Raw genomic sequence first — 245,945 nt, 5'->3', positions numbered from 1 at the left:
TCTGAAATTCAAAAGTTAACTGGACATCTTGTATTTTATGTGGCAACCCTCCACTCTGAAGGAAAAAAAATCTGAGACCTGAAATAGCAACTCCCACTCAGACTGGTTCAGCAGGCCATGGTGGTGCTTGGCCAAGAGGCTAATGAATCAGTGGGAGTAGTCTGATGATCATCTATCCACTCCTCACCGTTGGTACGTGGTGTTCACACCCGAGGAAATGCCTTCCTGAGCACCATCACCACCGTCGTTACCAGCACTCATTTTAAGCCTGTAGAAAGGCTATTCATCCCTGAAGATTTCACCTCCTTTCCCAAATCTCTAGAGGGAATTAAATCCTCCCTCTTTTGTATTTTGACAGTACTTTGGCTATATGCTGGTATAGCATTTATCAGGTGATATTCAAATTGTTTGCCTGTCCTCCTGCCCCACCCCTCCACCTGGCCTTCTTCCTCAGCCTAATCCTGGGAGACTTGTGTCTTCTTGGGATCTCGCATGGATTTCTTTCTGAAAATTGGCATTTATATTTGCTTGTTAGTAAGCAGAGGCAAGGTCTGTTCCTGGTACTAGAAATCGAGTAAGTTTTAGTTGTGTTAATGAATTTATTTATTATTGCCTGCACAATTTCTGACATATATACGCTATTGAATCTATTGAAGAATTGACTCATTTGTAAAAGACCCTGATGCTGGGAAAGATTGAAGGTGGGAGGAGAAGGGGAAGACAGAGGATGAGATGGTTGGATGGCATCACCGACTCGATGGACATGAGTTTGAGTAAACTCCGGGAGTTGATGATGGACAGGGAGGCCTGGCGTGCTGCAGTCCATGGGGTTATAAAGAGTCAGACACGACTGAGCAACTGAACTGACTGACTGAATGTATTGAAAAAATTCCAAGGGGTGTACCTTAAAAAAGTACAGGGAACTGATATAATTCATAGAGCACTTTGGGTGTAGACTTTGAAATGTATTAATGATTTAACTTTAATGAATAAGGCTCAAGTGAGAATAGATATTCTGCTCTGTGTTTATATTGAAGCATCAGAGAATAAAAGTTATGGAAGACCCAAGGATACTTCTGCAAGCTTAATAATTTGCAGTTGGTTTCCCAGATAAGACCAACAGTACCAGGTGCTACAGCATTGTTTTGGTCGTCTTTTTCATGTTTGCAATAGGTAGTGAGAAAATAGGCTTCCCTGGTTGCTCAGTGGTAAAGAATCCGCCTGCCAGTGCAGGAGACATGGGTTCTATCCCTGGGTTGGGAAGATCCCCTGGAGAAGGAAATGGCAACCCACTCCAGGATTCTTGCCTGGGAAATCCCATGGACAGAGGAGCCTGGCGGGCTACAGTCCATGGGGTCGCAAAAGAGTCGGACATGACTTAGCAACTAAACAACAACAATCAAGACAATAACTATTGGATAGAAATCCTGGAACATATAAGTGAAGGTTAATCCTCATTTGTTGATCTCCTGGCTTGCCACTGCTATAGTTCTTATTACAATGTTGTTCAATCGCTAAGTTGTGTCTGACTCTTTGAGACCCCCATGGACTGCAGCACAGTAGGCTTCCCTGTCCTCTGTCTCCTGGAGTTTGCTCAAATTCATGTCCATTGAGTTGGTAATGCTATCTAACCATCTCATCCTCTGCCTCCCTCTTCTTTTGCCTTCAGTCTTTCCCAGCATCAGGGTCTTTTCCAGTGAGTCGGCTCTTCGCATCAGGTGGCCAAAGTATTGGAGCTTCAGCATCAGTCCTTCCAATGAATATTCAGGGTTGATTTCCTTTAGAATTGATTTCCTTTAGGATTGACTAGTTTGATCTCCTTGCAGTCCAAGGGATTCTCAAGAGTCTTCTCCAGCACCACAATTCAAAAGCATCAATTCTTCAGCACTCAGCCTTCTTTATGGTCCAACTCTCACATCCATACATGACTACTGGAAAAACCATAGCTTTGACTAGACAGACCTTTGTTGGCAAAGTGATGGCAATTCTACTGTGAGTCTTCTAAGATCCTGATGCCAATCAATACTCCTTCAAAAAACTTGAGTTATTTTCAAAGGAGAATAAATATTTTCTATCTTTATCATCAAACATTTACCGAGTGCCTACTCTGTCAAAGGTTTTGTGGGGAATACAAGGAATATTAAACATAGTGTGTTTTTAAAACTTTTTGTCTTTTTCAGCTTTTATATAATTTTCATCAATGGTAAAAAGCAATCCACTTTTCTTAAAAGTTTCTTTGTATTTTAAATACTGTAGAATAGGCTGACCTTTATAAATAGATATTAATACAGCCATGCTGTTTCCAAGTCTCTGTGGTGGAGGGGGTTGAGAAACCTGCAGGCTGTGCCAATGAAGTTTACAGTTCCAACAAAGTCTGAAAACATTGAACATCATGTTCATCTCTTATCTAGGCACTTAGCATTAAAAGGCAAATAAATCATGATTCTGTACATGCTTCACCATCTCACATGGGTTGAGACTCCATTTTTAGTCAGTTAAACCTTAAGCAAAGGTCACCATTAAAGGCTATTTTCTTTTCTTTTTTTTTAAAGGCTATTTTCTAAAAGTCAAGAAAAGTTGTAGCAGCAGGATGAAGAAGCTGTAAATCTTGGAATAATTCTAATTATAGTGTTCTGCCTAAACGTATGGCATCAGGGTATGCCTTTAGAGAATTTTCATATAAACCAATAAATTAGACTGAAATACTTTCATGCAGTGGCTTCTGATTGCACATAATAGAATGTGAGAACAATCAGTGCTAGTGGTAGTATAAAATGACCTATAAGTATAGAAGGTATAAAATAAAAGTAGATATCATCTTCCCTTGAAATTCAATCCTTTGCAAATTCATATGTAAATGAGCTCTTGGACAATTTTGGAATGGGAAGGCAACGCATCTGTATTGAGAATCCACTATCTATGTACAAGGCACAAGGCAAGGACAAATTGACACGCGCTTTATCCCCAAGAAACCAAAACAGAGTTAAGGAATATGTAAATATCTATGATAAAAGGTGGGAGGTGATAAATACCACAAAAGAAATACAAGAAAAATACTGGGAGTTCAGAGTATTTCTGGCTGCCAGTGGAAGTAAAAAGTGCTCATGCAACTGCTGGGAGCAAGATTATTCCAAGTAGAACGTGACCAAGGTACAGAGACAGGCACTGGCTGGCCAGTGAATGCTGTTGTATAACTCCACAGGGCAAGAGAAGGAGAAGGGTTCATATAGGAGAAAGGTATTTCCAGGGAAGGCTAGAACAGACTGATAGAGGATCTTACTAAGGGAAAAGGACTTGATGTCGAGCCAGATTGACAGCCAAGATGACATTTTCAATTAATATTTTGAGACTCCTCTCTTCTCACTGTGCTTCAGAAAGAAAACTAAGAGACATAAATGAGAGAATTCACATTATAGCTATGGGTAAAAGAAGATCCTCAAGATTTCCATGTATCAGAAACAGAATCAAAATGCAGAACAGTGATTAGAACAGAGACAACACAGGTCCTAGGCTCTGTATGTGGAAACCGGAAGACACTGAGGAGAGTTCAGCTCTTGTAGAACAGTGGAGACTAACAGGTCTCTCTGTGTGGCTAGAGACAAGAACCAACCCTGTGGGAGACTGTTACATGGTAGCCTTCAGCGAACCATTTTCCTATATTTGCACCCTTGTCTAATCTCCTCCCACATCAACTCTATGCTTGGCCATGTGGCTCGCTTGGCCAATGGGACATCAGTAAATGAGATATAGCAGAAGCTCAATAAGTGCGTACACTTTGGGGCATGTCCTGTTGGAAGCTCTCTTGAAAGTTGATGGCTATGCTATGAAGAAGCTCAGGTAAGATACTGAATCATGAAAACCCCCTGGAGAGAGCCCTGGAGAATTAGAGTTCATATTGGCCATTCCAGTGGTAGATGAGTTTCCATTCACTGGTCACAGAATCCATCCAATACTTCACTAGTAACTAAATAATTATTAGGGACCTACTATATGCAAGACATTGTTCTGACATGAAACATTCAGTTCAGTTCAGTTGCTCAGTCATGTCCAACTCTTTGTGACCCCATGGACTGCAACACGCCAGACTTCCCTGTCCATCACCAACTCCTAGAGTTTACTCAAACTCATGTCCATTGCATTGGTGATGCCATCCAACCATCTCATCCTCTGTCATCCCATTTTCCTCCTGTTTTCAATCTTTCCCAGCATCAAGGTCTTTTTCAATGAGTCGGTTCTTCACATCAGGTGGCCAAAGTATTGGTTCATCTTCAAAGTTCAGCTTCAGCATCAGTCCTTCCAATGAATATTCAAGACTGATTTCCTTTAGGATGGATTGGTTGGATCTCCTTGCAGTCCAAGGGACTCTCAAGAGTCTTCTCCAACACCACAGTTCAAAAGCATCAATTCTTTGGCGCTCAGTTTTCTTTATAGTCCAACTCTCACGTCCATTCATGACTACTGGAAAAACCATAGCCTTGACTAGATGGACCTTTGTTGGGTAAAGTAATGTAAAGTAACATGAAACATTAGGAGTAAATGAAACAAAGTCCACCTCTTGTTGAGCAATTGACCAAATCCATTAAGCTCACAATTTTCATCCAACCCTTTCCTTAAATGCCTTTAAAATGGATTGTTTGTGCCATCTCCTTTATCAAGTATCTCAGGCAGTATTTTAGTCTCATCCAGCTTTGAACATTATGCTGTCTAATCTGTTTCCATCTCCAAAGGGCCTCCCACCACACTGCTGTAGTCACAGATTTATGATCTGTGCTGTCCTATTAATGCATTTTCTGGCCCTGTGGCTCAGATGATCAGGGGCATCGTGCATCGCTGGCATTTACTATGTTTGCTTTAAGCTCTCTGGGCTTTCTCACATATTTTTATTTTGCAACACAATTTTACAAGTTGAAAAATTGCAGCTCACATTCCAAAGCTATTAGTATGACAAATATTCTTGTACAATGACCAGTGCGCTCTAATAAGGCAAAAGGCCAGTTCCCCCACCTCTGCCCTAAGGACCAGCTCCACCCCAGCCCAGACCCAGTCTCAGAGATCCAAGTGAAAGTCTCTTGGTGGTTATTGTGGAGAGTTGGGGAAAAGGCAGCGGGGATGGGTTTGGGAAGTAGAAAGCCAGATCTCCCATAGTTTTGTCCAGAATTCCCTATAATATCTCCATCTAAATGGCAATTAGGGAGCCAGAGCCACTAACCAAAGTGTGGTTTGAGTTGATTTGGGGTAGATCCAGGAATCCCGTATAAGCCAAGAATTTTGCTCACAGTCATGTTTCTCTTTTGGGAAATAATCCCTTTAATGGGTCAAGGTCATTATATTTTTCAAATTTTTTTCATTTATGGAGTGAATTAACAACTCTCAGATACAGGTAGATGAGATTATCTGCCTGTTTAGCCCAAGAGGAAACAGGTGCCATGAGGTTGCTTGGCCTCATAATGCAATTAATTGGCAGAGCCTGTCCTTCAGTTCAGATCTTTTCTTCCCTGAGCTTCTCCCTCTCTTTTTCTCCAGTGAAGATGAGCAAAATGACTCCTTTAATCGTGCAGGGTCCCTGGACCATCTGCTGCCCCAGCTCTCAAGGGAATTTAAGGGAGTACTACTGCAGAGAGCGTTGTAGAACCTGGATGAAGGGCCAAAGCAAGAAATTGAATCCTAATATAGTTAAGAAACCAAGTTACCTGTGAATCCTGTCAGAAGCCTGAGAATCAAATAGTACACCTAGAAGAAAGAAGGCCCATTGACATAAAGGTCATAAAATGTGGACAAGAGGAACAGTGACAGGAGAGGTGTGATTGAACCAACACCAGTAAATGATGAGCCCATGGATGGGAGAATCCAGGAACTGCTTAGGAGCCCTGAGAGAGGAAGGGTAGGCATTTAAACCAGGATCCAACAATTCTATCATTCGGCTCCAGGAGAAATAAAAGGATTTTTTGCTATACTTGTTTATTGTGCTCTATTTCCTTATTATTGTACTGCTCCACCCTGAGAAACTTGGCTTACACAATTTGATCAGGACACAATTTCCAATTGTAAGGAGGTCACCGGGTAGTGGGGAGATAATATGAACACAACTACTTATGAAAGTGTGCAATAAATGTTGTAACAGATTGTGTGTGTGTGTGTGTGTGCATCTACCTACCAACCTATGCAAGAACCTTGGGAGAACCTCAGTTAAGTTCTTTGGCTAAAAAGCTTAGTTCTGCTAAAGCTGCTAAATTCCCTCTGTTACACCAAATTTTTCAGTAAAGTCTGTGCCATCAACAAGTTATTTGTGGGAGTATATTTGGGCAAAAAAAGCATAGGAAAAAGGCTTGTGCTTCCTTCCTGGGTAGCTGTGGAACAGAGAGAAGAATCATATGGCTATGAGAATTGAAATATGAATAAGACTGAGAGTTGAGTAAATGTGGAAACGTGGAGCTGGAGGTGGCTGGAAGAAATATACACCCCCAAAGATGTCAGGGACATCAGTGGGCTCTCCTCCTTCAAGTCAAGTTCAACTGGAGGTCAAGTCAAGGTAATCTGAATCTCAAAGGAAAGGCTGAAGTTCAGCTGATTTTTGAGTCACATTTATTCAACCAACCTCGTTTAGAATCTTAAACCTTCTGAGAGCTATTCCTTTGGTTTCTGAAAACTGGAATCTAGTTTTAGTGTGTTCATGTCTCTCCCACATCTCCCACTTCTGAATTCCTTTCTCTCTTTAAAAGATTTTTTCTTTAGCATAAAATTTATAGCAGTAAATTTACAGCATATTAATTAACACACAAAATTCTCTGGCTTGAATAAATGTGTTTATTTTCTTTAAATACACTTAAATATGAAACAACAGACAGTAGTTTGGTAAACTCAAAACTACAAGCTGGACAGTAATCAGATAATCAGTGCTGATCATACACATCAAGATCTGCATAAGAAAGAATCAAAATAGTTCACAAGAGAGTTGCAATTAGCAAAGGACTCAAAGACTATGCAAATTGCCTCATCTGCTCTGAGTAATTAATCACATGGTACCTGTCACTCCATGATGATCAAACCTTTTTCACTCACCAAAAAAAGGGGAGAGGGTGAGGGAGATTTCTTCCTCTCCATTCCCTGGTGTGCAGAGCATCTTCTGTTAGGAGACATCTGGCAGGGAGCCAGGGAATCCTCAGCTGTTGTTTAATGGAAGGTTGGTCGGGATTCACCATGGTACTATGTAAAACGGATTTGTTTTTTTCCTAACACCTGGAATAGTGACAGCACCTTGGCAAAGCAGCATGCTGTTTAAATGACATGGATGGGGAACTGGGGATCAGGGCTAACTCAAGGATTTTCTCGATCGTGGAGCCCATGGGTGGCCCTTTTCTCCTTTGGAAAGCGGCAATGCTTTGGACATGCCGGTTTTCCATTTGCACAGGTTCTGGGGTGAAAGGGGCATCTGTCCTCACAGCTGTTACAAAAGAAGATAAACATGAGAATTCAGAATCAAGGACTAAATTCTAAGGAAAAACTCTGTTCTGATTTGATTACATTTTCAGAGTAAATTTTCCAGATTCATGTTTAGGATGTCAATATAAAATCCTGGCTGGTTATCCCACATGGTTATTAAAGCACAACTGCTAACTTCTAAGCATTCTATTCATCAGTACATTTCTTGTTATATAAATCCAATGGCATCTCCTTCCTCAAAGGAAAACATAAACGTATGTCGAGCTGTATTAAGAGAGGGACTGAGCTAAAGAGTGAGCTGATCTGAAATACTTGTGTATATGTCGTCAACTTTAATTTTTGCTGAAGATCCATAAGCCAGCTACAGCAGACAGAATTTTCTTGATTTCACAATTAATCATCACTCTATATACTTACTTAGTTGCCAAACCTCTGTTTTATTATCAAAAGGGGGGCTTGGCACTGAAGAATAAAACTGGCTTAATAAGGAATCTCACCGAATCTAAGTAGTATTTACATTAAATGTCAATGGGTCAAATATAGGCAAGAGTGAAAAGCCACTCACCTGCAGGTGTCTGGGTGAAATATCTTGTGCTTCTGGCAGCAGCTCTCCAGACTCTCTCTGCACTCAATGCAGCTGCAGTTCTCTGGGTGCTGGATGAGATCTCTGGGACATGGCGTTTTACAGACACACTCGCAACGATCTTCATCAAACTTCATGTGCTGACCACAGAGAGCCAGTTCCTGGAGGTGAGTGTGATCTAAACCAAAACAGGAAAGTGTTGGTCAAATAGCTGTAGCATGGAGAATGGGATCACCAAAGTTGGTTGTATTCATTTCATCATTGTAATGTAGCTTGGATTCACCCAATGTCCTTTTTTGTAGATTTTTGCCCTTAATATTTTCACAGAATGAAGGAGATTCACCTCTGATTTCACAATACTAACACATCACATGTTCTCTTTAGTTTTTTATAAAAATGTTGTAAGCTGAATATTTTGGTAAGATTTTTTAAGATGTTTTAAGATTAAGATTTTTAAAGATTTTTTTAAGATGTCACAACTGGGTTGTGACTAGTTGAAGCAACCTTACAAAACCAAGTATTAGTCATAAAATACAGGATGTCTAAGGACTATGAGTCTACTCCTTCCCAGTTTTAGGTGAAGAATAAAAGGAGAGAACAGAAATACTAGGACATTGTAGAAATACACAGGCTATGGGTAGGTGTATTTCCTCACTGCAGGTCATAACTCTAGTATAAAAAGTATAACATGAAAATGTACTTTGATTCCACAGACATCTGTTGGAAGATACAGTTGGCTCAGAAGTTTTTGACACACTTAGCTAACAGATATTTCTAGAAAATGTACAAAATAGTTGGATAATTAGTATTCCACCTCCAATTCTGATCAAGTTGAAATTCATTGGAAGAGACAGAAGCTTTAGAAGAATTTGAAAATCACATTAGTATTCTTGAAAGGCTTGGAGGAAAGTTGTTTAGTTTCTTCCCCAAACCTTCTCTCCCACTTTGCCAATATCTGGTCATTGCTGTTGTTCAGTTGCTGAGTCATCTGACTCTTTGCAACTCCATGAACTACAGCACACCAGGCTGTTGTGTCCTTTACTCTCTCCCGGAGTTGGTTCATATTCATGTCCATCGAGTCAGTGATGCCATCCAACCACCTCATCCTCTGTCACCCCCTTCTCCTCCTGCCCTCAATCTTTCCTAGCATCAGGGTCTTTTCCAATGAGTTGGCTCTTCACATCAGGTGGCCAAAGGATTGGAGCTTCAGCTTCAGCATCAGTCCTTCCAGTGAATATTCAGGGTTGATTTCCTTTAGGATTGACTGGTTTGATCTTGCAGTCCAAGGGACTCTCAAGAGTCTTTTCTAGCACCACAATTCGAAAGCATCAATTCTTTGGCGCTCAGCCTTCTTTATGGTCCAACTCTCACATCTGTACATGACTCCTGGAAAAACCATAGCTTTGACTATATGGACCTTTGTCAGCAAAGTGATGTCTCTGCTTTTTAATATGCTGTCTAGGTTTTTCATAGCTTTCCTTTCAAGGAGCAAGCGTCTTTTAATTTCATCTGGCCATTAATGATATTTCAAAATCTTGTGTCGTCCCTAACCCTAACTGCTCTGTGGTTGATGATCTTTGAGGGTTCATGTGGAATGGGTGTTGAAAGGCCAGATCTGGGGATACGCTCTTCTGATTGTATGAAAAGGAAAAAGGTAAGCTTTGTAAAGCATATTCCACTGAAGTATGTGTCACTTTAGAACAAGGCTAGATAGAAGCTCTTAAAAGATTTGCATGGATCACTAGGTGGCAGTAGAGATTCTCTTAGAACACTTCAGGACAGCCCATCTCCATTCTTGGAGAGGTGATTTAGGGAAACAATCTACCAGGTATTTGCTGAACTTCAGCAATGTAGTTGGCCATGGCCAACCTCAATCCTTACAGACAAGTTAAAACAGAGAAAGGATATAGGAGAACTGACTGAAGCAGTAACTAGCTAAGGGCAATACTCAGAAGTACTGTCTTTCAATTTCAATCTTAGGGAAGTTGGTGATGGGATACCAATGTGTTAGGTCCTCAGCCTTGTTCCATTTATCATTTTGATCAATAAACTGATAGAATTTTCCCAAGTAAATTCTTGAATTTGTGGGTGTCTGGAGGAGTTAAAATCCAGAATCAGGACTCCCCCTTTTTTTCTTTTTTGGGTACTGTTAGTTTTCTGTTTTTGTTTTTGGAAACAGTTTAGTGCAATGGCCTAAATCTAACAAGATGAAATTGGACTTCAATTCACTAATTCGCATGTCCTCTTTCAGGGAAGAGAAGTCATTTTAGAAAGGCAGTTGGCTTAATAGCCACATGTATGGGGGGGGGGAGTATTTAGTGAACAGTAGTGAAAAAGTTGTCTTAAAGCTCAACATTCAATGCTGTTCTCTTGAAACAGCCCACCCTCGCCTTCTCCCACAGAGTCCAAAACTCTGTTCTATACATCTGTGTCTCTTTTTCTGTTTTGCATATAGGGTTATCATTACCATCTTTCTAAATTCCATATATATGTGTTAGTATACTGTAATGGTCTTTATCTTTCTGGCTTACTTCACTCTGTATAATGGGCTCCAGTTTCATCCATCTCATTAGAACTGATTCAAATGAATTCTTTTTAATGGCTGAGTAATATTCCATGGTGTATATGTACCACAGCTTCCATTATTCATTCATCTGCTGATGGGCATCTAGGTTGCTTCCATGTCCTATCTAGGGTGAAACAGATCACCAGCCCAGGTTGGATGCATGAGACAAGTGCTCGGACCTGGTGCACTGGGAAGACCCAGAGGGATCGGGCAGAGAGGGAGGTGGGAGGGGGGATCGGGATGGGGAATACATGTAAAACCATGGCTGATTCTTGTCAATGTATGACAAAAACCACTACAATATTGTAAAGTAATTAGCCTCCAACTAATAAAAAAATTAAAAAAAAAATAAAAGCTCAACATTCAGAAAACTAAGATCATGGCATCTGGTCCCATCACTTCATGGGAAATAGATGGGGAAACAGTGGAAACAGTGTCAGACTTTATTTTGGGGGGCTCCAAAATCATTGCAGATGGTGATTTCAGCCATGAAATTAAAAGACACTTACTCCTTGGAAGGAAAGTTATGACCAACCTAGATAGCATATTAAAAAGCAGAGACATTACTTTGCCAACAAAAGTCCGTCTAGTCAAGGCTATGGTTTTTCCAGTGGTCATGTATGGATGTGAGAGTTGGACTGTAGAGAAAGCTGAGCGCCGAAGAATTGATGCTTTTGAACTGTGGTGTTGGAGAAGACTCTTGAGAGTCCCTTGGACTGCAAGGAGATCCAACCAGTCCATCCTAAGGCAGATCAGTCCTGGGTGTTCATTGGAAGGACTGATGCTGAAGCTGAAACTCCAATACTTTGGCCACCTCATGCAAAGAGTTGACTCATTGGAAAAGACCCTGATGCTGGGAGGGATTGGGGGCAGGAGGAGAAGGGGATGACAGAGGATGAGATGGCTAGATGGCATCACCGACTCGATGGACATGTGTTTGAGTAAACTCCGGGAGTTTGTGATGGACAGGGAGGCCTGGTGTGCTGCGATTCATGGGGTCGCAAAGAGTTGGACACGACTGAGTGACTGAACTGAACTGAACTGAAGCTCAGTACATGTCATGAGTTTGATGAGGCCACTTGAGAAGTGACCATGAACTTGGCCCATGTCAACTGCATTGTGGGAGATGAAAATTAGAAATGATTGTGATCTAGGCTACCTCATGCCTCTCACTTCCATCATTGCCACGACTTCCCAAGAGGTTCCCTTCATCATTGCCTGCCCCAAGCCAGTCTCTTCTCTTGTACACTGTCCCTGGGTTGATTTTGTTGAAATCCTAACTGGTGCTGTCACTGTCCACTTGAACTCGTTGAGTGGTTTTGTTTTGTGTTTAACATCACATCCAAGCTCTGGAACACGGTTCACAAGGTCTTCCATGAAGCTCCCTGGCTTCCTCTCTCATATCTACCCCGCCCCCTGCCTCTATGTCCTCACCACGCTGAACGTCTTCCAGCACCCTGATGTGCTGGGTTCTCTCCCTTCCAGCTCTGAGCATTCATTTTTCCCCTGCTCAGAGCATGCCTCTCTTTCTCCATTACTTTCCCTACTCTCAAAATACATGTATACCAGCTAAGTCCCTCTGCAGGAATTACCTTCAGCAGAATCCCCTCTAGAGGAAGCCCATATCCAGTGACCAATCCATAGGACCCAGCCCTTCTGTCTCAATTGAGACATCCCCCCACAGGCTTGGCTAACACCTCTCAGCAACTGCCATACAGTTCAACTTCTGCCCCTGCCCCTTCACCTTTGAATGCATTCCTGCAAGTAAACTCCTGAATACCTATCTCCCTCCCAGGAGCTGTGTGCAGGGAAACCTTAACTAGAACCACCTTAAGTTCTATGTATACAGTTTTCCACAATAACTTCCTTTGTGAAACCTATTTTTATTGGAATATAGATGATCTACAATATTGTGTTAGTTTTAGAAGTACAGCAAAGTGAATTGGTTATACATATATCCACTCTTTTAAAAATTCTTTTCCCATATAAGTCATTACAGAGTATTGAATAGAGTTCCCCGTGCTAAACGGTAGGTCCTTGTTGTGTATCTCTTTTATGTATAGTAATGTTTATCTGGGACTTCCTTGGTGGCTCAGATGGTAAAGAATCTGCCTGCAATGCAGGAGACCCAGGTTTGATCCCTGGGTTGGGAAGATCCCCTGGAGAAGGGAATGGCAACCCACTCCAGTATTCTTGCCTGGAAAATCCCATGGACAGAGGAGCCTGGTGGGCTACAGTCCACTGGGTCACAAAGAGTTGGACTCTACTGAGCAACTAACACTCACTTTTCACTTTCACTGTGTATCTGTTACTCCCAACCTGAAGCCTGGCGTACTGCAGTCCGTGGGGTCGCAAAGAGTCAGACACGACTGAGCAACTGAACTGAACTGAACCTTTCCCCCTTGGTGCCCATAAGTTTGTTTTCTATACCTGTGACTCTATTTCTGTTTTGTAAATAAATTCATTTGTACCACTTTTTAGATTCCACACAATAACTTTCTAACAGTTTAAAAAATGGGTCACATGGAGAAAGAACTAGATCAGTATGGCATGGTTCTAGAGGGTAAACCTGAACTAACGAGTTGATGCTCTAGAGCTGGGATGTCCAGTATGATAGCTCCAGGCCAGAATGAGCATGAAATGGCAAGTCTGAATTGAGATGTGTTGTAAGTGTAAAATACACACTCGATTTCAAGGACTTAGCACAAGAATGAAGATACATATCATTGTTGAATTTTATATTGTTTACACACTGAAATGAGTGGTTTTTAAAAAATATTTTAGATTAAAACACATTAGAAATAATTTTATCTTCTTATTTTGACCTTTTTAATGAGAGTGCTATAAAATATAAGTTATATATGTAACTCTCACTGTAACTCCATTGGATAGCACTGTCCTAGAGAGAAAGAGAGAAAGATATTCAGGTTCCATATAGTTTACTAGCAACAAGAGTGTGCCCAGTGTAACTGGGCTGCCTCAGTGGGTTTGGCAAGTTTCCTCATGACTGATGTATATTCTAGCAGAGGACAACTGAAGACTTGGTGGGAAGGATGTACATGGCATTCAAAATCAACATGGGCATTTATGGAGTTACCAGATAACCCAGCAATTCCACTCCTGGACACTTATCTGCAAATGGTGAAAGCTATAATTTGAAAAGATACATGCGCCCCAATGTTAGCACTGTTTACAATAGCCAAGAAATGGAAGCAATCTAAATGTCCACCAATAGGTGAATGGATAAAAGATGGTGTACATATACATAATGGAATACTACTCAGCCATAAAAAGGAATGAAATAATACCATTTGCAGCAACATGGATAGACCTAGAGATTATCATACTAAGTGAAGTAAGTCAGACAAAGACAAATATATGATATCACTTATATGTGGAATCTTAAAAAAATGATACAAATGAACTTATTTACAAAACAGAAATAGACTCACAGATACAGAAGACAGTTACCAAAGGGAAAGGGAGGAGAGGATAAATTGGGAGTTTGGGATTAACAAGGGCTTCCCTGGTGGCTCAGATGGTAAAACATCTGCCTGCAATGTGGGAGACCCGGGTTCGATTGCTGGGTTGGGAAGATCCCCTGGAGAAGGAAATGGCAACCCACTCCAGTACTCTTGCTTGGAAAATTCCATGGATGGAGGAGCCTGGTAGGCTACAGTCCATGGGGTCTCAAAGAGTCGGACACAACTGAGCAACTTCACTTTCACGTTCACCTTCTTTGGGATTAACATTTACACACTACTATACAGAAAACAGATAAAACACTAGGACCTGCTGTATAACACAGGGAAGTATATTCAATATCTTGTAACAACAGAAAAGAATTTGAAAAATAATATATATGGATATGTGTGTGTGTGTATGACTGAAGCATTTTGCTGTATGCCTGAAGCATTGTAAATCAACTATACTTCAATTTTCAAAAAGATATGCATGGTCATTTAAACTACATGAACTTTAAGGTTCTATGAAACCCTGGGCTGAGCTTTCATGAAAACATTTGGAAGCTGAGAGACAGAAGCATAAAGTTAGCTTGTTATTTACAGTTTCTGGGACAGATTTCCTTACAGTTTACTCCTTACTAATCTTGCTTGTAGATCACAGTTGGAAAAACAAGCAAGGTTCAAAACACATGAGTCCTTGCGATCTTTACAGTGAAATCATGTCAAGTTACCTTGGAAATCAATAATAAGTGCATTTTTTTTCAGACAGATGTTCATGATCAAAAATCAGAGTGTTAAGAGTTACGTGTGATGATGAGAGCCTAGCTCATCTGCTTCCCAACTCCCCTGAGTCCAAGAGCCATGTTTTGCTTTTACTTTGCCCGTGTGTCAGAAGAAGTCATCTCTTATTCACCATTTTCTCAAATTACTGGCATGTTTTCACAAGACACAGTTGAAAGAAACCAAGTGCAAAATTACCTTAGGTTCCTGTGAGGTTTTTATACAAAAAGTTAGTAAAATGTGGTTGACTCGTGTTTACTTCTGAAGTGGCTTTCATTAAAGGTTATCATCCCTTTTTAAATTCATTGCTTTGAGATACTCTAATCATTTGGGGCTTTAAGATTAAAAAGCAGAATGATGCATTGGTGGACTTACTATATAATTATACCAAAAGGCTCTGGAATCTCACTGCTTCTATCACTCTTAGCTGTGTGACCTTGAGAAAAATTACTAAACATCCTGGTTGTGTCCATTTTGTAATTGTAAAAAGAAAAGAGGAAAAGAGGCATTAATCATACATTATAGGATTGTTGGGAGGAGTAAATTAATTGATATATATAAAAAGATTACACAATTGCTTTAAATCATGTCAATAAATACTAGTTGTTATTGTTATTACTGTTATTATTTCACCACTGCAATCATTACCTTCCATTCCTGCCAGTGGATTCTCCTCCTGTAAAACACATTTACATTTGTTGCTATCCCAGAGCATGTCAATAGGACAGAGCTTCTTGGAATGGGAGCAGCTAGGAAAAGAAGACAATAAATCATATTTTAAAGCTTTCAAAGGTAATTATACCTTTGGAACATTTTTTTTTTAAATGTTGAATACATTTCTGAGTAGAGAACAGTGAAGATTTTCAGGAGCTTGATTCATATTTATGAAGAACATGTTATTAGATAGTAATTCTGTAATTACAAATATTCTCTGTGGAAACCTTTGGAAATGAAACTGTAATTTTGGAAAGTTATAATCTTTTTAAGAGGATTGGTGTTAAAAACTATGCAAATTAGCTGTCAACAAAGCTTATTTACCGAAAGTAAATAGTGTTCTAACACAGCTCCTAAACATTATTGTCTGTAAAATGGAGATAAGAATGCTGGCCAGGACAGCAGGAACATTTTGTAAATGTTCCTTTTCCATGAGCTTTCTCTTCTACTTGAGAAAGGCAGAGGGGTCTGCTTGGCTTAAGGCTCACTCCTTTACTAGCCACTCACACAGTTTCCTCCTTTAGTTCTGCAAGATCAAAGTCTCCAACTTACTTACTTTATATTTTTATTCAATGGTTGCAATTTGCCCTTTGATTCTCTGTATTAAATTATTTTTCCCCAAATCAGTGATTCTGACCTTTGATTTCAGAACACTTTAGGGTGTCATAATTTGTCTCAGAAAGAATCACAAAATCCTCACAAGAAAATGTCTAGTCAAATTAAGTTTAAGTCATTTTCATTTAAAATACAATTTCCCATTTGGTAAACTTAAGAGGAGGGGTTAAAAAAATGCCCAAATCAGATGCAGATAGCTTTGCCACTCTCCAATGATGCCAGGAGCCTTTTTCCCCTCCTAACTTTGGGACTTAAATATATAAACAGCCTGAAATGAGTTTTATCTAATGCTTGTTCTGGAATGAGCGGACAGATGCCAAATTTGAAGCTGGAGTTGAGTTTTACAACTGCATCAAACTATGTGTATTGAGAACAAAGGTGCCCACAAGTTGACATGCTGAGTTCACAGCCACTGAGCTTTTTGACATCCTGCAATATACAAGTAACACCTAGTAAAAAATACACTTGCCAAACACTCATTACCCACAGATATGGGTTAGAACCTAAAAGACAAAGAGCTTGAAGCAAGAGAGACTCTGTAATTAATGACGGATTCGCCACACACAGCTTCAGCAAGGCAAGAACAAGCATAGTGTAAGAAAGGCTTAACAAGTGTAACAAGTGTAAGAAGGGCTTACCGATCTTCTTCTGGGATCTGGATGGATCTTCTAATAATTGAGAATGGATGGCGGGGAGCTGTCGGGAAGCACTTACAGCCTGTATGGTTGGCAACTTTAACAGGCACTAATTCAGGCACTGATGTCAAAGGCACTGATATCTCAAAGAGCTAGAGTAGAGAAAGAGAACTATAACACATATATTTGTTTGTTTTACAAAAAAATAATCATGTCTATAGTCTGCATTTTTGCCTTTGTCCCTTACAGTTGTGACTTTAGCAAAGTTGTCCATTAAGATAGAACTAATAAGGTTGAGGGCTGGTGTGATAGAAAGAATGCTGGGCTGCAAATCAGAAGACCAGGGCCTTTACATCACTTTATCAAGAATTTAAGTTTGGTCAAATCTCGTAACTTCTTGGTGTCCCTAGAACCCTTCTAAAATAGTTAGCTTGTAAAATGTTCCCTGTTCCTGCTTTAAGTCTGAGTGTAAATTGTAAGGATTAAATGAAATTACAGCTATGAAGTTTCTTTGCAACCATGGTGAAGAGATAACTGTTCAAAACGATTTACTTGTCCCTTCCCATGCCGTCTCCACCAAAGGAATATAGTTTCCTGTTCCTTGACTTTGGACTTGGCCATGTGACTTGCTTTGCCACAAGCATAGACTTGGACTCTGTGTGCTTTCTGGGGCTCACTGTCTCATGCATTTGCTCTAGCCATGACAACAGCACACTCTGGCAGTCTTGCTGGTCTAAGGGATGAAAGACACGGGAACCAGACCTGGACTCAGCCTGCAGCTTGGCATCAAGCCCCGCTGAGCCTAAACTCTAAAGTAACTGAATCTCAGATACATGAATGAGAATGTCATTACTGTTTGAAGCCACTAAGTTTTAGGGTGTTGTTTATTCAGCATTACAGAGTAAAAACGAACTGATACAAGATCATCATGCCCAAACAATTATAGGTAACATGAATATCATTTTTTCTATGTTTCCATATGCCTGCCCCTGTTGTAAGTACCTTTATATTAATTCATTTACCCCTTATAACAACATTATATGTTGGTTTTATTACCCCCCAGCTCTACAGGTGAAGAAACAGATGGAAAGAGAGGTTAAATAACTGGCCTAAGACTACATAACTATTGACTGGGAGGATGGGGATCTGAACCCAGACAGTCTACTCCACAGCCAGAGGGCATACTCTCAAGAATATGCCTTATTACTTTTTGGAATAAAACTGCTATGACCAGGACCTGCAAGATAGAATCTCAGCAAGTAAAATTTACTTGCCAAGAGTATCAATTACTTTAATTCTAGAGTGGTTCTCTGATGTACAGGTGAATTTGAACTTGATTTTAATGTTCTGTCCATTCAATTACCATTCCACATAGTCCTTGCTACATAGAGTCTTCATTTATTCACTTAGCTTCTAAGAGGTATTTCCCTGAATAGCCCATAATTTTGGGATGAGAAGGTTTTTGGAAAATACTATTACAATGTTCAAATATGCATATTTGGAAAGAAAAACTGCTGAACACTTACACTTAAGCATATTCTTGGAAACTCATTTGTTGTGGACAACAGTCAAAATATTCAATTATCTATTAAGTGGAAACAATCCATTAAAGTTGTGTTTGTCCTGACCTTTCAATATGTAATGGTACTTCCATAAGTCTAAGTAAGAGTGTTTTTAAGAGTGTTTATTTTGCATGAACTTCATCTTGCGAAATTTTTCAGTATACTCTAGGGTATAACACAGTCACGAACTAAAGCCTCTTACATTACGCAACCTTTGTTTCTACTGACAGTTGATGCTTAGCCATAGTCATGTCATTTTTCCCCCTCTGATTGTCAAACAGTAGAGGTCAGAATTTTTACAAGTTCCAAAATTCTCTAAAAGAATTTAGAAAAAGAAATTCTAAACTTTAAGGGCTATTTTAAGAGGTATGGGGGGGGGGGGGAAAGTAAGGGTACGTTAACCTAGTACCAAAACAAATCAGCATTCCATTCTTTCCTTCTGAACAAGATAAGTTATGTATTGGGTTGGCCAAAAAGTTTGTTCAAGTTTTTCCATAATATCTTACAGAATAATAATTTTTATTGCAGTACCTTTTTTCCCAATCATGAGACTAGACTGTAGAGGCAAATGTGACAATTAAATAAATATATCAATATGTGTGAGAGATTTGCAACATTGAACCAAAAGGAATGTAGTTTGACTTACAGCTTTTTAGTATGTTTTCTTTCCTAAGTTTGTTATTACTGCTCCACTATACCATATATGGGTTTCCCAGGTGGCACTGGTGGTAAAGAACCCACCTGCCAATGCAGGAGACGTAAGAGACGTGGGTTCGATCCCTGGGTTGGGAAGATCCCCTGGAGGAGGGGAGAGTATGGCAACCCACTTCAGTATTCTTGCCTGGAGAATCCCATGGACAGAGGAGCCTGGTGGGCTACAGTCCATAGAGTTGCAAAGAGTTGGACATGACTGAGTGACTAAGCACGCATGCATGCCATATACATTTTACAACAATATGGTAGCAATACAAAGAAAAACTTATCTACTGAGCAAAAGAGGTTTTATAAGATGAAGAGAGAAAAAAAAAAAAAGATGAGAGAAGAATTATTTCTTTCATGGGGACTGGAGGATTCTTTCCAAAGGTCTTCTGTGCTAGATATTCTCCATCTGCCCCTTTGGAGATGCCATCCTCTTTTCTTCCTTCCCTACTGGACAGTGTCCAAGGATGCTGACCTCCACGGACTACATCTACAAGCCTCCTTACCTCCCCCACCCTGCCCCCTCTCCCTGCCAGGATAAGGGTGGGCAGTGGCTGCCCCTCACCCAGCCAGTCCTGCAGCCCTCTTCCCCACTTCCTCTCTGGGTTCCCATAACCACTCCACCCTCTGGCCTCTTCAGTCTAAGGGTGGGAACAGCTCCCCCTTTCTAGCAGCTCTGGGTACTTCATCAGCCCTTCTTCCTTCCCCTACCCTGCCCATTCCCTTCATTAAACTCTTCTCAATCACTCCATCTGAACAATGTGTTATGTAATTAATAACACAAGTCAGTGTGGCTATCTTTGTTCCTTGAAATGTCTGCACTAGTGGCTTCCATATGATTTTCTGATCCTTGACATCATAGCATCAGAGAGACAGTCCTAGATATAACTACCTCGGGTGCATCTGGAGCCCCTCTCTGACTCTCCGTTTCCTCGTAAGGTGATAAGCTACCCTTTGAGCTTGTTTCAGGGTTAAATAAGATGATGCAGCTAAGGCACTGAGACAGCGCTTGGCAACCTGCTGAGCTGTAGCTGTCAATGCCACCAGCGTCAGGGCCACAGAGGGCTCATGTCCTCCTACCTGTTTGGAAACATACGAGGTGCTGGTATTGACACAGACGAGGCTCTCTTCGTTGCAGCAGCCGCCACACCGGAACACGTTCACACAGGGAGGCTTGAAGAAGGTGTCCGTGCTGCTCCCCAGCTCACTGGCCACCTCCACGCAGGTCTCTCGAGGGCTGCACTGTGTTCTTTGCCACTCCTCGTCTATAACTGCAGAGAGGCAGTCCATTGGGTCAGCAGAACAAATGGCCCTGACCTGCCTACATGTACCAGGGTTTGCTCAGCGCCATCATTCTTGTATATATCAAGCTTGTTGATTTCACAAGATGGGTATCTGGGTTGGCTTTAACCAAGAATTGTTGGCAGAAAAATTACTACCCAAATCTGTGTTCCTTTCCATGTTTATGATCCCTTCATAGCCACTAATTCTACTTTCTGCTAGTAATAAACACCATGTCCTGGATATAACTACATTGGGTACATCTGGAGAGTCTGGCTAATAAGGAAGTAAATTAACGCATGTAAAGCAATAACATGTAAGCATTATTTTTTAAGCAATTTACAGGACATAGCTGGAGAGCATTTCTTCTCGTTTAAGTCAGGGGTGAGTAGGTTTTAGCACCGTTAGGAAATACATTTCTGTTGGTTGCTTAAGTAACTATATATGGCAAACATATGAATGAAAATTTAAGTGTTCCTCAAGTCAGAGTGTTCTCATTTGCAAACGCCCGATACTGACGTTTCTATCATATGATGAAATAAGCTGATTCATTTTGATGAAAGGAACAATTTTCTGGCCATTCTAACGAATTTGTGGGAAACGAGAAACAAGCCTCAGGGAATTAAAAAAAAAAGTACATACATTCCTGTAAAATACACTTGCGTTTCTCTCAAAGTTCATTTTTTTAAATTAGATTTTGATAATGTTGTATAGCCTTTCTGTGGCTGTTTCTGGGAAATGATTCAAATTTGTGATACTGGCAAGATTTAAAGACTTTCTTTTAGTTTGTCATGGAATCGTCGAGTTGATTATATAGGCTGGGGGTGGGGGTAGCTAAAACCCTCTGTGGCTGGGAGCTTCTAATCTGAGCCGCAATCATGCCCACCTCCTGGCGTTCATACCCTTCTGTCATCCCCTCCTCTGCATGTGTGCTGGACCTAGTACCCCAATTCTTATGAAGAAAAGACAGCAAGAGTGGTGGGATGGCACATCCATGGTGAACTTAACAAATACCGGTCTCCACCTCGCTAGCAGTCACACTCTCTTGCTGGCACCCTCTCTTGCCTTCTCAACTGCAGCCTTAGAGGAAGCGAGTCACCATGTTGGAAAGACCCACGTGGCGGGCAAGTGAGGGTGGTCTCTATCCAACAGGTTGTAATGGAGGTGGGATCCTCGGCCCAACAGCCTGTCTGGAGCTAAATCCTGCCAGCAACCGCTCAGGAAACTTGGAAGCACATCTCACCCTGTGAGATGGTGCCTATAGCCCAAGCTGACACCTTGACTGAAGCCTCCGGAGTGACCCTGAAGGAGAGACACCAATCGAGCCCATGTCTGCACTGCTGACCCACAGAAACTGGGAGATCAAAACATGCTGTCTGAAGCAACGAAGTTTTGGGGTAATGTGTTACACAGCAATAGATAAACTCTTCTCTGTTTTTATCTTATGTTCAAAACTCTAATTGGTCTCTGCCCACATTCTGAATTCCTGTATATATGAATGTGTTTCCACTAGAAGGGATAGAGCAAACTCCTACCTGAAGGATATAGATAAAATATTATTGTTGCAGATCTGATGCTAGTCTCTAAATTATTCCCTTAAGACCTCTTTCCCACAGCTTTTCTCCTTTCTGCCCCCCCCCCTTAATCTCAAATTTCCTCATATGTTGCTTCTTAGATCATTGAAAACACAAAGTATGTTTGGTTGGCTGAAAAGCACTGCCTACGCTACACAGTTTACCTAAACTTTCCTTTTCCATAATTGCCGGGAGCCGACACACGGAGACCCTACCCTGACCCTAAAAAGGCCATAGGGGAGAAAACCTGATGGGCAAGGCGAATCAGGTTTTCAGGGGTTTTCGAAAAAGTCAGCTCACGAGACCCTACCCCTAACAAGGCCGTGAGGGAGAAAACCTGACGGGCAAGGCGAATCAGGTTTTCAGGGGTTTTCGAAAAAGTCAGCTCACGAGACCCTACCCCTAACAAGGCCGTAAGGGAGAAAACCTGACGGGCAAGGCAGATCAGGTTTTCAGGGATTTCGAAAAGCTGCCCCTGGCTCTCACCTTAAAGATGATATCTGTCTTTCTGATGCCTGCCTCAATGGACTCTGACACAGGCAGGAAGGCCTTCCCCAGTCTCTTCCCAAATAAGAATCCATTTAGAACTTTAATCAATAAGTTTCCCAGGTGGTGGTATTTTATGAGATTATTTAGGGTGAAAGGAGTGTTTTAATTCAAACTCCTTTGCTGGTAGTTTGTTAGCCAAATGCATTCTATGCGCTTGGCACTAATATGCATGATTGCTTATAATATCCTAATCATAAAATAGCATAAAGAACCTGATTATATAAAAGCCCTAATAGATAGAGAGCTCTTTTAAGGGGTAAAGGAGTCCTATTAGAAAACATAAGAAAATTATCCTATAGGTGGTTATTGGGTTGTGATTTGTTTGCTGTGTTTTGCTTGCTGTATTTTTGCCTTTAATGTGCTAAGGTTGTGTTATAAAAACCATTGTTAATATAGTTAAAGATCTAGAGAAATAAGAACTTAGCCCTAGTGTGGTAACAATGAGATGGTTGTTAATTGTCAGTCAGGAGTGCTAGGCAAAAGCTGCCTCACTGAAGCCGCAGAGTCTGTATGGGGTAAACTTCTTAGATAAACGCAACTGACAACTTCTGCAGAAGGATTAATTTTTGTGTTAACAAGGTTATACTTCTACTCTGTACTGTTGCCCTATAAGACTGCTACCTTTCAGTTAAGGTCACCATAGAAACAGAAAATAGGTTTACATTCACCTGACCTGCATAAAATGTTAATAGGCCCCAAGGCCAGAAGATAATGTACAAGACCCTCATAAACAAAGAAGTATGCAGAAAACACCCTGGTTTTGTGAAGGACAAGCTGACGTAATGTTAAACTATCTTCCCCTTAGAAATGTACTAACTTAGGGTATAAAAGCTATGGTAAAAAATAAAGCATTGCCAGACTCTGCCAGACTCTGCACCCCCCGTCTGGTCACTCTCTCTCTCTCTCTCTCTTTCTCTCTCTCTCCCTCGCAGACTTGGCCCTATCAAGGCTGGTCTCACGTGTCTTCTCTCTCTCGCCGACGCCGTTCATCCTGAGGGTACCCCCTGGATCCTGCCGAGGCTGGACCCCGGCACATAATAAAATCTTTTAGCCCAACAAACCATTTAAAATGTTTGATTATGAATATTTACATACAGAGCCTGAAGGCTATAAACATGAGAAATAAATTATCGAATTAGGTTTAAATCACTATTATTAATCATAAATCGCTGAAAAAACAAGTAATCAACTTTAAAAACTCTTTCTTGTTTAAAATTCCACTTAAATGTTGCTTTCCATTTGCTTTTTTATAAAACCAAGTTTTGAAAGTCAGAACGCTGTGTGGAACTATGACCACCGTCACTGAGTAAAGGCTTCATATCTCTACTTCCTTTCCTACTGCCCAGCAGGGCTGCTCTTCCTGGGAAGTTACCCTGAAATACATGAAATATAAGAAATCATCATTGGGATACCACATGAGTTTCATTATTTGCTACTTCTGTGTGTGCTAAGTCGCTTCAGTCATGTCCAACTGTGCAACCCTATGGACTGTAGCCTGCCAGGCTCCTCGGTCCATGGGATTCTCCAGGCAAGAATACTGGAGTGGGTTGCCATTTCCTTCTCCAGGGGATTTCCTGACCCAGGGATCAAACCTGCATCTCTTATGTCTCCTGCATTGGCAGGCAGGCTCTTTACCACTAGCACCACCTGCTACTTCTTAGTAATTAACTTTCGATGATCCCCCCCCCCCCCCCCCCCCCGCCATGTAATAAGAGACATTTTAGAGTTAGCAAATTCTGTATTATTTATGATTTTTAAAAGATTTTTTTAAATGTTATGGTTTCCTCCTTAGAAAATGTTCATTTCAACATCAACGACTTTCTAAAATTACCTTGTCTTAGTTTTATGGTAATTGCTTCTCTATCTCCATCTTCAGAGTATCTCCAGGCTTGCCTAAGGCCTTCAGGTAGGTAATCTGGTTAAAGCTCTGAATCTTCAGATGAAGTCTCATCCCTTTACTTTCACAAAGTCCATGCTAGTTCACCACACAGAAACAACTAGAGTTGCAGACCTCTGGCTAAATTGGGTTCTAGGCCATGGTTCCAACCATCTCAACTCTTTCAGACATAGTCATACACATATGCATCAAGCATCCTCTTCACACCCGGGCCTCAGTGCTGCCAAGGGATTTATCCTGCCTATGCACAGCTTTCCCCACAGCCAACAACAGCAGCCCATTCAACATTGTCCTTTTACAAACTGAAGAAAATAAAGATAACTTTATAGAGAAAGACAAGGATAATTTTGGCTGAGCCATCGATTTGAATTATTATGCAATAGCTACAATCCAATACTAGGTAATCATATGTTAATCAAATCTAAAATGTTAGCTCATCAATGCTACGGTGGTTTCTTGTGTTCTTGTGACATGTCATCAAAAAGTGAGATGCTAGACTTTCCTGTTTGTCCAGTGGTTAGGACTCTGTACTTCCACCCAGGGGACATGGGTTCCATCCCTGCTTGCGGAAGTAAGGTGTGTGTCATGGCCAAAAAATTTTTTTAAAAAGGAAAGAAAAAAGCTAAACGTCTAATTGGAGGTCACACAACTGTATTTGGCAAGTGATTCTTTCATTACAGGATGGTCCATCAAGACAATGATTTTCTTACAAAGAACCTGCAAAGCTTACTAGGGAAGAGTCATTCTCTTTATTTCAAATCATGTTATTTTCTAGTCCAGAATCTGGATTCTTTTGTCTAGAGAATTTTCCTCTCCATTATTCTCCTAGTAATACCAGTAGGCATTATTCCAACTCAGCTTCTAAATTCTGCTTTTCATTCTTAGTTTAAAAAATCACAGAATTTTGAAGACATAAAAAGCTATAGCTAATCTACTGGTTTTCATCCATGTATGTCTGGCCATTGAATGCTCCTTATTTAATGAATGCCCAAGTTGTTTTATTTTTTAAGTAAATTCAATGATTTTTTTTCTATTAAGAGCAGTCTTTCTGGGTTTGTTTTGCCCTCATAACTCTGAGTTCACTATATTTCTATATTGTGAAGTGTTATTTGGTATTGAATTTTGATCTCAAAATCATATTGGGTCGATTTCTCTGCTGAGTAAACACAGGAAACCAGAATTCTCCACTAAATCAAAGCTATGAAATCAAAGACCCCCTTTTCTTCTCCTTGCCACATGCCTGCCCTGCTCAGACTTTCGGTAGAAGCTGGCGCATTCGTTGCTATCAGATAAAGAGTAGGACTCGGCCTCCGCCTGCACACACCTACCTTTGAGTGTCTCCATGTCAAAGAAAGTGGCCGCAAACCTGGTGGACCGATGGGATGCTGAGCGAGAGTCTGTGCTGGTGAGACTTTTGAGCTTCAGTCGGCATCTCCATAGCTTCCAGTCCTCGAAGTGTGTGATCTGCAGTAGTTCCTCCAAACCCGAAGCCGCCCTGATCTGCTGCTCAGATCGTTCTAACATTGACCGAGAGGCCCGCTTAAAGTGAAACAAACCAAAAGATCTGATTTACAAGCAAGTTACTCAATTTCTACTTTGTCTTGATAATAGCATTTTTTTTGCTAGCACTTACAAATGTAACTGGGCTTCCCTGGTGGCTCAGCTGGTAAAGAATTTGCCTGCAATGCGGGGACCTGGGTTCGATCCCTGGGTTGGGAAGATCCCTGGAGAAGGGAACGGCTACCCACTCCAGTATTCTGGCCTGGAGAATTCCATGGACTGTATAGTCTATGGGGTCACAAAGAGTCAGACACGACTGAGCAACTTTCACTTTCTTTCACCCACCTTCCAGAGGAGTCCATCGGTTCTGCAGCTTCAGTTTCATGGGGTTTTTTCTAATTGTTTTTCGTGAGATACAATTTACAGATAATGTAGTATAGGTTTAAGGTATGTAACACATTGAGTTCTTCAACGTCATGTTTTTGGTGCCATTTCTGCAAATGTTTGCCATCTGCAGATGTTTACCATCCTGTGATCAACTTTTTATTTTATCAATCATGAAAACATGAGAGCAGAAGGTCATTTTACTTGGAAGTCCAGATATGAATGTGAATGTGTGTATGTGTGCATGTTTTAACAGGTGTGAGAATCTCCAACATGTTTATGAACTGAGAGAAAGAGCCAGCAGAGTGGAAGAACATATGCAGGAGGGAAAGCAGGGACCTAGAGGGGTTGGTGTGATGTAAGTTCCAGAGATAAGCAGACAGAGGATGAATGAATGAGGGTCTGAAAGAGGAGGCTCATAGAGATGATCCAGGTCTGAGGATCACAGGATGGTTTCTCACTTCTTTGGGAAATTTGTCTCAAGGCAGTTTTCTGGGAGCAAGGGGTGGAGGAAGCTTGAAGAGCACAGATAGGGTTTGGGGAATAGACATTGAATTTCAGGAGCATTCTGCAACTGCTTCATCTAAGAAATCCGGGGATGAAATTGAATAACTGGCAATCTCTTCAGCAACTCTGAAATTCAGTGATGTGCTATTAAGGCTCATTTTTCAATAGTTTCTTATTTCATGATTATTCATTCCCTCTTCTAGTTGGACACTATAACTTCTTCATATTCAATCCACTCTGTGGAATAAAATTTTGTTACAAGACTGCTTCCCCATGAAAATAATGAAAACAATCAAATAGCTTTTTAAATGCTTTAAAAATTGTACTCTGAGAGGATTTTTATTTATTGAGGCAAATTTCAATTTCAAAATGATAAGGTTTCATAGCTCTTACAAGTTTCAATTCAATCTGAGAAATATCTTCAAACTATCCAACCATGAGAGCTCAGGAGGAAATAATCAAATCTCTGGATTGAATTAAGGCCACTGAAGGGCTCATACAACTTACCTCATCATAAAAAATGAAGTGTTCACTCAAGTATAAGTTATTTAAGCAAACTTTAAGCCTTATAATTTAAAACCTAGTTTGAGATAATTCAGAAATTGCAGACAGTCATTTTGCTCTTACAAGTGGAGGTACTAAAAATTCAGAATAAGCAGAAAGCTGACAACTAATTCTTTGTGGGGGTAGGGGGTGGGCATGTATTTACAAAGGGTCAAGAATGACTACTAATTCCAAGAGGTTTTCCGCATTGGTGGATGTTTGTATAGTTCATTTTATCTGCTTGAACAAGACAAACGTTAAAATTAAAAAATGTAAATATAGCCCCCAGTACATATTAAAACTATGAATTTCAGTGGTTTTCACTACCAAACATTTGCAAGTTGCTTATAATTTCTTCCTATTTTCTAATGGAAGTGCTAATCAAAACTAAAATAATCAGAAAGCACTCAGCAAGAGGAATTGAGGAAGTGTTACCAGATCACTGCTTTTTTGTCACAACAGCATCTTTTTATACATCTGTGGTCATTAATTCAAGACTGTTAGCAATTTCCCTCCTAAATAGCAAATCATTCTCTGATGTCTTGGCTACCACAAGCCAGTTTCTAAGTTGAGACTTAAGGTCTTTGTAACAAGATTTACTGTTATTTCAATGCATACTTCTTCCTGCAGACAATAGGAAGGGTAGTCAGTTTTCCTTAATTTTTGACTTCACCTGGCGTTCTCTCCAAGGAAGCACAAGCATCTGCACAGCTCAGGCCCAGGCAGTCATCTAGGCCGAGTGTGACTAACACAACAGGCAAGATATTTGGAAAGGTATGGTGGCCAGGTTTGGAGGAGGAATTTGCAAGTGTCCATGCTGTGGGGAAATCAAAAGCATTCTTTACTCTTAATCATTTGAGCTCTCAATTTCCATGCCTCTCCCTCCAATATCAGGTCAAAGAATATGTTCGAAGAGTGACCAAAGGCATAATTTGGGGGTATCAAGGAGCCCCATTGGGAAAAAACAGCAGGAGGTTCATTTTTGTTGGGTAAAGAGTGGGCTTGAGAGTGAGAGGGCTGGAAAGTAAAATTGGGAAGAGAGGTTGGTGGGGTGAGATACTACTTAACAGCCACTGAGTGCTGAAGAATTGATGCTTTTGAACTGTGGTGTTGGAGAAGACTCTTGAGAGTCCCTTGGACTGCAAGGAGATCCAACCAGTCCATCCTAAAGGAAATCAGTCCTGAATATTCATTGGAAGGGCTGATGCTGAAGCTGAAACTCCAATACTTTGGCCACCTGATGTGAAGAACTGACTCATTGGAAAAGACCCTGATGCTGGGAAAGATTGAAGGTGGGAGGAGAAGGGGATGACAGAGGATGAGATGGTTGGATGGCATCACCGACTCAGTGGACATGAGTTTGAGTAAACTCTGGGAGTTGGTGATAGACAGGGAAGCCTGGTGTGCTGCAGTCCATGGGGTTGCAAAGAATCAGACGCAACTGAGCGACTGAATTGAACTAAACTGAGGATGGTCACAGTCAAGAAGACAACACCAAGGGTTGGTGGGGATGCCCAGCAATGGGGACCCTCATCCATTGCTGATAGGATTGTAAAATGGTGCTGTCACTTTAGAAAAGAGTTCGCCAATTCTTTAAAAAGTTAAACTCATGGTATGATCAACTAATTCCACTCCTAAGGATTACTCAAGAGACAGAAAATCAATTATTGGCTGCCTGGGGTGGGAATGGGAATTCAGGTTAATTGTAAAGGGGCACAAGGGATCTTGGGCTTCTCAGGTGGTGCAGCAGTAAAGAACCTGCCTGCCAATGCCAGAGATGCAAGAGACTTGGGTTGGATCCCTGGGTCAGGAAGATCCCCTGGAGGAGGGCATGGTAACTCACTCTAGTATTCTTGCCTGGAAATCCCATGGACAGAGGAGGCTGGGGTTGCAAAGAGTTAGATACAATTGAGCAACTGAGAACACACACACACACACACACACACACATACGGGATCCTATATGGAGATAGCTGCACCACTCAGTAAGTTTATTAAACACCATTGAATTACTTCAAACAGGTGAATGGTTAAATTTTATAGTATGTAACTTGTATAACAATATAGTAGTTTAAAATAAAAAAGAGGAAGGATTGGAAGTTTAAAGGCCAGGCTAGTTGTATCCAGTTTGGGAGGCAATGCAAAATATCGGAGACTTGAACAATGAGATATCACTGGACACCCATTTCATTGGTTTGCTCTTTTGTTCATTTCTTCTTGCTTTGGCCTCAGTCCCCACTGTTCAGTCTGCTGGGAATGCCCTCCACTCTAAGTTAAACCTTTCTCAAACAGGTGTTACCTCCATATGGAAACCTCTCCCACAATTCCCACCCCTGCCTGGGTCTGGTCCTTCAATCATATGGATTCCTAGCTCCCCTTCCTTTTCCTCAGCACTTACCACCACTGACACTGAAGAATTATTTGCCATTACTTAATGCTTCTCTTCCCTACTGTGTTTTAAGAACCACTGGAGGAGTAATGGTATGTTTTATTCACATAGCAATAGGTAGAGCTATGGATTATGAGGTTGGGATTAACATACACATACTACTATATATAAAATAATAACCAACAAGGACCTATTGTAGAGCACAGGGAACTTTACTCAATATTTTCTTTTCCTATGAGGGAAAAGAATCTGAAAAAGAATAGACATGTATGTGTATAACTGAATCATTTTTCTGTACACTTGAAACTAACACAACATTATAAATCAACTACAGTTCAGTTAAAAATAATAAAGAGGAAAACATAGACAGTACACTCTTTGACATACATCACAGCAAGATCCTCTTTGACCCACCTCCTAGAGTAATGGAAATAAAAACAAAAATAAACAAATGGACCTAATTAAACTTAAAAGCTTTTGCACAGCAAAGGAAACAATAAACAAGATTAAAAGACAAACCCTCAGAATGGGAGAAAATAATTGCAAATGAAACTGACAAAGGATTAATCTCCAGAATATATAAGCAGCTCATACAGCTCAATATTAGGAAAACAAACAGCCCAATCAAAAAATGGGCAGAAGACCTAAACAGACATTTCTCCAAAGAAGACATACAAATGACCAATAAACACATGAAAATATGCTCAACATCACTAATCATTAGAGAAATGCAAATATAAACTACAATGAGTAGTTTATACTACTGGTGTGTAGTTTATAGTACACACCAGTCAGAATGGCCATCATCAAAAAATCTACAAACAATAAATGCTGGAGAGGGTGTGGAGAAAAAGGAACTCTTCTACACTGTTGGTGGGAATGTAAACTGATACAGCCATCATGGAAAACAGTATGGAGATTCCTTTAAAAACAATATGGAGATTCCTTTATTCCTTTTCCTTTAGAAATAAATCTACCATATGACCCAGCAACCCCACTACTGGGCACACACTCTATGAAAACCATAATTGAAAAAGACACATGTACCTCAGTGTTCACTGCAGCACTGTTTACAATAGCCAGGACATGGAAGCAACCTAGATATCCATCAATAGATGAATGGATAAAGAAGATGTGGTACATATATACAGTGGAATATTACTCAGCCATAAAAAAGAACGAATTTGAGTCAGTTCTAAGTGAGGTGGATGAACATAGGGCCTGTTATGCACAGTGAGGTAAGTCAGAAAGAGAAAAATAAATATAGCATATTAATGCATATATGTGGAATCTAGAAAAAATGGTACTGATGAACCTATTTGCAGGGAAGGAATGGAGATGCAGATGTAGAGAACAGACTTGTGGACACAGTGGGGGAGGGAGAATGGGATGAACAGAGAAAGTAGTATCAACATATACACACTATTAGGTGTAAGATGGATGACTGATGAGAAGTTCCTGTGTAGCACAGGGAGCCCAGCCTGGAGCTCCGTGATGACTTGGAGGGATGGGATAGGGAGAGGGGAGGAAGGCTAGGGAGGGAGGGCAGGGATGTATAATTATGGCTGATTCGCGTTGCTGTATGGCAGAAACCAACACAACACTGTAAAAATATTTTAAATATATTTAAATAAAAAATGGGGAAAAAAACTAACGGGATATATCAACATTTATCTTAGCATAAAAATAAAAGCTATACAAAGAAAAAATAGTAAGAGCTAAATATTTATTAAATGTATGAATAAATAGAAATGCTATAGAAAGTTTAACCCTGACATTACTTACTCATTTGAACTGCATCACTTATTTTTCAAGGCTCTTCCTCGGAGTATCCTCCTTCCAGGTCCAAATCACCAGCCACTTTTTCCATCAAGCTTTCTATGATATCCCTAACTTAGACTATATTTTTGATGAGGATATTACATTTCCCTTATTAGACTATGATCTCCTTGAGGGTAGAATATGTGGTCAGGTTCATCTTTTTATGTAAGTATTTAATGCACAGGTGATGAAGGAATTTAATTGTAATAAATACACACATATTAGACAAATATTGTGATCAGGCCCAGGTTTGTGTGGTCTGTTTCATCTTTTGTATACAGCAATGCTTCTCAAAACTTCCTGTGCATACCAGTCACCCAGCAATCTTGTCAGAATGCAGGTTCTGAGGCAGTAGGTTTGGAGGGAGACCTAGAGTGGTGCATTCCTAACAAGTGCCCAGGTGCCTGTGGTACTGTTGCTTGGTTGGCCACACTTCGAGAAGTGTTTGTAGCACAGGTTCCCAATCTTGGCTTCACCTTGAAACTGCCTGGGAAGAAACGTCACAGAAAAACACTGATGCTTGGATCCCAGCCTCAGAAATTCTTATTTTATGGGTCTGGATTACAGCTTTGCCATAAGGATTTTTTATTTTTATTTTTTTGACCCAGCCTAGACTTTATTGACTTAACATACATTCCAGTACATTTGTAGAGTGTGGATTCACCTCCCTCCTTGGATTACTTTTAAAGAAAAAAACTAATTTATTTATTTTAATTGGAGGCTAATTGCTTTACAATATTGTAGTGGGTTTTGCCATACATTGACATGAATCAGCCATGGGTGTACATGTGTTCCCCATCCTGAACCCCCCTCCCACCTCCCTCCCCATCCCATCCCTCAGGGTCATCCCAGTGCACCAGCCCTGAGCACCCTGTCTCATGCATCAAACCTGGGCTGGCAATCTGTTTCACATATGATAATATACATGTTTCATTGCTATTCTCTCAGATCATCCCACCCTTGCCTTCTCCCACAGAGTCCAAAAGACTGTTCTTTACATCTGTATCTCTTTTGCTGTCTCGCATATAGGGTCATCGTTACCATCTTTCTAAATTCCATATATATGTGTTAGTATACTGTATTGGTGTTTTTCTTTCTGACTTACTTCACTCTGCATAATAGGGTCCAGTTTCATCCACCTCATTAGAACTGATTCAATGCATTCTTTTTAATAGCTGACTAATATTCCATTGTGTGTTTGTACCACAGCTTTCTTATCCTGCTGGACATCTTATGCTGATGGACATCTAGGTTGCTTCCATGTCCTGGCTATCGTAAACAGTGCTGCAATGAACATTGGGGTACAGTGTCTCTTTCAATTCTGGTTTCCTCGGTGTGTATGCCCAGCAGTGGGATTGCTGGGTCATATGGCAGTTCCATTTCCAGTTTTTTAAGGAATCTCCACACTGTTCTCCATAGTGGCTGTACTAGTTTGCATTCCCACCAACAGTGTAAGAGGATTCCCTTTTCTCCGCACCCTCTCCAGCATTTATTGTTTATAGACTTTTTGATAGCAGCCATTCTGACTGGCGTGAGATAGTACCTCATTGTGGTTTTGATTTGCATTTCTCTGATAATGAGTGATGTTGAGCATCTTTTCATGTGTTTGTTAGCCATCTGTATATCTTCTTTGGAAAATGTCTGTTTAGTTCTTTGGCCTATTTTTTGATTGGGTCGTTTATTTTTCTGGAATTGAGCTGCAGGAGCTGCTTATATATTTTTGAGATTAATTCTTTGTCAGTTGCTTCACTTGCTATTATTTTCTCCCATTCTGAAAGCTGTCTTTTCACCTTGCTTATAGTTTCCTTCATTGTGCAAAAGCTTTTAAAGTTTAATTAGGTCCCATTTGTTTATTTTTGCTTTTATTTCCATTACTCTGGGAGGTGGGTCATAGAGGATCCTGCTGTGATTTATGTCAGAGAGTGTTTTGCCTATGTTTTCCTCTAGGAGTTTTATAGTTTCTGGTCTTATGTTTAGATCTTTAATCCATTTTGAGTTTATTTTTGTGTATGGTGTTAGAAAGTGTTCTAGTTTCATTCATTTCTCATTCTTTCGTTCTTGACCAGTTTTCCCAGCACCACTTGTTAAAGAGATTGTCTTTTCTCCATTGTATATTCTTGCCTCCTTTATCAAAGATAAGGTGTCCATAGGTGTGTGGATTTATCTCTGGGCTTTCTATTTTGTTCCATTGATCTAATATTTCTGTCTTTGTGCCAGTACCATACTGTCTTGATGACTATGGCTTTGTAGTATAGTCTGAAGTCAGGCAGGTTGATTCCTCCAGTTCCATTCTTCTTTCTTAAGGTTACTTTGGCTATTCGAGGTTTTTTGTATTTCCATACAAATTGTGAAATTATTTGTTCTAGTTCTCTGAAAAATACCATTGATAACTTGATAGGGATTGCATTGAATGTATAGATTGCTTTGGGTAGTATAGCCATTTTGACAATATTGATTCTTCCAATCCATGAACACGGTATATTTCTCCATCTGTTTGTGTCCTCTTTGATTTCTTTCATCAGTGTTTTATAGTTTTCTATGTATAGGTCTTTTGTTTCTTTAGGTAGATATACTCCTAAGTATTTTATTCTTTTCATTGCAATGGTGAATGGAATTGTTTCCTTGATTTCTCTTTGTTTTCTCATTGTTAGTGTATAGGAATGCAAGGGATTTCTGTGTGTTAATTTTATATCCTGCCAACTTTACTATATTCATTGATTAGCTCTAGTAATTTTCTGGTGGAGTCTTTAGGGTTTTCTATGTAGAGGATCATGTCATCTGCAAACAGTGAGAGTTTTACTTCTTCTTTTCCAATCTGGATTCCTTTTATTTCTGTTTCTTCTCTTATTGCTGTGACTAAAACTTCCAAAACTATGTTGAATAGTAGTGGTGAGAGTGGGCACCCTTGTCTTGTTCCTGATTTTAGGGGAAATGCTTTCAGTTTTTCACCATTGAGGATAATGTTTGCTGTGGGTTTATCATATATGGCTTTTATTATGTTGAGGTATATTCCTTCTATGCCTGCTTTCTGGAGGGTTTTTATCATAAATGGATGTTGAATTTTGTCAAAGGCTTTCTCTGCATCTATTGAGATAATCATATGGTTTTTATCTTTCAATTTGTTAATGTGGTGTATCACATTGATTTGTGAATATTGAAGAATCCTTGCATCCCTGGAATAAAGCCCACTTGGTCATGATGTATGATCTTTTTAATACGTTGTTGGATTCTGTTGCTAGAATTTTGTTAAGGATTTTTGCATCTATGTTCATCAGTGATGTTGGCCTGTAGTTTTCTTTTTTGTGGCATCTTTGTCTGGTTTTGGTATTAGGGTGATGGTGGTCTCATAGAATGAGTTTGGAAGTTTACTTTCCTCTGCAATTTTCTGGAAGTGTTTGAGTAGGATAGGTGTTAGCTCTTTGCCATGAAGATTTTTTAAAAACTTCCCTACTGGTTGCTAGTCTTACGGGAAGCTGGGTGAAAGATACACAGGCTATCCTCTAGGTTACCTTTGCAACTTTTCTATAATTATTTCAAAATGAAGTTTCTTTAAGAAATCTTCCCAAGAGAGTTGTAGGAGAAATACTCATTTCCAGGATGGTGCATGATGGTTTAAAGGCCTGTGTGAGTGCCTGAGCTCTGTACAAGTTTACTGAGTGGGGAATAAATGGTTGATGTATGCTGAGAAATAGTCTTATTCTTTAAACTCCTTTAAGTTATACCTTGGCTTCAAAATATTGGGATGAATATCTTGTTGAACTGGATTTTCTAAGCCTTTTTTTTTTAAACTCAAGTCACTGGATTGTTTGTGGCCCACTTCCCAATCTGAATGACTTTTTCAAGATGGAAGACCAACAAAACTGTTTTCCAGGCTAACACAAGGGGATCAGCTGTCTTATATGAGACCATTCTAGATGACAGGGGGAAAAAATTGCTACAGTTCTCAAGGAGCCAAAATAACCTATCTCCAGAACAGAATTAAAAGTAACAGGTACTGCTTTAGGGCTTCTCAGGTGGCGTTAGTGGTAAAGAACTTGCCTGCCAATCCAGGAGACCTAAGAGACACAGGTTGGATCCCTGGGTCAGAAAGAGCCTCTGGACAAGGAATGGCTACCCACTCCAGTATTCTTGCCTGGAGAATCCCATGAACAGAGGAGCCTGGTGGGTTACAGTCCATAGGATCACAGAGTCAGACACGACTGAAGTGACTTAGCACAACACAGTATTGCTTTAACTTACTGGAATTTACCAGGGAATAGTAAATTCTAATCCTTCCACATGGCAGTCTAGAAACTATTTTAAGGAAAATAAAAATTAGAATACGTTGCCAAGAGGAAGGGGCATGGCTTGGGAGTACACAGCTGAGTTCCATTCCTGGCTCTGAGTTGTCAGAGCCCAACTGTTGCCAAAAGTTGTTCTTGGGCCCCATGCTCTTAAGAATCCTCCTGTTCTAGGTATGAAAAAGGAGACCAGCTTTGCAATATTCCTCACTGGATCTCTCAGAATTGTGGGTCTGTGTTTCTAAGCCTTTTCAAAACTGATGATGCTATTTTGTCAAACTGTATTGGCAGTTTGTCTTCAGGAAGTTTAGTGATACGGGGGTAGGGTAGAGAGAATTTGTATATTTGGAAGATCCACAAGATCCACAAGCTTCGGAGTGCGCTGTGGAGGGAACACATTTCATGTGACTTTCCCTGGACTTGCTTTGGGATTTACAAGTGTTGCCTGGGGAACCAGTCCTCTACCTATCGGTCTCTGGAGTTCATGGAACCACCATCAGCTATTTATTTCCCTTCACAGTGGGTTTAGGGAGGTGGATCGGGTTTCAAGACAAATAATTCCATGCTCCTTTCACCTCTCAGCAAACTTCTGTTTGACTGGAAAAGCATTTCATCTTTAGCTTGATGTTTAAGGCTTAGCCCAAACCACCAACTTTTCTCTGGTTTGGAGTCCAAGTTGCACCATCATGGTCCCAGCTGTCCACAGATACTGTTCCCCCACACCCCTTCCCTTTTCTCACTCCCCCAGCCTGTCAAGGAACCCGCCCAGGCCATGTTAGACTCAGGAGGCCAAACTGAAGTTGTGTGCCTTTGCCTCTTGTAGCTCTCAAGGACATTGCATCTCCTAAAAGGAAGCTTTGCCTGATACTTGAAACCACTCTGTGGTCTGGACACATGGCTGACTGGAGAGGGGAGGGCAATGGATGAGAATGGCTTAATATTGACTTCGAGTGGTAGAGCAGTCTGGAAAACATGCTGGCATTTTCTTACAAAGTTCAACAGACACTCGCTATATGACCCAGCAGTCCCACTCCTGGGAATTTACCCTTGATAAGCAAGAACGTAGATTCACTCAAAAACCTTGGCATGAATGTTTATACTAGCTTTCTTTGAAAGAGCTAAAAAACTTGGAAACTAGGATGTCATTCAGTATGTGAACAGTTGCTTAGGCAAACTGTGCTACACCCATCCCATGGAATATGACTTAGCCATAAAAAGGAATGAATGGCTGGTATGTATAGCAACTTGGATGGATCTCAAAGGCACTAGGTGTGAAAGAAGCAAGTCTCAAAAGGTTACTGATGGCAGGATTCCATTAATAACATTCTCAAAAATCCAGGATAGTGATGGAGAACAGAGCAGAGGTTGCCAGAGGCTGGGAGGAGGGTATGACTATGAAAGGGTTGCTGTTGTTCAGTCACTAAGTTGTGTCCGACTCTTTGCGACCTCATGGACTGCAGCACGCCAGGCTTCCCTGTCCTTCACTATCTCCCAGAATTTGCTCAAACTCACGTCCATTGAGTCAGTGATGCCATCCAACCATCTCATCCTCTGTCATCCCCTTCTCCTCCTGCCTTCAATCTTTCCCAGCATCAGGGTCTTTTCCAATGAGTTGGCTCTTTGCATCAGATGGCCAAAGTACTGGAGCTTCAGCTTTAGCATCAGTCCTTCCAATGAATATTCAGGGTTGATTTCCTTTAGGATTGACTGGTTTGATCTCCTTGCAGTCCAAGGGACTCTCAAGAGTCTTCTCCAACACCACAGTTCAAAAGCATCAATTCTTTGGTGCTCAGCCTTCTTTATGATCCAACTCTCACATCCATACGTGACTACTGGAAAAATCAATAACTTTGACAATACAGACCTCTGTAGGCAAAGTGATGTTTCTGCTTTTTAATATGCTGTCTAGGTTTGTCATCAGCTTTCCTTCCAAGGAGCAAGCATCTTTTAATTTCGTGGCTGCAGTCACCATCTGCAGTGATTTTGGAGCCCAAGAAAATAAAATCTGTCACTGTTTCCACTTTTCCCCCTCTATTTGCCATGAAGTGATGGGACTGGATGCCATGATCTTAGTTTTTTGAATGTTGAGTTTTAAGGCAGCTTTTTCACTCTCCTCTTTCACCTTCATCAAGAGGCTCTTTAGTTCCTCTTCTCTTTCTGCTCATTAGAGTGGTATCATCTGCATATCTGAAGTTGTTATTTCTCCCAGCAATCTTGATTCCAGCTTGTGATTCATCCAGCCTGGCATTTTGCATGATATACTCTGCATATAAGTTAAATAAGCAGGGTGACAATATACAGCCTTGACATACTCCTTTCCCAATTTTGAACCAGTCCATTGTTCCATGTCCAGTTCTAACTGTTGCTTCTTGACCTGCATACAGGTTTCTTAGGAGGCAGGTAAGGTGGTCTGGTATTCCCATCTCTTTAAGAATTTTCCACAGTTTGTTGTGATCCACACAGTCAAAGGCTTTAGTGTAGTCAATAAAGCAGAAGTAGATGCTTTTCTGGAATTCCTTTGCTTTTTCTATGATCCAACAGATGTTGGCAATTTGATCTCTGGTTCCTTTGCCTTTTCTAAACCCAGCTTGAACATCTGGAAGTTCTCAGTTCACATACTGTTGAAGCCTAGCTTGGGGAATTGTGAATTTTACTTTGCTAGCATGTAAGATGAATGCAATTATGCAGTAGTTTGAACATTATTTGGTATTGTCTTTCTCTGGGATTGGAATGAAATGTGACTTTTTCCAGTCCTGTGGCCACTGCTGACTTTTCCAAATTTGCTGGCATATTGAGTGCAGCATTTTAACAGCATCATCTTTTAGGATTTGAAATAGCTCAACTGGAATTCTGTCACCTCCACTAGCTTTGTTTGTAGTAATGCTTCCTAAGACCCACTTGATTTCACACTCCAGGATGTCTGGGCTCTAGGTGAGTGACCACACCATCATGGTTATCCAGGTCATTAAGACCTTTTTTGTATAGTTCTTCTGTGTATTCTTGCCACCTCTTCTTAATCTCTTCTGCTTCTGTTAGATCCTTGCCATTTCTGTCCTTTACTGTGCCCATCTTTGCATGAAATGTTCCCTTGGTATCTCTAATTTTCTTGAAGAGATCTCTAGTCTTTCCCATTCTATTGTTTTCCTCTATTTCTTTGCATTGTTCACTTAAGAAGGCTTTCTTATCTCTCCTTGCTATTCTCTGGAACTCTGCATTCAGTTGGGTATATCTTTCCCTTTCTCCCTTGCCTTTTGCTTCTCTTCTTTCCTCAGCTATTTGTAAAGTCTCCTCAGACAACCACTTTGCCTTTTGCATTTCTTTTTCTTTGGGATGGTTTTGGTCACTGCCTCCTGTACAATGTTATGAACTTCCATTCATAGTTCTTCAGGCACTCTGTCTACCAGATCTAATCCCTTGAATCTACTTCATCACCTCCACTGTATAATCATAAGGGATTTGATTTAGGTCATACCTGAATGGCCTAGTGGTTTTCCCTACTTTCTTCAGTTTAAGCCTGAATTTTGCAATAAGGAGCTGATGATCTGAGCCACAGTCAGCTCCCAGTCTTGTTTTTGCTGACTGTATAGAGCTTCTCCATCTTTGGCTGCAAAGAATATAATCAATCTGATTTCAGTATTGACCATCTGGTGATGTCCATGTGTAGAGTCATCTCTTGTGTTGTTGGAAGAGGGTGTTTGCTATGACCAGTGCATTCTCTTGGCAAAACTCTGTTAGCCTTTGCCCTGCTTCATTTTGTACTCCAAGGCCAAACTTGCCTGTTACTCCAGGTATCTCTTGACTTCCTACTTTTGTATTCCAGTCCCCTATGATGAAAAGGACATCTTTTTTGGTGTTAGTTAGTCTAGAAGGTCTTGTAGGTCTTCACAAAACCATTTGAATTCAGCTTCTACAGCATTGCTGATTGGGGCATAGACTGAAGAGTAGCATAAAGGAATGTTTTCTGTATCTTGATTATGGTGGTGGTCACAGAAATCTGTGTGTTAAAATTCACAGAACAGCACATCAAATGGGAAAAACGATAATCTTTGCCATAGAGTAACTTTACAAATATAAAGTAAGCTGGGTTTGAATCCAGGCACTGCTCCTTTTTAGCTATTTGACTGAGGGTGAATTATTTAATTTCTTAAGTCATGGTTTCCTCATTTCAGAATGCAAAACTCCTCATAAAGCTGATGTGGAGATTACCAAGGGTCATAAGTAGGAAAGGGTCAGATACAGAGGAGGCACTCGGTAACATTCACTGCCTTTCCTTCCTTTCTCAGGGGTGGGGCATCTGGTCCTGTGTTGGGGTTCAGAGGTGTTTCATGGGCCTTGATTTCCCTGAGCAACTTGAGTTGAGTTTGAAAAGAGCAAGATAGGGCCACTCCAACCATAGTAAATAAAAATTTAAAAGAGAAAAGCTTTTGCAGGGTAAATATCTTTTTTGTAATATTTCTGGGAGGTATTTTCAGATGAAATGCCAATTTTCAAGTATCTGCCCAGGCTTACATAGGTCTTTACAGGTGAGTGAAGGAAAAACCACCCACTTCTTAAACCTTTGTGCTTTGTCATTAGAATCCAGCCTTCCCCATTACAGATGACACCTAATAGTGTGGGCCATGCCAACTGAGGGCAGGGAGGAGAATGCACGCTTGCTCATGATGACTTAGATGGAGCCAGCTGAAGGCCTGGTCCTGCTGCTCTGAAATCTAGAAACCTGGCCCTTTAGTGGGGCCTCACGCTACTGGTGGTTCTTTGACTCATGCAGTTCTACATTTAAATGTATAAATGTGAGAAACCAGGGTGTTTAATTAAACTTAGACTAAGGAAAGGAACTACAGACTCACAGAAATTGTAAATGTGTGTATGTATACATTTGTGCAAGTGTGTTTGCATAGCTATCTGGGTATTTTAAGGGGATGCTAGATGGCTACGGTGTCTGGGACCTCCACATCCTCTAATTTGACGAGTATTGCAGGATGGTTTCTTCCCAGCCAGATTGTCTAGCATACAGGGAGGGGCGTATGCTTCCCTTTACATGTTTTAAATCCATGCTCCATTCTAATATCTCTGCTCTGACTGGATGCATCTATGCTTAGGACATGTTGGGGGAAATTAGTGTGGGATGGGCTTGAGTGGCAAAACTCTAAAAGGATGCTCTGAATAACCCCAGGAGAATATATCCCTAAGATCTGTTACAGTCTCTTTATCACTGATCTCAAAGATGAAGGGCCCAACATCTAAGGAAACAAGGCAAAGTCTTTATGGTAATTAGGTTATTGTTAGAAACAATTTCACTGCCTCCACGTGCCTCCCCCAAGAGAAGAGTCTGTTTCTCAGCCCCACTGACGTTGGGCCACGTGACCTGCTTCAAGTGTTGAAATGTATTTGTGACTACACTGCTCTCCTACATTTCTGCTGTCACTGCGAGTATGTGTCCCTTCTGGCCCACTGATCCAGGCAGATAAGAGTTATGTGGGGCAGACCCATACTCAACCTTTGGTTTCAGCCTTGATCCTGACTCCCATCTCAGCCACAGTAATGCTGGTTATCAATGTTTTGAACCATTGAAATTTGGACTATATTGTCACATTGCATTATAGTGACTCCTACAGCCATATATTAGCCTAAGTAAAACATAATCCGCTGGGTGGTCAGAGGATCTTTAGGCCAAACCTCAGCCTCCTTTTTATTAGGCAGCCCTTTGCCATGCCACTGGCAGTCAGCCCAGGATGCTTAATTTTCATCTTTCTCCTAAAGATGCAGTGGTCCCATGTTAGCATCCACGGCTTTCCTCTTCCTCACCTACAGCCTCTGCATTGTCTGATATGTCCAGTGATCTCTAGTCTTGCTGTGACAAGACAGTTATAAAGCAAGTTATGAACAGTTCTTTTCAGAGGGTCTCTTATATAGATGAACTCAGGGAATTCCTTCAATCAAAATCACACTCTTGCCAACTCCCTCCAGAATGGAACCATAAATAACAAAATCTCTGCCATTGCAATAATCGATATGTCATTTTCTTTCCCCAGAAATAACTTCAGGCAAACCTAGATTTTAGGAAAGCAATATTTTTCTCAAAGATAGGAGTGGTATAATTATTTAGATGACAATGAATGACAGAAAGAGACTCATTAAAAATTTTCATTATTACCTAAGGTTTCAGGCACTAAAATTATCCTTCTCACAGGCCAAGTTGAGCTCCTTGGCTGCTAGTAAGACATGCAAATAACTGAGACATCTTTATTTTATAAAAATGTCATTTCCAGTCATGTGCCTGGCACATGGTGGACATTCCACAAATGTTCACTGAACTGAATGTACAGCTTTCCTTTTCCAGGAAAAAGGAGCCTCCTGCGCAGCATAAAGAAGCCCAAGTGCCTTCCTTCCTTCCATGATTCTACCCCAGTGTCCAACCACAGTCACCTCCCACCTTGGTGGTATGTTCAGAAACACTTAGAACCGACCAGAGTTGTGTGGGTTAGTCATTAATACTAATCACCAAAGAGTTCCAGCTTTCTACCTTCTGAGCACAGGGAAGGCTTGCACTTTCTGGCCCCTGGTGGTTGGATGGGGCAGGGGGTCAAAGAGGTTGTGACCAGAAGTGATGTGTCCTACCCTATACACAAGCAAATAAAAAATGTCAGGTCCTGATACAGTCTATGAAGAAGATAAAATAGACACAGATCAGGTTTTGCCAACTATGACCTGTGGGCCAAATCCAGCCTGCAGTCTCTTTTTGTATGGTCTGTGAGCTAAGAATTCCTTCCTATAATTTTAAATGATTGCAACAAATGAGAAGAGTATTTCGTGATGCATGGAAATGATACACAATTCAAATTTCAGTGTCCATGAAGTTTTACTGGAACACAGCCACACTCTAGGTGATTGTTGTTGTCCAGTCACTAAGTCATGTCTGATTCTTCGCGACCCCATGGATGCAGCATGCCAGGCTTCCCTTCCCATCTCCCGGAGCTTGTTCAAACTCATGTCCATTTGAGTCGGTGATGCCATTCAACCATCTCATCCTTTCTCTGTGATATGCCCAGGCTATTTCTTCAACCTCATAAGCTGCAGTTCTGGCCTCCACTCTCCCTCCTCCAGCCACACTGGCCCCTGGCTAATACCTAAACCACGCCCTGCCCTCACCACAACCACTGCCCTCTCACTTCCTCCAGAGGTCTACACAAATGAAAAGAAATCAGAGAAGTCTCCCCCGACCCATCCCTCTGTGTCTGTCCCCTTCTTGATTTTCTTCATAGCACTCCACCCCTGACATGTTCCAGGTTTGCATATTGCCTGCCTCCACTTGCCACACTTGGAATATGAGTTCCATGAGAGCTGAAACACTGCCTTAATTCCTGCTGCATTCAACATAGTAGATGCTCAATAAATAAACAAATGAAATGTCAAATATTGGGAAGTTCTAAGGAGAGGCAAGGGAGAGCCTTTGGGAAAAGAACATCACCACCTGTCAAGACGTTCATGATGCAGGGGGCCCTCAGAGTATCTTTGCTTTATAACATCTTAGTATCTTGGTAGAGACTATTAGAAATAGTGGTAAGGGAGAGAGAAAAAGGACTCATCACCATAAAAGCAACCGAAGAACAAATGTCTCATCTCACCTCATCTCAATCACATTCCCCACTGTGGATAGTTTCCCACCATCTCTGCTAATCTCAAGTGGTGGGAAAGAGCTGAGCTTAGAAATGTGCCTGGAAACAATGTCACTGTCACTTGTGTCCCTCTTTCTCAAGTACTTCTAGGCCACTGTGGTTACAATAAATGTGCCTGGGAGTTCCAGAGCACCCTACGTCACACTCTACAAGGAAGCACACACGTGTCCAAATACTACATTTTCATTCCACAAACTGTCTTTATAAGCTTGTCCCTAGAGCAGTTCCTTAATCAAATTTGCTCAACATATAGCTTTCATGTGATTTTTTCTAGAGCTTTTAAGGGTCTATAATAAATGTTAATCCACAAGTCCAAATCAGATTTTTTAAAATAAAAAATAAGTCATACATGGAAGTACTATATTCATGCTGTAAGATACAGGGGGTTCTGCTGTATCATGAATAGCAATAACAGGCTCAAGTGATATAAAGGTTTCACCACCAGTTAAAAGTGACTGACTAGGAGAGAAGACCTCTGTGTACAGAAGCATGTAATTCAATACATTTACCTATATGGTCATAAATGAAGAAGAAATTAATGGAAAACATTTCAAATGTCCTTTGTGCCAAGGACTATGCCTGAGAGGAAACCGGACATGAGCTCACCGGGCCATCTGACCAGCAGCAAAGTGAAAGGACTTCCTTGTGTATGATCTACGGAGGGCAGTGAGGGCCAGTCTGCTTCCTGGAGTTAAATATGGAAGGTGCACCTCGGTCTTTGTTATTCAGTTACCTCTAGAGATAATTTCAGGGGAAGACAAGTGACACAAGGTTATCGATTTGCGAGCCATGTGGCTTCTCATGGAAGTTAGCGGTGTCCTACATTCCTGCGGATCTTGGACTTGTTCCAGTCTTAGGCAGAGTCTGCGTGACTCCACCACTCAACAATGTTCTCCTGCCAGTGAGGTTATGAAAGAGGGGGCTGGAAGGTAGCATAGGGGAGAAGGAGACCAATTTTGTCAGAAAAGAGCTAGCCAAACCTACCAGGACCCGGAATGACCCCTTCGTCACTTCTATTGGTATGTCTGCCTCAGTGGCTTTGAAAAGATTTATGGCAGATGGCTTCCCCTAAGGGGGTGCCAAGATTCCTGGTGACAAGAAATGCTTATCAAATATACTAGAAATAGTACTGGCCAGAAGATTGATGCAAATGACAGGACAATGAGGGTGCAGATATTGTTAATCAAAAGCCCAGAGAGTGTACACTACTGTACCCAAGGTTATCATATACAGATATGAGACCAGGGGGATAGAGGGTCCTAGAGCTGTGCACTGCACACCCTATGCAACTGTATATGACTACCCCAACATATATAAAAGCTGGAGAAAACAGACATAGAAATAAATCCCGTACCTAGATGGTTACTCTGATTATACTAGTGAGTCAGAAAGAGGGATTGGGTTAATCTTATTTGTAGAAGAAAACATATTCTGCTCAGATTGAAAACCTTATCAGCTAAAGAGTAATTTGAGTTGAGACTTTCCAACAGATTTTTCTCAGTTCACAAATTCCAGGCACTGCTGACCCCAAACAGCTAAGTCCAAGTGGCAAGACTGATGACATCAGGAAGCCTCATACTCAAATGGCAGTGAGCACAACTGTTGGGGGTACTGGCAGCCGTTTGCACAGTTACTGCACGATAAAGAATATTCACAGACTCGTGTAACTGTACTACAGGCACTGCTAGTCTAAGCTGAAAAAACAGCAGAATGTTCAGGCTAGAAAGTGAAGACTGGGTGAAGGGCAACCTTTCAGAAAAAGAGGTAGTCAGAAGAGAGGAAGGTTAGAGATCACACTCATGGACCGGCCACCAAGGAGGACCTGGACACATCTTATAATAAATGAAATAGCTTTATCTCAACAAGCACAAAATACATTCATATTCCAGTGTCCAAACCATTACCACCCTGAATATGCTTTCATGGTAAATTTTGATTTAAACAAGAACATTAAGAAACATATTTGTTCTTGGATTTTTCTCTTAAGAGAAAATTATGGGGAAAGAGAAAAAGTATAATAACCAGTACAATGTACCTCCTGAGCCTTCACCACCCACTCACATCTGTGCCCAAACTTCTGTGTAATTGTATGCATGTCTTTTCTTCATATCAGAAAGATTTAATTGAGCTAGGTGTTGGGTGGATCTAAGCTCACTATACAGAGCTTCTCTTTTTGAAGGCAATCTAGATATATATGAAAAAAACATTGCTAATGGTATCACTAAGCATATAACACTGCATGTTCCCTGTGTAAAGACGTATTTTCTGTCACATTCAAATTCAACTGCTTTCCTCCAGTGCCCTATTAAACCAACTGTTTAATACAATTAATAAAACTGCCGGCAGTAAATCTGAAACTTTTTTTGGCCATGCCACATGGCTTGTGGGATCTTAGTTCCCTGACCAGGGATTGAACTTGGGCCCTTGGCAGTGAAAGCACTGAGTCCTAACCACTGGACCACCAGGGAAGTCCCTGAAACATGTAAAACCTCACTGTGCCCAGGACAACTGAAGAATTCTTTGTGTCTTTGCTGTTTAAAAGAGCTGAACAACCTAAAGAATACGACTTCTTTCCAGCTATTCTGTCTCTATACTGAGGCAACTGAAGCTTCAAAGTAAAATGAAAATATTTTAAAACCCCATGTGGGACTGGGAGGTGGGTAGGAACCTCCATAAACCAAACACACCTAAAGGACTCCTGAGTTTTGTGGACTTAAAAACAGCTGAACAGCCTGAAAAGCCTTACTTGTTTCAAACAAGTCTCATTTTATCTCCTGTCCCTGAGGCTCAAAATGGGATTCCAGTTTACCTGCAATCTGCCACTGAGATCCCAACTCCAGGCTGGTGGCACTGAAGTGGAGCTGAACAACTGTGATCCCTCTCGTGTCCGTTTGGAATTTGGAAAGTTGTTGCTGGGCAAGGTGGCTCTCTACCTCTAACACAGAGGTCAATCTTCCCAGAAATACAGTGTATCTCTTACATCTGTGCTTTATACGTAAGAGTAAGACGTTTTCACCCCCAAGGACAATTTTCCCCTGTTGGGGGCGGTATCACCCTTACTGAAAATGCATGTCCTAACAACAGCTACAAAAACTCAAGTCCATGTTGATTGTTCACGGCCAGAGATTCTTAAATCAATAATGATTTAGCACCACTTTGGTCAAATCAATTATATCGTAACCATTTTCAAAATCAAAAGCTGAGAACAACAATATAAACTGTGAAATGCATAAAACTGGGTGAAATCATGCTCAGTCAGTCACATCCCAGTTAATTTTTTTGTATTACTCTCAATTCATTGGGTTCTATTTGATGCTTGCTGATAGAATCCAATATTTGATTATGACTGAGTTTTACACACATTTCAAAAAGCAAAGGACCAAAACGACTTCCACAAAAAGATTCTTATATATGGTAGAAAGGGTAACTTGGAAAACCAGAGAGAAAATGTCTGCAGAAACCCATGGCATTTTTTGAATTACAGAAGAAATTAACTAACTTAACTAACTAAAAAAAGGAATGTTTGCTGTTCACAGATGATCTGAAAATAAACAGCTCACAAAGTTATCTGTGTCATAAAAACAAATCAATGCGTCCTTAGAAAAATCACTGTGGTACAGTAGAAATTAATACAACATTGTAAATAACTATACTCCAATAAAAAATTACTGTGCCATCTGCACATGCAGTTGAGGGAAAACTTTCCTATCTGAAAAGATTCCAAAATGCCCATTCATGTCCTATTACATCTCCAAAAGCCTCCTACCCTAAGCATTTAAAAAAAACTCATGGCAAGAATCTGAGTAAGCTTAAGAAACAGAATACTCATTAACAAGTACAGGACATATCCTACCCACTATTAGTAGTGTTCTGCATTTTGCTATTATCTCAAAAATAGTGGGGGCAAAGAAAGAATCCTCTGTATAAGCCAACTTAAACATCTGCATCACATGAAAAATTGAGCTCACCTACCTTCACTGGTCCACGTTCATAACTGGAGCCCTGCACGAACTGCAGAGAAGACATCATGAAAATATTCACCACTGCCCACTGTCTGTACATTCTGGATATTCTGTATTCAGTATCCACTGATTACCAAGCAGTTGACATCAGGCAGCTAGAGCAAACTGGTTCAAAAGGCATTCTCCAGAAGGAAAGTTCGAAACCCCAAGAGTTCACAGGGAAAAACAAGTAATCAGTTGTGATCAAAATCAATTAGTCAAGGTGCGTTTCTGTGCAATCTTATGGAAGGGGGAGAGAGATGAAAAAAATTGTAAATGTTCTCATGCTCCAAAAATAATCAGGAAGTGGACATGTCTTCTACTTGAAATGAGAAAGCACTCTAAATCCATTTCATGTCCAGCAAATTAAAAAAATAAAAAAATCTTTCCACTCTATGCCCAGGTTCAAGTTGTTTTATAAGGAGGTGGTGCGGCCACCAATGTTTGCAGCTACAGAAGGCTGGGACCCAATTGTGGATTCAAACTTTTTTCACAACCCTCATGGAAGCTTGCAGGAGCATGTGTCTTAAATCTGACACAGATTTTGGCAGAAAAAGCAGGGAAGTCTTGGCCGTAATCCTGTCGTGTCCCTACCAATAGCAGGGCAGTTTTGAAAACTGACTGAAGCGCTCAGAACTGCTGTTACTTTAATGCAGATAACCTGTAACATGAAACCAACCCTAGCACATAGGCATGGAAACTGCATTACTCAGAAAGAGACCTTAGATGCTCACACACCTATATCAGTGAGACACACAGAAAGTAATCAAATATGCTTTAAAAAACCACACAGGCACAAAGATGACAAAATAGGCACACATCTGTGGAAAGGTAAACATATACAAAAAATTTTTTAACAGAAGCTTAGTAATTTAGGTTGAAATGAAGACCACTGATTTTTAGAGAAGCAACAATTAGGTTTATTTGCTTGGGCCAGGAAATATCTTACACACAGTGCTATATTTAAACAAACAAACAAAAAAAACATGTTATCACTTGAGTGTGGAATTCTTTACAAACACTGGCGATGTCAGCCTTGGAAACTGCACACACTGAATGGGTGGATGTTACAAAGAGCAACATTCTAGAAGGCAGTCAGAGCTGCCCTTACGCTTGTCACTAGTTTCCGATCTTTGATTTCCAGGTTTTGGCTCTTTCAAAGCCATTTCTCGCATTTCTGAAATCAAGAATGGCCTGAGAAATCTCTTCATCTGTGTTCATCACAAATGGACCTAGAGCAGAAAAGAGATGTTCAGAAAGTCCCAGGTGATGAGAACATTTTTTTCTATTGTGAAAATGGTACATACGTATTTCTGTACTTCTTAATTTGAAACAAACTCAGGCATATCTGAACAAGGTTATTTTCACAGCACCCGATCCCTAAGGACTGTAGTACAAGTTTCTTGACTAGGATTGTTTATGATTATAAAGAACAAACTTCAGATTAAAAAATGCAATTATATCTCACTCATCCACTCCAAGCTGTCATCAGCAATGACAATATTTTTTTTTCTTTCTTCCATTTATTTTTATTAGTTGGAGGCCAATTACTAGCAATGACAATATTTTTATTTGAAACATTCTCAGGTTTGGTTCTATTGTAACTTTTTTTGTAGTTGTTACTTCTCTTTATCCTCTTTATCTTTTTTATCTAAGTATAATGGACACACATTAGTTTCAGGTGTGCAGTATAATGATTTGATATTTGTATATATTGGGAAATGATTGCTACATTAGGTTACTTAACATCTGTCAACATCCATAGTTACAGAATTTGTTTTCTTGTGAAGAGAACTTTTAAGATTTATTGTTGTTGTCAGTTGTATAGAATTGAATTGACTGATATCAAGAACTGAACTGATTTTTAAAAATTGGCAAATCTCATCACAGTGTTGGTATCTGCACAGTATATGAGGCTGTGTCCTTATGTGAGGGGTCCAAGTCATTTCTTAAAATTAGTAGCATCTGACAGACACTAAATTACAAAATTTTCAAGTCAAGAAGACATCACATTTTGGAGTCTCCAGGGGTCAGTACACTTAGGCCAGATAGTATATATTTTAGATTTTGTGGGTCAAACTGTGTCTGTCTTAACCACTCAACTCTTCTGTTGAAGCACAAAAGCAGTCATAGATAATATTCCAACAAAATTTATTTACAAAAACATGTAGTAGACAGATTTGGCCCATGGGTCACAGTTTGTCTAATTCCTAGGTTTGAACTTGGCTTTTGCTAAAGGTGTAGAAGTCCTCTTCTCATTAACCAAGAGGCAAAATGTCTCTTTCCCTCTCTTCACATACTGTAGGAGCAAAAGGGTATTGTCTTAGACTGTATCACCTCCAACGTCTGTTGGATAAACAGGGCCAGCTCTTATATGGCACTGGCAGTGTCTTGAAAGCAGTTGACAGATTTGTCCATTCAGTATATCTCTTGCCCTAGCCTGCAGATGTTCCATCAGGAGCCTTTTACAAAGTGCTTCATCTAAGAGGTTTTTCTCTGAGAGACCCAGATTAAAACATAACTTAATACTTGGAATAACACAGTCAAACTTATTAATTACTGTTAGCATATCAGCACAGATTTGGCATTCACTTTGGTTTAGCACTTGAGAAGGAAGATTCCAATATCACATGCCTTGATGATATTGAGGCCTTTTGAGAGACTGCAAGGTACAGGATGGCAAGAGAAAGGGAAAACAGGTAGCAGGCATCTAAATTCATTCATTTAATGACTCATCTATCCAGTATTTATTGCGCACGTATTGAATAATGAACATGGCACTGGGAGCTAGAGACAAAGCTGAACGACAGACGCTCTCCCCTCAAGGATCTCAAGTCTGTCACACAGACAAAGACGAAAACAAATTATTACAAAACAGTGTGACAAACAGAATGACAAAAGCAGGGAAAATTCAAAGAATTAGCACAGAAAGGGGAGGAGGAGCAGCCCAGGACAGATTTCATAAACATGGTGATGTCCAAACAGGCAGACATGGAGGACAGACGTTTTCAGGACTAGCATGCGGCAGGCAGTGACAGTGGGGCACAGCGCTGGAAGGAAGGCTCGAAGGGGGAAACAGGGAGACGGGATCTGATAGGGAGGAACAGGCCAGACCACTCTGGGTTTTGAACTTGACCTCTCGGAAGACGTTTGGACCTAATTCCGCAGGTGATCAGGAATCACTGAAGAGTTAAGTAGACAGCACTGTGATCTGATGTGCAGTTTGGAGAAGACACCTTTGGCATCAGGGTAGAGAAGATGTCTGGCCTGGGAGGCTGAGTTGATGGTGGAATTGTTTAAGGATATCTGAGACACGAGACACAGGAAGCTGTGGGAGCAAGGAGCTCAGTTCTGGATATTCTGACATGAAGGCACTGGAGACAATCAGACAGCTTCCGGGCAGAGGTGCTCAGTACATTGTTGGAAACAGGGTTTTGGGGCTCACGAGAGAAATTTCATCTGGAGATGTGGACTATACTAGGTAGGAAATATGCAAAATAAATAATAAATTCTAGAGGGCATCCTGGAAAAGTCAACTTTTCAAAGGACACAGAAAAGAAAGGGAAATGGAACTCAGAAAATGAGAGCAGGTACTGGGCCAAGGAGTGACTTTCTGCACATCACAATTTTGCTAGAGATGGGACTTGTGAAGCACCTCTCTCCTCCCCCAATTCCTTTTCTGTACAAACAGCACACTTCTGGGCTTCCATTTGGACACTTCTCTGGGGGTATTCTGCTGTGCTTCTCAAATCATAATGTGCACGTGAATCACCTGGGAATCTTATTAAAATGCAGATTCTGAACCAGAAGGTCTGGAGTGAGGTCTGATACTCTGCATTTCTATCTCTCCAGTGATCCTAATGCTGCTGGTTCAAGGACCACACTTTGAGAAACAAGGTAATCACTGGAAGCATGAGCCCTCCAAAGCCAAGGTAAGGAAGCTCATCTCAAATCCTGAAGAAGAAAACTGAAACTAGAAAGTGCATGTTTTTGTTTTTCTTTTTTTGGGGGGTGGTGGCAGGGAATGTGTGCATGCTAAGTTGCTTCAATCGTGTCCAACTCTTTGTGCCCTATGGACTGTAGCCCACCAGGCTCCTCTGTCCATGGAATTCTCCAGGCAAGAATACTGGAGTGGGTTGCCATGCCCTCCTCCAGGGGATCTTCCCAACTCAGGGATCAAATCCGCATCTCTTACATCTCCTGCATTAGACGGATTCTTTACCACCAGTGCCAATTGGGAAGCCCTTTTGGTGGGGGGAACAGTATATAACTAAAGTAATTTATTTTTCTGAAATTCAGGTATAACTCACATACAGCATTATATAAGTTTCCAGTATAACATAATTATTTGGTATTTGCATACACTGGGAAATGACCACAATAAGTCTAGTTATCATCTCTTAGCACACATAATTACAGAATTTTTTTCTTGTGATGAGAACTTTTAAGATCTACTCTCTTAGCAACTTTCAAATATGCAGTACAGTGTTATTAACTATAGTCACCATGTTGTACATTATATCCCCCAGAAGGCATGTTTTTTAACACATGTAAGGGTTATGAACAAGAAAATTATTTGCTAGTTATGTATAATTCTATCAATCCTCTTTAACCTACACATTTCATCTCTTCTCTACTTAAGTCTTTGAACTCCCTCCCTCTACCTTAATAAAAATGGTGTGAGTTTAATTTCTCATTATGGAGAAACTTCCTATAGTGGAGACACACAAGACAAGGGTTTAGGAGACTAGGGTTCAAATCCCAGCTCCACCACTAACAATTACTTTCCGTCACAGAAGCCACAGGACAGAGAAGGGGCAACCAGGCACAGGGAGGGGCAGAAACCTGGGGGCTGGAACTGCACAGCTCGAGTGTGAAGCCAGCTATGTGGCCAACAGACCTCTTAGCAGATAGTGCTACCCAAGTATTTGTTATGTAAAGAAGTGGAACATCTGGATTCCGTTTTCCTCATCAACTAGTACTGGTTCCCAAATAGTCAAGAGATGGTTGTGGCGGTCTTCAAACAGGCCCAGATAAAAGGAAATTTTCTGGGTTTGAAAAAGGTAACGAAAGAAAATAAACAAGTAGAATGCTTTGCCTCTCATTAACTGAGATTTCAGGAGTCATCTCTATGTTGTTTGGTTAATCTAAGTTTGTGCATGCCAGCACACCCAGTATCCCCAAGTTCCAAGCCTCGGAGAGGATTCATGGGAGGCGAATGGAGGGTGGCTACAGGTGGTCCCACTCCTTTGGCCTGTCACCTATTGTAGCTGAATTCTTGGTTTTCATCACTGATGCAAGGGACGCTGCTTAACTTAGAAGATTTCCATCCCACACATTGTTTTCCCACCTAAATACTAGCTGCTATTAATAAAGTTGGTGATCCTACTCAATTTGTCTGCAGGCTTCTTCCAGAAAAACAAACTATTTCAGGGCTGTTCAATCAAGATAAAAGAAAATGAGAACCATGAACCTTTGGAGTGGAAATCAGAAGCCTGCAAAATCCAGGTCAAATGCTATGGGCTAGGTGGGGTAAAATTAAATGCTGGCCTCTTAAATTACTAATAGAACAAAAATGAATATTTTAAAAGTAATCAGTTTTCTTTAAATTTATGACCAGTTGGGTCTTTTTTTTTTTCTAAAACCACTGTACATATCATTAGCCAAGGCAAGGTAGCGTAATGGGATTTTATTGCATGTTAAATTTAATATTTAGGTAAGTGGAGGTACACTATGCTTTGTGGCATTTATCTAAATAATAGGTTGAATTCTAGGTGCTTTTAGATGATCCTCACTTAATCAAACAACAACATTTTGAAGAAGTCAAGACAAAGAACTGAAGTGACTATTATGAGTACCTATTTCAGGATTTTCTGCCTCCAAGTACAGTCCTATTTCTACTATACCACAGTTATCTCTATTTGTTTTGTTGTATTAAAGTATATTTACAATGTTGTGTTAATTTCTGCTGTATAGCAAAGTGATTCAGTTATACATATATACACACACACACATATTCTTTTTTACATTCTTTTCCATTATGGTTATTATAGAATATTGAATATAGTTTCCTGTGCTATACAGTAAACCTTGTTGTTTATCTTCTTATGTCTTTATTTATTTATTTGGTTTGGTTGGTTTTTTTTTTTTTTTTTTGGCCATGCTGCATGGCTTGTGGGATCTTAGTTCCCTGACCAGGGATTGAACCTGGGCCCTCAGCAGTGAGAGTGCAGAGTCCTAACCACTGGCATGCCAGGGAATTCCCTATATTTGCTTTTTTTTTTTCCCAATTAACTAAGATTGATTCAAATATTTTAGAAACTTCCAAAGAAATATTCCTAAGAGGTTCCTATTTTTCACTAATAAGACAATAAACTATAAGGACAGTATTGAAATCACTGTTATGGGAATTCCCTGGTGGTCTAGTGGTTAGGACTCAGCACCACTTTCACTGCCATGGACCTGGGTTCAGTCACTGGGAACTAAGGTCCCACAAATCATGTGGTATAGCCAAAAAGAAAAACAAAGAAATCATTGTTATTTTCGGTAAAGATAAAAATGATATTCAACTCCCCAGTAGACCATAAAATCTTTTAAGTTGAAATTCTCTTCACACAACATAAAAAATACTGTTTTTGGTCCTCCAAAAGTTCAAACCTCCATGTCCTACACGTGATGGATACTCAAGAAATGTTTCTTGAAAAGAAAGAGAGCATGAATATAGAATAAATACCATGTGTATATTTTCCTTTGACAATAGAGAAATGAAACAAAATCCTCAACTTTGTACATAGAGGACAAAAATCCAGCTGTTCTTCCCAGTGATACTATAGATGTACTCTGCTTTCAAAGAAATGAAAACCAACCAAGAAAATCGCCATCATTTTGTGGCTTACCATGCTGGACAACTGGTTCTTTTAATGGCTCCCCAGCAATGAGGACAAAGTGGCTTCTCTCAGGATCCTAAAGGCAAGAAAGAAAGCAACAAATAATAAATAGATTTATTTTTGACTATCTGATTAGGAATGATTTGAAGCTGACCTTCTGGCCAAATGGATAATGTCCTTAATTGTAAAGATAAATTCCAGAAATATTTTCTGTGCAATGTGCAATAGGGAAATGATCATTCTTTAAGATGCTTGGTGGCAATCAAAACTCAAGAATATGTCCCAACCACCAAAATAATAACCTATTCAAATAAAGGAGAATTTAAATTAAGATTTTTCTTTAATTAGAAACACCTTTATGACAAACTATAAATAACTTGGCTTATTATAGAGCTTATAATTTCCTACTAAAATTTTAATTTTGAGAATGGAAAATTATTCATGCAAATCCAAAAGGAACATTTTATTACTTTCAACATTTATTACTATTAGTATAAAATATGCCCCAGAAATGCTGCACTAAATGGAACCTTATAAAAACATCCCAGGGACATCTGCTCAGGCAAATTTCTCTCCAAAAGGATCCTATTGTTTTTGTTTACAATTAAGATGAGGTATTTTATCCCTGAAACTGAAAAAAATATTAATTATTAAATCCAATATTAGTGTGGATGCAGGGAAAGATACACTTTTCTATACATCACTAGGGAGATTTTCTGTACATCATTCAGTTCAGTTCAGTCGCTCAGTCATGTCCGACTCTTTGCGACCCCATGAATCGCAGCATGCCAGGCCTCCCTGTCCATCACCAACTCCCGGAGCTTACTCAAACTCATGCCCATCGAGTCAGTGATGCCATCCAGCCAATCTCATCCTCTGTCATCCCCTTCTCCTGCCCCCAATCCCTCCCAGCATCAGGGTCTTTTCCAATGAGTCAACTCTTCGCATGAGGTGGCCAAAGTATTGGAGTTTCAGCTTCAGCATCAGTCCTTCCAATGAACACCCAGGACTGATCTCTCCTTTAGGATGGACTGGTTGGATCTCCTTGCAGTCCAAGGGACTCTCAAGAGTCTTCTCCAATACCACAGTTCAAAAGCATCAATTCTTCGGCACTCAGCTTTCTTCACAGTCCAACTCTCACATCCATACATGACCACTGGAAAAACCACAGCCTTGACTAGACGGACCTTTGTTGGCAAAGTAATGTCTCTGCTTTTTAATATGCTATCTAGGTTGGTCATAATTTTCCTTCAAGGAGTAAGCGTCTTTTAATTTCATGGCTGCAATCACCATCTGCAGTGATTTTGGAGCCCAAAAATCATTAGGGTGCTGTAAACTTCCAGACAGCCCTCCTATTGCTAATGTCTTCTGACACAATCATGCCAGAGAAACCAGCAGAAGAACCTCCCATCACACTTGTGATAAGATAAATATGGTCAATTGATTTCTGTGAAAGTCTTAATTTACTCCCTATTTGCTGTCAAAATGTACTAATGTGAACTCAGCTAAAAATCAACAGAGTAAGCTATTTAGAAAGAAGAAATAGAGACCCAGATGTAGAGAACAGACTTGTGGACACAGCAGGGGAAGGAGAGGGCAGGATAAATTAAGAAAGTAGCATTGACATATATACACTATCATGTGTAAAATAGATAACTAGTGGGAAGTTGCTATATAACACAGGGAGCCCAGCCTGGCACTCTGTGACAACCTAGAGGAGTGGGATGGGGTTGGAGGTGGGAGGGAGGCTCAAGAGAATATATATATATATATACATAACTATGACAGATTTGCAATGATGTAAGGTAGAGACCAATAAGAAGAAATGCAAAATGGTTGTATGAGGAGGCCTTACAAATAGCTGAGAAAAGAAGAGAAACAAAAGGCAAAGGAGAAAAGGAAAGATATATCCATCTGAATGTAGAGTTCCAAAGAATAGCAAAGAGAGATAAGAAAGCCTTCTTAAGTGATCAATGCAAAGAAATAGAGGAAAACAACAGAATGGGAAAGACTAGAGATCTCTTCAAGAAAATTAGAGATACCAAGGGAACATTTCACGCAAAGATGGGCTCAATAAAGGACAGAAATGTTATGGACCTACCAGAAGCAGAAGATATTAAGAAAAAGCGGCAAGAATACACAGAAGAACTATGCAAAAAAGATCTTATGACCTAGATAACCACGATGGTGTGGTCACTCACCTAGAGTCAGACATCCTGGAGTGTGAAGTCAAATGGGCCTTAGGAAGCATCACTACAAAGCTAGTGGAGGTGATGGAATTCCAGCTGAGTTATTTGAAATCCTAAAAGATGATGCTGTTAAAGTGCTACACTTAATATGCCAACAAATTTGGAAAACTCAGCAGTGGCCACAGGACTGGAAAAGGTCACGTTTCATTCCAATCCCAGCAAAAGGCAATGCCAAAGAATGCTCAAACTATCACACAATTGCACTCATCTCACATGCTAGCAAAGTAATGCTCAAAATTCTCCAAGCTAGGCTTCAACAGTACATGAACCAAGAATTTCCAGATGTTCAAGCTGGATTTAGAAAAGGCAGAGGAACCAGAGATCAAATTGCCAACATCCGTTGGATCATAGAAAAAGCAAAGGAATTCCAGAAAAACATCTACTTCTGCTTCATTGACTATGCTAAAGCCTTTGTGTGGATCACAACAAACTGGAAAATTCTTAAAGAGATGGGAATACCAGATCACCTTACCTGCCTCCTGAGAAACCTGTATGCAGGTCAAGAAGCAACAGAACTGGACATGGAACAACAGACTGGTTCCAAATTGGGAAAGGAGTATGTCAAGGCTGTATATTGTCACCTTGATTATTTAACTTTTTTTTATTTTTTGCTTATTTAACTTATATGCAGAGTACATCATGAGAAATGCTGGGCTGGATGAAGCACAAGCTGGAATCAAGATTGCAGGGAGAAATATCAATAACCTCAGATATGCAGATGACACCACCCTTATGGCAGAAAGTGAAGAGGAACTAAAGAGCCTCTTGATGAAAGTGAAAGAGGAGAGTGAAAAAGCTGGCTTAAAACTCAACATTCAAAAAACTAAGATCATGGCATCTGGTCCCATCACTTCATGGCAAATAGATGGGGAAACAATGGAAACAGTGACAGACTTTATTTTCTTGGGCTCCAAAATCACTGCAGATGGTGACTGCAGCCATGAAATTAAAAGATGCTTGCTCCTTGGAAGGAAAGTTATGACCAACCTAGACAGCATATTAAAAAGCAGAGACATCACTTCACCAACAAAGGTCCGTCTAGTCAAGTGTCAGTCGGGCCTCCCTGGTGGCTCAGTTGGTAAAGAATCTGCCTGCAACACAGGAGACCTGGGTTTGATCGCCTGGGTCAGGAAGATCCCCTGGAGAAAGAAATGGCAACCCACTCCAGTATTCTTAAAACTATGGTTTTTTCTAGTAGTCATGTATGGATATGAGAGTTGGACCATAAAGAAAGCTGAGCGCCAAAGAATTGATGCTTTTGAACTGTAGTGTTGGAGAAGACTTGAGAGTCCCTTGGACTGCAAGGAGATCCAACCAGTCAATCCTAAAGGAGATCAGTCCTGAGTATTCATTGGAAGGACTGATGCTGAAGCTGAAGCTCCAATACTCTGGCCACCTGATGCGAAGAACTGACTCACTGGAAAAGACCCTGATGCTGGGAAAGATTGAAGGCAGGAGAAGAGGATGACAGAGGATGAGATGGTTGGATGGCATCACCAACTTGATGGACATGAGTTTGAGTAAGCTCCAGGAATTGGTGATGGACAGGGAAGCCTGGCATGTTGCAGTCCATGGGGTTGCAAAGAGTCAACTGATTGCGATGACTGATTTGCGATGGTGTAAGGCAGAGACCACTGTAACACTGTAAAGCAATATCCTTCAAACAAAATTGAAAATTCAATGACATTTGACAGAAAAGTAAATGACATTTTGGGGAGGGCAGTAAATGTCCTTTGCCTTTTAAAAACAAATATGTGGCAAGTAATTGAAACTGTTATATTTTAGGAGGTTAAAAAAAAAAAAACCACTGCATACTGGGGCATATTTCAAGCATGCAATAAAGAAGTCCTGATTCAGGAGTTTAAAAAAAAAGAGTAAACTAAAAAGGCTTCTGCTAATTCAAATTTTAAAAATAGATGTCATAAACCCCATCTTCTAGATTAGTATTTTAACCTCAGCATAGACCCTCATTCAATTCCCACTTATTCTGACACTGTATACAATGTTAATAGTTAGGTTTTGTGGTCATCAGATCCATGAGATTCAAAGCTAGAAGATAGGAAAGCACCACTATACAGCAGTACAAGGAAATGGATAGCTTAACATCAATTATGGAAATTAAAAACAAAAAAACAAACAAAACTATGAAAAACAGATATAGAAGCTTAAAAACTAGTCTAGGACCACTTACTGTAGGAGCCAGCAAGCCCTAAACACATCATCATACTTTATATCTCAGGAGAGTAATCAATATATTTACATGCTGATGACCCAAGGTTATGAGTAAGTTAAACTGTGCAGTATTATGCAGTAGCCCAAGAGTCCACAAGAAAGGGGAGGGTTTCTTATTCAACTTAAATGTTTTCTTATTCAATGTCATGTTTAAGTGACTAAAAAAATCAACTTAAAACAAAGCATGCAGTTATCGAAAAAGATTTATTCACTAAGGGCTTTGAAGGGGCGAAATTTCAGTGTGGATCAAATGACACATTCAAGAAAAGTATCTTATAAATAGTTCTGATCACGGGTATTACATCATTTATACTTTAATCCGAGGGAGGATATCACTACAAACTGTTTTGAGGTGTTTGTTTTTGGAGGAGCTAAGCACTTGACTTCTAGGTTCAGGAAACAGGGGGAAAAGGATCAGGAGTCATAAGAGAAAAGGAAAGAAAAGGCCAACCTCCATGTGTCACGGGTTTATGACTCCTCAGAATGTAAGTTTCTTAATTCAGAAGATACATCTTTTGTGAGTAACAAATGTGTCCTACAGTTTACACAATTTGGAATAATAATAAACTGCTCAAAATTCAAGTTTTGTCCCTTTTGACATTAGTCAAATCAAATGATGACTTTCATTTATAAGTCAGACAGTAGGATAAAAGGACACTAGTGTTTGGTCTGAAATGAAAAATGATCCAACTGCTGGGTGTTGAGTTGTTTGGGTATTGGACTTTCCATTTCATAAAGCGGCAGGCTGGTCCAAGCTCCTCTGAATGACTTTTTCACAAAATTAACCACTGCATGGACCCTTGCCCTCTAACCTAAGCCAGATGTTTTGGGTCTTTTTCTTTTTCCTTAAGTGCATCCTTTTTCTTCCCTTACCTAACCTTCTTTGGTGAAAGCTGATGATCTTTCTGAATTTTCACTAGAGTGCTCTTGTGCCTTGTGCGGCTGCTGCTGCTAAGTCACTCAGTCATGTCCAACTCTATGCGACCCCATAGACGGCAGCCCACCAGGCTCCCCTGTCCCTGGGATTCTCCAGGCAAGAATACTGGAGTGGGTTGCCATTTCCTTCTCCAATGCATGAAAGTGAAAAGTGAAAGTGAAGTCGCTCAGTCATGTCCGACTCTTCACGACCCCATGGACTGCAGCCTACCAGGCTCCTCCGTCCATGGGGTTTTCCAGGCAAGAGCACTGGAGTGGGGTGCCATTGCCTTCTCCTGTGGCTTGTGCACTAGAGTGCAATTGCTGCTATCTTGAAAAGTTCTCGTCTATGGCAAGGTGACTTTGGGTACAATATCAAATGAGAAGACTGGTCAAAGCAAGCAGAAGGAAAGACCTATTGAAGGTCATGAGTCCCTGTGTGGATCTAAGTCAGTGCCCTATTGGGGTCTGATGAAAAGACTTTCATACAAAGGTAACAGAAGTCCACCTACTGCTTCATGGATAGCTGCCCCAACCTACACTCATGATTTTTTGGGGTCCAGAACATGTCTTTCACTTTGGCATACCTTCTCAGAGTTTAGTTTTGAGTCAGGACCTTCTGGGTTTATGTAACAATTCACTTTTACAAAATGCTCTGTTATTCCATAAAAATTGCCAAGATATGTCTTGAGTTCCACTGATAACGACAAGAATGACTGAAGCCCAGATGAAGCCCTAAGATTCATCTAAGCTGGTGACAACCTCTACACTGTGAATATGCATTCAGAGTTTGTTTTCTTGATCAGAAATATTCAATACAAAGCTTGAGATGGCTCTTGGACTCTGAGAATGAATCTAAAGGCATGCTTTTGCTTCAGGAATGTTTATTATAGTGAAATATTACCTGAAAAACATTACCAGAAAGTGAAATTTAACAGGACTTAATTGCATGCAATTATTCTTACTTGATTTCATTGTTTATATTTCTTAGGTCAAGTGAAAGTAAAAACAATGAACTGTTGCCAGTTTTTGAAGATTAATGGTTTATTTTACTATGAATTTTTATACATCAGCAAAAAGTTGTCTCTAACTTTAAATGGTACTCTTTAACTGGCACCATTCATGGGGAATACATTAAATTAATACAGATTAACATTTAATTAAAATAAAAATTGAAAGAAAAATTTGTTAAAGAGTACCATTACTCTCAAGTATGGTTTCAATGGCAGTCAAAGAGGAATTGATTGTCTACCTTGACAAACTACAAGTAAATCTGTTAACCATGAGGCTTAAGACTTTCTCAATAGGACACTAGTACAAACACAAGTTTAAAGGTGAGACCAAGCCTTCACATCAAATCCATGTGCTCCTGATCAGGGAGCCATGTTAGCAACCAGGGTACTAACTGTGGTACCTTGCTGCCAAAGCAGCACAAGGAGCCTGAATGCTCAGAACATAGGCTGTTCCAGGGTGGCCATTCCAGCCCAGGCTTAAATGTCCAGAATAGCCCGGGGTTGAGCTCCATCTCTAAGAACAACATAAAAGTTAGGGCCATTTTGAAGTCAATGCTGGGATTTGGGCTTCTTCTCAGAAGTCAAAGAGTCTGGCTTAACAACTCTTCAGCATACACCAAGCCCCCTGCAGTTGCGTCCCCTCCTGGAAGACTTCAGAATACAGTCACAAAAGATAATCCACACTCCGAGTGAGAAAGACAGAGCTCCCTGTGGCCTAAAATGTGCTGGTCCAAGATGTGGTCTACATCGACTCTTCACTGCCCTCCTCATCTGCCCAAGGACTGGCCATTCCAAAGAAACCCACCCAGACTCCTGGGCCACCAGGGAGACGGGCATGAGGGTGAAGACACAGAATGAGAAGCAGAGGAAGAACAAAACAGAGGAAATCCAGGGACTACCTATCAGCTCCTCATTCCTGCCCACAACTCCGTGCATGGGGGAACAGGGGAGAACCATGAAGGCACAGGTCATTCTTTCATCCTCAGGCCAGTCCTAGTCCTGAGTGAAGACACCTCTGGCCTGGAGCCCAATTGAATAAGAGTCCTTTAAGGCCTTTTTCTAGCTGCAGAAAATTACGTGTCCTAAACCTGAGGGCCCAAGGTATGAATCCTCATTAAGTAACATGTATGTGGCATGACCACCTGTCACATCAAGTGTTTAGATCAGTGAACTTTCCAGCTATCATCACTGGACACCCACCGTGTACTAGATTAGGGGTAAGCAAAGCTGTCCTTGTAAAGAGCCAGAGAGTAAAGATTTTAGGCTTCGTGGGCCACCCTGCCTCTGTCACAGCCACTTACCTGTGGTATGAAAGCATCCACAGACAAATGGAAATGAATGGGTGTGACTGGGATTCAATGAAACTTTAGGAAAAGTTTACATCTGGTCTATTGGGCATAAATTACTGAGCCCCATGCTAGATGTGGCCTAGACTCTTGACCTGCATAATCACACATGGTCTGACGGCCCCATGCAGCTGGCATCATGATTTCAAATCTGCAGACAAAAAGCTGAACAAAGCCCAGGGGGGCGTTGAGAACTGTGTCCAAAGTCATGTGGCTAATGAGTGGCAAAGCCAAGATTCACAGCGTCACAGGCTCTTCCTGTGGTGTCTAAGGGGGACTTTCTACTCTCCCTGGATATGAGTGCTACACGCTCATGTAAAGGCTAATTTTTGGAACTAAGAGCTCTTCCTAATGTCTTGTGGCTCAAGCTACACTTACATAGTCAAAATTACAGAGGGGCATGTAACAGAACCTTGCCTCTGGGTCACAGAACTGATGGCTTCAGCCGACAATTTTTTTTACATCCCACTGCCTCCCTATTTCTGGCTCCCCTCACATCTTCATTCTGGTGTTCTGCTTCAGCTTCCAAATCCTGATCACCTGCAGTGTGCCCTGTGCTACATCACAGAGAGGCCCGAGGTTGTCAAGTTAAACCAGGTAATGTTACAGCCTAACCTGGTGTCAGGAGGCTCTCTGGCTTATATATAGCTTCCATGCCTCTTTCGTGCATTGGGTGGAAACAGATGAAATCATCATTTTTGTAGGTCAGACGTGGCAGTTTCATACAGTTTAACCTAATAACAGTGAGCACGGACCCCAAGATACGCATTTCCTCTAGAGCTCACGGGCCCCTGCTTCCCTTGACTTCACTGCTCCTGGAGGTGCCACAGAGAATTAAAGGAGCAATAGGGGAACAGTCAGCAAAGGCAACCTTCCTCACACCCACTGAATTCTACCATGCCAGGGGCGGAGAGCTGGCGGTCAGTCAGATGGCCTCTCTGCCAGTCACCTGCATGCTGACACAGTTTTAATCCCTACTTTTCAAAATTCAACTTTGCAGGAGCTTTGGCACAACTGTCTCCTCAATTTTCCTTATTAGAATGGCACAAAGCAGCCACATGGGCCTCATAGGCTCACAAGATGGTGAGTGACTTGTCCAAAGGAATAAAAGAAGGAACACGAGGAAGAAATCTGTCAACGAAGATTAAAAAGCTCCTTGACAATATCAGAAACTTTACTTACAAAGCAAGGATTCAACACAAAAAGACTACGAGATAGAGCATATATTCTCAGTTCGACATGGGGCCAAATTTCAAAGGGCTCCATGGGACTATGTATGGAGATCTACATTTATACCCCTAGAGTGCTGATCCATTTTCACTTATGCCAAAGATAAAATCAATCAAGTGTAAAAAGAAAGAAAAAATAAGAGACAAGGAGAGCTGTTGCCTCAGATTCAAATTTCTAGGGGTAAACAATTCGGACTTTCAATGATTCCTAAAGATGAGGAATCAGTATAGGTAATACCTTAAAATAAACCACTAGAAATAACTGAAGTTAATGAAACTGGTTGATAAACTTGTGGCACAGTTTCTTTCCCTGAGGAAGAGAAAAAATTATCTAGGTACACAGGAGATTTGGGCATTTTTTTTTGGAAACTGGAAACTAGTAGAAAGCACAAGTTAAAAAGATTAAAGCAATTTAAGTGTCCATCAACAGATTAATGGATAAAGACAATGTGGTACATGTATACAATGTAATATTACTCAGCCATAAAAAAATGGAAGTTTGCTATTTGTATCAACATGGATGGACTTAAGACAGCATTATGTTAACTGAAGTAAGTCAGAGAAAAAGAGATACTATATGATAATAATTAATGTAGAATCTAAAAAATACAATAAACTAGTGAATATAACAAAAAAAGCAGACTCACAGATACAGAAAACAACTAGTGGTCACCAGGGGTAGGGGAGGGGTAATATAGGGATGAGGGATTAGGAGATATAAACCACTGGGTGCATTCTTGAGATAGGCTCAAGAATGTATTGTACAACATGGGGAATATAGCCAAAATTTTGTAATAACTGTTAATGGAAAGTAACCTTTAAAATTATACTAACATTTTTTAAAAACAAAAAATTTTTTTGAAAAAAGAAATATTTTAAATTTTACCTTGTTCTCCACATGGACACTGTCACCTTCTCCCAGCACGACTGTGTGATGAGGTTCTATTTTTTGCTGTGCATCATCAGGTCCTACAAAAAAGATGACCCACTTAATTTAGTCCTCATGATGGTACATTTCTCATATGATTATAAATCTGGTTAACTACACAGCATCACAATATTAATTTCAAGTTCAGAAGTAACAGACTTAGGAATCTCCTTAAATCTCTTAGTTGATGGTATTTGCAATTATTAAAGTCCAAAACTGGCTTGTTTGCCAATGTAGAAAAGGAGATGAATCCTATATTGTGTTTCTACTTACACTTTTAATGTTACACCTAATAGATTAATTAATAAGCAAAGTCCTTGGCATCATATGCTAATGAGAGTGTTTCCTTGGGTCAATTATAAACCTAAGATTTTTTCTTTTTTATTTTTTAAATTATGAAAATATAACATCACATTTACAAATACAGAACAAAGTTACACGTGTGTGTGTGTGTGTGTGTGTGTGTTAGTCGCTTAGTCATGTCTGACTCTTTGCAACCCACAAACTGTAGCCTGCCAGGCTTCTCTGTCCATGGAATTTTCCAGGCAAGAATGCTGGAGCAGGTTGCCATTTCCTCCTCCAGGGGATCTTCCTGACCCAGGGATTGAACCTGCACCTCTGGGTCTCCTGCATTGGCAGGCAGATTCTTTACCACTGAGGCACCTGGGAAGCCCAGTAAGTTCAGGTTGGGTATATTTCCATCCCTTTTATATTGAGGCTCACAGATGAAATAATACAAACTGAAATTGTGTGTTAAAGGCAACAAGAAAGGAAAAAACAAAGTTCAATGAGAGAATAGGGACTGTAGAATTCTGCAGGATCAGATAGACCAACAGAAGGCAAAACAAGGATGAAAGGCCTTCTGAAAAAGAGGATAGACTGTGAGGGGCTGGGAATATGCAGGGCATGCCTGGGGGAATGGGGAACCTTCTATCATTTCTGGAACATTCTTTTGGGGGGAATGATGGCAATGAAGGCTGGCTTCAGCTCAAGGAAATACACTCTGGGGAAAGGATGTGTGTGTGAAATGGTTAGATCTGTGTTCTGGAGAAATAACTGAAAGCAGAGCAGAGAATAAATGGGAGGGGGCAAGACTGAAGTTGGAATGAGCTGCTAGGGGTTTATTCTAACAGTCTAACTGGAAACGAATTCCGGCCTGAGCTTGGAAAGCGAACAGAGAAAGACGGGCGGGTTTGAGAGGTAGGGCTGAGAAAGACATGTGCATGGACGACAGAGCGAAGATTTCAAGCATGATGTCTGGGCTACATGACATTCTGGGTGATAAATAAAAGCATTCACCTGACATGATAGAGCTATAGCTGAATAATCAAGGTGGAAGTGCTTATTTAAGTGAAAACAAGAGCTTGAAGAATTACCATATAAACAGAACCATTATTTGTGAATTTTGTGAATACTGGCTGGAGTTCAACAATAGCCATATTTTCTAGAGAAGTCCTCCCTTTTGCCTCTACTTTGCAGATAACCTATATGAAGCAGAGAGGTTCATTGTGATGCTTGCAAATGTGAAAGAGGATTCGGAGAGAGGCCTTCTTAACCCAGAGTCAGTGTGTTCCCAAGGGGTCCCTGGATAGAATTCAAAGCAGTCACGGGCTTGTAAGGAAAACAAATGACATCTTTTTTTTAATTTATTTATTTTTTTTCAAATGACATCTTTACTTTCACAAACAGCTACCTAAAATGTGGCCTTTCTTTCAGTCATGAATGTAGCTCCCCCCCCAAAAAAATCATAGCCGTATTAGCTGGACCAATGACTTTGTCTCCAGTAGAAATTATAGATATTTTCTTACCTCACTAGCATTGCAGAGATCTCAAAATCAGTTTATGTTAATCACTACATAACCCAATTTAAATCTGCTTCTGGATCATGTTATTACAAATGTCATTAGACAAGCATACATGGAACTATATCATAGACTTGTTCTTTGAACCATTTAATGACTTCATTGAATTAAAAAAAAAAACATTGTTCAGAGGTGGGGCTTTGGCAAATCTCAAAAGGATTCATGGAACAAAAAAGTTTAAGAACCTCTGTCTCAATCTGCCTGCCAATGCAGGGGACACAGGTTCGATCCCTGGTCCAGGAAGATCCCGCATGTTGTGAGGCAACTAACTCCAAACACCACAACCACTGAAGCCCGCACTCTGGAGTCCCTGAGCTACAGCTTCTGAAGCCCCTGCACCTAGAGCCCACACTCCACAACAAGCGAAGTCACTGCAATGAGAAGCCTGAGCATCTCAGTGAAGAGTAGCTCCAGCTTGCCACAACTAGAGAAAGCCAACTCGCATCAATGAAGACCCAGCACAGCCAAAAATTGAAAAGAAAAGAACTTCTGTCTCAGAGGCAGTAGTGTGCTGGTTAATGTTTACCAACTTGCTTTCAAGGACAAGGGGAAGAACCAACCTGATGTGTAGTGTGTGCCAGTTTCCACGGTGTAAATGCTCCTACTGTGACCAGTTTCAAGCTACCAATCTAGGTCAGGGAAGATGTACACAACCAAATCCTGTGAGCTGCCAAGAGCCAGCGCCATCACATCACTAAAGGCTTCTTCTCCACCAAAGATTTAGGTTAACAGTTGTCATAGCAGTGAATGATAAACTCCATTGATTTTTCCACTCATGCAAGGATGTGGCAATAAAAGAGACATCTCGGAGTCTAAGAATAATCTCATTTAGAGTGGGGTAATATTTTTCACTGTGATAATGGAGCAGCCTTTTATTAAGTGTGCTGTACTGAGATTTTCTGTGAGCAATGAACCATGTTGCTATCTTCAACAAATTTGTATATAACATCCATTACCCATATGGTCTACCCCTAGCCCCTAATTTTATCATGTAGGATGTTTTATGATAGAGAGACCAAAACAGTTTATAAAGCCCCTTTTGCTATGTTTTGATAGAATGAGCTGGCAAGAGACAGCTTTCAAAAAAATGCTGAACTGGGATTTCTCTGCACCTCCTATCAGGGTAGCTTGCTTGACTGCAGTTCAATGGTCTGTAACAAAATCTTAATTTAGAAAGAGTTCATATTTCCCTAAGAGCGTTCATTCTAATTTTATACCAAATGCAATTCTGCCATTCTACTTGATGATCTAGGAGAGGAATCACAGTGTTGATTTTGAAGAGGTTATTTGAAATGCTCCACTGTAAGGCAGACCTTTTTTATAGACACTAGAAGGTTGGGTTTTTCAGATTAATCATTCTAAATGTACCTTAGCTTCTGTATTAGTTAATGAAATGTTTAAAACAAGATCACAGAAAGCAAAGACTGATTGTATCTTCATGTCATTTCTATGCTGTTTCATCCACCTGGTTATCTCCTGAACCTAAAATAAGTCTCAAAGAAAATACATTCTATTGGTTCTGACTACTTTCAATTATAAATCAGGCCAAATCAGATAATAAATAGTTTCCATTGCGAAGCTTCGCCAAGAATGTTAAATCTAATAGTGCAGTTAAGGAAAATTTAACAGAAAACAATTGAATTGCAAATATTTTTGTTTGCCTAAACAGTCATGAAAGGGCAAAATACTTTCATACTTTAAAGTCAGTGTGTGGTTAACTGCTATGAAACTTCTCCCCATACACCAGATTTCCTTTTTCTTCTTCTCTTTACAAAACCTGCTATCCCATTTACTCTCTGACCCATACATTCTGGTACTTCTATCACAGATTTTGGTATCATCAATTTTATATGCCAATACTTCAAAGTGTAAACGTGAATCCATCTGCCATTTTTTAGAAATTGGATTGGATTGAACCATACCCATAATGCACCACTGAAATCTTGCTAGATGATCAGCTTTCCCCCATCTTTTACTGTCATCTCTGCCATACTAACTCAAGGGGTTTTCTTTAACAATTCACTTTTACAAAGTATTTGACTTTAGTTGCTCTAGAAATACGAACTCTTTTCACACTTATTTTGTTAAATTTAAATATTATTCAATTAAATCGCATAACTGCAATCACTGGTGCAACTGGCATAAACCGATTTGAAAACACTGCCTTCAGGTGTCTCAGAATCACACCTGCCTTCTTGTGTGTTTTCCCACCTTTATTGAGATTCACGGGCTGTGTCGAACTTTTTCATACCCCCAGAACCAAAAGCAAAGGGCAGAGCACATAGTGAGCATTAATTACTACTTATTTAAATAACTGTGAAACATTTTACTACCCACATAAACCAGTTAGTTGTCATCTCAATAACCACAAACAAATATTTTTAGATTTCTAAATATATTTTCTAAGCCCAACAGTATACCTGATACTCCTTCTGCTAGAGGACTGGCATCCAAGTTGACAAACTGTCCCAAGTTTCAGGCATATATAAACTCCTCTACCGTGTTGATCTCTGTGTTAATGTGTAATGTCATTTTCATTTCAGCTGCAGGGAAGAGGTTCACTACTGGTATCCTAGGAAACTGCTGGTTTTCTGATCATGTTGTTTTAATTTTTTTTTAAATCATATACCACAGAAGATTTCAGCTGAGGGCTGGTCAAGATACTTGTTGCCTCAATAAAAGACTGCTATCAAAGGTCTCTCTCCTGAACCATTTTTAAAGCTACTATTCAATAGTCAGCCTGTGGAAATAGAACTGCCATATGACCCAGCAATCCCACTTCTGGGCATACACACCAAGGAAACCAGATCTGAAAGAGACACGTGCACCCCAATGTTCATCGCAGCACTGTTTATAATAGCCAGGACATGGAAGCAACCCAGATGCCCATCAGCAGACGAATGGATGAGGAAGCTGTGGTACATATACACCATGGAATATTACTCAGCCATTAAAAAGAATTCATTTGAATCAGTTCTAATGAGATGGATGAAACTGGAGCCCATTATACAGAGCGAAGTAAGCCAGAAAGATAAAGACCATTACAGTATACTAACACATATATATGGAATTTAGAAAGATGGTAACGATAACCCTATATGCAAAACAGAAAAAGAGACTCAGATGTATAGAACAGACTTGTGGACTCTGGGAGAAGGCGAGGGTGGGATGTTTCAAGAGAACAGCATTGAAACATGTATATTATCTAGGGTGAAACAGATCACCAGCCCAGGTTGGGTACATGAGACAAGTGCTAGGACCTGGTGCACTGGGAAGACCCAGAGGGATCGGGTGGAGAGGGAGGTGGGAGGGGGAACTGGGATGGGGAATACATGTAAATCCATGGCTAATTCATTTCAATGTATAACAAAAACTACTGTAATGATGTAAAGTAATTAGCCTCCAACTAATAAAAATAAATGGGAAAAAAAATAAATAAACATCTCAAAGAATAAAAAAAAAAATAGTCAGCCTGTAGGCTTGAAAAAAATACAATGTATCAGAAAATAAGAAGATCCTGGAAAATCATAAAACATTTCAAGTATACTCTTAAATAAGGAAGTACTAATTCTATTTGTCTTATTTTAGTTCTGCTAATTCCATCACTTCTTCAGGGCGTTGTGTGAAAGTCACTCAGTCATGTCCGACTCTTTGTGACCCCATGGACTATACAGTCCATGGAATTCTCCAGGCCAGAATACTGGAGTGGGTAGCCTTTCCCTTCTCCAGGGGATCTTCCCAACCCAGGGATCGAACCCAGGTCTCCTGCATTGCAGGCAGATTCTTTACCAGCTGAGCCACAAGGGAAGCCCAAGAATACTGGAGTGGGTAGCCTATCCCTTCTCCAGGGGATCTTCCTGACCCAGGAATTGAACCGGGGTCTCCTGCATTGCAGGTGGATTCTTTACCAACTGAGCTATCAGGGAAGCCTCAGGGTGTTATTAGTGGGCAATTATATGGCTTCACCCGGAGGGGAAATGGCAACCCACTCCAGTATTCTTGCCTAGAGAATCCTGTGGACAGAGGAGCCTGGTGGGCTGCTGTCCATGGGGTCACACAGAGTCAGACATGACTGAAGTGACTTAGCATGCATGCATGCATTGGAGAAGGAAATGGCAACCCACTCCAGTGTTCTTGCCTGGAGAATCCCAGGGACGGGGGAGCCTGGTGGGCTGCCGTCTATGGGGTCGCACAGAGTCAGACACGACTGAAGCGACTTAGCAGCAGCAGCAGCAGCAATGAACTTAAAAATATCTAGATGTCCATTGACAGAAGAACAGATAAAGAAATTGTGGTACATATATATAATGGAATATTACTTAGCCATAAAAAGGAACAAAATTGGGTCATTTGTAGTGATGTGAATGAACCTAGAGTCTGTCATACAAAGTGAAGTAAGTCAGAAAGAGAAATTTCATATAGTAATGGTTATATACGTAATCTAGAAAAATGGTACTGATGAACTTATTTGCAGGGCAGGAATAGAGACAGAGACATAGAGAACAAACTTGTGGACACAGGGGGATGGAGAGGCTGGCATGACTTGAAAGAGTAGCACTGACATATATGGACTATCATGCATAAAATAGATAGCCAGTGGGAAGCTGCTGTATAATGAAGGGACCTCAGCTTGGTGCTCTCTGATGACCTGAAGAGGTGGGATTGGGAGGTGGGAAGGCAACTCAACAGGGAAGAGATATGTGTATACATACAGCTGATTCATTTTGTTGTACAGCAGAAACTAACACAACATTGTAAAGCAATTGTCCTCCAATTAAAAACAAAATACTCAAGAAAAAGAATCTAACTTAGACAACTAGTTAATGTCCAGCATTTTCTAACCTTCAAATTCCATCTGTTCTTACTCAAACTAAATCTACTGATGTCCATCTTTTAAGTACTTCCTGTATCAATTAATATTTTTAATAGTCCTCTTAAATCTCCATCTATGGAATTCCCCAGGCTACCTTCTCCAGCCAAACTGCAGTCTATATATTCCAGCCCCATAGTTAAGTACATATTTATAACATCTATTTCAATAGAATGGAGGTACCTGACAGCTTGAAAAAGACAATTACTTGCTTATCACTTCCTGCCATCTGGTTGGCTGGTGCCATCCTGGTTTTATAATCAAGATAAAATTGAGGCAATAAAATCAGAGAGCAGTTTCAGGATTCTCTCTAGATTTTATAGGTCAGCACACATTATTTCTGTTTTGTTGTTTCTTCTCTAGTTATTTGTTCTTGCCCTTTTGTTTTTCTCATGACCATTAGGGGGAGGAGAGGATGAACAGAAGGAGATAAAATTTAAATGAGGTCATCTGGCCAGCTCCTCATTGGTGAAGCAGATTCCCAGGAGGGCAGTTTCATGAACTACATCCTCTCCATGGTCCCCATTACCCTGGACAGATGCAAGTTTGCTCCAGCACTCCAGACTGTGACCCCATTTCCTGCCAGATGTTTTGCACTTGTGGCTCATGGTCATGAGAAGTGACAGGGCCAATGAGTAGAGATGACTCAGGAAAATCCTGCCTCACGTTGAGAAAAACAAGTGGGTGTGTAAGCTTTTCTTATCCCTCAAACCACTGAACTCTTTTCACTTGTTAAACTCTTGGACTAAAGGTCGGTCAGGAAACAAGGTTGTACCTACTGGCTGAAACGGGTTTTGAAGATTATCTGTTCATCTTTCTCCCGTTCAACCTCTACAGTGCCATTTAAACTGAACAGGTTCAGAGCCTCTCCAAGATATGCCACTTTGGTATGCAGATTGTTTTCAGCTGAAGACAATCAAGGCCCAAAAGATTCCTACCTAAAGGAATTCACATAAGGAGCCTGGTACAAATAACTATCACCAGAGATAACTTTTTATCTGAATGACCCATGTGCATGGCATGGCAAACGTCTCATGACCCCACATCTGCTCTTCTTATCATCCTGTGAATCACCCTCTTCCCCTTTGAAGCCCCAGGTCCCTGTTTCATTCTTTAGCTCAGGACGGCATCTGCCCAACTTGCCTTCGGGTCTCATATCTTATGGGACTCCTGTATGTATGTAATTAAGCTTGTTTTTCTACTGTTAATCTGTCTTATGTTGATTTAACTCATAGCCCAGCCAAAAAGAGAACCTAGAACAGTAGAGGAAAGATTTTTCCTTGCCTGTAAAACCAGAACCAAATGTAAGCTTTTGTAGAGCACACAAGCTAAGAAGGGTTTTTACATTTTTAAATGATCGGGAAAAATCCCAGGAGGAGTAGTTCATGACACATGAAAAATGTATAAAATTCTGATTTCACTGGCCATGGATCAAGTTTCATTAGAATAACCACCCCAATCGTTTATGTATCACCTGTGACTACTATTGTGCTACAAAGGCAGGAATGAGTCACTGCAACAGAAACTGTACTGCCTGCGAAGACGAAAATACTTACTACCTGGTCCTTTGGAGAAAATCTGTTGCCCCCGTCCTTTCACATTCTATACATTTCTGGTATCCGAACCAGCTCTGAATCCATGTGTTTTCTTTATTACTTTCCATTTGTGCATTATTTTATTTCTCTTGAAATGCTAAGTCAGGGGTGCTACCTCCATTAAAAAAAATGGCTATTACTCTCCATTTGTAGAAAGTATATACTATGTGAAAACCAAGATTTTCGAAAGATCATAAAAAACAAATGATGCTTCATCCCTTCCAGATGGTTAATACAGTTTAATGTGTATGCCAATGGACTCGTGATACTACTACTAAATTGTTTTCACACTTTCTCAAATGCCAAAGAAATGAATTTTGCTTCTGAACCATAATTGAAATGCTAATTGGTAATAGAGGAACTAAGCCCATTTCTATGATATAAAATCAAAACACACAAGCTCTAGGTTACCATTTTTCAGAAGATTAAATTCAGGCAATGATAACTCGCATCTTGGAGAATATAAAGAATAGTTTAAATGGCTCTGGGTGTGGCCTTCCAGCCCTGAGCAGAGTGTACCAGGAAGTCAGCTGTCTGGGGCTGGGAGTGTGTTGTCCAAGGAGGTAGTCATGTCAGGACAGCAAGTTCATTGTTGAGGCTGTGCTGCAGGTTGGGGAGGAGAGCCCCCAGCCAAAGAGGGTCCCAGAAATGGGATTCCTGGCTTGCATCTTGGAGTGGTCAGATGGTCTGCTCTATTCCCACCACCCCCATCCACACCACCTATCCTGTCCATGAAGAACACAGAGTGGGAGAAAGGAGGCTGGTTCTCTTACTGTAGCTTTTCCCAGAATCACAGCCTGAGGTGCATATTTGAGTCCAAGGAGTTTCTCTGGGAGGCAGTCCCAGGAAACACGTCTAGGCAGTGGGAAAGTTAGACAGGAAAGGGAAGGCAGACAAGGATGGATGTGTTACCGGGGGCACATTCATGTGGATAGCTTGAATATAATCCCTCCAGGAAACTCAAAGAAAAGGCCTCACTTTGAGACTTCTCAGAAGCACCTGGGACAGCAAATTCACCTTCTTCCACATCCCAGGATCTTCCCGACCCAGGGATTGAACCCACATCTCTTAAGTCTCCTGCATTGGCAGGTGGGTTCTTTACCACTAGTGCCACCTGGGAAGCCCCTTTATCAGTATGGGGGTTGCCAACAACTTAGCAAGGTGTCAGCCCACAAAATCATGGCTGGACCTGACAGTTGCACACAGGCTACAGTAAAATGGCTCCTGTCATGACTGGTGCTGTTATTCTTCCTCACTGAACATGCTGGAAGCTGAGACGTGCCCTGCCCTGGGGATACCAGTATGTACTACAGTGTAGAGAGGGCTAGTGCCGGACAGGAGGAGGCAAAGGATTCAATTACATGAAAGGTTCCATCTTATCCTTCCTTCCTGGCAGTAGTTTATATTGCAATTGAACCCAAAGCAACAGACTCATCACTTACCAATATACACATTTCCAGATATGGTATAAATGAAGCTTGTCCACCCTGAAAAGGGACCAGCGACATTAAAAGGTTAGTGTCCATAATGCCAAAAGGAACAAAGGGATAACAGTATCAAATATTTAACAATATCTCTATTTGAAATATAAACATAAAAGCTTATATAACAGATATAAATGATAAGTTTGGAGATCAAATCTTTTAGATACATATTTTTTTACATTTAAGTTCTATAAACTGCTTAGAACACACACACTCCCACATGCATGTTTGCACACATGTGCACATGCACATACCACACAGAACTAAACCTAAATGACTTGTTACCAAATGTTTAAGAACCGCCCAAGCAGACAGTATGCTACTTACTGACTGTATACCTATATGCCAACAGCTGTACTAATAAACAAGCTGTTCCTTCTAGGTAGAACATCATGCTAATAACTACAACTCACTAGTTTGGCTTATCTTCAGTTCCTTGGACCTCCAAGCAGTTTTAAGTGTAAAAAGAATGCTAGAAATGTGCTTCTTACTTAGTTGCATTTTAGTTTCCAGTGAACACTCTTTCTTCTGTCCTAAAACAGAGCATCAGTCCCAGGGATGTGGAGAGGCATAATCTTTGGGGGATGAATGGGCTTCAGATGGCTTGTGCCCTCCTTGGAACTGTCCACAGAATTTTTCAAGTGGATAAGCTTTTCTGCGAAGAGGGTACATTGCATTTGCCAGATTCCCACTGTGACCCATGGGCCAAGAACTCAGAAACACAGACAACCCACTATCTGCTCTCTTGGCACCGGCATTGGATTTCCACAGATATTTATGTACTGTCCCTGTGGCCCAGAGGAGATCGTTCAGTGCCACTGAGGGACATGAATGTAGGAGGGGCCAGCTCAACACAGAATCAGGACATCACTCCGTGTGTCTTTGGTGAAAAAGAAGATTCGCGCAGGGAATGCAGGGTTGTGTCCAAGGTACAAGGGCAGGATCCAGACTGAGGTCTGTGGGAGAGTCAACGCGGTGAAGAATTATAGAGGACAAGGTAGACACTGAGGATGTGGCTGTGCTGCCAGGTGGGTTAAAATGTGCAAGAGGGGCCCTCACAATAAGGCATGACTGATCAAACTTAACATAAACTGAGTCTGGTTCAGAAAACCCAAAGGATGGCAAAACAAAGACAGACACTCAGGTGGATGCTGGATGATGTTTTTTCATCCTCCTCTTTCACAGTTTTTCCTCCCCAAGATTTGACTAGAATGTGTTTAAGGACTCTGGAAGTAAATCTATCTGCTCAGAGCACACGCGCACTTTTGCTTCCTTACTGCACCACTGGCTCAGTGTTCTGAACGTGACCTCCCACCATCTAGAGCCCAGCTACCACTCACGTGAACTGGTTGTGATGGAGACAGAAGAGAAAGACAAGGTCACGGATCTTCATGCTGTGTGCAGTATGGAAGAGGGAGGTTCATGCTAGATGCTGAAAACACATGCTAGCCGTTCCCAGCCCATAAATATCATTAACATTTTCATATTTATGCTTTCAGTTTCTTTTTTTGGGGGGGCGGGGATGCACCATGCAGCATGTGGGATCTTCTCTGACCAGGGATTGAACCTATGCCCCCCTGCACTGGAAGCCAGGAGTCTTGACCGCTGGACCACCAGGGAAGTTCCTTTTTTTCTTTTATGCACTATATATTATTTGCTTAAAAACTAGAACTCAGTATTCTATTTTGGATACCTTTCCATGTCAAAACATAGAGAAATAACCCATCCTTGGGAAAGCCTGCAAAGCATTCCATTGCAAGAACATGCTGTGACTGACACAATAGATCCTCTGCTCATGGTTGAAAGATATAAAAAAAATTAATGGTTTCTGAGTTTGACAGAACCTCAAAGTTCTCAATTGCTCAAGTGGGTTTTTATTTGGAATCATTGCGATTGTCCCAATATCATTTCTCCTCCACCTCCTTCGCTTCATTGTCCTCATCCTCCAAGCAGAAAATTAGTCCACACATAATTGCCTTGGTCTGTTTTCTTTTCCTTTTTATCTTTTTAAATCTTTTATCCAGAAGGACCAAATGGCCAGGTCAATGTACTATGTGCATTCACCTATTTTTGTTCCTTGCACAAGTCTTCTATTATGATAGAGAGTTCACCTTCACCACTACTAACACAACTCATGTTACTGGTTAGAAGGTACAGAGGGAATAAAATAGAAACAGAGGGTAATTTCCTTTTTTCCTTGTTTTTAACATGTTGTCTACCTGCACTTCTATTAAACCTTGTTTAATATCCACTAAGCATTCGTTTCTTAAAGCTATAGCAAAATAACAGTCAAACTGGGTGAATGCTTATATATGTTCACAAACTACCACATTTTCTTGGAATTCCTTCTCTGCTAAGAGCAGGATGATATCAACAAAGAGTTCTCTTGTGAGATTTCCAGGTCCTTCCCATCACTCTTTCTTCCTCTATCTTTCCTCTCACTTTTCTGTACTGCACCAGAAATGGATACATCCTGACATTTTGCTGTCTGAGGTCACAGGCCTTGAAAAGATTGTCTCCAAGCCACTGGCTCTTCACAGCTGGGAAGGGCTCTCCCTCCCACCCTGAGGCTATGACACAGAACAGGAGTTGGGAGGAAGGTCACATTTTATCCCTGGACCCGTTGCTTGGTTTAATTGGAAACACATTTAAGACAGACCTCCTACATACAGTCCAACAGATGACGTGTAAAACTTTTCTTTTAAACACGTAAATCATTCTCTGTGGCATTTGCTCTCATTTCCAGGGAGGTTCCCAATTCCTGCAAACATCCCTAGTGAGAACTTTTCTTGGCCTATGTTCCTTGCCTTAACCCAACTCATTTTCTTCCTCCCTCAGTCTTAAGTTCATTTCAATGAGCTTTCCAACAGCTGCTTATACATGTACATGTAGAGAAAGTAGAAAAATATGGCCTGGTGACACGCCAAATCCATGACAAAGGTTAGCTCTGGGTTGGGAAGGGGAGAAGGCAACAGGGCTAAGGAGAGCAGGAACCTCTCCCCAAACTGTGGGTCACACTGGATGCCACACCCCAAAGAAGTGTTGGTTCCTAAGAGCTTCCCCCTAGATACTGCGACACCCAGCTTGGGCAGGCAGCTCATTCACCATGGACCCCATGCCTGGCCTCCTGGACAGCAGGCAGATCCACTGGATATTTACCTCTTCCTCCTATTCCACCACAGTATTTGCTAATTATTACTTTGAGGACTTCCCTGGTGGCTCAGTTGGTAAAGAATCCACCTGCAGTGTGGGAGACCGGGGTTCGATCCCTGGGTTGGGGAGGTCCCCTGGAGAAGGGAACGGCTACCCACTCCAGTATTCTGGCCTGGAGAATTCCATAGACTGTACAGTCCATGGGATCACAAAGAGTTGGACACAACTAAGTGACTTTCACTTCACTTCACTATTACTTTGAAATAATTTCAGACACAGAAAAGCTACCAAAATAGAGATTTACCATATGCCACTCACCCAGATTCTCCAAAAGCTAACCTGAAATCACATATGCTTTATCAATCTCTCTAGAAATACACATCATTGTTTTTTTTTCTGAAATACTTGAGAGTAAACTTGGAGACATGATACCCCTTTACTTTGAAGTAATTTTCAGCAAGTATTTCCTAAAACCAAGAGTATTTTCCAATATAACCCGAGTGCACTTATAAAAATGATGACATTGATACAGTATCAGTGAAAAAAATATGACCATTAATGTAATACTATAAGCTATGTGCAGACATTTAAATTGAGCCAATTGTGGCAGTAATGCTTTTTAGGGCAAAAAAGAAAAATACATGTCTAGACCAGGATGGAATTCAGGTTCACATGTGGCATTGTCACTTCTAATCTCCTTTCATATGAAATGGTTCTTCAGTCTTTTTCTTCATTAGAAGTACAGACTTATTATTTTGTTTTTAAATTATTTTATTTATTTTTAATTGGAGGATAATTGCTTTACAATATTGTGATGGTTTCTGCCATACATCAACATGAACCAGCCATAGGTATACATATGTCCCCTCACACCTCCCACCCCATCCCACCCCACCCAACCCCTCCAGGTTGTCACAGAGCACTGGATTTGAGCTCCCTGTGTCACACAGCAAATTCCCACTGGCTATCTGTTTTACATATGGTAATGTATATGTTTCAGTGCTACTCTCAGACTTGTTATTTTGTAGAATGCCGCTCAGTTTGGATTTGTTTGATGTGTCCTTGTCATGATGGCATGGCGGCATTGTTTGTTAATCCATTTCCCTCTCTACTTTAGAGATGTGTTTTTATTTTCAACGCTTTAATGTTTTTTGTTCAGAAGAGCACGAAGGATGAAACAAGGAACGTATTTATTTTGTTTCTTTCTTCTCTTTTGCAGATAAAATCATATAGGTGAGAGAAACAGCCCCTAATTGGTTGCTTCCAGTCAATTTTCTATACCCAGAGAATATGATTTTCTTGCAGGAGAAGAAGGTATGAGAGAATGGTCACATCCTAGATCTCTGGTGAGTCCTTGGGATGGGCCCTTGGCTTCCAGCAGGAAGGAATTCAAGAGGGAGCTGAAGCAGAGTGAAAGCAGATTTATTCAGGGAGATGCACACTCCTTGACAGACTGTGGGCCCTTCCAGAAGGTGAGAGAGGCCCTAGGGTAAGGCATGGTTAGTTTTTATGGGCTGGGTAACTTCATACACTAATGAGTGGGAGGATTATTCAAGCTATTTTGGGGAAGGGGTAGGAATTGAGCCATCATCCACTTTTTTGGCCTTTTATGGTTAGCCTCTGAACTGTCACAGCATCTGTGGGTGTATCAGTTAGCATATGCTGATGTATTATAATGAGCATGTAATGAAGGTCAAGGTCTAGTGGAAGTCGAATCTTCCACCATCTTCAGCCTAGTAGGTTCTAACCAGTTTTTGTTGTTTCTGCTTTGATAGTCACATCTTTCTCTCACTCTGACTCCCATCTTCCTCTTTTATTTATACAGATCCTTATGATTACCTCAGCCCACCTGGATTACCTAGGCTAATCTCCCCATCTAAAGATCCTTAATTTAATCACAGCTGTAACATCCCCTGTACCATGTAAGATAACACATTCAAAGGTTCCAAGACTAGGAATGTGGACATCTTTGTGCAGCCATTATTCTGTTATTAGAGAATAATAGGATAAGCTGTATGTTCTCTTAAGAAATTTTGTTGACCGATGTATATATGTGTTTAGTCGCTCAGTCGTGTCCAACTCTTGTGACCCCATGGACTGTAGCCTGCCAGGTTCCTCTGTCCATGGGATTCTCCAGGCAAGAATACTGGAGTGGGTTGCCATTCCCTTCTCCAGGGGATCTTCCCAACCCAGGAATTGAACCCGGGTCTCCTGCATTGCAGGCAGACTCTTTACCGACTGAGCTATGAGGGAAGCCCAGTCCAGTTGTAAAACAGTAATAATTGAGATCCTTCAACAGGTCAGCATTCCCATCTTCCAAAGGATACTGTGGCCATTCAGTATCACAGAAGAAGATCAGGTGTGTCTTTTTAAATTCTGGGGATCAAACTTGTCCCAGTTTTTTAAATACATTTTAAAGGAGTGGTTCTGGAACTGCTAGCTCCCATCTGTAAGAGAGAAAAAAGCAGCATCCACAGCTGTGGCTTTTTTCCACCAGAAGCGTCCTTCCCTGCTCTAGATGGGGGTGTAGACAGACTCTCCACCAAAGCTTTCCTTCCCTGGTCAGACTTAGTCTGTCCCTTACTGACACAGGCATCTTACTCGTCCCTCCCGGTTCTACCACCGAGGCGGGGTGGAGATGCACCAGGGGTAGACCTGATGGCATCCCAGATTGATTTCTAGTTCCTTACCACCAAGACCTTTGTTTGATTTGCCAGAGTAGTTTCCCAGAATGTTTCCCAAGCTAGGACTACTAGGGGAAGCATCCGTCTTACGTGTGCCTGTGCACATTCCTGAGTACAGTCCTGACCACAGTAGAAATGGTGAGTCATAAAGGGATGAACAACAACTGAGATGTCCTTTCTGGTGTCACCACACCAGTATAGCAAGAGAGGTGGTGGAGGGCTGGCCAGCGAGGAAAAAGTGATTTTTGTCCTCAAGCTACTAGGACCAGTCCTTCCATTTCCACAGATTCCACAAAAGAATATCTAAGGAGTTGAGACAAAAGCTACCGAAGGAAGGAGCCCATTGCATTTCCAATCTGAAGAAATACATATATCTAAAGAAAAGCGAAAAGTTGAGGGAAGCAAAGAGGGCTTATGAAATGAAGTTTTTCTATACCATAACAATCCTCCAGTTTCAACATTGCAGATCATGCTTTTAAACATCAAGTCGCAGGGATACTGTGAAGGAAGGTGGAAAAAATAAACAGAGTGGGTACTGAGATCCCAACTGTGATGCAGTCAGTTAGAAGATAAAGAGGACAGGAGGACCAGAAGGCACAAGATTCTTGGAAAAGATTGATATTTTCCTAGAAATATAGATTTATGACCTTCTCAATGAATGATAACAAACAGTGTTATCTGGACATCAGTTTACAGCAAGGGAAATCACACTGCTTTGCAAGAGATGGTAAAAGTCACTGCAAAAATAAAAAAAACCCAAAACAAAAAACATAACTACTTATTATTAGTTTTAGCCAAGAACTAACATGAAAAATGTGTGGCTAATGTGAGAAGAATCTGGTGCTGTCAGAGACTCAACAAATTGGATTCTTTGTAAGAGATGCACCATCTAGCTCAATTCCTGATATCAACTGCCTTCCAAATCATCACTGCATGAAACATCTGTTTTCTGCAAGATTAGCACAACTCTACAGAAACGTGCCTTGCCCAAAGGAAGTAAAGAGATGGTAAAAATTGATTCCAATACTATTCATGGAATGGAATTCAGATAAAACCTCATCTGACTCATGAGAAATGTTACCAATCTCCCTTAACTGGATGTCCCTCAGGACATAAGCATTTTCCTGGTGTCAGAAATAGGATGGCAGCAGTGCATGCCTATATTTCTATCCTTTAGTTTGGTAATGGTACAACAAAGTCAACATTAAATTAGTGAGATTGCAAAGCTTATGACAAAAGCCAAACATAACACAGACATCCATGTCAAATCCCTTTACCATGAGTAACAAAACAATCAAAATATTATAAACAAAACACGAGGACCCAGCCAATGGGCCACAATTTCAAGGAATATTTGATGAAACACAGCTCTCAAATAAAATAAATTTAGACAGTCCTTGGATTTTATAAAGGAATTTGATCTAGGAAGGTGGTTTAAAAAGACAAAAAGGTGACCCTGACTTGAATGATTTGATATTAAAATTTATACAGTATAACTTTACTAACCAATATCTTGGATTAAAGAGTCTGCCTGCAATGCAGGAGATCTGGGTTCGACCCCTGGGTTGGGAAGATCCCCTGGAGAAGGGAAAGGCTACCCACTCCAGTATTCTGGCCTGGAGAATTCCATGGACTGTATAGTCCATGGGGTCGCAAAGAGTCTGACACAACTGAGTGACTTTCACTTTCATGCTGGATTACAGGCAGCCAGAACTATTAAATAAGAAGTGCTGCTTTATAATACCTAAATTGTTTGCCTGGAATTGGACAGGGAAGCCTCAAACTTTAGATTTGTCAGCTAACACAATGAAAGCATGGATGAGTGTATATGGGGAGCAAATGGAGAACACACTATAACTGAAAGTGACATACTGCAAAAGACACGTTTTTCTGCATCCTAACTAGGTTTGTAACAGACTTGTTTAAAGTGAGTTTACAGTGACCCAATGATAAACATGCATTTCTAAGCTACTTGTTCTTGTATGTGTCCCAAGATGTCTTTGAAACAACTCTGTTTAAAATCCATAATGACAAAATAATCTAGAAGTATGGCTTTGTAAACTGACAGATATATATTCTCTTATGAGGCAATATATAGGGTAGTGGTGAAGTACAGAGTCAAAATGAACATGAATCACGCAGGCTTCCTTGGTGGCTCAGATGGTAAACAATCTGCCTGCAATGCAGAAGACCCAGGTTCAATTCCTGGGTTGGGAAGATCCCCTGGAGGAGGAAATGGCAACCCACTCCAGTATTCTTGCCTGGAGAATCCCATGGACAGAGGAGCCTGGGGCTACAGTCCATGGGGTCGCAAAGAGTCAGACATGACTGAGCGACTAACACTTTCACTTTCACACACATTAAGTATTGGCAGGGTCATGGAGAAACTGCTGTCTCATATACTGCTGTTGGAATGCAGGACTGCCTTTCTGAGTTGCAATCTGACAGACTTTTAAAATTAAACATGCATAGGGCTCGTGATCATCCCTGGAAACCTGTCATAACAAAACAACTCCCCTAAGGAAGTACATGGGTACAAGGATGTTCACTGCAGACCAGTGTGCAGTAGCCAAGCACTAGAAACAAGAGGAGCACCTGCTGAGAGGGAAGAGCTAAATGCATTGCAGTCAACCTAGGGCAGAGAATGGGTTCAAAGGCAAAGGAGCGGAGCCTGAGGAATTTCCATGAGGTCAGTCATAAAAGCAAGATGCAAAAATTTATTTATGATTTCATTTCAGTAAAACAAGGACAAAACCCTATATCTGTGTACATTTACATGTACATATATGTGTACAGAAGTAAGTGTTGAGAAAAATACTGCAAGATCTTATTCAAGGATTATCTCTGAACTACTCCTGATCTAGGATACAGAGAGGATACTGCTATGGGTAGATGAGAGGTGGGGGAGAGAATTGTGAGGGAAGCAAACTCAAAAAATAAAAGAAAAAACCCACAGCATTAAAACTTAAAGCATATGTGCTGTCACACTTACTGTTATAAAAAGTATGGATGAAGGTAGGCACATGTTTAATTGCATTCATGTAAAAAACCTTTCTGAACTTAAAAGTAGCCAGAGTGGAAAAAAACAAAAAAGAAAAGAATGGGTCCAAGGTTAATACTGTACCTAATGACTTCAGGGGTGGCCCTTTTTAAAACTAAAACTGGCTTTAAATACTTGGGGAGTTTTCTAATTGTTCTTTGGATTTAAATGTTGACTTATAAGTAAATCCTCCGTAACAAAAGCTGTATCTCAATCAAGAATGCACTTGTTCATAAGTAACACAGGTTGGATTGCCTCCAGGAATTGTGAGTCAAAAGTGGCTGGGAAGTCAGGAGACCTGGATAAACGTCCTGCCACGTCCAGCAAGTCCTTACAAGGCCTTGAGCAAGTAATGAATCTGTTGGGCCTCAGTGTTCACACCAATGAAATGAGGGGTGGCCCCAATGGATTGGCCCTAACATTCTATGAATTCCTCCTGATTTTCTTAACTTGAAAAGCTCAAGCACTATTTGCTCATTTAAACATAATTAAACATACACAGGTTCATAGAACTTTGTGTTGAGGTTCAGAAACAAACTCATTCCAGAGAAAGCGGCCCTTATGGTTTTTTCACCCTGAAAGGATTACTAAACCCCAGAATCCATCATACCTTTAGGAATAGATTGCACATGCTTCGCTCCTTGGTCCAATTTAAAGTCCAAATATAAGGTTGGTGTGTAAGTGTAAATCTTGGACTGAAAAGAAAGAGGAAATCATCAGCATCTTTCCAGGAACAAGGTTCATCTTTACTTGAGCTGGTCCCTACTGTCATGGGCCTAGGGCCTGGATCTATTATATTTACAACTCCTTCTTGGGAGATGCTATTAAAGTGGGTATGATGGGCTACCAATATAGCCACCTCCTGAGGATCTCAGTCTAAAAGTTCACCCTCCTAGCTTGACAATATTGTTGACAAGCTATTTTAGCATTACAGCTATCTCCCTACAGCCATTTCTCAAATATGATCTGATGTCAATAGTTCAATGGCCGACAGCTTCTACAACCATCTCCCTTCTTGTCTTCTCCTGAATATGGTAGGTTAACACATATCAAATGTATGTTTCTTTTCCAGGTCTCAGTAAAGCTTTGTCCATTCTGAAATTCAAAGAGCACAGCCTGTAAATATTTGTTCTAATTTGGCTCTCTTGCATTAAAAGGTGGTCCAATGCTGCTGGTCTAAAAACGCCACAACTCAAAATGTAAGAAAGGCCAACCTTTGCAGGATTTCTTATTATAAACAGTGGCTTTGATTCCATCAACAGTTCAGCAGTTTGTAATTCAATATACTGCAATTCTGAATCACTGACACAGCCCCAAATCCAAGGGATTATCACTGTTGCCATAAACTTCATGATGTTTCATTGTTTGTCACCAAGTCCCAGTGGTTCTGTTCTTATTTTTTTTAAATTAAAACACACACAAAGATGAAAAAGTACATAATGTCAAATTTGGCAAGGATGTGGAGTAATTGGAACTTTTATATGTTGCTGGTAGAACTATCACTTGATATAAACACTTGAGAAAACTGCTTAGCAGTATGTACTACAGATGGATATATAAATAATCTCAGCATTCCAACTCAACAGGTGTATCCCCAACAGAAATGTTTGCCGAAAGACATGTACTCAAATCTTGACAGTGACAATGTCAGTGATAGCCCCAAGCTGGAAATATTCCCAATGTCTTTAATGATAGGGAAGATAAATAAATTGCAATATACAAGGGACTGTGACACAGCAAGCAGAATGAATGAACCCAATTATAGGCAACAAGTCTGATGAATCTCGCAAACATAGTACTGAACAAACAAAACCAGACACAGATCATATAACATATGCTTCTGGGGACTTCCCTTGCAGTCCAGTGGCTAAGACTCCAGTCCCCATGCAGGGAGCCCGGGTTCAGTCCCAGGTCGGGGAACAAGAGCCCACATGCTGCAACTAAAGATCCCACATGTTGCAACTAAGACTTGGCACAGCCAAATAAATAAATAAATAAAACATATGCTTCCATTTCTATAAAGTTCAAAACAAGGGAAAATGAGTCTATGGTATCAGAAATCAGAAAAGTAGTTACCCTGGGATGGTTAGTAACTGAATGAGGTTTAAAAGGGGGCTTCTGGAGCCTGGCAGTATTTGGTCTCTTGGTTTCATGGATGAGTTCACTCAGTGAAAATTGTCTGAGTCGTACACATGATTTGTGTACTTTTCTGTGTATGTGTTGTATTTTTTAACAAAAACTTACACTCAATAGAAACACAGATGTGTAAATAGACCACAAGACAGAATCCAGAGCCCTTTACCATCCTTAATAAGGGCATCATTTTGCACTATGTCAACTCCATGAGGACATGGCCATATATCTGCCCTTTTCACCTGGAGCCAATGCACAGGGCCTGTCACATAGTAGGTGTTCAATAAAATTTACCAAATGATGTTTCATTATGAAAAATTTCATGTAGAATAATAAATTTATTTACAGTATAATAGTATATTCATCAATATCTTTACCAACATGTAGTAAAATGCCTCTCTTCAAGACAGGTGATTAGGTATGGCCCAAGTATATGTCTTGTCATTAAGTTTTGGAATAGAGAATTGTAAATAATGCTATTGGGAGATTATTCCCTGAAAAAGTCCCATGAATTTGAAGCTTTGGGCTTCAAGTGGTCTGGTAGGTGCTTTTAAGTGGCTTAGGAGGTCAAGCTGCATCCATACAGCTTCAAAGACTGGAAAGGCGAATTCCCCTGTGGGAACATAAATGAAAGAAGAAAGACCTGTGACATCAAGGGTGACCTGAGGCCAAAGATTCCCAATCAATCTGAGGAGCTTGGAACACACATGAAACAAGGGCAGCACCCGCGGGACACGGATCTGATCCTCTAGCATCATGAGGTGTATAAGGCACCATCTGGAAAGGATCTGGTTTTGCCTAATGAAGACTTCTAAAATTACTCCTAAAAAGATCAAGGGAAAACTTCACTTAGTATCAGATGACTCCTCTTCCGAGGCAATATTTTACTCTCTTTCAGAAAAAAGAATCTCTGTTTGGTTCAAGCATTTTTTCTGATCTCTGCCTCCTGGCCAAGGCAGTATCCCTGCCAACAGCGAAGACACGAATCACAAAGAGGCTCTTGGTTTAACTTTTACTAGAAGTCTCCCAAAATGTATGCATAGCAGTCATCCAGGAGGCTTTGATGCTGGTATTGCTTTTCCTGGTGACTAACAACGCCTTTATCTTCTTCTGGGCTTAGTTCACTCCAATCAAAAATCTGATGTTGAGACTTCACTGATGTTGAAATGTATTTCTGGTTCTGAAATTCTGAATCAGAAAGTTAATGTTTTTTGCACCACTTTTTAATTTTTTTTAATTCTGTTCTGATTTCTCAGACTAGAGCTGTAGAGAAGTGAGAAGGTGGCTGGGGCAAGGGAGAGCCACTAGGGCTGTGGGGACTGTGTGGGGTGCAACTGGTCAACTCGTGCTATTCTGGCCCCGAAGCTCAGCCACCAACTCTGCCCTCCTGGTTAGCTCTTCTCTTCTTCCTGCCTCTAGCTTTTCAACCTAATCCATGCTGCCTCTCCAAAAGAGAGAGAGGGGCTCTAATCCTGCAAGGACACAGATAGGCATATGCACACATAGACACAGAATTCTATATGTATGTGTTAATTTACAAACTTACAAAAAACAACCAATGAGAGCCATGAGAAAAGCTATAAATATATCCTACAACCTCACAGTATGAAAAGGGCTACAGGGAAATTTTAAATTCATTTTGAAGGTTTTTTTTTTTTACAACATCTATAGATTAAAACAGGATTCTGATTCTAGTCTCTCTGTACTGAAAATCAGATCACTGACAGTTTCAACATAACACATCTTGAATAATCAACTACCCAAAACCTGTATGTACCTTATTCTATCTAAATTAATCTATACTGAGACAAAATTCAATTTGAAAGCTGTTCCTATGAATGTGTGTGTGTGTGTGTGTGTGTGTGTGTGTATGGATAAATATATACACACATGCACACACAGGTAGGTTTTGCTTTTTAAAAATTTGATCTTCTATGGTAGCTCTGTTGAAATACCAAATGTAATTTCTCTTCATTTAACTCAAGGATGGTAACACCAGACTCCAATACACTTTGAGCAAATCTGGACTTAATTTTTCCATCACACACACTGCTGATTTGCAGCCATAAAGAAATTTTGCCATTCAGCATACTCTTGTGTTCTATTTTATTTTCATATGCAGTATTAAACTATTAATAGACCCTCAAAATAGAATGAAAATTTATTTACACAAATCATTCTTCTTTTTTGCTCTCAATCTATTTCCATAGGATTAAAATAAACTGGTTCAAGGCAACCTAAAATAAAACATTTCTCCGTAAATCTGTTTCAGCATGAACCAAGCTAATGCAGCTAAATTCCATCGGAGAAATTACTGTCATCGTCCTTTTGCTCTCTTTTGGTCCTGATTAACACTGCCTGCACAGGTACTAAAATCCCACGTGGTTCCTCTTTCGTCTTTCTTTTCATTACTTAATTGTCTGTTTAAAGCATTTGGGAAACTTATCTTTAAAGGTTTCCATCTGTATTTTAAAAGCCCAATAGCTTAAAATCTTATAGTTCAAATATCATGAAGGCAAAGCTTCTAGAAGTGAGGTAACAGAACTCTTTATGAGATGTTAAGGGTAAATTCTGGCTAACCACTAACAACAGGGGTGCTACCAAATCCAGACAAGCCTCGTCTCTCTTTCTCTATAAATATGTTAGAATTAAACCCTAAATGAGCCTAAGACACCACTCCAATAATGACCACAAAACAACCAAGACAAAGCATGCTTTACAAAACCACTTCCTTAGGAACCTCAACTACCTTCATTTTCCAGGCTTCAAAGACCTCCCGCTTCCCCTGGCTTTCGGTATGATACCCGTGTTAAGCTGGTTTCCTTCCTCCGCTTTTATTCGTAAATGTGATCTTAATTAGGAGATGAAATTACTTCCACATGGAAGCCATGTGGCTTAGTATGTCTCCCCTGCTATGTTGCTTGCTGTATATAAGTGATGTAAAGAAGATGAAATATCGTTCATATTGCCACTGCTCCTTTCACAAATAGCTACCACCCATCTATCCCTGAACGCTACTCATTCTACTGCCATGCTGGCCTTCCCTAAAACCAAGGGGCAGCAATTTGTCACATGTCAGAGCTGTATTAAGTGTTTTCACATCTTTTTGAGAACTATTTCGAAACCTTTGATGATGGAGTGATTTTTTTTTTAGGAAAAGCACTTGAATTCTCAATCTTACTAGATGCTGCTTATGCAAATTACTCTAGAGTAACAAGTGCAAATTTTCAGTATTTTATAAAAGAAAGAAGCAGTGTATATATACCTATTCCTGGACCCTCACTCTCATGTTGGATCATCACCCTAATGTTCACCATTTGTTTTTTTGGCATCATTGCTAACTTTTGATGGATACCTTTGCAAGTAAATTTTTGACCACATTTTTTTTTTCGTTCTCAGTGAAATTGTGGGTCTAAAGGTCTAGACATTTTAATACAGCTCTTGATATATCTACAAGTTTATGGCCAAATGCAATGTGGCCAAAAGTGAGCTGGTCAACACAGTAATGTGACTGAAAAGCAATTTCCCCAAACTTGTCTACTGCTTCCCTGGTGGCTCAGATGGTAAAGCATCTGCCTGCAATGTGGGAGACCTGGGTTCGATCCCTGGGTCAGGAAGATCCTCTGGAGAAGGAAATGGCAACCCATTCCAGTACTCTTGCCTGGAAAATTCCATGGATGGAGGAGCCTGGTAGGCTACAGTCCATGGGGTCACAGAGTCGGACATGACTGAGCGACTTCACTCTTGTCTACTGCTAGTTGTTGGCTTTTCTGGTCTCTGTAATTACACTATACCACAGGGCAATTTTCTAACTCATTATGTGCTCTAAATATTGGCTTTTTCCCCCCATTCATCTAATCTCCTATTGTTAGAAAGTTAACTCATTCCAACAAATTCCCTATTGTTACACATTTAAATTTTCTCCCCAATACATCCTTCTTCAAAAATAGAAGGGAAGAATTAATTGCTGGAAAACAAAAAGAAAAGGGGGAAAAAAACCTGGAAATCTCTGAAAAACTAGAGTTGCAGGGTGTGGGGTCAAGGGAGTTTGGTGCTTCTCTTATCAATTTATCTGAGACAGTTTTTAAAAAAAATAAATGAAGGCTATTCACCCTTAATACTGTTAGTTGTAAAAGTCATCCAGTTTGTTTTTGGCTTTTTTATGGCAATTCTGACATGGGTCAGATCTACCAATCTTTTCCTTGCAATGCTTTTAAACTTAGAAAGTCTTTCCCCATGCAAAGGTCACATGAAATGTTTGCCTGTATCTTTCCAGTTCAAAATTTTGTAATATTTAATTCTTTGATCTATGTCACATTTATTTTCCTATGAGGTGTGAGATCAGAAGCCAAACTGGTTTCTTTCTATGAATGCTTAATCAGTTGTCCCCGTTGACTTATTCTTGTCTTTTCCCCAACAGATGACCATCTTCTTTATCACGAAGTTGCACATACATTTGGTCTATTTCAGGCAGGTTCTCTTCCTGCCAGTCACAAAAAAAAAAAAGAACCTCAGTGGAAAAAAACTTTACTGGTGGACTAGCTCAGAGGCTTCAACTAAGAAAGGACGATCTACTCCACCGGAGTTCTGAGCATCATCTAGCCCATCACCCATGGGGCTTCCCCATCTCATCTTCCTGCCACGACACTCCTGCTCTCACACGGCTTTGCTAGAGAAAACCCACCAGCACAGATCTGTTCTCTCCACCACTTATACCTCCATACAACTCAAGAAACTCACTACCAGATCCACGGCCCCTGTGGGAGAACCATGCCTTCCTCTTTCGTCAGGAGATAGTATGCTTTGAGGAAATGAAAAGTAGATTTATCCATTCTTTAAAGCCAAATTCCAATTCTTGTTGTTGAGAACCGGCTGATGCTCTTCAACCAAAGGGTAAGTCTTCTGTCTCCAATCCAAAACACTTTGATTTCAGAATTCTTTATTATTTTAAAGAATTCTGATAAGGAGTGGGAGAGATTGGTTCCCATCCTTAGTGCCAAAGGTATTGTGGGGAGGATTAAAACCCTTAATTACATTTTGACACATACATGAAGTGTTACCCAAAGAGAAGACAAGGAACTCGTGGGCAAAATGCCAATGACACTGTATAGGGTGATAGTTAGAGAGGGTCAGACCACATTTTAAAACTTTATCAATAATACAGGATTACAGAAAATCTCAACCATCAAGCTGTCCAGCTGAGCAGCCTTTGTGGATATAGCCAAGTTATTCTACAGTCTAGTCTCAAGAGCATCCTTTTTCAAGAAGCATTTTCATCAGTAGGAACAGTCGAGTCCCTCCCCTTCTTACCTTGTGTTTGGGGGAGGGGATCATGAGGAGAGAAGAGCTAAAGAGGAAGGGAATAAAGATGCTGATAGGACTCATGGTCCCAAAATTTAATCAGAGACATGTTCATTGTGAAAGCAGACTTTGATTTCTTCACTCTTTGAGTCAGCATCTTTGCACAAAATTGGGTTACAGACATTCTAAAATTTTTTGGAAAATAAAAAACCGAGAAAGAACAAATGCCCAGCTCTTAAATGAATAATCCATCCATAATCCTACAAAGGCTACAGTACAATAAAATCACAAATGGCCCCTAAATATGCCAACAGGGAAACTTCCCTATTGCTTATCTCCCATCCATGGGTAACGTTTTTCAAGGTTAAGTCAGCAAATCTATTAATCGATGCTAGAATATCCCTGACAGAGCTTTATAATGCTTTTAATCTCTATTAGTTACACTTGGTATTTACTAAGAGGCTTTAAGAGTTCTTATAAGAAAGTGCATTGACATGGGAAACTATCTGGCAAACATACAATTTCATAGAACTCTGGAGACAGACCACAGTGTGGACATGAAGCTTTGATTTTCGGTCTAAGGGGGAATTAATTATGACACAGGGCTTCTCCCACATAATCGCTTGGAAGATGTTCTGACATAATCCCAGTGTCTGAAGACAAGTGCCTGAAGATACCCTTCTGGTGGAGATAGAAGATGGAGGCTCATTCTGAAGCTCGCTTCCATGAAAATGAGCTAAGGCATTCCCAAACTGGATAGAGACACACTCAGCAAGTTTATGTACAAGGGCTGAAGGGTGTGATAAAGGCAGACCTACTGTGCAAATAAAATGGGGCAGACCTGAGTTTGGGTCTAGGTTCCTTCCACATCGAGCTGTATGACTTTTGCCCAGTTGAGTTACCGCATCCTCATCTACAACGTGATGGAGGTGGACAGCCGCTCTATCATATCTACTGCTGCCAGACATTATGACTCAAACCCAAGTGCCAGAAACCACAGGAAGAGTAGGTCTTGCCTGGTTCTGAAAAACATCTCATATTGTCAGGAATTCTAGACTCATTCTGCCCTAAAAACTTCATTTACATCTTAACACCTCATGATAACCTCTCAGGAACCTGTCTCTTCCTTGATCAACCCCCAAACTTACTACGCCAACCCATCTGAATAAAGAAAGTCTCCAAAGGCTCCAAAGTATCAAATAGGGCCTCCCGTCTACCCAGAAACAAGAAGAGAGGAAGTTCCCTACTATTCAGCAATAGTTCTGAGAACCTGAAGAGTTGACAAGGCTGCTGAAGGGCCAGAGACCTAGGGAAAGGGTCGGTACTTATCCCCCGTCTAGGGCAGGGGATTGTTCATAATTCCTGGATGAGGAGGAAGTGGTTAGCTCCTTAGCAAGATGAGAGATGGGTCAATAATTAACTCTTTAACATCCATCTCTCCTCTTACGCACTCTCTGTCATTAAAATTCCCATGGAAAAGAAACCCACTCTCAGCAGAAACTCTGATTTCTTTTGGGTTGTGCTGAATTGCTAAGGATCGATGTAAGTCTGTGGTTAAGAGCACAAGGTTGGGATCCAGACATCCAGTTAGAAGGCCAGTTCTGTCACTCCCCAGATGCATAACCCTGGGCAAGTGGACCATCTCATGATGCCCTGGGTCCTTCCCTCATCAGGCTGTTATGAGAATTTGACTGGACACATTTTATGTGTCTCCTCAGAATCCCTCAGCTTCACTGGCTTCTGAGGCCTTGGCCACTTACGGAGGTGCCCCTGGGTGCCATGGCTGCTGCCAGTGTTGACACCTCCAGCTACCTCAGCCCCTCCTGGTTGACTGTCAAGTTCTGAATGGCTTCCATCGCCCCCACAGGGGTGGGGACTACATTAGCTACAGAGTCTGGCCTGACAGACCTCCACACCTAGACTGGAATGAAGATCCAAGCTGCTGGATGGAGTGCGTGGCCTCCTCAGAGGCCACCGGAAGGGCCTAGGGACAGTCTGGAAGGGCAGGGAATTAGCATCCCTGGGGTAGACTTTGGCCAAAGAGGGATGAAAGATGTAAGATGATGGAAAATTCTTCCTCTTTCTTCCTTCATTAGAAAATTCTGAGCTACAGTTTTCTGAACAGGCCTCCTGTGTCACCAAGCATCTGTTTTGCTTCCAGTCTCCCTCACTCCCCCCGTCCCGGGTCTGCACACGAGACCTGCCTTAGGCTCTGTTTTCCAGAGAACCCAGGTAAAATCAGGGTTTTTACCTGTCTTAAAGCACTCAGAGCCTCACTGTGCAATACTGTTGCCACCACCCACATGTGGCCACCAAGCACAGGAAATGTGGTGAGTAGGAATCAACATGAGCTGTGTTAAAAAAGAAAAAAAAAGACAAACTGGGATTTCAAAGACTTAGCATAACAAAAATCTCATTATCATTTTACATTGGTTATCTATTGAAATGACAATATTTTAGATAACTGACTAAAGTATATTACCAAAATTAACTTCAGCTGCTTATTTTTCCTTTTTGAGTCTACTGAAAATCTTAAATGACGTGTGGCTTCCATTATATTTTTATTGACAGCTCTGACTTTGAATATAGTGCCTTTTAAGCCTGAAAAAGATGTCAGCCATTTTCATTTCTCATCCCAAGAAGGTCTAGAGATTTCCTGTCCGTAAAGCCTAATGATAAAAAGGGAATGTGAGAACAGAAAGTGAGACAGATAAGGGAAAGGGGAACAAATATTTATGAATTACTCTTTTTGTGGTTAGGCATATTATATACCATGCAAATAATTCAACAACTACATCTTAATGTCCCTATTTGGCAGATGAGGAAATGAAGGTGCAAAAGCAAATTTTCCTAAGATCACAGGGGTGATCAATGGAGCTGAAAGGCAGACCCAGGTCTGCTTGACCCCATAGTCCATGCTCTTTTCAATCTATCATACTGTCAAAGGATTGATTCTCTAATGGTACACTTTAGATAATGTAGCCGAGGTGTTTTGGCATGAGTGAGGACATCCTAGAATCCCTAAATCACCCACACAGGAGATTACCTACACTAAACAGGTTGAAAGCTGTTGCTGGACACAAATCAATCCATCTCTCCTTCTCTCTCCCCATCACACACCACCCCCCACACCCGTACTGTGGGCACATGTAACGCAAGTGGTCATGGCACATGATCGCAGAAACCCATGAAAACCCCTCTTATTTTGTATTTTTGCTCCATCATTCCCTGGTCCAACCCCATCCCCCCAGTGGCTCTCAGTCAAATAATTAACATTCTTCCACAAGGAATAGTTACACTCGCCTACCATGCATGAGTTTGTTTCCTCCTATCCTTGCCAGCACTTGATAATACCCAACTTCCTGATTTTTCTTACAGAGTATAAAGTGGTAGATTATTAGAAAAGACATTTTTCTATGTATTGGTTAGAGGATTACCTTTTCATAATCTTCTCTGACTTCAACAGTTTGCTGGAGGATGTTCTTAAGAGCTGCTGTCCAGAGTTGCCACCAACACAAGCATCTGACTTCTCAAGAAGGCACAAATGTCTCACCTCAAAGAATGGAAGACTACAGATACATGGCTTCATTCTCCCAACTATGTTGATGCTCTGGCCTGATCACATACATCAATTTTCTGCAGATATAACTGCTCTAGAGCTTGGAGATTTGCTTGTGCAACAAGGTCTCATGGAACCAGGACTGGTATTACAGTAAATGTATGTCCTATTGTTTTATGGATATTTTTTTAAGACAAATGAGAACTGGATAGAATGGATTTAAGTTTAGCAGTCATGATGGAGCCACAAGTCCAGGAGGGCAACCCAGGCTACTGTGCTTATAAAGAAAAAGAAAATCCATGTTCTACCCAAGAAGAGCAGAATTTAAATTGGGTGAAAATCCTCTGGCATTTTATTTAGAATGGCATTTTTAATTATAATTTCTCTTGATTTAGTTTATAAAGGCAAGGAGTTTTAGATCAGAATCTGACTTTCTTCTTAGAGATTTGATGATGGGATCTGTTCAAATTTGGGGTATTTTAACATCTAGATATTTCTTATGCTATCACTCGGGCTTCTTATACACCACTCAACCTGGCTGCATATATTTTCGACAGGGAAATAAGATAGGGAGTCAATGTGCAGCCTAGAATATGTGATGTGCCTTGATGTTAAGAAAAGACCCTCTGTGCCCATTTCAAAACTTCCTGGTTAGCCCAGCTTATCCCAGACAGAAGAAGTTCATTTTGGTGGGAGGAGGTCCAGGCTGATAAATTTCTCCTCTCCTTCCATGAGGGAGGCACTCATTGCTAAGTGTCAAATCCAATAGGCTAACAGAACGAAACACTGGGGAATATGGTGGGAGCTTCCAGACTCTTCCTTGATGTCCCCAGGAGGCAACTGACAGCTGCTCTTTGCCCTCCTTAGTCATCACTGGGGGTGGAGGGGAGGGGGAAGGATGGTACCCTCTTGATGAGGGTAACTCAAAGAAGTGTGAGCTGAGCTTTTTTCCTCTCTCTCCCCTTCTGCCATGAGGTAATAAGTCTGCCTCTAAAAAGGATGTCTATGACTGTCCAGCTCTGCCTAGATACGTGTAACAAAGTGGGGAAGTAGTAGGAAGCCCCCAAGGTCTCAGACCTTGCTCTTCTTTAAGTGACTTTAAGAGCAAGTGTCACAAGTCACTTGCTCTTCTCCAGATCTGACTAGTAACAAAGATGGTATTGGGTCTCCCTGGTGGCTCAGCGGTAAAGAATCCGCCTGCAATGCAGGAGATCCAGGTTCAATCCCTGGGTCGGGAAGATTCCCTGGAGGAGGGCATGGCAACCCACTTTAGTATTCTTGCCTGGAGAATCCCATGGACAGAGGAGCCTGGCAGGCTACAGTCCATGGGGTCGCAAAGAGTTGGACACAACTGAAGTGACTGAGCATGCACACACGCACAAAGATGCTGTCTGGACCTCCACCCGGCAGACTTCTCCGAGTCTGCCTTGCAATTCATTCCGAGGTTGGGATGGAAAGGAGGATGACCTTCTGGTCTTTTCCTGTACCTCAACTCCCTACATCTGACTTCTGCCCAGTTCTAAGTCCTCTCTGCTGCTTTTGTCTAGTTGACAGACTCTTGTCACTTAAAACCTACGAAAACATTTAATCACAGTCACCAGGAACTCTCACTCAAAACTTCTTTTGGACTCATCAGTAACAGATGGCCTTAAAGCAGTACCTGATGCTGGGAAAACCCACCAGCCCAGTGCCCACAGTTACTCAGAGACACTCAAAGTCTCCAAGGCGGACAAAGATGTAGACGGCTGCTGACTCCTGAGAAGCTGAGCAGCCACAGGCATGTGAAGGAAACTGGCCAGAGGCAGGGGTCTGAAGGTGGTGGGAAAGAAGGGCCTTGTTCTGGGTTTCAAAACGGTTTCCTTCCAAATGAAGCACTTAAATTTTTCCAACTGCTATTCATAATTGGACCAGGAAAGAAAATTTGGGGCCGTCATGGTTTCCTTCCATAATGTTAAAAAATAATCATCTACATGTAAACAAAGAGAGCAAGGGGGCTTCATGAGGGGCTTAAGGTTTCATGAAAAAGAAGGAAATTAACATTATTTTATTCTTTATTGAACCTGGAGCTTACTCGATCCATGCTGTGTTTCAAATGGAGCCCCTGCAGTCTCCACATGGATGGCTCCTACAGACAGTGATGTGAAAGTGCTGTATCTTTGAAATTTTGCATTGTTTTGATTTTGATCATGCAGAGAGGGAGAGAAAAGGCAGAGGGGGCAGAAGAACAATTATGCCAGGTGGAACATCTTTGATATATTCATAATTAAAGACATTAGAAATGACACTGACAAGTTAAAAAGACAGAGAGAAATTACCACATCACAAGAAAAGCGTCACATGATAAAAATGATGAACCATTTTCATGCTTAAAGCAGTGGGCATAAGTTTTGAAGGCCTCCTCAAAGCATGGTTATTCCACTGGACACTGACACCTGTGAACAGCATTACTTCCACTCATGCTATCTCCTTCGTACTGTCTAGATTCTTTCCACCCTTCTTTGCCAGGCCAGTTGGCTCCGAGATTCAGGCCTGCTGTTTCTGTCCCTTCCGGACTGGGCCGAGTCTCCCATCTGTTCTGCCTTCCCCTAAACCCGCCATGTGTACTAGCCTGGTGACTCAGCAGAGTACACTCATGTTAGCAGTGGATATGTCTGTCCTTCCACTGTGCCCAACACCCTGATATTTTTCCTCTTTTTCCCTCACATCTTCACAGGGTCTTACACAAAGGTGGCCCTCAGTACCACACTGAACTATAGTGGCATAAATGCCTTCCTGAAAAACCCTCCTAGTTGCCCAATGACCATTACAGGAGTCCTTCCAGGAATGGGGGGATCTGACAGTTTCCTTATCTTGTTTTATTAAGAGTATGTGCAATAATAGCCCATGGCCTGAAATGAATGGTGAAAAGGATTGCCTCTGGCTTGAAGATCACACCTGCTCCTCTTTTACAGAGTCATCCCCATCCATGATTTAGAGTCCATTAAAGCTGAACACTTTTAATTCTTATTTCTCTTGGAGTACCTATACCTGACCACAGGAGAATTCTTAATGAAGCTTCAAGTAATCAGAATTCTACCTGACACTGAATTCACTCATCACATTTTAGTGTGACTTTGCTCAAACTGTTCAAAAGCCACATGATCCCAAGGATTTGTGTTTTGGTCAAAATAAAGTATGGTGTTTGTAGCTCTCAGTGGTATAGCTTTATATATGCCAGTACCAGTTTTTAAAATACCAATATCCACTTCATTTAAACCCACAAGAACTCAGTTTTTAATGCAATAGGCAAGAACCTCTGAAGCTGTCCTGTTTTCCTTCACTGTGGTTAGAAAAACTCTGTACTGTGTTCAGGGAAAAGACTTCTTATATCCCAAAAGGACAAGCCTTGACAGCCTGAGAAATGATTCTAATGACAGGGAAAGTGTCTGCTCACCTTTACTGAAGGTGATACCTAGCTTTTTTTTTTTTTTTTTTTTGGAGGATTTTTGCAGCTAATTTTTTTTTCATTTATGTATATTAGTTGGAGGCTAATTACTTTACAATATTGTAGTGGTTTTTGTCATACATTGACATGAATCAGCCATGGATTTACATGTGTTCCCCATCCTGAACCCCCTCCCACCACCCTCCCCATCCCATCCCTCTGGGTCTTCCCAATTCACCAGTCCTGAGCACATGTCTCATGCATCCAACCTGGGCTGGTGATCTGTTTCACACTTGATAATATACATGTTTCAATGCTATTCTTTCAGATCATCCCACCCTCGCCTTCTCCCACAGAGTCCAAAAGACTGCTCTATACATCTGTGTCTCTTTTTTTGTCTTGCATATAGGGTTATCGTTACCATCTTTCTAAATTCCATATATATGTGTTAGTATACTATATTGGTGTTTTTCTTTCTGGCTTACTTCACTCTGTATAATGGGCTCCAGTTTCATCCACCTCATTAGAACTGATTCAAATGTATTCTTTTTAATGGCTGAGTAATATTCCATTGTGTATATGTACCACAGCTTTCTTATCCATTCGTCTGCTGATGGGCATCTAGGTTGCTTCCATGTCCTGGCTATTATAAACAGTGCTGCGATGAACATTGGGGTACACGTGTCTCTTTCAATTCTGGTTTCCTCGGTGTGTATGCCCAGCAGTGGGATTGCTGGGTCATATGGCAGTTCTATTTCCAGTTTTTTAAGGAATCTCCACACTGTTCTCCATAGTGGCTGTACTAGTTTGCATTCCCGTTTGTTAGCCATCTGTATGTCTTCTTTGGAGAAATGTCTGTTTAGTTCTTTGGCCCATTTTTTGATTGGGTCGTTTATTTTTCTGGAATTGAGCTGCAGGAGTTGCTTGTATATTTTTGAGATTAATTCTTTGTCTGTTGCTTCATTTGCTATTATTTTCTCCCATTCTGAAGGCTGTCTTTTCACCTTGCTTATAGTTTCCTTTGTTGTGCAAAAGCTTTTAAGTTTAATTAGATCCCATTTGTTTATTTTTGCTTTTATTTCCAATATTCTGGGAGGTGGGTCATAGAGGATCTTGCTGTGATTTATGTCAGAGAGTGTTTTGCCTATGTTCTCCTCTAGGAGTTTTATAGTTTCTGGTCTTACATTTATATCTTTGCTCTTAGTCTAAATCCCTTACTAATTTGTAACCCTCATTAGTAATGGCCAACAATGTATGGATGGTTCAGGAAATAACTTTGGTTTAAAAGTACACTTATTCATAATTCATTTATTGGCAGAAGAGAGCTTGCTGACACCACTGGAATGTTCTTGCTAAATGACTAGGTTGGCAGGGACATCTTAAAGGAATAAGAACATCTGGCACCCTTCGTGCACACCAAGAATGGTATTTCTGGGGTGAATGGGCTGCCCTGGGCAAGAGCAGCCTTCTGTAGAGCTGATGTGAGCAGATCCTGACCACTGTTTATTTCAACATTCCTAACTGCAAATGAAATGCCAACTACGGCTGCCACCTCAGGACAAGTTCTCTGGTGTCTTCCTATTTACTGAACAAGACTAACAGACCTAACTGCGCCTGGTCTCAACACTCAATCAGAACCAAGACTTGCACTTGTCTGTACAACAAGGCTGGTCATCTGCTTGGGCTACTGGGCCTGTGATGGGGCGGGTCCTACAGAATGAACGGCTTTGTGAAATATGACATGAGACAGGGCTGCACACAGCACCCTACCCAACCTTACCCTCAAACTATGCTACTGAAAAACCCTGAGAGAGAGGGACGCAGGAATATATAAACAACCAAGGTCAACCTCAGGTATAATCCAGGTCTTGCGTTTGCGTTTCCTTTCTTCCAATATTTCACATTGTCTCCTCTTGCCCTGTTGCAACTCCACCAGGATCTGGCTGCTTCTGGTTGCCTATGCAGCCTCTCATCAAGATCCCCCCAAAAGCAGTGCACCCCTAGCATCCAAGTCTTTTCTATAAGCCATTACAAGACAAGACCCCTGCCCTCTCGCTTTTCTTTCTTTCCTTTTCTCTCTCCATCCACACAAGCAAAATTACTTCTCTGTCCTCCCGACTACCATGGAAGTTTTACACATTGCTGTTTTAGCATTTCTTGTATCACATGCTACTTCTGATGTTGGCCCGTTTCTCCCCCCAGCTAGACTGTGACCTTATTTGAGGACCCGCTGTATCTTATTCACATTGTAGCTCCAGGGCACTGTGTACTGTACAAACAGCAGGTGCCTGATGACTGAATGAACAGAATTCATAAAGAAATGGGACCTGTGAATTAAATGATAACAGTCAGCCCCAAAATCCCCTGAATGGTAAAGACACGATGGCTGCATAGACCTCTGGCAGCTAAGAAGGCTTCACTGAAGTAGCGCGGACCTGGGTTGGCCCTCGGTGGTGACTAGTGAGCAGATGGAAACGGTAAAATTCTCTCCACATTTCTATAGGACTTCACACTTGACAGTAACTTTTCCTTGAACTGCTCTGTTTCCCCCTTGTCCTGTGTCAAGGGGAGACCAGTAGGCTCTCTGCCTGGTGTGATATTTCCTTTCCTTTCTCCCCACACTCACTCATTAAAATATTTATTTAAAATCTGAAAATGAAAATTCAGCCTGAATTTATTTAGGTGCTTGTGAATTTGTTAGGAAGAACTCTTTAAAAAAGCATTCCTCATAGCGTCTAATTAAACATGGACCATAAAAGAAAAAGCGATGGAAATAAAACCCAGAGGAAAAGGAAACTGTTGTCAGAAAGTAAGATAAAACCACATCATTAAAAATCTTAAATGCCTACAATGATCAAATTACATTAGGTTTCCATAAATTGCCTCTTAGAGATAATGGCCATCCATTAAAAGATATTTAGTATTTAATATAACATTGAATATCACAGTATTTTTATAAGCTCTTCTATATTTGTACCTATTTTTCTTATACTGAAAAATCCTAATTCATAAAAATGTTAACAAACTTACTCATTTGTTTTATTTCTTAATATGTACAAAACCATTTTAAAATTGTAATGACAACATTAACAATACAAATACAAAATGAAGCTTAAAACTTTATGTTTTTGCCTTTAGAATATACCCCACTCAAACTGGACACCCAGAAAACTGTGTTTAAAAGCCCTTAAAATAAGTATTTTCTCTGTGTGGTCTGAGATCTTTACACAAATTTTTAGGTTCTTCATTTGTTTCTGCTTGGTTTTAAGGTTTGGGTTTTTTTTTCCTTCTGGTTTAACTTGTTTTAAATATGTAAATATTTACATCTTTCAAAATTAAAAATAAAAAGACATACTGAGAAAAGTCTCAGGTTCATCCTTAATCTCCCTCCAACCCAAAGGGAATTTTTTTTAAAATGTCCAGTTTCTAAGTCTATCACACAGCGCTCTGCTGATTTAGAAATAAAATCAATTAACAGAGAGGCCTTTGGAAGAGAGGAGTCCTTTCTGAGCAAGTGTTGTTTTCCCTGTTTGCTCTCAGGCCAGCTGGACCCTGTTACCCAGACCCCTTTGTCAGAAACCCACCGCCCCACTTGCAACCTCCCCTACTGGGAGACTAGCCAGTCTTCTTTCTTGAACTAGATTCATGAACTTGCTGGAATACTTCAAAGAAAAAAAGAAGAGTTCCTGTGCTTACCTGCTTACAATATTGATTTTTAAATGCTGCCTTGAGAAGTTGTTGTTCTGGGCTTGGGAAAGAAACAGAGGCCTCCCGTGGGAGGGGGTCAGCTTTCCTCCCATCACCAAGGGAACAGAAGGTAGCTCAGAAAGGTTAGCGGGGAGGCGAGCCGAGAATCTGGTGCCAACTCTGAAGTCGACAAGATCTATTTCACACTGCCAATCCAATTTTTAAAAATTCACATTTCCCCTGAAAGAGCTAAATGGAAACAATGTAAAAATGTTCTTAGTCTACTGCCCAGTGTTATCACCCAAACCCACTGACATTTGGACAAGCTATAAAATTATTTCGTTGAAAGCTACATAAACTACATATTTTTTAATCAAATTAAGGTAGAGGGGAGACTGATGAAATTCTAGATTGATGATAAAGTGTTGCAAATGACATTGTGCGCTTGAAGCTTCCCAGATGAAAACAAAAGCTGGCAAGTAGTATGGTAGGCAGCGGTTTCTCTCTAGTTCTGGTCTAGGAAAAGGCATGTGTGGTCACCAGCAGACTGCCACAGCCTGGGGACACCCTCAGGTCTTCGAATCAGAGGTGACAATCACAGGCTTGGTTACAGATCACGTGCCAGCCCATAACATGGGCTAATTAGTGAGCATGCTGTTTTTTGGCCCAAGGGACATGAGGTCTCCCAGTGCCGGCCAGGGCTAAACTGGGGCCCACAGGGACGCACTGAAAGCCAGTAAGTACATCACAACTCCATGTCAAGCCATGCCCTGAAACACACAGGAGAGATGTTACTGCAGACAATGAGACACCTGTCTGTGGACCCCCAAAGGGAACCATGAACCTCCAAACCTCTGCTCATTGATCGTTGCCACTCCTTGATTTTAAGAAACCTGCAGAAAACAATCTTTTTCTTGCAGATCAGCCCAAAATTCATATTTAAAGGGGGAAAAATCAATCTGGTCTTTACTTCCCTGCTTCCAAACTCCTTAAATAGTTTATTTCATTGGAAACTAGAATTTAGCTAATTTTATTGTTCTCTCAACTTTTTAGTTAGCTTGAATTAAGCTTACTGCAGTCATTCTTAATCCCTACACTGTCAATCTTAATACTTTACCCTTGTTTCTTGCAATCCAGCATTCATTTACATTTTAATTTCACTTCTGCACCTGGCAAATATTTACTGATTGCCTTGTACATATCAGGCACTGTTTCAGGTGCTGGGGGCACAGTGGTAAACAAGAGTTGAGCAACTTACATGAGATGTTTGGCAAATTCTTTCGGAAAGTAAATTTTTAAAAGGTTTGGTTATCCAATACATGGATATACAGTCTGCTCATCAGAAGGAAGCTTCTTCTTGTTATGTCTGTAGGCCATGTGAATGCTGCACAAAGCTTCTGCAAAGAAGTAAAAACAGCAACCACTTCTAGAGGCCTTACTCTATACCAGGGATTGGTTTAAGTTTTTTGCCCCTATTAACCAAGTTAATCCTTCCAAGGACCCTCTGGGTCATTATAATGGTCTCCATTTTGCAGATGAGAAAACTGAGGCCCAGCAAGCTTACATGACTTCACTAAAGGCAGTCAGTGGTGGAACTGGCCTTGAACTCAGTGGCCTGGCTCCACATCGCCTTTTTCTGACCCTGGTGGGGCTGAGGCCTCCTTAACGTTTGCTTCTGACACAATGGAATTTTAAACAGCAGGAGGCAAGAAGAGGCATTTGTTGGGGAAAGAATCACGTTCCAGAGAGAACTGGTGATAAATATTCCTAATTGGCTGCCTGATACAGATGGAATGGAGTTTGGAGAATTTCATATTCTGTTGAAATAAACATGTGATTTTTGACCTTCTAGAAGTGACAGAAACTATTCAAAGTATCCCATTTTTATCTTTTTCCCCTTTCAGCCTTCACTTTAGATGATGCTCTCCTTGCAGAATCTTCCTCAAAATTGGCCATGGCTTCTCAAGAGCTGAAGAAATGCTCAGGCACATATAACTGGGAAATCAGGGACACATCTACTTTTGGGATTATGATAAGGTCAGTCGTACTGCTTGCAAAAGCTTCCAGCATTCTGCAACAGACTCCCTCACGGCTTCTGTGGCTGTGGGAAATGAAGTCCAGAAAGGTTAAAATATTTGACAAAAGCCACAGAGCTGGACCATAACATCTTCTATAGGCACCTAACCAAATTGTCCCTTGTGATAAGTAAACTGCCGTGTCTTGGATCTCAGGGGTGTCACACATGGTACAAACCATGGTCCCCAGACCACAGCATCAGCATCACCTGGGAGCCAGTTAGAAATGGAGATTCTCAGGCATCACCCAGCTCTGCTGAATCAGAATCTGCATTTTAACAAAAGCCCTGAGAAACCCAGGTGAATATTAAAACTGGAGAAGCACTGGAATGGTCACTAATTCCATTTTCTAGATATTTAAGTTTTTGGAAAGGGAACTGTTGGTGACTCTTAGTTGGTTATAAGCATATCAGTCTCTTGAAAGGTATGTTCTCAGCCTCATCTCGTGATTTAACTTAAAATTATCTTCCTGATGCAAAACAACCTTCAGTTGGTTTTTATGGTAGACCTAGGCTTTTAAAGATCCAATCATTCCTTTGTAAGCAGATACTAAGGCTTCAGGTGTGCAAAACTACATTTCTTATGAGCCTTCCGTGTGTACAAGGATTCATGCTAGTGTCTTTTCCTCAGAGCAGGTTAAAGACTTTCCCCAAATCCCAGCAAGTCCTTTTAGCATAGACCACACACAGAAATCTCAGCCAAGCTTCTACCCAAGTTAACACAAAGTATCAAAATAATAATAAAACAGCTACCATTTATGTGGTGCTTACAACACGTCTGATGCCCTTTTGACAACTTTGAGTATTAAAACTCACTTTTAAACTTTTCAGTGTTATATTTTTGAGTATTAAAAAATCACTTAACCCTCACAGCAACCAAGTGTTACAGTCGAGAACAATGGAGCACAGAGTTGAGCGGTTTGCCACAAGCCACACAGCTGGTTCATGGTGGGGATTCTAATCCAGGTTGTCTATGTCTCCAGAGTCCACGCCACTAACCATAGCACCACACTGCCTCTCAGAGTCCAGATGAATGCTGCCCAGGCTTTCAAGACTCCTTTATTCAAATGTTCTCATAATAAAGATTGATCACTTATTTGGGAGAATGTAATTCACTTCAGAGATTTTACTTGACAAAGGGAAAAAGAGAGGCCAGCAGCTACCAAGACATTATTTCACTAAGTTAAAACATACTTCTGGTCTCTAATTCTTGGTTGGGATTGCAAGACCAGGTGGTCTGCTGCTTGGAAGAGCATTAAAATGTCCTTCTGCCTGTAACTGGAACCAGCTCCGACATTAAAACTGCACTATATTTTCTGTAAATGAGAAGCAGTTGTAAACACTGAGGATTCATGATGTTGCTAGCTTTGATTATCCACTAAATCAGTTGTCTAACTTCTCTTTTCAGCTGCAGATAGCTCCACTTTTTTGGTAAGAGAAATCTTAAAGACAATTCCAATACACGTGACTGGGCAAAGCCTTGTGCTTTGGTTGAAACAGAGAGGGAAATCCTTTGACCTTTACCATCGGCCTCAGGATCCCCAGAAGGCCCATCCCTGGAGTTCTGAAAACACAGAATGAAAACTGCCATGGGAAATGGAGCGAAGGGCCTCTCCTTTGCACCAATTCAGCTCTCTTAGACCCTCCATGCCCTCTGCCTTGTACCTGTAAAGATCTCTCTGGAGAGCTGAAGAGAAGGAAACCCTGGATGCACAGTTGAGAAGGGTGCTGCCCAGTGCTGGGCAACGTATGAATGGGTCGCAGAAACACAATGAAGGGCAACTTTTTCAACTGCAAAGTGAAGCCTGAGGCCTGCCAGGGCACAGACAGCAGTCAGTTATCAATGCTTAATAGGGAGTGAAGTTTGATATGCTTTTCCTCAATCACTTCTATTTGCACTGGAAAGAAGGCAAGGACACAGGACAGGAAAGAACTGCAGCTGCAGTGCAGGAAATATAAAAACCAGTAAGTCCTCACCAATAATCATGACCAACTTGCTAACCACGAGATGCATCCCACTGCCCAGCCACCATCCCTGTGGGTGCATATAAACAAAATTTAAATTTATTTAAATTAGCATTTAAAATAGCTTTAAGGGCTGGTTGCACAAAGAATTGCAAAGTGGGTCCCCATATGTTGATGCCACTGAACAGGTTAACAGACAACCAAAAATAGACAACAGGTAGCAAGCGGGGAACTGGAGGTCTCAGCCCCTCCCAGATCCCCCTTTCCATCCTTTTTAACCATTTCTGTGCCACCCACCCCAAACCAACGGCCGTAAGTAATAACCCGGGGAAGGGAGCACGAAAGCCCGGCTCACTTGCCCGGGGTGGGGCAGACTGATCCTCCCGAGTCCCAGTCCTCTTTGGGACTCTGCCTGAGATGACTCCGTTGCTTGGCTACCTTCCCTTTCCTGTCCGGGTTCCTGTTTCTGTTCCCCAAGGGACACTCCCTTTAAAGCCACTGCCAGAGGAGTGCTCACCTCTGGGTCTGCCTCTGTGGAACCTCACCTAAGAGACCACATGACCCAGCTCAGTATCTAGGAACCCAGGCTCCCGGGAAGCAGGTATGCGACTTACACAGTCCTGACCATACCCCTTCCGTACCGACATCTGTCCATGAAAATTTAGCTGAAATTGATCTTAGTCGATTAAAAGGTGGGACCCAGAAGCAAAAGATAAAGTCTCAGTTAAGAAGAATGTATAAGACATAAAGGGCTTCACAGGAGGAGAAGGGGATGACAGAGGATGAGATGATTGGATGGCATCACCAACTCAATGGACATGAGTTTGAGCAAACTCTGGGAGATGGTGAAGGACAGGGAAGCCTGGCGTGCTGCAGTCCATGGGGTCACAAAGAGTCGGACACAACTGAGTGACTGAACAACAACAATAAGACATAAATGGATTAAATAAATGTTCAAGTCAATTTAAAAATATCCTTTTTACGATGTAGCAATATATGGTCCTTACTAAGCTGAGCACAAATAATTTTAATATATCTTCAGGGAGTAGAGTAAGTTTTGGATTTTGTTTCTGAAACGCACTGTTCTAATCTAAGACTATATTATAAATGAAAGGAAACAGACCCAATCTGCACACATATTAAGATGAATCTTGAAAACTGCCTTTTTATTGAATTTTTTACATGAGCGTGCTTTCCTATAATTTTCCTAACTCTAAGGACTAGCACATGGTGAAAAACTTCCAGGTTCCCTTAGAGTGCACTTATTCTGACACCTCTGAAGCAAGTCCATCCCATGAGATGGGAACTGTGAAAAACTCTTGAGAGTTGCAGACCCAGAGTGGTCCAGTCTCGTGTCACCGCCCACCTCAGCTTTCACAAACACACCATGGCATGGCTTACCTTGATTCCCAGGGCTTCTCCAGAAATAACAGCAACAGTCACGCCATCTTGACTGGGTTTAGGGATTTCGTCACTTTTCAGTTCCTGGTACCGAGGCTTCACCATCTTCTGTGAGCTCCTCAAATTGACCCACAGTTGTAGGCCGTGGACTGGCTCCTCTGAGCAAGGCATCTCAGCGTGCACGATGCCCTGGCCCGCGGTCATCCACTGCAAATACCAGAGCGACAAGAATGAGCTGGCAGGTGGGACAATTACACCCCAGTAACTAAGCCAGGCACCTTACAAGTGCTGCTTTCCAAGTCCCCAGGCACCATAAGGAATAACAAAATGCCAGTGACAACTGCTGGGCCCCTTTCTGGTTTTGCAAACATGTCCCATGCCTCCGAGTGTGAAATCAAAGCATCAGCTCTGGCATTCACAGAGTGGAAGAACCCCCTCTTTAGCATCTCTGAGTCTCAGGTTGCCCTCTGAGATGGGAAGTTGCATGCAGAGGGTAAACTGGGGAGGGCTCTCAGGAGATGCATCTTAATCAGTGAGAAAAGCAGGAAGGGGCATGAAGAGAAGCCAATCACCAATGCAGCTACAGTGGAGGCTTCAGCTGATCCAGCAGGGAGCTATGGAATTGGATGAAACTTTAGAATTGTCCCAGATGGAGGCTCTTCAGTCTTCACATCAACAAACCCTCAAGTGTGGGCCACGCTGCAGGAGGGAGCACCACCTTGGGAGAGGCCCTTCCCTGGGCAGAGGGCCGTGCCCAGGGCAGGATGGAGGACGGGCGCATGGTACATGTGGAGGCCCACACACTCCACCACACCCCAGACAGCTGACTTGAGTCAGTTAGCTCGACCCTGTTAACGGAGTCCTCACTACCTGGAGAAAGTTACTGCCTCCACTGCTGTGCAGATTTTGCATGCATTCATTTCCTTCTTAGTTAGTAGGAGCATGTGAGGGGCCAGCTCCAGATGCCAAGCTTAGGATCTGGGGATGAAGAGCTACAAAACAACAGGTAGGTCTCCTGCCTGTCTCAGCTTGGCTTCTCCCACAGACGATCCTGAGACAGGTCTCCAGTGCAGGAAGTTCATCTGGAAAGTGTTGCAGAAAGAAAGGAAGAGCAAGCCAGACAAGGGAGAAAGCCAAAAAGGGAGTTAATGAGCAGGTTGCAGCTGTGGGCACCTGAGGCTCAATCCTGCTGGGAGCCATGCCAAGGCACATTAGAACTCCTGCATGGAGGGTGGAAGAACCCACTTGGGGTCACAACCAGTCAGAGCCACACTTTACTTTCTGCTCTGGTGAGACGTTACTGTTGACTTTGGGCCATGACTCTTTGCCCTTTTGCTTTTCTGCCTTTCAATCTCAGTTCAGTTCAGTTCAGTCACTCAGTCGTGTCCGACTCTTTGTGACCCATGGACTGCAGCACTCCAGGCCTCCCTGTCCATCACCAACTCCCAGAGCCTACTCAAACTCATGTCCATTGCATCAGTGATGCCATCCAACCATCTCATCCTCTGTCATCCCCTTCTCCTCCTGCCTTCAATCTTTCCCAGCATCAGGGTCTTTTCAAATGAGTCAGTTCTTCCCATCAGGTGGCCAAAGTATTGGAGTTTCAGCTTTAGCATCAGTCCTTCCAATGAATATTCAGGACTGATCTCCTTTAGGATGGACTGGTTTGATCTCCTTGCAGTCCAAGGGACTCTCAAGAGTCTTCTCCAACACCACAGTTCAAAAGCATCAATTCTTTGGTGCTCAGCTTTCTTTATAGTCCAACTGTCACATCTAATTCCCTGATAGCTCTGTTGGTAAAGAATCCTCCTGCAATGCAGGAGACCCCGGTTCGATTCCTGGGTAGGGAAGATCCGCTGGAGAAGAGAAAAAGTTATCCACTCCAGTATTCTGGCCCAGAGAGCTCCATGGACTGTATAGTCAATGGGGTCACGAAGAGTCGGACAGGACTGAATGACTTTCACTTTCAATCTCATGTTCACTGAAACACCACAATTCAAATATTTGCAGCTATCATCCCACAGAATATGTAAATAATCCCAGAAGTACCTGATATAGAGTCCAGGCTTATAAAAACTGGCAAAAATGACCCAAGCACTCCCTGGGAATTTTAACTGTAACATGTGTCCGATAGGACTAGGATGGTGGCAGGGTTTGGGTCATGTTCTTAAGTGACAATACCTACCATGCAAATGAACTGGATGATAGAAAACTGTCTCAAAGACAGCAGAAAGATCTAGAAAGATGAGGACAGAAACTGGAGCAGTGAATGTGGCAACTGGGACTCTGTGAGTGACCGGGACCTGAACAGCTTCAGGAAAGGTTGGCTGAGAGGCCAACCCTGACTTCAATGAGTGGAGGATAGGGTGGAAGAGAAGGAAGTTGAGACAGTGACTCGTGATTACTCTTTTGAGAAACATAAGAAAAAGACTTAGGTGAGAGCTAAAAAATGACTGTGGGGGGTTTAGGGAAGAATGAGAGAACACAAGAGCCTTGCACAAGTTTCCAGGTGGAGTGCAAGAAGCCACAGGAACGGAGAAGTCCAGGACGTAACAGACAGCAGGGATGCGAGAAGGTACCAGACGTGGGTGGGGTCATCAGCAACAGCCAAAGACTGGAACCATCGGCCATTCCTCATCTTGGTCATACCTGCAGGTCTCCCGGGTTCAACTGACCAGCGTGTCCGCAGAAGTCTTCGTGGGCCATGCTGCCCCCTTCCAGGAGGTAAGACACCTTTGGCGGGGGGAACAGAAGGAAAAATAGATGTTGGAGAGCTGTGAAGAGTTGTTCACTTTTTCCATTAAAAATGTGTTTAGGAAAACTTGCCAGATGAGCTGAAGGGATGAACCTCAGTTGACAGGACCCTGCTAGGTCAGGCAAAACCTTTGAGAGAATTTCATTTGGGAGCCCCTTCCTCCAGGCAGAAGCAGCCCTGAGCAAGCAGAGCCCCTGGCTGGGTGAGAGGGGCTCCAGAGCTCAGGGTGAAGAGAAGAAGCTCCTATTGAGAAAGCAGGAACCCTGTTACCGAGACCACACTGACAGAGGTGTGTGGGAGGAGAGATATCAGACCTCCATACCTTCCTCTACAAGCTGACTGGAGAAACCCAGAGGACCAGACACGCGTGCCCACAAAATTGTTCAGTAAATGCTGGCAAGATATGTCAAATGATTTCACAGAAATTCATATTGACTTTTCCAGAGGCATGTCCATATTAAATCTAAAAGCTCTGTCCGTGCTGAAATTCTGAATTGTCCGTCAGGGGAGCCACTAGCCACAAGTGGCTAAGTTTAAAGTAATTAAAATTAAACAAAATGTAAGATTCAGGTCCTCAACTGTACTAGTCACAATTTGGGTCGCACAACAGCCCTACTAGTGGCCACCACAGTAGGACAGTGCAGATGATAAGGCATTTCCATCTCTGTAGAAAGTTTCACTTGATAACACTGATCTTGATAAATAAATCTGGACACTGGCAGCCATCTATGGTAGGCATTTTGTGTGGAGAGCAAAACCTTTCTGGGAGCCTCTGCAATCATGGTATCCCTGGGCAAAATGAGATGGCACCAATTTTAAACTGCACAAGAAAATCAAACCCTTCTTAGTTCATGATTTCACTAAAAGGAAAAAATCAAGCATCTCTACAATTCTTATTTAAAAAACTACTGTGATTATCCTAACTAACAAAGATGAAAAAGACACCAACTACTTAGAAAGAATTTTAAACTACCCCAAGGACATAGTAACATTTGAAATATACGATTTAATATTAAAAGCTTAAAACGTCATGTGTATGTTAAGGTTGGGGCCCTCTCTGTACAACTCGATTTAGATTCAACTTTACATTTTGCTTATTTTGTACACACTTATGAAATTCACCTGTAATGCCAACAAGAAATACCAGTGAGCCTCAACAGTTCTGAAAAGTATCTGCCAAACCATGTTTATCTGCAAACCACGCGTGGCTCCCTGCTTCTGGCTTATGATGACAATTCTGATCATTTGCATTACTGGACAAAGTTTTCATATTATAGCTATGCCAATGCTTCTTTTAAAGTTTAATGTGTTTATACTTTTAGTCTTGGAAATTTTATTTCAAAATTCTCTTTAACCGTTATTTAAACAAACAAAACTGAAAATGTAGTCTACAATTAAAATCCCAACATCTCTTGTAATTATGTAAGCCAGATCTAATTTTTGCTCAAAGACCCAGTCCACAAAATAAAGCAATTCGAACCAGTACTTAAAAACAGATACTTTTTACCAACAAATCACAACTCTCTAAAACTACAAGAAGAAACAGAGTAGAAATACTACATTTTAAGAAGAAAAACAAAAAATACACCTAAGAGGTAAGAGAAGAAAAATATTTATAAAGGTCTCAGCATATACATCAGACACCACTATTTTACACAAAAATTATTTCCTCCTCCATACAAGAACCCATTATACATACCTAGGCCAGGTTTTTTTGTAGTGTATGTTTTTGCTTTATCCTAAGGCATAAAAAGTAGACCTAATCTTCACCAGTACATAAACCGAGAACTTCCAGATGTTCAAGCTGGATTTAGAAAAGGCAGAGGAATCAAGAGATCAAATTGCCAACATCTGTTGGATAATTTAAAAAGCAAGATAATTCTTTTTGCTTTTGCTTCATTGACTATGCTAAAAACCTTTGACTGTGTGGATCACAACAAACTGTGGAAAATTCTTCAAGAGATAGGAATACCAGACCACCTGACCTGCCTCCTGAGAAATCTGTATGCAGGTCAAGAAGCAACAGTTAGAACCAGACATGGAACAACGGACTGGTTTCAAATTGGGAAAGGAGTACGTCAAGGCTGTATATTGTCACCTTGCTTATTTAACTTATACACAGAGTACATCATGTGAAATGCCAGGGCTAGATGAAGCACAAGCTGGAATCAAGGTTGCTGGGAGAAATATCAATAACCTCAGATATGCAGATGACACCACCCTTATGGCAGAAAGCAAAGAGGAACTAAAGAGCCTCTTGATGAAAGTGAAAGAGAGTGAAAAAGTTGGCTTAAAACTCAACATTCAAAAAACGAAGATCATGGCATCTGGTCCCATCACTTCATGGCAAATAGATGGGGAAACAATGGAAACAGTGACAGACTATTTTCTTGGGCTCCAAAATCACTGTAGATGGTGACTGCAGCCATGAAATTATAAAAGACACTTGCTCCTTGGAAGAAAAGCTATGACAAACTTAGATGGCATATTAAAAAGCAAAGATATCACTTTACCAGCAAAGATCCGTAGAGTCTGGAGAAGGAAATGGCAACCCACTCCAGTATTCTTGCCTGGAAAAGTCCATGGACAGAGGAGTCTGGCGGGCTGAAGTCCATGGGATTACATGACTGAGCATGTGTGCACGAGGGTGGAGGGAAATGGGTTGGTAGCAATAAAGTGGTAGAACAACAACAACAAAAAGCTCCATCGAGTCAAAGCTTTGGTTTTCCCAGTAGTCATGTATGGATGTGAGAGTTGGACTATAAAGAAAGCTGAGCGCCGAAGAATTGATGCTTTTGAACTGTGGTGTTGAGAAGACTCTTGAGAGTCCTTTGGACAGCAAGGAGATCAAACCAGTCAATCCTAAAGGAAATCAGTCCTGAATATTCATTGAAGGATTTACTGTGAGGAGCACAGGAAGGATTTAGCTCACACTTGGGTGCCAGATAAAGCTTCTCAGAGGAAGTGAAGCCTAAGGAGGGATGGGAGTAAGCCAGACAAAAAAGATGACAGTGAAGGCGGGCCAGGAGTGTGTTCCAGGCATACGTGAAGATCAAGAAGTAAGGGAGATCATCTCTCGTTCAAGGAACAGGAATGGCAAGAGATAAGCCTAGAGAGACAAGAAGGGGCCACAAAATAAAACCAAGTACAGCACTTAACGCGTGTTTAGTTCAGCCATGATCTTGGCCTCCTTTATCATGCAATCCCTGCTCCATCAGCAGGGCAGGACCTTCCACAAAGTGTTAGGGAAAACCTCCACTGCCCTTTGTGATGTATTTCCCTCCCCTGGGAGGGTACTCCATTAATATTCAACTCAGTTCAGTCACTCAGTCGCTCAGTGGTGTCCGACTCTTTGCGACCCCATGGACTTAACACTCCTCAATTCTTGCTGCAGCTCGCCCACCCCTCCATGGTTGGAAGGGAACAACTTGATCTGATTGGTCGACTTAAAAGAAACTGTTCTCCTATACTGAACCTGGCCTCTCCCCATCCTCTTTGGGAATCAGCCTGCCCACAGAAGGCCAGGGTCCTCTTTCGATCTTTGCCTCTATGAGAAGGGCCAGCTCCAGCACATCCAGTGAGATGGGAACAGAGTTTGCTTCAGTTTCAGGTGTGGTATTCAGAAGCCCAGCTGCCTGCAGGCATAAGCCTCACTTGACAGGATCATCTTTATTGGAAATAAAGGTCTGCTTTTGTCTGCTTTCTTACTCTTTCATCTGAAATGGTTCAGAATCCAGGGTGGGAAAACAGGCCATTATTTATTTTGTCTCTTCATACCCCCAATTAAGGGTAATTTAAGAACTGCTACTGTCATGCTATTGAAATCTTACCCTGCAGAGCCTTATAATACCCAACTCTTCTGGAGTAAATTTTATTGAGTGCTGGATCTTGAAAACAAGTATTTGTAGAGCACTTACTACAGTGGAAATCAAGCTGGGTGACATGAGGACTCTTCATGTGTCATCCTGCAGAACAGTGTCATTGGGGTATATACTGTGTACAGGACTGCCTTGGCAGTGACCTTTATCTCAGCAGGTGACAGGCAGATGGCTACAGAAACTAGAGGATCTAGAATGTGGTGGTGAATTTTATGTTGTCAACTTGACTGGGCTAAGGGATGCTCAGATAGTAGGTAAAACATTATGTCCGGGAGTGTCTGTGAATGTGCTTCTAGATGAGATTAGCCTTTGACTCAGCAGACTGATGATACATGATCCACCATCACCAATGTGGGTGAGTACATCCAATGCTTTGAGGGCTCAAACAGAACAAAAAGGTGGAGGGAGGGTGAATTCATGCTCTCTCTTATTCAGCTGAGATGCCTATCTTCTCCAGCCCTCAGGCATCAAAACTCCAGGTTCTCAGTCTGAATTCTGGGACTTACATCAGCAGTCAGTCTCTTGGACCAGGGCAAGTTTGTAGATGGCAGATTGTGAGATTTGCCCACCTTCCTTAATCATGTAAGTCAATTCCTATAATAAATCTCCTCTTACATGATCTTTGTGTATCCAATTGGTTCTATTTCTCTGGAGAACTCTGATTAGATTTTAAGTCTAAAACCCCTGCTTGGGAACTTGTGATCATAATGGCAACAATGCAACACTGACCCAGGAATAAAGGAGACTCATCTGTAGGAGAAATTAGCATATAATCACAGCAATTTCAAATCAGGGGCCCAAGGGATGCATTTTCCAATAAATCATATTGTTGGAACAAGAGACTGACTATATGAAATATCAACTAAAAAAATATTCACAACCTAAAAGTTGAGAGTTATGTTTTATTTGGCAGACATTTTTAGGACTTCCAGCCTGGGAAGCAGCATCTCAAGGAACCCTGAGAGAACTGCTCTGAGGCAGCAAAGGGGGAGCTAGTTATAGGAGCTACGCAACAAAGGGCAGGTAGTAGGAACAAAAGATTACTGTTAATTAAAGAAAACTAGATATCTCAAGTTAAGGAATTTAGTGCTTTTCTGTGTATGGGAAGATGCAAGAGTCTAAGTTCACTGAAATCATTCCTTTGATATGCACCTCAGCTATTTGGGGTCAGTGTCCTATGTTTTCGTATCCTGAGTTTCCTCAGGGTTCACCATAGGGAGGGGCTGCAGTCTGATGACTGCTGGTGGTGGTAGTGGTTTAGTCACTAAGTCGTGTCTGGCTCTTGTGATCCCATGGACTGTAGCCCATCAGACTCCTCTGTCCATGGGATTTCCCAAGCAATAATAATGGAGTGGGTTGTCATTTCCTTCTCCAAGTGATCTTTCCAATCCAGGTATCCAACATGCATCTCCTGCATGGGTTCTTTACCACTGAGCCACCTGGGAAGCCCTGATGGCTGCTAGATGGCATATATTCTTCACTTCTTGAGTTTCCTCAGGGTTCACCAGCTCACCAGCAGAGATAGCCACAATTCTGATGACTGTGACATCCTCTGTTTACAGATATGGCAGGCAATATTTTATTTCTCAGCAAAAAGAGATTAAGCCCCCACTATATACAGAAAGGGATTCCCTGATAGCTCAGTTTGGTAAAGAATCCGCCTGCAGTGAAGGAGACCCTGGTTCAATTCCTAGGTCAGGAATATCCCCTGGAGAAGGGATAGGCTACCCACCTCTGTATTCTTGGGCTTCCGTGGTGGCTCAGCTGGTAAAGAATCCGCCCGCAATGAGGGAGACCTGGGTTCCATCCCTAGGTTGGGAAGATCCCTTGGAGAAGGGAATGGCTACCCACTCCAGTACAGAAATGTGTTCCAAATGGATTAAGAATTTAAAAACTATACTTCAAAGATTTTAATCTAAGGAGACAACAATAATACAAAATGTCTGCACACATCTATCTTGCAATGTTTATTATGGTAGCAAAAAAACAGCAACAATTTGGATGATGGGTTAACAGGGTTCTTGTCGCTAAGTCACATCTGACTCTTCACCACCCCATAGACTGCAGCATGCCAGACTTCCCTGTCCACCATCTCCCAGAGTTTGCTCAAACTCATGTCCAACTGAGTAGATGATGCCATACTATTGTCTCATCTCCTGTCACCCCCTTCTCCTCCTGCCTTCAATCTTTCCCAGCATCAGGGTCTTTTCCAATGAGTTGGCTCTTCTGCATCAGGTGGCCAAAGTACTGGAGCTTCAGCTTCAGCATCAGTCCTTCCAATGAATATTCAGGGTTGGTTTCCTTTAGGATTGACTGGTTTGATCTCTCTGCTGTCCAAGGGACTCTCAAGAGTCTTCTCCAGCACCACAATTTGAAAGCATCAATTTTTTGGTGCTCAGCCTTCTTTATGGCCAGCTCTCACATCCATACATGACTACTGGAAAAACCACAGCTTTGACTATATGAACCTTTGTCGGCAAAGTAATGTCTCTGCTTTTTAAAATGCTGTCTAGGTTTGTCATAGTTTTCTTCCAAGAAGCAAGCGTCTTTTAATTTCATGGCTGCAGTCACTGTCTGCAGTGATTTTGGAGCCCAAGAAAAGAAAATCTGTCACTGTTTCCACTTTTTCCCCATCTATTTGCCATGAAGTGATGGGACTGGATGCCATGATCTTAGTTTTTTGAATGTTGAGTTTTAAGCCAGCCTTTTCACTCTCCTCTTTCACTCTCATCAAGAGGCTCTTTAGTTCCTCTTTCACTTTCTGCCATTAAAGTGGTATCATCTGCATATCTGAAGTGGTTGATATTCCTTTTGGATAAATGATGGTACAGACATACAAGAGAATATTATTATGCAACTGTTAAAAAGTAATACAGGTTGGATGCATGAGACAAGTGCTCGGGCCTGGTGCACTGGGAAGACCCAGAGGGATCGGGTAGAGAGGGAGGTGGGAGGGGGGATCGGGATGGGGAATACATGTAAATCCATGGCTGATTCATGTCAATGTATGACAAAAACCACTACAATATTGTAAAGTAATTAGAGTCCAACTAATAAAAATAAATGAAAAAAAAGTAACACAGATCTTTATTCACCATTACAGACAAATGGAATATTATTTAATCAGAAAATCAGAATATAGAACAGCAATTATAGTTAAACAGATCAAATGAAAAGATGCACTGAAACGGGTTTATTTAAGTAAAACTATACCCAGTCATGGGTTTCCTTGGTGGCTCAGAGGTTAAAGCGTCTGCCTGCAATGCGGGAGACCCAGGTTCGATCCCTGGGTTGGGAAGATCCCCTGGAGAAGGAAATGGCAACCCACTCCAGTAGGAAATGGCAACCCACTCCAGTATTCTTGCCTGGAGAATCTCATGGACGGAGGAGCCTGGTAGGCTACAGTCCATGGGGTCACAAAGAGTTGGACACGACTGAGCGACTTCACTCATACCCAGTCATGCTGTGTACGCCTGTAAGTGCCCAGATGTACATGCACCAAAATGCGATTAAAGGTCATCTCCAAAGGGTGGAATTGTGGGTATATTTTATTATCTGCTTTCTTTTCTGATAGTCTGAGTTTTCTGCAATGAGTACTTTTTTACAATGGAAACTATTTTCATTTGGAGGAAATAAAAAGGTGCTGCCACTAATCAGTGAAAGTAATGATATGCTTTATTCTACATAGCTGCTGTTGAATACTGGTTCCCTGTGTAGGCGACCTGGGGCTGGACAGGAAGGCAGTGAGACACAAAGCAAGACACTAAGAATCAGAAGAATAACTCCCTACTAGCTGTGAGGACAACACAGGTAGCTCTGACTTTAATATGCTACTAGGTGGAAAAGATCTGGAGTTATTACAGAGGGTGCTCATATCAAAGTAAGAATTAGACACTTAGGACTCCATACAAGCTTAAAAATTTCAGAGGACAAATAAAAAGCTTCCAAATTTCAAACAACCAGCCCAACTACATGGTGTGGTGTCTAGAATTGCTTTCCTTTTCCTGTTATGCATGCATTTTTAATTAAAATAACTGCATAATAAAGGCAATTTTCTTTTTTTTTTTTTGTTCTTTTTTTGGTCTTGCTTAATCTCTGCTTGCACTGAAGCTCCCCTTCGGGTTCTCAAAGAAGTCTCTTTCAAATCATGTTCTTTCCGTCCTGCAAGATTTTTTAATTATCCAAATCTAGGGGCTTTGAAGTTGTTAAGCATCTAAAAATATGTCAGGCAACTTTCAAAAGTAAATTGTGGGAAGCATGACTCATTTAAAGATGAAAATTTACATGGATATCTAAAGAGTTTTTTTCTTTGTTTTCCAAATTTTATTTTAGAGAGCAATCCAACACTGTTGCTAAAAGAATGAAAAGACCGTTATCTCCCCATTTTCTTTACTTTTGTGGTGTGAGTGTGAAAGTCGCTCAGTCATGTCCGACTCTTTGTGACCCTATGAACTATATAGTCCATGGAATTCTCCAGGTCAAAATACTGGAGTGGGTAGCCTTTCCCTTTTCCAGGGGATCTTTCCAACCCAGGGATCAAACCAAGGTCTCCTGCATTGCAGGCGATTCTTTACCAGCTGAGCCACTAGCAAAGCGTGTCCTGTTTTCTCTGGTAATACCAAAGTAAAGAGCATTTCGCCTATCCTAAATACTGTAAAATCAGAGAAGTCTAGCCAAGACACTACTGAGTCCATAATGCCTACCTTTTACTACTTAAAGCAAAAAACACACTTTTAGCCTTTGGGGAAAGAAAAATCAAAAACTGAGGAAACTTTATTTACTCTTATTTATTTACTTTTGCTAAGTGCTGTAATTGCTACACTAGATGATAAGGTAACGTCTGTGGAGGATTTAAAAAAAAAGAAGCTCAGGCAGTACTTTGAGAATTGACACAATCCAGATGATTTTTTAGGATATTACATAATCGTGAACACCTGGAGAATTGCCATGGGTGGTTGACGGAATTGGGAGTGTTATGTTTAAACTCTAGAATTGTGTATGTCTAATTAAGAAAGAAATCTGTAATTTGAAACAGGTGTTTTCTTAAAGGACTTGTGGTGCATCCTGGTCCTGCTGCGTCCTTTCCTCCTTCTGATCCTAAACTTTCTATGGGTCTTTACTAAATATTTATGCTTCCTTGCCAGTTCTTGTTTGTTTGTGTGTTTGTATTTGCAAAGGGAAAGACAAAAAACCCACAAACAGTAATGAAAGAAAAGTGTCACCTGCAATATGAAGCTTAGAGAAGGTGTACCTCAAGGAGTTATAAATTAATTCTGAAGAATTACGGCACCAAATGTTTGCTGTTTCTTTCTGGCTGGTATTTAGGAAGGAGAGTATCATGACTTCATTCACTGCTACAGATGCAAAATGTATTCTTTAAAAGAAAAAGTTTATATTCTAGATTAAACTCTGTTTTAATTTCCATTGGCCCTAAAATGGTGCTTTTATATTCCCTACTGGTAGCTGAGTAGGAAAAAGAGAAAAACAAAACAAATTATGGGTTAAGGTCATGGCTGATGGGAGAGGCCAGCAAGGAACATCTTGCGTAACTGAAGCGGCTAACTGATTTTCAAGGACAGAAACAGAATGTTTGAATCCATACAATTCAGGACCTGAGTTATTTTACAAAAATGTTTTAATTTCTTGAGCAATCACTGAGAAACCTGGAAATCACATGCCACCCCCTAGTTGGCTCCTCCAGTCCCAACCTCACAAAAACGCCTTCACAAGTGCCAAAAGGTCGTTGCACAAAAGAGGAAAAGATGAGCGACACTGTTTAGGTATTCGGCCAAGGGGCAAACCCAAACCTTTGAAAGCTCTGCTGGGTCCTGCCTTGAATTTCCTGCTACAACCCCGGAGGTGCCAGTGCTTCTGGGATCCCGCCAACACTGCCCCTGCTGGCACGGCCCTGCCTCCAGAAGCGCTCAGGTGCTGAGACCCTGGCTGGAATGTGGGCTTTGTTAGTTATTCACTAGGTGTGAGATGTGGGGCCAAATCCTAAACTTCTCGAGGCTCGGTTTGTTCATTCACAACAGAGACCTAGGCCGTGAGCTCAGCAAGTGTGGCGGGGGCTAACCAGGTGACGTGTGCAGAGCACACAACAAGTGTTCAGTAAGTTCTAGAATCAACACGTTTGCCACATTTCCTCAAGCCAAGATCCTGTTCGCTGAGTCCTCTCTCAACCTCCCAGGAATGTATTTCCCTCAATATTCTTTTTTTTTCCCCTCAATATTCTTATGGTTTGCGTCCTCACTTCGTTCAGGCCTCCATTTAAATGTCACTCCCTAAGAGAGGCCACCCCCCAACCAGCCAATCTAACTGGTCAATCCAGTCTCAATCCTTCTATTCGGATCATTTCTTCTTCCTAGCTTTTCCATGAAGGGCACTATATAATTAACATAATTATATATTATATAATCATTTGGTTATTCATTCATTGCCTGTCTGCCCTAAGAAAATACCACCTCCTGAAGGTTAGAACATATAGCTGACACTGAAGATTTGTGGAAGGAAGGAGGGGCAGCATCTTGTGTTTGTATTTTGGCATTCACAAAGCATATGATCCTGCGAATATATTACCTACATGTTATTGATGAAAACACTGTGGCTTAGTGTGATTAAGGTTACACGATTAATAGTAGCAGAGCAACGATTTAACATTTTCTGTCTCTAAGAATAAAACCATTTCACTCTCCCACGGTGTCCACAAATGCTGGCGTCATCTCGGTACTAACGGAGGTGTTGAAAGCATCATGCCTGCCTTGGAGGAGAGTGGATGGGAGCTGCCAGAGTACCAGTGCTTCCACAACTGACTTGAGAGCAATTTTCCTTTTCTATTTTTCTGTTGCTCCCATTTGTAAGTCTCCCAAATCCACTAATTTTCCTTTCACTCTGAATAAAATTTCACACATGCATGTCGAGGTTCTATGACGATCACATTCCCAAATTTACTCAGGTTGAACTGCAAACTCTCTGAGAATCTTCCAGCTGCTTCGAGGAGCCCGGATTCAAACACCTTTCCTCTTCAAACCCTACTCAACCCTCTGGGGGAATCTCTTCAGACAAAGTACCCTAGGCTCCCCACGCCATCGTCTTGCCAACCTCTTAATTGATGTCACCTCCATTCTGTAAAACTATAGTCAAGGCATTCACATCCACTGTTTCATCTCCCATGTTATACTGAAAGGGGCTCATGGGAATGGTGTGCCAGCTTCTAGGATGACCCCAGTTTCCCGCATATAAAAGCATAGTGTCTGCACCCAGCCGGTAAAGTGGGTAGTTCAAAGCACTGTTGCTTAACAGTGCCCTCTGCTGATCCTTGTGATGTGTGCTGTTTTTCTAAAATCAGTTCTCACCAAACCAGAGATGTGTTGTGAAGAGATCCACTGGTAACTAAGACTGTCTTCTAGCCTGAGCACATTGTCTCTGCTCAAAGATCACATCTCCACATTGCAGGCTGCCCTCTAGTCATTAAGGGAGGGGCTGTGTTGTGGGATAGAAGGGAGTTTTTCTGCCCAGCAGCCTCTAGTGAAAAGTTGTTAAGGCTGACACCGAAGAAAGAAGGGCCTGAAAACATTCCTCCACACACATGGTCCTAGGCAGGCCTGAGTGCACAAGGCTCTTAGAGAGACAGATTTAAGGGAATCCTGTCAATTTCCCCCTTGTTTAAAATTCCATTATAATATTTAATTAAGCAGCTGACACTTTTTGATGGGTGATTTCTTATTATTCCGGATTCAATTCATTGTAAGGATTTAATTTCTGAAACTCCCTGTGAATGTGTTCATTGCACTTGATGGTACTGGGACACAGTTCTCACGATTTTGGCCTTCAAGAAGCAATAAAACATTTTATAATAAGGGGGTCTGATAGAGGGATTTTGTCTTTCGTCTTTTTAAATAAACTTTTAATTTTGAAATATTTTTACATCTCTCTTTTTTATTTCATTGCAGCCTACAGAAGAGAAAATGTCATCACAAACTCATTAATGAGAAGTTAGAAAGCACCCAGAAGGAACACAATGATTATCCCTTCCCTACTTTGAGGGAAAAACTGGTAATTCCAGCAGGGGAAACACTACCAAAATAGGCAGCTTAGAGAAACAAATTAAACAGAAGTACGATTAGCCCCACTGGAAAGAGAGAATAAAGATCAATTTTGATGATGAAGAATCTAGAGGAAGAGGGGAGTAATTCATGGAGGAGGCAGCCCGCGCTCCCAGCTAGCCCTTAAAAGACTGAAATATCGGTCATGTTGATGTTTGGTAGAAACCAACACAATACTGTAAAGCAATTATCCTTCAATTAAAAATAAATAAAAGTCTGAAATATTGGTAAAAAGCTGGTGTGGCTGGGATAAAACAGCATACAGGATGAGGAAAAGAATCTTTAGATTGTAGTAAAAGGTCATAAACAACTAAAGCACCATTTTGTTAACTATCACGTTACTCCTAGATCATGAACATCTCCTTGTTGCTGTAAGAAGTTAAATGACTGGCCAAGTATCCAGACAGTTAACCAACCCAATCTACTTCCTCATTATACCCGAAGTTCAGAGAAGTGAGAGTATTACTTTGCACTTACAGGCAGGAAAATCAGGCCCCTGAACCATGAAAGCATTGGGTCCCACACTAAGTAACAGAGGAGTATCAGGTAGTCACAGTTTGAGGATCTGTGTCACCGTGCAATCTTACTTCTAATGGTATTAATGTGTCACTGTACAGAAACACTATCAGAGGAACAGAATGGAAACTTTGTTCCAGAAGTAGCAGCATGGAAGAGGGGACAGGTGTGGGCCTGGATTAGATGAGCCCATCTGCCTTGTATGGATTGTGTGTGCGCTTGACAAGTCACCATTTCTTTGGCCTCTGTCTCCTCACCTGTCAAATGGGGAGCTAACAATTCCTGCTTTCAGGGTTGCTGGGAGGTTAAGAGGTAATGTAGAGAAAGCATGTGAAGCTTCTCATTAAACAGGTAGCTAATATTATTGCATGGCAAATTTCCTATGTGTTTAATCTTGTGTGGTCAGGCATTTCATTTGGAGTCTACTGATGGATAACGTTGATGACTCTTTCTTTGCTCTAGTGTTGAACATTTGCAAAAAGCTTTTTGTCCTATAATGGTCTATGCTAATTTATTCTAGACTTACTTTTAGTCTCCATGAAGAAGCATTATTTTATATTTGGTAACATAAAAGAATGTTTAATGACTAGTTTATAGTCTATTATATCCCCTTGAATTTGTCTACTTAAGAACTCTAGGAATGTAGTCTTTCAGACATGAATGGTTTCTGTCTATAACTGTAATCGGGTAGGAGTGGGGCTGATGGGGAAATTTGTTGGGAATTTATTTGGACTACTTTCGAAGAACATTTCCATTAAACTGCCACTTTCCCTCCTGTGACCTATGCTGGGAAACTGTCGTGGGCGCCGCGGGATATTCAGCGGCATTCCCAGCTTCCACCCAGTAGATGGCAGTAGCACCACCCTGTTGAATGACCAGCATGGCCTCCAGAAACTGCCGCAAGACTCTGCGTGAGCAAAATCACCCCTATTGTGAGAACCACTGGCACAGCCTAAAAACCAGACGTTTAGACTAAAGATGGTTCTAATTTCAAAATGACTGCATTAACCTGGGAGCTTCAGGATATCAATATTGGCCTTTCATTCATAACTAGAGATCGTTTGGCTTTGAAGACCTTCTCCAATGATGGCCCAACCTACAGCTTTAGATCGTGCCCTGCCCTACACATCCAATTTTTAATTCTACCTAAACTAATCCCTGATTTTTTATCCCCATACTACACCCTGTACTTTTTCCTCTGCTGTCCAGTCATCTAACTTATCATACAGTTTTACTAAATGGCCAAGCTTTTCCTGAAGCTCTCCCAGACCTGTTAGAAATGCAAGCTTCTCCCTCTGAACATGAAACTTCAGGCACTGGACCACTCGTGTCCCTCCTTAATTATTTTCTCACTTTCTTGAAAACTGGAAGTCCTCTGCCCCGACTTCTAAACTCATTTGTGTGCTTCCATGTGCACATACACACACAATTTTAATTTCCTTTTGGACAGGGAACATACTGTAGAGGAGAAAGTTATGTTTTTTTAATTTGAACCCCTATTTTAAATTTCATGGGTACCTCTAAAGGTACACAAATATTTCCTAGAAAAAGTTGCCCTAAGATCACACCCTCCCTTCCACTCTGGCATACATTATTAGCTTATCTGATTGACCAGAATAGAACACAAACCAGGTTGATTTTATGTGGCAGGGGCAGACCCACAAGAGTTCCTGGAGAGCAAGTGAGCATCAGGTCCTTCACTAACCACAAGAGCACCGTTTAATCTTCAAATATAGCAAGTGAAGAGGGAACTTCAAAAATATCAATATTTGAAATAACCAATACATATGGTTCAAAATTCTAATGACACAAAGAGAAAAAGAGGGTTAGAATGAAAATTAATTCTTTCCCACTCTCCCTCACCACCAGTAACCTTCTCCAGAAGGTACATTACCAGCTTCTTGGTTATTCTTTCAGAGATAATCTAGGCATACCCAAGAATCAAAGTATAAGTGGAAACCACTTATATGTTGCTGTTGCCCATCAAGACATGAGTGGATAAACAAAATGTGACATAGCCATATAATGGACTATTAGTCAGCCATTAAAAAGAGTAAGGTTCTGATATGGACTACAATAGATGAACTTTGAAAACATGCTGAGTGAAAGAAGCCAGTCACAAAAGACCACCTACTGTATGATTCCTTTTATATGAAGTGTCTAGAATAGGCAAATTCATAGACACACAGTGTGGTTGCCAGAGGTCTGAGGAAGTGGTAATACGGAGTGACTACAAATGGGTAAGGGCTGTCTTCTGGGGGGTGATGAAAACAGCTGAAGTCAGTGGTGATACCTTACAATCTTATGAATATACTGCTGCTGCTGCTGTTTAGTCACTAAGTCATGTCAGATTCTTTGCAATCCCATGGACTGTAGCCCACCAGGCTCCTCTGTCCATGCGATTTCCCAGGCAAGAATACTGGAGTGGGTTGCCATTTCCTTCTCCTTAGGGGATCTTCCCGACCCAAGGATTGAACCTGGGTCTCCTGCATTGGCAGCAGGTCTTTACTTCTGAGCCAGCTGGGAAGCTTAGGAATATATAAGTCACTAAATTTTCAAAAAAAGCTTTGTGAATGTACATTAGTATCTGTCATTATATGTTCATTTTCTAACAACCATCTTCTTGTATTATTGCTATGTGAATTTTGTGATTTTGTTTTCTTCACATCAGTGTAGTCTGTGGAAGTCACCATCCACTCAAATAATCCATCTTCCACCCAATAAATAATAAACCACTTTTTAAAAAAGGTATAGTCTTTGCTCTTTATACAAATCCTACATTGTGCCATAACAATTTTGTACTTTGCCTCTGCCACTTTCCAACTATCACAGAGATTATTCCTTATCAGAACCTATCAAGCTGGGTCATTCTTCTAACAGCTGGGTTGTATGTTACTGTATGGACACATCCAAATAAACCACTAATTCTCAACTGAGGACAATGTGGTGGCCCCCCTGCCCAAAGCATACAGTTGGCAGTATATAGAGACATGTTTTGTTGTCACCACTAGAGGTAAACAGGTACTATTAGTATCTAGTGAGAAGAGGATGGGATGCTGCTAAACATCCAAAAATGCACAGCTCCCCCTCCCTCCCACAACAAAGAATGATCCATCCAAAATATCAAATAGTACCAAGGGTGATGAACCTCCATTTAAACAGACCATGATTCATGAAAATTTATTTATAATATCTGCTTTTACAATGTTGCATAATATTCCAACTTCCAGCTATATAACAATTTCCTGATATATAATCTCCACATATATAATCACTCCCCTTTATTTTAGATACTTTGTTTCTTTTTTAAAACTTTTTAATATTGCACTGGAAGAAACACTTGTATAACAAGCCTCTGTTCTCACATTGGGCTTTTTTTTTTTTTTTCAGGAAATTATTAGATTCCTATAAGTAAGGTAACTGGGTTAAAGGAGAATATGTTTTTGCCCTGGAATTATATGGGGCTCTTATTGTTATTATGAATGGGATTCCCCCATATTATATCTAGTAATTGCCTTTGTGCAGGAAAGTGGGTGGCTTTCACAGTTATTTTCTATCCAGCCATTTACTTTCTTTTTCTCTTTGTCTGTACCATGTGGCATGTGGGACCTAAGTTCCCCAAACAGGGTTTGAACCAGTGCACCCTGCATTGGAAGGCGGAGTCTTAAGCACTGGACCACCAGGGAAGTCCATATCTGGCCATTTAAGTAAGACACTTTTGGTTGATGTTCTTAGCATGGCAGTGCCAAGGGGTATCCGTGGAATGAGGGAAGATTTTAGTATCCTTTCTATAATCTATTAGCATCACCCTCAATTCATGCCAAGTAAACATACGTACTAACATCCATCCATATGCTGAGCTGTGACCATAATTTCCTCCTCCAATCACATCACCACCCAAAGCTAGATGCAGCCACAATGGGGTTTCCTTTAGTAGCATACTACCCACAAGAATTTGTTTCCTCCTCCTTTCCAATAGGTATAACTCTTATTAATGGCCTCAAAGCTTCCAGAACCATATTCAATCATGATAGTGCTGGTAGACATTCTCATCTTTTTTCTCACAGTGTCAGGAACTTGTCAATACTGCCATATTAAGAGATGACAGAGGATGTTCCTTGAACAATAGAGTCTTTCTGATGTTCAGAAAATAGCCTTCTTTCCTAGTTTTCCTATTTTTTTTTCTTTCCAGAATAGATTTTGAATTCAACTCTTTTTTTTTTCCAGCTTTGATTCAACAATGGTATGCTTTGGGTTTGAAAGTACAATGAGTTAGTAAAAACAGACTGTGTGGGAGACAGGAGGTTTGGATCCAGCTGTAAGTTTTAGGTATGAATCACCAGAACCCTACCCTTCCTCTTGGGATATTGTTCAGGGGTTGCATGCAAACGCCACTGGCTGCCAACCAGTAAACGTAAGTGTGGCTTTTCTGATAGGCACACCCTTGGAAATAAAGCAGGTCTGTTCTCCTGAACAAGATCAAAGAACCTGCTAAGGCTTGTAGTAAAAAACGTGACAAAACATTTCTAAGCCCAGCTAAGGAAACAATGGACCAGACCATCCTAAAACAGCCCTGCGAGGCAGGCAGGACAGTTACTCCTAACCATCCTTCAATTGAAGCAGGCGTGACCAACAGCATTGGTTTCTCCAGGAACAAGGGGTTCCCGGGAACACAGGTCTTTCAGTGCTAAAAACTGGAAAAGTCCCAAGGCTATAATTTAAAGGCACAAAATGTGTTTCTTCTCAGGGCAGGTCAAGGGTTCGTCAATGGTGTGTGAACTTGACGTACTTCTCTTTCAGGCGAAACTAAACCTGGGCAGGGTGTCGATTAAAAAGGAAGAGTGCTGTGCATTTTTTCAGAGGCTTCTTTGTTTCTGACCATTTAGAGTTGCCCTAAACAAATCAAGATATCAGGCCAGACCAGAAATAGGTAAGTGGAAAATCATTCCACCCTTTACCACAAGCCTTTTCAAAACAATGCTTCCCGGAGTACAAACTCCAGGCAGGAAATACTGCATACATTTTCCCCTTTGTCTTGGGACCACCAGTTGTGCCTTCTCCTCCAGGGTCTTCCTTCTTCCTAAAGTTTTCTGCAAGTTTTTAACAGAAAATACCTCACTATCCAAAGTGAAGAGTTAAGTTTTAGAAAATAATTGGCCATTAACTCAATAAAATCAGGTTCTTGCTCTTGGCTCACAGTTATATTTCTTGAATAAAGAAGATGTGGTATACACACACACACACACACATAAATACACAATGGAATACTACTCAGCCATAAAAAAAGAATGAAATAATGCCATTTTCAGCAACACAGATGCAACTAGAGATTATCATACTAAGTCAGTCAGGAAGGAGAAAGACAAATACCACATGATATCACTTTTATGTGGAATCTAAAATGTGACACAAATGAACTTATCTACGCCTGCAGTGGAAGCATGGAGTCCTAACCACCAGAAGGCCATGGAATTCCCTGTAGATTTCTGAAGTTCATATTAAAAGACAGCTGAAACTTGGGTTACCTACACTTTGGCGGGAAATTCTTGAGGGAAACAGTTGATTCTAGTTATTCACAGTAGTGATATTCTATTTCTGCTTATTCAACTTATATGCAGAGTGCAGATGTGGGAAGATGGCGGGCCTGGCGTCCTGAGGTGCACGGGTCATGGCGCTCTTTAGCCCACTGGCGTCCCACCTCCCAGGATTGCGCCCAGTCCGCCCCCCCCGACCACTCCCTTACTCCCCAGGGCCCCGCGTGTTGTGTTGCGGGGGACAGCACCCAAGCGGAGCAGAGAAGGCGGGAGAGTTCTTGGGGGTGCGAGGCGAGGAGCGACTGGCTGGGCAGCATGACTCAGCAGCAGCCGGCACGGAAGCTGCCCAGCCTGCTTGTGGACCCGGCGGAGGAGACAGTATGCGCCGCCACCACGACCCCTCAGCGTGGAGCGCCTGCTGCCATCAAAAATAAGGATTAATTTGGAAGATAATGTACAATATGTGTCCATGAGAAAAGCACTAAAAGTGAAGAGACCTCGTTTTGATGTGTCACTGGTTTATTTAACTCGAAAATTTATGGATCTTGTCAGATCTGCTCCTGGGGGCATTCTTGACTTAAACAAGGTTGCAACGAAACTGGGAGTACGAAAACGAAGAGTGTATGACATCACCAACGTCTTAGATGGAATCGACCTGATTGAAAAGAAGTCTAAGAACAATATTCGATGGATAGGATCTGATCTTAGCAATTTTGGAGCAGTGCCCCAACAGAAGAAGCTGCAGGAGGAGCTGTCTGACTTATCAGCAATGGAAGATGCCCTGCTACTGCTGCTAAGTCGCTTCAGTCGTGTCCGACTCTGTGCGACCCCACAGACGGCAGCCCACCAGGCTCCCCCGTCCCTGGGATTCTCCAGGCAAGAAAGCTGGAATGGGTTGCCATTTCCTTCTCCAGTGCATGAAAGTGAAAAGTGAAACTGAAGTCACTCAGTCGTGTCCGACTCTGTGCAATCCCATGGACTGCAGCCTACCAGGCTCCTCCGTCCATGGGATTTTCCAGGCAAGAGTACCAGAGTGGGTGCCATTGCCTTCTCCGGAAGATGCCCTAGATTAGTTAATTAAGGATTGTGCTCAGCAGTTGTTTGAGTTGACAGATGACAAAGAAAATGAAAGACTAGCATATGTGACATATCAAGACATTCACAGCATCCAAGCTTTCCATGAACAGATTGTAATTGCAGTTAAAGCGCAGGCAGAAACCAGACTGGATATTCCAGCTCCCAGAGAGGATTCTATCATAGTACATATCAGGAGCACCAAAGGACCCATTGACGTTTATTTATGTGAAGTGGAGCAGGGTTCCCACTCAAGTAATAAAACGTCAGACAGTGTAGGGACCTCTTCATCCAAAAGCAAGCCTTCGGAGCACCCTCAACCTGATAAAGAAGAAAATTCTCCACAGCAAAGTGAAGAACTGCTTGAAGTGACCAACTGATGGTGTTTGAGGTACCATGCACTGAGTCTCTTGGACTCCTGTGTGGACGAAGATCCTCAGAGCAATAAATCATCCCTGTTATTTTCTCATGCTTGATAGCTGCAAGAAGGCCAGGAGCACCTCCAAGCACTTTGCTCCTTAGATTCCTGGATAATGATGGTTTCTGCATTTGAAAAGAGCTCTTTTTATAATTATTCACTGCTTTTTTGCCACATTACCACTCTGTGCCTCAGTTTACTCAGTAGTTTACCATTAGACTGTGAGCTCCTTGGGGGACTTTGTCTTAATCATTGTTAAGCCCAACGCCTTGCGCCACTCCTGGCAATTGAAAAGCGCTTGATAAATGTTTGAACAAATCAGGTGAGTGAGTGAGTGAGTGAATGGTATAATTAGACTGATAATGCTTGGCTCATACAAGATTCTTATATTGTTCAGATTCATATTGTAAACTTCTCTCATTTTCAAAGAAAGAATTGAAGCAACGTGAGATTAGGACCATGTAGAAAAGAGTCAGCATAGGAATCAAAAATCAACATGCTGGAAAATCATGCCAAGTATTTAGGATTTGCACACCTCCAAGCTCCAGTGGCTTTTGTCCCTCAGCTGAACACCACCCTCCTCCCTCCTCACAGTCCCTGCCAGCTGCCTCTGCAGGCCTTGGCTACGAGGCAGAAGTTGTGTGTATAGGTCAAGTGCTCCTCGGAGGATTCCAGGCTCTGCATTGTAGATTTGGCAGCTGTCAGTTAGTGTGATGGCTGAACATGAGAGTGGATGAGGCCACCTAATGAGAGGGTACCAGCAGGAGAAGAGGAAAGGCCCGTTGGCATTTATTTTAAGGGGAGGTACCCACTTCAGTTTCTTTCCTGAAGATTTCCATGGGGGTCACTGAGTTGGACGTGACTGATAGACTTAACACTTTCACTTTCACCAAAGAAAAAGCCTTTCTCAAGAGAGAAAAAAGAGAGGAGGAGAGAAAAAATGGCTGAAGAAGGTGGTGCCCCCAAAACCCACACAGGAAGTATGGCCACAGGTGATAGCATTGTTTCTAAGCAGCAGTTCCTTACTTGTGAAATGTGACAAGTGTTCTACTTTGCAAATCGTTCTGAGAGTAAAAGGAGATCGTGTAAATGAAAGTCCTCTGTAAACTGCAGACGTGTTACATAAATGAATCTTTTTCATCAAAAAAAAAAAAAAAATACATGCAGAGTACATCATGAGAAACGCTGGGCTGGATGAAGCACAAGCTGGAATCAAGATTGCCAGGAGAAATATCAACAATCTCAGATATGCAGATGACACCACCCTTATGGCAGAAAGTGAAGAAGAACTAAAGAGCCTCTTGATGAAAGTGAAAGAGAGTGAAAAAGTTGGCTTAAAACTCAACATTCAGAAAACTAAGATCATGGCATCTGGTCCCATCACTTCATGGCAAACAGATGGGAAACAGGGGGAACAGTGACAGACTTTTGCTTTCTTGGGCTCCAAAATCACTGCAGATGGTGACTGCAGTCATGAAATTAAAAGATGCTTGCTTCAACCTAGACAGCATATTAAAAAGCAGAGATATTACTTTGCCAACAAAGGTCTGTCTAGTCAAAGCTATGGTTTTTCCAGTAGTCATGTATGGATGTGAGAGTTGGACTATAAAGAAAGCTGAGCGCCAAAGAATTGATGCTTTTGAACTGTGGTGTTGGAGAAGACTCTTGAGAGTCTCTTGGACTGCAAGGAGATCCAACCAGTCAATCCTAAAGGAAATCAGTCCTGAATATTCATTGGAAGGACTGATGCTGAAGCTGAAGCTCCAATACTTTGGCCACCTGATGCAAAGAACTGACTCATTGGAAAAGACCCTGATGCTGGGAAAGATTGAAGGCAGGAGAAGGGGACAACAGAGGATGAGATGGTTGGATGGCATCACTGACTCAATGGACATGAGTTTGAGTAAACTCTGGGAGTTGGTGAATGGACAGGGAGGCCTGGCATGCTGCAGTCCATGGGGTCGCAGAGTCAGACATGACTGAGCAACTGAACTGAACTGAACTGATGTTCTATTAAGTTGCCACGATCAGAGAGTGAGCCAATACTGAACCATTGCTCCGGGGGAAGTACAAGGTTAGGCTCCCGCAAGCCTCCATTCACAACCAAGAATCAATACGTAACCTTCTATTATGTGTGCTTCTGTTTAAAGACACCTTATTGACTATATATTGTTGACTGATTAACACTGAACTCAGCCAACAGCACTACATCTCAGGCCTGAGGAAGCTTCTCCAACACATACTTTCTCCAAAAGGCACCTTACAGCCTGTTGCACTTAGGAACACTGAACAGCACTTCACTATGCCTGGGGGCATTTAAAACAGCAAGGTCACCAACAAAAAGCACAAAATGTGGCACTAAATTGGCCTCAGGAAGGACATTTGTTTGCAGTAGGAGACTTGAAGCAAGAAAGCAGAGCACTGTCTTGTTCACCCTCAGCCGGGAGCACGTGCGTACCCACAAATGATGGTGCGAGCACCACAGTTATAAATAAATTTAGTGAGTAGGTGAATTCACTGATCCAGAATCCACAGATGATGAGGATTGCCTGTAATAACAAATACACTTTTATGGAAACTTCTTACTCAGAAGAGTCAAACACCAATATTCTACCACTGAACCCTTTCCCAGAGTAGTTTAACATGGAGCACCTTACAACTTATAAACTGTCATTTAGAAAGGAAATTAAATCTCGTTTCCATAATGGATAAGAGAGTGATGGGTTTCATCATTTTATTTAATGTATTTATCATCTTCAGCCAAATCCATCTCTTTTTATTATTCAATTAAATTCAGCCAAGCAAGACACAATCTCCACCAGGAGAACATGGAGATGGGCGGGATGATATGAGGTAAAGAAACTTACAGTCCTCTTGGGTGTGGGAGGGGAGGTTCAGAAAATTCATCTTAATACAAGTGGAATATGATCAAGGCCACCATAAAGATCTAACATGTATGAGACTAGAAAAAACCTAATGCTATGGAGGCCACATGAAAGAGAAAGGGTATCCTCTTGGGACTGTCTGGAAGATATGAAGGAGATGGTTAAGAAATGAACAGATCTTAAAGGATTAGTAAAATGGCAGCTGGAGCTGTGGGATGGGGTGTTGAGAATGTCTTGATACCAGAAGCAGAAGAGCACAGTAGGGAGACCTCTGAGATCTGGGTCAGAACTCAGCACGCATGTCGGGGAGGAGGAAGGCATGGTTTCCATTATTGCTTAAAGCAAGGCACAGAGGCCCTGAAGTGATCAGAGAAGAGGAGTGGGCCCTGAAGTGATCAGAGAAGAGGAGTGGAAGGCAAATGGCTAAGGGAGGAAAGGAAATCCATTCAGTGATTTTTTTTTTTTTCATTCAATGATCTTAATCCTTCATACTGTTTTCAGAAGCTTCTAGGTTTATTCTATTTTCACACTGCAGTGTTTAACTCTTTACCCGCTCATCTTTCACCTCCTTAACTAGACAATATCCTAGATGTAAGCTTCCCTGGTGGCTCAGCTGGTAAAGAATCTGCCTGCGATGCAGGAGACCTGGGTTCAATCCCTGGGTTGAGAAGATACCCTTGAAGAAGGGAATGGCTCCCCACTCCAGTATTCTGGCCTGAAGAAGTCCATGGACTGTATAGTCCATGGGGTTACAAAGAGTCAGACATAACTGAGTGACTCTCACTTTCAAGCAGCAGTCATGCCTCATTCTTCCTCATTCTTCCTCAGCTTCCCTCCCTCTGCCTCTGTCCTCTCTCCCTAATACATACACACACAAACATACGCACACACACACACACCCTAACATACAAAAGATGACCTGAACCGTGGCTTCATGTCACCACACATCAATAAATATTTATTCATTCAGTAATGGGCTTGACAACCACACTAAGCCCTGGTCTGTTTTCCTCAGGGAGGAGGTGACTAAACTTTGTTAGGAACTGTCCCTACATTTTCCCTGCAATACATGTGTCGGGAAGATTCCCTGGAGAAGGGAATGGCAACTCACTCCAGTATTCTTGCCTGAAGAATTGCATGGACAATATAAAACAGACATTATTAATACAATTCTATTAACAGCCAGTCTATAGCCAGGAACTTATTAACTCTGGCCTATTATTTATTGCTTCCAAATTTGAATTTTCTATTAGAACAGAGTATTCATTTTAAGAACAGAGGTAAATTTTAAAATACACACTTTTGCAGTCAAACTGTTTTACTTACTGTTTCAAAACCTCGGTGTGGGTGATCAGGAAATCCACCTGGTCTACCGCCTTTAAATTCATCAAATAGTAAAAATGGATCCAGATTTTTTAACTGAAATAAAAATAAAACCCAGCAGATTAGATGTGCCTTTTAAGTCACACTACTTGGGGCTACATTCATAAACAGATCTAACGAATCTCATTAAAAATGACTTGGCTAATAAGTAACTTTTTGCAATACAAAATGCTTTCAGGAAAGAACTCCTTACACACACACACACACACACACACACACACACACAAATTCACTAAGTTAAACAGTTGACATTTTATGAGAAGTGGACAAATGATTCATGATCATCTAAGATCTAAGTAGTCAAGCACAAACAAGATACAGTCCAAAAAGATTCATAATCTCAAGGGGGAACACACTAGAACATCAATTACTGTGCTATGATGATAAATGCTCTGGAGGAAGTTAACATATAGGAGAGTGGGGAGACATTAGAGCAGGTTCAACCAGGGAGGTGTCACTTGAGCTGAGTCTTGAAGTACATATATGTAGAAGTTAATCAAGAAGAAACAGGAGAAGGAAGAATATTCTAAATAAAAGAGCAGAGAAGCAGCTTGGTAAGATTGAAAACCTGTGAGGAAACTACTCTTGTCAAGCAAAAATGCACACGGAACTATGATGAGAGATGGGCTGAGGACAGGGGTTTTATCCTGAAGGTGATGGATTTAATAAGATTGACATGATAAGATCTAGAAAGACCATTCTAGCATATATGTGGAAGATGGTCTGGAAAAGGAAGAGATGGGAGGCAAAGAGTATTTAGAAGGTGCTTTCAACAGTCTAGCTCAGTTGGTAAAGAATCCACCTGCAATGCAGGAGACCCCAGTTCGATTCCTGGGTCAGGAAGATCCCCTGGAGAAGGGACAGGCTGCCCACTCCAGTATTCTTGGGCTTCCCTGGTGGCTCAGCTGGTAAAGAATCTGCCTGCAATGTGGGAGACCTGGGTTCAGTCCCTGGGTTGGGAAGATCCCCTGGAGAAGGGAAAGGCTACCCACTCCAGTATTCTGGCCTGGAGAATTCCATGGACTGTATAGTCCATGGGGTCGCAAAGAGTCAGACATGACTGAGCGACTTTCACTTTCACTTTTCAACAGTCTGGGCAACAACAAAGGCCAGGTCTAAGGCAATGGCAGTAGTGATGGAGAATGGGAAAAAGGAAGAGCATTAGATCACTTCCAGATTTCTAGCTATGGGGCCTGGGAGGGTGGTAAGGCCATCCAGAAATACAAGAAACGTAACAGAAGAAGGACCCTTGAAGTAGGCATGGTGACTTCATTCTAGGACACATTGAGTTTGAGATATGTATATAAATGATATATATATATAAACAGTACTATGAATATTCAGTGTCTAGTATATTGTGCAAAAACTAGACAGCAAAGGAAGATAAATCTTGAGCCCAAGTGAGAGGCAAAAGCAGAGCTCGCTGTCATCAGCATATCTTTATGGTCACCTTGGTTATCCTTGGCCATTTGCTATTCTACACAAATTTTAGAAAACATCTACAAACAAAAATGTTGGACTTTTGGTTGGAACTGCTTTGAATGTATGGATCAATTTGGGGAGAAATGATATTTATATAGTATTGAGTTTTCCTATTCATAAACATGGTTACTTCCATTTATTTAGGTCTTTGAAATGTCTTTCAATAGGATTTATAATTTTCTCCATACAGATTTTGCATATATCAAATTCTGACTAACATACATTTTATGGTATTATAAATAATGTTTGAGATATAATTGACACATATTATATTAGTTTCAGATGTACAAGGTAATGATTTGATATTTGTAAATACTGTGAAATGATCACACACTACCATCTGTCCCTATAAACAAGTACAAAAAAAATGAATATTTTTAAACAGTCTGCTGCTAGGAATCAAAAATGCAAATAGAAGGACTTCCCTGGTGGTCTATTGTTTAAGACTTCACACTTCTACCACAGGAGACAGAGGTTCAATTCCTTGTCGTAAATTAAGATCCTACATGCCATATGGCATGGCAAAAAATAAAATAAAAAAATTTTAAACAGAAGTGTGACTAGAAAGGTGATTTTGAACACTGCTAAGCTCTTATTGATTTTAATAATTCATCTGTAGCTTCTGTTAGATTTTCTTTGCAGACATTCACATCACCAGTATATTTTTTGTTTTATTTATTTTTATTTATTTTAATTGGAGGCTAATTACTTTACAATATTGTGGTGGTTTTTGCCATACATTCACATGAATCAGCCATGGGTGTACATGTGTCCCCCATCCTGAACCCCCCTCCCACCTCCCTCCCCATCCCATCCCTCTGGGTCATCCCAGTGCACCAGCCCCAAGCACCCCATCTCATGCATTGAACCTGGACTGGCGATCTGTTTCACATATGATAATATACATGTTTCAGTGCTATTCTCTCAGATCATCCCACCCTCGCCTTCTCTCACAGAGTCCAAAAGTCTGTTCTTTACATCTGTGTCTTTTGCTGTCTCACATATAGGGTCATCATTACCGTCTTTCTAAATTCCATATATATGCGTTAATATACTGTATTAGGGTTTTTCTTTCATACTTACTTCACTCAGTATAATAGGCTCCAGTTTCATCCACCTCATTAGAACTGATTCAAATGCATTCTTTTTAATGGCTGAGTAATATTCCATTGTGTATATGTACCACAGCTTTCTTATCCATTCATCTGCCAATGGACATCTAGGTTGCTTCCATGTCCTGGCTATTGTAAACAGTACTGCAATGAACATTTCATCAGTATATTTTATCAATAAGCTTTTGGCCAACAAAGTATTGGGTTGGCAAAAACGTTCTTTTGGTGTTTTCCACACCATCTTGCCACTCAGTTCAGTTCAGTCGCTCAGGCATGTCCAACTCTTTGCGACTCCATGAACTGCAGCACACCAGGCTTCCCTGCCCATCATCAACTCCCAGAACTTGCTCAGACTCATGTCTATCGAGTCAGTGATGTTGTCCAACCATCTCATCCTCTGTTGTCCAACCATCTCATCCTCTGTTGTCCCCTTCTCCTCCTGACTTCAATCTTTCCCATCATCAGGGTCTTTTCCAATGAGTCAGTTCTTCGCATCAGGTGGCCAAAATATTGCAGCTTCAGCATCAGTCCTTCCAATGAGTATTCAGGACTGATTTCCTTCAGTATTGACTGGTTTGATCTCTCTGCAGTCCAAAGGACTCTCAAGATTCTTCAACACCACAGTTCAAAAGCATTGATTCTTCGGCACTCAGCTTTCTTTATGGTCCAACTCTCATGGGAAAAACCATAGCTTTGACTAGACAGACCTTTGTTGGCAAAGTAATGTCTCTGCTTTTTAATAATGCTATCTAGGTTGGTTATAGCTTTTCTTCCAGGGACCAAGCATCTTAATTTCATGGCTGCAGTCACCATCTGCAGTGATTTTGGAGCCCAAGAAAATAAAAGTCTCTCACTGTTTCCATTGTTTCCCTATCTATTTGCCATGAAGTGATGGGACCAGATGTCATGATCTTAGTTTTTTGAATGTTGAGTTTTAAGCCAACTTTTTCACTCTCCTCTTTCACTTTCATCAAAAGGCTCTTTAGTTCTTCTTCTCTTTCTGCCATAAGGGTGGTGTCATCTGCATACATGAGGTTGTTTATATTTCTCTCAGCAATCTTGATTCCAGCTTGTGCTTCATCCAGCCCAGGCATTTTGCATGACATACTCTGCATATAAGTTAAATAAGCAAGGTGACAATATAAAGCCTTGACGTACTCCTTTCCCAATTGAAACCAGTCTGTTGTTCATGTCTGGTTCTAACCATTGCTTCTTGACCTGCATACAGATTTCTCAGAAGGCAGGTAAGGTGGTCTGGTATTCCCATCTAAGAATTTTCCACAGTTTGTTGTGATCCACACAGTCAAAGGCTTTGACATAGTCAATAAAGCAGAAGCAGATATTTTTCTGGAACTCTCTTGCTTTTTCGATGATCCAGTGGATGTTGGCAATTTGATCTCTGGTTCCTCTGCCTTTTCTAAATCCAGCTTGAACATCTGGAAATTCTCAGATCTTACCACTACAACTCACCGAAGGCTCAGGTGACCATTACCATTTTTTCAGTTCAGTTGCTCAGTCGTGTCCAACTCTTTGCAACTCCATGGACTGCAGCACACCAGGCTTCCCTGTCCATCACCAACTCCCAGAACTTGCTCAGACTCATGTCTATTGAGTTGGTGATGCCATCCAACCATCTCATCCTCTGTTGTCCCCTTCTCCTTCTGCCTTCAATCTTCCCAGCACCAGGGTCTTTTCCAATGAGTCAGTTCTTCACATCAGGTGGCCAAAGTACTGGAACTTCAGCTTCAGCATCAGTCCCTCCAGTGAATATTCAGGACTGACTTCCTTTAGGATTGACTAGTTTGATCTCCTCGCAGTCCAAAGAAGTATGTACATTTACTACTGCATACTTAGTAGACTAAGTATGTATAAACATAAGTAATTTCTATAGGCACTGAGAAACCAAGATAATTGTGTGACCTACTTTATTGCAATATTTGCTTTATTGAAATGGTGTGGAACTGAACCCCCCAATACCCCTGAGGTATGCCTGCTTGAGAGTGGCCCAAGGAAAATCACATCAGAAAGGACTGCCTGGCAGAAGGAGTTGGGCATAGAAACAAATGCAGATGAGTGATGGATTTCCTTCCTGTTGGAAGCACACCCACCAACATGATGATATACAATCATTCCAATTATAGCCTGGCTACCCTGTCCATATACAGTATAATGGACCATTCAGCCCAGTTCCATCTCTTGTTCACCATTCATCACCAAAACAATATTATAAACTCCTCTACCTCCATATTTACAGCAACAAAGAATGTGTCACCTAGAGCCACTAATGTTAAACACTGTTGTAAATTCTACCCTACAATAGCTCTGTGCTCTAGTTTTTTAATGAGATTTTATTTTCCACTGATACAGTCTTGGTGCAAAAAGTTTGAAAAGTAACCACCTTGAAATGAGTGATGTTTTCCTTCTCTGCTGGGAGAGCTGGGGTCCATCTTGTGGCAAGCTGGCAGTGTGTGGAGTGCTAACAAGTATGGTAAGAATCTAAATGTTTAGAAGTAGGGCCAGCATCAGCAAAACGTCTAAAAAATAATAAATGCTGGAGAGGGTGTAGAGAAAAGGGAACCCTCCTACACTGTTGGTGGGAATGTAAATTGATACAGTCACTATGGAGAACAGTGTGGAGGTTCCTTAGAAAACTAAAAATAGAGCTACCATATGATCCAGCAATCTCCTAGGAATATATCCGGTCAAAACTATAGTTCAAAAAGATACATGCATCCCTATGTTCATAGCAGCACTATTCACAACAGCCAAGACATGGAAACAACCTAAATGTCCATCAACAGAGAAATGGATAAAGAAGATGTGGTATAGACACACACACACACACACACACACACACATATACATACAATGGAATATTACTCAGCCATGAAAAAGAATGAAATAATGCCATTTGCAACAACATGGATGGACCTAGAGATTATCATACTAAGTGAAATAAGTCAGAAAGAAAAAGACAAACACTGTATGATATCACTTATATGTGGAATCTAAAATATGACACAAATGAACTTATCTACAAAACAGAAACAGAATCATGTACATTGAAACAGACTGGTGGCTGCTGACAGAGAATGGGTTGGGGGAGAAATGGAGGAGGAGAAACTTTTATATATAGGATGGATAAACAACAAGGTCCTACTGTAGAGCACAGGGAACTATATTCAATATCCTGTGATAAATCATAACAGAAAAGAATATTAAAAAAGAATGTATATATATGTATGTGTATATATTATAACTGAATCACTTTGCTGTATAGCAGTAATTAACACAACATTGTAAGTCAACTATATGACAATAAAAATTTTTCAAATATTTAAACAAAAAATAAAAAAGTTGGGCTAGGAATAAGAGAATAATGGGAATAATGGTATGCTCATACACTGGACTATGTCATAACTACTTAAATGGTATTTATGAAGAATTTATAAGAATGTGGGAGGTGCTTGGCTACCCTGTTAAATGAAAAACTAAGGACACAAAATTGTTTACACTGTACAACTAAAACATATAACTAAACAGAGGTAAAAGAAAACACTCTGTTTTAACAGTGATTAAACCAGGGTGATGGCATTAGTAATGATTCCTATTCACTTGTTTTTCCTTAGAGTAGAGACGTACCTGGAGCATGGTAAACCCTTTGAATTAGAAGAATGTGGGGGTCTCTAAAGCACAGGTTTTTCAGCCAGGGACTTTTAACTGGGAAAATTTTATATTTTACATATATCTATCCATATATAGAATTCAGGGTGACTGTAAACTTGGCTGGGAACAAAAAATATATCTTTATTTTTACTAACTTCCAACTGAATATTTTTTTCTTCTGAAATTTTTTTGTAGTAAAACAAACATAACATGAAATTTACCATTTTAACCATTTTAAAGCATACAGTTCAGTGGCATTGAGTACGCTCATACTGCTGTGCAACAAGTCACCACCATCCATCTCCAGGCTGAAATGTAACATTTCCTTTAATTATGAGTGCAGTCAAAGAATCACAGGAAATTACCAGGACCTGTGACTTTGTCACCAATAGAAATCAAAGCTCTTTTCATATCACATCACAGTTGCTGCAGGTATTGAACTATGTTGCTGCTCCTCAAAGTTTTGAAATTAAGTAGTTATGAGAACTGCAACTACATCTTCTTACTGAATGTTACTAGAATTATTTAAGTTACTAACTACAAATTTGTTTTTGCAATATTTTGCTAACTGTATTTCAATACAAAGATTTTCCTTTGTGTGTAATCCCATGTATTTTATACATTTTAAAAACATTATTCTGAGAAGGAATTTATAAAACAACACTCTGAGAGTGAACTGATGGATTTCAGCAGACTACCAAAGGGGTTCCTAAGACCAGAAAAATTAAGAACCCCTGAGCATATGTGTTTCTGACAGATGGAGTAATTAAAGTATTAGCTACACTCAACATACAGTAATGGGTTACTGACAGGTGTTTGAATTCTTCTGCTGGCAATGTGGCCTAGAAGAATATGATACCACATCCATCTGCATCTTCCCAACATCCACTGTGCATTTAGCCCTTAGAATAATCTTGTTTGCCTGTATCCCTTTGAAAAACAATATTTGACGGACCTCAAAAGACATTCTCAGAGGAACAGGAAGCTAATGGTGGGAAGAGTATGAGAATATTAGAGCAGAATTTAAGAAGAGGAACAAACTAGCCTCACTTTTCAAAATTAATCCATTTCCCTAATATACTTGTCCTTTATTCAAAAAATATTTTTGGGAGATGCTCAACAGCACTAAGTAGTAAAATGCAAATCAAAACCACAGTGAGATATCACCTCACACCTGTCAGGATGGCTATTATCAAAAAAAAAAAAACAAGAAATGACAAGTGTTGGTGAGGATGTGGAGAAAGGGGAACCCTGTCTACACTGTTGGTAGGAATGTAAATTGGTACATCCACCATGGAGAACAGTATGCCAGTTCCACAAAAACATGGTAGTATAACTACCATGTCATCCAGCAATTCTACTTCTGGGTATTTATCCAAAGAAAATGAAAATGCTAACTTGAAAAGCTGTATGCATCCCCATGTTCATTGCTGCATCATTTACAATAATCATGGAAAGAACCTAAGTGTTCAATGACAGATAAATGGATAAAGAAAATGTGGTGTATATGGGATACAATGGGATATTATTCTACTATAAAAAAAGAATGAAATCTTGCTATTTGCAACAACATGGGTGGACCTTGAGGTCATTATGCTGAGTGAAATAAGTTAGAGAAAGACAAATACTGTATGATCTCATTTATATGTGGAATTCAAAATCAAACAAAAAAAAAACAAGCTCATGGATGCAGAGAACAGATTGGAGGTCGCCAGATGTAGGGGGTGGGGGTGACAGAAATGGATAAAGGGGGCCAGAAGGTACAAACTTTCAGTTATAAAATAAATGAGTCACGGGGAGGTAATTATAGCACAGTGACTGTAGTTAATACTGTATTACATATTTGAAAGTTGCTAAGAGAGTAGATCTTAAAAGTTCTCATCACAATATTATGGTGACAGATGTTAACTAGACTTGTGATCATTCTGCAATATATACAAATACTGAAGCTAATATTACCTGAAATTAATATCACCTGAAACTAATATTATATGTCAATTATACCTCAATAAAAAGAATTCTGCTTTTGGAATCTGGAGCTGGGCACTGTATTCTATGGATTAGAATCACCATTTCCTTCTTTTGCACATAAGATTTTCTTTTCTCCAAGTCCCATGTCCCCCCAAATTTTCAAATAAAACTGCTTTCTAATGTTGAAAGATGTCTGCCTGACCTACAATCACCTTCTCTGAGGGAAGCCCCCACTTAGCCCCCACCAAGAGGTCCAAAGAGTCCAGTCTCAGCCTTCTCTCTAAGAAGTCAAAACGCCTGGCAAATGGCTGACTGGCCCAGGGTAGAGACCTGACCCAAGAGGAGGCAATGGGATTCTCTCTCCTAGGAATTTGGGATTGGGCCCCAGCATCTGTCCCTGGTGCTTTGACTGGTAGGCATGTAAACCTAGGGGGGATCTAGCAGGTATGTCTGGGCATGTGCACGTGGAGGCTGACAGATCAACTCAGGATAGGATGTGGGTGTTCGGAGGGGGGCACAGACGTGTCAGTCAGGATCACTGGATCCACAGTACAGAAATCCCCTGGGGTGGGGCTGGTCCCAAAGAGACCCCAATTGCTAAGTTTAGCGTTGGTTCCTAAGGCGCCCCACGGGGCAGCTCATGGTTGTCTCATGCCCTCTCTTCCCAAGCTTACCCTCAGGGTCCCACCAGTCCCTTCTGCAAAAATAAAAAAAAAGCATGAAACAGCCACCCGACCAGCCTACCTCGGGTCTCCCGATGCTTCTGCGGACTCGCGCTCCGACTCCTTCCGACTGCTCCCGGCTGAGCACTGAGACGGTAACCTTCTTGGAGGACATCGTGTCCGAGGTTAGAAGGCGAGCGCTCCGAGACTGAGCTGTAGAGGGTGCAGGTAAGAGAAGGGACAAGACAGAGACGCCATCAAGGGGGGACCGGCCACCCACGGACTGTAAAACACAGGATGCGAAATTCGCCCCACACCCCGCCCCAAATATTGCATTGGCCAACCCAACATTAACAACTACACATTTTAAATTGCTTACTCTGCACAAGACCTGGGCTAGATGCTTTCAAACAACACTAATGATGGTGGACGCCTGTGAGTGCTAAGGAGGTTCCCAGCACCCTACTAATGATTTACAGTGGTTATCTGGTGTAGTCCTAGGACCACCTTTGACCACAGCTAGTAATAACAGCTGCTGGGCATTTACTTAGAACCTGTAATGAGCACTTTACCTGCTTCACCTGATCTCTGCCCCTACCCCTACCCCATGTTGCCCCAGAAGGAAGCTGCTACCATGAGCTAAGAGAGATCTGGGTATCTCTTATCTGAATGTGCAAGGATCTGGCACTGAAAGGGATCTTTGAGGGTCATCAAATTCAAAGACTCATCTATCCCTAAAGTTCAGGGTCAACTTAAGTGGCAAGAAATCTTCGAAGCTTTCTCTGAAGTCTTCCAGAGCACAGAAGAGCACAGGAAACTCACGGAGGAGGTGCCCTTGACCATGCAATCTGTATTCTACTCAGGACCCCCAATTCAAAAGTGCTTCCTCTTTCTGAGTCTAAAGTCTACTCGAGGGCATATCACAAAACAAGTATAATTAATCCATTTTCCACTTCAAATGCTTGCAGACAATACACGCAATCCCTAAAGTTCTTCTGCAAATAACATACAATCCATTCCTTCAAAGTTTCCCACTCAAACCAAGAGAGATATTTTAGCAAGCACAGACTCTGGAGCCACACAGTCTGGGTCTGCATCCCACGTTCACCACGTATCAGCTGTGTGATCTGAGGCCAACTGCTAAGCCTCCCTGTTCCTCAGTTTTTCCACCTGTGAATAGGAGTAATAAGACGGCATAGATTCTGCAAAAGAGTGTGGTCAGTGTCCTGAGAATGTGAGCTGCTGCTCCTCAGAGCACTCTGCGCAGCAAAACCCTCCGGCCAGTCAAGGTTCCCTCTAAATGTGCCCTCCCCTGGGCTGCCACCTTTAGTGAACTCAATCCTCCACCTGTGAGCATCTAGGAAGTATTTTACGTCCACCCCCCGCCCCAATTTGGACTATTTCTGGATCTTCCCAGACTCCTCCAATTAAGTTCTATGCACGTGCACCACTGACGAGGTACTTACCAGATCTTAGTGCTCCGCAGAAAGAAAAGTCGTCTGCGACTTGCACCAAACTGCAGAGGACTTCTTAAGCATCTCTGGCCATCGCCCTAGGAGACTCCCCTGGGAGTCTAAAGCAGGCCAGAGAGGGCGGGGTCCGCGCCGCCAGGCCCGGCGGGCGCCAGGTACTCTAGCCGGGTGACGGACGGCTACGGCAGCCCGTGCGGCGGCGGCGGCGGCGGGGGGCGTGGAGAGGCCGGGCTCGGAGGACGCCCCGCGGCTGCCTCACCGTGACTCAGCGCTTCGCTGCCAGTGGCCGCAGAGAGGCTGGAGGCGGGAGTCCACGGGTCTCGGAGGCCCTGGGCAAGGGCGATACTCCTTGATTGACAGTCCGCCGCCGCGGATCCCTTCACCCCGCCCCCCGCCACAGCTCCGCCCCAGCCGGCTCGGCCGCCCTTGTGATGGGCGGGAGGGGAAATGTCACTAGGAGAGGCGCTCTGGGCCCTAGGAGGGGTGGATAGGCCTAGCAGGTGCTGTGTTCAGGCCAAAGGTCCCAACTGGACCTCCTCGGAAAACTTGTCTTTGCCTGGAGTCGGCTACCTCCATCATTTCTTGGGCCTTGTGTGACCTTGGGCAGGTAGCTCAGCCTCTCTGTGCCTCGAGTGCCTCCACTGTAAAACGGGCGTGGTGACGGTAATACAATACACGCTGATGGGGTTGTGATGAGAATTAAAGGAGCTGGGCAGGCCCTAAGCACTGCTCAGTTATTGCTTACATCAGTAAGTTGACGGCTGTTCGCCCTTTACAGGGCGATGCAGAGTTGCAGAAGCCTCTACGGATTTCTATTCTGTAAACAGCAGAAATCTCATTGCTTGCTTTTGAAGAAGGAAAGTGCCAGATAGTAAATATTTTCGACTTTGCACGTGTTCTCTGAGGCGGCTGAGGCAGTTGGCCTTTGTAGCAACAAGCCATCCAGAGACAGCACGTAGAATAAGTGTGTGTGGCTTCGTTTCAATAAAACATTAATTATGGCTGCTGACATTTTAATTTCATGGAATTTTCACTTATCATGAAGTGTTACTCCTCTCTTGATTTTTTATTTCAAGTACTTAAAAGTGTAAAAACCATTGTTAAGCTCATAGGCTCTAAAAAACAAGGTAGTGGCCTACACTTGGCTGCAGGCCTAGTTTAGGGACCTGCTCTAACAGTCATGTAGAGGAAGGGCTTTTCCTCAGATTACTTACATGTCAACATCACCGGGGCTCAAATCACCACCTTACTTCGATGAGTCAAAGCTAAATGAGATAATATACAAGAATATTAAAAGTGCCATGAAATAATCTTGCTGCTCTTCTTCATTATACTTAACCTTTGCAACTGTCTCCAAAGAAAACAGAAGCAGGGACTCTCTGTCTGGCACTTGGCAGTCTTTGGTAAATACTTCTGCATTCCCTACCAAGTAGTTCAACGTGTAGCCAATTGCCTGAGCCTGAAACCCAAGCCATCATTTGTCCACCTTGAAATCCTGTGGATTCTGTTCCTATTATCACTTAAATATGTCCAGTGCTTCCCACCATCTATCTTCTTTGGTAGTCAAACCATTCTCTAAGTCGCAGGGAAATGAACTAACCGCCTAAAACCTTCCTTGCCCTCAAGAGAAAATCCTGTGATGTCTTTAACACAGCCTCACCTTCAGCATGCTGATACTTGCTCAAGGATAAACATACACACATAGAGGTGGCCCTTCTTTCCCTTATGCTGAACTTTTTAAGGTTCTCGAATGTGCGTTCACTCTTTTGTTGACTTGCTGTGCCTCTGCCTGGAACCTTCTTTCTCCTTGATCTGGCTCATTGCCATTCATCTTTTAGCTCTCAGTTTCCACATCACTCCCTCTAGGAAACCTTGCCTGTCTGTCCTCTCAAATCCAGGTGAGATGTTTGACCTGGTAAGCATGACAACTACACATTGTTATCACGATTACACATTGTTGATCAATCATTGGTTCTCCTCCTTTGGAAGAGTCTATTTTCCTAAGATGGTTCCAACAGTATCTCCCACATACACATCTTCTTCAGTGTGACCTTGACACTCACCCCACCATCACAAGCGGTGTTTACTTTTCTTCCTCCTAAGTCTAGGCAGGGCCTGTGGCTGCTTTGACAGATGGAATACACTGGAAGGGACAGTGCCAGTTCTACGTGTGGCTCTGAAGTAGCCTGGCAGCTTCTGTTTCCTGCCTCCTGGAAGTCAGTTGCCTTGTAAAAGGAGTGATGACTCTGAGACCAGCATTCTGGAAGAAGCCCACGCCACATGGAGGAGTGGTCTTGGAAGAAGAAACGCCATGTGAGGAAGGAGACAGAGGCCAAGGACACTGTGGCGCCAGATATATAGACAAGCCATCTAGGAAGTGGCTCTTCCAGGCCCAGCTGCCATCGCTGACTCTGTATGTCTAAGACATGAACACTTAACTGCGTTCTTCCCAACTTTCAGACCCACAGACTTGTGAGCAGATAAACATGGTTGTTTCAGGCCACTCAGTTTCCAGATTATTTGTTTCATGATGACAGATAACTGAAAAATATGCTTTGATGCAAGAAAAGAGATGTGGCGGATTTCCAAAGCTCTCTGGAGTAAAGAAAGACTTCTACAAATATTTACCCTTTCAGAAAGCAAATCTGTTCATCTAAATGTTACTACCAAGGCAAGCAGCCATCCAGTAAGATAAAAATGTATTAAACTAGACTTGAGAGATGAAATGTTGTGTCTCACTGGGCAGAGCAGTAACCTCTGAAGCGCAGGGGTCAGTCCTTAAAGTTTCCTCAGTTACACATGACATTGAGAAGGATGGTTTCCTGATACAAGAAAACAGGAGAAGATGGATGCGCTCTACATTTTTACACACTTCCATACTGGACTTGCCATACTCCTGAGGATGCTCTCAGTTTACCACATTTTCCAAGCTTCCCCTGGGACTCAGAGTCCCCTCCACCTCTGAAACAGGCAGAAGAGCTTCCTTTCTTTCTTAACTCTGAGAAGGCAGTCGAGGGAGAAGCTAATTCAAAGGCGTGCATTGTCAGGGCAAGGCAGAGAAGTCTACTTGTAGGCTGTTGCACAGAAAAAAAAAAAAAGTAGACCTGAAAGCTAGAAAACTTAAAATGAGGAAAAACAAGCATGGCGGTGGTGGGGGGGGCACAAATTTTTACAGATGGAATATGCAGCATGTAACATTTCACTGTAACAGGGCCGGCTTTTGAAATGAGAAATGTGACTTTGTACGTGGAGCTGTGAGCACTTTTCACACTGTCATTTGCCATCCAGTCAGCGATGCTGAGCAGGCAGCTGGATATATGAGTGTGTAGATATGCCATCAGTTGCTAAATGATTCTAGATAGCACCATTATCTATCTCTGAGGACACCCACATTATCAACGTATTTTATGCGATCATTTTTCCTTTTTCATTCAAAACTCTTCTCAAAAATATAGCTTATAGAAATACATGGACATCTTAGACATTTCATCATTTGCCATTTTTTCTCCTTCAAGCAGTCAACTCAAAAAATCTTTCTTAAAAAAACTTTTTTTCAAAATTGGTCAGGTTTCGGTAATTTGCCTTTTTAAAGCACAGTTGCTGCTGTTCATTAAATGACAAATATCTCTAGAATATTCCATATTAGGGATTCGGACTCTCTGACTCCAGGAAACAGCTCCAAGTCAGGGACTGATTATTTTGTAAGCATTTGTTTATGAAGGACATAGATATACTCGTGGTAGAGGACATTAAAAAATATCCAGGAAAGATGTGTTCACTTGATTCCCATTTCCATCCTCGTGAGAACAATCTGCATGGACACAGTCTGGTCCATTAGCCAGGGTTCTGACCTAGACGCTACATGTGATCAACCACTGAAACTCATAACTGCCTTTCCCATGGGTTTCTGGCAGTGTACCAGAAAGGAACAGCTTATGACCCTCTCTTTTCAGCCACAGAACTTTCCTAGAATTCACCACAGGCAAAACATTCTCAGTCCTGAAAGGCTGATTCATCTCTGAACCAAGGAAATGGAGAAATTTAGGTGAATGATTCCCCTGATACTTAACTCAGTTATCCTGAAAACCTTTCTCAGTTTTCAGCTTGTATAATGCCGTGTCTTCTGGCCAAATGAAGGCTGCTTTCAAGATTACAGTGTTGGAGTTAAAATAAAAGGCTAATTTGAATTAATCTTCAGTTACACACTCTGAAGTGTTTACAGATAAAGTTTGCTAATGTTTACAACTTACTTTAAATGCAGCAAAAAATAACAGTAACAGTAGTAGTGGGGAAAAAGTGAAAGTGAAAGTTGCTCAGTCGTGTCCGACTCTTTGCGACCCCATGGACTATACAGTCCATGGAATTCTCCAGGCCAGAACACTGGAGTGGGTAGCTGTTCCCTTCTCCAGGGGATCTTCCCAACCCAGGGATCGAACCCAAGTAATAGTAGTAGTAGTGACACCAATCAGGTGGATTGACAGATAGGCAGAGGGTTGATAAATAGATGTCAAAACAAATACAGTAAAGTGTAAGTATAGAATCTAGCGGTGTATTGGTTTTTTAAAAACTTCTCTGTATTTTGAAATTATTCATGATAAAATTTTGGGAAAAAATAATTTGACTCAAAGTGGGAATCGTAGCTGGAAGTTCCATAAAGATCTCCCCTTTGCCTACTTCTTTTGCTTCCAACTCCGGCACCTTGTACACTATACAGTTTAGTGGAGATGTATTGAATTGAGCTGTTGAGCTAAATTCCAAGCTTCGAGGTCACTTCCACAGCTGGCAGGATTTTTCTAGAGCATGAGTTGGCAAATTTTTTCTATGTGGGCCTGATAATAAATATTAGAGACTCTGCGGGCACATGGCCTCTGTCACAACTCAACTCTGCCATTGGAGGAAAGCAGCCTCACCCAATACGTGAACAAATGACTGTGGCTGTGTTCCAATGAATCTTGCTTCCGAAAACAGGTGATAGTCACAGCTTGCCAACTCCATTTAGACCCCAAGTCCTTACCTTCCACTAAAAAATAGGGAGTGAAACTGATAAAATGCCAACAGACTATGTAAATATTTCACAGATAGCAGGAAATGGCACAAAAAAACCACACAACAAGGAATTCCCTGGTGGTCCAGTGGTTTGGACTCGGTGCTATCACTGCCGAGGACTCAGGTTCGATCCCTGGTTGGATAACTAAGATCCCGCCAAAAAAAAAAAAAAAATCCCCACAGAACAAACTTTTCTATGTCCACCCTAACCCTCCCCCTCCACTCACCATCTCCTTTCATAAGGAAAAAAAGGTTATTTGTTTCACCACTGAACCTGAGGTTTAATATGCAAGCATTCTTAGGAGAGACAACACATTCATCTTTGATTCCAGTAAGTGTAACCTATTCACATCAGAACCCAACCTCCAAGTAGATTATCTTAACACCAGGAGACATATGAGCCAGAGGCCCCCGTGAAGAGATTCTGGTGGAAAAAGCTCAGGCTACAGAGAGAAGCTATCAGAGCTCTTGTGGGCTTACTCTTCAGGGAAGATAAGTAAATTGTATAGCTGGTTTTAACATGTTAGTGAAAGTGAAGGTGCTCAGTCATGTCCGACTCTTTGTGACCCCACGGACTGTAGCCTACCAGGCTCCTCTGTCCATGGGATTTTCCAGGCAAGGGTACTGGAGTGGGTTGCCATTTCCTTCTCCAGGGGATCTTCCCAACCCAGGGATCGAACCCAGGTCTCCCACATTGTAGGCAGACACTTTACCATCTGAGCCACCAGGGAAGCCTTTAACATGTTAGGTGCTATGAAAAAAAGATAAAGTGAACAGAGTAAGGGAGGCTGGGAGTGCTGGGTGGAGCGAGGTGTAGTATTAACAAGATGGTCTAAGTAGGGCTCATTAGCAAGATGCCTTTTGACACAGAACCTGGAGATGAGGAAATGAACCACGCAGATGTCTGTGATGGTTTGGCAAGCAAAAGAAACAGCCTGTGCAAAGACCCTGGGGTGGATGGTACTCAGAATATTGTCGGAGTGGCAATGTAAGGTAGAAAAATCATAAAATGATGTTAGAGATGGCATTAGGGGACCAGAAGATGGGGGACCATTGAAAAGCTCAGACAGGAGGAAGGGTGGGCTTTGACGTACATGTGAAAGCATCATTTTGGCTAGTCAGTGGAGGACAGCAGGCAACGAGTGCGGAAGCAGGGAGAGCAGGCAGGAGGCAAGCGCAACACTCCAGGTGATAGATATGTGGCAACTTAGACCAGTAGGTAGCAGTAGAGCTGGTGGAAAAGTGGCCAAATTTGGGATATATTTTGAAAATATGGCTAACCATATTTCATGATGGATCAGATGCTAGCTGTGAAGGAAGGGTAAAAGTCAAGGGTGATTCCACACTCTTTGGCTTGAGCAACTGGAAGGTTAAAGTTGCTATTAGCTGAGAAGGCAAGCCTGTAGGAGGAGCTGGTTTGAGGGGTTAGTCGGGAGGTCAGCTTTGGACATGTTAGGTTTGAAATAGCTATTAGATATTCCAAGTATAGATGGACAAGCTAACAGTTGAATACAAGTCTGGAATTCAGGGGAGAGGACCTGGCTGAAATTTGGAACCATAAGCATATAGATGGTGTTTAAAGCCATGAGTCAAAGAAATTTTTTAAAGAGAAAACTAGAGGTCAGTCAGAAGCCAGAAGAAAGACAGACTGTCTCCCTCTCTCCCCTCCCTCCCTGTCTCTCTCTCACACACACATACACACACACAAACACACATAATGGATCCTATCATGTTCTTTCTTGTAAAAATGTGAGCACTACTGTTCCCAACTGAACAAGCTTGTTTACATCATGAAGTCAAATCACCCCACAAGCTTGTTGCGGGCTAAAAGCTCACGAAGAGAAGCTAAGAGGAAATTCTATGGGTCTTCCTGGGTAGAGGTGCCAACACAGACCATAATTTAAGCAAATCAAATCACGTAATGGAAATAGCAGGTTGCCACAACAAGTTAAAATTGGACTAAAGACATGGAAAATACAGAGCCCAAGAAAGGTTCAGGAAAAGTGGCAGAGGAAGTGAATGAATAGAATAAAGAAATAAATCTGAGACATTTTGACTCAGAGGAAAGCACTCCTCCCAGCTGCCCTCGAGTGTTCCAAGCCCTCCAAAAGGGATGAGAATCCTAAGAGATTGTGCCTAGGTGTTTCCAGAGTTCTGCCACTTCCTCCTTCTCTCCCCTAAATTGACTTTTTATTCTAGAATTGATCTTCAGCCACGCTACTATGTTTAAACAGCAGTAAAAATTGCCATATGGGAATGGAAATGAATTGGCAGAGGGTAGAATTCATTTATTTGGCTAAGTTGCTTTGCGGTCACCCTGCTTCACCCTCGGTTTCTCAAATGACTGCCTACTTGATTGCTAGAGGATGGAGAGCTGTGTGGAGTCCATCAGTGACTTCTTTGCTAATGTTAGGGTATTAAGTTCTCCTGTTTTAAATTGTTCTAAAGGACTCTTTGTCATTCCCTAAATTCCAGTTTCAAACAGAAATATTTTTCAGACATTCTACTGTAATTAAAACTTTACTGTGGTCCTTCCTCCACGAGACATAAGTCCCCTGAAAGTTTGGCCTGCCTCTGTTCTATTTACTGCTGCATCTCTAGCTCCTAACAGAATGCTTAGTAGACAGGTTCTCAAAAGACTGCAGCACGCCAGGCTTCCCTGTCCACCACCAACTCCCAGAGCTTGCTCAAACTCATGTCCATCAGTTGGTGATGCCATCCAACCATCTCATCCTCTGTCGTCCCCTTACTTCTCCTGCCTTCAATCTTTCCCAGCATCAGGGTCTTTTCCAATGAGTCAGTTCTTCCCATCAGGTGGCCAAAGTATTGGAGCTTCAGCTTCAGCATCAGTCTTTCCAGTGAATATTCAGGACTGATTTCCTTTAGGATGGACTGGTTGGATCTCCTTGCAGTCCAAGGGACTCTCAAGAGTCTTCTCCAACACCACAGTTCAAAAGCATCAATTCTTCAGCACTCAGCTTTCCTTATAGTCCAACTCTCACATCCATACATGACTACTGGAAAAACCATAGCTTTGACTAGACGGACCTTTGTTGGCAAAGTAATGTCTCTGCTTTTTAATATGCTGTCTAGGTTAGTCATAGCTTTTCTTCCAAGGAGCAAGCGTCTTTTAATTTCATGGCTGCAGTCACCATCTGCAGTGATTTTGAGCCCAAGAAAATAAAATCTGTCACTGTTTCCATTGTTTCCCCATCTATTTGCCATGAAGTGATGGGACCAGATGCCATGATCTTAGTTTTCTGAATGTTGAGTTTTAAGCCAGCTTTTTCACTCTCCTCTTTCACTTTCATCAAGAGGCTCTTTAGTTCCTTTTTGCTTTCTGCCATAAGGGTGGTGTCATCTGCATATCTGAGGTTATTGATATTTCTCCCAGCAATCTTGATTCCAGCTTGTGCTTCATCCAGCCCAGCATTTCGCATGATGTACTCTGCATATAAATTAAATAAGCAGGGTGACAATATACAGCCTTGACATACTCCTTTCCCAATTTGGAACCAGCTGTCCATAGCTGAGCCTAAAATAAATCATTAGATTTATTACTGATTACATACAGTCAGTGTGCACAGGAGAAGATAGTAAGATGAGTAAAGCCATGACGTTGTGACTCACAGACATAGAAAACAAACTTATGGTTACCAAAGGGGAAAGCAGGGAGGGATAAATTAGGAGTTTGGGATTAACAGATACACACTACTATATATAAAATAGATAAACAACAAGGACCTACTGGTATAGCACAGGGAACTCTACTCAATATCCTGTAATAAACCATAATGGAAAAGAATTGGAAAAAGAGTATATATATGTATGTATAACTGAGGAGAGGAGACAACCTACTTTCGAAAGGCAAAAACATCTGACTTCATTATGTCTTCTAGTGCCGCCATGCCTAGGCATTTGCACACTGCAAATATTATCATTATAAACCATTTTCCTTTTAAATTCTCTTTCTTGCCATATTCAGGCAATATTTTCCTGTCTCCTGACTCCTGTCTTCTGTCTCTCCTCTCTGTCTCCTGTCTCCTCTTTCCTCTCTCCTGTACACCTGAAACTAACACAGCATTGTAAGTCAATAATACTGCAATAAAAATTTGTAATAAAAAATAAAATTTAAATGTTGTGATGTCATAAATCATTAGAGTGATAATCATAAATCAGTCAAGTGATAATCACATTCTTTCGTTGCACTCTTGGTGCATGGTACATTAGCCAAACCCATCTCTATTCCATTTCTGGATTTCTTAAGCTGTGGAAATGGGCTCCTTTTGGATCATCTGACCATCCGGCTCTCTCATACCCTCTCTAGCCTCCCTGGGTCCGTTCTTGAGCTTAGTTTTCATTGTTTATTCTCTGCACACTTTGGCGTTACCTCATGGTTTCCTGACTCGTGTGAGAGGAGTCAGCGTCACAAGCAGGCTTTGGCCAAGATATTTTCTCGTCCTTTCCAGCACAGAGCTCTCCAAACAAAGACAGGTTATCACATGTACCCGAGAGCTGCCTGGGAAAAGCAGGAGCTGTAGTTATCAAAGTTGGAACCTGTATGAAATATGCTTTTGTCTCCGTTTTTGTTGCACTCAATCAGGTCAACAAGTGTTGGCTAAGCGTTGAGCGCGGTTTCCTGTGGGATTGTGTAAGGCCTTGCAGGACAATAAACGTTTGGGGGGCACTGAGTAATGTGGCCATTTCTGACTTGGCAGCCGGGAAAATGTGAGACAACTTGCTGCTGCTGGAAGGAGGACAGCTGGGGCTGTGTCCCTGCAAGAGCAGTGCAAGCTCACAGCCGTGGCCCTGGGCAGCAGGACCAGCCAAAATGGTGCGTGTAAGCGGCAAGGGGCTGCAAAACAGGTTTGGATCTGGGTGTTGTAGACCCTGAAGCTCACAGACGGGGAGGGGGGGAGCGCTTTAAGAAAAACACTGCAAAATTATGAATGTGACATTGATGGGGCTCTTTGGTGGGACCATGTTGTTCAGGGGCCTGCTATAGGAAATTCACTGGAAATTCCCTCCTAGCTCAACATCTCGTTCATGGAACCTGTCAGGTGGTGTGTACATCACCGTTGGCTTGATCTGGCTTTGTGTCGTTTCCTCTGCTGATTTTCCCCATACTGTTCTTTAGCCATTGCCTTTCCAGGGCTTTTTTCCCTTCCTTTAGTTATTTATCTTTTTAATTGAACTATAGTTAATTTACAATGTTGTATTAGTTTCAGGTGTACAGTAAAATCACTCAGATATATACATATATGTATATATATAGTTTTTCAGATTCTTTTCCTTTATAGGTCCTTCCATGACTTTTCATACTGGCTTCATAACTACTCCTGAAAAGATAAAGAAATGTTAGTCAAGCCTTCTTTTATTTATCTGTGTTTTTTTATGTTATTTTAGCTATGAATATTTGTTCTTAGCTTCCTGAAGTCTCCCTAAGTCAGGGGTCTGGGGTATTTTAGATGGAGGTAGAATATGGGAAGGAGGTGAACCACACAGTTGCAGCCAAATTCATAGAATTTTGAAATTTCTCATGGACCATGATGGTTTCATTGGATTTAAGAAGTTGTACAACTATAATGTAGTCTAGGTCAGTGTTTTTCAAACTTTCTTGTGCACATAAGTCATCTGGGGATCTTGCTAAGATGCAGATTCTGATGTACTGGGGCTGGGGTGAGATCTAAGAGTGTGAATTTAAAACAAGCTCCCAGGGTATGTTGATGCTACCTGTCCATGGACCACACTTCGAATAACATCCAAGTTTTGATTTGTTAGAAACCTGGTGGCACAAATACACAGTCAATCTGATTTTAAGCTAACCAGTCCCAGGACTGAAAGCTTGTAACAGACCCACAGAGCAGGTGCTTGTTGACTAGAGAAGGCATGGGAATCTTCTTCCCAATACCTCTCTTATCCCTGGGGGGCGAGGGGGCGGGGCGCTGGTGGAAGAGGGGCGAGGCTTGAAATTTATGTTGAAGGTCATCTCACTGTCTCCAGTTTCTAAACTTCACTATGATCTTTTGAAAAATTTCACCTACGGAGTGATGAGAAGAAGGGGTACAGGTTTCTGGAACACCTGCTAAGGTGCTAGGCATCATACTGCCATTTTCTCTCGACTCCTCATCACCCTTTGCGGTGGTTATTGTTTTACCCCCTTTACAGATGGGGAAGCTGAGGTTTAGCAGGGTTAAGTAATATGCCACATTGCACAGAGAGAGGGCTAGGATTTGAACCCAGCGAAGCCTGGTGCTTCTGTCCATATCAACCTGTATCCTTAGCAGTGTAACATGTTAAACAAATTCAGCATGAGGTATTAGGATGTGGATTTAGCACTTTTTGCTTTTCTCCTAAGGAAGGTGCCCAGAAGGGTGTCCTGGGCAGAGGGAAGGGAGCAGAAGGAAAGAGGTTGCTGAAAAGAAGGAAGGGTTTAGTAAAGCTCTGTGAGGCACTGAAGACGAATTTCACACCTAAAGCAAATATTAGCTCCAACAGGAAAGACACTGGCATTCTCATCTTGGTCTAAAAATGGCTTCACAAAGTGTATAGTTTTCAAATATTTGTTTTGGAGCAACCAGAGTATGGTGTTTCAAAATGCTGGATTCAAGTGTCACTATTAAAGGATTTCTGTCCATATCATGCCAAGATCAGTTGTAACTTTCTCTTGCCTGCAAAATGTCACATGAAATGGGGACCTGGCAGGTTCTGCGGGGTGCTTCCCAGATGGCACAGTGGTAAAATGCGTAATTTCTGTGGAGCCAGTATTCGTCTCAGGCCAGTGTCTTAAGAGTTATATATTTCAATTACTTTACCTGATTCTGAGTTAAGCTTTCTGTTCCCATTTAACCTAGCATCATATTGTTTTTTTTTCAGTTATTTAGCAGGAAGATAAGCAGGCCTGGCCTTGGGCAAATAGTGGAAGACCAAGTCTGTCACAGGTCTAGCCATTTTGGGTCCCAGTCTGCACTTGGAGCGTCTTTCCTTTCCTTCCTGCCCTCCCTCCTCCACTGCTTTCCCACACTAGGTGTTATTTTAATATCCTGACACCTATCAAAATCTTTAGGTAAACGACATGCAAAGTAAAAGAGGATAACTAAATCAAATAAAAGGGTAAGGAACTGCTACCCTCACCTCTCAATTCTAAAAACTAAAGCTTTAAAGGCACCATCCTGAGCCAGTCAGGAAATATGCACTTTGGTTTCAGGAACTATCCGACGGCCCCATTTAACTGTACATACCTTTCTCCTTTCCTTTCCTGCTTCCTGCTCCGCTTCTGCACCACTTAGAATTTATTCCAACTTCTGTGGTTGTATGTTCTTACCTACTTTCAAAATGTGAGCTAGAGTTTTGCTGTTTACCAGTGCTTTGGACGTTCCTGCTGAAAGATTACTTAATAGGTCACATCTTTCTGATATTTCCAATAAAAGTTCCCTTGTGTGGGTCTGGCAAGACTGAAATTGATGCCGAGTTCTACCATACTGAATGCTTAAGCAAGGCTATCACATGTTTAGCTGAACACATAGATGTTTTAGTATATTTATTGCCACGAAGGGGTGGGCAGTGTCCCAGGCATGACCCCAGTGACCTGGCTCCTGGGCTGTGTTTCTCAGGTCACACTGCTGCGATTCTGGCTAAGTCACCTAAGCTGTTGGCGCTCAGTGTTGCTTCTGAAAAATGACTTCTAGGGTTTCTAGCACCTTTGATACCCTGTAGCTAACTCCCTATGTTTAGGTTAGAGCGTTCTCTGGTTAGGAGGATTACGCAGCTGGCACATTCTTCTCTAGCCTCGGTGTTATGGGCAAGAATACGGGCTGTGCACATACCCAGAAAACAAACTTACGGCTACCAAAGGAGAAAGGGGAGGGGAGGAATACATTAGGGGTTTGGGATTAACAATTTACACTAATACATATAAACTAGATAACCAACAAGGACCTACTGTATAGCACAGGGAACTCTACTCAATATTTTGTAATAACCTCTAAGGGAAAAGAATCTGAAAACAATATGCATGTGTGTATTATATACATTATATACATATATATATGGTTAATTCAACATGCACCTTTTATGCATTAAAGGTTACACATGGTTGCTGACTTCCTTACAGAAAATACTGATTTCTTCCAGCTTTTCTTTTCTGCCTCCCCTGAACTTTAATCTTCCTAGTTTCATGTGTTTATGGAAATAGGCAGCCTGAACTATTTGCTAAGCAAATTGATGCATCTATTCTATGTAGGTACTGATATACGAGTATCCAGCCAAATCCCACCAGCTTCTCTATGGAAATAGATTTCTGGTTTCTAATTTTAGGATCAAATTTTATTCTGTTTAGTTTCTTTTTAAACCTTCCCAAATGAATTTTCCTTAAATGTGGGTAGGCAGACCTGAGTTTGCTAGTCACTGGAGAGGTAGCTGAGTCAACAGTAGTCCCAGAGCCCTGTTGACTTACTGTGCTAATACAAGATGGGAGACATTCTATTTCTAAAAATTAGTCCTCACCATAGAAATGCCTCCAATTTAGAATCTATGCTAATCTCAGAAAAGAGGGAAGTACAAGGAAGGGACAGAAGAAAACAAAAGGAGAAAGGCTGGTTCAAACTTGATCAGGAAGCAGGTTTTGTCTCAGAAGAAAGTGATCGGGAGGTGAAAAAAGTGTGAGTCATCCAAACAGGGTTCTTTAAGTTTGTTAAGATGCTCGGAGTCCAGCTTAGGGAGTGGAACTTTGAAGGACATCCAAAGCAGGTGGCTCCGGGTGTTTATGACATGAGAACCATGGATTACAGACACGTATGTATAGAATGTGAACTCATTTTTGTGAAAAGAAACAACTGCCTATGTAATTTCAAAAAAATCTAGAGGTATACTCACCAAAATGTTAACAGTTTCCTTTCGCTTGTCTGTACTTCTTGGTTTTGCTGAATAAACGCATATCCATATGATTTTTAAAATGAAAGCCAAAAAATTCACAAAGGTCAGGATTTGGAATAAACATTTTTGTTAACATTTGACAAATTATATTCCATCAGATGCAACAATGTGTATAAACTCTTGGAGTTGTATTAGAAATTGTTCTGAAGGACTTGGTACCTTCCTTTCTAGTCAATGCCCTTCTTCCCTTCAATATACAGAAGAGACTTTGTGAATTTCATTTGTCAGTGGTTTCTGTGGTTTATCATACTAATTTTTTAGATAAAATTCCCCAAGAAACCATCTTTCATGTGATGAATGTGCAAATTCTGTAAACAGAAAAGCATGTGTATCACATGTAGTTCCAGGAAGGGCTGTGCACTACCTTGGACATTGGAATTTGCATTTTTAAAACAGTGCCTTTTTTTTTTTTTTTGAGTTTGTAGGATGTTATTTCCCTGATCAGGAATCAAACTCTGGTCTCTAGCAGTGAGAATATGGAATCTTAACCACTAGACCACCAGGGAATTCCCTAAAACAGTGCTCTTAATTTTACACATTGTTACACATTGATTCAGCATCTGAAATAAATGTTGCAACATTAACTTTGTACTCAACTACCTACCAGATCTATTTAACTACCACTCTGCTTTGAGGAAGAATGTTTCAGGTGTGGATATAAAAGATCTTTGACAGGAGTTTTCACAGTGTTCTCTTTCTGCTTTGTTAGTTTTTTTCATGGAGATATTTAAAAGGCAAAATTTCCCTACACCTCTGTCCAGTGTGATATGGCTCCTCCAAAGCGGACTATAATTAACAAAAAGTAGACCCTTCATAGTTTCAATAAGTCTTCAAGTGAATTCTCTTCCAGCCATAGGCTATAGGTGTAGAAAATAATCTTATCTGAACAGGCGTGTGTGTGTGTGTGTGTAGAGCTTATCATGGAGGCAAAGGTGAAAGGAAGATGTGATCCCTGCCTTCCCAGGCCCGGCTGGGTTTACTGCACCCCAGTCTCTGCCTCATTTTTCAGTCCAAGGCAAACAAACCAGTGACCATGGAGAATAGCACTCAAAGGAATTATACTTTTCTTCCAGATAAAACAATATTCAAAGTAAAAAGTGACAAAGATTTTACTATATTAAATGGTAAGATTACTACTTCTGCCTAAGAGAAAAGCAATACCCTTGGAGAACGTTAGAGTGATTCATAAATAGTCGCCTGATCCATGTATGATAAATGATAAAAGCTGAGTTACTTGATTCCCATTTTTAGAGTGACATGGCCTATGTCAGGAGGGAAGCTGTCTGGGCCTGAGATAGTTTATTCAATGTTAAGTTGAGTTTCTCAGTCTCCCTTTCTTCCACTCCCCTACCACAGCGGGCCCATCATACTCCAGGGCCGTGCCCGTTAGTGATTGGATGGGTTCACTTGGCATCTGCCTCCATCCAGACAGAGCAATGTCTGTGTGGCTGCTTCCTGATCAAGTGATGAATTGGATGCAAATACCTTCTTTTTAATGCATGACCCTGGCATAGCCAGAAGGAATATGAGTGGGGTGCCTCAGAGCAGTGACTTTTTGCCTAGAGCTTGAGAGTTAAAGACGTAGAAGCACACTTCTTCGGCTCTATCAAAATTAAGGTGAGTAAAGTTAATTACCTTCAGATTATCAGTAAACAAAGAAAGATAGTAATGATTGGGCATCTTACTGCTAAGAACCATGTGATTTCACAAAGCAGAGAAGAACATAAGGAAGTTGCTCTCTTGTGACTGACTACCTAGCATTCCTTTTCATTACCAGACCTGGTATCAGACAGAGGGTTGAAGCAAAAATCTTAGTAGAATCAGAAAATGAATGCACTCATTTTCCAGAAATAGCTTAACTTTTAATGTTTTATGCAGTTCTGGAAGAAAAAGCAAGAGTATTTTTAGTTTATGAAGCACCGATTCTTTCAGTTCTTTTACATCTGTCTTGATAACTTTTGAAAAAGTGTAATGCTCAGAAATAGTGAAAATTGTACCCATATCCTTTATGCTAAAGATTGATCATGTTCAGGGGTTGTGGTGTCATTTACCAACAATACCAGAGTCTCACAGTGGTTTGGATAGCTTGGTCCAACAATTGACCCCATTAGTGGAGGGAAATTACAGTTGATCAGTTACTTCAAACACGGTGAACTGTCAGGAGTTGAAATTTTTAAAAGTTGGATGATATTCAATTTAATTCAACAAATGTCCACAGAATACTTAAGGAAAAAGGAGAATTTTGATGTGGTGGTCTGGAGGGTAGTGTGAAGACAGTGAATGTATGATCCAAAGTGGGGGATGAGCACACATAAAAATGATATTAAAAATCAACATATTTATACAAGTCACAGCTAAGGCAGTAGGGAAAAAGTGCAGGTATGTGTGCATTTAAGAGCATGCTTCATTGCATGTTCCTCTGTAGTTCTAAATCTAATTTTTTAAAATTAAGAGGGCAGCAGAGGATGAGATGGTTAGATAGCATCACCGACTCAATGGACATGAATCTGAGCAAACTCTGGAAGATAGTGAAGGACAGGGAAGCCTGGTGTGCTGCAGTCCATGGGGTCGCAAAGAGTCAGATATGACTTAGTGACTGAACAACAATACTACCCCTTAACAAGAAATAGTTGAATAAAAATTATGAAAGCTAAAAGAGAACCTAGCCAGATGCTGCTAACATTCATTTTAATCATTTTCTTTTATTTAGGACGACAATATGGACACAAAATCCATTCTAGAAGAACTTCTCCTCAAAAGGTCACAGCAAAAGAAGAAAATGTCACCCAATAATTACAAAGAGAGGCTTTTTGTTTTAACCAAAACACACCTCTCCTACTATGAATATGACAAAATGGTAAGACTCTTATTTATTCCATTGTTTTTATACTACTTATTTTTAAGTCTCCACAAAGTGCTTAATATAAGGAAACAGATTTCTCAGCTTATACAGTAAAAACCAACTTGTGCTCTCTTATTGCATTATCTTTTCTTAACCAAGTTATAATTAATTCAAGATATCAGTGTTAGTCACTCAGTCGTGTCTGACTCTTTGCGACCCCATGGACTGTAACCTGCCAGGCTCCTCTGTCCATGGAATTTCCCAGGCAAAAATACTGGAGTGGGTAGCCATTTCCTCCTCCAGGGGATCTTTCCCACCCAGGGATCAAACCCAGGTCTCCTGCACTGCAGGCAGATTCTTTACCATCTGAGGCATCAGGGAAGCCCATAATTCAAGATAAAGGATTTTTCAAACATTGGTTAACTTTACTAAGGGAAAGTGTAACTTTAGAAGAATGATTCTCAACTGAGGGTGATTTGCCCCCTAAAGGACACTAAGCAATGGCTGGGACCATTTTTGGTTGGTTGTCATCACTGAAGGTGGGAGACAGTTTGCTACTGGTGTCTCCTGGGTGGAAATAAGAGTATTTATATGCAGCCGAGAAATCTATCATGGTAGAAATACTGAAATACTGTCATAAAATTCAAAAATGAAAATGCTTTGTGGAGTTAAAGCTTGATGTTACTGAGTAGATATGGTAGGTGATTTAAAATGTGTTTCAAGATTATCAAATAATTAAGTGCTGCTTGAAGACTTGCTTTGGGGGAATTTAATTAAGTTTATGTCCACACTCGAAAAATATGTTATCATTGAATTTTTACTATTATGGAATAACTGGAATGATTTTCACATGCTCATGTCATCTCACAATCTTCCTCCTAAGCGTAACCTTAATTTTATGCATTTCTTTGTGCACCACTGTATATCACATAAGGTATCTTATATTTTCCTTTTAATTCAGAAAAGAGGCAGCAGAAAAGGATCGATTGAGATTAAGAAAATCAGATGTGTGGAGAAAGTTAATCTTGAGGAGCAGACCCCTGTGGAGAGACAGTACCCATTTCAGGTAAGGGGAAAGGTAACATTCCATTGGATGGATGGCTATTCTTTTAGTATTTTCTACTACGAACTCAGTATTGGGGGGATAAGTAAAGACATTGCAAAATGGTTCATTAAGATGATGGCATGTGCTTATATTTATGTAACCATAGATAGCATTCTCAACCTCTCTCTCTGAATTTGTAACATCCCCAGATGGGAGTTGGGCAGTTTACTAAAATTCGATCCACCAAGCTCCCTTCCCTAGAGGGAGAGAAAGATAGATGAGTGTAAGCCTTAGTGGTCTGACTTGCCTTGGGGTCTGATGATCTCTTTTATCCAAAATTGCAGAGCATTTCCATTACACTGCAGGGTACTAGGGCCACTGTCGGGAATCAAATGCCATCCCTGTCCCCAAGGCATTTACAGAGCGTTAAGGTGAAAACGGCAGTGTACCCATGGTGTCTCAGAAAGCAGAAACTGCACTCCTCACTCCAAGAAGTCAAGGAGACTTCCTGTTGGAGGTGACACTTGGGTTGGGAAAAACAACGGGGTTTAGCCCAGCAAAAACAGGAGGGCAGCAAAGCCAAAGAAATAGCAGATGTCAAGGCACTGGTAGGTGGAACAGTATGGCATGTTTAGAGAGATCCAGATGGTGCTTAGAATTAAGCAGCCCAGTGAAAGAGTGACAGATGAGTCTGGCAAGGTAGGCCAGGCCATATCATGAATGGCACTGTACGGCATGCTAAGGAGTTAGAATTTTACCCTCAAGTATTTCCAACACTGGCCTGCTGTGAAGACTGTGCCTATGGTACGGGTGGAAATGGCTTGATCTAACAGCTTCCCTACTTTTATTATATTAGGAATATTTATCTATCTGCTCTAAAGACAGACGGACTGTCCTTCCAATGGTCAGATTACCCTGTGCTAGCATGAGGGAACAGTGGCCAAAAACGAAATGAAATAAAATAATCCAGTCAGTGAACAACCCATACTTCCAACTTAAAAAAAAAAAAGAACATTACTCAGTTGGGAGAAACCAGGGGAGTATGTGCTCATGGCAGAAGCTTCAAAATGAATGTCACCGTGGCATGGAATACTCAAAAGTACACTGGCTGTGATGCCCCACAAATATTCTCAAACTCTGAGTTTGTTTCCTCATTTGCAGTGGGCATAATCATATATTTTTGTAGAGTTGAAAGGGAATAAAAATGTTAAACTATCTAGAAAAGAGCATAAATGGAATGTATTGTTTACCCAAAAAAGCTGGATAAACTAGAGAAGGATCTGGGCAAGACATTAGAATGTTCACACATCTCACCAAGTGTCTTAAAAAATAGAAAACTGTTTATATTGGGGACTCCCAAGGTGGGACATGACCGAAGGGAGTCACATGTTAACTCAACATAAGCATGAGCTATATAATGATCAGAATGAAAGGAAATTTATGCCAGGATGGCATAACAAAAGTAAAGGACATCCCCTCCCTGAAGATATTTTCCAGAATAGAGCAGATAAACACTTTGCAGTAGGCTACAAAGAGAGTCATGCACTGGGTTCGTGGATGGACCAGAACATTCCTAAGACATCTGTAATGTCTAAGGTCTTATACTTTTATAATTCTCCATGGCTCGGGGCATTCCTGCTGAGACCTCCGTATTTGCTGCTAGATGCCTCATTGCTGTGGTTTTCTGAAGTGTAAACATATCTGAGATAAAATATATTGAGTGGTAGAGGATAAAAATAACTAAAATTTTTAAAATCTAATTCAGAGCTAATGTATATCATGTAATAAAACTCAATGTTTCTTCTGAATACCAAAAATTTCGAGTTGCACCAGAGTGAACTATAACACAGTTACATCGAAATGCACCAAATATTTTCCTTTCCAGATTGTCTATAAAGATGGGCTTCTCTATGTGTATGCATCAAATGAAGAGAGCCGAAGTCAGTGGTTGAAAGCACTACAAAAAGGTACTTTTTTAAAAGTCATAAAAGGGAGTTGCTGACTGAGTTCTTTGAGACTTGGTGAAGAGATGTGGCAATAAAAGGGCCTACTGCCAAGAGAGAATCTGTTGATTTTCCTACCAGCCTCAGAGGATGTGCTGCACTCATCCCCGTTTTGCATTCTCTTTGTTACCTAGAGGAAGCCTGGGGATCTGATTCCCTTTCCTGCCCCGTAGCACAGAGCTGGCCGCTGTGCGCTGTGCCATCCAGCAGCTGGGAGGAAGTCAGGCCACCTGCTCTTCACCCACTGTGCTTGCCTTTATCAGAGCAAAGTCTCGGTCCTCATGGGGCTATGGCAGCGCCTATGGCTACTGTACTTTGGATGTTTATAGAAATTTATGTCTAACACTTACAAAGTATTATCGTTTGCCAGCTACTGTGTCAAATAGCTGTAAAACACTCTCTTAGGTAATCCTCTTGACAACTCTGTGGCAAGGAGTAACATTATTCTCTGTTTTTCGGATAAGTGAAGTTAAACAGACATGGCCAACGTCAAATACCTAATTACAAAGAACATATAACTCAATTACCCAAATCCAACTTTCTAAGAGTACAGTATAAATGCCAGGCAAAACTGGGAATTTGATGAAACATTTATTTAGTGCTTCTTAGGCTGCCCTGGTAACATCCTTTGGCAGAAGAGAGAAAACTAATAGTAACTTGGCACTATGATGTTTCTCCCTATGATATTTTTATTTTAAAGGGGGGTAAAGGTGTAAGGACAACATTTAACTCAAACAAGTGCCTCTATTGGTAGAATTTCAGATATTAAGCTCCCAGAGGGGGATGATTTTATTTCATTTAAGTTTTAGATTCAGGTTCTTTTTCACTACACCTCAAAGTACAACACTCAGACATCCACCTACTCTATTTTAATGCAAATACATCTTTTTTCGCTCCTAGGGCTTACCTTTCCCTTCATGTGAAAGGGTTTAGCATCCTATTATGTAGGAGAGGACGTCCAGGGAGGAGAAAAGCCACCTTCTACCTGCCACCAGCTCACTGAAGTGAGAAGGGCATCCTTCTTAGAGTCAAACAGGCCTGCTTTGCTGTGTCATCTACAAAACCATCTAACACCTCTGGGTCTCCGTTTCCTAATCTGTAAAATGGGAGATCAGATCTCCTTTTTTTTTTTCCCTGGAGCAGTCACAAGCTACAAACGTGTGACTCGTAGATACAGTAAAGTGTCTGACACTCAAACACGAGCTGCTGTGTTATCGTGAGGCCTTCAGGAGGAACTCTAAGATGCTGCTTCCTATCCAGTCTCCTTTGCGGGGATTTTCCAGGGGCAGTTGCTATGTAGACACTCACTGTGGAGCTATCTGTCATGCACTAGGGTCCTGTGTGGGTCTTTCTGGAACTATATATGCTAGGCCCTGGGCAGCTCACGTGAAGGCAAATGGAACACAAAAGAAGAGCAGAGAGAGAAGCAGAAGTGACTCTTGTAGCCTCTCTAAACTGAGAGAGAGCCCCTCTCACCAGGGCTGCCCTGGGCACAGGAAGCCCTTTGCATCAGCTAGTGATGCTTTGGGATGCAGGTAAAAAGACACCACACAGCTGCTCAAACAAATACATGTTTGTTCCTCTTCCAAATCCAGAAGTAAACAAGACCAGGGCTGGTGCAGCAGCTCAATGAAGTCAGCAGGAACACTGGCTCCTTCTAGATTTCTGCTTTGCTACACTTAGGGGCTCCCAGAAAGGTTCTGAGCTTTCCCAGAAACCTTTCTCTGCAAACTCTTGCTTGTGTCTCATTGGCCAAAACTGTGCCTCATGGCCATCTCTGTGTGAGAAGGAGGCTGGAAGACAGCATTTGGTTTTTCCAGCTTCTGTGCTGAATGACAGCAAGAGAGAAGGTGGGTGAGATCAGCTGTCAGGGTGGCCAACCAATCTGCCACAGGAAAACAAAACGGTTCCCTCACTCAAATCCTTTCTCCTATGAAGTTTCCCTGATCTAGAATGACATCACCCCCACCCATGTCCCAACGTTTTTGTGTCTATTATTTGGCTCAGGCATTATAAACTGAGGTGGACATCGGAGACACGGAATTTCCCTGATGGTAACTTACACTGAGTTTGGGCTGATTCAGGAGTGTCAGCTACCATGGCTCTGAGTTCAGCTGGCCAGATGTGAATAAAGTGTTCCTTTCTTTCCAAAAATTAAAACTGAAGGGAGTCTGGCAGGGAAGTGGGCATGTGAGCATTGGAATATAGTAGCAAGAGCTTGGGTCTGAGTCTCAAATGTGCTAGACAGTGAACTTGATCAGGCGACACCACCTCTCTGTACCTCAGCCTACCTGACTCTGTAAGAGCCACGGTAGCAAGAACAGCTCCCCTCAAGTTTGCTGAGTAGATGAAGTGAAATGGTGCTAGTGAGGGAAAATACGGAAATGTGAAGTCCTATACACATATTAATATGTAAGTTTCTCTTACTGTCATTATTAGGTGGTAGGAGTATTGCAATGTGGACTTCTGGACTTGACTGGAAAACAGTTAGTTACCCAGGAAGCTAAATTCATGTAATAGGAAGTAATAGCAACTCTGGTACACAGACATCAGGCGCTTACACAGCAGAAAGGCATATAATGCACCCAAGGAATTGCAAAGACCATTTGGGACTAAGGGCAAGAACTAGTGTTTTGTAATCCTAACTTCTTTTGCTTCTTGTGACTTCTGTAATAATTTCCCTTTAATTCCCATTAATATTTGGTTAAGCTTTTTAATGCCAAATTTTTTAGCTAAGTTGAATTGAGTTAAACTAACGAAATGATATCATTAAAGCCCACTGTTCACTGAGCACCTTCTCTGAGTCACACATTATGCCGGATGCTTTACATACATTGGTTCATCTCCTCCCAATGACCCAGCAAAGTAGATATCATTATTCCCAGACACTTCCTGCAGTCAGGGTTGTAAAGAAGGAGCATTGTTCTCCTGGTATCAAAATAAGGAATCCTCAAGATGAATATAAAATCAAGAAGGAAGGAGTTTAAGTCGCACCTAGACCAGCCCTCCCTACCTGGAGACTCTTCTTGAACTATTGTCTACTAAGACCTTGTAGATTTCTCTGCTGCATTTTGAGAGAGGTGAATTTGTTGCAGACACAGTATTATACTCCAATATTGGAACTTCATTTCTTTGCATTCAACATTGCCCTATTCCCACATTTTTTAAAAATACACACATACTCTTAGAAAAGTAGTCCCATATTCCTTAGTATTATATTCCCATCTAATCCTTTGTGGAAACAGGTCAAAAGTCACAAAAGACAAAGAAGTGACAAGGAACTGTTCTAGATCAACAAAAACTAGATAACTAAATGTCATGTATGATTCTAGATTGGATCCTTGATCAGAAAAAAAAAGTGAATGATTACCAAGGGTATTATTGGAAAAACTGGAAAAATTTTAAATACAAAATATATATTAATAGTATGGTATCAATGTTAAATTTCTTGAATTGATCATTGTATTACGGTTATATAAGGGAATGTCCTTGTTAACAGAAGTTACATGCTAAAGTATTAATGGGTATTATTTATTTATTTATTTTTGGATTTTATTTTTTTTTTCCATTTATTTTTATTAGTTGGAGGCTAATTACTTTACAACACTGCAGTGGTTTTTGTCATACATTGAAATGAATTAGCCATGGATTTACATGTATTCCCCATCCCGGTCCCCCCTCCCACCTCCCTCTCCACCCCATCCCTCTGGGTCTTCCCAGTGCACCAGGCCCGAGCACTTGTCTCATGCATCCAACCTGGGCTGGTGATCTGTTTCATAATGGGTGACATTATTTATGATTGCAGTTATTATTTGCAACTTACTCTCAAATGGTCAAGCAAAATAATGTTAAGATTTTAATAATAATAATATGTATGTAAAAAGAGAGAATAAGAAGAAACAAATGCGACAAACATTTAAAAATAGGTGAACCTGTGTGAAGCATATATGGACATTTCCTTCACTATTCTAGCAACTTTTTCTGTACACTTAAAATGTTTCAAAATAAAAAGTGGAAGGAGGAGTATATGTTTATTGCAAATTTCTTTTCTTCTTGTTAAGATCTAGTCCTACTCTAAAATCCTAACACCAAGCTGATGTGTATATGTATTTTCTAGTAGGTATTTTTTTTAAGCCTGATGTAAGTTATTGTGTGTTCTCACTATAAACATGGTTAGACTTTTCTCTTCAGCTTTTCAACTTCTGAGTGAAAGACTTACATCCTTTAGGAACCATTTGCTCTTAGGCTGGTTGCTGGCCAAATGAGGTGTTCATTGTTTTATGATGACCGCACTTACTGAATGTGCTTCTTCTCCTGGGTCACCATTGGCTCATGCTGTGCTCTCTGCCTGCCTGCTCCCCAGAGATAAGGGGCAACCCCCACCTGCTGATCAAGTACCACAGTGGGTTCTTCGTGGACGGGAAGTTCCTGTGCTGCCAGCAGAGCTGCAAAGCGGCCCCAGGATGTGCTCTCTGGGAAGCATGTAACGTGACTCCCCTGCTGGGCTGGGCCCTGGGTGGACAACGCCCTTTAGGCAAAACTGGCAAATGCCGAACAGCTTGCCAGTTCGGGAAACGAAATGTGCCAGATGGGTTGGCATCGTGCATACTCAGCCTTGAACATGCTATCTGACAAATCAAACATAGTTCCAGAGTCAACTGAGTCATGTTCCATAAAATAATAACAACACGAACATCTGCCATTCATTCATGTCATGAGAAATGTTTTTAAAGGGAAATCATAAATCAAGAAAGGAGCTGTTTATCTCCTTCCAAAATTCTTCCTGGTTTAAGATAAACTCCAAAAGAGGAGAATGTAGTGAACATACATCACCATGGTTCATAAACTAAAAACACCAACATTCTTTTAAAAAATATGTCAAAGGATAAAATATAAGTATTGCCATGAATACCAAAATGATGGATGGCCAAGTTTTCAAAGATAAATTTAAGATGATTTGCCATTCTGTATATGTTTGTTGATTTCCTCATAACAACAGAGAAGGTAGTGTAGGGTTTGCTTTATGTGCAGATTCTATCCAGACTTATATTTCTAGGGAAATCTGTCTGTCTGAGACTTTATCCAGGGACAGGAAGCCCACTGAGTGGCTTTGAAGGCCTAATGGAGGGAAAGAATTATGCTGTTTTCTGCTCATGCCCTGTGGAGTCCCATTCTATCACCAGGATACTTACATGAAACAATCATATATTTTAGAAGTTTATCATCATTTAACAACATTAAGTTGTTGATAAATAAAAAGGAGAACTTGTTTTGGTAACAGTTTTACCAACCTGGACAAAATATGCTTGGATTATAACTACTTTAAAGAATTACATGAGATCAGCTGCATGATAACAACTTTAAGAACTGTAGAACAAACAGGAACATGAAATAGTATTCAAATTCACTGAGAATCCTTGTAATTTTACAGCAAAATCAATGATTAAATATTCATTGTGTTTCCCATCTCAATGAAACTACACAATGAATATTTACTGATCTTAATTACATCATATTGCCCTTTATACTCATGAATGATAATGACTCAATGAACTTTACAGAATGTACTGTGCATGGATCTTCCCTCCAGTGTGAAGGCCAGAGAGTAACGTTTCCTTGTAACATTAATCATTAACCCCAGTGTTTCTGTCTGTGGTCGGCATTATTACTCAGCAGGCCAGATTCCAGCTCTGACCTCACCCTAACTCCCTGAGAAACAGCAAGATAACAGGCTAGAGAGAGCACTGCCCTGGGATCATCTTCCTGGCCTCTGTCTGCATGGCACCTGCCACGTGTCCTGGGTGCCACAGGCTTTCTGCCGGCTTCTGAAGAAAACCACAGAATTTAGTAGAGGTGTTGGGCTCACAGGCGGTTGTGATATTGTCTGTCTGCCTAAGTGTAATTTACTCCCTCAACCTCCTCCTCTGTGAGCTACAGGGCACCCCACAGGCACATCTACGAGGAAGGAAACAGTTGGGCATCTTTCCAAAGTACATGGCCTAAACTGAGTTGAACATACACTCCAGTTTGTTTGAGACAGTCTCATTCTTCAGCTGGGGACCTGTCATAATTATTAAAAGCCTACCTATCACTGTCAGAAATGTCCCAGCTGGGTCAATAAACCATATGGCAACCCCACTTAAAAGGCATATACTGGTTTCACACTCACAGCCTGGATATCTATCTACATGTGTGAGTAGAAAGAAAAACCCACAATTATTCTAAGAACAGGGAGAGGAAAAAGTTTAGGATAGATTTGTTCACTTGTAAATCAGCTATTTATATGCATTGTGTATGAGCTAATCAAAGAAGAATCAGACACGGATTCTGAATCCTAGGGTCACTGACACTAACCAATGAGATTAGATATCTATTATTCAAATACCAGGTGGCAATGTGGTATAAATTATCAGCTTATAGAATTTAGAGCAACTTGAATTTCTTATCTGCTTGGGAAGATACTGATAATCAACGGTGAAGTGGTATTTGAGTTGGATATCATACAGGAGAGCAACATAATCACTCCAGATGTATCTAAGTCCATGTAATCTGGAATATTGCTCACACTAACTAGTTCACTTTTTTGATTCATAACATTGGGTGTTTTATTTTGTTTTATTTAAATTTCCTTCTGATATTACTTGGTTTTACTCTTCAGATGCTGATCTGCACACTGCACCCAAAGAAGAAAAACACATGGTTCCCATCTTCCCAGACAGAGTGGTAAGTCAACATTTCAATTTTTTTTCACAGTCAGGATATAGTAAATAAATCGAGAGTTGCCAAATTCAAGGCTAGAATACATGGGCTTCATTCAGAATGCCCAGCAAGAGAGAGATGTGAGCTATTGCTAATAGCCATGGCAGTAGCAAATAATAAATTCAAACACAGAACCATTTTATCATGTTCTATTTTTCATTTGATAACCAAGCCTTTTTTCTAACCTGTAAACGCAAAAAAAAAAAAAATGGTGTAGACGGAGAAGCCCTTAAGATGGTATGACATAGAACAGCAGCTCCTATTGGCTGGCATTCCTCTTCTGCCACCAGCATGGCTAAGCCTGCCTCATTAAGTGCCCGGGGGAGGAATGGGACACCACAGGACACAAGCAGAGTAAAATTCTTTCCCCCCATTATCTTTTCAAAGCCACGCAGTGTGCTTTCTTCTCTGTTCCTGGATGGAATCTGGAGATTCCATAGTCTTCCAGTCACCTCAGATGAAATAAATTTTCCCAATTACTATTAGTCATGAGAACAGCCTCTAAAGTGATCCATCCAATATTATAATCATATGACTCCAAACACCATTTCAAGTTAAAACTTACCCCCTTCCCTTAGCTCAAGTCTGCATCAGAGGGCAGCCTGCTTTGGGAAAGAGGTCATGGAGAGGCTAAGATTTCTGACCCTTTCAGGATCGAGGATCAGGAAGAGAAGGTCTAATGAAAAAGAGTCGTATGTGGCTGGCCCCATCATGATTTGGTAGTGGTGGCTTCTGGGTGAGACAGTTTTCTAACACTGACTCTTTATCATATGGGAGACTTTCATGGGTCTCTCCTTGGGGTGTAGTTTTATGACAGAGCAAATATCTTGACCTTAGCTCTTCGGTTTCTACCCCTCCAACTTTTTACTGGGTCCATTCACTCATTTTGAGCAGAGTTCCTTTCAAGATGGCTTCCAGCGAACCCTCTCTCAAGGGTGGAGTTGGCCTAGAGGAAAATAAACAGAGCCTTGATCTCTCTGCATAGTAAAACTGTATGTGGCTCAAGTTCACAGTACAGGCTATCCTTCTGCTCTGCTTTCTTGGGTTCAAAGCCATAACTTCCTGCTTTGAGGCTTCCCAGGTACGTGTCAGCCTCCTCAAATGCCACGAGACATATAACATGGGCTCCCAGTAGTTTTCTGGAAGCTCACCTGAAATGAAGGGAGCATCTCCATCCACCCATCAGCTCTGTGGTGGCTTGGGTACTTATTTTCACCTACACACATTCATGCATACTTACTTCTCTCTTTCTAACTAAAGTAAAAACCATATAATTTTTACAGACATCCCTAGTGGTCCAGTGGTTAAAACTCTACATTTCTATTTCAGGGGTCATGGGTTACATCCCTGGTCAGGGAACTACATACTGTGGAGCACAGCCAAAACAAAACAACATATAATTTTTGTAAACCAACATGAAAGACAAAACTAAATCCATTATTGTCACAGGTTGAATTTTGTCTCCCCAAATTCACGTCCACCCAAAACCTCAGAATGTGACCTTATTTGGAAATAGGGTCTTTGCAGATGTAATTAGTTAAGGACCAAGATGAGATCCTGGATTAGGATAGATCATAAATTCAATTATTGATGTCCCTATAAGAATAGGAGGGAACACAGAGAGATATACAGAGAAGGTAGCCACTTAAAGACCCAAGCAGATATTGGACTTTTGATGCCACAAGCCAAGAATGCTTAGACCCAACAGAAGCTGGAAGAGGCAAGCAAAGATCCTCCCCCACAGCCTTTCGATGAAAACTTGTTTTTGGACTTTTGGTCTCCAGAACTGTAAGAGGATATATTTCTGTTGTTTTAAACCACTGAATGTATAGAAATTTGTTATGGCAGTCCTAGGAAATTGATAGAATTATTAAGGTTTGGGGATTTTATGTTGTTATCAGTGACATTTTTTTTTTTGGTTTGGATACATGCTTCAGTTCTGAAGCTTGAAAATTATGGCTCTGTAAAACACCTAAAAGCAAAGTCCAAAATAAGCAAAGATCAACTGGTGGTTACCTAGGGTCAGGATGGGGATTGACTAGAAATTGGCCCAAGAGATCTTATAGGAGTAATGGAAAATGGTAAAACTGGATGGTGGTGATGATTGCTCAACTTGATAAATTTACTAAAAGTCACTGAATCCTATTCTTACAAAGGGTGAATACCACAAAGGGTGGTATGTGGTATATAAATTGTGCTCCAGTATAGTTTATTTTAAACAAATCTAAGAGCAGGACTTCCCTGGTGGCTCAGATGGTAAAGCATCTGCCTACAACACGGGAGACCCGGGTTCAATCCCTGGGTTGGGAAGATCTCCTGGAGAAGGAAATGGCAACCCACTCCAGTATTCTTGCCTGGAAAATCCCATGGATGGAGGAGCCTGTAGGCTACAGCCCATGGGGTTGCAAAGAGTCGGACATGACTGAGCGACTTCACTTTCACAAGAGCAGAGGAAAATTTAGGAGCCCAAATGAGGCATCTAGTCTCTGATGAGGAATTCTTTGTGAAATGTGTTGAAAAGGATCAGTTGGGCAAATCAGTGACCAAGGGTTCCCAAGTCTGTTTTGATTATAAGCTGCCCTAAGTGATCAGGGATCATAGAGGATACTGTGAAAAGCTTGTTTTCACCAGATCATTCAGTAGAGGACTTGTTTTACTGAGCTGAGGAAAATTAAAATCTGCTCTCTAGTCATTCTGTTTAGATTTCTGTTTAGGGAAATTTCTACTGCATTCATCTTTGGAAAGAAGCACCTCACAGCTCATAAATAGCATAGCTAAAATGTCTAGGATGTCAATCCCTGGAAAAAAGTAAAATATGTGAAAAAATTAAATTCAGATTATATATTTATATGAATTTTTAATGAACTATATATAACATGCACTTAGACAAGTATACAAGTCCTAAGTGGACAACTTCATGAATTTTCACAAACCAAACATATCTGTATAACCCACACTCAGATTAAGAAACAGAACATCTCAGAACCCCAGGACCACCCCCATCTTCCCTTTGGGTCACTACACCCCACCAAAAGTAATCACTAGGCTGACATATAATATCATAGATTATTTGCCTAGCTTTGATCTTTACATAGATGGAATTTAAAGTATATAGTTGTTTATTGCCTATTTTCTCATAAGATTCACTCATAGTTTAGTATGTGGTTGCAGTTTATCCTCAATTGCTATACAGAATTCCACTGTGTGAATATAATGCTGTATAAGTTTCTTATTGCTTCTGTAACAAATTACCACAAATTTACTGGCTTAAAGCAACACAAAGTTCTTCTCTCATAGTTCTAAAGTCAGAGGTCTTGAACCAGGTCTATACAGTTGTATTCCTTTAGAAGGCTTTATGGAAAATCCATTTACTTACTTTTTCTAGTTTCTGGGGGCTGCCTACATTCCCTGGCTCCTGGCCCCTTTTTCCATTGGTAGCATCTGCTTTCCTCTCTGCTTTGTTTCCATCTTTATACCTGCTCCCTAATCTCTGACCTTCTTGCATCTCACTTGTGCCCTTGTGATTATATCTGGCTCATCCCAGTAATACAGGATAATCACCCCATTTCAAGATCCTTAACTTGGTCATATCTGCAAAGTATGTTTTACTATGTAAGGTGACATACGCACAGGTTGCAGGACTGGGACATAAACATCTTTGGGGAAAGGTCATGATTTAGCCGACTATAGCCACAATAAGGTTATTATTATTGGGCATTTAGGTCATTTCCAGTTTTTACCTAATTGAAATAATTCTGCTATGGAACATTCTTTTATATGTTTTTTGGTTTCACTATTGGGCATATATATTGACTTTCTGGGTCCTAGGATATGTGCAAACAACTTTCCAGTGTGGTCATGCACTTCATACTCCAACCAAGAAAGTATGAGAGTTCCAATTGCTCCATGTCTTGTGACTAAAACTAGTTACTGCCCCCTTTCTTTCCTTCCTATTTTTTTAATTTAAGAGCTGATATACTTTGTCAGTTCCCAGCTCATGAATCTGTGCCTCACTGTGATGTACTTGAATCTCTTGTCCTCCAAAGCTGAAGATTCCTAGAGCAGTTCCTATTCTCAAAGTAGATGAACCATCTTCAAGTACCACTCTAGCCCAGTATGACAGTGATTCCAAGAAAAACTATGGCTCCCAGTCAAACATCAACATGAAGTATATTCCAAAAGACGACTTCCCTGACTGGTGGCAAGTAAGAAAACTGAAGAGGTAAGTCCCAGCTTTCAGTCCCGCGGCACAGCGTGTCAAGTAGACATCACCGCACTGCCTCGGAGCTGAGCCCCGGCACGGTCTGCACAGGCTATAGCTGAGACAGGGCTGCCCTCTCAGAAAAGACTCAGTGTCTGAGCCAGAAGCCCAGGGTGGTGGTGGCCCCACTGGGACTCAGCACCACAGACTTGCCATTTGGATGACTGCGTCTAATGATGTGCACAACACTTGAGCACTTTATTCCCTTTCCTTTCTTTCCTTCTTCCTCCAAATAACCCCACATTCCCGAACACCGAATCTTTAAAATATACTCTTTATCTGAGAGAGCTTAGAGTGGGTAGGTTTTTGCAACGTGCTTTGGCATCACTGGCTAATGACGGTATTCAAACGAGGCTGTGGCTGCCTTCTCAGGATGTACAACTTCACCTACAGTCTTCTTTGCCACTTGCACTTTTCACTTCACATCTGGGACATTTTTCCTATTTGAACATATGAGGATATACTACATTTTTAATTTTTTAATGCTTTGGCTGTGGTAAAACAGCACAAAATTTACCACCTTCATCATTTTGCAGTGTAGAGTTCAGTAGTGTTCATTATATTCCCATTGTTGTGTAAGCTACCTGATTATTGTGAATGTCTATATTGTATTCCATCATGTGGATAAACCTAAGTGATGCACAACTGATGGACACTCTCCACATGTTCTTAAAAACTACAAAGAGGCTAAATAAACTGCTTGGTATTTTTAAATAAGAGCTTTCTTATGAAGAGCTGAAGGGAAAAAGCTTTACTAGTGAGCAAGGCTCTTTGGGAAGCTGGGGCTTTCCAGGCTTTCCTTGAACTGCAGCCAGAGGAGCACTTCCTTGTTAAGGAAGCTTGTCACTCTGAAGTGTGGATTTGAAAAAGAGCCTGGGTTGTGAAGGCAAACAGGAAATAGGTCCTACCTTCCAACTAAAACAGCCTTTGGACTTGGAGAAGTTGGCACTTCCTCATGGGCTGCTTCACACACCAAGTAAAAGAGATAAAATGATGGGTGGAGAGGATGAAGAGAACCCTGCAGATCTGTGTGTGTCCACATGGAGTTAAAAGGTTCAGTATTTTCAGGACTTTCCTTTGCAAGCATAACAGCAAAGAGGAAAATAACTTATATTAAAATATATTAATGACAGAATGCTTGCACACATACAAGAAAATCAGAGCAAACCCAGTCAGGATGATTTATTAATCCAAGTTTTCAATTGTTTGGGGTTATTATGAGCCATTATTAAAAACTCACTTCTTTTAGGCATCCTATCAAGTGACTGCTTTTTAGTGGGGTCACTCCAAGGATGAAAATGTGAAAATGACTCATTAGCTTCAATTTCCAAACCAAGTGACATATATGGGTCACAATATTAAATAAAGCTAAAACATATCCAAACAATTACTTGTGTCATTTAACATTTATAAATAAATATCAATTTATGAACTGTATCTCTCTTTTTTGTAGCAGTGAAGATTTGGCATGCAGTAATCAAAGGGAAAGAAATGTGGTAAATCACAACACCTCAAAGATGTCATGGTAAATCAACTTCAGATATTGTCACAGCCAGGATTTCTTTCATTTGCAGGAAAACTTAACCACAGGTGTAAAAATTTTGCAACTAGCCTTTAATTTTAAGGTGACTATAAAACAAACAAATACATGGAGTTTGCTTCTCTGAACCCTGAAAGTGGTCTGAATGGATAACTTCTGAGATCACACTGATATTTCCTACCCATCATACATGATATACACAGGTGTCAGCATGAACATGAAGCTACCTGGCTCAGGCATGTGAGCCGGAGGGAAAACAATGTAGTGTTGAGTAACTCTTCTTTGAGAATACCTCTATACACTACCCAAGATTTTCTCTAACTTCATATCACAGCTGTCCCTGAAGCATTTCATCTATTTCATGAGTCTGCTCTTCTGACAGAGTCAAAGAAATCTACATTCCTGGGATCCTCCTGTATCAAGGAGTCAATTTCTCATGAGACCAGGCATGAGCTCAACTTGTGAGCAACCTTCTCTTCACTTTGCTGACCCCTTCCCAAGTGCAGTAAGGGAAATCTAACAGTGCAGATTTTATTTATGTGGATAAAAGCAGGGTGGGATTTGACATGGCACTGTGAGGCGCTTGGATTATTTCTTGGTGTTATGTGTGTGTGTGTGTATGTGTATTAATCATGTTTCCTCTCTTCTTAAGGGGCTCCCCTGAGTCAAGTTCATCTGAAGAAGAGGAAAACCTTGATGATTATGAGTAAGTTTTGAAAGTCCTCTGTGTTCCTCTAAAACTAGACATAGATGTTTCTATTCTATTCTTCTGCAAAGACTGTATTTACATGGAGAAACTCCTGTGAAGTTCTGGGCCGTGAAACTGGAGGATGGGTGACAATAAACTAATGAAAATGTTGTTCAGTTGCTAAGTCATATCCTACTCTTTGCGACCCCATGGACTGCAGCATGCCAGGATCCCCTGTCCTTCACCATCTCCTTCACTATCTCCATGCTCAAACTCATCTCCATTGAGTCAGTGATGCCTTCCAACCACGTTATCCTCTGCCATCCCCTTTTCCTTTTGCCTTCAAATTTTTCCCAGCATCAGGGTCTTTTCCAGTGAGTTGGCTCTTCACATCAGGTGGCCAAAGTATTGGAGCTTCAGCTTCAGCATCAGTCCTTCCAATGAATATTCAGGGTTAATTTCCTTTAGGATCAACTGGTTTGATCTCCTTGCCATCCAAGGGACTCTCAAGAGTCTTCTCCAGCACCACAATTCAAAAGCATCAATTCTTTGGCATTCAGCCTTCTTTATGGTCCAACTCTCACATCACATCACACGATAGTAGTCGTGTACAAATTACTGGAAAAACCACAGCTTTGACTAGACAGACCTTTGTTGGCAAAGTGATATCTCTGCTTCTTTAATACACTGTCTAGGTTTGTCATAGCTTTTCTTCCAAGGAGCAAGCATCTTTTAATTTCATGGCTGCAGTCACTGTCTGCAGTGATTTTGGAGCCCAAGAAAATAAAATCTGTCACTGCTTCCACTTTTCCCCTTCTATTTGCCATGAAGTGATGGAACCAGATGCCATGATCTTAGTTTCTGAATGTTGAGTTTTAAGCCAGCTTTTTCACTCCCCTCTATCATCCTCATCAATATACTTCCCCCCAATCTAGATGATCTAAATTGGCTGCGCAAATTCTTGGGATTTATTGCATAGCTGACCCCCGTCCCTTCATTTTGCTTTGTCTTCATAGGTACAGCCTATGACATTTCTGCTGATTATTTCTTTCCTGGAGGCCCTCATCAGGATGATTTTTGAAGGCTCTTATTAGCTTTGAGTCCAATTTTGAAGTTAGTTATGATGCAGTAATTTTACATGGTAGCACAACTGAGCCTTGAATATCAGAGCATTTTTATGTTGGGAGATTCCTATTTCGAGGGTGACCTTATCATTGAACATTCGAACTAGGATACTTTAGGAAGAGGAAGAATGCACTGTTCAGTGTTACACCTGGACATAAGACAAAGACATAGGACCATAGAGACATAAAGTGGACTCCTCTGGGCAAGTAAGAATGTGTGATCACCTCAATTACACAGAGACAGAGTGGTCTTAAGTGGCTGTTAAGGTCCTTTCCAAAATTTAAGATTCTATCATTGGACAACAATTAGGCACAAATAATCATCTCCTGGACTTAGCTGTAGTGTACCTGCTCAATCCTGTCCGACTCTTTGTGAGCCCATGGACTTAGCCTGCCAAGCTCCTCTGTCCATGGGATTTCCCAGGGAAGAATACTGGAGTGGGTTGCCATTTCCTTCTCCAGGGGATCGTCTCGACCTGGGGACCAGGTCTCCCACACATCAGGCAGACTCTTTGCCATCTGAGCCACCGGGGACTTAGAGGCTGGCATTAAGGAAAGGTGGGAGTAGTAAGGCAGACTGCATCTCTCAGACACCTGCTACCTGACAGTGGCTAAGTCAGTGGGACACTAGGAGAAAACATACTACTAGCTTTGTTTTTGTATGAGTTCTGTTATTGATTCATTGGCTACAAGTGTAGTGAGAGCTTTTTCAAAGAACATGTCACCACCTCTACTTCCCCTACATTTACCCTCCAGAAGGCACCTGCTGGAATCATTCAAACTAAGATAAAAATGACTGAGAAAGACTAGCACAAAAATTATCCAAAGATAATTGCACTTTAACAATTGACAAAGATTTAAACCAATGGGAGTGAACCTCTCATCATGGGTTTTAGTCTTTAGTATTTAGATGAATTGGAAGGCTTCCTTTGATTCAGAAAGCCCAGCTGTGACCATACAGACAGTCTCTGTCTCCATCATTTCTAGATTCCAAAGAGGGGTGAGAGGTGTGCCTTGGGGAAACAATCAGGAAAGATATGTAGGCCCCACCCCCAGAATCACAACTGGGTGGCAGAGACTCAGGAATCTGAATTTTTAAAATAGCTCTTCAAGTGATTCACTTCAGCAGCCAAGTTTGGAAACCCCTGATCTAAGCCAATGCCTCATTTTATAGATGAGAAAGTTAAGTGACAAGTTATGCAATTAAAAACTATTCATTCTCAAAATGGAATTCTTTTCTATTGTAGCTGGTTTGCAGGTAACATCTCCAGGTCACAATCGGAGCAGTTACTGAGACAAAAGGTAAGTAGTTTCATCTTTAAAATAGCCTCTAAAGAATGTCTTTCTGTTGTTGGGCTCAGAGGGTAATGCACTGCTCACAGAAACCCTATTGTTAATTATACAGTCCAGACATCATAGTGTTAATTGTTCAGCTTATGGGTTACCAGGCCCTTCACATCTAGCCTTCCTCTATTCCCTTTGCTCTATAATAAACCATTCAAAAATTTAGTGGCTGGAAATAAGATGTATGATTCCTCACCATTCTGTGAGGCAGCTGGGCCAGCAGTTTTTCTGCAGGTTTTGCTTAGGTTCACTCATGTAGCTGCCTTTAGCTTGTGGATTGACTAAGAGTGAGGTTAGCAGGGGTAGTCAACCAGGGTGGGTACCATGTTCCATCTCCATGTGGCTAACGCGGGCTTCCTCACAGCATGGTGATCTCAAGGCAGTGGTTGAAGAGACCAAGCCTCACAGTTCGGGGCAAGTAATTATGGAGTCTCAGCTTTTGTCCCACTGGCCAAAGCAAATCACATGACCCCGCCCAGAGTCAATGTGGGAGGGGACTGCCCGGAGCAGGAATATACAAAGAGAAGACTTACTGGGGGCCATCTGTACCTCATACTTCAATTCTGTCACAAAAACCATTAGCACCTAAACCAGAGTACAGCAGCTGTAATGGGGAGTAAATCTATCAGATTTTGTTACTAGCTGGTAATGGACTTACCAATGGCAAACTCTTTTGACCTACAAAAATGACACTTTGCTATAGTTCAACCTAATACAGCACACCAACTATTTCTTTGAGGGGTAATAGCGAGAAGGTGGTGACCACTATCTAACTCAGTATTTTTTCACATTCACAGTTTTAAAATCCACTTTGTCTCAATCTAAACTTGCTTAGAATCAGCACATTAAGCAAGGCAAGTTGAGCATAAATTTAACAAATGATTTGTTCTGCATCCTTGGTTTTCTAAAATGTTCCAGGGGCATGATATGGTGATAGAAGTCTTACTCTTTGTGACCCCATGGTCTATCCATGGAATTCTCCAGACAAGAATACTGGAGTGGGCTGCCATTTCCTTCTCCAGGGGATCTTCCCAACCCAGGGATCAAACTCATATCTCCTGCATTGCAAGCAGACTCTTTACCATCTGGATAGCTGGCTTTAAATTTTACTTCCGAAAGATTAAAATGTTAGGCTTGCACAAACACCAAACAGGGAAAAGTATCACAGGTTACAAATTAACTGGAGAGGAAGAGTTGAGGCACATTAGGTAAATCTATAAAGACAATGAATGAGAGAAAGAGGGAAGCTAAAGTGGGAGTTCTTTCTGTGCCAACTGATGGGCAATCTGTGCTGTCAATGACATTTAAAGTGGATCTAAAAGATCTATTTTCCTACCACCTACCAGCACAAGTCATTTTCAAGAATAATGAAAATGTTTTCTGTCCCTTCCACATTTGCCTTTCTATTTAGGGGAAAGAAGGAGCATTTATGGTTAGAAACTCCAGCCAGGCGGGAATGTACACAGTGTCCTTGTTTAGTAAGGCTATGAAGTAAGTACGATGTGAATTTCTTTTTTTATCTTCTTGTTTATGTTCTTTGAATATCCTGGTCATTCGGTTACATTTTGCGATAAGACCCTATCTTTCAACTCTGGAATTTGGAATCAAAGTATTTCTGTTGAATGTGACCATTTGTAGTTACATTCCCCCACCCCCACTACTTTCAAGAGGCTATTTTCTGGGTGATTCGCTCCTACCCATTGCAGGCAGCAGAGTATTGCCCAGTATATGGACTGCCTCAGGAATTGCTTATTAAAGGAATGCTGCATTATTCCCCCTTGATTCATCCTGAGCCTAGAAAGAGAGAAAAAATAGCAATGGCACCTCTACACTCTTGGTTCTAGCCACCAACTGAACTGAGAAACCTACCCCAACGTCTGGTTTTTAGTGTCTTTCCAGTGGGAGCAGGAGGTTGATTGAGTGTAGCAGTGTTTTCACCAATGGCTTCTTTCTAGGATACTGTCCTATTGGTGGGGTTAAGAGTTCTGGTGTGAAACTGCACCTCTGAGTCCAAATCCTGACTCTGCCATTCCAAAACATTATGACATTAAGCAAGTTACTTAATTTCTGTGCCTCAACTTCCTCATTTGAAAAGTGGACATAATAACAATTACTATGTTCTATGGATGTAATGGGTTAATTCACAAATTGGATCAGAACAGTGCCTGGCACATAGTAATAAGTGTTTACTATTATTGTTATTGTTTGGAAAAAGTAATATGAGCTGCCCCACTACTTCCATCCCAACACTTAGGTGTATATAAGGCCCCCACAGTCATCTCAAGCAAGTTGTCATCAACAATATCAGGATCCCCCTCCAGAGTTTTATAAGCCACTTTCCCATTGGTTGTTAGCCTTTCTGTTCCTTCTAAACATCCTGTGAAGCAAACAGGAAAGCTGTTTTTCTTGCACCATTTTACATGAGAGGATTGTGGTTCAAACAGAGCTTACAAAGATCCACCCTCAAAAGTAATAAATGACCGACTTGAAGCCAGACCTTCAACAGCTGAGTTCATGTTCATGTTCTCTCAACCATATCCCTGTGTCTTCGCTGAAATCTGGTCAGATCTTGATTAGGACCATTTGAAAAAAAAAATCTCTACGTATGTGACCCTTTCTTAACTGTTGGATTGAATAACCTTGAATGATTGAAGGGCCTTGGTGGTTTCTCAATATGCTCTGTCTCGTGTTGCATATATGTATTTTTAAAATAATTAATGTAAAAGTTATTTTATTTCGGGAATGTTTTCACAGAGTGCCTACCTCCAGTTTGAGATAACAGCATGTACCATAAACATCCGCATGGCATCTTTCAATGCTAGAAGCCACATTCTTGGTGCACCTCATGTATAAAGTTGCAAATGTGGGTGGTGACTAAAGCCAACCCAGTAAGAAGGTGGAGAAGGCTTGGATCACTGAATATCAAAATCTCTGTGGCCCTCAGGCCCTCCAGTTTCAGCCAAATCTGATGTCAAAAGTCCTTTTAGTTAAGCTTCTTGACACCAGATTCACTTTTGAAGGTGGCCAGGGAGAAAAAAGTCAGCAAACAGATGAGGAATCAAATGAAAAGAATCCCAGTGAATGACTACAGAAGGCTTCTTTTATGAAACATCATCAGTGGGCTGAATTTGATTCTAAGACCAAGAGCCGATGAGCCATTTGCAACAAAAAAGCATCCTTTCTCTTTCTATAATTACAATTCTAGTAAGGGTGGCATTATAGCAACAAGAATATATTAATAATTTCTAATGTGCCAAGTATAGTGCAAACTGATATGTACATAATCTCATCTGAACTTTGTAACAACTGGATGAGGTAGCTAGCCAGCAACAGAACTCTACTCAAAACCCAGTTCTGGACTGCTCTGTGAGTATGTGTGTGTGTGTGTGTGTGTGTGTGTGTGTGTGCACGCATGCTTAGTCGCTCAGTCATGTCCAGCTCTTTGCAACTCCATGGACTGTAGCCTGCCAGACTCCTTTGTTCATGGGATTCTTCAGAATACTGGAGTCGTAGCTATTCCTTTCTCCAGGGGAGGTTCCCAACCCAGGGATTGAACCCTTGTCTCCTGCATCTCCCACATTGCAGGCGGATTCTTTACTGCCTGAGAAACCAGGGAAGCCTGGAATGCCACGCCATACTCTAAAATCTAAGACAGGCCACATCACTGCTGGTTATCCTAAATCAACATGCATCAATTCACCACTATTTCCTACAAGTAGAGCAAAAGAAAAAGAATGTTTTATGTGGAAAAGGTACAAGTTCACAAGAGGAATTAAAGGCTGTTCCCACCCACTCCATCCTGTACACTCCATTTCCAAAAGAGCCTCCACCCACAGCCTAATGACCATTTCTTCCTACATTTTAATCTCCATTATTATCCTAAAAGAGAACTGATATTTCAGAATAATGATCCTAAAAACTGCAGGGCTCTCAATCATCAAAGGAATATGGCTGCTTTATACTTACTAAGGGAAGAACAGTATAGAAAGGGGCAATCTTATGATAGGTGAATTCTGTATGAGCACAAAGGATCCGCTGAGCTCAGAGAGGAGCTCTCTTACATAATTATGGACTGTCATGTAACCTCCAGAAAAAACACCGGATGTCAAGACTGAGAAACTGTCTCTGACTTCCCTCTTCAAAATCTGCTAATGTACCTAAGATAATGATTTAATCATTATTTAATCAAGCTTCAGTTGTTGATTCAAAACATTCTAACATTTTTTCTTCCTTACTAGTGATAAAAAAGGAACTGTCAAACATTACCATGTGCATACAAATGCTGAAAACAAATTGTACCTGGCAGAAAACTACTGTTTTGATTCCATTCCGAAGCTTATTCACTATCATCAACACAATTCAGCAGGTAACTTGGTTCAGTTTTTCTTTTATGTTGATAAATAGAAATTTTCTTGGACATTACTGACCCTCCAAATTCTCTTTTTTAACACTGAAGAATAGTTGATTTACAGTGTTTCAGGCGTACAGCAAAGTGATTCAGTTATATATATATATAAATATATATATATATTCTTTTTCAGATTCTTTTCCATTTTAGGTTATTATAAGATACTGAATATAGTTCTCTGCTATACAGTAGGACCTTGTTTGTTTTACATGTAGTAGTGTGTATCTGCTAAACTCCAACTCCTAATTTACCCCTCCCGCTCCCCCAATACTCTCAACTATATAAGGAACCGAAAGTAGGGAAAAAACGCTCCCAAGCCCTATGCCTGCTGTGTGGGGTTGTGTGTGTGTGTATTCACTGATTTGGGGTGTGCCGGCTCTTTGTTGCCGCACTGGCTTTCTCTAGTTGCAGTCAGCAGCGGCTGCTCTCTAGTTGCAGCGCGTGGGCTGCTCACTGCAGTGACTTCCCTTGTTGTGGAGCATGGGCTCTAGGGTGCACGGGCTTCAGCAGTTGTGGCTCCTGGGCTCTAGAGCACAGGCTTAATAATTGTGGCACACAGGCTTAGTTGCTCTGCGACATGTGGGATCCCCCTGGATCAGGGATCAAACTCGTGTCTCCTGCACTGACAGGCGGATTCTTTACCACTGAGCCACCAGGGAAGCCCTGCTGTGTGGTTTTTAACCTACATTTCCTGGACTATAACATTATACACTCTACAATGCCAGAAAAAAACAAAGCTGAGTGAGTTCGGAGACTTAGAAGTAGAGATTCCCTTTTAAAATATTTGCAGGGTTTTTTTCTGCCTATAGAAAATGATTGCAAAATTCAAATAATATATAAATGTGCATCACTAGAGACATAACCTGCATGAACAAGTCAGTGTCTATTCTGAAGGAATTTTTTTTCTACGTTGATACTAACATATTCATTATATATGTATATATATTATATATGTGTGTATGTATACACATTATATGTTTACAGAGATGAGATCATTCTACACATACTACTTTTCAGCTTACTTTCTTTACTCAGCATCTTAGAGGTTTTTCCATGCACATGCATATAGTTGAGTCTGTTATGTTAAAAGAGAATTCTAGTGTAGAATTACTCCATAATTTTTCACCTAATCCTACACTGATAAGCAGTTGGAGTATATACAATATTTTCCCATAATACTGGCTGTTGCAGTAAATATAGCTTTGTGCACCTGTATGGGTGTTTCTGTAGCCAAAATCCCTAAAAGAATTTGAGATAATGGTTAAGAACATTTAAAATTGAGGTACTGTCAAATGCTTTTCAGAAATGTACACTCCCGCCAAGAGCAACACTTCATTCTCACTGACCCTGGGTACTATCACTCTTCTTAATTTTGCCTGATTGACTGCTGAAATATATATATAGAAATTGCCATATGATTCAGGAATTCCATTCCTGGGTATATATAAAAAGAAAATAAAAATGTTCACTTGAAAAGATATATGAACCCCATGTTCATAGACATATTATTTACAATAGCCGAGATATGGAAGCAACCTAAGTGTCCATCAACAGATGAACAGATAAAGAAGATGTGGTACATATATACAATGGAACATTACTCAGTCATAAAAAGAGTCAAATTCTATCATTTGCAACAAGTCGGTGGACCAGAGGTTTATGTTCAGTGAAATGTCATACAAAGAAAGACAAATACTTTGTTATCACATACGTGGAATCTAAAAAATAAAACAAATGTATGAATACTCAGAGATATAGAGAACAAACTAGTGGTTACTGTGGGGAGAGAGAGGGAAGGGGCAAGACAAGTAGGGGATTAAGTGATACAAACTACTATGTATAAAATAAATAAGTTATAAGGATATATTACAGCACAGGGAAATATAGCCATTATTTTGTAATAACCTTAAATGGAGTATAATCTATAAAAATATTGAATCACTAGGCTGTACACCAAAAACTAATGTAGTACTGTAAATCCACTGTACTTCAATTTAAAATATAGTTGATGGCCAGCTAATAACACAATAATCAAAAAGGAAAAAAGTCAGCAAAATAAAAATGGTAAAAATTTTAAAACAGATTCCATCAAGAAACTAATTTTGATGAGATTTTTGAAAATCACATAAAGTAGTTTTACACTTTTAGTTTTTGCTTTATATAGAACTAATTAGTCAAGTCCAGCAAATTAATTTTACAGGACGAATATGGTCAGAATAGATTCTCTTTCTGCATGAGAACATCCTGAACTCTGTGCTTTTTTTCCAGCTCCTCTAGACAGAGCAGAAGCAGATATGTGAACCAATGTAATGTAATGTGATGTGATACAATGTGATCATGTGATGATAATGTTGCCAATTTCATTGCAGGCATGATCACACGACTCCGCCACCCTGTGTCGACCAAGGCCAATAAGGTTCCCATCTCTGTGTCCTTGGGAAGCGGTATGGACATGTCCTTGTGCTCTTAAACTCCTATATTTTTTGGTTTAAATATATATATATTTATATGTATATATACATACTATATATATATTTATATGTATATATACATACATGTTTATATATTATATATCTGGTGGCTCAGTGGTAAAGAATCCTTACTATGCTTAGTACCCTTAGCCTGGTAAAATAACATTACATTTTCTTATAAAACAAATTAAACTCTGATCCGGGAGACTGTCATTATCCTAAGTACACAAGGTTGCAAACTAGGCCATGATCAGGAACAGAATCCCAGAATAAGAAAGGACAGGCAGTGGATCCATCTTTTTGGTATGCTAGGGAGATTACAAAATTAGGTTGGGAGGATACAAAAGATGTTAGTTTGTTCAAGAAAATGAATGAATATGTTAGAGCTGAGGCCCTCCCTGGCACTATCTGAACAGGGATCTGCTTCCTGTCTTCCTTTTTTCCCCCCAGTAAATTTACTTTCAATGATGACACCCTCCCGGATCAGAGTTTAATTTCTTTTATAAGAAAGTGTAATGTTATTTCACCAAGCTAAGGGCACTAGACACATCAAGTCTTTCCAACATACCTCTGGTTGGTAAAGGTTTTTTAACTCTAATCTTTCTTGTTACTAATTGTAGCTACTTCAGGAACAATACTGTTCTGGTGGCATTGTCATGTGGTTTAACAGGTCATAAGATCACATAACTAACAGTTTTCTTTTTTAAGTGAGCAACTTTTTTAAAAAGTCTGGCTGTTCTTCATGTTGTCAATATTAAATTCTCACTGCAGAGGAAGTCACTTGAGAAGCTGTTAGCCTCAAACCCTTCTATTCTCATCCTAAAGTGTGCCTGTCTTGCTTCATTAGGAATCTGGGAACTGCAAAGTAAAGAGATTACCCTGTTGAAGGAGCTGGGAAGTGGCCACTTTGGAGCGATCCATCTGGGCAAGTGGAAGGGGCAGGGTGATGTTGCTGTGAAGGTGATCAAGGAGCTCCATGTCAGAAGATGAATTCTTCCAGGAGGCCCAGACCATGATGTAAGTTTCTTCTAAGGAATTGTTGTTTAGTCCTCACCATGAGAGGACATTCATGCTAACAGGTCTGTCCCTAACATCTCTAAGGCCTGAATCAAGAGTCCACATATCATAGAATATATAATGGAATATTAGCCATAAAAAATGAAAAATGTCATTTGCAGCAATATGGATAGACCTAGATATTAGCATATTAAGTGAAGACACAAAAAGGCAAATATCATATGATATCACTTATATGTGGAATCTAAAATGTGACACAAATGAACTTACCTATGAAAAAGAAACAGACTTACAGACATAGAGAACAGACATGCCGGGGGGAGGGGAAATGGGAGGGATGGAGTGGGAATTTGGGATGCAAAATGCAAATGCAGATGCAAACTATTACATACAGAATGGATAAACAACAAGGTCCTACTATATAGCACAGGGAACTATATTCAATATCCTGTAATAAACCATAATGGAAAAGAAAAAAAAGAATCATCCTGTTAATTGATAAAAGCAGGTCAATTACATAAGGAGTAATTGATGAACATCATAATAGCTGTGAGGACCTACTAGAAGTGCTATGTCATGTGGTTGTTGTTGTTGTTTAGTTGCTAAGTCATGTCCGACTCTTGGTGACCCCATGGACTGTAGCTCACAGACTCCTCTGTCCATGGGATTCTCCAGGCAAGAAAACTGGAGTGGGTTGCCATGCCCTCCTCTAGGGGATCTTCCTGACCCAGGGATGGAACCCATGTTTCCTGCTTGGCAGGCAGGATTCTTTACCACTGAGTCACCTGGGAAGCCCTTGTCATGTAGTTACTATTTTCTAAATCTATTAACAAAAAATGACACCACAATAACTCAAAATGAAGCTTTTTTAAAAGAATGGAAAATCACAACTAATCTCACATCTCTGACAACTGTTTTCATTTTACCTTCATATTCTTTTTTTTTTAATGAAATGTTTAGACATCAAAGTTAGATGCTTTAAAATGGAAGTGACGGCTCTTAGGATATAGCGTCCTCCAAATCAGTCGTAGAAGTTCTCCAGATGCTACAAGACTAAGCAGGATTTCTGAGGTAACAGACAGACCATTGCTTCCCTGATTCTGTGCAGGAAAGTTGAACAAGCACCCAAAGCAGCTTAATGGATGCTGAGGTTGTCAGTGTCCAATAGCAGCCAGCATTTTTCTGCCTCCAAAGGCTAATGCTCCCAGAATCAGATCCTGAACTTTCCCCTTTCTTCTGTTCCAGTATAAGGGCAGAAATTAAAACAAACAAAAATCTGACAGTGATTCTTTTTCAGGACATCTGGAAAATGGTGTATGGAAATTCAGTATTGAACTTTGAATATCTGTTGTTTCCAGGAAACTCAACCATCCCAAGCTGGTGAAATTCTACGGAGTGTGTTCAAAGAGATACCCTATATACATAGTGACTGAATATATAACCAATGGCTGCTTACTGAGTTACCTGAAGAGTCATGGAAAAAGACTTGAACCCTCCCAGCTCTTAGAAATGTGCTATGATGTTTGTGAAGGCATGGCCTTCTTGGAGAGCCACCAATTCATACATCGGGACTTGGTAAGGAAAGAAAGCCATCTCCAGCTCCCGTCTCCAGCAATGCGGCCATTGGGAGGGACAGCAAAGACAGCATCTTCACTTACACTGCCTTGGCCAAAAAATTCATTTGAGTTTTTCTATAAGATGTTACAAAAAACCCCAAACGAACTTTCTGACCGACCAATATTTTGCTCATTTGCTTAAGCACATGACACTTTTGTGATAAAAATCACAATTCAAAATAATACTTCAAGTATAGAAAGAATTTCTAAAGAAGCCACCAAGGTCTATGTAGTTAGGTTTAGTATAATGGAAAACAGATGCAAAGGAAAGACTGGTCAATTTAGTGTTTCCCAGAACCACTTAACCCAAGCTAACCTTTACTCCAGGAAGGATTTAGTGCTAAAGCAATAATTTAATACGATAACTGAAAATACAAGAAATGAAATGCATGCATCTTTGAGTCAGGGTGGGTATGGAGAGTATTCTGCTTGATTTACACTGGTATTGATTGATCTTTAGAGATTTTCTGGTGCTAAACACCAAACGTGCCATGCACGCTAGGCAGGTGCATTCTGGATTCTCAGTGCTGCATTTACACCTTCTAAGCACCTGTTAACACACAGGGTCCTGGCAATGGAGAGGGAACCCATAGACGTGATTTTTCCCTTGTTGATGAGTTCAGGTTCTGTGTTTTATGTCTAATACCTCTCATACTGTTTGACAAGGATGAATGCTTGAGGGAAAATACTTCTGTGAGCACATTTTCATTTTGAAAGATTGAAAATTGCAAAGGAAAAAAGACAACATCTATACTCTAGATGTTTCCTTTTAAATACAGCATTTGGGGTTGCGATATCTTAGATTTTGCTGACAACTGTCCCAAAGAGAAGGAGAATGTGTGATTTTGATGTCAGGGGATTCTTGGTCATTTTCACTATTGGTAATTTTGTTTTCCCTCTAAAGGCTGCTCGGAACTGCTTGGTAGACAGTGATCTCTCTGTGAAGGTTTCTGACTTTGGGATGACGAGGTAAGCCAGTTCCAAAAGGGCAACCAGTGAAAGAGGGATTTCCATTCACATCTAAATGGGGATACAAAACCTGCTCTGAATTGGGGGCTCAGAAACCTGGATCTCCTCACTCACACTACCTCGGAACACTCATTTCTTCACTGATAAAAATAGAATTGTTCTTCAGAAATTATCCCTAGTCTCTCTTAATTCTTTCAAAACCTTGATAAATATTTTCTAAATGTAAATAAATCCACAAAAGATCCTAAATATTCAAATACAACCGTTACAGCCAGGAAAAAAAACAAGAAAAGTTTAAAAAGCCTTGATTTGGGGGGGGGGGGCAGGGGGAGAGAGAGAGAGAGACAGTGTGTGTGTGTGTGTGTGTTTCTGTGTGTGTATGATGGCTCCTTTAGCCCATTCTGGTTTTTTCTTAATACTATATGCTCAAATAGGCACAGCATTAACACTAGGAAAATTTTTCTTGTCTTTTATTAAATTTTCTGTAGCATCAGGTAAGGCAGTAGACTCAGATTCTCTTGGCATTCTAGCAACACTTTAGGATTTGAAAAATTAGTTTGATTGTGACAGCAGTTTAAGAAGAATCTTCCATTTCCTGAATTCTGAATCTTCTTACTATTTAAGCCTCAGAGCCAATTTTCATGGTTTTATACAGGAAATAAAGACACATCTGGTAGCCTTTCCATTCAACAAACATTTATTGAGTGCCTAATGCCTAGGCCCTGTGGGAGATACTAATATAAATGGGTTAATCCCTGCCCTCAAAATGCCCACAGTTGAGTCTAGAGGGCAAGCAGATGTCCCTGCCATTGAGACAAAATACAGCTATAAAGTTGTGCCAATTCAACATAAACACATGTAATTCTGAGGAGGGATAATATAGTTTCAAAGAGATCTGAAGAGTTGACCAAAGCCAGCCCTATATTTAGCAAACATGTCCCTAAAAACACCATAGGAAGACCTGTGTTTTTTTTTTTAAGTTTTCTTCAAAATTCGTTATGAAAAGCTGCTCCTCTTCTGGAACCCCTAAATATTGTAAACAAAAGTATACTGTATATCCTTGAGCATATACTTTTATCATCTTGATATCATCATAAGATATTGTTGTCCATCATTGCTTACAACAGCAGAAGATTAGAAGCAACTTACACAGTTAAACAAATTACATTAATCCGTAAGAGGGAAGACTATTCAGCCATTAAACACGATGCTGCAGAAGAAAACGTAACCATGGGGGAAATGTTCTCGATATGCCATTAAAGGAAAAATGAAAGCAAACCTCAGTACAACAGAAACCCAATTTTGTTCAAATTATATATAGAAAAAAAGATTGGAAAGTACAAGCAGAAATGTATCTTAAGTGGTAGCATGACTATCCTTGGGGTGGGATTCAGAGTGATTTCACTTTTACGTTTTTTAAAAAATATTTTATATTTACCAAATACTTTGCATTCAGATTTTGGTATTTTCAAAACTAGATATCATATTTTTAAGATGCTTACAAGTCATAAGCAGCCTCTAGCTAAGCTCACAAACGGAAAGATCCAGAAAATCGAGGCCCTCGGCTGAGACCGGATGGCTGCAAGTCCTGCCTCGGCCAGCAGAGGGCTTCCCACCGGGCACAGCCAAGTGGCGTAAGGGCTGTGTTGATGTTTTCCCCTACAGGTATGTTCTTGATGACCAGTATGTCAGTTCCGTAGGAACAAAGTTTCCAGTCAAGTGGTCAGCCCCAGAGGTGTTTCACTACTTCAAATACAGCAGCAAGTCAGACGTATGGGCGTTCGGTAAGAATGTGGCCACACGAGACCCATTTCACAAGCTGGCTTCCACAACAGGAAACCACATAGCAGCAACATCCATTTTCAGCAAACCCTCTGAGCACTTACAAAATTACCTGTATACCCAGAGATAAGCAAGGGATTGAAGACACTGATGGTGACCCTTTCTTGGGTCGGTGTTAGGATGTCTGCCACTTATTGTATAATTGGCGTGTTGCTAACACCTCCTCATAAGAATCAAAAGGACTAAAAGCTTTTTGCACTGAAGATTTTCAGTTTTCAAAAAGGAGTCACTGAAAACTAAAACCCAGTTTGCATGAAGTATAAAACATTGAAGGGCTTAAAACGAAGTCATCAGCTTTCTGCATGAAAGGGGCATGATAACCATTATTCTGAGTTGACCAATTTGGGGGGGCGGGGGGCATGAGTTAGCACTTTCTTTGGCCCATCCCAATTTCAGCTAGTGTCTTTGTTAAAATTCATCATTTAGATGAGGGGTCAGTAAACCATCACGCAGGACCATTTCCAGTGGCCTGTTTCTATAAGGGAAGTTTTATTAGAGTGCTGCCGTGTCCTCGGTACATATGGTTTATGTATTGTCTGTGGTTGATTTTGCACTTGCAGCAGTAACTGCCACAGAGGCTGCATGACCTTCAAACCTAGAGAACTTACTGTGTGGCCCTCCCTATTTTATTAAAAGATCTGCATTGAAATTAAGTAAACATAATTACAAAATTGCTTCCCTGGTGGTTCAGTGGTAAAGAATCTGCCTGCCAAACAGGAGACACAGGTTTGATCCCTGGGTCAGGAAGATCCCCTGGAGGAGGAAATGGCAACTCACTCCAATATTTTGCCTGGGAAATCCCTTGGACAGAAGAGCCTAGTGGGCTACAGTCCATGGGGTCACAAAGAGTTGGACACGACTTAGCAAATAAACAGCAGCAGCAATTAGAAAACAGAGATAGTTCTTTTTAAACTGTGATTCTATAGATATTCTGGTATTTTTCCACATCAGTAGGAATGTCAGGCTTGTTTAAAATCACTGTCAGATGGGCCCAGGATAAGTATTCCAAATTATCATAAGGTTATGGAATATATTAAATACAACTGAGAACTATTTCATGCCTGTCTTAGTCCATAAGTACAAACTGACTTTCTACATGACAACTGAGACTGTCTGAAGAAAGGAAAATTTAGTTATCCATTTATTTTTCTATGTGATAATTTTTTAAAACAATTCTTCCTTTTATAAAAGTGGTATTATTCATTGTAAAAAAAATTCCAAGAAATACACAGAAAAAGGAAAAACCACAAAGAGCAATTTAGTGAAAACTTGATGTCATTTTGTGCTGATGAACTTGTCAAATTTAGTTTTAATCTCTTTGTATCAATTCATATGCCTTATAAAAGATATTAAAAAAAAATAAGAATCCAGACCCGCCCCACTCCAACTATCAGAAAATTATTTTATTTAAAATTTATCTTAGTCAAAGTCCCAGTGTACAAATAGATGAAATCAGAATGTCTCCAGTAGACCAGGAAGGAGCTTAGACCCCAGGCAGCCAAGCCACTACTTTGCCCCTTAAAGGTGGCCCCAGAGCCCTGACTGAATACCATACAAAGATATTTCCGGAGTGTAAAGGGCAATTAATCAGGTTAATCTGCATACCCATAACACTCTGCAAATAGTTGTTTTCAAGTTAATAAAAATTTCTTATTCAGAAAAAAAAATCAGAAGCCGTAATAGTCACAACTGCTTTTTGACCAAAAATTGTATTACCCAGGTCAATTGCTTACCTTTTATGTGTCAGAATTTGGCTGCAAATATTTTCTGGCTGTTTCCAAAAACTAAATTCATTCTTAAATAATCTGACCCTAGTAAGGATACTCAAAATAAACCAGAACCTCTGAAAGCAATTCTCAAAGAAGAGCCCCACAAATATTTTAAGCAACGATATTATTCTTGAGATAAGTGGACCCGCTTCCAAGGAGAGAGTTGTGACAGCTAAGTCACTTCAGTCGTGTCCGACTCTGTGTGACCCCATAGACGGCAGCCCACCAGGCTCCCCCGTCCCTGGGATTCTCCAGGCAAGAACACTGGAGTGGGTTGCCATTTCCTTCTCCAATGCATGAAAGTGAAAAGTGAAAGTGAAGTTGCTCAGTTGTGTCCGACTCTTCGAGACCCCATGGACTGCAGCCCACCAGGCTCCTCTGTCCATGGGATTTTCCAGGCAAGAGTACTGGAGTGGGGTGTCATTGCCTTCTCTGGAGAGTTGTGAAGGAGTCAACAAATTTTTGGATGGTTCTTTTAGAACGTTTAAAACACACACACACAGTCCCCACAAATTGTAATACTGCCTGACTATAAATATTTTACATAAAATCTGTAGCCCTAAAAGTCAAAGAAGTTTTGAAGTTAGTACTTCAGTTATAGTTCTAGAACAATTTTCTCCCTTCTTACATATTCCTGGTTTTCCAAGGTTTTGAAGTTGGTTGACTGCTGGAATTCCCTGGCGTGGCTAGTATGACAGCACAATGGCCACCATTTAGAGAGCTTAAAATGTCCCCAGTGTCCTTTAAGTGCTCCGAGTGTTTTATCCTATTCAATCCTCATGACAACTTTGTGACACGCGAATATCCACATATCACAGATGGGCAAGCAGAACTGAGAAGGGCTAAGAAGCTTTCCCACCCTGTAAGTGGCAAACCTGTGCCTCAAAAGCCATGTCTGACTGGCCCCAGATGCCACCCTCTTGCCCACCATGACCAGAGCTCGGTTCCTTAATCTGGAGTCCGCCATACTCTGGATACTTCCAGAAAACACTCTGTGAACTTCCAGAAAATGAGTCAGAAAATTCTGTGCATTCACTGTCTTGAGGGGAAGCCAATGGTTTTAAGTAGATTCTCGAAAGGACACCTGATCCACAAAGTATTCTAGAACAAAGGTCCCCAACCCCCAGGGCAGAGACCCGGTGCCTCCTGTCAGATCAGTGGCAGCATTAGCTTAGAAATAAAGTGCATGATAAATACAATGCGTTTCAAACATCTCAAAACCATACCGTCCCCTCTCCGGTCCCGGGGAAAAATTGTCTTCCACAAAATGGGTCCCTGGTGCCAAGAAGTGGGAGAACCACTGTTCCAGAGGACTGAGGCAATAGAAAAGCAGGAAAGTTGTCCACGACTTTATCTTAAATTTCCACCCAAAGGTAATGTGTGTGTGCCAGGAAATTATTGCCAAGGCAGAGAGAAAGGGTGGGGACTTCCACGCCTCGCTCTAAGGGTTGAAGCTGGGGCTGTCACTGTGGCTTCCACCGGGCCGCCACCTCTCTGAAGCAGCCCAGGGGCCCTGGCCCCAGGGACCTCCCCCTGCAGCGACCCAGAACGCCTCCCTGTTTCCCAGCGAGAATGGGCGTCGGGGCCTCGGGGAGCAGGAATAAGAGAGCTGGGGCTCCAGAAGGGCTAGCCCGGTCTATCCTCCCTACCCTGCCCTTCTTGCGGGGACTCCTCCCCCAGGGACACAGGCTCTGCCCCAGAGCCCTCGTGACGCGGGCATGAAGCTCACGTGACAAACTGTACGTTCTGACGTGGGCTCTCTTTCCTCTGCCGGCTGGCCGCCTCGCCGCGGGGCAGGGATCCTGATGTGGGAAGTGTTCAGCCTGGGGAAGCAGCCCTACGACTTGTACGACAACTCGCAGGTGGTCGTGAAGGTCTCCCAGGGCCACCGGCTCTACCGGCCCCAGCTGGCGTCGGACACCGTCTACCACATCATGTACAGCTGCTGGCATGAGGCGAGTGCCCCCCGGGGCCAGGGGAGTGGGCAGGGGCGCAGGCGCATCGGCGGCTTGTTGTGTCACCACCGGAAGGAGCGCTTCTGAGGGGAGGCGCTTGCTCCAGGGGCTTTGCGGGTGGCTCAGTGGTGAAGAGTTGGCCTGCAAAACTGGAGACACAGAAGATGTGGTTCAACCCTTGAATCTGGAAGATCCCCTGGAGAAGGAAAAGGCAACCCACTCCGGTATTCTGGCCTGGAGAACCCCATGGACGGAGGAGCCTGCGGGCTACAGTCCATGGAGTCACAAAAGAGTTGGACAGGACTGAAGGGACTGAGCATGCGCACACTTGCTACAGAGCAGGTGACGATGGCCCTGGGCCCCTGCTCGCAGGTGTTTGTGATCTGAAACCAGCACTGTAGGTGCCAACCATTTTGTTCATATTTCTTTATGGCTGTGTCGAGTCTTAGTTGTGGCTATGCTCTGCTGAGTTGCTCCGTCATGTCCGACTCTGTGAACTCATGTACTGTAGCCCGCCAGGCTCCTCTGTCCATGGAATTTTCCAGGCAAGAATACTGGAGTGGGTGACCATTTCCTTCTCCAGGGAATCCTCCCCACCCAGGGATCGAATTGTGTCTTCTGCGTCTCCTGTATTGGCAGGAGGATTCTTTACCACTGCACCACCTGAGAAGCCCAGCTTACTTCTAAATTCATTTACAGTTAAATTTTATTTGAAACTTAGTCAATCTTGGCTATGCACAAAACTCTTTTCCCAGTGTCCACTTTCCACAAAACTCTTTATCACTTTTTGTAGTCATCATTTTATTTTCCCACTCAGAAACAGACCTACTTCCTTTTCTCTTGGTGGCGGTTTAGTTGCTAAGTTGTGTCTCTTTCTGAATAGTTTTCTTAGCTATTTTGCATATTTAAAAATCCACAAACTAGATAATCAATTTGTTCAGCCTAAAACAAGTTTGTTCATATTTGGAAGAGTTTGTATTCTAACTTGGGAGATTCATCATCTCTATGTTATTGATGTGTCTGTCCTATTCAAAGACAACCAGTGTTATTTTCTATGTGCTCAATTCTTACATTTGTGTTTTTCAGCAGGATTTTAAAGTTTTCCTCATTTGGGGGGTACTTTTTTTTTAGTATTTTATTGGGGTTTGTTGCTATTATAAATGGAGTTTTCTCTTCCAGTATATCTAATTGGTTATTGTATATATATAAGAAGACTACTGATTTTGTCAGTTAATTTTATATACTGCTCTCCTGATGAATTCCTTTGTTATTTGGGTTTGTTCTATCTTTAATTCTCTTGGTTTTTAAGGTATGCAGTCATATCTTATGCAAATAAAGATACTCTTATTTTTCTTTCCCAATTCTTAGGGCTCTATTTGTTTTCTCTTTAGAAGAAATGTCTATGCATTTCCACATTTTAAAAATTGCTAGTTTTAGGACTGAGGTACAAATATTTTACATAGTTTATTTTAAATCGGAACCCTCATAAGCTCAACCATTGGGTTTTTCTTTTATCTAGCTTCCAGAAAAGCGTCCCACATTTCAGCAGCTCCTATCGTCCATTGAACCACTTCGGGAAAAAGACAAGCCTTGAAGAAGAAACGAGAAGATCTGATGAGAATGAGTATAAATGTTGGCCAACATTTTCATTCTTTTTAAGGAAAGTAGCATAGCACAGATGTTGTAATTTAGCTAGTTTTTCTTAATGGTATTCTGTGTGCTGTTTTCTCTGTTCTATTATCTAGAAAACAACAAGGTAGGAAACAAAAGATTTCCTTGATATTTAGGTCAAGTTAGTAATTTTGTTTATGCTTCTCTTAATATTACACCTCCCAGCCTATAGCAGAAGCACATTTTCTGATTGCAAAATAGAGAGGATGTATATTATGTGTAAAGATTGAGCAGAAATGAAAAATTACTTTTTGGATATTTGTTGTTTTCTTAATATCACCACTATCATGATAATTAAATATGCTATTAACAAGTATAGAAATGATGACACCTGCCTTCATGTCCCAATGGTTTCAGTCTTTAGCATGTATGAGAATCAAATGGAGAGTTTATGAAAACACAGGTTCGTTAGGAACTACCCCAGAGATTCTGGTACAGCAGGTCTGAATGCAACCTGAAAATCTGTATTTTTAATAACCTCCTAGATATTTCCATGCAGTCAGTCCAAAGTTCCCTAGGGGACCTCATTATGTGGTGGGCACCATTAGGTGTTCCATATTCAAATCAAATGATACAGTTCTCATCTGATATCCAAATCAGAACAATGGATTTATGTCATCATGTACACAAATATACAACTGAAGTTAAACAACATTATTCAATAATATGTTAACTATGTGTCACAGAGACAACTTTTAAAGATGCTAAGGTAAAACTTGATGCCTTTTTCCTTATGCTCAAACTATTATCAATTTCAACTCAACTATAACCATGGTCTTGTATCAGATTGTTGCTTTCTATAGTACTCTGCCCTTATTTGCAAGGGATACATTCCAAGACCTCCAATGGATACCTGAAACCAAGGATAATACCTAACCCCATATATAATGTTTTTCCTATACATACATACCTATGATAAAGTTTAATTTATAAATTAGGCATAGTAAGAGGTTAACAACAATAACTAATAATAAAATAGAACAATTATACTGTAATAAAAGTTATGTGAATGTGGTCTCTCTCTCAAAATATCTATACTACAAATTTAATGCCTTTTCTATCTTAACTAAGCACTTAATGCACTGAGGCTGTAACTTTTGCAGTTTGATGTGAGACAGCAAAACTAGTATGAATTTCTTCTTTCTTCACAATTTCACCGATAAAAGATTCGTTGTTACCGTAGATCTCAGCCACCTCAGCATTCATTTTTTTCTTTCCATATTGAGAACTTTCACCCTTTCACTTAAAGGAAACTAAAACTTTAGGGCTTCTCTCTGGCATTTCTGAATCACCAGCATCACTCCTCTGGCACTTTGGGGCCAGGATTAAGTAAAACAAGTGTCGCTTGAACACAGCACTGTGAAACCGTGACAGCAGATCTGATAACTATGGCCACTAAGTGACTAACAGGCGGGACACACCAGACAAAGGGACAATTTGCGTCCTGGGGGGACAGAGTTGACATCACGAGATTTCATCACTTTAAAACTTATGAATTGTTTATTTCTGAAATTTTCTGTTTAATATTTTCAGATAGTGGTTGACCACAGGTAACTGAAACCACCAAAAGTGAAACTGGGGGTAAGAGAGGCCTACTGCAACCATTTAAAATCCTCAAGTCTGGAGCCCAGGGACTTCTGGCTAGTTTGATAACTGAACTTTCTCTTTCCGTCTTCTATCTTGACACAGAAGTACAGGAGTCCTATTTTAGCTTCTCATGACTATTACTAAAAGGTACTGTAGCTTTCAAACTGTTCTGGAAATGTCCGCCTTCATGGCCTGCTGCTGAACCCTTAGGTTTTCATCGTTTTGGAGTCCGTCATTGTCATGTCTGTAATGTCAAGAAGGGAGAAAGAAAGGTTATGTGAAGGGCTCTATTACAGTGAAAAGACGCTACTGTTTTCTAGATAGACATTAACAATCTCCCTTAAGAGACATTCACACCCTTCCTCATTCCACTACCCCTCAGCTATTGTGAATGATTGTTCTTGGTTATTTGTTCCTTTTTTTTTTCTTAACAGAGGCACACAAATCTCATGGAACTTTTGAAATAACCACTAGGGCATTTATATGTTCAGTGAGCATTTATTTAGCAGGTGCTGTGTGCCAGGTTCTTTCCTCCCCAAGAGAAAAGGAACAAATAACAGGGCCCCTCCCCCTCAACAGGCCCATTGTTAGGAGTGGGTGCCAGTCTTTGCGGCTCTGATTCCATCTACCAGAGACTTGCACCACAGACTTAATGACCCCCTGAGAAAGATTTTTCATACCCAAACTAGGTCTTCCTGGTCCCCCCCACCACCCCAAAGGCTGTTTTTCTTTCTTCTCCTTATTTTTATATACTTGATCTTCTAAAGATGAAACTGAGCAGGACTCTATGGGACCTTCCCGGGGACAGACCCCCTTTTCCCATCACCCTGCCTCTTGTTTGTAGAAAATCTTTAGCTTCCTAGACCTTTACTGCATTCTAAAGAGCAAATTTCATAAGAGAAAATAGAAAATGCAGAAACAAAGAAAAATAGTCAATCAAGACAAAATGATCATAGTTTAGCCATAAAGCAAAGTAAAGGAAATTTAGTTCCTCCTCAAGGGTTACAGGTAATATCCTGAGCCATGTCCTTGAGCTGTTTGGCAGATACTAAAATCCCTACCTGGAGAAGGCAATGGCACCCCCACTCCAGTACTCTTGCCTGGAAAATCCCATGGACGGAGGAGCCTGGTGGGCTGCAGTCCACGGGGTCGCGAAGAGTCAGACACGACTGAGCGACTTCACTTTCACTTTTCACTTTCATGCATTGGAGAAGGAAGTGGCAACCCACTCCAGTGTTCTTGCCTGGAGAATCCCAGGGATGGGGGAGCCTGGTGGGCTGCCGTCTGTGGGGTCGCACAGAGTCAGACACGACTGAAGCGACTTAGCAGCAGCAGCAGCAAAATCCCTACCAGGTGGAAGAACTTAACTGCATCCTGACCACCAGCACATAGACCCCAGACCGGTTACAACCAGAAGGTTGATGATGCTGACCCTTGAAATACCACCCAAGCTACCTCACCATCAGCCAATCAGAAAAATGTCCACAAGCTGATCAGGCACCCTACAACCCTCACCCCTAATGCTGCCTTTAAAAGCCCTTCCCTAAAAGCGAGCAGGAAGTTCCAGTCTTTTGAGCGCAAGCTGCTAGTTCTTCTTACTTGACTAAGTTACTCTTCAGTATGCTGGTCACCACATAAAGTGAACTGATAGGTAGAGTTTGGATATTTTAATCTACATAATCCATTTTATACCAGTTTTCAGGTCTGTATTGGATTCAGTGCTCAGAACTGGTCTGGGGGCTCTGAGATTTGTAAAAGCATTACCAGGTTTGGCTCCTAACCTAATAGTGTAGATGCTCTTAACACAACTCTTTTCAACTGATTTTATTGAACATAATCACTTTATACAATAAAGTAACTGAACATATTGGGATGCATTTCAAGACATGTGGGAGGTCGGGAGACCCAGGCAGCTTTGTCCCTGGAAGTGAAAAGCAGAGAAAATCCACGGAAGGCCGAGCACAGAAGTCCACACGAGACCACCGGAGTGTGTAAATCAAATATTTATTGTCTTTGTGAGCTTTGTGCTCAGCACTACTCAAACATTATGGGCAAATACAGAAGATTCAAGAGATTGGGAGCGCACTTCAGAAGTGACATGCAGTTGGGGTCCCCATGCACTTCACAGTTAGAAAGCAACGGAAGCAAATTTCTATCATGGGAGCTCAGAAGGGGGTTCAGGGAGGGCCCTGGGGCTAGTGTGATGTTGTCAGAAAGACGGTGGCCAAGCAGCTTGAAAGTAAAAAGGCAATGTCCTCAGACGGCTCTCTGGATTCTTCTCTCTTCTGTAGCCCTGTCACTCTGAAGAAGGCATGTTCTGGTCCAATCATGACTGGGGGGAATCACTAGAGTGCTTAGATTAAGTTAACGTGAAGAGAGCATGTCCTCCTTTACACTTGAATTAAACCCAAGTGAACAGTGCATGCTGCGCTCCACCTCGCAGCTCCATCCATTCACAGGCACGTCCTTAAGAGCCATCGGTCCAGATTCCACACGCTTGCCCCTGCCATGTATCCTTTTTTGCCATCTCCAGCAACACAACAGAAATCTCCATTTCCATTACCCCTGAACAGCCTGTGAGGCCAAAGGCATACTGTCTCTATTCTCAAACAGAAACATCTCTTTAAGGAAACAGAAGTCAAGTCCTGAGGCAGAAACAAGTCTAAAAGTGATGCAAGGGAAAATGCCCTCTTCCCAGGCATGCCTTCTTTGGACAGCTTTTCCTGAACAGAGCCAGAGCTTTGACATTTAATGACATTCTTATCATTGCCTATGTTCTGTACTGTGAAATTAATATTTACATACAACAAAATCATCTCAAGAGGAAATAAAAAAGATTTTTCTAAAGCGAAGTCTGAACATCATCAGTATTTTGGAATCCTGAATTATTTTCTCCTTTATTCAAGTCCACAGAGCCATAAGGATTTTCTTCACTGCTTGCTTGATTTTTCCTGTTAAATAAAGTGAACTCACCTTAATATCATGATCCTAGAGTGACACGGCCTCCCTTGGACAACAATGGCCCAGGTATCTTTTCCATCTCAGCATCTTACCACCTGTACTCATTTGCATACCAGTCCCCTTTTAATGGACTATGGGCACCCAGAGTGCATTGAATTCACTTCTTTAGCCCAATGATCAGTTGGCATGATGGTTGGCAGAGTAGGAGACTGGTTAGGGTATAAGCTCTGAAGTCTGAGAGTGGGGGCCTCTGTGCCTCAGTCTGACTATTCAGAAAATGATGGCAAATATGTAAACTCAGTGAAATAATGCTGGCAGAGTACTCACAGTATCCAGCATATAATCTCCAATAAATATTAACCATTATTATTATTTTTAGGAACTCAGTGGTCATTTAGCCAATCACTTCGTTATAAAAAAAGCTTCCCTACTAAATTACCAATTTCCAAAGTATGAAGATCAGGATAGGCCTGCTTTGTACTACAACAACCAGCTTTAGAAATTGAGCGTGTATCTTCATGCATTCCTGACTAGCTGTGCAAACTTGAGAAGGGTTCTTGTCCTCTCTGAATCTCGTCTTCTATATACATGAACATGATTACATAGCTATATATTATACAGTTGCTGTATAATATAAGTAATGTTATATTAATGTTAATGTAAGAAATACATAAGCAGTCTTATTTTTCTGTGTAGCTTCTATTAATGCAGTGTATAGCATGAAGGAGGAGCCCAAAAATAATTTCTTTGATGAATGAACTTTGGAATATGCATTTTTCAGAAACAGAGTCACAGACTTATGGTTACCAAAGGGGAAAGGGAGGGGAGGGATAAATAAGGACTTGGGGATCAACAGATACACACTACTACGTATAAAATAGATAACCAACAAGGACCCACTATATAGCACAGGGAACTCTACTGTCTAATAATCTCTACAGGAAAAGAGTCTGACAAAGAATAGATATGTGTATATGTATAACTGAATTACTTTGCTGTATACCTGAAACTAATACAACATTGTCAATCAACTATACAATTTTTAAAAAATTTTTTTAAACTGATAATTTTTGTCAGCTTTAGGAAGGGAACTTGGAAGCAAAGAGTGACAGGAAAACTCTATGTATCCTTTTGTATTTAAAACATTTTTACTATGTGAATATATTTTTGTCAATGCCTAATTTTAAAAATGAAGTTATTTGTGGAAACAAATAGTGAAGAAAATTGAGCAAAACAGACTAGTGCATATAAAAATTAAAGAACACATTTAAACAACCTAATGTGTGCAAAGAGTTTTGTTAGGTGTTATAAAATATGATTAACCTCAGTTACACAACCCCAACAAAAGTAAATGCTGTCTCAAGATCAGAAAACAAATCTAGTGGCAGGACACAACTATACATCAGGCCTCTGGTGATTTAAAGCTGCAGTGAACTTGAATCTTCAACTCGAGAACAATTTAGAGGGTGCATGACCCATGAACTGAGGGTACAGTAAGGCATCTGGGCCATGGGAGGAGGGATGCAGAGGATTCAAGCGTAGCAATTTGGAGCAAATCTCAGAGCTCATTCTTGAACGATTTCACAGTTCAAGTCCATCACTAATGCATTCTCTAGGATCACTTCTAGACCAAGGAGGACTCCTCAGTAAGGGTAATCCCCACTGAGCTCACTCACCACTGCAGAGCTTAAAGTGCCTTTTAGCAGTAGGGAAATGATGCTGTGGCCAGGATGGAGTTTACTGGGGCATACCAGTAGTAAACCCCAGGCTGGAACTCTCCTGTATGGTGGGGCCTGCTAGGATGGCAAAGTGCTGATGAAATCTGGTAAACTTCTAGGGGGTGCACAAGAATATTTAGCTGTGAAACTGTCCACATATGTAATTGGCTTGTACAACCTACGACTTAATGCAAATTTTCCCAGTTAGTTTTCCTGAAACTGTTCTGTTTTAGGATAGATAAGTTCAAGAAAGGTCACTTACTTCCTTCGATCTCTGATCCCAGTGAAGATGAGCACAACAATACCAATCACTACCACTCCCATCACGACCCCAAAGATAATCAGCCATATGGTGACAGGTGGCTCGTAAGGGGGTCCCAGCGTCGGCTGAATCCCCAGAAACTCCAGGCTGTTGTCATCCAGCTGGAAGGCATCATTGATACGGCTCCGGGACAACCTATTCCCAAAAGCAAAACACTTAGGCAAAAGAAAACAGTGCAGTTATTTACTTCCTATATCACTGTCTCCAAAAGGATTTGATAAGGCTTATCCAAAGAAGCAGTGAAATCAAAGTCAATAACCAGGTTCACTGACAGATATGAGTTTTAACAATCATACCTCTTTCATACTGTGTGATCCTAGATTAGGTTTGGAAATAGCTTCACTGGAAAATGAGGTTGCAAGTGTGGAAATGTGCAGATGGCTGGCATTTGTTCATTTGTGACTACTGTGTTGTAAAGGCAAAGTTGCACGTTTGGTAAGAATTTCCCTTCTGCCGAGGTATGTCTACAATGACTTTATATCAAATAATGGAAAAGGAAAATCGGATCCACCTCTTCTACAAATGAATCAGGCCTTATACACAAGTCTCAACAGCTGCCTTTTCCATAAAAGGTGTTGACATCCTAATAAATGGCAGTTCTGGGGAGGAACACAGGGAAGGAGCCTTTGCCAAATTCTCCAGCACTGGGCTGGGATATGGCCGAATTTTATAGAGGAAAAAAGGATGAAGGTTATTTTTAAAACAAAAAACAGTGAAATGTTCAGTATTCCAGATTGAAAACCAAAGTGTCTGGTATCCCATTCTCCTGCCATTGAATACAGTGCAGGTCAGGAAGTCAGAGTCCAGCCAGAGAGAGAGAGATCCAAGCAGCATTAGCCATATAAGCCCCACAACCTTCACCTGAAAGAGTCTCGTCACTCTGGAAATAGGAAGTTTGAGGACTCCCCAGAGCTTGCAGGAGTGCTGGGCTCCTTCGTGATGATCTCAGCTAGCACTTTCCCCCAAGACAAGTCTTGTGGAGGCAGCCAGTGAGGCTGGGCGTGCTTGGGTTGTAAACCCCACTAAGCCAGATTTTCTAGGCCAACTCTGCCCAGCAAGTCTTGGGTCTTCTTCTAAAGACGATGAGCAGCTCAAGAGTGCCATTTAGTAGCATTTCCCATAGCAGTGGTATATTAAGCCTTTTTTCTTCTCTTTTTAATGACAAGGGGAAACATCAACATCTATCCAGCCTGGTGGGCTACAGTCCATGGGGTCAAAAAGAGTCAGACATGACTGAGCAACTAACTTACTTATTTAGTATCTAAGGACTCCTGTCCCTGCCTGCCTTGTTTCAGACTTTGGTTAAATGAATTCTGCATCAAAGTCTCTACGGCGATGATGGCGACACCTGCCCACGTACCCTCTGCATTTACCATTTTCCGGGCGTGCTGGTTAGACTTCCTTCAGCCGGGACCTGCTGCCTTTGCCTGAGAGCATTCTCAGGCTACAAGATTCAGCCCTATCTGCAGTCCAGTAAGGCTGGGGAATTACTGTCGCCTGTACACAGTTCTCAACCAGTGACTGGTGGGAAGTGGTGAATAAATACCCCAGCTCTGATGGGACAATTCAGGTGCATGTTCCACACCATCTCCCAGAATTCCCAGCAGAATGGAGTTCTAGCTGCCCACAGTGGTAACTTGCTCATAACGTGTCATGTTACCTTCCTTCCATTCTGTCTCCTGTCCACACTCCTCAATCCATTCTTCCTGAGGTGACTTCCCAAGTAAACTACTTACTTTCAAATCCTTGTCTAAGGACCTGCATCTGGAGAAACCCAATGAAGGCAATCCTCTTGCTATGAGATCCTTTTGGAATTAAAACCCAAGTTTTTAAGATGAGGGAAAACACTCAAATGATTCAGAACAGTGCCTGGCACCTTTGGGAACACACAAATCATTCATTACTGCTGTTGTTGCATTGGGACCCCCTCACCCTTCTATCCTACATTTGAAAGTAAAATATCACCTGATGGCATTTTCAACTTCAGTTCTAGGGATGATGTCAGACACATTGTTAGGTGACGTGACAAAGAACTTGAAGGAGATTCTTGGTTTCTTGTCACTCACCCACACGTTCTCTTCCCTGTGGAGAAACAAAAGAAACATTTTCCCTGGTGGCACAGAGGACGCTGTGAAGAGAATGAAGACTTCTTCTGCTGGAGATGGGGGGACAATCACAGGGTAGAGAGGAGAGCCCTGGAGCAGGGCTCGTCATGGAAGGATGTAACTGTCCCAATAACCTTAACGCTGCCCAAAGCACATGAACGCAATTCCCTAAGGTGTGAGAGCAAGTCTTGGCATGATTGGTTCTGCTACCATATAAGAACCACAGTTTTTTTCAGTGTTAGAAATATTTCAAACAAAGCAGCAGAAGAATCAGCGAGGAATCACTGGTGACCCAGGATTGTGATAAACAATACGGCGGGCAGAGATGGCTCCCTTCCATGGACAGAGGTGATGCCCCGATATCTTCCAACTGTGCCCCTCCTGGCAAAACTCGTCATGTTGCCCCCACAGGTGAGGGTGAGGAGTGGGGTTTATAGTAGGATGTGACAAGACTGTGCTCTCACAGCTGATGAGACTGATCCTAATAAAATGCAAGGCAGGGACTTCTCTGGTGCTATAGCGGATAAGAATCTGTCTGCCAATGCAGGGGACAGGGTTCGATCCCTGGTCCAGGAAGATTCCACACGCCACAGAGCAACTAAGCCTGTGCACCTACAACTATTGAGCCTGTGCCCTAGAGCCAGCCAGCCCCAACTACTAAGCCCACATGCCTCGTGCTCTGCAAGAAGCCTCCACAATGAGAAGCCTGTGCACTGCAACTAAGAGTAGCCCCTTACCTGCTGCAACTAGAGAAAGCCCACGTGCAGCAATGAAGACCCAGTGCAGCCAAAAATAAATAAAACAACGAATGTTTACTAAAAAAACAAAACAAAAACCCAAGGCAGATCACATGGTTCAGAGCGTTTCTCATGCAGAAGGAAAGCCAAAGGCCTTAGAATGGCTTGGAGGCGCGCACACAAACTTTCTTCTCGCCTTTCCACCCCCACGGCCCAGTCTGGCCCTGACTGCATCTCCTATTTGTCTTCTATTAGCTCACTCTGCTCCAGCCACCCTGGCCTCTTTGCTGTTCCTTCAATATAAGTGAAGGATGCTTGTTCCTCGGGATCTTTCTACTTGCTATTTTTCAAGCTGCAACATTTTTCCGCAGGGTCTGCACCTCTGACTCTCTCTCTTGTTTCAGCTATTTGTTGAAATACTTAACAAGGTCTTCCTTGACCATTTTAGTTAAAATGGAACCCTACACACACACACACACACACACACACACACACACACACACACAACCAGCAAGCACTCCCTTGCCCATTTCCTGTTGAACTGTTCTCCCTAGCACTCATCACCATCAAATTCTACTATATTTCACTTATATATTTTGTTGACTGTCTATAACACACACACATACACACACTAAGCAGATACATTAGAATACAAGCTCAATGAAAGCAGAGATTTCTGCCTTTTGTTTTCAGTGCTGAGGGTGAATGAGAGCATTTGGGGAAAAGAAAGGGAAAGAAGGTAGGGGGGAAGAGGTGAGGAGAGGGCCATTTAATAATAACAAAGCTCTTCCATCTACAAGTCAAATAAGTCACAAGCATCCCTAAAAAAAGGTGGCCCTAATTCCAGGACAGCAATGAGGTTTAATAGTTGTTAGGAGGTTTTTCTCAATTTCACGTGAATAAAAGTTGAAGCATAAAACTTTCTGATCCAAGAGTAAGGGAAATACTCATTGAGAGCACAGCACATCAACTCACCCAAAAGGAATGGTCTCATTTCTCTCTTTTAAAAAATACTTTCTCATGGCATATGCCACAGATGACCGGAACAAGTACATTTCGTTGTCATTCCATTCATACTGCAAATTCACAACAAAAACACTGCTCAGTAGAGATCATGGGGTCATTAAAACCTGATAATCCACAAGCTTTTTTTTTTTTTGGCCATGCCACACATCCTGTGGGATCTTGTGAGATCTTAGTTCCCAGTCCAGGGACTGAATAACCCTCAGCAGGCAGAGCTCAGAGTTCTAACCACTGGACCACCGGGGACTTCCCGACGTGTGTTAATTTTAAATTGTCTAATATGCCAAAGATTCTAGCTCTGCATAAGGTCAGTGATCTCCAACTTGAGTGTGCACTGGCATCACCTGGAGAGCTTATCAAATCACTGAATCCTAGGCCCAAGCCTCAGAGAAGACCTGGAATTCTGCATCTCTAAAAGCTCCCACGTGGTGCTAACGCTGCTGGTCCCGCACCAACGCTTTAAGAACCACAGGGCTCACTGGTCCTTTGAATTTAACTTAAAGTAAGCTGAAATAAGCACCCTAGGGCAGGTTTATAGATGGGAGTTATGTGTGCCATTGGTTTTGGTTAAAACATCCATATACTGTAGACAAGTATGCTGACCTTTTACTATTTTTATAGTAAGTTCTCAGACATGTGTAAGTGTAAAAGAAAAAGAAACTTCAAGTTCAAAGGAAAAAAATAGTTTTTTGTAAACAAGGTAATTCTTCTTTTCCAGTGCTAAACCAATGGCTTGGGTAAAATTTGTGTAGTCCAGGAAAAACCTGTTCAAAGAGAAAAATAATTCACCCTTTCCTCCAGTAGATGGCAGTAGAGATCATCAAAGCTTGCCTCTCTTCTCCCTCTTAGGAAAAACAATTCTAGATTATCATACTAAGTGAAGCAAGCCAGACAAAGACAAATATCATATGATATTGCTTATATGTGGAATCTAAAAAAAGTGATACAAATAAAGTTATTTATAAAACAGAAATAGACCCACAGACATAGAAAACAAACCAAAGGGGAAAGGGGGGGGGGAAACATTAGGAATTTAGGATTAACAGATACACACTACCATATATAAAATAAACAACAAGGACCTACTGTATAGCACAGGGAACTATACTCAATATTTTGTAATAACCTATAAGGGAAAAGAATCTGAAAAAATATATATGTATGTGTATAACATTCACTTTTCTGTGCCTCTGAAACAAACACATTTTAAATCAACTATACTTCAATTTGAAAATGTTACATTTTCAAAAGAAAATTTTAGCTGTTTAAAAAAAAGATTTCAAAGGATTGCTACATTGATACCACTCAGGTATTGAGAAAGTTGCTTTAATAGTAATAATAATATTATTAATATGGCTGTGGTGTTGGAGAAGACTCTTGAGAGTCCCTTGGACTGCAAGGAGATCCAACCAGTCCATCCTAAAGGAAATCAGTCCTGAATATTCATTGGAAGGACTGATGCTGAAACTCTAATACTTTGGCCACCTGATGCGAAGAACTGACTCATTGGAAAAGACCCTGATGCTGGGGTTAAAGATTGAAGGTGGGAAGAGAAGGGGACAACAGAGGATGAGATGGTTGGATGGCATCACCAACTCAATGGACATGAGTTTGAGCAAGCTCCAGGAGTTGGTGATGGACAGGGAAGCCTGGCGTGCTACAGTCCATGGGGTCACAAAGAGTCAGACACGACTGAGCGACTGAACTGAACATGGGCACTAATATTCTCGTTATTATTTCTATATTAAAAAAGTAAAGGCTAAGTTCTCAAAATAGTATCAAAGATCCAGGTGGACTTTGCTATGAAGTAGCTTGAACTGGACAGTTATTCTGGCTAAAAGTATAACTCCGCTCTCATCAAAGCAGCCTGTTGCTCTGTGAATGGGCCTCAGAATATTACACCACCAACCCCTCTGAAGACTGTTTACTAATCCCTCACTGCATGGAAAGAGAACATGGGGAAAAACATGTCAAGAAAAAAGAAGATAATTGAAAAGAACCCTGATCTACTGGACACTTGAAATTAAAATTAAATTTTATCAGTCCAAGGAAGAGCTAATAAAAATAGGACAGAAGGAGAAATAACCCCAGAGACAATGATTGCTAAGAAATAGGAACTTGAACTTTCAGAGTTTGAGAAGTGATACACCTCCATTTTATACTTGTTTCTTAAATCTTCATTTTTTACTCCTACTATGGGCTTCCTTGGGTGCTCAGTGGTAATAAATCCGCCTGCCAATGCAGGAGACCAGGTTTGATTCTTGGGTTGGGAAGATCCCCTGGAGAACAGAATGGCAACCCACTCCAGTATTCTTGCCTGGAGAATCCCATGGACAGAGGAGCCTGGAGGCTACGGTCCATGGGGTCACAAAGAGTCAAACATCACTTAGTGACTAAACAACAACGATGACATGTTATTTATATTTAGATGTTTAGCTTTTATATGAAAATTACACTACAACTACTGTGGAGCCTTGGACAACAGTTAACTTCCCAAGAAAAGTATGGGGGTAGAAATGCAACCTTTGACCCTATCCAGTGAAAAGGACAGTTAGCTGTAGCGCCTTGGACTGTTTTATCCAGTAATGCCAGGTTGCTCTCTAATCCTGCAAAGCCTCCTGGCTGCCACACTTCCATCCATGCCTTTGATCTCCATCTGCCTGGGGCAACCCTCTCCTCTCCTTTTTCCCCAAAACACATTGCTTCAAACTGGATAACCTGAGACAGGTGGTGTTTAGGAGAAAGCAACAGCTGATGAAAGTAATTCACATGAAGGTGTAAATAATCTGATTTTCTGTAAAACTTTTTGTTGTCCAGAAATGCATCTCTGCCTCAGTGGTTCTCAAACTGTGCTGTGATCAAAATCACCTGGGGAAATTTGATGACTTGATGCCAGATGCATGCATGCTAAGTCGCTTCAGTCATGTCCAACTCTTTGTGACCCTATGGACTGTAGCCCGCCAGGCTCCTCTGTCCATGGGATTCTCCAGGGAAGAATACTGGAGTGGGTTTTGATGCCACACCTCAGAGCAGTAAGTCAGAATCTCTGGGAATGGGACTGAAGCATTAATATTTTAAAGAACATCGTGAATGACTCCAGTGTGCAGCCAGGCTTGAGAAACAGTGGTCTAACTTGTTGCTTCCCAGCCTTTACTGTGCAGATTCTGATTAAGCAGGTCCAAGGCTGGGGTCTAAGATTAAAACAAGCTTCTAGTACCTAGATGATTGACTAAGACAAAACAAAGCCAAACTGCCTACAATATTTCTAATAGCAGTCTCTAAAAATATAAACATGTCCTCTTCCTCAAATACAAGTAATGGGGACTTCCCTGGTGATCCAGTGGCTAAGACTCCAGGCTCCCAAAGCAGGGGGCTTGGTTCAATCCCTGGTCAAGGAACTGGATCCCACATGCCGCAACTAAGAGTTTGCATGCTGCAGCTAAAGATCCCACACATCAACTAAGACCCAGAAAAGCCAAATAAATAAATAAATATATTTTAAAAAAATACAAGTAATTGTGATCAGAGTGAATTGGGAGGGTAGGTATTTGATACTTTAAATGTTTTCTCACTGATCTTCATAATACCTTCAGAGTCACAAGGAAAACAGAGGCTTAGCCAATTCAACAAGGAATGTATTACTGAAAAAACCAACTCAAATGCCAGAGGCCAGAATCTAGGGCTTTTTAAGAGAACCATGTGCCGTTTCATCTTTTCAACTGCCCTGAAATGGGTTTGTTGTGCCCTAAAAAAGGGAATGCACTGAAAGTTATAGATGCGCTATCTAGAATACTCACAGCATTTTTTCCAAGAGCTGATTTAAGGCTTATCCTCACTTTGATGCTTTGGTCAGAATCTGATTAAAGAGAAATAACAGACTGTTGTTACAGACAGCAGATTGACCATGTGTGTTTATTTCCTTCCTTTCCCAAGATCCCAGTAAAGTGATAGTAAAGGAATTTTTTAAAGGTATAAACACTCCTTTGGAAAATGAGAAGTTATGGAGGAGTGGTAAATGCTTTCTCAAGGGTCAGGAAGTCGTGGCATAACGTGTACACACAAGCAGTAGAGACCCCCCAGAGAATCCAGGAGAGGCCTGGGATTCGAGTACAGCAGGGAGTGGAAGAAGATACTGGACTGAAAACAAGGAAAATGAAAGTCTAGGTCTGGTTATAGCCACTTGGGGGAATAGCTGATGCTCCTACCCCATGAGCTCTTGCTTAGAAAGTCACTTGGAGGCCGTGCTGCAGCAAAACAGGAGGGAATTCATGAAAGAAGACATGGAATCCAGGAAGGAGTGGATTCAACCCAGGACAGCAGCGAAGGGATGACTCAGGATGAAAACTGTGGTCCAGATTGAGACAGGAGGACTCTAAGAGGGAGTTCTTTAGGAAAAATGAGACTGAAAAGAATAGATACGTTGGAATAGTTGGAGAAGAAGAATATAGCATAGACAGCAAATTAGGTATGCAAAAAAATGAGGCAATAGAAACTTCAGGACAAACAAAAAGCTACATTAAAAAAGATATAAAATAGTATATTACTTGGTTCTGCAGGTGTAATGACGCAAATATTGATAATTTCTTTACTAAAAATTATGTTAAATTTCATTGGGAGAATAGGAAATGGAGGCAGAAGAGTAGGCAGAAGTGCATGTCTAAAACTGAGCAATGGGGAAATGACAATATAAACAAGCTGTTTAGAATATGAATGTAACTGCCAGAAAGAAGAGGGGATTGCATTAAAATTATTAAACATATTTGCCTTTCTTTGAAGAGCAGGATTCACATACAGTGGGTTAGAACACTAACCACATACAGTGTTAGACTCTTTTATTTTAAATATGGGGCTAGTAAAGCAGATTGAAAACAAGAGGGGGGAAGTTTTCACTGTGTCAGATATACAGTAGGTGCTCAACAAATGTGTTTCCTCTCAGAGAAAATGGCATCTGCCACCACAGTACAGGGGATGAGTAGAGGGAGAACACACTCAACTGTGTAAGTCCCATGAGACTAGGGCCAGAGAGGACTAGGGAAGCAGAAAAAGGGCCATTAGAAATGTGCCAACGCCATCTACTCACATGGAGTCCATTCCGTGCTCCAACCCACGAATGAATTCCTATTCTGCTCTTTCAGCCAGGTAAACAAGGGCTCAAAGTAGTTGAGCAGGGGTTTTACATCCATAGTCTTTATCCCCACAATACTTTCCAATGCTAAGGTCCAGGGTTCCGATTTTCCAAGGCTCAGCATTTGGCTACATAAAAAAAAAAAAACAAAAAAAAACAAAAAAAAGCTGGGGGAGGTGGGTTCAGTGCCTTTGGAAGGATTCCAGATGTACCTCTGTTTACATGTACAATCTATGGTTACTCCTCTTTGGTTTGACTGTTTGCTCCTGGCAAATAAGACAAGAAGGCATGTAAAAGATGTATTCATCTTTCAATCTCTCCTCCCCCTGGTTACTACAAAGAGAGCTCTGTAGTTACGACATGGGGAGAGGAAGTGGCCTGAGTAGCCATCACAGGATCCAGGTTCATGTGTGATCACAAAACAAACATTTAATTCATGGATGAAGACATTTTGAGTCCCCAAATTTTCTTTTTTGGAACAAAGAAATCAAATTCAAACCTAGGCATGGAAATGAGTAACATTAAATAGGATGAGAGGTTCAATGTTTTTGAAGTATCTCTTACAGCAGCCTCTGCCCAGCTTCAGTGGAATTTGAGATATCACATTTGAACAGGGCACCTTCATGGTTAGCTGTTTTACAAAGGGCTTCATGAAACTGGAATTGATAAATGGTCCTCGTGTAATACCTGTAAAAGAGATAAAGGAAAAGAAAAGAGCTGTCCCGTGTGTAGTTTCTGTGGTTAAGTCACAGACTGGGACATATATTTAAATTTTGAGGCCCCAGTAACCAAAGAAGTATCAGTTAAACCTCTTTTCACTCAAGAAAGACCCAAACACAAACCCTATAGACTCATCATACTTGCATTTATGTATCAGTTGAAAAAAAGGCAGAATTATCTTGTTAAATGTGAGCTCACATTTGTATTGTGTTTTACCAATTTATAGCCTTTTCACACACTTATGCCAAAATTGATCCCTCTGGCAAATCAACAATATTATTTCTACTTTACAAATAAAGAAACTGAGACTCAGCAAATTCAAGATCTGGAGCTAATGGGTGAAGAACATAGATTTTGGGACTTCAAGTTAAAAATGCTCTATTATAATCCCCCTGAACTCTGCCAGTAACAAGGAGACAAATAGAAACATTTTTACTGCTCCCAAGGAGACTATAAATTCCCTGTTCATGGAGAAAAGGATTTCATGTAACTTTTGTTGAACTCCATACACCATGTTCAGTTACAAAGAATTGAAACCGATCATCTATTTTGAGGTTCTAAGGGGGAGGTGAATGGAGATAGAGATGTTAAAGTTGTCACTCTGTTTACAAATTCTAGAAGTGAAACAGAAGAAAACTGTCACTTACCGGATGAACGAGTAATCTTCAGCCACATGGAACAGACACGCAGGATCACAGTATGTCTCATCATGAGGCAGAGGCTCCACCACTCCAACTATCTCTCGCCTTCGGAGGAAAAAGAAGGTATATTAGCTGTGGGTCGCTCATCAAGAGAAAGTATAGATGGTGCCATTGTGCAGTGCTATCAGCCAATGGCATTTCTATTGGAATTTTTTGTCAGGTGAAATTGAAACAGTGTAAAGAATTACAGAATAAAGCCCATCATGAGAAAAAAAAAAACCCCATCATGTAATCATCTCTGTTTTTTGTTAATTTAGCCAGTCTATACCATTGAAGAATAGCTGTATCATCAAAACACCAATTTCATAAAGTGTATTATGTGACCAAACCATACAATGAAAGTCCTAAAAATTCCTCTCCTGCACCATTTTATGGGCTCCTGGTAGGCAGAATTTTCTAAAATTGAAACCTTACTGATTCTTCAAGGCCAGCTCAAATGCCCCCTCGTCTATGAGCCCTGCCCCTGACCCCAAGCACCTGTCTCACAGCAAGCCCTCCAGCTCCCTAGGCCTTCTCTAGCTCTGCCTCCTTTGTCATTTCTCTCTCTGTTTTATAATTATTCACATACAGCTCCTTCTTGCCCTGGAGACTTCAGCACCTAGCAGGCAGGGCTGTGTTTTGGTCATCTTTATAGTTCCAGGGCCAGCCACAATCCCCAATGCTAAGAAAAGACTTCATGTGGACTTATTACCTGAATAGAGTACAATGAATCATTTTAAGGGCCTGATTCCATGTACCTTTGGAAATAAACTAAAAGAGGTCAAAAATTTAATCAGGATAAAAAGGTGCAGAAACCATGTATTTGGCATTGTTTGCATACATTTGTCCTTTCTGAATGTGGGATCATGATAGACATAATTTTGGTAATACTTAAATGCTAGAGACAGTTATTAGAGATGCTGTCTCCTTCTTCCATGGAGGATTTATGTCAACAGAAAGAATCTTAGCAGAATAGTGGCACTGACTTCAACTTATGAATGTGGGGCTAAATATTATAATTGTAGATCTTCTCTCCAAAAAGGAAAAATAAAGAAAAATCATTAACAGGAGTCTGACTAATATGGTGGGGAGATCGCTTTTCTTCCATCTTCTTCAGTAGTACTTTCATCACTATTTCATACTTGTCTGAGCCAGGCCCTGTGCAAAGCACTTGGGGTATAGTGAGAATGACGTAGCACTGAAACTATTGAAAGGCATCACCATCCATTGCCCAAATGCGGCAGGCTCCCACTTGCTTGGAATTCTCTCCTTTCCCTTCTACGTACACCTGGTTAACTCCCACATTGTTCTCAAACCTCAGTTTGAATGTCTCTCCTCATCTGACTCACTGGCCAGGGCTTTGGATCTCCCCTTGGATGCTCACGGATCCCCACACCCTCCATCACAATTCAACACACTGCAGTGGTTTCATTTTCCACATTCGTCCATAAACTAAAAGCTCTTGGAAGTCAAAGAGAACATCAGAAACGATCAGCCTCAGATCCCTGGTGCAAACAATCAGCCTTGGATCCCTGGTGCTTTACCTACCTAAAATACGGGGTTATTAATTTTTGTTTCAAAGAATGGACAAAATAAAAAATGAAAATGAACACATTGATTACTTCCTAAATAATATCAGAGTTTAATGGGTGCCTCAACATGTAAAAAGATAGAGCATGAGAAATTTCGTCACTTGACCCTGCTTTTGAGGGAGTAGGCAAGGCCAAGGAAATGTTATCTGAGAAGGCACCCAAATGGATACTTAATAAAAAGAAAGTAGTTAATTTGAGTGTGTGTGTGTCTATATAGGCCAATTAGATGTTTTTAAATAAACAGCAAACCCATGAGAAAACATTTTACTGATTGCGTGCATATTCACTGACTTACTTCATCTCCCACCACTTTTCCATCCACTGCTCTTTGGGAATTTCACCCTTAAAGACCATCCACCTCCACTTTTCTAACATGTAAGTAAATGGTAGAGTTCCAACAATTGTAAGTGCTTGTTTGAGCAGGAAGTTTATTTCTGTTTCTGAAAGGAAAATGGGAAAGGATAAATATTAAGATGAGGATGACAGTAGACATTTTGTGTCCAATAATTTCCTAATCTCAAGATATTATTCCTCAAGATATACTTACTATAAGCATGATCACATGAGAAATATTGACAGTGGACATAATAATATGTATTTATTCATTTTCTCAGCTGAGGGATTTGAAGTAGGGTGAAGCCTTGGATAGAATAGATTAAATAAATCCACGAGTAACCCTCTTTTTTGCATTAGTTTCAGTTGCCTTCCTTAACTACCTCTTGTCAGAGCTAAGTAGGGCTATTTCATATGCTTTCCTAGTCATACTGTTTATTCTTGTAAGCTCCATGAAGGCAGTTACTATCAATGTCTCATTCAAGACTGTATACCTAAACTGGTATCTGCTACACGATGCCCTGTGTGAGTCTTTGCTAAATAAATGGATATTAAACAGATGTGGCCAAAAGCCAGTAAACCAGGGAAGAAAAAAAAAAAACAAAGAAAAAACAGCCTCCCTCCTCTGATTATCCAGGATAATCAGAAGTACCATGAACTTTAAATTTACTGATATCTTCCTTCAGTTCAGTCAATCAGTCATGTCCAACTCTGCGACACCATGGACTGCAGCATGCCAGGCTTCTCTGTCCATCATCCCCAACTCCCGGAGTTCACCCAAACCCATGTCCATTGAGTTGATGATGCCATCCAACCATCTCATCCTCTGTCATCCCCTTCTCCTCCTGCCCTCAATCTTTCCCAGCATCAGGGTCTTTTCAAATGAGTTAGCTCTTCGCATCAGGTGGCCAAAGTATTGGAGTTTCAGCTTCAACATCAGTCCTTCCAATGAACACTCAGGACTGATCTTTAGGATGGACTGGTTGGATCTCCTTGCAGTCCAAGGGACTCTCAAGAGTCTTCTCCAACACCACAGTTCAAAAGCATCAATTCTTTGGCACTCAGCTTTCTTTATAGTACCAACTCTCACATCCATACATGACTACTGGAAAAACCATAGCCTTGACTAGATGGACCTTTGTTGGCAAAGTAATGTCTCTGCTTTTTAATATGCTATCTAGGTTGGTCATAACTTTCCTTCCAAGGAGTAAGTGTCTTTTAATTTCATGGCTGCAATCACCATCTGCAGTGATTTGGAAGCCCAAAAAAATAAAGTCTGACACTGTTTGCACTGTTTCCCCATCTATTTCCCATGAAGTGATGGGACCAGATGCCATGATCTTAGTTTTCTGAATGTTGAGTTTTAAGCCAACTTTTTCACTCTCCTCTTTCACTTTCATCAAGAGGCTCTTTAGTTCTTCTTCACTTTCTGCCATGAGGGTAATCTCATCTGCTTATCTGAGGTTATTGATTTCTCCCGGCAATCTTGATTCCAGCTTGTGCTTCATCCAGCCCAGTGTTTCTCATGATGTACTTTGCATATAAGTTAAATAAGCAGGGTGACAATATACAGCCTTGAACGTACTCCTTTTCCTATTTGGAACCAGTCTGCTGTTCCATGTCCAGTTCTAACTGTTGCTTCCTGACCTGCATACAGATTTATCAAGAGGCAGGTCAGGTGATCTGGTATTCCCATCTCTTTCAGAATTTTCCACAGTTTATTGTGATCCACACAGTCAAAGGCTTTGGCATAGTCAATATAGCAGAAATAGATAATTTCTGAAACTCTCTTGCTTTTTCTATGATCCAGCAAATATTGGCAATTTGATCTCTGGTTCCTCTGCCTTTTCTAAACCCAGCTTGAACATCTGGTTCACATATCGCTGAAGCCTGGCTTGGAGAATTTTGAGCATTACTTTACTAGCATGTGAGATGAGTGCAATTGTGTGGTAGTCTGAACATTTTTGCATTGCCTTTCTTTGGGATTGGAATGAAAACTGACCTTTTCCAGTCCTGTGGCCACTGCTGAGTTTTCCAAATTTGCTGGCATATTGAGTGCAGCACTTTCACAGCATCATCTATTTAGGGTTTGAAATAGCTCAACTGGAATTCCATCACCTCCACTAGCTTTGTTCGTAGTGATGCTTCCTAAGGCCCACTTGACTTCACATTCCAGGATGTTTGGCTCTAGGTGAGTGATCACACCATCATGATTATCTGGGTCATGAAAATCTTTTTTGTACAGTTTTCTGTGTATTCTTGCCACCTCTTAATATCTTCTGCTTCTGTTAGGTCCATACCATTTCTGTCCTTTATTGTGCCCATCTTTGCATGAAATGTTCCTTGGTATCTCTAATTTTCTTGAAGAGATCTCTAGTCTTTCCCATTCTATTGTTTTCCTCTATTTCTTTGCACTGATCACTGAGGAAGGCTTTCTTATCTCTCCTTGCTATTCTTTGGAACTCTGCATTCAAATGGGAATATCTTTCCTTTTCTCCTTTGCTTTTCACTTCTCTTCTTTTCACAGCTATTTGTAAGGCCTCCTCAGGCCTTAGAAATATCTTCCTTATGAGAGTTTAAAATGCTTTAACAAATTATGTTATTTCATTTATCCTTTATTAGTGGTGTAAATGGAGAAGGGAATGGCAGCCCACTCTAGTATTCTTGCCTAGAGAATCCTGGGGACAGAGGAGCCTGGTGGGCTGCTGTCCATAGGGTCGCACAGAGTCGGAAACGACTGAAGCAACTTAGCAGCAGCAGCAGCAGCAGTGGTGTCAAAGGACAGTGGAGCTGATACCTACTGTATAAATGCAGCTCACTGGAATGTAACCAGGGGGCCGTTATCTATTTGGCACATCACTGTATCTCTAGTGTCTTTAAAAATGATTTACACATAGTAAGTGCTCAGTAAACACTTTTGGAAGAAGAAAGGAAGAGAGGGAGAAAGAAAGAGAAAAAGAAGGAATGAAGGATTTTATTTTGTCAAATATAATTCACAGATCAGGAGCAGAGCCAAGGAAAGAAGCAGGAGTTTTTCAAACCAGTGATTTAATCATCCTTGCCTGCTGTCAAGGAATATTAAAAAATGATAAAACACTTTTCTGTGAATTGACTTGAGAATGATAATTTAAAATTAGGCAACAGGTGTGGTTACTGTGAAAGCCCTTTCCTCTGTTGCAGTACCTGGGAGGATACTGCTACTTGTCTATTACCCACTGGGTCTGTGCTTATACTTTTTCAGACATGATGAAGGCTTTACAGTGACCTACTCCCAGGTACTTGTGAGATCGTCAAGGTGTGGAGTCGGAAGTCAAGGCAAAGTGAACTGCCCACACAAAGATGGAGCTTACGACCTTGACCTCATTGACTAAATGTACCAGTCAGCAGAGCTGATGTTTATGTCCCAAATGGCTAAAATGAGGGGAGAGAAAAACATGGGAAAGAAGAACATATTTGGCTCTAAGTGTCCTTCTTTTACAAGAAAGAATCCTCACAGAAAAAAAAAATCTGGATCACGTGAGTTTTGTTGGGTTCCATCAAGTCCAGATCATCCAAAGAGAAAAAGGCTGCCTCAAACAAAGATGCTGAAGGATGGCCTGGATCTGAGGGGATGTTATGGGACAAATTCATGCTTCAGCTAGATGAAAAAAAAATGTTTCCGTCTCTTCCAATCTTTGTATTCTACCACCTGCTCCTTAAGAACTCCCATAATATTCCCATAAAATTATGGGGAAAGTTGTAGATTAGGTCTTTGGTTCTGGTTCTGCCATGTTGTTTTTTGACCTTGGGCTAGTTATTTTCCCTCTCATGCCTTCAGCTTGCTTCCTCTACAAAGTGATTTTTAGAATCTGTTCCAGCTCCATCATTGAGGTTTTTACGTAGAACTGGGGAATTCAATCTGAACTCTGACACTAACTAGCTAGGTGACCTTGGATAAGGCATTTCAGTTCTGTGGGTCTGTTTTAGCATCTTTCAAAAAATATTCTGGGCTTCCCTGGTGGCTGAGTGATAAAAAATCCACCTGCCAATGCAGAAGACACAGTTTCCGTCCCTGGGTAGGGAAGATCCTCTGGAGAAGGAAACAGCAACCCACTCCAGTATTCTTGCCTAGAAATTTCCATGGACAGAGGAGCCTGGTAGGCTACAGTCCATGGGGTCACAAGGAGTTGGACATGACTGAGTGACTAAACAACAACAACAAGTAAAGTAAAATAAAAGTTTTCTGCTAAATGATTCTTAGAGTCCCAAGATCATTCACTTAGTTACCTCGTCTCAAAGACACAAAAACAAAACTTGGCATGTTATGTTATATACTGTTTTTTTTTAACCAGAAGCAATTCCCAGTTCCCCACAAATACATTATATTTTATATGGCAAAAATTAAATATATCCTATGCATGGCAATAAATACCTTTGCCCATGTCAGACTAAAGAATACCCAAAAGAAGCCATGAGAAAAATGTGCATACCATTGTCTTCATAAAAATCAGGTTCCAGAAGACCAAGTGCTTTCAGATAGTGAGGTGTCGCTGCAGACAGTGACATGATTTCCCCAACAGCTTCGTGGAAGCCTTCGTTGGCCCCGTCTCTGAGCAGGTAGGGCTGTGCGGCATACGCCATGTCATACTGGATGTGGCCCATCTCGTGATGCGCGGTCAGGAAATCATCCATGGTGACCTTCGTGCACATCTTGATCCTCAACAAAAATGGGCAAGATTAACATGAGCCCCCCTGAATTTCGCTTATTCATCATAAGAGTTATATGGGATTTCTATAGCATGGATCACATTTCCAAGATGTATTGACCAGTGAATCTTGAGGACCTACCTTATATGTTCTAGAAACTGTTCTAGGTGCTCAACATAAAGTGATGGGCAGGGCTGAATCCTTTCCTCCTACTCACAGACTAATAGAAAGGAAGACAAACAGAGTCTTCTACTATGAAAACTCTGAGGCAAGTACTCTACAAGTGATCAGCAGGCATGGCCTTGGCCATAACGATGAGTAAATGCAGGCCTAGTCTTCTGGAAGCACTGGGAATGGCATGACTCAAGATGCAATGAGCAAGCTGGACCTTGATTAAAGCACAGCAGTTTGCCAGGTAGATGGCAGGAAGGGACAAGAACTGACCTTCCTAGAAGTGTTCAATGAGGATGGCTTGAGAAAAGAATGGGGACACAGCCAGCAGCTGGGGACAGTTAGGACAGAGAAGCAGTCAAAAAAAAAGGGGGGGGGGCTAGAAATTGACACTTGGGAATCATTAGCATGTAATTAGGGGAGTGGATGTGATGGCCCATGAAGCTAGTGTAGGATGGCAAGGAAAGAGGGCCAAGGACAAAACCCCAGGAGGCCCCGGGATGTACAGGGTGGAGAGAGGAAAAGGAGACAGAGAGAGAAGTCAAAGAAGTCCGGAAGGGAGGACAATGCAGACACTAGTGAAAAACAACAGGTCAAAGACAACCAACCAACACTGCCTCATGCTGCTGTGGCCCAAAGACTGCATTTGGCAATTACATACCAGTCCTTTTCAACTTGGCAAGAGCAGTTTCAGGCAGGTGAGTGGAGGGGTCATATTTCAGTAGGTGTTGTCATTTTCCCACCACTCTGAGCACACCATCCCCCTGATAAATACCCTTTAAGGACTCTCAGTGCTCAGGAACAAACTCAATCTCCTTTATACACCCAATATGACCTCTTTTTCTAACTTTGGTTTTTCTCTATTCTCTTTGACACAATTATAAGAATAGGTACTTACTTAATGTCTACTATGTGTAAGATCCTGTGCTAGGAAGCTTATATACACGTCCTCACTTTCCAACCTTACCCTAGTACTGGAGTCAGTAAGTTCTGGCCTGCAGCTGGCCACTTGTGATAAATTAGACTTTACTGTGACACAGCCCCAACCACTTGTTTCTGTATCGTCTCTGGCTGCTTTCATGCCACAAGGGCAGACACGAGTAGTTGCAGCAGAGACCTGCAAAGCCTAAAGAGACGATTTAAGTACTCTCTGTGTTTCTCCTATGATACATACCAGATTTTCTATCCACTTGTCTTAGTTCACTCAAAAGAAAGAAACAGGGAGGGGGGATTAATGTCTGATTCATATATTCCATCTTCCATAAATCTTCACACCAAGCCTTTCCTAATGGGGGCACCACCATACTTATGACCATGAGTGCATATTATTTCAGACAAGGTAAACTGTCTAAAGGTGCAATTGAGGGCCTGATGACAATCCCCTTTTCCTTGGAAACCGAGATGTGGTCTCATGGACTCCCAGCCTCTATTAAAGGAAAATTCACTCCTCTCTTCAGTGCTCAGAGAAGCAGACAAGGAATCCAAATTCATCCTCATCCCTCCATTGTCTCCCGTTTGACTACTGGCAGTGTGAACGTCAGTCTCACTACCTGAAGTCACCCTTCCCCAAGTCCCACGCTGTGGGGTGGCAGACCACCTTCCGGCCATCGCCTGGCTCAGTCAGCATGGAGTTGTCCCAGAATCCTTGAGTCATGTGAGGGAGGCTGATAGACACAAAGAACTTCTCGGCCTCCTTGAATATCCTTTCTGCATCCCAGGACTGGGGGAGAAAAAGAACAGCATTTAATTGTAGCATTAAAATCACAGCATTCTTTTGTTCGGTATGTACAAAGGCAGAGCCTTTCTGAAAGGCAATTTGGTAACATGTACAGACAGCTTTCACAGTGTTTATACTCTTTGTCTCAGTAATCCAGTCTCTAGCGAACTAACCTAGGAAATTCTCAGAAATTAGGTCAAAGAATTATATTTTAAATGATTTTTATTACTATTTTTCAATTAAAATATATTTGACAAATTGTATAAGTGTTACAAAATAATTTTTAATAGAGGGAAAAGTGGAAACAGCCTCCAGAATGGCTAAATAAATAATGATGCCTTTGTGGAATGGAAAACCTAAATAGATTGAATTTATAAAGAATTTTTATTGATTTTTTAAAATAATAGTGAGAAGATAAAATATGTGAAATACTTATATAGTATAATTTTAATGAAGAAGTGCATTAAAATGTCAGGAGTAGACTGTGACTATGTATGAATTTTTCTGCCTTTATTCTTTATGTTCCAGGTATAAACACAAGTAGTAACAACCTTCTCTTTGCTAAAAACTGTTCAACTCAAGACAACAACTCTTGATTGAGTTCTTTCAGTGAACAAGGCCCCAGTATTAGGCTGGGGATTATTAGTGTTTGTGTCAGAGGAAGACACAAACAATAAAGCAAACATGAAGTCACATGCTTTCGAAGTAAAAAAGGCCCACATGTGACCCAGCAGCCAGTGGGTAGCTAGGCCTTGGCTTCACAGTCTGTATTGGAACCTAAACTTTCAGAATATTCTGGAACTGCAGAAGGGCAGCAGAAGGTGCCTGCCATTCAGCAAATCTTTCTGGGAACCAGTGTCCCTGGAGCTGACCAAGACTTCTTTGGAGATAAAGCCCATACATCAGTCAAACTAAATTTGTATAACTGGCAGATAGTTCATGAATCACCTTTTAGTGACACAGAAAATTTCCTCTGATCTTAAAAACCAGTTAATTTCTTCTCCCATGTCCGCCATGAAAATATGAAACTGGGTATAAGAGACACAATGGATTGTTTTTTACCTTTAAAGGCTTAACGTCAGACAATACTGCTATTGGTGACTAAGGTATTCTTAAGGAAAAATGAACGTATACCAAAAGAGTGTAGACTGGCAAGCACAGTTAATATTGGTTGAATGAAGAATGAATGGGTAGAAAACCAGACTGGAAATACTGCAAATTCTGGGTTCCAACCTTAATTGCCACTGACTGTCTTTGTGACTTTGGGTGAATCATTTACCCAAGCCTCAGTTTCCTCACCTATGACATGGAACTATCACAATATCTGCCCTGAGAGTCTCATAGATTTGTTGTAAACATAACATTAGGAGAGATGGTAGGTGTGAAAACACCATAGACAGGCTATGGAGGTATATAAAAATGAGCCCTTGCTGCTACTCAATTGTAAAATGGGGCTAGAACAGCTGCAGGAGTTTGGGGGCTCTTGAAGCTTCACGTTTTCATTCTGCTATGGACTTATCTCAGGAATATGTTATGCAAGTGAAGGGGTTCATTGCGTAGTTGCTTACAGATTTAAAACTGTTCACAAGCAATGCATAAATACTAACGTAAATCACAGTGCAACGATCTGGAAAAATTTTACACAGCTAATAGATGTATGATTATAGATTCTACCCAGAATTGTAGAGTATTAGCTCGATAAAGAAAAAATAATTACAACTATAATATGCTTTCATCAATGGAAGGGAACACAGAGAATTAAAACAATTATTCCAAGATGGTAACAAAAAGTTTCTTTGCAAACCATTGCAGACTCTTATGGTATCTTTAACAATAATGATTTTTAATATGCAAAAATCTCCTAAAGATATCCTTTTTTCCCCCTATTCATAGAGGTTACTGACTACATAGCAATGACTAACTTTAGAAAGAATCATAAGTTCACAATTCCACATTTTATTGCTTAATGGAAAACCAGGTCATCTCCACTTTTAGTTACTCTCAGCAAGATCAATGCCATACTTATTCTAGGTACTTAATGTCACTGTCATTGTAAACTACTTTTTTATGAAAAGACACCTACATAAGAAATAAACTTAAAATAGCTTGAAATTTTTCTCATTTACATGACTTTATAACATAAGAAGAGAAAGGTAGCATACAAAGGAATGAGGTTGAGGATTTAGTTTTCAAGGTGTCTTCTTCTTACCTGGTTCTTCATTTTTTCAGTAACATCTATGCTTGGTTTGTGTTTAAAGGGGACTGTCAAAGAGTACAGATTTGTCCAAAATCTCCCCCACATATCACCTATTAAAAAAAAGATTTGTTAATATGTGATAAAGATAGTAGAAGTATAGACATGATTTTACATAGCACATGAGGTAGGACTGGTAAACAGGCCATAGAGTATTTTAGATTTAATTTATTGGGTTGGCCAAAAAGTGATGTTACAGAAAAACATGAATGAACTTTTTGGCCAACTCAATAGTTCCTGTGTTTCCTTTTCACTACCTCTTTTCCTCTTCTCTTATTTTATATTTTCAACATTCCCTTCTTTTACTGTCTCCTCTAAAAGGTTAAAATGGCAAGAGGTGATGTGGTGAGGCAAAGCTTATAGGGAATCATCCCTGTCTCTTTCATTTTAAATCACAATTCAAAGGCACAATGTATTAAATATATAGGACATCATAGCTACTATAGATTAGAAATAGGTTTATATAGTCCCTCATACATGGGACAAAATACTACAAATTAAACTGTTAGTAATCTATGATACTGAATTTAAGAGAGAGCATATAGACAGATTTGTGGTTGCTAAGGGGAAGAGGGAATGGGGGAAGGATGGATTAGGAGTTTGGGGTTAGCAGATGTAAGCTTTTATATATAGAATGAATAAACAACAAGGTCCTACTGTATAGCACAGGAAATTATATTCAATATCCTGTAATAAACTATAATGGAAAAGAAAAGAGGGCATATAGGATTATCATTCAGGAAACTCTGCTAATAACGAGTAACTAAGTTCCACTTTTATTACTATACTATAGTAATCTACTTAACTGAGTGACTTTTCAAACATCTCAAACAAATGTTCAACTGGATTCCAAGGTCAGAAACCCTAAAACAGAAAATGGATCTGGAAAAAAAAAAATCAATGTAACAGCAGGACCAGAATTCTGGCACCAAAGGAATGGAGCTAAATAACTACCTGAAGAATATGCCAATAAATACATGTTTTAAAAGATAAAATTAAATAGAGATAAATGCAAAGTCCTATGCTTCAACTGTAAAGAAATAGCTATTATAGAAATATGTGATATATGACATCAGGCTGAAACACAGCTCACATGTAAAAGACCAAAAGGGATCCAACAAACAGTATGATGTGGCTTCCAAAATGCAAATGTCACCCTAAGGTAAATGAATAGAATTACAGTGTCTAGAACAAAGGAAGTCACAGCACCATATTTATTCTTTGTTGGTCAAACCTCATCTGGAGTAACTGCTCAGTTCTAAGCATATTTGAAGAGGGACATCAATAAAGTTTTATTTTATTTATTTGCTTGTCCAAATGAGAACAAGCAGAAAAGTGAGATTTTTAAAGAATGGTTGAAAATCGGTGTAGGATATTTAACATAAAAGAAGAAAATAGTGTATACATGATGACAAGAATAATAGTAAAATATACTGAGTACATACTCTTGTGCCAGGAACTATACTGTACCTTGAAAATGGTTGTTTATAAATCTCTAGAAGGCCATCTTGTGGAAGAAGAGTGGACATATTCTGGGTAACCTCAGAGCACAGAATTAGGCAGAATGAATGGAAGGCATGAGAGGGGTGTTGGTTCACCTCCACATAACATAGGACTTTCTTATAATTGGTACAATGTAGTGATAGATGAGTCTATTTTGGAAGGAAGCAAGAGCCACCTCACGCCAGACAGGTTTAAGCAGAAAATGAATTACCAAAGAATGCCTGCCAAAGACACTGTAGAGAGTATTTATATATTGCTTTAGAGGAAGAAGTCTCCACTGCTCCTTTGTCCAAATTCCCTCCTGCTAAGAAAGAGGCTTGCCTAGAGAGAATCAGCTACTAGCAACTTAGCTTGCCTGTAGTAGGCCTGCTGTGTACGCAGGACATAAACTTTCCAAACACAGATATTTTATTTTTTTTTCCATTTATTTTTATTAGTTGGAGGCTAATTACTTTACAATATTGTATTTGGCCTAGGCTTTGAGGGTGAGGGAGAGGGGAGGGAGGGTGATCACTCTGGCGAGGAGTAAGGGAGTTCAGTAAAGGGCCCCAGGTCTTGCCTGGTCTACTAAAGCTCTACAGCAGGATCCAAAGTTCTCTGAAGACTGTTCCTCCTCTTAAGCTAGGCAGGTTTCTTCATGAGGAGGATTTCATTGGTTACCCATATGATTCCAGACCAAGTACTTTGGGGCAAAAGACATTGTTGCAGTTGAACAATCAACTTACGAAGCTTTCACTCAGGCTATATCTTAATTCTAGATAGCTTTTCTCTCACCCCTGACCACTCCCAACCAACTAAGCTTCTTTCCTCTGACGACATGATGCTAAAATCTCACCTCAAGGGTCAGCCAATCAAGTTGAATAATACAATTTAATTTCAGACCTCCCTGGTGGTCCAGTGGTTAAAAATCCACCTTCCAATGCAGGGGACATGGATTTGATGCCTGGTCCAGGAAGATTCCACGTGCCATAGGGCAACTAAGCCTGTGTGCCCCAACTACTGAGCCCATGCTCTGCAACAAGAAACCCATGCACCACAACTAGAGAAAGCCCGCACACAGCAAGGAAGACCCAGTGCAGCCAAAAAAACTACAAAATAAAAATAAACTCCATGGCTGATTCATGTCAACGTATGACAAAACCCACTACAATATTGTAAAGTAATTAGCCTCCAACTAATAAAAATAAATGAAAAAAAAAACCTGAGGATCTTAAAAAACAAAACAAAAACATTTTCCCCATTTTTACTCTCATCCTCTGGGGATCTTAAATAACCCCTTTATCTGTGGGTTGAGGCCAACAAAACAACTCTCTGTGTATAAAGTAATGCAATAGAGGACAATTTAAAATGACTTTTCTGTTGAAGACAGTGCTTTCAAAATATGATTTCTATAATGTTACTAATTTCATTCATAGAATTTTTCAAAAGTTGGGCCTCACCCCAAAATAACAACCTTATTGGTGGAAACAACAAAGAGCAAAGTAGACAAATTTCTTACCAAGCAAATGGGCAGGGAGGCATCCAGTAGGGCTGATATAGGAAGGGTAGGTATCCATCAACTTTGCCCTCACATAAGCGTGAAGTTGTTCATATAATGGTTTAATCTGAAAAGCCCAGGAAGAGAGTTTAAGACCAAGAATAGCCTATTCCAATTTCCAATCCCCAACACTAAAAATAGGGGCTTCTTTAGACAGTAGAATTACCCTAAATTCTAATTTCTTCTCTTCTGAAATATTCTGAAGAATTTGAAAGCATTCCTTCTTACCAGATGGAATGCTTACCAGAGGATGACTAGTTCCACTGCATAAAACAGTGAACACATCTGGAGGGCTACAAACACCACACGGAAGGTGTGCATGCTAACTTGCTTCAGTTGTGTCTGACTCTGCGACCCCATGGACTGCAGCCTGCCAGGCTCCTCTGTCCATGGGATTCTCTAGGCAAGAATACTGGAGTGGGTTGCCATGCCCTCCTCCAGGGGATCTTCCCAACCCAGGGATCAAACCCGCATCTCTTATGTCTCCTGCATTGGCAGGCAGGTTCTTTACCATTAGCACCACTTGGGAAGCCCCACTTGGAAGGCAGATGCAAAAAATAGATATATTCATTTTAAGATGCTACCTACTTCCTTCATTTTTAAATTGAAGTATCATTTATATATCATAAAATTTACCCATTTTAAAGTATACAGTTTTGTGAGTTTTAATAAAAGTATACTATTGGACAACCATCACTACTGCTCAGTTTTAGAACATTTCCAATATTCCCCAAAGTTTTCTTGTACCCATCTGCAGCCAACTGCATTCCCACCTCCAGCCCCAGGTGATCACTGAACTGATTTCTTTCTCTATAATTTGGCCGATTATGCACATTTAATATAAATGAAAAATCATATAATATGTGAACTTCTGTGTCTCATTACCTCTGCAAAGGTATTTTCAACATCTTTCATCAACTGGTCACGGCTGTAGTCATAGTCCCCTGCCTCAGTCACCTCATAATCCCCTCTCCAATAGTCCCCGTAGTCCTCATAATCTGTTTTAAAAAGAAAAAAAATGAGAACATCTGGAAAGGAAGAGATAAAGCACAGTATACATAGACTAGCCTTCCTGAGAGGTTAAAAAAAAATCCAAAGACCTGTCACATTTTTATTGGCCTGCAGCTCAAAGGGATACAAATGAATAACACTAGCTAATGTGTCTGAAATTTAATTCATTATCTCATCTAATGAGCACAAAAACTCTACAAGATGGTCAGTATTACAATCCCCATGGTGCTGGGTAACAGCTGGCTCTTGGCTGATTACAGGATTCATCCAAGGTCACACAACTGGTGAGGGTGAAAGGCGGACTCCTAGTCTCCTAACCCCAGGTCTCTACTTTCTCCATAGGTAGGTTGGCATCTTTAGCTTTAAAACATGTGATTGGGTCTTTGAATTCTCATTTTGTTTAGCGCCTTATATTTTCAACTGTAACCCAACCCATCTTGGACATGGCCACAGTGGGCCTGTGTTTGTTGGCAAATTCTAATATACACAGCCCATCTCTGTGCTTCATGCAGCATCTCGTTATCAAGAAACACAAACTTGGCTGAGGATAACAGCTAATAAACTTTGTAAATATATTTTAGTAATTTTAATTTTTACATGCTCCTTGGCAATGAATGATCAGGAAGATGAGGAGAGAAGTAAATATTTGGATGGAAGGATGTGACGATGGGTTCCAGTCTCCAGTTTGCCTCTGGCTTGAGAATATGAGCTTAAGTGGCAGTGGAACACAGAAAGAACAGATGAAAAATGTTTTCCCTTCTTCAACCCCAGGAGGCCGTAAATGGCCAAAACATAAATTTATTCACAATGCCACAGCTTCAGCTCATTATACAGGCAGGAGGATAACTTGAGAGATATGGAAATTCCTCCCCATGTTAAGATTTTGATGACCACAGTTTCCAGCCTAAAGTATTCTGATTTGTTTCTTTCTGGGACACCACTCTGAGGTAATCACACAAATGACCTTCAAGAATGAACTGTGGCCAGATGGGAGTTTAAAGGAGAGATGGTGTCTCTGTCTCTCATCCTTTCTGGTAAACAGAATTTGTCCATCCACAGACTACCTTAGGAAACCTCAGGAGCCTGAGCCCTTCCCAGACTACTGATTTGTTTGAGGCCTGATAACTTAGTCTTGCTCTCAAGCCCTTTAAACTGTAGAATGTCAATTCACCTTTCCTTATTCCCTAGTGGTCTCCTCTTGGAGACATGTAACCTGAATTGCTCAGCAGGTGATTAATTTAGGGATACCCCTTATATCAAAGGGCAGGCTTGGTAATTTATAAGAAATAGCCCCACAGCCCTGTAGGGAGCTTCAGAACTGCCACAGCCCAGCGAACTTACTGTTGGCTCTTGCCATCTCATTTTCCAGGACCACATACTCTTCATACAATGGCCTTAGTTGCTTGCCAACCTCAGCCCTCCAGCCTTCCCAAGCCCAGAGCCTCCGATTGTAGTCTCTGCTGTTTTCCATTATGTCATCCAAACCTATCATCACAAAGCACCCAAAGGGAAATAAACATGCATTTTAGAAATTTTCATTTGTAAAGAACTGAAAGGCTGGCAAATATCAAGGTCATAAAGTTGCTCAATGAAATCTCATGATTCATTCATATCCTCACCCTTATTTTTTTTATAAATTTGCTTTACAATATTGTAGTGGTTTTTGCCATACATTGACATGAATCAGCCATGGATTTACATGTGTTCCCCATCCTGAACCCCCCTCCCACCTCCCTCCCCATCCCATCCCTCTGGGTCATCCCAGTGCACCAGTCCTGAGCACCCTGTCTCATGCATCGAACCTGGACTGGCGATCTGTTTCACATATGATTTGTTTCAATGCTATTCTCTCAAATCATCCCACCCTCACCCTCTCCCACAGAGTCCAAAAGACTGTTCTATACATCTGTGTCTCTTTTGCTGTCTCGCATACAGGGTTATCGTTACCATCTTTCTAAATTCCATATATATGTGTTAGTATACTGTATTGGTGTTTTTCTTTCTGGCTTACTTCACTCTGTTAATAGGCTCCAGTTTCATCCTCATTAGAACTGATTCAAATGAATTCTTTTTAATGGCTGAGTAATATTCCATGGTGTATATGTACCACAGCTTCCTCATCCATTCATCTGCTGATGGGCATCTAGGTTACTTCCATGTCCTGGCTATTATAAACAGTGCTGCGATGAACATTGGGGTACATGTATCTCTTTCAATTCTGGTTTCCTCAGTGTGTATGCCCAGTGGGATTGCTGGGTTGTATGGCAGTTCTATTTCCAGTTTTTTAAGGAATCTCCACACTGTTCTCCATAGTGGCTGTACTAGTTTGCATTCCCACCAACAGTGTAAGAGGGTTCCCTTTTCTCCACACCCTCTCCAGCATTTATTGTTTGTAGACTTTTGGATAGCAGCCATTCTGACTGGCATGAGATGGTACCTCATTGTGGTTTTGATTTGCATTTCTCTGATAATGAGTGATGTTGAGCATCTTTTCATGTGTTTGTTAGCCATCTGTATGTCTTCTTTGGAGAAATGTCTGTTTAGTTCTTTGGCCCATTTTTTGATTGGGTCATTTATTTTTCTGTAATTGAGCTGCAGGAGTTGCTTGTATATTTTTGAGATTAATTCTGTCAGTTGCTTCGTTTGCTATTATTTTCTCCCATTCTGAAAGCTGTCTTTTCACCTTGCTTATAGTTTCCTTCATTGTGCAAAAGCTTTTAAGCTTAATTAGGTCCCATTTGTTTATTTTTGCTTTTATTTCCATTACTCTGGAAGGTGGGTCATAGAGGATCCTGCTGTGATTTATGTTGGAGAGTGTTTTGCCTATGTTTTCCTCTAGGAGTTTTATAGTTTCTGGTCTTACGTTTAGATCTTTAATTCATTTTGTGTCCTCACCCTTATAAGAGCTTCAAAATAATTCTTCAGAGAAAATAAACCACTGAGATCATTGAACTACTAACTTAATTAAACTACTTGAGTGTGACAGGATTTATAGTGAAGTTTTGTTAAAACTTAAGAGAGCATCCATGTGCTAAAACACACACATTTGGAATTTTTCCCTCTTTGGATTGTCCATCTTAAAGGCACAACATCATCATCTGGTGTTAATCTCATTTTTAAAGCTTGGAATAAAAGAATGTAAATTTTGTAATCACTGCTCAAAATTAATGGCCTACCTGGTTCAAGTGCTAAGCACTCTTGTGTATTTGGGTCCAAAACTTTTCCAGTACTGTAGATGGTGCTCATTGTATTTAGAATCGTGTTCAGCTACAAATTAAAGATAATAAACAATGTTAAAAAATGGAAGATATACAAAAGAGAATGCTAATGTAGAGATGTCCTTTCAATCATGCAATTTTTTATGCCTCAAAATACAGAAGTTCACATCTTCTTGGCCAAGTATCTTCTTTTATGTAGGGTTGGAATATCTCAGTTAAATTTTCCCATCATCAACTAGCACAGACTGCCGTTATAAGCATATGATAAATACATGTGTAGTGACTGGGAAAAAAACCACATCTACCAAAATCCCAAGAATGTTTCTTGCCTACACATACACAGAGTAATGCATTTCTTGTTCCATTTCAGGCTTCCCTGAGTGTACATTTACTGAACATCTACTATGTCCCACACTCTGATAATTATGACGTGAACAAGTCACTGGTCTTTAAGAACCCCACAAACATGCTACAGTGAGTCATGAAATCAATGATCACATAACAGAGTGACAGGTGCTACAACTGTCACCAAACAGTGATGTGGCAGTATGGGGGGAAGTGGTTGAATTTAGTAACTTGGAAATTCAGGAATGGCTTCAAAGAGGGGGCACATTAGAGCTGTGTCTTGGAAGAACAGGATGTCATACCCCTCTTCCCTTTCATGCAGACATGAACCCACTTGGAGGGCTGCATTCAGTCCAAGGATACTGACAAAATGAAGCCAGCAGCCAGGACTGGTTAGGGAACTTGAAACCATCGTATAAGGAAAAGTCAACAGATGGGATGTTTTAGGCTAGAGGAAAAAGCCTCAAATAATTAAAAAAAAAATCTGCCTTCCTTCATTTGAAGACTATTACAGGAGACAGCCATTGGCTCCAGAAGGAGGTAGAAAGTGGAGGTAAATCGCTCTATGCTCAATGGAGGAAGAATCTTGCCATTACTTAGAGGGACCCACATATGGAAATGATGTTTTTAGAAAGAAGTGACTCAACTATCCCTAAAGTGGTCTGAGCTGGGGTGTTTTAGCCACATGTTAAAGAAGTTGCAGAAGACAGTCAAGAATGAAAGGGGTGGAGGATGAGATGACATATCGGGCTTCTCAAGCTTAGACCTTGCTGATATTTTAGACCAGACAACTGTCACTGGGGGCTTCCTTGTGCTGTGCAATGTTTAGCAACATCCCTCCTCACTAGAGGCCAATAACACCCTTCAACAGTTGTGACAACCAAAAATATCTCCAGACATAGTCAGATGGCCCTGGTGGGCAAAATCACTCGCATTTGAGAAGCACAGACACGGACTAAGTGCTTGGTCCTGAGGAAGGCGACCTCTGTCACTGTATATATAGACCACAGAGCCCTGACAATCCTAGTTTAACAATGTGTCCTAACATACCAGTGTCCCCCTTCACTCTCAAAGGATCCCAATTTGGAGGATAAATTACGTGACCACCCCACCGAGGCACAGCGCTCTTTCTATTGTAAGCATTGCTAGGTTTGCAGATAAAGTAAGCAGCCCTGAGTGATACTAATGTTTAAGATTTCTCCAGTATTTCCATTCTTGGGATCAGTGCTAGCATGTTACATACTCGCTTGCTCTTCTCTGCAGAGAGCACTGAGGTCCCACTCTGCTGAAGGGCCTTCAACTGACGCTTGAGTGTGAGATTCTGAATTTCTTCGAGTGAGTAAGTTTTGGCCATCCTGGACTGTTCTTCATAAAAGGCAGACCATTTGGCCCTGGCTTCATTCTGAAATGACAACAACAAAGAATGAGGTTGAAGTTAGAGTGGGACTGTTCAAATAGACAGAAGATACAAGTCCAAAGAACATCTGGTGGAACATCTAATATTTCCTGAGTTATTTAATTCTCTACTTTGCTGAAGGTCAAGGTTTAGGTTAAGCATGACCAAGCCACTCTTGGTCACTCTCTCTTTCTGGCCTTTTGCTTCATTTTCCCAAGGGTCCTGTCCCCAGAACTGGAAGTGAATTCTCACAGATGATTTATGTTGTGGAGTCCTGGAATGTACGGCCTTAGCACTGTGATGTGGGTGAGTCACTCAAGTATTCAATGATGAACACTCTAAAGGGAGAGCCCAGCAGAGCTCAGAGCGGATTTCCTGAGAATACAGCTTCTCATGGTGATGAGAACCATGAGAAATAACCAGTTTGCAGGAAACTTCATAGTACTGTGACTTACCAGAGATTCTGATCTTGAATTTTGATCCCCAGTTCAAGACTGCCCTGAACATGGCCACTTGGTAGCCATGGTGATTATCTACCCACCAGAGAAACCAAGAAGCAGGTAGTGATACCAGGGTTCACTCACCCCCCATCTTGACTTCTCCATATGTATCCAATGCAGTCTTCTCTCAGTGTACAAGCTCACTTCCATTTACCAAAGGCTAAAACGAGCAACCACTTTCTACACTGTACTTCTCTAGACTATATAAAAGAGGTAGCATATGAGGCCCGTAAGAAGTCCATTCCTCGTGTCAGACACCTCTAACTAGCTGTGTTACCTTGAGCAAATTACTTAGCCTGAGTCATGTTACCTTATCCATAAAATGAGAGTAATAGTAGAACTTACTTCAAAGAGTTATTGAAAGGACAAGAAAATTTAACAAATAATAAAATGCCTCTCAGAGTCCCTGATACATCCTAAGCACTAAAAAAAGGTAGCTACTTAACCACTTATAGAAAAAAAGAGTCCTTGTCCTTAGCTGCTTATTGTTTTATCAAACAGATAAGATAATCATGAATGTTTCATTACTGAAACATAAAAACATAAAAGCCTATGATTCCATATAAACTATAAGTGGGGCCAAGCAGTTCCTGTTATAAGGACCGGATTTGGCAAGGACTCCTGAAGGAGGCGGAACTTAAGGCAGATCTTAAAATAGGCAGAAAATAGATCGCTGTAGAGTACTTTGCAAAATAATTTACCTCATTTGATTTTCTTAAGAAAAGATATAGAAAATTATTCTATTTCTGTTTTTTGTATGTGAAGAAAGGGGCTAAGAAAAATAAACAGTAGAGCTGGCAACAAATTGCCAGTATCTGAATCCTGGATCCTGAGATGGGCAGACTCTAAGACGGCTCCCATGACCCCTACTTCCTGGTGGTGCACCCTCGTGTGTTCCCCTTCCCTTGAGTGTGAGCAGGACCTATGACTCACTTCTAACAAGGAGAATACAGCAGAAGTGAAGGATATACATGTTTATGTTAGATAAGATTGTTTTCTTTGTTTGTTTGTTTGTTTTTAGCCACACAGCTTGTGGGATCTTAGTTCCCTAACCAGAAATCAAACTCGTTCCCTCCTGCACAGAGCCTTAACCACTGGACAGCCAGGGAATTTCCAAGGCTATCATTTTTATCTTGCTAGAAGAATCTCCCTTGTTAATACTGATGCAGCAAGATGCCATGTTGTGAGCTATCCCATGACTAGGGCCACATGGTGAGGAATTCAAGATAGCCTCTGACTGGCATCCTAAGGAACATACAAGGATCTGAACGCTATCACTAACCACATTAGCTTGGCAGTGATTCATCTCCAGTCGAGTCGTAGATGAGACCACAGCCCTAGCCAGGACCTTGATTGTAATCTTGTAAGACTCAGAAGCAGATCCAGCTAAACTATGCCAGGATTCCTGCCCACAGGAACTGTGAGATAATAAATGTGTGTTGTTTTAATCTGGTAATCGTTTACTCAATAGATAATCTTTTGTGGTAATCTTTTACACAATAGATAAATAGTAGAGATTCCAAAGCAGGACTCCAGGCACGACTGCATTTTCTAGATTAAGAAATTTTACTTTTATCCTGTGAATACTAGGGAGTTACTTAGGGGTTGCAATCAGGTGTGTGACATGATGAAAGTGCTTCATGAAAGGTGCAGCAATGGATCATACAAGAGAATAGTCACAGTCAAAGGGAAGATGATTTCTCTTTATTGAGCACACACAACCCCTTAGGCACTCATGCTCAATGAATCTGCACAATCTTGTGAGGTAGTTGTGATTGTCTCCAATTCACAAGTGAGGGAAATGAGGCACAGAGCAGGTAAGCAATTTTGACTAGGTCACACAGCTAGTAACTGGAAGAATCAGGGAATCAACACAGATATGTTTGCCTCTAAAGCTAAATGCTCTTAACCACTGGCTGTAGATTGGATTCAACACATTCTAGTCTTCTTTGTACCATGTCTGAATGAGAAGGAATGAGATATGGAAAGAGGAGTTCGGTCTACAGCACAGATTCATTTACATAACCCACCACCCACCTCTCAGCCCCTACCCTTTTTCATCCAATCCAGGATGATTTACAGCAAAATTTCTGGCAAAATTTGATCCCAAATTAAGAGAATTCTTTTATTTTCAATCTCCCTTGGAGACAACCCAGAATCTCCAAAAGGCCTCAGTCTTAAAACATTTTTAAAAATTATAATGTATGTGGGAACTTTGAAGATATCTGTTTTATTTATCATTATCATACTAGAAGTGTTCTACTTTGTATCACAAAAACATTATGTTGTCTTGAATTTTGGCCCCTGAGGATACACTGTTCCATCTCAAGCTGTTCTTTTTAATCTTATTTACAATTTATTCCATATTCATACTATAAGGTTCCTATGCCTAAATAAAACTGACAGCTAAGCAGTTACACAGAGAATCAAAGTCAGTTCATACATACCAACCAAGTCACTTAGATAATGCTTGACAGCTATATGTAATTTTTGGACTTGAATGATGAATGAATTTAAGCAAATACAGTTACTTACATGGCTACAGGGTTCAAAAAGAACTATTACAGGTCAGATAAACAGCATCCCATACTGCCTCTGTGCAAAGGCAGAAGGGCTGCAATTAACACAGCAAACGTTTCTGCAGCCATTGATGGGGGCTTGGGGTCAAGACACACATTACTCAGTACAGTCACAGGAAGTTAAAACCCTCTCTGACCCGCTATGTATAACTGTAGTGGATACCGTATTCTCATCCTATTGAGAGATCCTTTGTCAATTCAAGGACTGAAAATATAAAATCCTAAATTATACTTTGTGTGTCTGTTAGTTGCTTAGTCGTGTCCAACTCTTTGCAACCACATGGACTGTAGCCCACTAGGCTCCTCTGTCCGTGGGATTCTCCAGACAAGAATACTGAAGCAGGTTGTCATTTCCTTCCATTCCAAAAGGTATCCTGTTCTTTCTGGCCCTAATGATATGCAAGTTAAATATGATCTCATTATGCTTTTAGATGTTTTCATATGAGCTTTGTCTTAAGTCATAGGTCTTGTGGTCGCTACCCAAATTATGATAGTTTTACTTAAACAATTAAAATGCTTTTGTGATAAGTTATTTGAAATGCAAAAAATTAAAATTTCATCTTCTTTTTTTTCTATGCCTCATTATCAACTCCTAGGCTATTCTTTCAGCAGTCTTTAAACCACTTCTTTCCCTGTAGGTATGAGAGTCTCCTGAAGACAGAAGATGAAAAACTGAAAGGAACCTTAACATCTAGGCAGTAACTTGGTGCCCAACAAGTTCCCAGGGAACCCTCCACCCTCAGGCCCCACGTGTTGGCCCAGTATCCAGACATAGCTCTCAAAACCACATCAGATTTAAAGATGAAAACTGCCTTGATTACTTTTCAAATAGGCCCAGATATGTGCATATTTTTAAAAACACTTATTCTATTCAACAAACTAAGGAATCTAAACTATAAGAATATGAATTCTATTGCTTTGTCTTGAGAATCAAAATTTTATTTTTCCTTTTTCCAGATGGGAGGAAGCAGTGTGGCTTTCAAACATTTTAATTTTTTTTTAACTTTTAGTTCATAGGGAAAAAAAACTCACTCCTGAAATTGGGTCCTGCCAGAAAGTGGCCCACCAGATATATATTTGATATATTTTATAATAAAAATATAATATAGTATAAATAACATAGCAAATGTCACAAAAACCTCTACTCGGTTTTTGAAATGTTAACACTTTATAATAGTTGCTTCAGACATATTTATTTAGTGGTTAGAGTCAATAATATCATATTATACACTCAAAAGTTGCTAAGAGAATACATCTTACATGTTCTCAAATGGTAATCATGTGATGTAATGCAGGTGTTAGTTAAGACTACTGCTACCAGGGTGATCATTTTGCAATACATCAGTGTATTAAATCAACACATTGTACACCTTAAACTTACACAATGTTATATGTCAATTATATCTCAATAAAGTTGAGAAAAAAAGAAAATCTCTGCTTTTTTCACTTAGCATTACTTCTTTTTTCCAGTTTTTCAAGTATACATTCCTTATTCATCTTAACTGCTGTATAATATTTAAGCATATGACCAAATTCAATTTAATAATTTCTCATCTATGAACATTTCCTGTGTTTAAATAATACTTTTTTTTTTACCATATACATCCTTGTATTAGGTTAAATCATATAAAATTCCTAATATTTAATTTAAATCTGCAACTATATAAAGTTTCTTGAGTACACAGGTGAGGCTCTCCAGGTGGAATTCTTGGAAGTGGAACTGATGGGTTATTAGTCAGGTTAAACATATATATGAGGTGTATATATATATGTGTGTGTGTGTATGTGTGTGTGTGTGTGTATTTATTTATTTATTTGAATTTCTTCTTCTATGCATTTGTTGCTCATATCTTTCCCCAATTTTTCTAGTGAATTTTTGTCTTTATTGTTTAGTAAAATTTCTTTACATATCCTGGCTGTCAATCTTTTGTTAATTATATGTATCTAAATGTTTTCTCAAGCTCTGCTTCTTGTCTTGTTTGTGTACGCATTTATGATGTCTTTTGGTGCACAAAAGTTTGTTTTTAATTCTAATGAAATTTATTTGCTCAGTCTTTTCCTTTATAGATTGATCTTTTTGTCTTTTATTTAATAAACCATTCTCAACTAAAACTCATTTAATAAAGCATTCCCAACCAAGACTCATTTAATAAACCATTCCTAACCAAAAGTCACCTATATTTTCTTACAAAAGCTTGACTTGCTTTCCCTATTTAATTTTTGGTCTCTTAAATTTATTTGTATCTATTGCATAAAGTAGAAATGCCTTGAGCTCTGGATCAAAAAAGGGTCCCTACAGATTTTTTAATTTGCTTCTTTTTTCCAGAGCTCTAGGAACCTGAATTAATTTTTGGTTAATTTTTTGGCTCAATATTCCTGCACCCTGCTAGCAGTATAAATTCAATTTCCACACCTATTAAAAAAACCTCACAGGGGAAACCTGATTTTGATCAAGTCTCTAGAGCAGGACTTTGCCTACCATCTGTTTTTATAAATTAAGTTTTCATATTCACACCTATTTATGTATTGTCTGTCTGCTTTTGTGTTACAGTGGCAGAATTGACTGGTCTACAATGGCAGGGTTGAATAGGGACTGTAGGGCTCAAAAAGCCTGAAATATTTATTACTTGGCCTTTTACAGAAAAAAGTGTGCTGACCTCTGTACCAGATCTATACATTTGTAGAAAATACAAGGGTCAAAAGAGCATGTTAAGCAACATTATGGGAACACAATCAGCCAATCCAGAATGTGGGAGTTTCTCTAGGAGCAACAATTCAATTTTTCTGCAAATAAATGACAAAAAAAAAAATGAGGAAGGGCTCTATAGACTGAAAGAGACTTAAAGTACATCTGCCAAAATGATCAAGAGAGGACTTTGCTAGATCCTGATTAAAACAAACCAGCTGAATTTTTTTAATGAGATATTAGGGTACATTTGTATATTGCCTAGATAGTTGATTATATTGAGGAATTATTGTTAAGTCTTTGACATGAAACTGCTATTAAGGTTACTTAAAAATTATTACATTGAGAGCTACAAGGTGAAACATTTTATTACATAAAACATATAGTTATTCCTTCAAAATAATCCAATAAACATGGCACTAGTAGAAAAATAAAACAAGATTGGCCAAAGTGCTGATAATTTGCTGAAGCTGGGTGATGGGTATAAGGAGATTCAACATATTAGTCTCTCTTCTTGTATATGTGTTTGAAAATTTTTACAATAAAAAGTAAAATAAAATCCATATAATGGAATACTATTTGGCAGTAAAATGGGACAACATAATGATACATGCTACGGCATGCAAACTGAAAGAAGCCAATCACAAAAGACCACCTAGTGTATAATTCCATTTATATGAAATATCCAGAATAGGCAAATCTATAGACAGAAAGTAGATTAGTGGTTGCTGAAAGCTGGGGGTTTAGGGGAGGAAGAGTGATTGCTAATATGCATGTGCTTTCTTTTTGGAGTGATGAAAATGTTCTAAGATGAGATAGTGATGATAGTTGCATAATTCTGTAAATATACTAAAAAACATTGAATTGTATACTTTAAATTGGTGAATTTTATGGTACACAACACAGGTGGTGCTAGTGGTAAAGAACCTGCCTGCCAATGCCAATGCAGGAGATGTAAGAGACACAGGTTCGATCCCTGGGTCAGGAAGATCCCCTGGAGAAGGAAATGGCAACCCACTCCAGTATTCTTGCCTGGGAAATCCCACGGACAGAGAAGCCTGGTGGGCTACAGTCCATGGAGTCACAAAGAGTTGGACATGACTGAAGCGACTTAGCACACAATTATATCTCAATAAAGCTGTTGTTAAAAGCACTCAATAGTAAAAGTAAAGAAAAAGAAAACCCACCTTATTCTCTAGGTCCTATAACTAGATCTGAAACCCTCATGGAACTACTCCAAACCAAAGGATTTAGCCAAAATTAAATGTTTTCTCTTTTGCCCAGTTACCTGGCACATACTGAGAAGCAGCAATAGTTCCTGACCACTAGGCTGCCCTCTCTGGGTGTAGCTGGTGGCCGCCTGGTGTCCTGCCAGAGTGCTTAGATCAATGAGTGTGTCAAATCTGGATGGCATGAAACATGTCATTTTGAATTGCTCAAGTTCAATTTTACCAAATTACATCACTCAACCGGGACATTATCAAGTTTTCATGACAAAGGAAAACTAGTATGAACAATACTTCCAATGCACTTGACTCCTGTTAATCCTCCACATGTGGAGCTCATCCACTCACCACTGTTATCCACTGAAAAATCTTGACTGGGCCCATCTACTATCTTACATTTATGAGATAAAAAGTAAGTGACTTGCCCAAGGTATCACAGCCAGCTTAGCAGAATCAGGACAGCATCAGATTTCCTGAATTCCATCGTATCTGCATCACACTGACCTTTCCCCATCCCCGTACCTATGTGTAGGTACTTACATATCCTGGGGAGTGTGAGACAGACTCATTGCAGACAGGGTTGAAGTCTACATTCTCTCCTTGGGGACAGAAAAGCAGTTTAAAATGACCCTGCTCTGGGTTCACTGTGCCCCCACCCTAAAGACAGAGGAAAAGGTCCAGGAAGCAGGTGTGCCCAAGGACTCTAGGGGCCTGACCACCCAAAGGGTAAGTGTGGGCCTTCTGCTGTCTCTTCACAGCTTCTGATAACTCAACAAGAAATATTTATGAAGTGTTCTGAGACCTCTGGGGCTCCAACAGGGCCGTCTTCAACACTCCCTTCACAGTTGTGTCCACAGGAGTTGGGGCAGCTGTAGTAGCTACTGCCAAACACTGGAACAGAGAACCACGATGCCCCTGCCAGTGGCAGGGTCCTTTCACTCTCTTACAGGGACAAAAATTGTCCAGGGACCTCCCAGGTTGCCAAAGAGCTTCTGACTTTGCAAAAAAAAAAAAACACACACACACACACACACACAAAAATCCTCTGACTTACAAAGGACTCTTTCAAAAATCAAACCAACAATAAATGCAAAAAAGTAATGTCATCTTACTGAGAAGAGAATTACAGTTTAATTGGTAAATGTTTGATCTCAAACATGAGAACTCTATTCTAAAGCAAGTGTCTGGTAATTAATTTTCACTGAATTTCTGAACTATGTGGAAATCTGTTTTGAACAAAGATTTTTCCTTATATCTATCTGATGGACCTCTCCTAAACAGGGAGCTTTGGGGACACTATACTGATCAAATTCTAGTGCCCTCTTTTAAACTATATTCTCATGACTTGATCTAAGAATTGTCACACTAGGTCGACTGGCTGATAAGCCCAATATTCTGACTCTGAATGTTATATCAAGGGATAATTATGAAATGACAGATTGCCCTCAATAATGTGACCAGGATAGGATATGAACATACACATGTCATACAGCCCAAATTTCTCTTCCTATATTAGTTATCTATTGCTACAGTAGTACTACATAACAGACAACCCCAAATCTCAACAGCATAAGTGTTCATTGTTTGTGTGCCTAGAATCACTGAGTGTTATTGCCAGGCAACTCTGCTAATCTTGGCTGGATCTTCTTAAAACTCTGGGGGATTAGTTCCTGCCAAGACAACTATTCCACACATCTCTCACTCTACCTGGTCAATCCAGGCATGTCCTCATGGCAAAGGCAAGGGTGCAAAGGAAAAGTCCCATTGTTCAAGTCCTTCCACGCCTCTACTTGTAAGACATCTGCTAACAGCCCATGGGTCAAAGTAAGTCACATGGCAAAGGACACACGGTCACATCACCTTCAGTGAGCTGGCACTGTAAAGTGACATAACCTTGGGCATTGATATTGAGGAAGGTAAAGAACTGGGTTCATAAATGCATGCCTCACCCACAGTGGATCTACAATCCTTACATTCGCTTAAATATTTCCAAAACCTATTTATAGTTTTCAATGTCTCACTTTTTCAGATTAAAGAATGGTCTAGATTTACAAGTCTTACCAGTTTTACTACCTGTAACAGAAACAGCACCTCCTCCTATTTATTGTAAATTTATCTCTTTTGAGCTTTCAAAGGCACCACCTTTCTAATCTGAAGAGAGTTGGCCAATACAACTGAGAACATTCTATCTTTTCTTCTTCCATCTCAGACTCATGTTTATTTTTCTTTTTGAGTTAGGCTTTGTAGAGCTAATTCTGTTTTCCCTTCTAACTCTCTCTCATCCCCATAAATCATTCCAGTGGCTCTTTCCTTGGAAAACATTCTCCATTTCTCCAATTCTTTCTATAAGCATGGCCATCAGCAGTGGACCATTATCTCAGCTTCCTATTCATCTAAGTACCTCTTGTAGCACCAGCTGCAGTTCCGTTTCATTAGGGGATCTCAATAAATGTGATAAGAGACCAGATGAGCCATTGTCCTCCCTGTCTATTGCCTCCTCCCCAGGTAAATCCATGCAGATGCACTAATGCGCTAACTCACCCTTCACCACTGCTGGAGGAAGGAGATGCTTCTTGTATTTGCATATTTTCACTTTTCTTTAAAGGGCCCATACTGTCTGCACTTTGACTACCCTTCATGGACTTAATGCCCTTTCATTTCTGCCTTTCCTCTAATCAACCAGTACAACTCAAAAGTGATAGCACTTAATGATCCAGAGATGATTTCAACAAACATCACTACATCTCCTTCTGTAAAATGCCTTCTCAGTATCTGGGCACTGAACAGAACCGTTACACATTTTTTCAGCAATTAGAATTACTTCTCACATTCACAGCAATGGTACTGTATTGTTCTCCCAGGCTCAGAAGCATTGAGCACAATTCTGGTGGTTTTGTGTATTAACTGTTGTCACAGCAACCCTATGAAGCAAATATGAGTATTAGGTGGCTTTTCACAGGCAGAAAAACTAAGGTGCAGAAAGGTTCATTAAGTAGCTCAAGTTCACCCAGATATAAAGCGGTGGAGCCAGGACTTGGACCTCGGCAGTTTGACTCCAGAGCTCTTAGGCATAACACTGGTCTACCTTCAACACCGCCTACGGACCATTTGACTGAGAATGAAAACAAATGCACAGTGCACATCAAGATCAAATAAAACATGAAAAAAAGCAACCATGAAGAGATGAAGAAAGGTAAGAACAAAATATGAGACAAGAAAAAAAAAATGGTCTCCTATGACAACACTGGGCTGTCAAAATCTCCTAGATTTCTTAAAGCTTTAGAAAAACTGGGGTGGTGGGGGGGAATCTCCTGAGGAATTCACATGAAGCAGCAGATCTCAGACTGAATCTGTCCAGAATATAGAATCTGTCCAGTGAGTGGCAATAATTTAACTTAAACCTGTAACTCACTAGGTGAAAAAATAAGATTTGAACTACATTTTTGAACGAATGCATTGCTGGACAAGTGTCACAAAAACTTTGCTTAAATAATGTCACTCCATTTCCAGCATTGCTTTGAGATATGTGAGGGAAGAAACTTTCTAAATCCTTGGACTTGTCAAATAATACATCTTGCATTCTGAGATTTGTCAGAACTGGTTTGATTACGGGTTTTCTTGGAGGGCTCTGTGCATCCCGTATGCTCTGGAAGTCCCTTAGAACTCCGTGACAATTAAGGAAGGAATTCCCAAGTCCAGCCTCATCCGACCCCTGGTAACCTTAATTACTAGCGAGCTCTTTCACTAAGCCTCCAGCTGCATATTTTTTCAGTTAATAGATGATTTGTAGAGCGTCTTTAGATATTCCTGTTGACATTGTAGGCTTGAGGAAATTATTAACTGAATAAATTATGGCATTTCTGTGACATGCTTTGAAAGCCTGACTATGATAAGAATTATGGTGGCAAATTTCTAAAGCGTGTTCACTGGTTTCCAAGAATCTGGACTGAGACCAGTGAATTATTTTGTAACATTTTTTCAAATAAACTCAAAGGTCAATTTTTCAGTCATCTGGGACTCCAGAATCAGAAATACTGAGGCAAACATCCAATCTCACAGCTCAGAGCATTTGTTTGATTTCCCTTTTCAGTTTCCTGGGCAGTAAGCTGATTTTTAAGAAGCAACCAATACCCCTCTGTAGCCATGAGAACTCACCATCTTTTGGACATTCTCATCGGTAATATTGGTGTTATAATTCCAAGAAGCAAGTGAACTTTGATAAGACAGGTCTTCGGCTTCATGGTTAAACTTCTCCAAAAATGTCTTGGCCTGTTCTTCAGTGGTGGATTGAGCAGCAGTTACAGCAACAAGGCTGAGAAGGAGCCAGAAAGAGCCTGTCATCTTTCTCTGTACGCCAAGATCCCATCCACTGAACAACTTCCCTAGAGTAAAACCTCCTCATGAGATTTTCTCTCTATCAGCCTTTGACCTTGGGTTGGGCACTGAGCAGGGAAGATGAAAAAAAAAAAAGGAAGAAGAAGAAAAAACTGTAAACAATCTGCTGAACCAACATAAAATTCATCCTGGAGAGGCCAGATATGTAAACAGATTTTAGAATGATTTCTTAGAGCAAATCAAATAAACAAATGTTATTCATTAATCCTAGAGAATCACAGCTCTTCTTGCATTTTTATGGCCAAATCAAAACTTGTACATTTGGTTAATATGTTCCTTAAAATCTGTTAAAGATACACTGAAGATATTAGGATTTTACAGTGACCAAAGAACTCTGTATTAGGAATCTTGGGGACTTACATGTTTTACAGACAAGTCTATTAATAATCACTTATCTCTCCTTCCTTTTTATTTTAAGCTCATATTCTCAAAAACTCTCCACTTGGATAATAGTTTCCTTTCCTAAGTATACAACTTTGCCCTTGTCTTTATAGAATTCATTTTTTTTTCTGGTAAATTTTCATTTTCATGGCCATTTTTTTTTAAATTATAAAACTACCCTTCACTCCACAAGTTTAGTCTCCTGATTTAACTTAGAAAAACTTTAAAAGGGTCCTTTTTTCTCTCTCAGATGATCACTGTGTGCTTCCATCCCATTCACTTACCTGTTCAAAACTCGGTCAAGCTCACAAGGAAATCAGAATGCCACCACATGGTATGAAATTCAGAGAGTGTCCAGGTCAGTCCTGGTCGTCCATAGCCATGGATCATGGCATCGAATTCAGAGAGATTTCAGTGGTTACCCTGTAGAATATCAGGAGTTGGACCAGTATCCTCATTCCCAGGCTATAGATATAAGTGTTACAGATAAAAAGAGATGAGCTGCTTTAAATGGCAGGGCTCGTGGGTCTGCTTGGCTGTGATTATGAAACCTTCACACAGGGAAAACATTTCTTCACCCAGAAAAACAAGTCTTCCAGGTCCAGGTGAAATGGCAGTAACTAGGCCTTTAAAACAAACTTTCCACTACTTCCCCTTATTCTAACATTGTACATATTATTGTTGAAGAGCAAAAAATAATAAGTAATTGTTTAAAGTGCTTTGCATTATA

The 245,945-nt window shown here is 41.0% G+C and overlaps 4 protein-coding genes, 1 non-coding gene and 1 pseudogene across 9 annotated transcripts; 3 read left to right on the top strand and 3 right to left on the bottom strand.

The window, feature by feature from the left end:
• Positions 1-6,790: 6,790 nt before the first annotated feature.
• VEGFD (vascular endothelial growth factor D) lies at positions 6,791-47,998 on the bottom strand. Its single transcript, XM_020913406.2, has 7 exons — positions 47,431-47,998; positions 25,688-25,898; positions 20,139-20,329; positions 16,801-16,949; positions 15,482-15,582; positions 8,006-8,201; positions 6,791-7,441 (listed from the first exon to the last, which is right to left on the bottom strand). The coding sequence occupies exons 1-7, from the start codon at positions 47,518-47,520 to the stop codon at positions 7,315-7,317; spliced, it is 1,065 nt and encodes a 354-aa protein (XP_020769065.2). The 5' UTR covers positions 47,521-47,998; the 3' UTR covers positions 6,791-7,314.
• Positions 47,999-48,355: 357 nt separating this feature from the next.
• PIR (pirin) lies at positions 48,356-143,715 on the bottom strand. 3 transcript variants are annotated; one of them, XM_020912482.2, is made up of 10 exons: positions 143,398-143,708; positions 142,014-142,144; positions 132,982-133,074; positions 109,140-109,223; positions 106,491-106,697; positions 83,557-83,641; positions 74,028-74,072; positions 64,217-64,299; positions 54,356-54,422; positions 48,356-48,691 (listed from the first exon to the last, which is right to left on the bottom strand). In XM_020912482.2, exons 2-10 carry the CDS (start codon positions 142,104-142,106, stop codon positions 48,579-48,581), a joined length of 870 nt encoding a protein of 289 aa, XP_020768141.1. In that variant the 5' UTR covers positions 142,107-142,144; positions 143,398-143,708; the 3' UTR covers positions 48,356-48,578. The 3 variants fall into 3 exon arrangements, with proteins under 3 accessions (XP_020768141.1, XP_020768229.1, XP_020768288.1); XM_020912570.2 differs by lacking the exon at positions 74,028-74,072 and having other exon boundaries at positions 143,398-143,715; XM_020912629.2 differs by lacking the exon at positions 109,140-109,223 and having other exon boundaries at positions 143,398-143,714.
• Positions 116,350-116,421, top strand: TRNAC-GCA (transfer RNA cysteine (anticodon GCA)). The gene has a single exon. It is a non-coding gene; the product is annotated as a tRNA-Cys (tRNA).
• Positions 127,594-128,737, top strand: LOC110149955 (transcription factor E2F6-like; annotated as a pseudogene).
• Positions 143,716-153,126: 9,411 nt separating the features above from the next.
• On the top strand, positions 153,127-197,721 carry BMX (BMX non-receptor tyrosine kinase). The gene is given in 20 exon segments (XM_020912832.2): positions 153,127-153,283; positions 160,094-160,240; positions 161,187-161,291; positions 163,156-163,237; positions 167,637-167,756; positions 169,932-169,996; positions 174,079-174,254; positions 175,747-175,818; positions 176,486-176,539; positions 178,893-178,947; positions 180,401-180,480; positions 183,228-183,355; positions 185,767-185,841; positions 186,716-186,839; positions 186,841-186,885; positions 188,244-188,460; positions 189,406-189,470; positions 191,136-191,254; positions 194,879-195,036; positions 196,556-197,721. Coding segments are annotated over 20 exon segments (1,965 nt in total). The 5' UTR covers positions 153,127-153,280; the 3' UTR covers positions 196,631-197,721.
• A 512-nt stretch (positions 197,722-198,233) lies between these two features.
• ACE2 (angiotensin converting enzyme 2) lies at positions 198,234-245,740 on the bottom strand. Of its 3 annotated transcripts, none has more exons than XM_070462634.1 (19): positions 245,500-245,740; positions 244,595-244,881; positions 233,296-233,454; positions 231,666-231,756; positions 229,831-229,974; positions 228,364-228,476; positions 227,440-227,545; positions 224,394-224,491; positions 222,018-222,187; positions 220,080-220,306; positions 215,573-215,717; positions 213,653-213,751; positions 212,850-212,972; positions 212,241-212,413; positions 210,958-211,016; positions 207,113-207,213; positions 205,261-205,377; positions 203,236-203,430; positions 198,234-198,538 (listed from the first exon to the last, which is right to left on the bottom strand). In XM_070462634.1, exons 2-19 carry the CDS (start codon positions 244,778-244,780, stop codon positions 198,454-198,456), a joined length of 2,391 nt encoding a protein of 796 aa, XP_070318735.1. In that variant the 5' UTR covers positions 244,781-244,881; positions 245,500-245,740; the 3' UTR covers positions 198,234-198,453. The 3 variants fall into 3 exon arrangements, with proteins under 3 accessions (XP_070318735.1, XP_070318733.1, XP_070318734.1); XM_070462632.1 differs by lacking the exon at positions 198,234-198,538 and adding an exon at positions 200,282-201,245 and having other exon boundaries at positions 245,500-245,739; XM_070462633.1 differs by lacking the exons at positions 198,234-198,538; positions 245,500-245,740 and adding an exon at positions 200,282-201,245 and having other exon boundaries at positions 244,595-244,996.
• Positions 245,741-245,945: the final 205 nt, after the last annotated feature.

This window comes from Odocoileus virginianus, unplaced genomic scaffold (assembly GCF_023699985.2).
Source record: "Odocoileus virginianus isolate 20LAN1187 ecotype Illinois unplaced genomic scaffold, Ovbor_1.2 Unplaced_Scaffold_6, whole genome shotgun sequence".
Taxonomy (NCBI): Eukaryota; Metazoa; Chordata; class Mammalia; order Artiodactyla; family Cervidae; genus Odocoileus; species Odocoileus virginianus.
This window is presented reverse-complemented; position numbering and strand designations above follow the sequence as displayed.

What these genes read in the sequence shown, in the direction of transcription:
- VEGFD (XM_020913406.2), bottom strand. Translation starts at nt 47,520, where the DNA reads ATGTACAGACAGTGGGCAGTGGTGAATATTTTCATGATGTCTTCTCTG. An exon ending in CCTCGTATGTTTCCAAACAG is followed by an intron (nt 16,950 to 20,138) that starts GTAGGAGGACAT and finishes TCTCTACTCTAG; the next exon opens with CTCTTTGAGATATCAGTGCC. An exon ending in TCCACTGGCAGGAATGGAAG is followed by an intron (nt 8,202 to 15,481) that starts GTAATGATTGCA and finishes GTTTTGGTTTAG; the next exon opens with ATCACACTCACCTCCAGGAA.
- PIR (XM_020912482.2), bottom strand. Translation starts at nt 142,106, where the DNA reads ATGTCCTCCAAGAAGGTTACCGTCTCAGTGCTCAGCCGGGAGCAGTCG. An exon ending in CACACCGAGGTTTTGAAACA is followed by an intron (nt 109,224 to 132,981) that starts GTAAGTAAAACA and finishes CCCCCGCCAAAG; the next exon opens with GTGTCTTACCTCCTGGAAGG. An exon ending in GTGTCCATGTGGAGAACAAG is followed by an intron (nt 54,423 to 64,216) that starts GTAAAATTTAAA and finishes TCTTGCCTTTAG; the next exon opens with GATCCTGAGAGAAGCCACTT.
- ACE2 (XM_070462632.1), bottom strand. Translation starts at nt 244,780, where the DNA reads ATGACAGGCTCTTTCTGGCTCCTTCTCAGCCTTGTTGCTGTAACTGCT. An exon ending in ATGAGAATGTCCAAAAGATG is followed by an intron (nt 233,455 to 244,594) that starts GTGAGTTCTCAT and finishes TTGTCATTTCAG; the next exon opens with AATGAAGCCAGGGCCAAATG. An exon ending in GAGCACGGAATGGACTCCAT is followed by an intron (nt 211,017 to 212,240) that starts GTGAGTAGATGG and finishes CTCTTTAATCAG; the next exon opens with ATTCTGACCAAAGCATCAAA.